Below are 288358 nucleotides of genomic sequence, written 5' to 3'. Positions count from 1 at the left end.
GGTCTTCCCCTGAGTTGGCGAGCTCCGGCCATTTGATTGGCTGAGCTATGATGAAGTCACTACCATGCACATGAACCGGGCATGGCATGGAACTGTGAAGGAATGGCACGGGTATGCTGTTCCTGCAGAACGCATGTGTCGGTGACGTCACCGGCTGCTGTTCACTGGAATATCTCCTACACAGTGTATGTTTAGGAGATATTCATTTTACCTACAGCTAAGCTTACTTGTAGGTACTTTATTATAAGCTTACTTGTAGGTAAAAGTTGTAAAGCAGACTTCACTACTGCTGTAAAGAAGTACAGACAAAGCTCTTTTGGCTGTACTTCTCCATTGGATGCACTCCTGTGACCCATTTTCAGGTGACAGTGGGCTGAGAGTAACCAAAAACCGGCGCTCAAATCTCTCTTGCCGCACTCAAAATGGAATTTTGCACTTGCTGATGTGCCGCCCTCGGTAGCTCGGGGAATCTCGATGGTAGCAAAAAAGAACAAAACAGGGCGCACTCTCCTCGTGCATTACCATAATAATATGAAATTTATTTAAAAAAGCAAAAACATACTCACAAGCCAAAAAGGTCATAATAACAGAGACAAGAAATCAAAGGATGTTAGTCGTGGACAGCATGTGTCCTCGGGTAAAGTGCTAACGCTTTTCGGGAGTCGAACTCCCTTCCTCAGAGCAATAGATAAATATAATAGATAGTTTTATTGCTCTGACGAAGGGAGCTCTAGTTGGTGCACGTTTATTCCTTACAATGAAGTAAATAGCAGCTGAAGGCTTCTTTGGAGTTTCAGCTGGTGCGGGTTACATCAGATTTCACTAGGTTTCTGGGCTGAGAGGGTCCAACCTCAGTGTCTAAAAGCAACACAAAGCACCCCAAGACCAGGGGCAGTCGCCGGATGCAATCTCCCAGTATGTGTCAGTCCCCGGGGCAGACAGTCTCAATTACACTGGTGGTGAGGGGCAAAGCAGGCAGAGGGATCTGTGGCTTGCACAGGGCCCTGGATGGGTGAGATCCCAGCAGTGGGGTGCGGATGTCCCAGTCTATATGCAAAGGTGTGAATGGTGTGTCTTACTCTCTCCAGTGGGACAGCTCACCAGACTCTGAACACACAGCAGGGTCCCTCTATCCGCGCTGGGTGCTGTAGTGCCTCCTCCTCTGCTTGGATGGGCTCCACATGTCCCTGTCTTTTCTCCAGCCTGGTGTCTCTCCCCTCTCCCCTTCACTTCCTGCTTCCTCTCCCTCCCAGCGTTCTTTGCTGTGTAGTGGATGAGTCATGAACTTGGCAGAATGCCCAGGTTTTACAAATAGGAGAGAGAGAGAAAGGACTGACTGCTGAACACGTGATTCCTTCTGAATCCTCTTGTACAAGGAGCCTGCTACAACTGCAACAGAGAAAAATCAGATCTCCTGTCCCAGACAGGACTGGCAGAACAAAAAATGCAAATCCTTTCACAAGTAAGGGTCCTTTCAATGGGTCAGTTCATATCCATTTTTCATCAGTTATTCATCAGTTTACATCCATTTTTTTTACATCCTTTACCAATGCAAAAATGGACCATATGTCTGTTTACATCCGTTTTTCGTCAGTTCCGTTTTTTTTACGGAAGAAAAATAGGGTTTTCTTCCGTTCAAAAAAACAGCTGTTAACGGATGCGGACATTAACCACTTGCCTTCCTGAGGATTGACATCCTCAGTGACACCAATACAGTGAACAGTGCTAAAAAAAAGCACTGACACTAGGCAGGAATGGGTTAACATGAGGGGCGATCAAAGGGTTAACCTTGTGCTGGCAGTATTTTACATAGGGAGCCTTGTCAATGTGCTTCACTGTAAGCACACTGCTTTGGATGGCTGTGCTGTGCACAGCCATCCAAAGCAGTGTGCCCAAGCTGACAGGGTGGAGAACTGTTAGTAAACAAAACAGTTCTCCTCCCCGTCGGAGACCATCAGAAATCACCGGGTGCCGGCGAGTAATCACCGGCCGGGACCTGGTGATTGCCATACCCAGAAATGCAAAATCATGCATATATACTTGTATTTCTGCTATAGGGCGGACGGGAAGCGGGACAGATGTAAACGGATGATTATTCGTTTACATCCGCTAGCCCATAGAAATACATGGGAGTCCGTTTTTCATCCGTAAATGGACAGATGAAAAACTGACATATGGAACACCCGTGTGAGAGAGCCCTAAAACAACTATCCTATACTGTATGTGTATCATTTGTAAATGATTCTGTTTGCCTGACGTTCAGATCCTATAAATATAACATTGTCTGTACTACAAATATTGCAACTGTCACTGAAATCCACAGTTGTAGAATAGAAAACAGACATTATTATGCAGTATTTATATGGCGCCAATAGGTGTGCTCAGCGCTGTACAATATAGTGGGGGACAGTATATGAGACAATACAGTAACAAAACAATACACGAGGGGTTCGAGGGCCCTTCTCTTTCGAGCTTACAATCTAGGAGACATTAGTATCGAATGTCAGTGAGTTTGAAATTGAATACAGCCAGCAAATCTGCAAAGAATATTGCATAATTACAATATACAAATACACAAATTTAAGGACAAAAGGCTGGTAAAAGAAATAACGCACCAATTGATAGATATGTACTATAAATACATAGGTGCACTATGTAGCAGATGTATCCGCTTTTGCTCTTCTCAGTTAGGCTCTGTTCACACTAATGCGATTTCAGATGTGACTTGAGTTGCACTGAATCTCATGACAATGTAAATCACATTGTTTTCAATAAACCCCGTTCACACCAATGCAACTCAGCATGACGTAATTTTAGAAAAGGTTCCTGTACTACTTTGGTGGGATTTCAGCAAGATTTTGGTCCCATAGAATATGCAAATCATTTCAAAGTAGCATCCAAGTTGCATTACATAATCACACTGATAGTCAAACAAGATCTGATCTCATCAGGGATGGACAGTCTCCAGGTCCTTTACATCGGTCACATATTTAAGATTTCAACACAACCTCTAAAATTCATTGGACTATGACCAATGCCAGCCAGCTGCCAAAACTGAGCCATCTATGGACCCTGACCACAGGATTTCCCAATGTCATTCACATGGAGGATGCAAAGGGTCAGAGATCATAGACACCACAGCTGATGACACAGCATGCCGCAATTCTGCCAATGCAGCATCACAGCTAATCATATCAATCAAAGTGTACCTGTCAACCTTACACATAAAAGTGAAAAAAATCAATATTCAACAAAATTTGTTTACGGACTGCAGTGTGTTATTTTAACCCGCAGATGTCACTGTCCCTGGTGGTTTCTACAGAAGGCAGTTGGTCATTAACTAATGTTATGCAATGGGTACAGCGCCACTTACAGGATGGAATAGAAAATACAAATTTCAGGCTGGACTTCAAGCAAGCTGGTAAATACAGCTGAAATAGAGACAGGGTACGTGAACCTCTTTTACCTGCCAGAAGATTTGTTATTCTGTCCAGTTAGTCTTGTGATCCATTGCAGATAGTGCAGCCAGGTACTGTAATCATTTTGACCTTTCTGCAGACAGCATTGCAGCCTGGCCTGGGACCCACCCAAGCTTGTGGTTGGACAATAAATGAGCAGCGGATCACTGATGAGATCGTTCTCAGGAAGACATAATGCTGGGACGGACAGCCTTGATTGGCTCCTAGTGTGGCCCCTCCCTTTCGCAGTCTGATTGTTGCTATTCAGTTAATCACAGGAAGCTGATATAAGACAGATACAAAGTAAAGGAAAAATTCCAAAATGAGACACAGCTAACAAACAAACAAAAACAACCCAATGTGTTCTATCCCTTCCTGAATCTACCCAAAACTAAAAAAGTTAAAACATAGTTTTGTGTAGAAATACTCCTTAAAGTAGAACTCCGGCCAACAATAATATACAAGTGAATGGCCCATTAAAACATAAAATAAAAGCAGATTTTGGTGCAATTTTCAGCTTCAGTCCAAGATTTCCCAGCAGTACTTATTTTTGCCACTAGATGTCCTCATTCTGATGGCCATCCTCATTCAGCCCACTTCCTCTGAGTCCAGGTCATGCTGGACCCATCCTAGCCTGTGACTGGACAGTGAAATCATCTGTCACTCTGCTCCCTTCTGCTATCAGCGTGCATCCTGTTAGCCTGATTGTACTGCTTCTTTCTTTCACACTCCAGCCTTCCTGTATGGGCATTGCGGTGGTGATGTCAGGTCAGATAGGAGTATTTACACTGTGTACATTTAAAAAATACAATTGATGAATAGGCTGCCAATGTCCAAAAAATGGTGCATGTGCACAGCTCATGTTAGTGTGTTGATGCATGTTGAACTGCTCTGTAGAGCATGTCCGTGGACAAGGTGCATTGGGGTGCTGTTCAGAATGAATGATACTGCTCCAACATGTAACGTGTTGCTGTGCGTTGTGGTAACGCCTGCATTACTGCAGCATAGTAGTGAGAATGGGCCCCTATTGATTGCAGAATGGCATTAATTTGTGTCTTTGATATATGCATGGAGTTCTGATTTAGGGTTAGTTCACACATAGTGGGGCAGCACAGTGGCTAAGTGGTGGGGCAGCACAGTGGCTAAGTGGGTAGCACTTCCGCTCAGCAGTACTCAGGTCGTTGGTTCAAATCCCAACCACAGCACCACCTGCCTGAAGTTTGCATGCTCTCCCTGTGCCTGCATGGGTTTCCTCCAGGTACTCCAGTTTCCTCCAACACACCAAAGACATGCCAGCAGGTTAATTGGATCCTGTTTAAATTGGCCCCAGTATGTGTATGAATGAATGTGGGTTAGGGACCTTAGATTGTATGCCCCTTGAAGGTTAGGGGCTAATGTGAATGTACTATATATGTGTAAAGCGCTGTGTAAATTGACGGCGCTATATAAGTACCTGAAATAAATATAGAGAGACTGAAAAAAAAAGGAAACTGTGGTGGATTGAAATGTTTGTACTGCCCCCTTACTATAACTCACTGCGACTAAACACACAAATGGCTGCCTTTGTGCTATAACAGATCATTTAGTATGTGGACAGTGTGAGTGAGCCTTAAACCTTAGCAAAAAGAGGAAATGTAGTACACACGTGATATGGGGGTGAAGATACGTTTTATACATATACACGTTCCTGGTGGTCATCTCGGTCACGTGTTCAATTATCATACGTGTAACATATTATCCCTCTCCTGTCTCCCTGTCCCTGCCACACAGAATCACACATTGCAGGTCACTTCTAATTTATCCATTTGCCCCGTAATTCCAATCATCAAATTCAAATCGACATTTGTTTTCGATCGCTGAGAGGGGCAAATTTGAAGGAGAAGGATCGGAATTTTTTTCTTGAACGAACAAATTACCAACAGTGTATGTGGTTTTCATTTGGGAAATTATTATTATTATTATACAGGATTTATATAGCACCAACAGTTTGCTCAGCACTTTACAATATAAAGGGAGACAATACAGCAACAATACAGTTCAATACAAGAGGGAAAGGAGGGCCCTGCTCCTTGGAGCTTACAATCTAGGAGGGAGGGGCTGGTGGTACAAAAGGTAGTAACTGTGGGGGATGGACTGGTAGGAGGAATAGAAGAGTACGTTATTAGCTGAAGACATTGGCTTCCCTGAAGAGATAGGTTTACAGAGATTGCCTGAAAGTGGGCATAGTAGGCGACAGTCTGATAGATTGGGGTAGAGAGTTCCAGAGGATGGGGAAGCTCTGGAGAAGTCCTGGAGATGAGCATGGGAAGAGGAGACAAGGGAGCTACAGAGCAGGAGGTCTTGCAAGGAGCGGAGAATACAGTTTTGAAGTGTTTTGAATTTTATCCGTTGGGCAATGGGAAGCTAGTGGAGGGATGGGCAGAGAGGGGTGGCAGATATGGAACAGTTAGTAAGGTGGATGAGTCTGGCAGCAGTATTCATGATAGACTGAAGAGGGGATAGCCTGCAAATCGGTAGGCCAATGTGGAGGGAGTTACAATAGTCAAGGCGTGATATAATAAGGGAGTGAATAAATTGCTTAGTGGTTTCCGAGGTTAAGAACAGGAGTATTTTGGAGATGTTGTGGAGGTGAAGTCTACATGATTTGGACACTGATTGGATTTGGGGCTGAAAGGACAGATGGGAGGGTCTGATGGGAAATTCCATTCTCTCCAAAATCAAATGTTAAAAACAAATAAAATTTGAAGGATTTTTGAATGGCATTTGAGTCATCAAATATACTAAGAATTTTCCTACAAATGTTTTTATGAACGTTCATTCAAAAGTCTACTGGTGTATGGCCAGCTTTGGAAATAAAATTGTTGCCTCTCCTAATTTAAAGAGTGGAAGAGCAGGTAGTTGTTTTCAGAGCTGTGGAAAATATAATCAACTGATGCTTCATCTTCATCACAGAAGAGCCATTATCGCACATTGTGGGGCGCAGTAACACAGGCGCACTGCCTTAGTGGACTGTGGTACCATTCAAAATTACATGTAACATGTATTGTGCATGGTAACACGTGTTGACAAATGCCTATCACAATGCAGAAGTATAAATGGATCCTCAAGGAAAGCTGAACTGATTATTTTAGTTATTAAAGGTGCTGCCAGTTTACACATATGTTGTACATTCACATCAGTCCCTAACCCTCAAGGAGGGTACAATCTAAGGCCAGAGAGGGACAATTTGCCTGCCAGCATGTCTTTGCAATGTGGGAGAAAACCAGAGTACCTGGAGGAATTCCCTGCAGGCACAGGGAGAACATGCAAGGTGGTGCTGTGGTTGGGTTTTGAACCAATGACCCTAGTACTGCCAGGCAGAAATGCTAACCATTTAGCCACTGTACTGCCCACCACTGAGAGAAATTTGCAAGCTGCAATTGCCAATGTACCCTTGAAAACTGTCTTTCATGTTGATTCTCTGTCTTCAGTAGATACCTAACTACTGACCTGGAATAAGAATAAAAAGTCAATGACATTGCAAATATTAAAGTGGACTTCAAACAAAAACTTTTTTCTTCTTTTAAGATTTGGATGGAGTAGGACTGCAGGGGAAATCTTTGAGTGGGGACACCTGTTTCAGTGACAACTGAATCAGAGGGGATTCACTTTGGAGTGATTTCCTCTCCTTTGCTGTTCTGTCTTCAGGACAGGAAGAAAGGGGAAATCTCCCTAATGGGACACAGACAGTGAAAAACGTTAAACCCTTCCTACTCTTTGCAAAACTAAAGCAGGCCACACATAGGTCAAATTCCAAATGACTTTTCGATCAAAAATCAAAAATGTTCTTTGTTCTGTAAACCGATGGTGCCACCAATCATTTTGAAAATTGGTCGTTTTTCTAACATGCCCAATAAACGAAATGGGGAGGAACCACGAAAACCGGCTGGTGCCATTGCCCCACTAACACAGCAAAAATCGGTCGATTATTCTTAGGTCTGATTTTCGAACGAAAAATCGTCCGGAAATCGACCCATGTATGGCCGGCCTAAGGCCCGATTCACACTTGCAAATAGGGCCAATTGTGATTACTCACAGGAGACTCAGTGGAGTTCTCTGCGATTAGCTGAGGACAGGAAACCTCCTTCATAGCAATAAGAGGATGACGGTTCCTGTAGTTCACAAATATATCTATATAGTCCTCCCGCACTCTAGGCCTCCTAATCAATATAACAAAAAGCTGCTAACACCTTACCATATACCAAATGGGAAAATAACAAATATAAAGCTAATTGGTGCTGCGCTTATTCTGAGTAAGATATATACTTATTATTAGAAATAAGTATTATTAATAGTGAAAATACTATGATAATGTACACCAAATTAGAAATTAAATATAGAACAGAATAAACATGAAACATCCAAACTTATGGATAACAGTGAATAACACCCAAACATAGAAAAGGCGTAACCTAGGTACACCACTGGTAATAAATAGGTGACTATGGGTGAAAAATATACTGCTTATTTCATAAATTGTGCCCACATAAACAGTGATATGATCCTTAAATAGGATCCCAAAAGAACAGTTATGAAAAAATTAAAAGACTTAAAAGATGTACGCATTCACAATGAACAAAGTGAAAAAAAAAACAAAAAAAAGTTAAAACTGTGTATAGTGAAAATAAGCCGAAAGGCTTTATGCAACACAACTCTGTTGCTGAAGAAAATAATCAGACAAAACATACAAATAAAGTAAAAATAGTGATGAATAAAATACAAGTGAAAAACCACAGAACATCTCCTAGATTGTAAGCTCCAAGGAGCAGGGCCCTCCTATCCCTCTTGTGTTGAACTGTATTGTTGCTGTATTGTCTCCCTTTATATTGTAAAGCGCTGAGCAAACTGTTGGCGCTATATACCGTAAGTCCTGTATACTAATAATAAGAACAGTGACCCTTGAATCCATGTTTGGATGTTTCATGTGTATTCTATTCTATATTTAATTTCTAATTTGGTGTACATTATCATAGTATTTTCACTATTAATAATACTTTATGAGGATTATTTCTAATAGGAGTATATATCTCTATTACATATAGAGATATATTATATATATCTATATTACTCAGAATAAGCGCAGCACCAATTAGCTTTATATATTGGTTCCTGTAGTTATTTGCAGCCATTTGCATGTAATTGTGCATGCAGCGATTACCTGCGGATGACAATCTGCATCCATGATCGATCATCAGCAGGTAGCTGTGGACTCTGCCAGCCTCCCATTGTTTAAAATGGGGCTTCTCGTCCACAGCTAATTGCAGGGAGCCCTGCTGAGTCTCCCTCGGGTAATCACAATTGACCTATTGGTAATGGGAGGCTGGCAGAGCCTGCAGGTGATCGTCCCTGGATGCAGACTTTCATCCACAGGTAATCGCTGAACGATTACATGCTAATGGATATGGATAGTTACGGACCAGGGGCGGACTGACCATTCGAGCAATCGGGCACTGCCTGAGGGCCCGGGGTCAGTAGGGGGCCCCATGAGGTGACCCTGGTATCTTTCATTGGGTTTTTCATAGGCTTTTTTGGGTGTGGGCAAGGACCAGGGGCCCCATGATCCCCTATTGCCTGGGGGCCCCATGAGTTGTCAGTCCGCCCCTGTTTCGGGCACTGCCAGCCTCCCTTTGCTTTGAATAGGGCTCCCGCCTGCAGCTTATCACAGGGAACCCCTCTGAGCCTTCCACAGGTAATCACAAAAGACCGTATTTGCAAGCGTGAATGGGGAATAAAGATAAAAGCCTTAAACCTTCATTTTTCTTATGGCAGCCAGGCAAGTGGCATTTTCCAGAAGACAGCGGTCGCTGCGTGCGCATACCTCATACTACCACTTTTCTTTCAGCACAAAAGTTTACACACAGATTTTAGCAAGAGAATGCATACTTTGTTATAAAATGATATTTGTGTTTGTCACAGTTTCACAGATTAAATTAAGATAGAAATGCCGGGGCGTCTGGCGTTGTGCATTGAGTCTCATGGCGGTCGTTCACACGTGCAGCGAGCATTCTCTGTGACAGGCATGATCAGGTCCATACAGTGGCATGACAATATTCATAGCAGCCTACCTGTTTAAAATTTTTGCTACAGGGCCACATAATTTGTAGTTGTGTCACTGTAACCATAATGTGTTGTAATCACCTCTCTATAACCTCTTTATTAGATGCGATGTATCTCCCTCCTCCTCCTCCCTCCCTCCCTCCCCTCTGTTTAATAGTCAGTCCAGGGATCCTGAAGGCTGTGGAAGTAGGAGCAGCGCTGGATCCTGGGTCAATGTGACAGTTCCCTGTGTGCATCCCATCCTGTGACTCCTGGAACCGTGTCACCGTGCCTGGACTCGTCCTCTAAGGTTAGTGATAGTTACAATTCACTGGCTAGTTCTGCAAGTTTTTCTTTCACAGACGTGAGCTGTTTATTTGTGGGAACATTTTTTGCAAATGTCCTAAAGGGGGACGTGCACACCTGGGAACTTTAAACACTTGCATTTTCATTTTGGCATTTGTGCGTGCGAGTTTTTTTTCCTTTCTTTTTTTTTTTGCATGCTTTTTTTGTGTTTTTGATATACTTAAGCTTTGTCTTTACATGAATTTACTATGCATTTTTTGGTTGGGCACCTGCAGTATATACTTGGGACCATCCAGGTAAATCTGGCTTTAGATACTAGTACAACTGCTAAATGTTTTTTGTCAAGGATCTTTTAATATATGTGGGCTGTAGTTCCGTGAGATTAAATGTTTATTCATATTGGGAGGAGAGGAATGGGACTTTCCAAGTTTGCGTACAGCAGGGAAGCCAATCAATTCTGCGCCAAACATTGGAGGGTGTGCCCGCTGATGATCAAAGGTATATCTATAACCACAATTTTTTTGAATTGATGGCTCTAAATACTTTGAAGGATTATTTGATTGTGTTTTTGCAGGGATCAGAAAACACAAAAAAATTGCATTCAAATTTGCAGTCACTTTTGGCTTGCTGCTGTATGCAAGCGGTGATCTCAGTCTGAAATGTGGCAGGGTAGGAAACAAGAAAGGTGACGACAGGTCTGCATAACAAATCATTCAAATTATTAATTTGACAGTTGTAACCAGCATATGAAATAATGGGCATAACAATCGCCCTGTTATTAATCCAGTGAATGCTCCTACCATCTGAATTTTGGGAGGAACAGATGCTGAGTTGATGGATGTCAGCGGGCAATGCTCAATCTGGCAAGTGGCAAGTTGATCAGCTTGTGTTTTAAATGCTGCAAGTGATGCAATGTCCATTCTGTGTGCAAAAAATGGACAAATGATTGGTGTGTCCATTTGTCGGTGTATAAATATGCCTCAAACCCTGCAGCAGTTGGCAAAGTTCATTGATTCAATATCCGATTCGAACCACATGTGCGGCAACGTCTGAGGAAGAATATTCACTCTAGCGATAAGAGTGAGAGAAGAAAGATGAAGTTTGTTACTTCTTGCTGCTTATGGATAAAATCAGCTAAGGTCACTTCTTAAAAATATTGTGTGGAAAAAACTTGTGCAAGAGTTCAAATGATTGCTTCACCTGTGTGTGTGAATCATTTGAATCTGATTAGAAAAACAAGAATGGGAAGGAAACAATTGCTATTTTTATCCCCATCATGGGTGGTTTTTGAGCGTAGCATATTAATGTTGGAAAGACCGCCTCCATTTCACCAAAATTTTATTGGGGGATCATTTACTCTTGTTTGTTGTGGCAACTTGCACTAAAACGCTCCAACAACACATGGCAACACACCTGCTGTATGTATAGTGTGCTGTGGTGTCATTCATTGTAAGTTGCACTCCAATGCTTTATACCAGCCTTTCTCAACCAGGGTGCCCAAGCACCCTGGGGTGGCTTGAGGTTTCTTCAGGGGTGCCTTGGCAAAAAGTCTAAAAATTGCCCAAATCTTGTATACTAGCCAGCGGGTGGAACAAGCCTGCCCGTTAGTTACAAAAAGCCACAGGTTTTCATTGTGCACCATTACCACCTTCTAGCCGCCGGTGTCCTGACAACCAATGACATCATCAGTTGATAAGGAGGATGTCAGCTGCCTGCACAGCACCCTAGTTTGACCCTTTCCCTGCTCCTTTCCATCAGTTCTGGAGTCACATTAGCTCAGTGATGGAAAAAAACTGAGGGAGAAGAGAAACATTGGAATACTAGTCAGTACCTGTTTGCAAAACCGTATTTGCTTTGGAAGAATAAATCACCTCTACCATTGGGTGTCCTACATGTATGGATGTTGCTGAGTTATTCAAAACTATTAGAATTGTTTTTCACATGTTAGAATGGGGTGCCTCAAGACTGTCCATAATTTTAAAGGGTGCCTTGACTGAAAAAAAGGTTGAGAAACACTGCTTTATACAGTAGAACCCCACGCACAACGCACCACAGTGCACCTCAATGTATGCATATACCGTACATTTATGCATATTGTTAAAAAAGAACAATGCACACTTTTTAGTCGTAGTGATGCTTTGGCAGCCCAGTCCTTATGAATTCATGCAATGCACATTAATGCATGCTGTAACACATGTTGATGCATGTGCATGAACACACTACAATAGAATGCTTGGAAGCATGAATGGGCTCTAGTTGGTGTCTACAGTCTCTTTGTAAACTCTTTAGCCATTGGATGAGTTGGAGATTTGAAGATCTGGTGTGCAAAAATGGGCAGACATCTTTTTCAGTTGTATCTTGGAGATCTTTCTGCATCAGTCAACTTACTACTGGTTAGTCCAAAAATGGGTTCATGGACATTTCTGTCCTTGAAATTGGTTGATTTTGCACTGCAGGTCAATATGACTATCTCATGGCGTCATCCCTTACTGAAGCACTGTAGTCACACGAGTGTGTTTAGTGCAATGGAGTGGAAGTAGGCAAGGGAAAAGCACACACACAGTCCTGGTGCCAGGGACCGCTCAAGATTCTCTAACCTTCCAGATGCTTTTGTTCCCAGAGAATGCTTGTTTGGAGCTGGAGCTGTCCCACTGTTGCCCAGTACAACAACATTAAACAAGCCAAATTCATAGATTGTCATCTAATATCTATGGAAATGTTAACAGTTGTAGACATGTAAAAATTATGGACCTCTGAGTCCTCTTCTCCTAGCATGCCAAAGCAGAGCAGGATAAGACAACCTCCGATGATGCAGTAGAAGGGGTGGGGCACAGACACAACACTATCTGGGTGGTAGATCATACAGTACATAATTATGCAAACAAACTGGTAACTGGTGTGGCTTGGGCAGAAGAATGTAGCACCCCTGTAGGTTGTTGAGGGTACTGCAGTAACAATGAATGTACATCTCTCTGCTCTGCTTCATTGGAATAAACATGCATGCTCAGCCAATCTGATTGTGCATGTTTATCAAAAAGTAATTTATAAGAAAGTGCTTTCAGTGATCAGAATATACCAGTAGGGCTGACCGCCACTTGATGTCTATAGGCACTGTCAGGCACTGATAAAAACAGGAGAGGAGTAAATCTTAAACAGCAGGAGGATGTAGCACCTCCTTACAGGCAGGTGAGGGTCCTGTAGAAAAACGTGTCCTCAGAAATTAATAACCAAATCTATAAACATAATGGAGTGCATTTATTTTGGTAGTTTGTATCAACCTATCTCTCAAATCTGTTCTTGGTGGAAGTCTAATAACCCCACTCGTGGAGCTCACCTTGCTGCGCACCTTGCTCTCTCTGCTTTTACAACACGAGGAAGCCGTCATACAGTGCAATCTACATTACGGGCAATTGTGCAATAAAATGCTGAAATAACTTGACCACGTGACAGCCATTCAAATGAAAGGTTAGTCCCTAGAAGTGCTGCAAGCCAAGGGCCTCGCAACTAGTAGTGTCATTTAAAGGGGCATTGCCCTATCACTGTAGAATGGCACTGCCATCGCTGACTTGTTCTTAAAGATGTATGCTCCATGGCCATCATCTTGTCTAGCTTTCACTGCTTAAAGCGCTTGTATAGCCGAAACATTTTTTTTCTTTTGGACAGTAGAGGAATTGTTAAAACCTCCGTCAGTTAATTTTTGATGAGTGTGATTAGTTGTGGAGATATGTCCTCACTTCCTGTTCTAAAGACACAATAAAACTTAGGGCAAATCTCTCTAAAGTGAGGGGAAATCCCCCTTTAAAAAGCTGTCACCAAAACAAGTGCTATCATTAAAAGATTTTACCCTTGCTTTCTGTTCAGTGACAACTATAGAATTTTAGATTCAACATTACTTTCTGGACCGGAGATATTGGTCACCAGGACAAGCGGGGAGGGTGAGTCTGCCCAACAGGGACAAAGACACCAATAAAAACCTGACTGGGGTTCTAACCCTTCTCTATGCTGTCTAACGCAAAAAGAAAAGTTAGGGATAGATGTGGAGAGGCCCTTAACCTGACATTAGTCTTGCATCTCCATCCTACCTTTGGAGAAGTAGAGGCACCGATTGACTGCCTATGCCTGAGCACCCAGTCAGTGCTGCTGCTTCTCATATTCCCAGGTCCCCCGACTGCAGCTTTAGGTTAAAAGTAATAGAGGGAATCACATCAGGTCACAGGTCAGTAATAGAGTGGACCTGAAGTTAGACTGGTCCACTGTCTGCTTTTGGGGGCAGCTAGAAGAAATGTTGGTGAACACAAAGGGAGAGATTTACTAAAACTGGTGCACACAGAATCTAGTGTAGCTGTACATAGTAACCAATCAGCTTCTAACTTCAGCTTTTTCAATTAAGTTTTGACAATTAGTCCCCACAGTCACAGCGGTGCAACTTGCCATACAATTTGATTGTTTCAAAGCACATGACAAGTGGCACCCTATTGTCTGCAATGGAAGCAGTCATATCGACTCCGTCAAAGTTGCACCAATTTTGAAAGAACTCCATGCACTACTTTTTGCAAGTTCAGCTGCGACTTGCATAGACATGTGTGCATGAAGTCGCACAGATGTCTTCCAAATCACCCATGACACACTCCAAAGACATGCTGGTAGGTTAATTGGCTCCTGTCCTGTCTAAATTGGCCCTAGTATGTGTATGTATGAATGTGCGTTAGGGACCTTAGATTGTACACCCCTTGAGGGTTAGGGACTGATGTGAATGTACAATATATATGTAAAGCGCTGCCTAAATTGACGGCGCTATATAAGTACCAGAAATAAAAAGAAATAAATTACATCTGACTTTGAAATAATGTGATTTCAAGTGAACTCGCACAATTCCAAAGACATGCTGGTAGGTTAATTGGATCCTGTCTAAATTGGCCGTAATATGTGTATGTATGAATGTGAGTTAGGGACCTTAGATTGTACGCCCCTTGAGGGTCAGGGACTGATGTGAATGTTCAATATATATGTGTAAAGCACTGCATACATTGACAGTGCTATATAAGTACCTGAAATAAATAAATAAATAAATTTCAAAGTCGGATTTGGTGTGTCCGAAGACTAGCAGATTCTGTGTGCACCAGTTTTAGTAACTCTCCCACAAAGTATCTGTATACAAGAGAACCCAATGCAGATAGCACTGCAAAACCTCTTTAATAGCCATAGATTAAGCATGCTGGAATTATTTAGTTCCATGGCAGTTAGCTATGGTAGAAAAACTGGAGATTATCACATCTTAAACCATACAAGCCAGGGACTTTTTAGCCTGGAGTACCATACCTTTTCTAATTCTGGTACTAATCCAAGCCATAGATGGGTCGAAAACCGGCCATTTAAAAAAAAACAAAAAAAAAGGTTGCTCAATAGGCTGACATTACCACCAACGGTAAAAAAAATCGGCCGATTTTCGTCCCGTCTACGGCATTTAATTACTTCTGTCCCTGCAGAGAGCTCCGCTATTATATTTGACATTAAAAAGTATTGTGGTTGCAACATTGTATCTATTTGTATCCATTTCGGATACAGATGTTTTTATTCGGATACAAATAGATACATTGTTGCAACCGCAATACTTTTTCATGTCAAATATAATAGTGGACTGGAATTCTCCTCCTCCTCCTCGAAAATTGGACGATTGGCAAAATCCAGAAAAACAGCCGACCAATTAAGCCATTAACGGTGTGAAAATCGGCCAATTTTTTTTTTCGGCCAATAAATCAGCCGATTTTCGACCCATCTATGGCCTGCATAAGTGATGAAGGTTATCCTGAATGCCCCTTACTTATATTTATTCCTTTGTGGAGGAACACTGAGTGCTGCTGTATATGACAGGGTGAGAACCTCTTCTTGAATTCCTTTGCACACATCTGGAGAAGATTTGGTTGGAAGCCTTCAGCACACTGTCAGTACAGAAGTGAATCATGTGAGGATTCCTCAGATCACAAACAGATGGACAGAGCGTAGTACATTACAGAATATGTGAATTTCCAGCTGTTTCTGTTTACACCAAATGCTATACAGGCTGTAGAAGGTTTGCTGAAAGGTTGCCTAAGGGCAGACAGTAGTTTCTATTTTAAAAAGAAGTTTTTAAATCACCTAAACATTTCAAATGTAGCCACAACATTTTGCAAATGTACACCACACTTTTTGGGCTTGCCTAAAGGTAAGACATTTGTGGAAAACCATTGCCCAGTATGCTACAGATCATTTGGTGAATTAGTGAACCTATTATTACAAAAAGGACACTATAGGCATCTTATCTTTCATCAGAAAGTGGCTACCATTTATCCTAAGATGATTGCTTTGTGCTGGACGGGAAGTAGGATGGGGGGGAACCTAACAACATTTACGGGGGGGCTGTCTAGTTCTTCACCCTTTTTGGCAAGATGTTAAAACACAAAATTAAGCCATTTTCTTAATTATGACTTAATATACCTCCAATGCACACAAAACAATATAAAGCAAGCTCTCTTCCACACCTCTTCAAGACAGCCAAAGGCTTGACTCCAATGCATTGGAAAAGTCCCACCAGTTGAGTGAATCCATTGCTATGGATCATGCAAATATCACTTTGAAAAATGTATGACATGAAGATCACTTGGGTCTGACACAATTGCTCTCTCTGCTATGGCACAATGTTCCTCACCAGAACCCTGAGTTCAACCATTGTGGGGCCAGGTCATCTTACTTAAATTTCATCTGCTAATATATTGTTTTTTTATACCTTACATACTTGATCTGCAATTTCTAATGTATAGGTTGTTGTTCATATCTATCAAATGTTTCCTATTTTCTCCTTTCTTTCCCCTTTTTTCTACTCAGTCTGATCCTTCCTCTCCCATTCCCTAATCCACATCCTTTTCTTCCTTCTCTTGCTGCCTCTTGTTTGCTGTCCCTATCTCCGATTGTAACCCTGCCAATATGATTTACTGAAAATGGAATGAAGACACTGACTCAGCTGTGCCCTTTATTTTTGTTGTTTACTGTACCATTGTAATGTAAAAATTGAATAAAGATTATGTAATAAGAAAGCATACAGCTCAAATGAACAAGACAATCAGTCTACGCGTTTCAGCCTAAACGGACCTAGTCAGATCTGACTGTCAATACCACATATTCTATTAATAAACCCATAGGGCTGACATCAGCTTTTGCAAGGACCATTTGCCACTTCACTACATTACATTTGGTGATTTATCGCCCTTCAAAACATTTCTGGAAAACTATCGCCGAATATGCTACAGCTGACTGGGTGACCTAAAGATTATGTAAACCCAACATTTCATATTCCTGATATGTGCCTGCTGTACCATGTATTTGTATAAAAAAATATCTCTTTGTACTGCTTCCTTTGTGTGAAATCACTGGTGTTATTGCCATTTCCTCTGCTTTCCTATTAAAAACTGACCACGCTAGATGGGAGATCACAGCAGGGGTCAGTTCTCTAGCTGTTCTCTTCCAATGTAGACAATGAAAAAAAGGACATCCAAGAGGCACGGGGACTTTGATGTGAGTTTAAACATGGTAGTGAGAGGGCAAAAACCCTGGGTCAGCTTAGGCTGCTCACAACAGGCAAGGCTACCCTCCAGTGGGTACCCCAGCAGGCCACCAGAAAAAAAATGTGCATATATATAGAAGTAGTAGACCAAAAGATAAAAAAGACCAAATTGATATTGTGTTAAAAGACAACCAACGGGTGTCTGGGGTCAAAGGAACTGCATAACTATATATGCACATTTTACTCTGCTCCATTGATCAGACTTGTGTTGACACCCCACACCCTGCACAGCAGGGTGAGAAGATCAGTGTCCTGCTGTTTCTCCTCCCCAAGCTCTTATGCAGCTGAGAACAGAGGATATGTGATTACTGATAAAAAAGGGGAAAAAATTTGTACTGTGTAAACGAGGGGAGTTCAAATTTAATTGGGACTTTAATTTTACAGGTATAAGAAGGGATGCTGGCCGGTGTACTACACGCAGTAGTAAGTGGCAAGTGTGTTGAATTACTGATAGGTGGGGCACATGTCGCGAGCCAGTCCAGAGACCGTTAGTCAAGATGTCAGTTAACAGTGGTAGTGTGTTCATGGAACAGCGTTTGGTGATTAAGTTCCTTGTGATGGAGGCGTAAAACCCGCAGATATCTACAGAGGACCTCAAGCGCAGTAAAGCGATGAGACACTCAGCTGCAGTAAGACATCTGAATGGTATAAACGTTTCAAAATGGTCAGTGAGGATCCTGGCCATACTGGTTCCCTGCCCAAAGCAGTCGTTCCTGAGAACATTCAGCATGTGGAATGCCTAATCCTGGCTAATTGACGAATAACCTGAAATTGCAAATTGCACAAGAGATGAATCTTTCTGTGGGAACAGTAAACACAATGATGACAAAGTAAAGTAGGCTGGCCTACGATGGTTCAGGCGTACTGACAAATCTTTCTATGCTGAAGCTTTCCAGGCATTAGTTAAACACTGGGATAAGAGTATAAATGTAGCAGGGGAGTATGTAAAAAAAATGCAGTTTCCACTCCTTGAAATTTGTTCCTTTATTATATAAACGCAAAAGTTCTGTTTTTACTTGAATGCCCCTCATATGTTTTTTTCTATCTATACACAAATGTTTTGCCTTTTTATTTCTGTTTTAAACTGAATGTGTTGTTTCACAAGGTGAGGGTTTACAATCACTTTAACTCCTTAACTTCCGAGTAGGCTCAGAAACTTTGGTACTCTGGCTTTCTAAGGTGCTAAAATTGCTGTGGGTAGTAAAAAGCTTTTATCCATCATATCCTTGGCAGCAATCAAAAGCAATTCTTCACAAATGGATCTGCCCTGAGCAGCCCATTCTGAATCTTATTTTAGATAAACCAATGTTTGTCTTTTAGATGAATTGGACTGAGACAACCCTATGAAGGGAAACACAGACATGACCATTTTTTGAGGTGTGGGAATTGTTTGACACTTTACCCACTTTGATCAAGCAAGCATAATACAAACATTTGAGCTGTCTTCTTAGTTCATTACAAGTACACTTTCCAATGATCTTCTGGTTCAACTATAACTTCCCTCTGTACTACTCCTCTACTGATTTCTTCAGGTCTTCGTTCTGTATGCTGGCAGCTACTTGGCAATCCCTCTGTGCATACTTTTTTGTAATTATGGCCTATTGCATCCAAAGTGCTGTATTCCTTTCCCCCCTCTTCCTTTTCAAAAATGAATTCATATGTTGTACTGTTTTTATTGAATTTCAGCATTTGCAAACCATTTTCTATTCTTCCTAAAAAAAAGTGCTTGGTTTTTTTAATCAAACCAGTCATACACCTGGGCATATACACTGCTCAAAAATATTAAAGGAACACTTTTTAATCAGAGTATAGCATCAAGTCAATTAAACTCCTGGGATATTGATCTGGTCAGTTAAGTAGCAGAGGGGGTTGTTAATCAGTTCCAGCTGCTTTGGTGCACTAGATGGGCAACAATGAGATGACCCCCAAAACAGGAATGCTTTTACAGGTGGAGGCCACTGACATTTTTTTTCCTACTCATCTTTTCTGACTGTTTTTCACTAGTTTTGCATTTGGCTAGGGTCAGTGTCACTACTGGTAGCATGAGGTGATACCTGGACCCTCCAGAGGTTGCACAGGCAGTCCAACTCCTCCAGGATGGCACATAAATGCGTTCCATTGCCAGAAGGTTTGCTGTGTCTCCCAGCACAGTCTCAAGAGCATGGAGGAGATTCCTGGAGACATGCAGTTACTCTAGGAGAGGTGGACAGGGCCGTAGAAGGTCCTTAACCCATCCGCAGGACCGGTATCTGCTCCTTTGTCCAAGGAGGAACAGGATGAGTACTGATAGAGCCCTACCAAATGGCCTCCAGCAGGCCACTGGTGTGAATGTCTCTGACCAAACAATCAGCAACAGACTTCATAGGGGTGGCCTGAGGGCCCGATGTCCTCTAGTGGGCCCTGTGCTCACTGCCCGGCACCATAGAGCTCGATTGGCATTTGCCATTGAACACCAGATTTGGCACCCTGTGCTTTTTCACAGATGAGAGCGGGTTCACCCTGAGCACATTTGACAGACGTGAAAGGGTCTAGAGAACGTTATGCTGCCTGTTCAGCATGACCATTTTGTTGGTGGGTCAGTGATGGGCTGGGGAGGCATATCCATGGAGGGATGCACAGACCTCTACAGGCTAGACAATGGCACCCTGACTGCCATTAGGTATCGAGATGAAATCCTTGGATCCATTGTCAGACCCTACGCTGGTGCAGTGGGTCCTGGGTTCTTCCTGGTGCATGACAATGCCTAGCCTCATGTGGTGAGAGCATAGATATCCAGCATGATATTTTTCCCCATTGAGATCGGATGTGTTTTCCTTTAATTATTTTGAGCAGTGTACATTAGCAGAGGTCACCGTCAGTGAAAAATACATGATGAAAATGATCAGATATAAGAAACTGAAGTAATTTACAAATCAAAGTCCAGCTTGGTCCTGTCTTTTCCCACTTCCTTTTGCTTCACTTACCAGTAGGGATGCCCAGGGGTAGGAGTGGTGGGGTCAAGATTGACTTTTACAGATTATAGATTGGCTTGTAACTTCAGCTGCTTTTGTTTCTGGATCTACTCTTTTTCTAACATGATTTTCGCAGAAAGTATTTTTTTAAAACCATGCTAAAAGCTTAGCAGGATAAATGGTGCTGCGCTAATCTTATCTATAAAGAAAACAGTCTACATAACACTGATCAGCAAAGAAAAGTGAGAAAAGAATGTACCCACAAATCTGCAATAATACATGGAATATCAGCACAAATACAAACACACACCCAACGAAAAATGGAGAACACACAAAGGAAAGTGTGGTACTACTCTTGTTCAGAGACTAGAACACATGAGAAGAATGAATAAAATCCCTTCCTGCTGTTCTTCACTATTTGGTTATATAATTGGGTGCTAGCAGCTATCCTGGGTTGTGGGGTGTTTAGTTTAGCACTTTTGTTGGGGTACAGTGGCAGCGCAGGAGGTCTTTCCATATTCATGCTAAAAGCTTGGTTTGCTTAGTGTTCAAAACAAGAAAAGATTTATGGGACCACTTGTTAGCACTAGAAAACAGAGACAATTCTAGTAATAAACCTGCCAAACTAAGGACTTTGCTGGCTCTTCAGAGACAGCTGCAACAATTCGAGGATTAAACAGATACTAATACTGATATTTAGGTTTGATAAAGGTTTTAAAGTTAAAACTTTTTATTTTTGTTTTACATATTAAAGGGAAGGGTGAAAACCTGTCAGTTTTTTGTCATCTGTGTCATATTGGGGGCATTTTCCTTCGCTTCCTGTTTTGGAAACATATCAGGAAGTAAGATAAACAGAGAGGGTAAATCTAAGTCTGGGCTTTAGATACACTTTAATTTCCTTGATAGTTTCTTCTCTCTAGGACTGGTGCTGAGGTGCTGACATCTCTGAGGCGAGTCCCCAAAACTGTACACCTCTAATGAAGGATAGAAAAGCATACCTGAAAAGCACAGATGAAAGCTGGAACATTATAAGATTTAAAGGGAAACTCCACTTTCCTGGTGGATGAAAATAGCAAATAAAAAATATTAATTTTGCATATGCAATTGCTACATGAGTTTTTTTGTAATTATTATTAATTGATAATGATTATTATTAAAAAATACATTTCCTATTCAATCTGCAGCGCTCTAATTTTCTGTAAAATGCAATGCAATATGGCATCTTGGAGGTGTTCTGAATAGAGATGGTGTACCGAACCCTAGAAATGTAATTCCCTGCTTGTGTGATTGGCTTACTGATTTTCCCAGAAGTCTGCACTAAGATATGAGTCAGATGTTGGGCATCCCCTGCAACAAAAATGTCATTTTTGGTGAGATACTCTATCTATCAATCTAATCCAACCCCTGGCAATTGCATGGACTGTCACTTGTAAGTGACTTTTTCTATGAATTCTCTTAGCAATTATTTTACAAGGTAGGTTCCCCAACCCCTACCATGCATGGCCAGGGATGAAACTAGGACAATTTAGACAGGAGCCAATTACCCTACCAGCATGTCTTTGGCGTGCGGGAGGAAACCCACGCAAACACAGGGAGAACATGCAAACTCCATGCAGGAGGCACCATGGTTGGGAATTGAACCCATGACCCAATTACTGCAAAGCAGAAGTGCTAACCACTAAGCCACTGTGCTACCCATGGAGAGATGCTACCAAAGGCAAATCACATCTAAAGAGATTCAGACCTTGCCACTTTCCTCATTAGAACATTGCAAGTGCAGCAGCTGATTGACTATTGTAATGGCACTCCCATTCATATTGCACATGGACACAGACAAACAAACAGCTATTTCTTCAGAATAACAAAAGGCAGCAATCGGCAACAAAGTTTGTTAAGATCTTTCCAATGTACATAGATCATCCAGAGAGGATTTTTTTTTTCCTTAACAAAAACAGTTATTCTTTGAAGGTCCTGTCCATCCAATTATGATATTTCAGGGTCCCACTTTGCATGTTGGCATCTTTATGCATTTTCTTTCATGAACGATTAAACAGAAGGAATTGGAACATTGTGAAGTAGGTGGGAAAACTCTAAAACTTTGAGGTGGGCAGGAACAGTGTTGAAAATTGTAGTGAGGAGATATCACCACCAAAGCCTCCATTTATTGTTGAAATATACATATGTACAGTATATCATTCCATTTTATATATATATATATATATATATATATATATATATATATACTGTATGTTACCTGTCTCTAGTCAAAGAATAGGTAAAGAGTGCTGGTTTCACAATATGGGAGGATACAGTAGAGAGATGCCCAGCCTTGCCCAGTGAGTATATCATACATAGTACACGAAATACGTGTAAAGGGCGGGATCACAGCCTATCATCAAAGAGAAAATAATAAAAGAGAACTTAGCTGGACAATACCACATCAGAAACTATAACAAATATTACTTCCTTCTGATCTAATATTTTCCCCATCCACTGCCACATGACTCCTATCTGTTCAATGTTCAAATGGGAAATTACCCAATTGGCTACCAGGACATTTTTTTATTTTTCACACACATGTTAAAACCTGCATTTTTTTGCTAGAAATTACTTCAAACCCCCAAATATTTATATATTTTCTGATAGCAGAGACCCTGGAGAATAAACTGTACCGGTTGCAATTTTGCATGTGTTTTTACGCAGCTGTTTATCAAGCACATCATTTCAGGGATAAATACTCTAAAATGAATTTTAGTGCAAATAAACACAATATCATACTACATTTTTTGGCACAATATAATAGATGGGGTTGCGTTGAGTAAAAAGATACCAAACTTGCCAAACCTGAGGTCTCATGCACACTGAGCTTAAAAAACGCCACTCTTACAGGCATCTGGCGTTTATTTTTTTTCAGACTGTAAAAGCACTTCTGTGTCAGCCTATGTGTCCATGCACACATAAGCATTTACAGGCGCATTAGAAGAGGAGTGTTCACAGGCTGAAAAACAAATCCCATCAAAAGAGGAGAGGAGAGAGGAGCTTTTGAGCAGAAGATATGCTTGATGCATCTAAACGTGTATAAACAGGTCTAAACTCTAGGTGTGTTTAGGCACGTTTGAATGTTAACACCTTCCAATGCCAGAATAAACTGGTAATCTGGCCAATTAAATTCATTACGGTTCGAAAGCTTGACATGCCTCATTTTGTTTTATAGGCAGTTTTTCTCCTGCCAGGAGTTCTGGCATTGGGAGGAGAAAAACAAACACCCTGTGGGCCCCTGATATCACAAAAAAAACATGGTTCCCAAAACGTTCTATAGTTGATGCTTTGAAAACCTTTATGGGTTATCAATTTAGAAGTAACTATGAATTATGGCCCTAGAATTATTGCTCTCACTTTATGGAAAAAGCCTGAAAGGGAGAACCTCAGACTGGAGGAATGGATGTTTCTAAGCAGGCTCCATTTGCATACAACATGCTCTAGGTAATGCCCACATGGAATGCATGATTGAAAGAATTGAAATCCAATGAAACAGGTGAACCAGGGGCAGTCAGGTTAGGGAGGAGAGCGCTAGATGGTGCTGGACATCAGGACCAACTGTGACTGAAGGTATGGCTGGAGTTCAACTTTAGTTAAAGAGGAATAAAACTCACCTCAGCTTCTGTGATGTGCTGCCCTGGAGCTTCCCACCTGACCGCTGACATCTTAAGGCTGTCGGCTTCCAGGTCATGAAAGATGGCCGCTGCCATTGGCCGGGTGGCTATGACATCAGTCCCGCGTATGAGTTCTGTCATTACCGAATCTGTACAGTGAGCTGCGCCATACGCTATACCAGCACCCTGATCACCACCATACACCATACCAGTGCCGTGATCACCGCCATACACCATACCAGTGCCATACCCCATACCAGCATCCTGATCACTGCCATACCCCATACAAATATCGTGATCATCCCATATGCCATACCAGCGTTCTGATCACCGCCATACCCCATACCAGCGTTCTGATCACCACCATACCAGCGTCCTGATCACTGCCATACCTCATACTAACATCCTGATCACCGCCATACCCCATAACAGCATCTGGCATTTTAGGATCTCAACTGATCAATTTTCAGACATATATTCTTAGTTTGTAGACTTTATAGCTTTCACACAGACTAAATAATAAACACTCTTTTGGGTTATTTTTACCCTAAAAATGTAGCAGAATACATTTTGACTTACATTTATGAAGAAATTTTATTTATTTGCAAAAATGTTTAACAAAAACTAAGCAAAAAAAAGTTTTTCAAAATTTTCTGTATTTTTTCATTTATATAGAAAAAAATAAAAAGGTCACCAAAAGTAAGCTCTGTCTCAAACAAATGATAAAAATGTCATATGGGTACAGAGCTGCCTGACAGTAATTGTCACTCAAAATGCGAAAAGCTGAAAATTGGCCTATGCTGGAAGGGGGTGAAAGTGTGCTGAATTGAAGTGGTTAAAGAAAATATCCAATTTTTTTTGGGGATAGAGTGGGGGAGGATTAGAACCCTTGCTCTGGAGGTCAATTTTAGAGGAATTTCATTTACTGTCCCAGTGACAAAGGTTCATCCAGACAGAAAGTGAGATAAAATCAACAACAGAGACACAGACAGAAATAAGCATGTTTTTTTCAGTAAAGTAAGGGAAGTCCATAACTCCTGTAAAGCTGTCCATAGATGGATCGTTATGTTTTGTTTTTTAGTTATATCGACTTCTGTTGAGTGGGAGCAGCCACACACAACAATGGAAAGCTAAAGCTGGCCAATTATGGTTTGAAGGCCAGTTCAGAGTACACTTGGTGAATTTTGATCCATTGCCAGCTTTAACTTTCCATTGGTATCTTGTGTCATTGTTACATTTTTTTCCTCACCTTTTATCTGGTGAAATGTCTCTTATGCCGCCTGGGATAAAAGCCCAGGGGAGGTTCTAAACTTTCGAACCGGCCACCTTTAAGCCCATGTGTAAAACTGTCTGTTCCACAGAAACTAGTCTTATGATTGGCTTCTGTTGAACGGGCATGCTAGAAGCCCAGCATCTGATCATCCAATGGCTGCCAGCACTGATCAGTGTATTCTGGTGAGGGGGCAGTCCCCCTATCAGAATACAATAGGACAGTGGGGGAGATTGCGGCACTAACATTGCTTGTTTTTTTTAAATTAGCTTACAGAGAGTGTACCCAGGTTTAGCTTTGGATACAGTCTCCTCTTTCTCTTTTGCAGGGAGGTAGTGTGACATCCATTTAGATTAGATATCCCCTGGCTACACATGTTATGTCTACATCATTGTAACAGTAATGGATTTCACATTTTGGATGCTCTTTGAGTGACTTTGGCAGTTTAATAATTAGTAAGGACTCACTTTTGGGGTGGTTATTTACCTTCTACTCCTTGGGTACTCATATTGGCCTTTGATGATCCTCATATCCCCTGCAGTCCTTGTTCCCGATTCATGAGTCATGTTAGATTGGGTGCCTGAGTGAGCAAATATTATCTATCATCTTTCTCCTGAAGAAGCAAATTTAATATCTGGGAAATGCGTCTAGAAGTGGTCTCATCCCTTCACAAGTATCGACTAGAAAATTGAAGGATAATTACATTTTTTATATTAACAAGCAGATATAATTTATAAGAGCTTAGCAGGAGGCTTTCGGACAATAAGGTTATTGGACTTAGAGATAATTTTGTATAATGAAAAATAGAATTACGGTATGCGTTTTTGTGAAATTTGATTTAATAATGTTGTAATGTGAAGAGGAATAAAAGTTGGTCGGCTATTAATAATTCTGTTTGTCATACTTTTGAATATTGGTACCTTAAATGTCTCATTTTTTTGAATGGCATGTTTGTAGCAGGGTAGGGAAGGGATAGATTTTTTTTTTTATCTAGCCATGTCTCATTAAGGAGATTTCCTTTCATTTTCTGCCCTAGAGACACAAGAGGATATCAGATCAGAGGATATCTCTTCAAGGTGGGAGGGGGGGGGGGGATACCATTCTAGACAGTTGCCCCCAAAACCACTGTTGCCATTGGAAAGTTTTCCTTCTTTTTAGGTTCTGTGAATTATATATATGACTAATATGTGAATTAGCACTGTACCAGTATTTTACATTGTATTTTATTGATACAAAGTTGTATTAGATTGTAAGCTCTTATGAGCAGGACTGCCTTCACCCTCTCGTTTATTATACCCTGTTTGTTTATTTATTGTAACTGTATTGTCTCTTCTTAGATTGTAAAGTGCTGCACAAATTGGTGGCTCTATATAAATCCTTTATAATAATAATAGTAATTTTTCATATTAGTCACATATTGTTCACAGTGTAGATGTAATAGCAAGTTAATTTGTTACACATTTGTTCATTTAAAGTGCAATCTATCTATCTATCTATCACAAAAAAATAAAATAAATATAAATATATATATATATATATATATATGATTTTTTTTCACATATATGTATATTTCTCACATTCTATTGTAGCTGCACTCAGCTAATATTATATCAACATTAGTATTTAACTTATTGGTGTTTTTGAGGAGCGATTATTAACTTTTTTATATACTTATTGATCTAATGCCAACTTTGGAGTATATCTAAAGCCCCAAAAGTTTTGTCTTTAGATGCTTCAAAAGTTTTTTTTCATATGTCTAATCTCAGTATGTGCAAATTTTGTTCTTTATTGTCTCAGTCACATAGTATTGTGTCCTCTCCCATCATTTCTCTATTATGCAGCACTGAGCGGTCTCTGCCACTGATGAATGGCTCAATTCAATCCATATTGCTTCTGTCCCCCCTGACGTCTTAGCAGCAGGGCAGCTGATCCAGAATAACGCCCCTCTTGTTTAACCCACAGGGTGATGGGTCGGAAGGACTGCGTGGAAGCCTGGAATGGAGCTGAGAAGTCAGATGCCCTGTGCATCCATTCGGAGAGCCTGGGTTCGGAAGGAAAGATGGAGGATCGAGGGCAATGGAGCAATAAAATCGAGTTTGTCTTGTCTGTTGCCGGTGAAATTATTGGTCTCGGGAATGTTTGGAGATTTCCTTATCTCTGCTATAAGAACGGAGGTGGTGAGTTAATTTGTACACACCATAAGTGATAACATCTCCATCCACTAGGAAATTGTAGAGGTATTATATGGGCTTAAAGGAGAACACTGCAGAGCATCATCTGCATTAAAATTATCCACATACCATAATCCTAGTGTAACTCTTCAAGTCTCTAATGGAAAGAGAAAACATTGGTGTTCAAGCTTCTAACAGAGAGCGGTTTGTAAAAAGAAGTTAAAACAGAGGAGCTCCATAAAATGACTCTTTTTTTAGAAAAAGTCAGCATATTAAACAGTAAAGAAATTCCCATGATGCATTTGAAGCACCCCCTATTTCTCTATGTATAACTTGGGCTGATGAGCAGTGAACTGTAGTGATAGGCTCTACATTGTTTAGGGTGTCAGGGCCTGGCATGCCTATTTGCCGATTGCTTATTTTTTTTTTTTAAATGTAAACTTTTATTGATGCCAACCACAAAGCCATACAATATAGGATAATCCAGATCCAGGGGATGACCAGCATAACAAAATCAGAACAAAAATAAAAATCCAAAGAAGAGAAACATAACCAACAACGATCTGGTCAGAGGGCAATGTAATGGGGCAAACATAACAACATCTGGGGCATATCAGTACAGAACATTATCGCCCCTCAAGTATCTTGCTGATTGCTTATAATGGTTACAGTAAGAGATTTACAAGACCCTATCATTTCAAATCAAAGCCATTGTTTAAGCTGGACTTTTCCTCTAACAAAGAACAAAGGGAGGGGCTGGGGGGATTGATACTTCCAAAATACAACAGGCAGGAAGTGAGGGGAAATTTCCCCAGTGGGGACACAGACTGCAATAAAGGTTAAAAGTTTTCTAGTATCAAAAAATGGCAGATAAGCATTCACATCAGTCCCTGTGGCCAGCTGAATTTACAGTCTAATATTACAAACACCTTGGGGGCATTTAATGTAAGATAGCTAATTTAGCAGTGTATGTTTGGGTTAATCCAGGACAAAGTCAGCCCCCAAACCAAATGGCTATTCTGAGAACCCCTTCATTTCAATGCCACTATGTTCACCTGCCTAGAGCAGAAAGAAAAACCTGTAACCTGGATATAGAGTATGTGGCTCGTTACCCTTCCTCCAAAAATACAGTGCATGAGCAGGGGCGGACTGACAACTCATGGGGCCCCCGGACAATAGGGGACCATAGGGCCCCTGTGTCCTTGCCCACACTCAAACCACACCCAAAAGAGCCTATGAAAAGGTACCAGGGGCATCTCATGGATCCCCCTTCTGACCCTGGACCCTTGGGCAGTGCCCGAGTTCCCAAATGGTCAGTCCACCGCTGCGCATGAGTGACCGATTGCTTAGCACTGTCACATATCACATATGTGACAGTGCTAAGCCAGATCTACTTGAACCTCACACAGGGCCCTGTGTGAGGTTCAAGTAGACCAGATCTACTTGAACCTCACACAGGGCTTCTTTTCCTCAGCACTGCAGGTAAACAGATCGATGACGGAGCAAGGCTGAGCTACAAGAAATCTTGCTTAAATCATGGTGTGCGTTTTACATTTATTTGTTTGTCCAGATCTGTGCAATAATCCAGTGTGAAACTTTGCCTCTCTGTAGGGGCTGCCTGTAATAAAGACCAGTCAGTGTTGCTCTCTCTCTCTGTGCAGGGTGACTGGTCTTGTCTCCGCCCCCCTCCTGTAGTTTTCTACAGGCAGGTTGCAGTGGGTGGGGTCTGCTGGGTCCCTCCCATAGCTCTGCTATCTGCACAGGCAATGTACAGCACAGTGATGATGTCACTACTACTTTTACAAGCTAACAACTAGACAAATGCAATTGGTGCAAACAAAGTGGATTTACATTTTTGTGGCTGTTGAGGAATATATTTAAATGAATGTTTTTGTGCCCAGAGTTCAACTTTAAGTGTATGTGGAGAAAAAAAGGGGCAACGCTCAGGGGCACTTGAAAAGGAATACTGATGAGTAGACAGCTTTGGTGCAGCGATGAGGCCTTTCACTATGTAGGAAAGAACTAAACTGCAGCATGCAGTAATTTAAGAGCACACCACAGTGTCAATGCTAAAATGCAAACAGCCTTGTTTGTATACATGGTAGGAATTAAGATATGCTTCCCTGAGTAGTAATTAATGCAGAAAAGTACTTCAATGTGTAAAAGCCTTAAAATCTTGGCCCATATTGCAGACGTTTGTGAAATTGTTTAGCTCACTCATAAACATTGCATGACTCTCACTATAACTGCATCTTTTCTTTATTTTTTTTGTCCAAGGGAAGGGTTTTGGGGATTGATACCTCCAAGAGACAATGGTAGCCAAGTCACATTTGTACTGGTGACAGTGGGAGATTTCCCAGCATTTGTCATCTATTCAGATCATGGCGGGGGTCGAGGGTCGTCCGCCCCAGGCACAAAAGTTATTTATAGGATGTATTAATCACCCATCAGCAGGCAGCATGATACATAATTAATTAACCCATTGCTCTGTTGGGCCTGGCAGTGATGGAGGCAGATATATAAGACGTAGATGAGGGGGTTCTTCGGGAAAAGTTGGTTTGACCCTTTCAGTGTCCGCGGGGAGTCCGCGCTCGCGTCACACTTCGTTAGGTGGAAGAATGGGTCTCCGGATCGGCTCTCAGGCTGTTTTGTTACAAATTTCCGCTGCTTTCAAGGTTGTTCTTTTGGAGACTGAAGCGGGGCAGCTTTAACTGCCTCCTGGCTGGAGGAACTTGATGGCGCCACTCCAGAAGGCTTTGCTGGCTGCGCCTCTCTGACAGCGAGTAGGTTAATCTGGCACAATAGGGAACAGAGAGAGGTGGGGTGTTGCTCTGCTGTTTGTTCCAGATTAATAAGAAGTGTTGTGAGTGCTAACATTGAAGATTCACAATGTCGATAGGACGTCACGCAGGGAGGGGCACAATTTATAAAGTTCCAGCACTGTGGGTGGGAAATTATGAGGCTATAAAATCCAGCAGGAGAATTAAAAAAAAACACATTTAGAGAACATGGAAACACGCACAAACATCCACAATGAAAGATCAGGGTGAATACATTTATGAACACACAATGCTCCTTTCATCCCACTTCTTGGATAGAGGAGGATCATATTTAAAGGGAAAGGATAATGTACCTTCACTGAGTTATTACTGTATTGTTTACTTTTTAGTAATTCTAATGCGACTTGTATTTTATGCTAGCTTTCTCTCTTAACTATATCTAAAGTTTTTTTTTTTTTTTTAGTTTTAGATACGGTGGAGAATTATTAGAATCCTATCACCTTTCCCTATTGCTGCTAGGGAAATTCAAATTCTCTATTTGTCCTGGTGACTTTTGTCCCTGAGATTGAAAGTAATGGAAAGATTTTTAGTTGTCACCTGAAAAGAAGGTGAGAGGTAACCACTGGAAAGATTTCCTCTGTTCCTGTTGTGTCTACATGTGTCTAAAATATTTTACCCTTAGATACACATTAAAGTGGTTGTAAAGGCTCAAGGTTTTTTACCTTCATGTATTCTACTGTATGCACGAAAATAAAAAACCTTCTGTGTGCAGCAGTGCCTCCAGCCCCCTCAATACTTACCTGAGCCCCATTGCGATCCAGCAATGTGCACAATAGCGTCGGCTGTCCCGGGTCTCTGCCTCCTCATTGGCTGAGACAGCAAGCAGGAGCCATTGGCTCCCGCCGCTGTCAATCAAAGCCAGTCAGCCAATGGGGATAGAGAGAGGGCAGGGCCAAGCTGCTTGCTATGGGGGCACCTGACAGAAAGAAGGAGCCAGGAGAGCCTGCGGGGGACCCAAGGATGATCCAGGCTACTCTGTGAAAAACCACTACACGCAGTAGGTAAGTATAGACATGTTTGTTATTTTACAAAAAAAAAAATGAACCTTTTGTACCGCTTTAAAAGAGAACTAAAAGCTCTTGTATGGCAGTCTAAGCAATTCCAAAAATCAAGTTACTCTTTTACCTTCCCTAAATGAGCCAAGTCCCTTTTCATGTGTGTCTTACATGCTCCCCACCCAGACATTGAAGCTCACAGTGAGAGGGTTTCAGCAACAGAAGCAGTGCTGTCAGTCCAGAAAGCAGTGTGCAGGCCTAGGTGTGATCAGGTGTTGACTGACAAGCTATTTCGGCCTTGTCTCAGCCAGGTACATGTGTTCAAGGCCCAGGCCTTGTCTCAGCCAGGCCAGGTGTTCAAGGCCTTCATACAACTTACAAAGTAATCAATCTAAGTTTGTATCAGTCAGTCTCAGAAGGCTTCCAGTTAGGGGTAATGTAGTTTATATGTAAGACAAGATAACTGATATAAACATACATTAGCTTGTATTGGTATCCTTCCAGGGTGGCACAAGTAAGACTGGCCATTCGAAGAGAGAAGAGCCATCAAACTCCAATGGTGTCTACTAGGTGTAAGTTGGAGCACTTAAGGTGGTATAGTACAGGTTTTAGAGGCATGTAGAAGTCGTTTGCAATGGATCTGGTCTGGATTTGTGGGTACCAGGATTTTTTTTTTTTGAGGACTTTAGCTGCTTTGATGAAACGTGTATCCCAAGTGAACCCTACAAGGAGATGGTGCCTAGAGGAAGCATCTGTAAGAAATCATATCACAGCAGAGCAGGACATTCAAGATAGATTTATTGCCCATAAATAAAGGTATCTGACTGCTGCCAAAAGGTCAAGGGCCAAATTGATTAGAGAGAGATCCACTACAACTTAAAGTGAGCACTGGAGCGAGCTCACATGAGTGCCCCCAGAGCAAGCAGCTGGCTCTGGGGACAACCGGCAAGAGGGAAGGGCCAGAAATGCCTGTGGGGTCACAGAGAAAGGGAGGATTGGGGCTGCTCTATGCACAGAGCAGGTAAGTATGATGTTTTTATTATTTTAAAGAAAAACTAATTGAGCCTTTAGAACCACTTTAAAGCTGACACTGCTCACTGTGTGAATTTCAGCCAGTTCCCCAGTTGCTACCTTTCCACCTGACATCCTTTGATTGAAAAATTGAAGGAGCCAGGCAGAAACTTGTTAGCAGAATAAGGACTGCATCCAGTCAGATGTTGTTCAAGCTGTTTAGGCCACCTGTTAAAATGAAATAGCCATAGTGAGAGATATGTCCATTCACACTGTATTGCTTAGTTGGAGGAATCTGCTAGATTTTTCTCCTTTCATCGTGCAGGCTGAACAAAAAAAATATTTATGTGTATGGCCAGCTTAAAGTGGATATCCATGAAAACCTTGCCAACACCAAACCTACTCCCACCACCATTCTAAGGCTATTTTATCTAACCTGTAAAGAAAAGATCACTATACTTACTTATTCTGAAGCTGCTCCAGTCCTGTCTCCATCGGCAGCTTCTCTGCAGGAGTGAAAGCCGACAACGGCTGGGAAATGCCTAGGAGATTATGTCACCCATAGAGTTACTATGGTGCATCTGAAGAGCCTGGGATTGGACCGGAGTGCATTCAGAATAGGTAAGTATCTCAATACTTTCTTTACAGGATTAGATAGAATAGATAGAATGGGGGTAGGAGTAGATTTAGCGTTTGTGAGTTTTGACTGGAATTCGACTTTAAGGAGGACTGTGACTGCTCTTATAGGGTTATGGATCTGTCTGGCTGCTCTCACTTGACCACCAATTACCAAGAGGCTGCTAAAGGGCCTTCTGCTACCAGAGTGCTTGTCCTATTTTTGTGCTATTTTTGGGTATCCTGCACCCCAAAACCCTCTCTCCTTGAATAGAGTTCAACAATCAAAGGTAAGAAGGAACCCAACCCTAAGACTGCCATACTGCTTAGGGGGTCTCCCCAAGAGGAGGAGTGCTACAAGGCTGAAGAGGTATTATACATAATTTAATCTAATACTTTGAAAACATAAATCACCTCCAGGAGCAAAATTTCCAGACGTCTTTGTCCCTCCACAGCCAGAGGCTATCTACATTTACAACAAAACTGCAAGCTGCAGACATGTAGTATGTGTCAGTGTAACACATAGACATGTCCTGATGACTCTATAGCGAGACATACACATTTTCATTTCTCTTGTTCATCCCTACAGGCTGGGATCTGCATTTGTCTAATGCCCTGTGCCATCTTCTGATTACTGCCAATTGTACCGTACTTTCTGATTAGCATCCAGGGACTGTGCATCTAAACTGATGTTCCATCAATGGAGCAAAGCCTTCCCAGAATCACAATGCAGGAAGCATTTATCAGACTCCACCTTGGGGTACACACCTTTCAGAAAGGTTGTGCTCATGCAAAAAATAAAGAAAATGACTATATTATTGTTCTTTGCATTCACCCTAAATAGGTCATTTTCTGCTTTTGAAATAATTCCTATTTAAAAACTTTTGTTTTTCCATATTACCTTAAAAAAATCAAACTACACTAAAGAGGAAAAAATATCTGAAAGCTGTGCCCAAAAATAGGCACACAGATGGCAAAGGACAAGTTGCTGGGGATGAGGTTCAGGTGCATGAGTTTGTGGCAGATTCCCAGTATTTGCAAACCTTTTTTTCAGAGAAGTACCCCCAGAAACAAGGAAAACCTATAATGCACAACCCAACTTCCTATCATTAAAAGGATGGGCTCATGGCAGTCATTTAGTCAGTGCGTGTTGGATGATTAAGGTTAGGGTTAGTCAGTATAGTCAGTGTGTTGTATCTGTTAGGGAGAACTGACAGCTCTGTGTAGGGAGAGATACTTTAAAATTATTTTAATTTTCCTAATTTTGGCATCAGGACATGTCCCCCATGGCAGCGTTCAGCTCCCTATGCCTCTTGTTTGACAATTGCTTACCTATATGCCCTACAATTGGCCAGAATTGAATAACAAGATTCACCCCCCAACCCCCTCCTTAGGCATCCTTTCGCACAGGGTGGACCCATCAGTGGATCTACTTGCTCAGCGGGGGATCTGCCTGCTGATCCCTACTGAGCAAGCAGATGACAGGTCCATGTCTGCTCCGCAGAGTGGACACAGACATAACCCACTGTCCTCTATGGGCTGTCGGTTGAAAAAGGACCGCTTGTCCATTTCCATCCAACTGTCATCCGATCAGCCAGACAGATGAGGAATGGATCCCCATCCTTCTTTTGCGGACAGGATTGGATGCAGGGGAGTGTAAATGGACACGTCTGTTTACACCTGCTGGTCCATAAAGATCAATGGAGCGTCCAATCGGGTCCGCTTGAAAAATGGACAGGCGGACCTTATCGTGTGAAAAGGGCCTTAGACTTTAACTGGGTTGGGGCAAAACTATGTACATATCAAACCCCTGCAGATTTTCTCATAACTACTGGTCACCAGTATTACCTGTGGTCTCCCTCCAACTGATCCTTTCCCATTATTGACTTACTTTTCCTTGTTCTGCAGTGTGTCTTTATGTAGTGGACATCTTATACTCGTCAACATCTTTGTCTCAGGCCTGGGACACTGTGACCAGACCCACAGCCCACACAGATCATGCCCTCCTTCCAGGTGGCCACATCCAGATCACACCCACCTTCTGGATGGTCCTGCTTAAATCACACCTACTTTCTGGTAGTTCCACCACTAATCATGTGGGAACTGCCCATTTGTGGCCACAAGCCCCTCAGTAGTAATCTTTTTTTAGTTACTATGCTTGCTCAGACATTTAAATAAGGGTAATGCTGTGGTTGTGACTCAACATCTTCGGGTAAGAGCACCTAGATAGTAGATATAGTGCTTTTGCCTCCTCATGTCAGAACCTCCAGCAAGGAGAACAATGAGCAGTATAACCGTGTCATCACCAAATCTTATCCTAAATCTCCTGAGAATGGCAGGTAGAGGCAGCAGTGACTGAATTCTCATACTGCATGTAGGCAGGTGCAGTCTATTTTCTCCTCTGCAGGTGGCACTCAACCGCAGCAGCACTGCAGAGGGAGAGGACGTCAAGAGGAATCTAGCTCCTCTATGGTTTCCTGGGTCACAAGAGCAGCTATCTGATTGGATGCTGGCACCCCATGTGAATTTGGTGGCCATCTTGGGCCTAGCAGAGTCTACCTAAGACCCTGGTTCCCAGGCTTGACGTGTATGTTGCATGTGGCTAGAGTAAGGATACGTCTCCCATCTGTCAAGGACAGTGCTTAGCATCATGGAAAGGTTCCAAATGAGTAGGGAAAATGCAGGGATACACCATCTTTCCTGGAAGTACAGACCAACCAGGCTGCATGCTGCCCCTTGAGACAGACTCTGTTGACACACCTGACACCAACTGCTCTAATACTTTGCTGTTACATCCTGTGAATTCTTCTGGTTGGGTTGCCTTCTAGCTGGGCTTGTTGTATTGCCGAACTTTATTGCAATATATATTCCTGTGGTTCATACCTGGACTCTGAGTGTTTTCTGCCATTTTGCACCCACATGCAGATATGTAGGCACAGGAGTGTCTAAGCACCCTCATATACCAGCTAGTGCTTTGATTTTTTTCAAGAGTAATTTCGAAAAAATTCTACATTTTCCAGGGTAGACCTAAGGCACAATTAACATTTTTAGAGGCTCCATATAACATGGCAAATCTTCACTTTATGATTTCAGTTCCACTTTAAAATAGAACTCAACTATACCTGAACACCACAAATCACAAACACTATTTAAATCATTTTTCATATTCAATACAAACCCACCCATTCATCCATGTCGCAATGCTTTATTTTATTGAAAAAATCACTTTAAACCCCCCCCATCCCCCAGCATTTCTAGCTGTAGCCATCTTGAGTAAGGCAGCCCATTGATGAGCCACTTTTTTTTCGCTCAGCCAGTGGGTTGAACCAAAAAAACTCCATTCCCCAGTCCACACACAAGTTTTTGTAATCTGACAGCAGGAAGACTTCCCCGCTATCAGCATGCACTGATCAGTGGTGCAGGCTATAGCCTGCAAAACTGATTAAGCGGCGACAGAAGTCGACTTCTGTAAAACCACAGTGCTCATACATGGATCCCTGCTTAACCAGCTGAATTGCAATCCATGTATGGCCTGCTTAAGGGCAGATGATTCATGTAGTATTTACTTCCTGGAATCCATCTGCCCATAGGCCAGGCATGCAGGCAGGAGGAAATGCTTAGCTGAGAAAGCCCCTCCTCCCCTCCTCCAGGAGAAAGAAGAAAAATGCTTGTGAAGACTCCTGGGATATATGACATCATTTTGGCCTAGGCCACAAACCAGGAAACAACTGAGGAAATGTAAAAAAAAAAAAAGTTTAAAACAAGTAAATATAATATACCTTCTATCTGTTTACTAAGGCTAACAGCATAAGGATTCAAAATAGTTCATGTTGATTGAAAGAGTAAAGTTGCACTTTAAGATTCAGCCAGATCTGGGCATTAAGCCAAGCTGGCATCTTGCACCTTGCCAATGAATACAAGGTGTCTTGGTGTGTCTAATGAGTCACACCCTTATCATCAGAGATATTCGACTTTTATTATTGAAGCGCAACCTTTATATTAGCTTTTGACTGTGGTCAAATCAAACCCTTAAAAAACTTTGGGGAATACACAATGGCATATACACAGCTGGAAAATATCGCCATATTAAATGGGGTACACACTATAAGAAAATTGGAGGAATGATTATCCGATTTTCCACAAAGGTGTGTATCATGATGTAACCAACCATGGTATAAAAATGGAGCTCGAACCAAAAGGGGAAGTTCCGTTGTAAGTATTGGTCCCCTGCTCCCCATGAGGAATTGGCACCTGTGGGGGAGGGGGGGGGGAGATACCCGAGTTTGACAGGTACCCGCTCCCACTTCCACTGTGACCGCCTCTCTCCCTCCTAGCAAGCGGTCACAGCCAGGTGCTCACACTTAGGATGCCAACACAGGGAAATGAGGATGGCTGGTGAAACCATCTTCAGGGAGTGCACCACTGGATCGTGGGACAGGTAAGTAGCTGTTTTTTAGAAGTCAGCAGCTACATTTTCTGTAGCCGCTGAATTTTATTTTTTATGTTTGACTGGAGCTCCCCTTTGACTTGTACAAAAATTCTTGATTGACAAAGGCATTCTTTCTTCTGTACGATTTCTGTTTTTTTGCCACCTTCTTCCAGGTTGTTCTATGCTTCTGATCATGCTCGTTTTTCTATATTATTTTTTTCCATATGATTACTGTACACATTGAGCAAAAATCGGACTTTGTGTACAATAACATTTTTCTAGCTTGCGTCTTTGTTTTATTTAGTCTGAACAGTCAGAATCAGCTGTCGAAAGGACAATACTAACGAACAGATAATCGACCAGCTGCTCATCTTACGGAATGTTTCTTCTGATTTTCTTATAGTGTTGTACCCAGCTTTGGTGTATTTGTTTTCTCCATATGAGAGAGGCAGAAGGTATGGCAGGATGCATCGCTGATCTAATATTAGGTACCCTTCTTACCATCTCAAAAGGTTGAGAGATGGACTTCTGTGTATGACGCTCGCACATCAACATATTTGCTGAACCTTAGGATCATTTAATTTGCTATTATATTATTTTTCTTGGTAAATATTAGCTTACAGATCCAAGGTGTTAAAATACGGCAGGAGGGATGTTTCCACCAACAATCTTTGTTCCTCTGCTAATTACTTCCTCACCACCAAAGCAATCTACTGTAGGCCAGATCAATTTGATCACACCTTTTTCTAGAATAAGACACAGCTGGAAGCACAATAGCTTAGTTGTTTTAATTTACAGTGCTGTGGTTCTGTATTCAGCGCCCCCCAGGGATTCTATCTGTATGGTTTCTGTGGACTTCCCATGTTTGAACAGCTTTCAGGAGAGCCTGTCATTTTCAATCAGTACCAATGAGAGCTGCAGTTGGCATATCTGAGCTGACCTGGAGTGGTGGCTGTTCCCCAATCTACTCATCACTGGGCAAACGTTGTATTACATTTGTAGGCAGATTTAGTTTTAAAAATCCCTTTCCCCATTTCCTCCTTTTTTCTATCAAATATTTTTATTGTTTTCTGGAAAAAAGATTTGAGTTTACATTTGGCCTGCTGCAGAATGCCTTGAGGCATTTTTTGCTTGTAGTTACTTGCAAACTATGTCAGAGAAAGTTATTTTCTTTATGGTGACAGAGGCTTACATGATTTTGGTAAAGTAAAAGCCCTGGAGCCTTGGTGTGGTATCTCTGTCAGGGACTTCAACTTAAAGTGCTTGTAAAGGTTAAAGGTTTTTTTTACCTTAATGCATTCTCTGAATTAAGGTAATGTAGCACTACCCTCTTGGGGGCCACTGGATTTGTTTTGGGGCCCCCTAAACCCTGCATGGCCAAGCAACACACATTCCACATTTGCAGACTTGTAGTCAGTCAATAGTCCTTGACCTGGTTTTTATTAAAAGGGTTAACACATGGATGGGGTCTAGGGGTATATGGGATGCCCAAGGAACTACAGACTTGAGGACAAACTTCTTAGCAACCTGTACACTGTACAAAAAGATGTAAAGCTACAAAAAATAGCACTGTCTCTTTAAGGAACTCTAAAGTCCCCTTAATGTACCTCCTCAAACCACAAATTAATCCTTCCTCTTCACCCTGCTGCACTGAGGGCATTCCTGGGCAAGGTATTTGAAGATCTAGCAATTAAGTAGTCCCAGATGAGAACTTGTTGGGTCTTGCACCTAACCGCCCTCTGCCTTCATCTGGGGGTGTAGGTGTACTCACACTGTTCTGTCTTGTCTGGGTGGTGGGTTGGTAGCTGCTTTCAAGCCTTTCACAGGGCTTTCCTTCCCTGCTGCTCAGGCATCCTGCCGCCCTCTTTCCCCCTGGGGCCCCCTCCCAGGCTCCACACTCTTGCCTTCTCTGAATCCATCGTCCACCTGACTCTCCTGCTCCTCAGGCTCTGTCACATTTAAGGGTTGTTCTTGGTCACCATGCCCAGCCTCCTGCCTTGGGATTGGCCAAGTTCCCCTAAACATGCAAAGCTGGGTCTCTTCCACTCGTCCGCCTCACTTCCAGAAAGCTCTCAAAGTGTCTGGAACGGTGGTACGACTCCAGAAGCCCTGACCTGTAGAGCCTCCCAGCCTGTGCTGAGGTGAACTCACTACCTCACTCCCAGGCTGACTCATTCCAGGCTGCAACCCAGCCTCTAACTACAAAACAACAAACCTAGCTACCTAGAGGGCGCTACAGTGAAAAAACCTTTAAAGTGCAGCTCCCCCCTCACCTATCCCCCAAATACTTACCTGAATCTGATGTTGATCCAGCATGGTGCATGAGGGAATAGTGCCCTCTCTCCTCACTGGCTCAGACACAGCAACGTGAGCTATTGGCTGCTGCTGTCAATCGCAGTCAGTAAGGAGGGAGCAGGGGGTGGGGCTGAGCCGCACTGAGTGTGTCTATAGACACAGAGGCGGCTCAGGTACAAGCCTGCACAAGTGTCCCTATAGCAAGCCGCCTGCTATGGGGACAATCAGCGGGGGGGTGGGGAGCCAGTAGCACTGATGGGGGACCCCAGAAGAGGAGGATCAGGATGACTCTGTGCAAAACTATTCTACAGAGCAGGTAAGTATCACAAGGTTGTTATTTTGAAAAAAAATGACTGATACTTTGCAATCACTTTAAAGTAGATGTAACCCCAATTATTAAAATCTCATATAAGCTTTACCCTGTTAATGTGATTTCAAACATTGCTTTAAATTCTTTTAGATCTGCAGCTTTAAAGTGGAGCTTAAAGGAGAAGTTTGGGCTACTTAAAAAAAACAAACATGCGTGCTTACCTCCATGCTGCAGCATTGGTCTAATGCTGCAGCTGCCCCCCCAGCTCCAAAACTGTGGACTGAGCAATCCTATGACTGATTGCTCCGTTCTTGGTTTTCTTGGAGCAGTAAGCGGCGACTGTCAGTCACTGCTCTCTGCTCCTCTTTTCCAGTGCTCACGGGAGTACTAAGCAGGAGAGAAAGCGGGCGCAGCAGGCTTCAGCTCTCAACTGTGCGCTAAGACATGGAGCCACCTCTTCAAAAGGCAGCTAGGTGAATCCCAGCAATATGGTCGGGATCCTTCTTGAGTTTGCAGTGGCTCTGTGAAGTCAGTTGGCAGTGGTCTTTAGCCCACTGTCAACTGATTCTGGGTCACAGGAGAGCAAAAGTAAATGCACTTCTCTGACCCAGAAGACTAGTATGGCCAGAAAGGCTTTAGCCACACTTCTCTTTTAACTGTATCTGAGCACCACAAACTGAAAACGCTGTTGAGTTCATTTTTAATATTCACAGCAAATGTACTGTACCTATCCATCCATGTCTCCATGCTTTATTTTGTTGAGAGATCACTTTGAAAAACAATCTCCTAGCTGCAGCCTTCTTGAGTGAGGGCAGACAATTCATGTAGCATTTACTTCCTAGAATCCATCTCTCATTAGCTCAGGCATGAAGGCTGGTGAGCATGCTTAGCTGAGGAAGCCCACCCTCCCCTCCTCCAGATGAAATAAAAAATGCCCATGAAGACTCCTGGGATGTATGACATAATTTTGGACTAGGCTAGAAAATAGGAAGCAACTTAAGAATTGTAAAAAAAAAAAAGTAAAACAAGTAAATATATTATACCTTCCTAGCAGCATAAGAATTAAATATAGTTGATGTTTATTAAGGGAGTTTACTTCCACTTTAATTGTAATGAAACACCTCAAGATGGCTATTACATTTTTTAACCAGAAACGTCTCCCCTGTGTATCTCTTAGTTTTACTTTGTTTGAGAAGCTAACTTTGTAGCCAAAAACTGTGAACAGCCATTGGAGGCACACAATTTTCTGGCAAGTAAAGGCAATAGTAAGCAACTTGTGTCATCTGCTCCCAGCAATGCGATTTTCAGATCACACACACATATGGATCATTGCTGCTTTTGGTAAATGGTGTCCCTGCTGTATCACCTGATACTGTTAACCCTAAGAGCGATCTCAGTAAGTGAAGCCCATTATTTTTCCATATGGAACCTGTCATGTTTTTTTTAGTTTTGTGGTACTGATTTCTTTATGCATGTTCTTGTCTCAGGAGCCTTCTTCATCCCTTACCTGATCTTCCTTTTTACCTGTGGGATTCCGGTCTTCTTCCTTGAGACGGCACTGGGCCAGTACACCAACCAAGGGGGTGTCACCGCCTGGAGGAAAATCTGCCCCCTCTTCGAAGGTCAGTTTGGTTTGTTCCATTGTTGTCCCCATTCACTATTCAGCTCGGTCACCCAGTTTCACACGACCCGATGGGGGGAATTTCAGGCCTCAAAGCAGCCAAAAAAAGAACCCTGCCAGTGACTGAGAAACGTTTGTCCCAGCTTGACAATGGCGAGTGAAAACAAAACACAACTGCCAACTTTGTATTGTGTGACATGACTCACAGGGCTTGCTGGAAATTGCAGTTCTAAACAAATATTGGAAGGTCTTTATGCTGCTCAGATTAGTGTTGCGTTGCGTATACTGCATAGCTGCCAACAGTTTAAAATAATTCCCAAGAATACTTTCTTCTAAAGTGTGGCAACTAAATGGGTACAAAGCAAATTAAGCCTGTTGTGTTTGCTTAATTGATTTATAAAAAGATTTTAGTGCAATTAAAGTAAACCTGTCAAAGGTTAATTCAAGCTGAACATATAATAAAATGCTTAAGCAGATGTTACATTTATTAAAAACATTATACCGAACTATCATCAGGTCCAGAGATATAGGCAGCTCAAATTATATGCAAATACAACATTTTCTGTAAAAGCTAAGCTTGCCCACATTGTATCTTACCTCCTGACCCATCATTTTAAAGGATTAAAGAATATGTAAACCCAACAATTCATATTCCTGATATGTGCCTGCTGTACCATGTACTTGTATGAAAAAGTATCCTGTAATCTTTGTATTGTTTCCTTTGGTGGAAATCCCTGGTGTTCCTGCCAGTCTCTCTGCTTTCCTATTAAAAACTGACCACACTACGTATGAGAGCAGAGCATGGTCAGTTTTCTGGCTGTGCTGGGAGCTAATCCCATGATCAGACTTATGCTGTCATGCCCCCCCCCCCCCGCATGAACAGCCATTCACTGGAAGATCAGTGTACTGCTGTTTCTCCTCCTTAATTTCCTTCTGCACCTTCGAACAAAGGGTATGTGATCATTTGCAAATAGGGGAAAAAGGTATTTATAATGTTTGTTATATGTATACTTAAATATTTTTTGTTTCATTTCCATTTATTCCTTGGTTCACATATATGCGGTGTCGTATATCGCATGTGATTCGTACAGGAACCGCACCGCATTCCTGTGCAGATCACATACAATTTGTGTGTGACGTGATTGTAACCATACATTTTGTATGGCTCCAATCGCAACGCACCCGCACCAAAAAGGCGCAGGACCCTTTTTTGGGTCCACACTAGAATCGGATCGCATGGATATTCACACTTATGCGATCCGATTCTGCGCATCACATCATGTTTTGCGGACCACTTTCGGGGTGTTTTTAACATACACAACCGCAGCGGTTCGCATGAACGGGGTGCAATTCTGATGCGGTGCGGAATTCACACAGAAAATACTACGAATTCCGCACCGCATCAGTGTGAACCAGGGCTTAAACTGAATGTATTGTTTAACAAAGCAAGGGTTTACTTTAATAGGGAGGTGTGGAAGGGAGCCTGGCTGAACTTTCATAGACAAGATTTGTAAAGAACTTCAGCTGCTTGTGTCTTGAAATCTTATGATCACTTTAAAATATGGTTTTTACTGAAGCTAACCCATGCTTATGATTTTTTTTTTGCCGAGAATGATTTATCTTTTATAACAAATTTTACTTTAAATACACATACACTGCTTTATTAGTATACAGATTCAAGAATATACAAATGGATAATAAGAATTGACGTGAAGTATTGGATGCTGGCAATATAAAAAAGATTGCATTATCAAAAAACATGGAGGAACTTCTGCCAACGTCCCAATAAAAACTACATTTTTGTGGTGGGACTTTTTAGGCAGCAGTATATAAGTACAGTTGTGTTCAAAATAATAGCAGTCAGACATCACTAACCTGATCAATCACTGATTTTGGTAGAAATGATATTTCTACATGGCAAATAATTTACTAGCAGGTGTAGTAGAGTAATAGAAATCCAACAAACCCAACAGTCATGACATGCATGCTGCTGATTCTGTGTAATTGAATCACTAATTGATAGGGGCATGTTCAAAATAATAGCAGTGTGGAGTTCTATTAGTGAGGTCATTCTTTGAAAAACAGGTGGCAATTATTGCCCTTATTTAAGGAAGGAAGGCAGCAATTGTTGTACATGTTACAGTGCAATTCTCTCTGAAATTCTGAGGAAAATGGGTTGTTCCAGACATTGTTCAGAAGAACAGCGTACCTTGATTAAAAAGTTGATTGGAGAGGGGAAAACAAATAAAGAAGTGCAGAAAATGATAGGCTGCTCAGCTAAAATGATCGCAAATGCTTTAAAATGGCAACCAAAACCTGAAAGACGTGGAAGAAAGCAAAAAACTACCTTTCGAATGGATAGAAGAATAGCCAAAATGGCAAGGACTCAGCCAACAATCAGCTCCAGGAAGATCAAAGAAGGTGTAAAGTTACTTGTGAGTACTGTTACAATTAGAAGACGCCTATGTGAAGCCAAGCTATCTGCAAGAAGCCCCCGCAAAGTCCCACTGTTGAAAAAAAGACATGTGCTGAAGAGGTTACAATTTGCCAAAGAGCACATTGACTGGCCTAAAGAGAAATGGCGCAACATTTTGTGGACGGATGAAAGTAAGATTGTTCTTTTTGGGTCTAGTGGCCGGAGACAGTTTGTCAGACGACCCCCAAACACTGAATTCAAGCCACAGTACACTGTGAAGACAGTGAAGCATGGTTGCGCAAGCATTATGATATGGGGATGTTTCTCATACTATGGTGTTGGGCCTATTTATCGCATACCAGGGATCATGGATCAGTTTGAATACATCGGAATACTTGAAGAGGTCATGCTGCCTTATGCTGAAGAGGAAATGCCCTTGAAATGGGTGTTCCAACAAGACAATGACCCCAAACACACCAGTAAACGTGCAACATCTTGGTTCCAGACCAACAAAATTGATGTCATGGAGTGGCCAGCCCAATCCCCGGATCTTAATCCAATAGAAAACTTGTGGGGTGACATCAAAAATGCAGTTTCTGAGGCAAAACCAAGAAATAGAGAAGAACTGTGGAATGTAGTCCAATCATCCTGGGCTGGAATACCTGTTCACAGGTGCCAGAAGTTGGTTGACTCCATGCAACACAGATGTACAGCAGTTCTCAGAAACAGTGCTTATACAACTAAATATTCATTAAGTGATTCAAAGGAAAGCAAAATCTTCAAACATTTTTCAGTTTATATAGTGAATGTTTGAGTTTGTAAAGAAGAATACAAACACTGCTATTTTTGTTGAACAGTCTAATATTAATATCCCAATGCATTTGTGTGTATGGAAATAAAAGCTCTTAGAAGGATTTTGACCTTTATTCACTTTTTTCAACACACTGCTATTATTTTGAACACAACTGTACATTTTCGACAAAAACTGTGCATTATATAGCACATGGTTTGTGTCAGAAATTTTGGTATACATTGGTGCCTAAAAAGCCCCACCACAAAAATGCAGTTCCGAAATATAAAAACGTCTGTTTTTAGGAAACCAGCTGCTTATGCATTTTTAAAACATGTTCCTACATTTTTAATTGTCCCTTTTTCATATGCAACTTCCCATAAACCATTCCATTCTCTCTAATCACTAATATCTGATACAAAATATTAGTAGATGTGCACTTTCCTCTTCATCTTGCTTTCTGCAAAGACTTTGCAAAACTTAATTCTCACTCGGTTCTAATTCTAACCTAACTGAGCGACATCCATTTCCTATTGAAATCAGACAGCACCTTCTAGTGAAACATTTTAAGAATGCAGACAGCTGTATTCATCAATGTGCCCAGTGGATAAATTAAAAAGAATGGATTCATAATTACATTTGAAGGCTGAACTTTCATCTCTGATCTCTGGGACCTCATTTAGAATATTGTGTCCAGTTCTAGAGACCTCACTTACAAAAAGATATTGATAAGATAGAACGAGTCCAGAGACAGGTAACAAAAATGGTGAAAGGTCTGGGGGATAAAACATATTAAGAGCAACTTTAGGAACTTAACATGACCAGTCTGGAGGAAAGAAGGGAAAAGGGAGACATGATTGAAACCTTTAAATACTTCAAGGGGGTGAATAAGGTTCAGGAGGGCAGTATTTTCAACACAAAACCAAAATCAAGAACAAGGGGACATGACCCTAACCACCTCAATACTGGGCACCTTTACCCCCTTCCTGCCCTTCCTGTCCAGACCATTTTTAGCTTTCAGTGCTCTTGCACTTTGAATGACAATTACTCCATCATGGTACACTGTACCTCAACAAAACTTTTATCATTTTTTTCAGAGATAGAGCTTTAGTTTGGTGGTACTTAATCACCACTGGTTTTTTTTTTGATTGTTTGCAAAATAAGTGAAAAAAGAGTGAAAAAAACCCACTTTTTTTGTTTCTATTAAACATTTTGCAAATAAGTACATTTTCTTCATAAATTTAGGCCAAAATTTTTACTGCTACATTTCTTTGGTAAAAATAACCCAAATCAGGGTATATTATTTAGTCTGTGTGAAAGTTACAGAGTCTACAAGCTATGGTACCAATCATTGAAAATTGATCACACCTGATGTACTGAAGATCTATCTCATTTCTTGAAGCCCTAACATGCCAGGAAAGTACAAATACCCCCCAAATGACCCATTTTTGGAAAGTAGACAGTCCAAGCTATTTAGTAAGAGGCATGATGAATTTTTTGAGGTTGTCATTTTTTCCATCAATTCTTGGGAAAATTATATTTTCATACTAACAAGTTATTTCTCACACATATGCATATGCATACTTGCAAATACACCACAAAACGCATTCTGCTACTGCTCCTGAGTATGGCGATACCACATATGTGAGACTTTTACACAGCCGGCCACATACAGAGGCTCAAGATCCAAGTAGCACCATCAGGCATTCTAGAGGCATAATTTACACTTTTAATTTCATGACTACCTATCACATTTTTGAAGGCTCTGGAGCACCAGGACAATGGGATTACCCACAAAATGACACCATTTTGGAAAGAAAACACCCCAACGAATATTCTATGAGGCATAATGAGTCTTTTGAACATGTAATTTTTTTTCACAAGTTTTTGAAAAATGTGGAAAGGAAAAAAAAAATGTTTTTTTTCTACAAAAAGGTGTCAGTTTATAAGATATTTCTAACATATAGCATGTACAAACCAAGAATTACACCCCAAAACACATTCTGCTACTTGTCCTGAGTTTGGCAATACTACATGTGTGAGACTTTTACAAAGCCTGGCCACATACAGGAGCCCAACATCCAAGTAGCACCATCAGGCGTTCTAGGGGCATAAATTACACGTATAATTTCTTGACTACCTAACTTTGAAGGCCCTGGAGCACCAGGACAATGGAATTACCCACAAAATACATTCTGCTACTTGTCCTGAAAATGACAATACCACATGTGTGGGACTTTTACACAGCCTGGCCACATACAGAGGCCCAACATCCAAGTAGCACCATCAGGAGTTCTAGAGGCATAAATTGCACTTTTAATTTTCTGACTACCTATCACATTTATGAAGGACCTGGACCACCAGGACAATGGAATGACCCACAAAATGATCCCATTTTGGAGAGAAAACACCCCAACCTATATTCTATGAGGCATGAGTCTTTTTAATGTGTAATTATTTTCCACAAGTTTTTGAAAAATGTGGAAAGAAAATGAAAACATATTTTTTTTTACACAAATTTGTCAATTTATAAAATATTTCTAACACATAGCATGTACATACCAAGGCTTACACCTCAAAATACATTCTGCTACTTGTCCTGAGTTTGGTGATACCACAGGTGTGAGACTTTTTTACAGCCCGGTCACATACAGATGCCCAACATCCAAGTAGTACCATCAAGCGTTCTAGGGGCAAAAATTACACATCTAATTTCCTGACTTCCTGTCAGGGATCACCGCGACGCACGAGTCTGCACATGCGTAGGTGTCCGACAAGATATGCAGGCAGGCACTAGGACCCAGGCGCGCCTGTCACCTATGACAGCGCTGGCAGGCACTAGGACCCAGGCGCACCTGTCAGCGTCAGGCGGGCTATATAATCCAGCCCTGCACAGACACAAGTTGCCGTTTGGTCTTATTGTCCTGTTCCTGTATTCTGATCCTGTGAAGCTTCCTGTTGCCGACCTCTGCATTGATCCTGACCCTGCTGATTGTCTCCTGCTTGACCCGACCATTCTTCTGCCTGATCCTCTGGTACCTCGCTGCCCGCACGTTGCTGACCTGGCCTGCCTGACTACTCCTTACGTTACCCTGATGATCCATCCATCCCGTACGGATCTGTCCCTGTTACCAGGCCTGCCAGCCTCTTCACGTCAGGCTCTATTTCCCGCACACCCCTGACGGTGCTCTCTACCACTGCCAGACATACTCGGGGGTCGCGACCTGGTCTCAGTCTGATCCAAGTCCATCCCCACCATCAGGGGCCCTGGTGAATAAGCAGATTGGGACTTAGACCCCGCGCCCTGAGGAACCCCGCGCTGTGGGTTTCTAGAGACTCCGCCAGGCGGTGCATGACACTACCTATCACATTTCCAAAGGCCCTGGAGCACCAGGACAATAGAATTGCCCACAAAATTACCCCATTTTGGAAAGCAAAATCCCCAATGTATGGTCAGCACAGCCAAGTACTAGTTAAGGTAGCATGCAAGAACATGGTCCATAAAAACTCCTGGGTCATTACAGGCAGCAGGCAGAGGTATGGTCAGCACAGCCAAAGCACTGGTTCAGGTAGCAGGCAAGAGCATGGTCCATAAAAGGTCCTGGGTCATTACAGGCAAAAGGCAGAGATATGGTCAGCACAGTACTGGTCCAGGCAGCAGGAAGAAACATCAGGCTTCGGGACTAGGTCAGGTAAGACCTGGCCACAGGGGTAGCAGCTTCGTCCCACCCAATCTCTTCGAAGCCTCCAGACTAACAGACCCTGATCCGGGAATTACAAAACCCAGTGAAAACCAAAAACTGGTTTTCTCTACTCTATAACCCTTCACATATGTGAGACCTCTGTGTTATCTTGCATCCCACTACTACTGTACCAGGCCAAAAGATCAGTTCAAGCGGCAGGCAAAAAACAGGGTCGATTGACAGGCCGTGGTCAGTGCATCTGAAAGGCAGAAACGTGGTTTAGAAACAATCCAGACGGCAGGCAAAAGCATTGTCGGTAAACAGGCCAGGGTCAGTTCAGGGGGAAGCCAGAAAAGCGGTTTAGAAGCAATCTAGATGGCAGGCAGAGGCATTGTCGGTAAAAAGGCAAGGGTCAATTAACGTGGAAGGCAAAGGCATGGTCAATCAAGGCAGCAGGCAAATGATCAGCACAAATTTTAGAAACTGGGAAAAATAAGGGGAACTAATATTTTAGTGATGTGTCATAACGTCAGAAGCAGTCTCCGATGTAAAGGCCTGGTTGGTAGGGACATTGTGAACAATGAACGCTGGTGTCTTTCCTAACTCCTCTTCTGCCGCATACCCAACATTTTTTTGGGCGTATTCTTCTTGATTCTGTGGGTGGAATATTTTCTGGAAAATGACGCTCGTGAAGTCTGTTCACACAATCAGAGCTAATGTTTTCTGGGGGGATCCTTGCTGGTAGATCAGGGCAGTGATAATTTCTTCTATATATTTGAGGAAGGTGGTGGGTCTTTATGTTGACTTTTGATAGATGACAAATGTATTGTAACTGGCCAAATGGAAAACATAAATTGCAACTTTTTTGTACCAGAAGAGAGACTTTCTTGTTGACAAATAGGGCTGTAGTATCTGATCATTTAAATCCACCCCCCCCCCATGAACCGATTATAATCGTGGATACATTCAGGTTTTTGGATGGGACCGCATCTTCCATGAATTTCCACCGAGGTGTCATTGTGGATGGTGGACAGGACGTAAACATCTCTCTTATAACTCCACTTCATGCCCAACACCTCCTCCTTTCTCAGACTTGCGGATTCCCCCCTTTGCAGCCTTCTGGTTACTAAACTTTGTGGGAAGCCATTTCTATTTTTTCGGGTGGTACCGCAGGATAAGGTTTTCGCTCTGAAACTTGATCTGCTAACCCAGGACTTTGGCAAGTACTTTAACTTTTCAACCTCTCTCTGTTATCTCTTTGTTGTGCTGTTGTTCTCTGTATGTTTATATATATATATTGGTTACATCTTTGTTCTGTAAATAATTTTATTGCACCCCTTTTTGACTTTTCAGTAATAAATCTTTCCTTCTGAAAGTGTTGAACCTTTTCTATAGCTCTTAATTGCAATTTACAAATTCCTGCCTCTAAAAAGAATGCTACTGTGTTTGTTTAACCCTCTGTATAACCGGCCTGCGGTGACTGTGTTATACAGACGATTACCTCGACCATTATAGTGTTATTGCGGATATCGCAGAGTTTCCTCTTTCTCTGTACAAAAAGGAGGTGGTGGCAGTGTGAACGGTTAATTTCGTAGTTAACCTGACCCAGTAACAATCGCTCAGGCTGCCGGTACATCGATTGTGGTCCATTAGCTGGAAAATCGTTGTGCATGGTGCTGCTGGGTGTGGCATTGTTACGAATGTGACATCACAGCTTCAGATTGGCCAGTCCTTCGGTCATGAGTTTGGTGAGAAGGTCAGGGGTCTGACGCCGCGTCCGTCACATATTGGTGACAGTGATCGTGGGATCGTCACATATTGGTGGCAGCGATCTCGCGTCCGTCACAAAAGGGTTTGAAAAACTCACTGTTCCTAGGTTCTCCTCCTCACACAAGATCAGTGTGTGAGGAGAAGTAGATGGTAACAGTGAGTGATCACTGTGTGTTTACACTTATGATCGGCTGTGACAGGTCACAGCCGATCATGTGGTAAAAAGCCGCGCAATCCACATGACATCATATGATGCCCAGTCACAGGGAGAAGAGGAACCGCCATCAATCCGCTATAGGCCGGCCGGCAACATGTTGAAGTAAATGGAGGAAAGTTCAAAACTAATCTTAGAAAGTACTATTTTACTGAAAGAGTAGCTGATGCTTGGAATAAACGTCCAGCAGAGGTAGTGAGCAAGTCAACAGTAAACAGCTTCAAACATGCTTGGGACAAACATAGATCTATACTCAGACAAAAAAGAAAACAAAAAAACAAAGCCCCCCCCCCCAAAAAAAAACAACAAACAAACAGACACCCAATAAAAAAACAAAAACGGGCAAACTCGGCGGACCACTAGGTCTTTTTCTGCCGTTACTTTTCTATGTTTCTAGTAAGGGCAAGCTGTTAGAGGCTTTCATGTTTACATGTTTGTGGTCACATATTTAATGGTTTTTAATAAATACAAATCTTTATTTTGTGTCTTTTACATCTGTTTGGAGATCAGCTTGCAATGGTATGGAGTGCCTGTGTTTTCCATAAGAATGTTAGCACTGAAAGGATACCTTTTTTCCCCATCTCAAACAGTTGGGAACTATTACTTGCTCTTGTTGCTCTTCATTTTTGGTTTTCATAAAACATTTGAATATGAGAGTGAAGCTAATTACACCTTTTCGTTTTGTTTTTTACAGGCATCGGCTATGCCTCACAAGTGATTGAGTCCTACCTGAACATCTATTATATTGTTATCCTTGCCTGGGCTCTCTTTTATCTGTTCAGCTCATTTACAGCTGAACTGCCTTGGGCTTCTTGCAACCACAGCTGGAATACAGGTAAGGGGGGGGGAGGGGGGGTTAGACATATAGTTGCCTTGTACAGTGCACTGTTGGTGCTGCACTGAGTGTCATGATACTGTCACCTTCTAAGTTCTTGCAATGAAGGAAAGAAGGGGAGCACTTAACCACAGTGATTATTTCAGATATTAATTTAGTTTGACCACATTAGAAGGATCTATCAAGAGTCGTTAGCCATCTCGTTTCAATGGTCATACACATATTCTCTTTCATCAAGGCTTGAGTTTATTGTAAAAGAGCAATCTCAATAGGTGGTTAATCCTGGTTTTAATTTTATGAGGTCATTTTTAAGCATGATCTGTCTAGTTATTTTACACCTTCTCAGCATTAAGACTTAGGCTGGCCATAGACGGGACATTTATCGGCCGAATTATCGGCCGATAAATGAAAAATCGGTTATCGCTGCCACCAATGCTTGCGAAAAATGGCTGTTTTTCATAGATTTTCCAGCATGACCGATAAAAAGAAACGACAAGAACCGCGAAAATCGGTTGACGACATTGCCCCACTAATGGCGTGAATATCGGCCAATTTTTCGTTCGGCCGACAATTCGGCCGATAAATGTCCCGTCTATGGCCTGCCTTACATGTTACTTGACTGGTCTAGAGAAGTAGATTTCCCCCTGTCCTCACAAAAATATGTGTTTTTATCTCGTCTGTCATCTATGTCTCTTTACTCTACAGAAAACTGTGTTGATGACATCAATTATTCCCAGAATTATACAGCGTCTCCAAATGCTACCTCCCCTGTGGTGGAATTTTGGGAGTAAGTGAACTACCCATGAAACGTACAGAATATGTCTTTTTTATTTACAGTATCATTTGAAGCTGGATATCTGTGTTTGATTTCTTTTTTTTGTTTGTTATATGCCAAGTTATGTGTAGATATACAGCAACCTTCAAACTGGAGCTAGGGTTTGTATGAATCTATAAATCTGATATCTGGTCATCATCTATAAGCCAAACAGGCATACAAATTCTTATTTCTATAAACTCTGCTAACCTATATTGATAACCTGAATGATACAAAAATGGGTAAAGACTAAACCCAAGAAAATTATTTATGCAAAAATGAATAATTACTTTTACTGAGACTACCAAAAGACAACAAAAAGCCCAAAAGAAAAGAAAACAACTTAATAAACGTTTTCCCCTTATAGTGGACCAGAAGCTATTTTAAATGTTTTTCAAAAAGAGTTGATATATAAATAAACCTTTACACTGCAGTTCAGTTTTCCTGTATGTGTAATATCCATGGGTCCTTCATGTAATATAAGGTTTCCTAAAATTAATACATTGTTATATGAAACCGCAGATGTTACTATCAAGGTAGTCAAAAGGAAGGGTATTATACGTCAAATGTTATCCATATAAAGATCACCACACCGAAAGTGAAAGCATGTGTTGTATTTCAAATAATGTCCTTTGAAAATATAGATTTATTTATTTCAAGTACTTATATAGCGCCGTCAATTTACGCAGCGCTTTACATATATATTGTACATTCACATCAGTCCCTAATCCTCAAGGGGCGTACAATCTAAGGTCCCTAACTCACATTCATACATATACATACTAGGGACAATTTAGACAGGATCCAATTCACCTACCAGCATGTCTTTAGAGTGTGGGAGAAAACCGGAGTACTCGGAGGAAACCCACGCAGGCACAGGGAGAACATGCAAACTCCAGGCAGGTGGTGCCGTGGTTGGGATTCAAACCAACGGCCCTAGTACTGCCAGGAGGAAGTGCTAACCATTTAGCCACTGTGCTGCCCATAGATAATTCTAGATCTACTGTAAACATGCATATCTTGGGATCACAAGAATAAAAACATATTTCATAAAAACACAATACTATTGAATGTAGCACCACTGTGGCACTGTAGCACCAGTTCAACATTGATAACGTAATCATACAAAGATAAACCGCAATAATATAGTTCTTATAGCCAACATGCCTGATAGGTTATCTATGATAACAATCATTCTCCAAAAATCTGAATTCAATAAGGAATATGCACTTTAGGGATCAAACACATTCTCAGCCGAAGGGAAGGCGATAGCATGTGCTGGGTGTGTAAATAAACAAGTACTACTCCAATACACAATAAACATGTTTGAAAACATATGTGAAGGTCAGGTAGCAGTGGTGAAACAAAATGCCATTGGGGTATAGTTTGTTCACAGAGGAATAAGTTCCCAATTACAGAATGAAAGTAGTGTTATATAGTGTAGAAAAAAATAATAAACTGATAAATACATGTACAAAGATGTCTTAACATAAATATATATATCCTGTTAAATGCTTGCTAGATTTACAAAGTCCGTTATCCATTGAAGCAACTTGTGCAGGCAAGTTATCAGATCAATAATATTGTATACACAGATACAGCTTCACTTGCATGTGGTAGTAACTGTTGTTTTCAATATATGCAATATGTTATCCATCAAGAAAACTTAGCTCCCCGTTTGCTGGGACAGATGATGAGTGTCATAGCCCAGTATTTGGAATATATACATTTTTTTTTTATTTGGAATATATACATTTGATGGATTTTTACTGAACTTTTTTGAACTTTGTGATTAGCTTCATAGATATATTAAAGGACCACCAAGTAATTTGCTTGCCATTCAACAGCCCATGAGTTTCCTTGTGTCCTTGACAACTCCGAGTCTATTTATTGATGGATTCACATGTATGAAGTTTTGTTTAGGTCTAAGGCTGGTCATGGAAGCCTCAAGCAGAATCCAACTCAAGAAAAGTCAATTAAAAACATTGATTGAGCCAGGTGGAAAATTATCAACCGAACAGTGACTTCATCCTATTGGATGCAGTAATTGTTCAATGGTGCCACTGTATTCAGGTTGCCATGGGTGCTGCAGCTTCCTGAATACAATAGCTGATAGTGGAAATACCTCTATCTATGCTGTTGGCCTACATAGGGGAATCTGTTGATTTTTCCTCCCTCAGTCTGTGGGCTGAATGAGAAAAAATTGTGCCATCTATGGCTAGCTTTAAAGTGGTTGTAAACATCTGGCATGAAATATGAACAAAGCATATCCCTCTATGATGTATGCTTGGCACTAAATGTAATTTCAGTATGCTGCTTCATTCATGTTATCACCATAAATAACGTCTGACAACTTTTCCTGACTTCAAGAGAAAAATGGTGACGGGAGGGAACTCCAGCAGATTGACAGCCTTAGATCTGTTCCTGTGTGCTGTGTGTCTCTTCTCTCCAATCAGCTGTCAGAGCTCTCCTCACTGAACTCTGAAGTGTGTTATTTCAGCTCTAGGCCCCCTTTTTTTCTGAATGCTCAGCCAAGCTTGATAAATTCTGGACCTTGAATGGATGTAGAGAAGAGAAGACTGCAGATAAACAGCTATAGCTGATTTAGGAGGATTTATTTAATCTCTGTGTATCGCCCGAGGCATTTACTTCATTGGATATATGTAAGGGTTTACAACAACTTCAAAGTGGACAATGCCTCTGGAGCCGTGGTCACCTTTTTCACATATACAGTATTTTATCCAATCCAATTTATCTAATCCAAAATCTCTTTTTGAGGGCTGAATGTGCCAGCAAATACTATAGTAAATGTGAATTATAAATCAGGCAAATAGTTAAATTTTTGGTTGTCACTGAAGCCTTAATAATAAGATCATTTGTCTATATATTATCAGAAAACGGGCGCTGGGCTTGTCCTCTGGGATTGAGCACCTGGGATCACTCCGCTGGGAGCTAGCACTGTGTCTCCTCCTCGCCTGGATCATCTGTTACTTCTGTATCTGGAAAGGCGTCAAATCCACTGGAAAGGTGAAACTGTCATTACCATTTATAGACCATACCCCATGATAACCTACTAAGGTCTTGTGTCATGGGGACAATGTAGCATGCTTTGAGGTTCATCAAGGTTATATTTGAGATTGGTCTGACACATTTCTTGGATTAATCTGAGAACATTCATAGGTGAATTTGATCTTCTGACCTGCATTTGACCTCCTCCTAAGCGTTTTCAAGCAGCTTTAGCATTCCTTTGGAATTACATGGGGAGAAAAGCAATACTGACACAAATAATGTGCTCATGTACACATGCCTTTGAAAAGGACAATTGTCCACCAAGTTTAACTTATTCCATTATTGCTATTCAACTTCCAATTTGTATGAATCAGTCTTATCATTGTAACATGTGCACTATGTCACCAAACATTTTCAGATGATCGAGTCCAGGTATTTCTAGTGAACTGTACTGTTAATGCCACAACATTCAAAAACATTTTAGATAATTGTGTGCTTCCAACCATGTGGCAGCAGTTTGGGGAAGGTCCATCTCTGTGGCTACACCCCTGTGTACAAAACCAGCTCCGAAAAGACATGGTTTGATCCATTTGGTGTGGAGGAACTCAAGTGGCCTGCACAGAGCCACAACCTCAACCCTTCTGAACACCTTTGGGACGAATTGGAATGCAGGTTGTCCCCAGGTCTTCTCATCCAATATCAGTCTCTACCCTCACAAATGCTCATTTGGCCATATAGGCATAGGTTGCCAAAATTTTTTAGAAAGCCTTTCTAGAAAGCTGTTGTAGTCTCAATAGTGGGGCCAACTCCATAATAATGGCAATGGTTTTGGATTGGGATGTACACCAAGCTTATAATTGTGATAGTCAGGTGTCCACAAACTTTTGGCCAGTATAGTGTATGTTGTGTGTTTTGTTTTATTATATACTGTATAGTTATTAACTTTTTTGTCTGTTGTCTAACACTGCTTCCTGCTGACAGGTTGTATACTTCACTGCTACCTTTCCATACGTGATGTTGTTCGTCCTATTGATTCGAGGAGTGACACTCCCTGGATCCTATCAGGGGATCATGTTCTATCTGAATCCAGACATCAGCCGACTGACGGACCCTCAGGTGAGGTGGGTCATGGGCAGCATATAAACAGGATTTCAGACCAGAACTACAAGCTCAGACAATAATTGTATAGTGTGAATGCTTCAGAGGACAGAATTGAAATATCCTGCAGTGCTGCCCCTGGAAAATACAGGTGAAAAGGGGAAAGATTGTGTAGTTTTAGTGCACTTATTTGACATAACTTTACACCTGGGCTGACCACAGATTTTGGAAGGAACTTCTTCTAAGCTTTGAAAATGCTCCCTAGCTGTGTGTCAGACAATGCAACCAGCAACCTGGCTTAATTGGATATTTTTTTATTGCTTCACTGGAAGTTTAGCTGAAGTCATAACTTTACTTTTAGCTTTGAACAGAGTAGAGAAGGCTTAGGACCTTGATCACATTTGCTGTCTGTGTCCCCACTAAGGAGATTCTCTTTTTATCCTGTTGGCCATTGTCTCTGGGAGAAAAAGTGACCTTAATAACGTAAAAACAATAATAAACATTGATTGAAGTGATGCAGGTATTGATGTCATGTTGATTGTGGTGGCATAGAAAAGCTTTGTAATCATTGTTTATATCGCAGGTGTGGATGGATGCAGGGACCCAAATCTTTTTCTCGTACGCCATCTGCCAGGGTTGTCTGACTGCGCTGGGAAGTTACAACAAGTACAACAACAACTGTTACAGGTATGTGCGGAGTGATGATTCAGCTATATTAAGTTTGTTTGTCATTTGTTCAAAAAGCGGCAGTCAAATGCAGCCAAGGTGTCTTAGGCCTCATTTACACTGGTTTTGCTGTCTAAAGAGCAATCCGCGTTTGGATCACTCTTCAGAGAACTTTAGACAGGCAGTAAGGAGGCGTTGTGTTTCCTCCTCAACACCTGCTTTAACTCCCTAAATACCCGACAAGTGCACTGTAACCGTTGTTTGCTGGGTGGTTGCAGCAAAGCCCTCTTTGTTTGAATGGGTTTTGGTACAACCCACCAAGCACTACAGGGGGTATAATTCATGTGTACATCCTGGCCACTGCCTCTGCAGCAAAAAGGAGAGCAACTGGGGGACAGTAAAAACCCATGGTTGAGCCAGGTTTTTACCACCCCTCAACTGCTCCCCCAATCACAAAACTCAACAATCCCTTAGAGACCGGTTGATTCATTTTTTAGAAACAAGAGACGTTACGGATTAATAAAGAGTCAGAACTCCAGCTAAGCTCACACTTCAACTAACATGCTTACCAGAGGCGTCCCTAGGGTTGGTGTCACCCGGTGCGGTAACACTTGGTGACACCCCCTCCGACGATTCCTGCAGAATGGATCGGATCTGCGGATTGAGCATAATGTATCGGACTCTGATCCATTATGCTCAATCTACAGATCCGATCCATCCTGCGGGGATCGTCGGCTTGCTTTACAACTTACCTTTTTGTGGAGTGGGTCCGGTGTCACCCCGTGTGGTCGGTGTCACTCAGTGCGGACCGCACCCCCCGCACCTGCCTCGGGACACCCCTGATGCTTACTCATAAGCTACTATAATTGCCCTGTTGCCAGATTAAATAGCCAAAATCATGTTCCCCCCATCCTATAACAAAATCTAGCATCAGGTTTATTAAAAATGCCAACAATTAGCAGACACTATCAACGGAAAATTTGCATACATATAATGTGTTTTGTGCAATGATTATACAAAAGTATAAGATGTTTGCAATGCCCGTCAGTCACACCCCATGGCAAAGGCTGACCTCACTGCTCTGTACAGCAGATCTGTAGCTTCCTGTGTCACTTCCCTACCTCCAGCCTGCTTACTGGACTGTGAATGAGCAACATCATACTTCTGAGGTCTCCTTGCTTCTTTAAGCGCTCTCAGCTCTTCCAGCTCCCAGTACTAGTAGTAGTAGTACAGGTACTTATATAGCGCCATCAATATACGCAGCGCTTTACATATATATTGTACATTCACATCAGTCCCTAACCCTCAAGGGGTGTACAATCTAAGGTCCCTAACTCCCATTCATACATACACATACTAGGGCCAATTTAGACAGGAGCCAATTCACCTACCAGCATGTCTTAGATACATGTCAGCATGACAACCACACTATGTAGTGCAGAAATTGACTGCACTTTGGCACTTGCATTCTCATATGGATTTATTATTTTTTTAAAGGGTGATAATATAAAAATAGTTTTTTAGGTAGTATTGAACACCTCAATATTGACCATCTGTCTCACTGTTCTTTTAATGTTCTCATCCCGTACAGGGACTGCATAGCGCTGTGCTTCCTGAACAGCATCACCAGCTTTGTGGCGGGCTTTGCCATCTTCTCTGTTTTGGGGTTCATGGCCCAGGAACAGGGGGTCCCTATTTCTCAGGTGGCAGAGTCTGGTAAGTGAAAGGATTCCAATTGCCAAGTGGGTACATAAAATATTTTCAAAAGTGGCAGCTAATGAATATGAAACAGTCAATGATTTTATTGAGAGGTTTAAAGCTGATTGCCAATCAAACTGCTAACTACAGAGCTGAAATACATTTCTTTGAGCTGTATACCTGCTGAAGGATTTGTACTGTTTAGCCAGTCTTGTATTGACAGTTGAGGGGCTGTTTGGAATGCTGCCTAGATAGGGTCTTTTTCAAAGTGCAACCCACCTGTGACATCATGTCCACCACAGCAAATACTTCAATGATTTTCCTAACATTATTGGCTACAGCTACTCTTTATATTTAAAGGATTTCTGTGGTCACAGCATACACTTTCATTTTATAACATCAGCATTGTATTAGCAATACAAACAAGAGATATTTTAGACAATTCAATGTAAGCTTATGTGAAAAATCTCCTTTCACGTTGTGAGTTCTGCCTGTCTGCTGGCCATCTCTTCCCACACTGTCCTGGATTCCCTGCATGCTTTGCAGCTTCTCCTTTGTTTACTTTCAATGTCTAAGGACTACATATCCCATGGTACTTTGATTCCTGCACTGACTCCGCCTCCTGAGACTCCTTCTCTCAGGACCTCTGGAGATCAGAATGCAGGCTCTGTGAAAGGTGTGATGCAGCAGTGCCTACTACAGGGCATAGTGACTATGTGTCACAGAATTCAAGAAAGTGAATGTTTTTGTTTCTTCGCAAAGTAAGTTTACAAACGTCAAGATCACTAAAATTATTAGCAGTAGGATAGAAATAATAAATACATTGAAATGTGGATATGAATATATGATTTCAAAATTTCACCATAGATATGCATTACGTTACAGCAGTAAATCTACAGTTTGCACTCAAACATTACATCTATTCATTAAGGTGATCCACCTATCAAAATAGTTGAGCTGAGCAGCCTGGAGACAACAACCCCTAAAAGACACAATTGGGATTGTAACAAGAACATCATCCCACCAAACAAGTCCAGCTTTTCCTCACCAACCCACACCTTTGTTATATCATTCTCACTTCCCTGTCAGAGAGCAAAGGAAAACCAATGAAATGTGCTGCACTACCAAATATTAAGTAATTAAATCACATTACAGTATGGGGTTTATTTACTTAAGCTGGAGAGTGCAAAATCAGGCTCACTTCTGCCTAGAAACCAATCAACTTCCAGGTTTTATTACCAAAGCTTAAAGTGTTACAAAACCCAGGACCCTGCATTCACTATATTTGGTCTCCCAGAGTACACACAACATGGAAAAGCAATTATTTTAGTAAATATAAACTGCTAAATACCTTTTCTCAATAACTGTATATAGCAGTCTTGCAACTTCTATCAGTGTCCAGCAGAGCACTGGCTAAAGCTTGTAGGAGTTTTCATTCTCCCCTGATTATCCTGTGAGACTGCAGGACCCCTGGCTCTCTGTCTGGACAACGCTGATTGGCCCTGTGCTGATCACATGCACTCTCCCAAGAAAGAAAGAAAACTCTCGCAATACACACCAAGCCGAGCATATGCAGCTTGCCCCCAAGGCTCTGTTCTATCAGCAGATAAATTGGGGACAGTAGAAGAAGGGGAGGATTAGAGAAGACAGGATCAAACAGCCCTTTTTACACAATGCAGAGGAATAACCCGTTCCACAATGAGTATAAGAAGCATGCTTTACTGCATATACAGACGGATTTTACTGTTGTGGGTTTAGTAACACTTTACTTGAACAAGCTGAGGTTAGAAGTTGATTGGTTTCTATGCAGACGTGAGCCTGATTTTGCACTCTCCAGCTTTAGTAAATTAACCCCTACGTGTTTATATAACCTCTAAAACATATACTGTCAAAACAGTATCCTTGTGAAAAAAATGTTATGCTTTTATGAACATAAGCATACAATGTTGTGATAAAACACCAAACAAAACAGTATCCATAAGACTAATGTTGTGTCCGAGAATCAGCTGTGACCACGCCACAAAATATATGAATCTAAATCTAAATATCCTCTTCAATTCTCACAGTGCAATTCGGGACAACATTCATTGTAACCTCCATCGTCTCCCATGAATGAACTCTCAGCTTAAAGCATAAACTTTATATACAAAGGACAACAGAAGTGTGCTCAATTGGGTCCAGGCAATATCCAAGGAAGGAAAACTGTAGTTCACTTCAGCTGCTAGGATCATCACCCAGAGAGAGGACTCTGAGAAAACAAACACAAAGCATAGCACTCTCCACAAAAATCAAACATTTATTACTACAATAAAATCACACTCACAAGTATAAAAATCCATCAGCCTTATGTAACTTATGTTACCAGGCAGCTACTTGAAGGAAATTGATGTTTCACAGGGAAAGTGTCACAGTGCAGAAAACAGCACTCAGCAGTCTTCTCCGGTCAGCATAGAGAAACAACAGCTTACCTGCGTGGACTTCTTGCTTATCATTGCTTATTGCTGACCTTCTTCTGAGAATGCCAAGCTGTCAGACTGACCCAAACCACTGACTTGGAACAAGAATACAGATAAAATACTTGTTCATGATCAGTGATTCAGAACATATTGAAGCCAGTGGGTAAACATAACAGCTGTACAACTAGTATTCTCAGAACACTGAGAACATTGAGATTGAGAGTAGCAGCCTCCATATTTCAGTCAAGACAGGATTACTTTTAACATTTTGACTAATCTTTTGTTGTAGTAGGATAAAAAACAAAATCAAAAGATGTAATTTGATGCCTCATGGGTAATCCCAATGAACCTTCTCTGTGGCAGTCTGCTGGACCACATCCTTCCAGACTACAACAATATCAGGATTTAAAATGATGATGGTCCAATAACAAAGGGTTGCTGGAATCAAGCAAATGTTTAGTAGTATCAAATGTGTAATGACTATATAGATGGGACAGTAGCACCTGGATGAAGAGGTGTAACAAAGACTTCATTGTATGTGAAAATGTTGAGGATCTCAAGATGGAGTCTTTGTACTTTAGGCAAAATGACTTATGGAGACTTCTTGGATGATCTCAATTTTATTCAGTTTTATGCTCTAATCCGACCTTGAAGACAGATATAATGGTCAAGTGAGAAAGAAGAAAGATCTGGAAGACCTCACAATGAAACTATGTCTTGAACATCTCACAATGAAGCAAGATCTTAAATAGCCTACACTGAAGCAGGATCTTGAAGTACTCACAACGAAGCAGGGTCATGAAGACCGCACAATTAAGTAGGATCATGAAGACCTCACACTAAAGCAGGATCTTTAAGACCTAACAATAAAGTGGGCTCTTGAAGACCTCAAACTGAAGCAAGATCTTGAAGACCTCACACTGAAGAAATATCTTAAAGACCTCATAATGAAGCAGAATTTTGAAGACCTCACACTGAAGCAGAATCTTGAAGACCTTTTAATGAAGTGGGATTGCATTGCCCTGACACCGAATACTGGAGCAGGATCTTGAATAACTAATACTAAAGCAGGATCATAAAGATCTCATGCTAAAGCAGGATCATGAAGACCTCATGCTGAAGCAGGATCATGAAGACCTCATGATGAAGCAGGATCTTGAAGACCTCACACTGAAGCAGAATCTTGAAGACCGTTTGCTGAAGTTGGATTGCAGTGCCACTGAACAATGAATCAGGATCATGAAAAACTAACAATAAAGCAGGATCACAAAGACCTCATGCTCAAGCAGGATCTTGAAGACCTTATAATAAAGTAGGACCTTAAAGACTTCACACCAAATGATGTCCTGACACTGAAGTTACCATTTGATAATAAATTTCATATTTTACTTCAAAATTTTTTCACCCTAGCAATAGACATTGAAGATGGTCCTAAAATATTTACCTGTATAAATATTATCAGTAATATTATAAAATATATGCCAGTCTTCATACTCACCATACCTTTTCCTGATATAATAAAATCTCTAAAACTTTTTTGATGCTCCCTTGCCATTATAGGTCCTGGACTTGCTTTTATTGCCTATCCAAAAGCTGTAACAATGATGCCTGTGTCACCTCTCTGGTCATGCCTCTTCTTCCTTATGCTCATCTTCTTGGGACTGGACAGTCAGGTATGGAAAGATTTGAGGAGACTGAGGGCTGATTACAATATTATTTATACAAACTTCTAATTATGTATTAATTGCAGCAAAGGACAGGATGCGTTTTTTGCAGAAAGGGCAGTAATATGCATAAGGTTGGGCTCACATCTGTACAGGTGCGGGAGTGCATGTAAATTGGACACATTTCCACACCCACAAGCAGCCACACAAAAAACATGCTGCTTTTAATAAAATGCTTGAGGGTGCCATTAAAGTGGTAGTAAACCTAAAAAAAATAAATAAATAACATTTTCCCCTGCAAGGTAATGTCATAATGTGCTAGTATGCATCACAGACTAGCACATTATGAAAGACTTGCCTAAGATCGAAGCCCCCCAGCGGCACGGTGTCACCGCTGCAGAGGCTTCCATCTTCACCCAGTCTTCCTTCTGGGTTCCGGGAGCCTCTTGAATGGCCAAATCCACAATGACGTCACTCCCGTGCATGCGGATGTGACCTACAGCCACAGCACACAGCCTGAAGGAACGGCATGCGGTTCCTTCAGAGCGCATGATGTCACCAGTTGCTGCTCACTAGAATATCTCTTAAATGGTGCACATTTAGGAGATATTAAGTTAACCTACAGGAAAGCTTTATTATAAGCTTACCTGTATGTAAAGGTATAAAAAAATAATTTACTAACACTTTAACTCCTAATGGCACCCTTACGCGCTGAAAAACAATTAGTAGTAAGATTAAAATAATTTTTTTTAAGAAGACCAAGAAAGGTTTTTAGTAGTAAAGGCTAAAAAATGACTTAAAAAATGCAGGAAACGTTATTGGAAGTGAAGATAAAAAATATTTGCAGTAAGAGCAGGAAAATCTTTTAGTAATAAAGACTGAAGAAATTTTTGAAACGAGCAGGACAAGTTCATAGTGGTATGGACACAAAGCCTTTTGGAGTAACAGCAAAAATGTTTTTTTAGTAATATAAATTAAGACAAGGAGCAGAAAACATTATCAAAACAAAGATTTTGCTACAATAAGAGTTGGAAAAATTGTCAGTGGTCATGGTGAAAGTATTTCTTGCAGTGAAGGTATTCCTTTAGCAGTAAGCTGCAGAAGAACTTCCAGTAAGGACAGAAAATTTCTTTGCAGTGCCGGTAGGAACAATTATCTGCAGTAAAGGAAAGAATTGTTCTTTCAAATATTAGTGAGGTTAATTTTTCATGGTAAGGACAATAATACCTGACTGTTTTGAGTGTTTGAAGAGTTATCTGCTGTTAGAGCAGTTAGGATTCCCAGTAGGATACACTTAGCTATATGAATTCTCTCCCTGCAGTTTGTCTGTGTAGAGAGCCTGGTGACAGCCATTGTTGACATGTTTCCTGAGGTGTTCCGAAAGAAATATCGTCGTGAATTCCTTATTCTGGCAATAGCCATCATCTGCTATCTTCTGGGACTTATCCTTCTGACTGAGGTACAGTATTATTCCTCCCCATCAGTAGACAAGCTAATAAAATTAGTTTTTATTGTCTTAGGCCCTTTTTCTGTCTTGAACCCTCTGTCCTGTCATGTGCCCTTTGTGCTGTTTTGGGTCTTCTGTGCTGTCTTGGGTCACTTGTGCATTCCTGGGCCATCTTGGGTCCTCTGTGCTGTCATGTGACCTCTGTGCTGTCCTGGATATACTTTGCTATCTTGGGCCCTCTGTCTTTCTTTGGTCCTCTGTGCAGTCCTGGGTCCTATTTGCTGTCCTGAGCCCTCTGCATCACCCAGCACTCCGCCTGCATCTATCACAGCATTGTCCTAACACAGTGAGATATGATATATAATAGCATAGTTATTTTCCTCTCCTAAGATGACATCTCTTCTTACAGGGTGGAATGTACATCTTCCAGCTTTTCGACTATTATGCTGCCAGTGGGACCTGCTTGCTGCTGGTCGCCATCTTTGAAGTGGTTTGTGTCGGCTGGGTGTATGGTAAGTAAGCAATTTTTTGAGCACTAGATCAAGTTGTATAAAGTATAATGTTTTACTTTGTTTACAGGAGCTGATCGATTCTATGATAATATTGAGGATATGATTGGCTATCGGCCATGGCCACTGGTAAAGTTCTGCTGGTTGGTGGCCACCCCTGCTGTCTGTATGGTGAGTCTTTTAACAAAGAAGATGAGATTGCTGCATGTTTGTTGTATGAATTGTAGTTATTAATCAAAGCCACTTGCCCACAACAATGCAGACAGTACAACTTTTACCAAGGGCTTTTTTTGAGCCTTTGTTTTCCAAACCTTCAGTTTTTCCATTTTATCCCATAATAATACTTAAAGTAGTTGTAAAGACATAACATTTTTACCTTAATGCATTCCCTGAAGTGATGTAAAAATCGCCCCAGAATTAGTATCGCCCCCAACCCCCCCCCTTATACTTACCTCACTCGATTCAGCACAGTGACCATCTCATTTGGCTCTTTCCTCTCTCCCTGCATTCACAGGACTGGCTCCTGCTGCTGTCAATTATATCCTGTGTGCAGGGAGCAGGGGCAGGGCCAGGGGCAGACTGACCATTTGGAAACTCGGGCACTGCCCGAGGGCCCAGGGTCAGTAGGGGGCCCCATGAGATGCTCCTGGTACCTTTTTAATAGGATTTTTGGAGTTTGGGAAAGGACACAGGGGCCCTATGATCCCCTATTGCCTGGGGGCCCCATGAGTTGTCAGTCCGCCCCTGGGCAGGGCTGAGCCATGCTGTGTGTAGGTGTGCCACCATAGGAAGCAGCTTCCTGTGGTGGCACACCAAGAAGAGGAGGAGCCTAGAGCACTGGCTGGGGACCCCTGAAAAGGAGGCTCGGGCAGCTCTGTGCAAGACTATTGCACAGAGCAGGTAAGTATAACAACGTCTTTAGTTGATTTAAATTATGCCTTAAAAGGCTGATAAACTATACAAGTTGGCTGACATAAAATAACTATTTCATGTGAGCTTTATCATGAAAATGTGTACCTAATGAGAATATTGTTTCATTGCATCTTGAAAATGCTTCCTTCCTTACAGGGCACCTTCCTCTTCTCTCTCATTAAGTATACACCCCTGAAGTACAATAATCGCTATGTGTACCCACCATGGGGTTACGCTGTTGGCTGGCTCATGGCTATTTCTTCGATGATCTGCATCCCAGTCTATGCTGCATATATCATCCTAAGGACCAAAGGTCCATTCACACAGGTAAGAATGTTCATGACTTTTGTGAAAAAAAAAATCCTGTGCATTGGACCCAATTTTAAATTGTGATTTCAAAATGAGATTCATATTATTGACACGTCTTGCCACACAAAAAAGAGACAGGTAAGAAGGAAATTTTTAAGTGGAAAGTGGCACATACACCAATCAGGTTTTGTGAATAACATACAACTGACAGGTTAAATGAATAACATTGATTAATCTGTTACAATGGCATCTGATAGTAGATGGGATATATTAGGCAGCAAGTAAACATGTTGTCCATGAAGGTGATGTGTTGAAAGCAGAAAAATGGGCATCGCAGTTTGTTGCGTATTTGGCTGCGTAGCTGCAGACTCACATTCACAGAACCTTTGGGGGAATCCCAGATGGAAGAAGATCTGGTGATCCAATTGGATCACCGGCTCAGCAACAGCATACAATCACAAGCCACAGCAAGCAAAGCTAGCAGACTATTAGCATGCATCAAACAGGGTATTTACTCAGGAGATAAGATTATAATTCTACCAATTAACAAAACTCCAGCCACATCTTGAGTATGCTGTCCAGTTCTGATCATTATTCCTCAGGAAGGATGTGCTTGAACTGGAAAGAGTCCAGAGAAGGGCAACATAGCTAATAACGGGACTAGAGGACCTCAGTTACAAGGAACGACTAAAAGCATTAAGCTTATTCTTCTTGAAGAGATGATTAAGAGGAGATATGATAGCGATATACAAATGTCTCAAAGATGATTCTAGCATAGGGAGAAACTATTCAGTCTCAGGTTTCGTAAGAGGACGTGAGACCCTCAATGAAGTTGGAGGAGAAGTGGTTTAACCTTAAATGGCGTGAGGGGTTCTTTACTGTCAGAGCAATAAGGATGAGGAAACTCCCTTCCACAGTTGGTGGTATCAGCGGGGAGTGTTGATAATTTCAAAAAACTCTTAAATGGGCTTCCTAATATAGAGGGATATGGTAGTATGGAAATGTGGGGAAATGGTAGGGAAACAAACACACCCAAACCCACACAGGTTGAACTGGATGGACTGGTGTCTTTATTCAACTGTACCAACTATATAACTAATAAACCATGCATTTGTTTCATAGGTAGATCATATAAACATTACCATAACATATCAGACTCCCTGGATTTGATTATGTTTTTAATACACTTTTAATGTATACAGCAAAATATTTGTTTTATATAGACTCAGCTTATGAGCTTAAATGTTACAATATTAGTGTTTTTGATTATGGTTGTTTTTTTCTTCATGTTTGCTTATATAAACATACAGTTTAACTAATATAGCCTTTTGACTGGGGTTGAGCTACAAAAAGTGGGTTGTGGGTTAATTTTTTTTTTACAAAGGAGAGATGTGTAAAATAAATGTTCTGTCTCCTGACAGAGGCTGAAGCAGCTGGTGACCCCTCATGCTGACCTTCCTCAGCCAAAGAAGTATTTGTCAGACTGCGACAGCACTAGGAAATGTGGAACATTGAGCATGGAAGTCAAGGATGAACTTATTGCTCCTGAGACACGGTTCTGATGCAGGAAGAAAAATCCAGTACAGTAATCCAGGGACTGGTTAAGAAGGAGGATTTTATTGCCCAGTCTATACATGGACTTCTAACAGAACGTACAACCCAAACATTTTACTTGTCCTTTCCCATACTTCTGTATCTTCAGTGCACTGTGTCTCCAAAAGGGGTCCCAGTCTAAAGCCAGCGTTCACCAGATTATCACATATAACCTTTTGTGGGGGTTTAGCAGCCCCATTTGTGATGGAAAAGTGGTGGCCTCAGACACATTTGACCTTTTTTAAAAACGAGTACACCGCCAATTGGTCTCCAGTTTTAGGTCGTGTTGTCCACTGTTTGATCTAGTGGAACCTACACATGTGTCAATTTGGTCATGCAGTTTTTCATTAGTTTGATGAAGTTGAACGTAAGATGTAGATATATAGATCATAAAAAAACTTGCAAGGTCATAAGACACCTCTTAGGGAAAGTTGAAAGATGTTATAATAATCAAAGAGCAGGGCCTTTCGCCATTCATGATTGTATACAGCTGTGTGAGTTCTGAGCATGCCCATTGTGATGGGGTTGTATGGTATTGGTACCATCAAATGATCTTTTTTTATATAACAAACACTAAATCCAGTCTTATCTTGGGACTATCTGTGGGCCAGCTGTGTGGAATAACCAAATGCAAGAAACAGTTGTATTCCATATAAACCTTTTTGGATTGTAGAATAGTTCTTATCAATTGCCCCATTTTTTTTACCATGCCTATACTTTTTCACTTCTAGCAAATCTTGGACTTGGATTTCTATTAAAAGTGTTCAGCTCCCATGGGCAATGTGGCAGCATTCCTCCAGCATTCCCAGTCTGCCAGTACTTTGTATATAACCAGATGACCAACTCAGAGATATTAGATGAAGTTATAGTGCATAGAAAGTCACATGGTTTTCTGCAGTCCCTGGAAAAGCTATATTACTAGGTTTCTTATTGACTTCATACATAGGAGTGACTAGTTTCCTAATTGTTCTTTGTTGTTGAATTTTTTTTTTATGCTGCTGAGTGATTACACCTTATTGTGAGATCTACTTTGTGTCACAATTCTATCACTTCAAAGCAATGTGTGAGGTAGGTGACCTCTAAAATTCAAGTGTATATAAAGAAAAAAACTTTTTGTTTCTTTACTTTTGTTTTGGATGGCGTGTGGAAGTGCCCGTATCCCCACTGGGGAGATTCACCCTGTCCTGGTTATCAATGTCTCTGGTACCACAAGGGATGGTGTATCCAAAATGTTAGGGCTTATTGGCTAATGTGCATGTGGTAACACATGTTATGATGCATGATCCTTTTTTTCTAGTGCAACGTACCACAGTGTGTTGTTTTACCTTGTGACATGTGACAATGTAGGTGCTTTGTCTTAATGCGTTGCAGTGCCATTCAAAATTGATTGGCAATACATCGCAGAAACGCATATTATGTGTGTGTTACTATGTACTTCAGTAATGTACACATTACTCCGACACTGAAGTGTGAATGAGTTTTCGCAAGAGCAAGATGTGGGGGGAAATCTTTAAGGCCTTGTTCACAGATGGCATGATAAAATATATCCCCATGTAGATAGTCCAATTGTTGCCAATTAGGATGCAGAGGCTGCACGGACACAGACATTGCTCCCAAGCTGACATACATATGTGTACATGGTTCCGAATGCACACTGTCTGCTTTGGGTGCCATACACCCACATGGATGTCAGATTAGGTGCAGCATCTGTGTCCTTACAGCTGATGAGTCCCAACTGACATCCATGGGACTGCCAGCACAGGAGTGCACAGAAAACCTGTGCATTCCTGTGTGGTAAACACAACCTTACACGGGTGTACGCTTTAGTGCGCTCCATGTGAACGATGCCTAAATGGGAACACCTGTTTTAGTGATAAGGCTAGGTTCACACTTGCTCGTAGTCTGCAGTATTGTTGCAAGTGCAGGAATCGCACCTGTTCCAACCACCCACAGCCAAATCACGCTGCTCTTATGGGACACATGGGGCTGTCATTCATTCTGATTGCCACCTCCATGCATTTCACTTTGCAGCGCATTTGCGGATGCAGGAACCACAAATAAGCCGCATGGTCAAAAATACCTTGTGTTTTTTCTGCAGCCACATTTTTAGAAAGGTGCTGGCACCTTTTTTGTGCGAGATACGTGGGCACAGCAGCCCATTCAAATGAATGGGCTGCCATAACTGAGCAAATGCGGGCCAAATTGCCTGCAGTAGTGTGAACCTACTCTAACTGTGTAAGAGGGGATATACCTAAGTGGGACAGGAAGTGAAAGCAGGGCCAGGTCAAAAGACAGGCAGAAGGCCAAGATTTTCCTAACACGACAATGGCAACCAGATTAACCATTCCCCAGCGGTCTAAACTAAAATAAAAAACATTTAGCCTTCTATTCACTTTCATACTATCAGTTTTATTAAATGGGCATAGGAAAGATGTTGAGACTTACTAAGGCTTTCCTGTACAATGAATTGCAATGACATTCCCAGAATAAGCCCTGTTTCAACAGGAGACCTGATCTAGGCTTGTTCACACAAGCTTTGTTGGATAGCATTGCCCAGCGCACTCCCAACACAAAAACAAGGCAATTTACCATATGTCCTATGGCTTTAGTTGATATCAATCCACTGAAATGTGTGAAATGCGTGTGTTGTAACAATGTAATGCAGTGTGCACCAATGCGCTGTCTGGTGTGAATGAGCCCTCTTGGAAAGGTTTGGCCTGTGCTCATTTATTGCAATGTTGCAATAAAATTTTGCAACTCCATTTAAAACTTTTGTCTTTGGTTTTGGATCAACATGGGAAGCGGAAATAGTCCTGTCAAGGGTCCAGTCTGTGTGGGCCTGTGACCCATTTGGGGAGATGTGGCCAGCATCATGGTTCACCCTAACTTTGTGTCCCCATAACATCAAGACTAAAATTGAGGAATGCATTTGTCAAAACAAAAGAAAGACACAGACAGTAATGACCTAAATTGCAAGAAATAGCCAGTGCACTGCCTGAGTAACTCAAAAATTTAATGGGATTAAAATGCAAAAATGAAAAAAAAAAAAAGTTAAAGCATATAGCATCTGCTGGCATTTTGGGGCTACAGAGGACCACTTTTTCAATGTGACAGCAAGTTGTATACTTGCTGATGCCTATACTGACAATGAGAAAAAATATTGGATACTAACCTGAAAAAATCCCCAGTGATTGCAATTCCTGCAGAATCCTACAATAGAATAGCAAACAGCATGACAGCACTTTGTGGGGTGCTTTCTAGAAACAAATCTTCAATAAATCTGTTTATTGAAGTTTTTGAAATTCAAGGTCAGGTACAGCCAACACAAACAGCTCACAATAAACATTGGTGTGACCCACGCAGGAGTAGCAGTGTATAAGAGAAATTTGCAGTGGGACACCCAAAGGTGCAAATATAGTAGTTCACATTAACATTCAGGCACTGGTGGACAGTTAAAGACAGTGCCAAGGCTGGGGAACATAATATCGAGGTTGTCCCTGGTCAATAAGAAATATACAGTAAGGTATTAATAGGGATATGTCTATTATACGTCAACTCCATGGCAGAGGAAAGGTTAGCTAACCATTTGGACCACACCCTTTTGTACTTTGTAGGGCAGCTTCTTTATCTATAAGTGTCTTTATATAGAGGTAAGCTGGTATTTACTAATTGTTTACAAAAGAGAAGCGTTGGAGGGGAGGATTGTTTCCATTTTAGTGTGATAGTCTTTCTAGCATAAAAGGGGAGCAAGCTGACAAGTGTGTGCTCGACCACCATAGGAATTGTGACCTCTACTAGACTTAATAAGCAAATTTCCATAGATGGTTGTAGCGGGGTTGATGTCACACCATTGACCAGGCTCAGCACCTCAGCCCAGAACCGGGTGATAGCAGAGCACGTCCAAAAGGTGTGTGAAAAATCTACAGCAGAATAGCCACATCTCCAGCACTCCGGAGAATGTGAGGACCGCATTTTATGAAGTCTATAGAAGGTGTAGTAAGCCCTATGGACAATTTTGAATTGTATGAGCTTATCCCGTAGGGGAACTATAGTTCAGAAGGAGAGATCCCATGCATCATCCCAATCATCGTTGTCTAGGTCTGGTATGTCTTGTCGCCAAAGGGCCTGGAGTCCCTCCAAAGCAATCATGGATACAGAGAGAAGATGGGAGTAAAGGTGAGACATAGGTTTTGTGGCACAGTCCGTTTGGAGGACAGTCTCCAGGTCTGATTGGATTGTATTCAGGGAAGAGAGTGGAAACTGGCTATGGAAAGCACAAGAGAGCTGCATATAGCAAAATATTTAACACAAGGGAACATTATAGATAGTTAGGAGTTGGGGTAGTGAGATTAAAGATTGACCAGTTATAACTTGTAATAAAGTTCTAATGCCATATTTCGTCTCTGCATTGTATTCTGGCAACATATATAAATGGGGCAAGGTGGGGTTAAACCACAGGGGAGTGTTAGAGGAAACAGCCAGTTTAGCATCATTTTCACACTTAAGTCCAACCTTCCAGGCCAGCAGGGTGGTTAGAATAGGGGGTGTGAGGGGATATAGGGCTTGAGGGCCTCTGAATAGAAGAAATATGAGGGATTCCAAAGAGTGGACCACTACAGATTCTAAAAGAGTGGCTGAGTTAGTAAGGTCAGGATTAAGCCGCCAGGCAGCCGTAACCAATTGTGTGGCCAAAAATATTTGTATCAGTCAGGAAAGGCTAGGCAACCCTGTGATGTCAGATGCATTAAGGTAGAGAGTTTATATCTTGGGGATTGAGAAGAAAATGTGGTTGGAATGGGTGAAGAAGGACTGTGGGATCCAAGCAGGGGAATGTCAAGATAAATATGTAAATTTGGGGAGTATATTCATTTTGATTAAATGTATGAGTTATAATAGGGATAAGGTCATGCTTTCAACCTAAGTTTAATATCTTGAACAACCAGGGACAAATTAAGGGGAAGAAAATCAGAGGCTTGGCGGGAAATAATTACCCTTAGGTTTTTAAATTGGTCAACCCATTATAGTTGCAGATCAGAGGGGGCTTTGGAGCAGGCACCAGGGTCAATAGGGAAGAATAATGATTTATACCAGTTCACTCTATAGCCAGTAACCGTAGAGAAGTAATTCAAAACATGAAGGGTACCCTGTAAAGATGGTCCAGCATTGTTAAGGAATAGTAGCATGTCAGACTACCCTAAAGCCAGCCTGCCAATACGTAAACCTTTGATATCAGGTGAAATACACAGGGCTTAAGCCACTGATTCTATAACTATAGAATATAAGGCTGGAGAAAGAGGACAGCCCTGTTGCATAACCCTAGAGAAAGAGAAAGGAGCAGATAGCCCTCCACTTACAGAGGAAGTGGGGTTACGGTATATCACCTTCAACCAGTCTATAAAAATCACTGGGAAGCCCATCCTACATAGAACCTCCCATAGGAATGGCCATTCAGTAGTATCAAAGGCTTTTTCAATGTCGAGTGAGGTCGCTGTTTGGGAGCCTACATTTAGGTGTGGAGTATGTATATTAGTGTGTAGTCTATGGAGATTTACATCTGTGGCCATATGAGGCATGAAGCCCGTTTGTTCAGAGTCAATGACAGACGTCAACATACTTTGTAGCTGTAGAGTAAAAAGTTTTATTAAGCTTTTGAAATCATTATTAAGTAAGGCTTATTGGCCTGTAGAAGGTACAAGAGGTAGGATTTTTGGGAGGCTTGTACATTAGCACCACATGGGCATGACTTTTGGAAGCAGGTAGAGCACTCTCTTTTAGTCATTGTGTAAACAGAGAAGCCAATATAGGGCCAATCAGCTCATTGTGGGCCTTGTAGAATTCAACAGGAGGGCCATCAGGGCCCAGGTCCTTATTAGGAGGGAAGGACTAGATGGCATTAAGAACTTCCTTGGTTGTAGTGGGGCGCACTAGGGCCTCAAGTTCTGAGTCAGCCAAAGGCCAGAGGGTCTAATAAAGCAGGTAGATGGTGGGAGGCAAAATCAGTTGGGGGTAAAGTGGAGGTGTATAAAGTGCTATATAATTGGCATAAGGCTACTAGGACCTCTGCTGGGGAAGGGACCAAAGAGATCACGTACCTGTACGTACCTCAGAGGTCAGTGTAAGGGTTGGGCCATCATCGCCAGTAGGTGCCCCTTTGCGCAAAGAATCTTTGCTTGTTCTGAAAAAGTGCTAGTCTGGTAATTCCAGTTAAATGGAGATGTAGTTCACGTGCAGTGGCCTGCAATAGGTCAAAATTGCTCTCAGTAGGTGTATCTTCTGTATACAGCAGTTTGGGAGCGGTCCAACTCCTGAAGAGTCTGGGTAGTAGCTGCTTCCTTCTTAAGTAGTGTTGCAATCTCAGAGATATATTGGCCCCGAGTATATGCTTTAAAGGCATCCCATGTAATGGCAGAAGAGGAAGACCACATTATATTCCTAGTACTCCGCAAGGAAAGATGGAACATTTTCAGCTAGGGCCAAATGTGCAGCCCAGTGAGGCCCAAGGCACCACAGGGTTGCATTTTGAGAGGGAGGCAGATGGAGGTAGATGGAGGGTCGGGTCCAAGGTACAATGGTCAGATAGTCCACTAGATAAATCTGAGGCATCTATGACATCAGTCAACAAGGAGGGGATAGGAAAGACAAGATAAATGCAAGAGCAGGTCTCATAGGAGGTGGAGAAGCAGGAGTAGGATCTAGTGGTAGGATGTTTCAACCTCCGTAACTCCTTCCGTCTAGACCCAGACCGTTAAAATCCAGACTGTTAAATCGGTAGTACTGTGTTTTGGTGGGATGGGTCGATCTAAACCAGGAGACAAGATAGCATTGAAATCTCCAATATGGGGCGATCCTCTCCAAAATGGTATACAGCAAAGTTGGAGAAAATGGTGGGGGGACATAAACATAGCACTGGTTCCATAAAGTGAATGCCACATATTTGTCTTGGGGCTCTGTGTGGATTGCGTCCACTGTACAAGGAAGTGACTTATGGCTTAAAACAGACAACCCCATAGCAAAGTAGAATAGGTTGTATGATAAGCCTTTTGTAACCATTGTCATTTTAAGGCTAGGATTTTTCTACCCATGAGGTGTGTTTCCTGTAATAAAATCACATGAGGAGATTGTAATTGTATTGAAAGAGAATGGCCCTCTTAAATTTGGAGTTTTATTCACGAACATTCCATGAGAGGACTGTGAAAGAATTGTTGTTATGTATAGCCATACTGTAGATACCAAAGTAAAGACAGAATAAGGGGGTCAGATGACCACCAGGGACATCCCAAGGACAGCAAAGCTTTAGTGAACATACACCATGATGTCTAGCAGATGAGCAAAAACATGTAATTAAACAAAATATAGCACACACATGTCTAACTCCATCTCCTAAAATGGGGAGGGCCTATACCCAAAACAACAACAACATAGGTGACGGTAACAGTACTGTGTCCAGTAGGTCACCAAGCAATATCCACAACCAGGTACATGCATCCAAAACTGGGGAAGGGGAACAGGGAAGGGGGAAACAAAGAGCACCAGTAGGTAGTGTGGCTGGACTCTAATCCAAGAGTGCAATGTTCTCAGAATAGTAAATGTCAGTACAACAATAGACTCTAGATGTGTAGGACCCCCAGATGGGAAGAAGAGTAGCTTTATTATGGGGGGGGGGGGGGGAATGGTTCAGAGGTAGCAACCTGGAAAAGAAAGGAGATAACTCCCCCCCCCCCCCCATTCATCCCCCTAATGCAGCAGCTGGTGAAATACAAGGGCACTTAGCTGGTGTTAGTAATCCAGAATCAGGTCAAGAAAGTCAGTGAGGTGGAGACAAAAGTGTAATGGGTGTCCAACTTTTTTGTAGCAGCCTTAGGAATGTCAAAGAAGCAGGTATGGTCTCCATCAACGATGCGAAGAATGCTAGGGTAGAGGAGGCTGAAGCGAATGCCTTTGGCATGGAGTCTAAGGCAGATCTGAGGCATTGAATCCCCTTGGAGTAGTCTGGAAAGAAAAGCAATTTAGTACAAAAGTCATGTGTATTTTTCCTTAAAGGATAAGTTCACCTTTTGCTAAAAAATAATAAATGTAGGTAAAAAAATGTGCATTTATTATTATTTGTTGCAGGAGTCTGTAAACCATTACACCAGCGATCAGCAGATCACTGGTGCCATGCAGGTCTCCTGCAGACCTCTTAGTATATCTGCTTGCACATACAGGGTGTTCCGGCCAGCAGATATACTGACAAGAAGAATCAATGAACTACCACGGCACTCTACAGTGCCATGATAGTTCATTGAGAACTAAAAGCTGATAGCTGCTAAGGCTGTTGGGACTTGTAGTTTCGTATTCACAAAATATTGTGTATATGTCATGTGGCCGGGCGGGTGGAGCCTGGTTTTTTTTTTTTCATTTTGACAGCTAGCTGACAAAGTGGGGGAGCGGGGGCCGGTTTATTACACCCTGAATAAGGGTGTAATATGTAACATCTTATGAAAGGTGAACTTATCCTTTACATTTTGGTGTGCTTTGTGTATTTTCTCCAGACCTCTGCAGTAATCTAGTGTGAAAACTTACCTCTGGGCAGTATTCCTGTAATGCAGACCGGTCACTGCTGCTTTCTGTCCTTGTGCAGGGAGACTGGTCTTGTCTCCGCCCCTCCTCTAGTTTTCTGCAGGCAGCCTGTAGTGGGTGGACCCTAATCTGCTTTCTTTACAGGCTATGCACAGCACAGTGATGATGTCACTGCTACTTTTCCAAGGTAACATCTGGGTTTGCAGAGGCATTTGGTGTCCACAAACTGGATTCTATCCTTTATGGATATTGAAGAACATATTTAAATTAAGGTTCACCTTTAAAGCATATCTACCAGATTTTGCTACTATAAACTAAGGCAAGGAATAGCTTTATTAGGATAGATCTGTACCCACATAAACATTGTCTCTTTGTAAAGAATAGAATGACCACTTACCCATTTGGCAGAGCTACATTGGCTGAACAGTTTTCAATATCCAACACTTTGGGGTCTTTTTGATGCCTGCGTCCCCTGCTATATGCTGTGGTTCCACCCACCAGCTGCTACGCCACTATTGTGTAATTATTCTTTTCTTTATGGGAAGCCCTTTATTTTAGAATTTTTTAATGTGTCGAAAAAGTCACTTTCAAACAACTTGGTTGTCACCCTAAACATTTGGGAAGAGCAGCTCCCTGAAAAGATGACACAGTATACTCACCTCTCCGGCACCCTGTGTCTTCTACCGCCCCCCACCCCCCCAGTTTCAGCGCTGCAGCCTCCTATAGAATCCTCATCATTTGACACTTCCAGGAGTGTCAGATGCCTGTGTCCCCTGTTATACCCTGTGATTCCTTCCTGCTACGCGTACATCACTATAGCACTCAGCAGTGATGTAGGGGTCAGAGGATGAAACCACAGTGCACGGCAGCGGACACAGGTATCCAAATCTCCCAGAAATGTTGAATGACAAAAGGCTTGTTCACATGTGTGGTTAGACTGCCGCCCCTCTGAAAGTGGATCATTTTTCAGAGGGCATTTGACAGGTTGTGAGGAGGAGATATTTTGCTTACTCACCTCCTGCTTTATCCCCCAAAATTCGGACCCACCACACGACAATTATGTGCATTGCATGCATAGTGCAATTCACTTGAATGAGTCATGCTCAGCTGCAGTGAAATCAACACGCCATTACATTTCTGCCACTGCCTCAAAGGTTTAGGGTAGGTAAAACCACGGCTCAACCATCTGCTTCTACTGCCCCCTGACAGCCCATGTAAGTGAGCCCAAAGAGTTGTACAGCACTGGAATGGAGGAGTGGTAGGAAACATGGGGATATATGTTTTTTTTTTTGCAGGGAACTTCTCTTGCCAAGTGCGTACAGCAGCACCGGGTTTCTTTAACAATGAAAAAAAGAGAATGAAAAAGCTTCATACAGCCGCTACACCATCATAAATAACTGCATGAAGACCAGGTCTACCACTTGACCAGCATTCTCTTTCTTGGCACTGTATGTGTACTCCATTGCCTATTTTGCCGTGCCTTTGAGCCGACCTGAAAAGGATGCCTATGCCACAATTTGCAGATTGTATGACATTAGTAAATTCTGAAAAACATAAACAGAAGCATTCAAAAATATATATAATTTTTTTCTTCTGTGTTTTTATTTCTCTTACACATGGGTAACTCGGATTATCTTAACTCGTCATGACAGCTGCGCTCGAACATTTGTCAAGATGGCTTCTACCCTGCCAGAAAATCGACATGTGACCTGTGAAAATCTTTTTGTGCTAATAGCACTTTGTCTCAAACCCTCAGCTATCTGCTATAAATAATATATTTTAACTGAGCTGGTTTTGGCAGTCAGAAAAAAACACAGAATTAAGGAGAGATCTTGCAGGAAGCACTGGCAGGCAATATAGTTCCATCAGTACAAACATGAATCAAGAGGCTCATACATGGGTGGAACACAGAGATGGGAAATGTTTCTGCTGCCAAAAGATTTGCAAAGTAGTTACATAGTTAGGCTGTAAAAGAACACATGTCCATCAATCAATCAATCAATAAAGGAAAAAAAAATGCAAACTTGTATGTAAAACATGATCCAATTTGCTGAAACATGAAAAAAAAATCCTTCCTGGTCCCCTAAAGCAAACAGATATTCCCTGGGCCAATGATCTACAGCATTTTTTAAATAGATATTAATAGTCAAATATATTTTGTGTATCTATAAACATTCAGTCATTTTTAAAAAAAACAAACTACAGATTTTGTTATAACTTGTTTCTTTGGAAGTCTATCTCACTTTTCAGAGCTTTTACTGCAAAGAAGCCTTTCTGTGTATGAAAGGTAAACCTCTTTTAAGTGCCCTGTTAGTGTACATGTTCCTGTGATCACATCTGTTTTCTGTCCTGTATAGCTTCACTGCATTAGCAGGGGTAGGCTTTTCTGTACCCCTGCAGATTCTCTGTCAGTGCCCTACCTCCTGCCTCTGATTGGATGACTACCCTGAGCTCTTCCACCCCTGTGATCCCACTTTCATCAAACATGCTATGCCCGTGTGTGGCAAAGCAATAGGTTACCTTTAATGCAGACCTTCCCAGCAGCACTTTCATCAAACATGCTATGCCCGTGTGTGGCAAAGCAATAGGTTACCTTTAATGCAGACCTTCCCAGCAGCACTAGGGGTGGGGTATAAAGCAAACGTTTTTCTTTGTGCTGACTGAGTGAAGCACAGGTTTGCTCTAAGGCAAATATTGTCTAAATACGAGAGGCAGCTGTATTGCTACTTGAATCTTGGTGTACTTTGTGTATTTTCATCTAGATCTACCCAGTAATTGAATCTAAAACGTTGCCTCTATGTAGGAGCTTCCTGTAATAAAGACCAGTCACTGTTGTTCTCTCTCCTTGTGCAGGGTGACTGGTATTGTCTCTGCCCCTCCTGTAATTTGCTGTAGAAAGCCTGTAGTGGGTGGGACCTAACGGGTCCCTCCCACAGCTCTGTTGTGCAGGTATTTAGTACACATGTAGCAACCTCTAATGGTGCTAGAGAGTGTTAGGAAAATTGAATGGCTCACTCAGTAGTTGAAGAGAGCATGTCTGAGTAGGGGTCAAGCCCAGATTAGGTTGGATGACTCAGCAGGTTGAGCCTCTATCACCTTCCCTGGTTCTAGAAGTCTATGGAAGCTTCCAGAAGCTAGTGGGCAGAGGGGTGGAGACCTGGATCTGCATATTCATAGGACCAATCCCAGGCAGGTGGTCTTGGCAGTGTGGGAAGACTGGCCCATAAATATAGAAGAGCCAGCCAGCAAGGGGAGTCCGGTCTAAGATGGATTATTGAAAGTGCTGCTGTGTAGCCTGTGAGGGGACCCGTGAGAAGGGGGGTTTTGCCTCCAGGCTGGAGGAAGGAAGGAAAGTAAGCATATGGGAAGCCCTGCAAGTAGGGAAAGAAACTGGCTCAATGAGAGGCCTGCATGCAGTTTACCCAGAGCTACAGGATACAAGGACAGTGTGAATACCTCTACAGCCTTGGGGCCTACAAGAGAGAGGGCTGCTGGGTGCAATACTTATTCAGTTCTCCTTGGGACAGTGATGCATGCTTGTCTTGGAATCTTTTGCTCCCGGATACTCTTAAAGGACAGTCAGGTGGATGGGCATTTTCTAGCTGGAGTCAGAAAAGATTTCACTTAGAAGAGACCAGGTGTTCCTCACAAAGACTGTGCTATTGATTTATTAAGAGACTGTGCTGGCTGGAGTAGAAAGTCCAGGATCTTACCTTTTTGTACAGAATTAGGAAGTTTGTCCTCAGCGTTATTACTGCAAGTCAAGTTGGGCATCTCATATACACCTAGACCCTATCCAAGTTGTTAATCAGCAAATAAAACATAAAAAAACAAGTTCATGCACTGGTTACTGACTGAGTGGACATTGGAAAATGCATGTTGCCTGGCCCTGCAAGATAAAGGGGACTCGATACTCAGCAGCTCCTGTTGTAGTAGCAATTTTTGGAAAACCAGGAAACTCTGGACATGGACTTCTGAGGAAAGCAAGTGATTTATTAAAAACAGTGCTGCTTGACCTAACAGACGGCTCATGCTCTCATCTGCTATGTGAGTTAAAGAAAACTTCTTACAAGCGTATATACCAATGATTACATCACAATGCATACATTCCATCTTTCACTTTCTATTATTATTATTATTATACAGTATTTATATAGCGCTAAAAGGTTTGCTCAGCGCTGTACATTATAGTGGGGGGCAGAACATGAGACAATACAGTAACAAAACAAAACACGAGGGGTTCAAGGGCCCTGCTCTTTCGAGCTTACAATCTAGGAGGGAGGGGATAGTGGTACAGGAGGAAGTGGCTGTGGGGGATGGAGTGGAGGAGATCGGCTGTTAGGTGAGGGCGGGGCAGGCTTCCCTGAAGAGATGGGTTTTCAGGGTGCGCCTAAAGGTGAGGAGGGTATGTGACAGTCTGATGGATTGGGGTAGTGAGTTCCAGAGGATGGGGGAAGTCCTGGAGAAGTCCTGCAGTTTGGGGCGTGGGAGGTGGAGACCAGGGAGCTAGAAAGTAGGAGGTCTTGTGATGAGCGAAGAGTACGGGTTGGGAGGTATTTGGGTATCAGGTCGGTGAGGTAGTTTGGGGCAGCGTTATGAATGGCTATGTATGTCTGTGTTCGTAGTTTGAATTTAATGCGTTGGGCAATCAGGAGCCAGTGGAGGGAATGACAGAGGGGGTTGGCAGAAGCGGAGCGGTTGGTAAGGTGGATGAGTCTGGCCGCTGAGTTCAGGATAGACTGAAGCGGAGATAGTCTGTGATGAGATAGGCCGGTGAGAAGGGAGTTGCAGTAGTCCAGATGTGAGATAATAAGGGAGTAAACGAGTTGTTTAGTAGTGTCTGGGGTTAGGAACGTACATATTTTGGAGATGTTGCGGAGGTGGAGCCTGCATGAGTTTGCCAACGATTGGACATGGGGTTGGAAGGACAGGGTTGAGTCTAGAGTGACACCTAGGACTTTGGCTTGCGGGGTGGGACTGATGGTGGCGTTGTTGGTCGTGATGGAGAGGGGGGCGCGAGCTGGGGGGAAAATCAGGAGCTCAGTTTTGGAAAGGTTCCATTTGAGGAAATAGAGCGACATCCAGTCTGATATGTCGTTCAGTAGGTGGGTGATACGGGTGGAGACTGAAGTGGTGAGGCGAGGGGTGGAGAGGTAAATTTGCGTGTCATCGGTGTAGAGGTGATAGTTGAAGCCGTGGGAGTGTATCAGTTTGCTGAGGGAGGAGGTGTAGATGGAGAAGAGAATTGGCCTGAGGACAGAGCCTTGGGGGACCCCAACAGAGAGGGGGAGAGAGGGGGAGGTAACGCTGAAGGAGCGTTGGGATAGATAGGAGGAGAGCCGAGGGAGTATAGTTTATTAAGGAGGAGGGGATGGTCAACTGTGTTGAAGGCCGCGGAAAGGTTGAGGAGTAAGAGGACTGAGTAGTGGCCATTAGCCTTGGCGGTTAGCATGTCATTAGTAATTTTGAGTAGGGCGGTTTCGGTGGAGTGTAGGGGATGGAAGCCAGACTGTAGTGGATCGAGGAGGTTGTTGTCAGTGAGGTGGGCGCTTAAGCTATTGTAGACTAGGCACTCAAGGAGCTTGCAAGTAAATGGCAGCAGGGAGATGGGTCTAAGGTTGTTCAGGTCGGTGGGGTCCAGGGAGGGTTTTTTGAGTATGGGGGTGATGTGCGTGTGCTTTAGGGGGGAGGGGAATGCGCCAGTAGAGAGGGAGAGGTTGAAGTAGTGGGTGAGGGAGCATAGGATGGAGGAGGAGGGTGACCGGAGGAGTTGTGTGGGGACAGGGTCAAGGGGGCATTCAAAAGGCTTTCTAAACTCTGCAGAATATAACCTTGGAATAGCAGCTGCAGATAAGGGTACTAGCTACAAGCTGATACATATCACAGGAAATAAGGAAGGGGGAGGGGGAGAGTTAGCTGCAAACTTTGCAAGCAGATACTGTTAGAAATGTTACAGTTTAAAGGGGAACTCTACAATATCTGGGTGCTACCACACTGTGGGGGTGAGTCCTACACACAAAGTGGATTTATTGTGGCTATTGAGTAATATACATAGGTACAAGGTTTTGAGCCCGGAGTTCAGCAGTAACACAGACCTCCCCAGCAGCACCAGAGCAAATTACAGGTTTGCTTGAACACCAAATATTCATAGTCTTGTCTAAGACCACTAAAGACTAGTTCTTTTTAAAAATAGGCCATCAAAAAAGTGTTCTTGGAATTTATTTTACAATTGTTACTGTAGATATTGGCTCCAGTCATTGCTTTCTATTAACTGTCACCCAACAGCTGTCAGAGTCAATAACCTTAACATTCATTTTTGACTGCTGCAACATTTCCAGGAGCCCCCTGAGGTTGGAGCCCCGGGCCAGCTGCCCTCTCTGCTTTCTAGAGCCACTCATGCACATTAAACACAGCAATATATTGTTTATTTAGAGGTCACAGCCAAGTCTGAATTTCTGAATGGGGAGTGTGTGGGAGGGGACAGGCTGGCCCCGTACTGAACATTGTGATTTCCTCTTTGCTACGCTCGTTATTTGCCTCGTGGCGGTAGCTGGGCATTGTGTATTAATAGCTCCTCTCGCGTCATCTCTACCAGCCTGCCAAACTTAAACATTTTCCATTAGCCAAGAAGCGTCAGCTGGCTCTAAATTTCCATCAGGGCCCCGAACCGTCAGAGGGGGCTGTGGCATTGGGCTCTTCACCCTGGAGCATTCAGCCTCGCAACTGTCTCTGTTTGTTCGGCAATTGTCACCCGTTATGTCACTTTTCCGTCTCCTCACAAGTTGTCTGTCTTGAAGCCTCCTCACTTATAAAGAAAGAAATGTCATTACGGCAGTCAGCCTGGGTTCACACGTGTGCGGTGCGGTATACCGCATGGGATTCGCACAGGAACCACACCGCAATCCTGTGCAAATCACTTGTGATTTTTGTGCGGTGCGATTGAAGCCATACATTTTGTATGGCTCTATTCGCACCACACCCGCACCAAAAACGTGCAGGACCCTTTTTTTGGTCTGCACTAGAATCGGATCACATGGGCATTCACATTCATGTGATCTGAATCTGCACATCGCACCGCGTTTTTGCGGACTGGTTTCGGGGTGTTGTTAACATACACACCCGTGGCGGTTCACATGAATGGGGTGTGATTCTGATGCGGTGCGGAATTCTCACAGAAAACAAATTCCACATCGCAACAGTGTGAACCAGGGCTTAGTGACACTTGAGTACCTATCATTAACACAAAATTATACCGCAAAAACAAATGTCATCCTAATAACTTTGCTGATACAATGTATCAGTAAATATTTGCAGGATAAGCCTCAACAAAGATCTCTTAAAGGTTCAAGTTAAAGTCCATCAAGAAATAATATACACTTTTTTACCGCCGTTCAGGGGCGGACTGACCATTTGGAAACTAGGGCCCGGGGTCAGTAGGGGGCCCCATGAAATGTCCCTGGTACCTTTTTCATAGGCTTTTTTGAGTTTGGGCAAGGACACAGGGGCCCCATGATCCCCTATTGCCCGGGGGCCCCATGAGTTGTCAGTCCGCCCCTGCTGCCATTTCATTGCTTTTTCCATCGCAATGCTGCTGATCTCCGGCAGTCTCTGAGTGGGTTTCCCAAGGGTGACAATAGTGGACCATTTCTGTGTACTGCAAGTCTCCTTGAAGTCTCTAATGGGAGAGCGTGTGATAGGGTGACAGCGCATGTGAACAATTGGGAGACATAGATGGAGTGTTGTCACCCTTTAAAAGGAGATGTGTAATAAAGGGCCTTTATGGCAGGGTCACCAGATATGTTTTTGAAAGCTGTAGATTTATAAATATTGAAAATTACTTTTAAAACTGCATATTAAAACTTATATTACATTTTAGCTATTGGGTTCACATCTGCTTAAATCCCTGATAGCTTCTTCTATTGCTTGGGGCCTCTATTGGTGAGATCTCTGCACTAACTAGGTGAGCAGACCTATGGGCACATATGTGCTTCTCGGGCTGCTCTTTCTTGACCTTTGAAGGGCGTAAAGCTTATTAGTGGCACAATAAATGGGAGCCCAGTGAGAGGCAGCTGCTTGGTGGGGGACAGGTTAATATTCCCATCCTGTCCTGGTTTTATTCTGTCCGTTATGTTGGCGCTATAAGAAAAGAAGCTGGTTTATTTTTAAAGGTTTTCCTACTGGTGCAGAAATAATCTGATTTGACAGAGCCGACTGGCTGAGCTGCCGAGCTGCGGCGTGGTAGGAGGGGAGCTGTGGGGGGGGGGGGGTCAGGGGAATATTGTCACACAACACCCGACAGTACAGGGCGGCTCTTCGCCTGGAATTCTGCACAAAGTTTGATATTGTTCAGACCCCCACAGAAGTGCAACTAAAACCTGACTGCCAGCTGCAAAATTCTTTCCAAATGTACTGAGAGAGGCCACCTGCTAGCTGTGACCTCAGATTTGGAAAATGCTAATTGTCTGGCTGTCCTTCTGATGCAGGGATTTCAGTATTTCCTGAGTCACTGACCAGAAGAAGTATGCAGATTAGGAGTCACTTTGAGTCACCAGTAAATCTAAAGAGCAGATCAGGGTGGACTGACCATTTGGAAACTTGGGCACTGCCCGAGGGCCCGGGGTCAGTAGGGGGTCCCATGAGATGCCCCTGGTACCTTTTTCATAGGCTTTTTTGAGTTTGGGCAAGGACACAGGGGCCCCATGATGCCCTATTGCCCGGGGGCCCCATGAGTTGTCAGTCCGCCCCTGGAGCAAATATAACTGCCCTAAATGTGTGTGCAGGGCTACATTTTCTCAGAGAATAGGTTCAGGAGCTCCCCATCTTTTGAGTCACCCCTTACCCACCTCCAAGCACTATCCCTTGGTTCCACCACCTACGCACCTCCTAGTTTTGCCCCTTTTAGAAAATACAGAACCAAGTATCATTTTGTGGTGTGGTGTTTTGTGGTAATTTGTATATAATGTGTTAATGATAACAAGAAAAGCAGTAAAATACAGTAGATCCCTTGCAACAATCGACCCCCCCCCCCCGCACAATAGACCCCCCAGCAACAATGAACCCCTCACAACAAAATACCACCCCAGTAATTAAAGACCCACAGCAGCAACAACAGATCTCCCAGCAGCCAGCGTCAATAGGCTGTCCAGCAGCCAGCAACAATAGACTCTTCCCTCAACAGGAGATCCTTCCCAGCAAAAAATAACCCCCCCAAGTAACAATAGACCTCCATGCAAAAATAGATTCCCATGAGTGACAATAGATCCCCCAGCAGCCAGCATCAACAGACCCTCCAGCACACCCCAGCATCCTTTGCCATTACATACAGTCAGTGCTGGAGGTGCTGGAACTGCATTCACCCGCCTTCCCACTGAAAGAAAGCCCTGTATGTGTGTAGTCAGAAAGTACACATAGAAAGAAGAATTTTAAAACATTCAGGCCTCTTGCATAGGAGGCCATCCAGCTGAAGTGTGTCCCTCCTGGAGTTATAGTGAGGGAAAAGTGCAGCATCATTCCTGTTGCAGGCAACCTTTCAAAGTCTATGGCAGGCTGAGGCTTGGTGGGGATGAATGTTGTACCAAAGACCTGTGTTTCAGATCTTCATCTCTGAATGTACAGGACCCAAATTTCGGGCACCACTAAAACGCCAGGAGGGAGGCACTGCAGTTTGATGAGCCCATATGCAAGGAGCCTCAAGTCTATCTAAAGGCAAAAGTTGTTTTTTTTTGCAGACCAAAAAAACTTTGCCATGTCTCATCAAATCTCTGTCCTACATGGAGATGATCTTGTCAACTGCAGAATGAGTGAAAAAAGAATTTTAAACAATAATTTAGTTTTGTTTTGGGTTGGGAATGTTAAAACCCCATCAGGATTTTTTCCTGTTGTTGTTGTTGCTGTTTCTGTTCCCTTGGAGAAACTTCCCTTCACTTCCTGTCTCAGAGACACAACGTAGCTCTCTGTAAAGTGAGGGAAATTTCCCTTCAACAGAACATGTGTCTATATTGGAAGATTTCACCTCACCTTCTGTTCTAGTGACAACTGTAAAATTTAGGGTTTTTTCCATACCTTTCTGTCTTGGTGACATCTTCTGGCTTTGGTATATTAAAGGTTAAGGTCACCTTTTGGAACATGTAACATGTTCTAGCTCCTGCCGCCAGTTCCGCCAAACCTTCTTCAGTGTTACAGAGGGTGGGGGATCTTCTCCCTGCAGACGCTGTCACTTTTTAAAAAGAGCACGGCCATGCAGGCCTCTGCCCACACAGCCATGTCATTCATTCACAGTTTCCAGTGAATGAACGAACTACAAGTACCGTCAGCCATCGCAGCTGACGGCTTTTGGTTCTGAATGAACTGCGAGGGCACTGAGGAGCACTCTTGTAGTTCATTCACAAGCCCTGCAGCTTTCAAACTGACAGCCCATAAGGAGGTACGGCCTGAAAGCTGCATGGCTTGTCTGCAGAAACCTAACATTGCATCCATGATCCACTGATCAGAGGTGCAATGCTTTCCAAGCTCCTGCAGGAAAAAATAATAAATGCACATTTTTTTTTCTAAAATATTTTTTCTGGAAAGGTGAGCTTATCCTTTAACCACTTCAAGTCCGGACACTTTCAACCCCTTCCAGTCCAGGCCCATTTTCAGCTTTCAGTGCTATCACACTTTGAATGACAATTGCGCGGTCATGCAACACTGTACCCATATGAATTTAGCATTTTTTTGACACAGATAAAACTTTATTTTGGCGGTATTTATTCACCACTGGGATTTTTATTTTTTTGCTATATACCGATAAATGAAAAAGTCCAAAAATTTTGAAAAAAGGTGTTTTTTTTATAAAATTTTGCAAATAAATAATCTTTCTTCATAAATCTTGGCCAAAATGTATTCATCTATCTTTTTAGTAAAAAAAAAACCCAAAAAACAAATTAGTTTATAACCAAAAATGATAATTTAAACATTTTTTTTTTACATTTGTATTATTTATTTATTTTTTTAACATACTGTCACCCTAGCAGTATAGTGACACTGTACTACTTGTGGAGGGTGATGAAGATTTTTTTTTTCTTTTTTTACACTGATTGCTTTTAAAGGCTGTAAAAGCAATAATTTCTCCTTCTCTCTGGCTGCATTCTTGAAGCCATTGAGAAATACTGTGAGAGCTGTTATTGGTCACAGCTTGTCACATGGTATAAGACTGTTGTGAATAGCCTTGTACCATGTGATCTCTGTGATCATTCACAGATTTCACAAGTAGTAATCAATGATGTCAGGAAGTGACATCTTGTTTACTACTGTTCATGTGATCACTGATTGGCCAATCAGTGATCACATGAATCGGGACCTCACACAGAGATCCCGTACAGCAATCGTTGTTCCCGAGGAGTGCACACAGGCAATGAATGCAGGTGACGTTTAGAAACGTCAACCCACTTCGGCAGCCTTCCCGTCCGGCCGTTTATCTACATAGGCCGGAAGGGAAGTGGTTAAAGTGGAACTTTAATCAGAAAAGTAAGCCCTGATAGATCACTTCAGGCTGGCCCCTTTTGCAGGTATAGCTATGTAAAACATTAAAAATAAGTGCCTATACCAGCAATGGGCAAACTACGGCCCGGCGGACCTTTTAATCCGGCCCGCGGAGCGTGGCAAACATCGGCTGTCAGAATGTGTGTAGGCGGGGCAGCGTGAGGAACGTGAAGGGAGCTAGGCTCCTCTCACAGTCCGCCTGAAGACCGGAACGGCACGGGAACACGGCGAGAGGATCGCGCGGAGCAAAGGTAAGTGAATTGACACAGGGGGGACTTGGGGACTTAATATGGGGGATGAATTAATATGGGGAATGAATTACTATAGGGGGGATGAATTACTATATGGGGGCTGAATTACTATATGGGGGATGAATTACTATGGGGAATGAATTACTATGGGGGATGAATTACTATGGGGGATGAATTACTATATGGGGGATGAATTACTATGGGGGATGATATACTATGGGGGATGAATTACTATATGGGGGATGAATTACTATGGGGGATGAATTACTATATGGGGGATGCATTACTATGGGGGATGAATTACTATATGGGGGATGAATTACTATATGGGGGATGAATTACTATGGGGGATGAATTACTATATGGGGGATGAATTACTATGGGGGATGAATTACTATATGGGGGATGAATTACTTTGGGGGATGAATTACTATATGGGGGATGAATTACTATATGGGGGATGAATTACTATGGGGGATGAATTACTATATGGGGGATGAATTACTATATGGGGGATGAATTACTATGGGGGATGAATTACTATATGGGGGATGAATTACTATGGGGGATGAATTACTATATGGGGGATGAATTACTATATGGGGGATTAATTACTATGGGGGATGAATTGCTATATGGGGGATGAATTACTATATGGGGGATGAATTACTATGGGGGATGAATTACTATATGGGGGATTAATTACTATGCTTACTATGGGGGAATATTACTATACTTACTATGGATGACACATACACATCATTCATCTACTCTTGGTCCGGCCCCCGGGTCCAATATATGAACCCATTGCGGCCCTCAAGTCAAAAAGTTTGCCCACCCCTGGCCTATACTGTTTAAAACACAGTAATACACTGTCTCACACTGCTCTGCACATGCTCAGTTGTTCTCTATTATCGACACTGTGCTTAAAATTAGAACCAGTAAAGGTCAATCTGCTGACAGAACAAAGATTTACTGCTGCTCAGGGGCTCTGGGCTTCAGCAAAATGGCAGCCTTTAACAAGAAGAAACAGGAACAATGCTGGAGGCAATTATCAGCACACACTAATTTAGGTAGCATAATTAGTAATGGGAAATGTACGTTCCTCGCTAAAGAACATTATTTTTTTCAAGCTGTTATGAATAAATGTCTGCTTTAAGGTTGCACAATGCCCTTAAAGCAGCCTTAAACTGTGGACAAACCAATATTTAGTCTAATAATTCAATGGGGGACCAGTGCCCTCATTATCCCAGGAGGCATAGAGTGATTCATGCTGCAGTAGTGGCGCTAGCCCCAAGTGAATCAAGAGCTTCCATTCTTGGTTTTGTTCGAAGAACAGCTTCTTCTCCTGTGTACCTTGACAGGTACCCTTTAAACAGCCTGTGCAGATCAGAAGAGGAGCCCAAGTGATGCCACCTCTCATTTTACAGAGGATTGGTGAGCAGGCATTGGTCTGGGAAAAACATCTTCCGGCTATAGGTGTTTTGGTTAAAAAAAGCAAAAGTTGTCTAGACAATTAGTGACATTCTAGTGAAAAGGGCAGAACAGGCAATGGGGAGAGGGAGAGAGTGGAAAGGAGCGGAGTTGAGTGCAGTCATGGAAATATCGTAGACTGCTGCAGCTTGATGGAGATGGAGAGGATCTGGGTGATGTGTATACTGGACTGGACGACGCAAGGTGGAAACATTCCATTTTAAGTCACTTAGAGGATGGAGCATGCCTTTTTGGACCTGTGTCTATAAGCAAATGCAGTGTGCTTTCAGGGGAATTTCACTTGCATCTGACATACGTTTATGCTTCTAAGATCATTCATTGACAGGTAGAATTGATCTCATTTTGACCTCCTCCTAAGTTGCATCAACTTGTGTTAAAGCGGAGCTCCATCAAAAAGGGGAAGTTCCGTTTTAAGGACTGTTCCCTCGCTCCTCATTAAGGATTGGCACCTTTGGGGGGTGGGTACCCGAATCTGACAGGTACCCGCTCCTACTTCCGGTCTGATCACCTAGGCAATCGGAAGCGGAAGGTGTCCTCCCTCCCTCCCTCCCTCCCTCCCTGTAGTCTTTTGGGACACGTGACAGGTCCCAGAAGACAACAGGACCATTTATGAAGCATAGCGCTACTCGCGCATGTGCAGTGGGTACTCGGCTGTGAAGCCGCAAGCTGTCACAGCCGGGTACCCACACTAAATATGCCGGCCAACTGGAATACAGGATGGCCGGTGAAACGGGCTGCGGGGGACACACTGTGGGACCGAGGGACAGGTAAGTGGCTGTTTTTTAAAAGTCAGCAGCTACAGTTTTTGTAGCTGCTGACTTTTATTTTTTGACAGGGTGAGTGGAACTTCGCTTTAAGCTGCTTTTTGAGTTTCCATTGGCTTGTATAGGGAGAGAAGCAGCTCTGCTGCAAGCAGAAGCCTATTGACATAGATCCTTAGGCTAGGGTCACATTGATGAATAAATCTATTAGCTGCAAAGAGATTTAAGAATTTGTTGGCTTTTAGAATAAGTGGAATTGGGAACTTTCACATTAGCAAAATTTTGTAAAAAAAATTGGAACACTTTGGGAAAATGTTGTCATTGTATTTGGCTATTTTTAAGAGCCCTTTCAACACATCCTGAAGGTTAGGAAAGCTCCTTTTGACCTTTTTAATGCTGTAAACCATCCCTCTTTAGATGGGAACATGACCTTAGATATTGTGGAACCTTATACCTAAGGCTAACCCTAATGCTGACCCCAATCCAAGCACTAACCCTAATGTGAATGTAGCACGCCTCTAGATAGCCAGGGGGAGCTAGATTGTTTTTTCAGTGAGAAATGCTGAGTAGCAGTCTGGGCATGAGTCCGCCTTGGTGTAAGTCAGCCAAGTCAATTTAGGTCAGGGCTGAGGGCTCTGCAGGGCAGTTCCCTGATATCTCCTTCTGATGTAGAGACTTGGAGAAGTCTCTAGAACTCGGTGGGGGTGAGGAGTGGCTGGTCTGAACACTTAAGGGACTCTGGCCAATCCCCAAGCAGGAAGCTTGGCTTGGGGCCAGGGCAGCCTTTAAGTGTGACTGAGCATGCTCAGTGGCAGGAGAGTTTGGGTGGAAGAAGAAGTAACAGGCTGAGATGCAGGAGCCTGGGAAGGGGCCCAGTGGGAAGTGGCCTACCTCCAGGCAGAATTGCTGGAAAAGAAGATATTTCAACCTTAGGAGTCCCCTGAGAGAGGACCACCCATGCAGCAGGAAAGGAGCCAGACCAGCAGAAGGTATGAAGGAAGCCACCAACTCAACAAACTCACAGAAGAGGGCTGGATAAGAGGAAAGTGCAGGTGGGAAACCTGACTAGCCCCATTTTGGACTGTTTGATCTAAAGTGAAAGATTCTGGGTCCCTTTGCCCAGGGATTCACCCAGTACAGCTGGATGAGGAGAGGATTCACCTGGGCTCTGGGATGGTCCATCAGGAGAGGCTAGAGAGCTCTCCAGGAAGAAATCTTTTTTTTTCTGTACAGAGACATGTACATAGTTGCTAAGGAATGGTCCTCATTTGCAGTTCCGTTGGGCATCCCATACACACCTCAACCCTATCCAAGTTCAATACAATAACCTAATAAAACTTAAAAAACAAGCTCAATGACTGTTTACTGTCTCCAGAACACAAGTCTGTGAAAAATGTGTGTTGCCTGGCTGTACAGGACTACAGGGGGACCCAAAATTTAAGGAAGTTGTCCTCAGTTTATCAGTACCCTTGGGCATCCTGGACACCCTATGCCAGTTAAAATCCCCTAAATAAAACAACAAAACCAAAGCTCAAGGACTGATTTCTGACTCTGGATGCAAGCCTTTTTGAAGATATGTGATGCCTGGCTGTGCAGGACTATAGGGGGACCCAAATATTCTAGTGACTCCTAAGGGGTAGTGCTACATGAAGCTAAACCCTAAATAGAAACCTTTGCTTTCCTTTAAGACTGCATGTCAACAGCCTCAAACGTGAAAAACAGAACCTTTAAAGGGCCCACTTTGAAATGATTGGAAACAATTAATGCAAAACTTGGTCATCCGGTTACTTTAATCTGACCATCGCTGACCTTTTTTCAGGGCACAGTCAGGAGTAAGCAAACTTGTGGATCATAAAGTAGTAAACCCTCACAGATCCAAATTCCCATCCTTCAGGGACACAGTATAATTCAGCGCTGCCTTCTGGCTTGATGGTGATTACATTGGACATAAACTGGAAGCTCATTAACACCCAGTCAATATTTGAGCTAATGATGGAGAGGGGTGTAGTGAGAGCACAGAGCGCTGGTGGGCCACCACTTTGGGTACAGCGTCAGTGAATGGCAGGACACATGGAGAAGCAGTTCAAGGTAAGCTGACATCAGGTACCATCTTGTTTATTAAGGTGTCATTAAATCCTATAGATTTAAATATGGGTTTAGTTAGATAAAGAGATTAAAAAGGTAGGCCTCAGAACTTCTTTAAGAATAATTAAAATATTAATTCCAAGTGGCTCAACTAGAAAATGCAAATGGCTTACAATTGCAGTCCAGGGTTTGATCCAGGACACGTTCTTAAGTGGACAGAAGGTACAAAGAATTATGGGGTACATTGGAGCTTCCTATATGGATTCTGGTAGGCTAATGAGAGCTTATTTTAATAATTTCCACATTTACATTGTGGTAGTAGATGTTTTGTAACATGCAGCTTCAACTTCCTGCCTTGTACTCTAAGGCTGCATTCACACTTGAGTGTTTTGTAGCTTGAAGCTCCAAAAATGCTCCAACTTAAAAAATCAATTGTTTTCTATGGGGTCTGTTCGCGCGATCAGGTGTAAACAGGCACCATAGAGAACAAATGATTTTTTTGTTTGAGCTTTTTTGAAACTTCGAGCTTCAAGCTACAAAATGCTCAAGTGTGAATGCAGCCTAAGGCTGGCCATATACTATACAATTTTCTGTCCAATTTCTGCCCAATTTCCTTTAGATTTACCTTCAACTATGTAGTGCAAGGGCCTGCCTAATTGGATACAAGTCTTGTTTAGGTTTGACCTCGTATTATATGGTTTTTGGTAAATTTAAAGTAAAATTCTAAAGAAAATTGTATAATGTATGGCCAGCTTTAGTGAATGGGTTTGTTCACACCAGCTGGTGCACATTATGGAGCACATATGACACACACACACTCCCATGCATTGTTACAACACTTCACAGTGTTATTTTTTTTCTTTTTCAAAACTTTATTTAAAGTTACAATAAAAAATAACACTTTGTTTAACTCATTTCACAACAGCACAATACAGCACCACGCATTGTAACATGTTTTTATGCATTGTATAACATGCTGCATTATTATGCAATGCTAGGGTTGCCACCTCATCCCTTTAAACCTGAACACATATTATTGCACAGGATCTGAGGCTAATTTAATGCAGATAAGGCACTAAGTGAGTTTAATTACCACCTTGATCATCCACAGAACCTGTGTAATTAATATGTGTTCGGGTTTAAAGGGATGAGTTGGCAACCCTATGCAATGCACATTGACGCATGGTGTAAACAGGGCACATAGATTACGTTCTTGGTGTCTTTTTTTGAGTCTGTGTTGATCAAGGCAGATCAATGGACCTGTTGGGAACAAGTCGTTAAAGTGACACTAAAGACTATCCTTAGTTTCCAAAAACAAACCATACACCTCCACTGCTTCATGGCCCTGTCATCCATTTTTTGTGAAATATTTATTTCTTTATTACAGGTACTTAATAGTTTTTCACTGTGTTTTTCTGCCTCTTTGTAATGTCCTCCCTTGAGCTCCCGAACTTCTTCTCTTTGTTTGGCAGTGCATATTAGTTGTGTTCAAGTGTACTGTGTTCATGTACTCTATGCACACTACAAATCCCATAGTCCATAGCACATAAAGTAGGACCATGGAGAATAAATGTAGCCACCCTCCAACAGAAAGTCAGATCATAGCAGAAAAAAGGGAATTAGGAGGAGGGTGAGAGCAATAGAAGGTACTTTTCTGATTTAAGAATACATAAAGAGAACTTTTTTTTAAATGTTCATTGCATAAAATAACACTTATCTTCATAGGAAATGAAAAAACATTTTCCTTTTTTACGACTTTTTTTAGTTTGAATTTTACCAATACTATTGTTTTAAAAGTATTTAGTGACAGCTGATCCAGCATACACAGCTCCATATGTCACCTGTCAAGCTCGGTATCTTCAACTACCCATTTGTATAGGACTTTGCATTAAACAAGTCATTAGCACCTGCAACCAATAAAAAGTCCACATTTTATTATGTATCATTTGTAAAATCCATAACAGCCATACATAAGTTGATATTACCTAAACTCAAAGGATTTCAAATGTAATAGCATATCAAAAAATTCCAATGCAGGTAAAGAGAAGCTGTTTAGTACAATGACTGCAAAGTTCAGACTCAAAATCTTAGGCAGCCTCTATTTTTCATTCAAATGCTATTCACAAATACTTATTTGTATTTTGATGTTTCACATTCTTGAGGATCAAGCATTCCTTTGTTGGCAGCTGACTAGTGTAAATCCTCAGAAACAAACATTACGAATTTCAACCCAAACAGAATCTGCTTGTCTTTGAGACAGTGTAAATGTGTATATCTATAGACATGTTCTATTGGAGGGAGTAGGGAATGGTAAGAAGAACCCACGGTGGGTAGATTTTTCTGTCTGTGTTGTACAGGAGAGATTTTCCAGGAGGCATAAAAGGAAAGTTGTCAACGGAACAGGTATCCCCATTTAAGCTTTCCCTTCCAGTAACTGTTTTTGTGACAACTATAAAAAAATAACTTTTGTGAAATGTTAGTTCTACTTTAATATATTTAAAAGTGGTATTAAACTCTCAGCTGTTGAAACATTTTCAGCAACTGCTTTAATCAAAAGTATGCATATTCTTTATCTTTTAATGATTGCCTGTGTTTCAGATTAAAGGATAAATTGACCTTTCTGAACATGTTACACCCATATTTCGAGTGTAATTATTTATTGCTGCCAAAACTCAAAGAGAGCGAGGCCCTGCGGGGCTCCGCCCACACGGATGCTTCATTGATTCAATTATCACTGTGAATTAATTAACTAAAAGTACCAACAGCCTGTGCGGCTGTCGGCTTGTAGTTCTCTGCACTCTGGTAGTTCATTGATTCTTCCCGTCAGTGTAAAACTGCCTGCCTGTAAGATGTACGGGCACACAGATTACACTGACAGTCTGCAGGAGGTCTGCCTGGCACCAACGATCTGCTGATTGCTGGTGCAAAGCTTTCCAGGCTCCTAACACAAAAAATAGTAAATGTACATGTTCTTGCCTGCAAAGAAATGTGCATTTATTAATTTTTGTTAAAAGGTGAAATTATCCGTTAGAGCTGATTCACACATGTGTGGTGCGGACTGAAGCTCTGGTTTCACAGATAATTGATACAGTAGTTGTTCACAGGTTTACCTCAGGTTCAGGACAGGATTAGCTCAGGATCTTATCTTGTTCACACACATGCGGTTTAGAAATGGTTCCCAAAGAAGTCAATAGCCTGTAATCCACACCTGAACCGGACTGCACTGCTTAGAAATCGGACAGGACTCTTTTTAAAATCGCACTGAATCCACACTGCCAGTGCACTGGACATACTGTATGTGAACAGGCACCATAGGAAGCAATGTTTTTTCACGTCATGAGGATTAGATGTGGTTCATATGCAGTGCATATATGTGAACCATCACTAGCTAATATCACGAGCACTGTCCCAGGTTTCCTGTCTCAGGGTGGCTCCTTTCTCTGCCAGCATCCTATGGAGCCACCCTTGCATGCAGTGACTAGAGCTGTGTCTCCCAAAACTGTTTGTATCAATAGAAACATGCAACACAATAGATAGAACAGGGGTCTCCAAACTGTGGCCTGCAGGCCAGATGTTCAAACGGCATCCAATCCACATATATGTGAATGGGCACTTATTGATACAGTAGTTGTTCAGCATTCAGAACAAGTTTAGATCAGGTTCAGGACAGGTTTAGATTGGGTTCAGGTCTGGATTTTATCCTGTTCACAACTGATGACGTGCAGTTTAGAAACGATTCCCATAGAAGTCAATAGCCTGTAACCTGCACATGAACAAGACCACACTGTTCGGAAATCGGAGAGAACTCTTTTTGAATCTGCACTGACAATGCACCACACATATGTGAACAGGTATCATAGGAAGCAATGTTATTTCACATGTCATGAGGATTGGATGCAGTTCATATGCGATGCAAATACGTGAACCAACACTAGCTAATGCCACGATCACTTTCCCAGGTTTCCTGTTTCAGGGTGGCTCTTTTCTCTGTCAGCATCCTATGGAGCTACCCTTGCATGCAGGGACTAGAGCTGTGTCTCCCAACACTGTTTATATCAATACAAACACACAACACAATAGATAGAACAGGGGTCTCCAAACTGTGGTCCGCAGGCCAGATGTGGCCCTTTGCTTGCCTTTATCCAGCCCTTGGGGCACTGTTCCTTCAACTGACAACAAAGATGGAGCACTATTCCTCCCACTGATACCAACAATGGGGTACTATTCCACCCAATGACACCAGAGATAGGGAACTAATTCTCCCACGACACTAATTATGTAATTAGTTTACTCCCAATGACCACCAAACCCAATATCTACTCCCACTAGAGCTAAGGCATTTTTTACTCCCACTGGCCACAGTCCAACCCCCAAAAGTTTAAAGGGCAGTAAACTGGCCCTTTGTTTCAAAAGTTTGGAGAACCCTGGTCTAGAATAGCAAGGCACTCCCCTGCTCCCCCCAATTTCTCTATGCTGAATCGGGACTGCACTGTCCACTGTTAATTCTTTTATGTGAAGAAAAGAAGTTCAGGGGAACAGCACTGAAAACTGTAAACTGCAAGTGCTGGGGTAAAGATTTTAACAGTTTACCGAGGAATGTTTGTTTTATTGTGCTCAATGTGTTCATCTGGTAAACTCTAGGGGTTGAACACTATTTGAATGGGGTTAAGTTTGATGTCAGGGCATTTGTTTAAGGGTTTGTTTTTAGGAGTTAGGTGAAATTTTTGGGTTGGGTTAAGAGTTATGTTGGCTATACATAGGTAAGTCTTCTATCAATATTGTAAATCAGCAAACTAGTCAAGGAAAGCTACCACCAACAGTTTTTAAAAATACATTTAATTTTTATTTTTTGTTTGTATATGGCAGAGAAGTTGATAGCTTGTCTTGTTTTATTTGTTAATTAAAGCTGCTTGAAAGTGGCCATCGTTAGGATTACACATGATTGTGATTGGTAATGTTACATTTATCATTAAGGGCTTATCTCTGTGCTTCTGATCTGCTGCTTCCTCTTTCGGACACTTCCTATCTACATGCACTTCTTTCGGTGTCAGCTGCTTCTCATTGCTCTGGATTGACAGCTACAACATTGGACCATATCTGTGCAATGTGTGGTAGCATGGCCACTTGCACTCACCACCAGGTGACCAAAAACAAGCACAATTGGGGAGCATTTGTCACCGTAACACAGAAAGTTCCTGAACAAGGACCTTCCCAGCAGGATCATCAGGTTTCCTTTAAAGAAAGATGCAGATTTTATTAGATTGCAAATGACTTTTGAAATTACATCAACTTGTTAAAATGTCTATGATTTGAATGATTGGGTCTACATTTACTTTGAAATATATATTTTATCCCAACAGCTGTGACTCTACTCAGCATTCCCCTTGTGGCACATTTGTAGTCTCTCTGAAGAACCTTGGTCAGTTGGTTTTGGTCTGCCAGTCTTGGTTGGCTCTGCTCAGTGGTCCACTCTTGAGAAGTCTCAACCTCTTCCCCTTCCTTGCTGGACCAGGATGGGAAAAATTGATAGTGACTCTGTAGAGCTAACCTCACCAAGTGAGGTCCGTCAAGCTTTGCCCATTGAAACTCACTGTTCAGTTCCAGCAGCTGCCAAGAAGAAATCGGACACAGAAGATCGAGGAACTTGGAAAGGACGATTCGACTTTTTGTTGTCCTGTGTGGGGTATGCCATCGGTCTGGGAAATGTGTGGAGATTCCCATATTTGTGTGGAAAAAATGGGGGAGGTGAGATGGCATCAGCTTCATACATGTTACATAGTTACCTGAGTAGAAAAAAAAAATCTTGTACATTTAGTTAAGTCAATTATGAACGCCATCAGATTTGGTGAACCCTCCCTTGGTCAACAGAGGCCAATTCTAAGACACATGAAGGGAAAGTATTTCCTGCAAAACTAGCTGTAATCAAAATACTTCCATACTATCCTTTAGAAATTATAAGTGTAAAGCTGGTCATGCACCGTTACCTTTTTTACAAATCGGCATTAATAATTCTCTGTTACTATTGAGGTTGTTGATAAATTCTCAACCTTAAGGTGATACTAAATTTAAATTTTTTTTTTTTTACCTTAATCCATTCTTTGCATTAAGGTAAAAAACATTTTCTTTTTCTTCCTACTCTTCCCTGTGTGAAGGGGAAGAGAGGGGAGAATAAATCCAGCGCTCTGCACGGCTGCTTCTACTCTCTCCTCTTGACCTGTTCACACAGAACTTGAGCATTGGCTCCTGCTGCTGTCAATCAAATGCAGTGAGGAGGCAGTGGGGCTAAGTCCCACTGTGTAAGTCTATGGAGCTTGGCTCCATAGACACACAGCTCGGGAGCACACAGACACTGTGTGCCTCCATAGGAAATGGCTTACTATGGGGACACATGAAAAAGAGGAGGAGCCATGATTGCCAGAAGAGGACCCGAGAGGAGGAGGATCAGGTTCGCTCTGTGCAATACCACTGCACAGAGCAGGTGAGTATAACATGTCTGTTATTTAAATTTTTTTTAAAATCTTGACATTAGTAACACTTTAAGCCAGCCTTTCTCAACCGGGATGCCGCAGCACCCCAGGGTGCCGCCAGAGATCTTCAAGGGTGCCGTGGTGTCCTGGCAGAGAAAGGCTGTCACTGGGCCCGAGCTCCCAATCCCCGGCCGCACTGTACATTGGCACTGGAAGCCATCAGACCGCTGAGAAAAGTGAAAGCAAAGGGAAGGAAAGTGTCTTCTGTGCTCTCTGCTTCCCCCTACAGTGCAGTACCTGGCTGTGTGAGTGATGATAAAGTACTGTAACTTTTCATAGGGCTGTATAAATGTGTTTGTGTGTGTGTGTACATGTGTGTGTATGTGTACATGTGTGTATGTGTACATGTGTTTGTATGTGTGTGTATGTGTACATGTGTTTGTATGTGTGTGTATGTGTACATGTGTTTGTATGTGTGCGTACATGTGTGGGTATGTGTACATGTGTTTGTATGTGTGTATACATGTGTGTGTATGTGTACATGTGTTTGTATGTGTGTATACGTGTGTGTATGTGTACATGTGTTTGTATGTTTGTGTACATGTGTGTGTATGTGTACATGTGTTTGTTTGTATGTGTGTGTATGTGTAAATGCATTTGTATGTGTGTGTACATGTGTTTGTATGTGTGTGTACATGTGTTTGTACGTGTATGTGTACATGTGTTTGTATGTGTACATGTGTTTGTATGTGTGTGTACGTGTGTGTACATGTGTTTGTATGTGTGTGTACATGTGTGTGTACATGTGTTTGTATGTGTGTATGTGTACATGTGTGCGTACATGTGTGTGTATGTGTACATGTGTGTGTATGTGTGTGTACATGTGTTTGTATGTGTGTATACATGTGTGTGTATGTGTACATGTGTTTGTGTGTATACGTGTGTATGTGTACATGTGTTTGTATGTTTGTGTACATGTGTGTGTATGTGTACATGTGTTTTTATGTGTACATGTGTTTATATGTGTACATGTGTTTGTATGTGTACATGTGTTTGTATGTGTGTGTACATGTGTTTGTATGTGTGTGTACATGTGTTTGTACGTGTGTGTACATGTGTTTGTATGTGTGTGTATGTGTACATGTGTTTGTATGTGTGTGTATGTGTACATGTGTTTGTATGTGTGTGTATGTGTACATGTGTTTGTATGTGTACATGTGTTTGTATGTGTGTGTATGTGTACATGTGTGTGTATGTGTACATGTGTTTGTATGTGTGTGTACATGTGTGTGTACATGTGTTTGTATGTGTATGTGTACATGTGTTTGTATGTGTGTGCATGTGTACATGTGTTTGTATGTGTACATGTGTTTGTATGTGTGTGTACATGTGTGTGTATGTGTACATACGTTTGTATGTGTGTTTGTTTTTGTATGTGTGTGTATGTATGTTACTTTTAATCTTGACCCCCTATTCCTGTCCTTTCAGAACTCCCTTTTTAGGACTTGTTCATAATAGCAGCAAGGACTTCTGCTCCTCTGAAAAGCAATCCATGCTCAGATCACTTTTCAGAGGCATCTGACAGGTGGTAAAGAGGCAATATGTTACATCCTCACCACCTGTTTTAACCGTGTAAATAGCAGCATCACCACACCACAACTACCTGCAATGCACACACAGTTGCAGGGTGGTTGTAGTTCATCCCCATTCACCTGGGGGTATACTTCCAGCTGCACCCACAACATTTGTATACCCCCAGCTGCTGCTTCTGCAGCTAAAGGGGGAGCAGTTGGTGGTGGTAAAAGCAGCACAATTGCATGGTTTTACCACCCTCCAACGTCACAGGTGAACAGGCCCTTGGTTCACATCTGTGTGGCTGTGTGTAGGGCAGTCCATTCATTTCAATGCGCTGCCTTACCCACAAAAATGCAGGAAAAGTCATCCCTGACCCTTTTTTTTAAATTGCACCACACCAAAAAACACCCCCGGTGTGCCAACGTATGGGATACCCCTAAAGAGGAGAGCATTTATCTGCGTGTCAGGAATGAGTGCGATTTCACATGCATTCCATGACACAGCAATGTGAACCAAGCCTTGGACAGGGGTGCCTCGTGACTGAAAAACTTTTGAAGGGCGCCCGATTGGAAAACGTTTGAGAAACACTGCTTTAAGCAAGCCTTATCTCAGGTTAAGTGACTTTACTACACTGAGATGATGTCATCAGTCTGCTGCAGGCAAGAAGAAGCATTTTCTCAGTCTCCTCTTCTGGTAAGCTGGGTATACATGTACCTAAAGACAGCCAGTTCAGCAGGGACTTTTGTTTCATGCATACCGCTGTCTGTCCAACAGGAATCAGTCTAATGACAGGCTTCTGTTGAAGGGTAATGCTGGAAAACCAGCATTCAATCACCACTTGCAGGCAGTGGCTTCAGCACTGATCTGTGAATCCTGACAGGTGGTGGGGGGAGTCCCTGCTGTCAGAATATAAGAGAACAGCGGGAAAGATCCTTGCATCATCGTATTTGTTAATGTGGGGATCTCTCGTTATTTTTTCATACAATCGGCTGGTTGAACAAAAAAAAAAATCAAGTTGTTTACCCAGCCAGGGGCGGAATGATCATTTGGAAACTCGGGCGCTGCCCGAGGGCCCGGGGTCAGTAGGGGCCCCATGAGATGCCCCTGGTACCTTTTTCATAGGCTTTTTGAGTTTGGGCAAGGACACAGGGGCCCCATGATCCCCTATTGCCCGGGGGCCCCATGAGTTGTCAGTCCACCCCTGTACCCAGCTTTAGAAAAATGTTATGCCCACTTACTCTACTGGTGACAATGGCTTCTCTAGAGAGGAAGTTAAAGTATGACTAAAGAGAAAAGGGTTTTTTAGGGCTCATGTACACTGCAGTTGATAAACTCACATTCAAGAGCTTTTTTGCGTTTTTTTCAGCAGCCCCTGAACTCTCCCTAATGTTTTCCTATGTGTCCATGTACGCATAGTCGTTTACAGGCAGTTGACTTTACAGTGGTTTTCTTTAATGCACCAAACGCTTCTAAACTCGTGTAAACGTGGTTAACCGCATTTATAAGTGTTTGCGTTTAGAAGCATTTTTTAACAGTTCCATATCCAGATGCTGTCCAGAGCCTTTTTCATCATCAGAAATGCATACAAATTTTTTTTTCCATGTATTCAAATGGACCCGGTACACCAGCGCAGTCATTTCCAGGTTTTGCATGAAGGAAAAAATGGTAGAACGTGCCGCATTATGCTCATGATGGGACCCATAGTGAATACAACCAGAAAAGACAGGTCATCTCAACACATACTACTCTCTCTGCTTCTGCTCTCTCTATTTCTCTCAAAATGTCTGAAATAGTACATTTTGTACTGTTTTTCAGTGCATTCTGGGCATTTGGGAAGGTCTCCTGAGGTTATCTTTTCAAAATGCTTCTAAACGCAAACGCACATAAACACGGTATGCAAACGCGGCTAAACAGACATTTTTTGACCTATGTTTTCCAGCAGTCAGTTTCCATTGTTCAGAAGAGTTTTCCAAACGCCCCGTGTACATGAGCCCTTATTTTTGGTTGGAGGAGAAAGGGTTAAAAACACATCAGAATTTTGTTGTTGTCTGTATCCCCATTAGGGATATTCATCCTCTCTATTTGTACTGTTTATTGTTTTTATTGAAAGTAAAATATAATCCTAAATTTTAGTTAGTCCCTAAACATGAATAGAGGGGAAATCTTCCAATGGGGAAACTAGCTCCGGTGACCTTGGTGACAATCAGAGATTCCCTCACTTTGAAAGTATTTCATCTCACTTGCTCTTTTGGCTATGGGACAGGAAGTGAAGGGAAATCTCTTCAATGGGATACAGACAAAAGACAAAGGTTATAAACCTTCCTTACTCTATCCAATATTTAAAAAAAGGTTTGCTTTAGTTCTACTTTAAAGAAAATCTCTAACAGCCACATGGACAAAATAAAACCACTTTCTATTAGTGAGGAAAAGTCAGAATCACATTGGATATTTATTTTTGTCTGTGTTGCTGGTGTTTCTCCTCCTCCTGTTTGGTGAATCTGCTGTTGTTGTGACAGTAAGGTGAGGGGAGTTCCCATTAGGGTTACTATACATTTCGCCATTTATAATCAGTGTAGGTTCAAGCAGCTGAAGCAAGCAAATTTCTCTCAATTTCTCTCAATTAAAATATCGAAAAAATGCAACACACATGGGGGTTGATTTAGTAAAGGCAAATAGGCTGTGCACTACAAGTGCAATTGCTTTATATCCAAGGATATGCTTTGAAATGAAGGGAAGCTCTGCTGATTTCTTTCATCCAATCAAGCGCAAGCAAAAATGCTGTTTTTTAAAAAAATTTCCTTGCATGTTCCCCTCAGATCTAGAGTGCACTTGCAGTGCACAGCCTATTTGCCTTTACTAAATCAACACTATAGCATTGTTCCATACATTCCAAGTGGAAAAAATGATTTGATTGAAAATACGATCTCATGCTTATAAATGTACATGATCTGTTAAAATGATAATTTAATTGATTGGAATTCTGATTAAGTTCTTCAATCCAACAGACGCAAATATCTATTCTATTGTCGCTATATTATATAACATTATATTTGTTCTAACTGAGAGCTCATTTGATCAAATGGGTGATCTTTGGTTTGATCATTTTTTCAGTTTGATCATAATAGTCCTACTGACTAGTTGATGGTCAACACAGGTTCCATCCTTTTCTCATGATATTGAACCCACACAAAATAATTGGGTGGGCGCACATCCACATTAAATTTTCCCAATGCTATACAGAACTTGAAAAAATGGTTTGGCTTTAAATATTCCTACTCACATGTCTAGCTAAGAAATGGAAAGACAATAGTTCCCTTTCAGGGCTAGGTTCACACCAGTGCTGCAAAACAATTGAATGGGCTACCCTACATGTGACAAAAGTGCCAAAGTATTTATTTATTTCAGGTACTTATATAGCACCATCAATTTACGCAGCACTTTACATATATATTGTACATTCACATCAGTCCCTAACCCTCAAGGAGCATACAATCTAAGGTACAATCTAAGGTTCCTAACTCACATTCATACATACACATACTGCACTTTAGACAGGAGCCAATCAACCTACCAGCATGTCTTTGGATTGTGAAAGGAAACTGGAGTACCCGGAGGAAACCCACACAGGCACAAGGAGAGTATGAAAACTCCAGGCAGGTGGTGCCGTGGTTGGGATTTGAATGCTAATCATTACGCCACTGCACTTTTTTTGGGAGGTGAGCCTCATGTGTTTTTGTACTGCACATATTTTGTACATTTTGTCTTGCGACAAAACGTGCGTCTGCTAGCTGCATTTGGTGTGCCATTGAGAAATAACTTCACCCAAGCATAATGCACATTTTCTCCCATTTGTGCACGTGTTCCTGGAACACGCAGGTGTGAATGGGCCCTTAAACAGGTTTTAAAGCTGAAGTTTAATCTGCTTACATTTTTACTTCCCTGGCTCATGCTTTCCCCGCTCATCAACATGCTTATGGAATTTTTTATAAACGTTTTTTTCATTACATACCTTATTTTACACTCAGTGATGTAATCACTGGATCTTTGTGTTTCTCTATGAAATGTAGGTAGATCATGGCTGGTAGTATAGACTGGCAAGGTTCTGTTTCTGAAAACATTACTCACATCACCTCAATACTTCTTTCAAGAACATTACCTTCTGATACAAGCAGTAGAATGGCTCTGGGAGGAGTTATGAAAATACCAAAATGCCTTGATGAGTGGATGTCAGTCTGGAGGAGTGGGCATTCCTACATTGGCTGTATTGTATGCAGACCACTCTAGTTAACTCCCACATGTGATTCTGAACCTCCATAACAGGAAGAACTGAAATTCAGTGAATGAAATGGGTGGGCTAGGGACAGTCAGGATAGGGAGGAAAGAGCTGGATGATGTTGGATGTTAGGGCCAATGCCAGCATAAGGCTGCTTAGGCAGCAAGGATAGATGGGAGGTAAAATTGGAATCCCCAGCCACTGGCAAAATGCACCTTCGCCTGTTTAGCACTACCCCCGTAGGAGTTGCTGAACATTTGGGTCCCCCTATAGTTCTGCACAGCCAGGTAACATGCATTTTCCTATTGAGACTTGAATCAGGAGACAGTTACCAGTCCTTGAGCTTGCTTTTTGCATTTCATTAGGGGAATATAAACTTGGATGGGGTAAGGGGTGTGTAGGATGCCTAAAGAAATGGCAACAGAGAACAAACTTCCTGGAATTATACACAAATCTCTTTAGCAGCAAAAATTATCTTCTGGAGAGCAATCCAGCATCTCCTGTTGTACCACCCCAGACTCTAGATACTCCTTTATCCAGCTGTATTAGGTGAATTTCTGGGCAGGGCATCCCATACCTGTCACTTTAAGGGTAAGACAGTCCCGGATAGCAGCTAATCCAGTTTCCCACTAGAGTCCTCCTTCCCCTTCCCCAGGGGGGTGCAGGTCTACTCACTCAGTCCTCCTCCTATGGACTGATAGGTTAGTGGCTGATCTCAGGCCTTCTGCTGGGCCGCTCATTCCCTGCTGCATAGGTGGTCCTCACTCTGGGAGCAGATTAGGTCCTGAGCATTCCTCCTTTCCAGCTCCTCTGCCTGTAGGCGAGCCCCTTCCCATATGGGCCCCCTCCCAGACTCCTGCTCTCCAGCCTCTCACTTTTCCATCTTCCACCCGAACTCTCCTGCTTCTAAACAGGCTCAGTCATTCCTAAGGGCTGTCCTGGCCCCATGCCAAGCCTCCTGTTGGGGATTGGCCAGGATCCCATGAGAATCCCTTGAGAATGCAGACCAGCCACTCTTCACTGCCTCTACATCTTCTCCAAAATTCTAAAGCAGGGGGAAGTTCCAGAGAGGTGGTCTGCAGAGCCTCTTAGTCCTGATCTGAATTTGACCTCTCTCTGACTATCTGCACAGACTGCTACTCAGCCTCTAACAATTTGACTCTAGCTCCCCTAACTACCTAGGAGGGTGCTACACCTGTATAGACAGAAATCCATGCATCGGCCTTGCTGTATGTCTACCACCCAGGGCATGAGACAAGCTCTGTCTGGTTTGCTGCGGCTTGTAACGCACATTGTGAAAAGCTCACAGTGTGCAGTGAAATCATCCTGTACAGCTGTGCAAGACTGACGGTAAGGCTGAAGGTACGTTTTCAGCTTCTTTTTTTGCCTGAAACATACTGTGTCTTTGTTTTATCCAGGAGCCTTCCTTATTCCATACTTCCTAACACTGGTCTTTGCTGGGATCCCGCTATTCTTCCTGGAGACGGCTCTGGGACAGTTTACATCTATCGGAGGCCTGGGGGTGTGGAAACTGGCCCCCATGTTTAAAGGTATGGTTGGTATTAATAGTGATCATTTTGGTGAAAACTATCACTTGAATGTTAACTGTAAAGTCTACTGGAAATTGCAGTCTTTGCATTTTTAAATGGTTGTCATTCCACATGGTTATACCTGCATTTACTAAGTAATGCCAAGACCTGTACATAATAAAATGTGTAGAAATAGAATGCCAAAGTAAGGTTGACAGTCCAGATAAGGTTTATTGGTCATGATAATTGTCTGAAAAAACCCATCGGGAGTGCCAAGAGCCCCCTTCATCAGGACTTTGTGTGACTGGACTGGAAAGGATGGTCTAGGCAAATTGCTATCTGTTTCTGAATCCTGGGGTTGGAATTTAATAAGAATTCTAGGTTTGCTCTGATTGCTGATTTAGCAGCTGCCCCATGATTCCCAAAATCATTTTGGCCACACCTTTTTTACCTACACACCTTGGTACATTTCTCTGAGGACTATGTAAGGGCCCATTCATCATGCCCTTAGGAGCTGCCTTAAAAATGTGACATTCCATTGGAATGTTCACTCTCACAGGGGTTCAGCACTCCATTACTCTGCTTTTTTAATAGATCTACACATAGGGCAGTGCAGTCAGCATCCTTGCTGGATGGCTGCTGCAACAAAATAAGTTATGGGATAAGCCACCTGCCAGGTTCAGGAGAACACCTCCCTCATGGACATCCCAAGGCATGCAATTAGCATAAGACACCAGTATTGGGAAGCACCAGGTTTCAGGTCCTTTGAAATTGTAACTTTGTTGTGACCTATAAGGCAACCTGGCATGGATAGTAATCACTGACCTGGAACAAGTAGGCAAGTCAAGTGATGGTAATGAAACCAGGATGGAGATGTTGGGTCCACTCTGCAGCGTGTGCTTTAAAACACAGCTCAAACCTCCGTCTCCTACCCACCCTAGGACAAGCAATGGGTACAATTCAATAGTCTAGGGAAATGTTGGGTTGCAGGTTCAGTGAAATTGGATTTTATTTGCCATTTTCTGTTACATAAATGATCCTGTTTTACAGTATGTCTGCTATCTGTTTCCTTCACCCTTTCATGAGAATAGTGCCCTATTAATACTATTATTGTAAATATCATGTTGGCTGTTGGTCCCTAGGAGTTGCACAAAGTGTATGATATTGCTACAAACTGTATCTCATGACTATTACCAAACGCTCACTATATCATGTCCTCATACCAGGGGTCGGCATGGCGGCTGTCGTGCTGTCATTTTGGCTTAATATTTACTATATTGTGATCATTGCCTGGGCACTGTACTATCTCTTCAATTCATTCTCCTCGGTAAGTAGAAAATGCCATTGTTATTTCTTCTAATTATTCAGAATGATTAAGTATACATAAAAAAATGTCACTCTATCCAACGATGATATTTCAGCTCTGGTGAGTGATGTCAAGATCAAGCCAGAGGACTACTCAAGTGGTTTAGAAAAGTTTCAAAAAGTGCTGAAACTTATGGAAGGCAAAGAGAGGGGAGTTTAACACCCACACGCCACATACTGTATATGCTCCATAGGCGGCAGAGGTTTCTATACTGACATTATGTTCATTGCACACTCCCAGCACATTGCCTGAGCTGTCAGAGACAGCTTCTGCTTTCTAGTAATGTTTGGGAGCTGGCAAGACCAGCTCCTAGTCATATGACCAGGACGACAGCACAGAAACCTCTGCCGTCTATGGACACATTTGTTCAGCATGTGAGTGTTAAAGTCACGTGATCAGCCTTGTGATCATGCAGACCTTCCCCCAGCATAATAGCCCAGTTAAAGGGATGCCAAGGCTGGGCGGCACAGGGTTAAAGTTACAATTTTTTGTAAAAGTTTGTTGTGCACAAGATGAAGTCCATGTATACAAAGTGTGTTTATCAGCTGTTTTTGATCTCCTAAGATTGCCATATTATGTAAAGGCATTTGCTTGCTAAGTGCCAAAATCCCCTTTAGTATGTCTTGTTCAGCAAGCCAACTGCAAAGAGGTCAACTTAAACACCAGGGACCAGATTGTTATTGTTGTCTGCAACCTAGGAGTCATACACTGCCATCATGGGAAATTGTAAACCTTTTCACACACACGTAAATCGTCTGGAATAAACATTACCCGGGAACGCAATTACTCTATAAGACACACCACAAGACCACAAGAAAGCACATAGGCCGCTCTTATGTAAATCCAAAAATTAAAAAGAAAAGAAGGGAGAAGTGCACACCCACAAAAAAAAGAAAAAAAGAAAAAAAATGGGGGGGGGGGTAAATAGGGTAAGTGAGACAGATGAAAAGACTGCCTAAGGCACAACACCCCATTGGGTAAAAACAACAACAGCATGGGGGTATGCAATGTTTCAAATCCATTTGTAAAGAGGTATCTACACTATGCGAGCCCATATAGAAAAAAAAATCAATCATCTGATATCTCAGAGGTACATCCAATCTGCCCCATACGGCTTTAAATTTCTCCCATTGATTCCTAACCATGTGCACCCTGTGTTCAGCTTCCATAATTGCATCTACTTCCCCCCTCCAATCGGAAAGTGTTGGGCATGCAGATTGTTTCTAAAATATAGGAATCAAGGATTTAGCTGCATTCAGTAGATGGGAAGTGACGCTCTTTTTATACAACTTCATTGAAGATGAAGGTCACATGAAAGAGGAGGCAAAGGCGGGATCTCTCTATGTGGTTTAAGGTCAGTTTCTGGATCCAAGGAGTGACTGCATCCCAAAAGGCTTTAATCTTGGGGCAGGTCCACCAAAGGTGAAGAAATGTACCACGTTGATCGCAGCCTCTCCAACAGTGAGCATTGGACAGATAAAGGTCAGGAAAGCTCTATGGAGCCAGAAGGAAAGTTTATTTTAGGCATACAGAGAGGTTCCAAGAGAGGCTGGATAAATGTACATAGAACACTGGAATATGTCGCCCTAGAATATATTCTGTGGCACCTTTACAAATTGCACCTACCTTTACAAATAATGGTTACATAAAAACCCCTGATATAGTATAAATGGGCAGTTACTGCTAGTAATGTAGTGGTCCTTTAAGTTGGAATCCCACCTTCAAGTGATACTTATACTATGTGTACCTGTGTAAATGTACTGCTAAGTGTAGATTTTGGCTGTGCTCCCATTCTTCCACAAGCAGGACGCGTATCTTCTGTCTACTTTTAATGACACCATGCAATCCATGATATTGCTCCAACCCCCTCCAAGCAAACAACATTAAATGATTGTAAGCATTCCCTAGCGATCAGAGTTAATCGTGGTATTACTTTAGGTCATTGTACAGTTCATCCTCAGGCAAGGACAGGAGCCATATAATCCACATGTCTAGCCACAAGAACTTGCTAGAGTTGTTCTAGCAGGGCCCGGATTATAAGGGGCTGTCCTACATTTTCAATTGCTGTCCCTGTGCAAAAGGGCTTTGTCCTCAAAAGACTTTGCCCCTGTACATTGTGCCCACAGGAGTTTGCCTATCAATATGATGTAATGTGATTTGTATATAAATAATCTGATAGTAGGGTTTGCATATGAATTAGCTGTAGTTGCTCTATCATACGCAAATCCCACCTGAGTCCTGCATGTAGCTCTACCCCCTTAGGAGTCACTAGAATATTTGGGTCCCCCTATAGTCCTGCACAGCCAGGCATCACATATCTTCACAAAGGCTTGCATCCAGAGTCAGAAATCAATCCTTGAGCTTTGGTTTTGTTGTTTTATTTAGGGGAATTTAACTGGGATAGGATGTTAAGGATGCCCAAGGGTACTGATAAACTGAGGGCAACTTCCTTAACCTCCCTGGCGGTATGATTATTTCAGATTTTTGGTGCTGAAAGTGGTACCATTATTTTGCATGGAAATATGTAGTTTTTTTTATTGTAGGCTGTAATTTTTAGGAATAACTCACTGAAATCTGTCCGAACAAGAGTCTATTAAACATCCCAGGTATGATAAAATTTGAAACACTAAATCATAAATTATAATTTAATAAATAATCATAAAAAATAATAATATAATAATAATACATTTAATTCAATAATATAATCAAACCGAAAACACTGAAATTTGAAATAGAGCGCCAAGTTCGTACATTGCTGAGCAAAGTCGCAAAATCGGTTTCAGTGTCTGATGACGAATTTCCCCACGAATCATTATCACTCAATTCTGCAAGTGGTTCTGATTTACTATCGCTGTTCTCTAGCTGGTCTAAACCCGCTTTTGACCTAAAGGGACACTATTTGGACGCCATGGACGTTTCTCAGTTTCCAGGCAGAAAGAACAGACAAAATGTAGGCAGGGCACAGGACAAAGCACTAGGGACAATATGTATGTGAAATGGGTTGAAACAGCAATGTTTTACTGTGAAAAATGTGTTTTGAAAAAAATGACATTTTTTAAAATTTTCAAATTTCCCGCCGCCGACGCCCGTACGTCCCGACGTCACGGGGACCGGAACACAGAAGCCGGATGCCGGCATCGGCCGGAGGAGATGGCCGGGGACGCTGCAGGGGACACATCGCGGGAGCAAAGGACAAGGTAAGTGCTGCAGGGACTCCCTATGCAGCGCCGCATGGTAAGCCCGAGTGTAGCTCGGGGTTACCGCTTTTGGTACTAAAACTCTACCCCGAGCTACACTCGGAATACCGCCAGGGAGGTTAAAGTGTTTACACGTTTTCTCCGCAACAAAGTCTCAGTTGGAGAGCTAGCCAGCATCTCCTTAGTGTACGAACCCAGACCCTAGATGAACTTCTCTTCACCCAGCAATCTGGAGGTATCCGTGAACAGGGGATCTGGTTCCTGTCACTTTAAGAGATGAACAGTCACTGGTAGCTGGCTAATCTGGTTTTCCACCAGAGTGCTCCTTCCCCTGTCCGCCCAGGGGGTGCAGATGTACTCACTCAGATCCTCTCCTGTACCGCTTGTGAGTTGGTGGCTGCTACCAGGCCTATCAAGTGGGCCGCTCCTTCCCTGCCAACCAGGTGGTCCTCTCTCAGGGGACCGGTGAGCTCTGAGCTTTCCTCCTTTGCAGTTCCAGGCCTGCAGGTAGGCCTCATCCCACTGGGCCGTCTCGCAGCCTCCTTCCTTCAGCCTTTCATCCTTCTCTCTTTTTTCCACCCGAATTCTCCTGCTACTGAGCAGGCTCCAACACTTTTAAGGGTGCCCCAACCCATTGCCAACCTTTTGTTGGGGATTGACTAGGATACCTCAAAAGTGCAATCAGCCAACTCCTCAGATCCACCCACTGCCTCCAGGGCCTTTCTTCAAAAGCCCTAGAGCAGGGGGAAATTCCAGAGGAGATGGCATGCACAGTCTGACCACAATGTGGCCCCTCTTTGGCTATTACACCTAGGCTGCTACTCAGCCTCTGTCTAACCATTGGAGTCTAGCTCCCCCCTAGCTACCTAAGGGGACGCTACATGCGCATTGTGGGATAACTGCTTCTGATTCCTGCAATCTTTGTTTTATACATACTTGATCCCTGTACTCTGTGATTCATGCACTCCTGAGCCTTGCATTCTGTACATTACACACTGCTAACTCCTACACCCTGTGTGTTACACAGTGCTGACACCTGCACTCTGTGCATCAATACCTCATGATCACTGCACTCTGTATTACACATTCCTGAGCACTACACACTGCATTACCCACTCTTGAGCCTTGCACTCCAGAGCCGTGCAGTCTGTGCATTATGCACTCTGGAACCCTGCATTCTGTTTGATACACACTCCAGAGCAATTCACTCTGTGTGCTATACATTCCTGAGCCCTGAAGCTTACATTATGCACTCCAGACCTCTGCACTCTCTCTCCGTTTCGCACTCCTGATGCCTGCACTCAGCTTGTTACACTCCCCGCACTCTACATTATTCACTTCTAAACCCAGAACTCTATTCTTTATGCACTCCTGTCCTCTACACAATGGAGGAAATTTGCTAAAACTGGTGCACACAGAATATGATGCAGCTATGCATAGTAACCAATCAGCTTCTATATTCAGCTTGTTCAAATAAGGTTTGACAATAAAACCTAGAACCTGATTGGTTACTATCCACAGCTGCACTGGAATCTGTGCGCACCAGTTTTAGTAAATCTTTCCGAGTGTTTTATGCACTTCTGAGCCCTGCACAGTAGACACAAAAGGATTTACTAAAAGAAAATAGACTGTGCACTTTGCAAGTTTGGTTGCACTTCACCAGTGCAGTTGCTCCAGAGCTTAGTAAATGAGAGGGAGCTCTGCTGACTTCCATCATCCAATCATGTGAAAGCAAAAATGCTATTTTCTTTTATTTTCCTTGCATGAGATTGGGTATTTGCAAAATTAATCTTCATCTCATTATTTATTAAGCTCCTGGAGACTCTGCACTTGCTAAGTGCCTTTATTAAATCAACCCCAGTGTTTTATATCAAGTTGGAATATGTGCTGTGGGGAGTTGGTTTTGAGGGACACAGAGGATACTGTGTAGCTTGACTGGTTTCTTTTTGCCCTCTGTAGACCTTGCCTTGGCAGAGTTGTGACAACAGCTGGAACACCGAGCGATGTTTCTGCAACTACTCGCTGAATGACACCACCAACCTGACGAGCACCGTCACTGAGTTCTGGGAGTAAGTAGCACTATTTCCAATCCACTTTTCCTGAGAACTGCACACAGGACGTGTTTCTGAGCATTGTAGCTTCCTCTGAAAAAAATAACTAGAAATCAATAAAAACTCTTGAGCAGGTTTCCACTCACTTCCTATCCTAAGATGGCCATACAATCTAAGAGGCTGAACAAGAGAAATCTTAAACAGCATCAATGGAGGAATCTCCCACTGTCAGCTATTGTATTCTGGCAGTCAGCACCCACGGCTGTCAAAATACCCGAATGGTGTCAGCATCTGATTGGATGCATTGTTCGACTGAAATTTTCTCCCCAGTTCCTTCTATTTTTTTTAGATCCATGAATGTTGGGTGGAAGGGCGCTGGTAGACCTCCCAATCTAGAGTTTCATCAGTAACCGGCCAAAATTTGCTCCATGTAGGTCAGTTTTAAGAACAATGTTGATGTTATCCACAAAGTAAGGGAATTTTTCCAAAGGGTGCAAATGCAGAGATAGAAGGCTCCTCAGGGCTTTAGCCTTCCCCTACAGAACCAAAAAAATGTGCTTGTGTCCCTCTTGGAGATTCCACTTAACTTTCTGTCCAATGAGTCAAGGAAGCCTTGAGAACTTTAAAATAAGTGTGAACTCCTAACTAAATGACATTGTGCACTGTTTATTACAAGCAAATGACATTTTTAAAAACAAAAATCTTATTTTCAGTATATTTTCAGTATATTTTCCAATTTGTTGCATCTCAGTGCTTCTGATCTCCTGCAGCCTCTTTGCTGCGGGTTGCTGTCCATATGGCCTCCAGCGATCGGTGTATGGTATTTTTGAGGGCTGGTTTCCTGATGGTGATGACAGTGCACCATGCCTGCGCAATTTGTCTTCAAATGGCCCCTTGTAGTCTCCATCGGAAGCCCATGTAACAGGGTGACAACGAAAGAGCACAATTGGGAGACAGAGACAAAACCATGTCACCCAATAACAGGAAGTACCTGAACAAGAATCGTCATGGTAGGATAACCACGGATTACTTTAATTACAGCTCTAGATTTAAAATTTTTGAAAATGACTGTTGAAATTATATTAGTATGTAAAATTTAGATGAGATTTAGTAATTTGATTTATATATTCTTTAAAGTGTATCTGAAGCCATTTTTTTGGACGGAGTGAGTAAGGGTTTAGAACCTCTGTCATGGTTTATTGCAGTATCTCTGCTGTGAAGATTCTCCTTTTCTATTTGCCTTGTGACCATTGTGACCAGTGATGGGAAAATCTAAAATTGTCACCAGAACAGGAATAGAGGGTAAATCATCAAATAGGGACACGTGTTATGATGACAACTAAGAGAAGATTTATCTAACTTTGGAGCAGGGGCGGACTGACCATTCGGGCTCTCAGGTACTGTTCGAGGGCCCAGGGTCAGTAGGGGGCCCTATGAAATGCCCCTAGTACCTTTCATAGGCTTTTTTGGGTGGGGTTTGAGTGTGGGTGAGGACACAGGGGCCCCATAATCCCCTATTGGCCATGGGCCCCATGAGTTGTCAGTCCGCCCCTGCTTTGGAGAGATCTTTTCTAATTTCCTGTTGTTGCTTGAGTCAGGAAAATGCAAGTCTCCCAAATACAACATAAACAGCAAAAAAACCCAAAAAACTCAACATGGTACTATTTTTGAACACAGAGATACATCCATTCCTAATTGTTTTTTTTTTTGCACCTGCTATACAGGAGGAACATGCATCAGATAACAGGTGGTCTGGGCGAGCCAGGAACTATCCGCTGGCCACTGGCATGCACACTGGCGCTCTCCTGGGTCATGGTATACTTCTCTATCTGGAAGGGAGTCGAGTGGACTGGCAAGGTACAGCACAGGGGTTACATTTTCTGAAAACTGTCAGATTTATATACAGTTAGGTCCATATATATTTGGACACAGGCACAATTTTATTTTTTTTCAGGTATTTACCAAAACATATTCAAGCTACAGTTATATAGTGGATATGGGCTGAATGTGCACACTCAGGTTTAATTTGAGGGTATGTATATCCAAATTGGAGGAAGGGTTTAGGAATTACAGCTCTTAAGAATAGCTATCCCCCCTTTTTCAAGGGACCAAAAGTAATTGGACAATTGAATCAAAAGCTGTTTCATGGCCAGGTGTGGTCTACTCCTTCATTATATCTTCATTAATTTAGCAGGTAAAAGGTCCGGAGTTGATTCTAAGTGTGGTATTTGCATTTGGAATCTATTGCTGTGAACCTACATCATGCGTTCAAAGGAGCTGTCCATGCAAGTGAAACAGGCCATTGTAAGGCTTAAAAAAACAAAACAAATCCATTAGAGAGATAGCAACAACATTAAGTGTGGCCAAATCAACAGTTTGGTACATTCTGAGGAAAGAAGAACGCACTGGTGAGCTCAGCAACATAAAAAGACATGGACGTCCATAGAAGACAACAGTGGTGGATGATCGCAGGATCCTCTCTATGGTAAAGAAAAACCCATTCACAACATCCAGACAAGTGAAGGACACTCTCCAGGAGGTGGGCGTATCATTGTAAAAGTCTACAATCAAGAGAAGACTTCACAAGAGCAAATACAGGGGGTTCACCACAAGGTGCAAACCATTCATAAGCCTGAATAATTGAAAAGCCAGATTAGACTTTGCCAAAAAAATCTAAAAAAAACCAGACCAGTTCTGGAAAAGCATTCTTTGGACGGATGAAACTAAGATTAATCTGTACCAGAATGACAGGAAGAAAAAAGTGTGGAGAAGGCTTGGAACAGCTCATGATTCAAAGCACACAACGTCATCTGTAAAACATGCTGCTCTGAGCATCCGTGGAGTCCAGTATATGGAATGGCCTCAGCCGGTCATGCACTGACGCGTTTCGCCCCATCCACCGGGGGCTTGGTCACAGAGGAGATGAGTCCATTCCATATACCAGACTCTGCTGGTGGTCACAGTGGTGTCCTTTCTTAAGCTGTATGTATGCTACTGGAATCATTTGCAGACACCTCTCCCCCCTCTGATGCTGGTGAGATGATTCCTTTCTGTTTTCAAGCTCGGAGCAGCGCCACCACGTCTCATACACCTGTCCATACCTGCTACAGAAATAAGTTTATGTTGGCGGTGTAAGGCCGTGCAATAAAAGACCGGAAATAGGGCATTTAGTATTGGAAAATATGCAATCTGATCCATAGAACTGTTGATGGGATCAAACCTACATTTGTTTTCAATCACAGTAATGAGAACATTCCAAGGTGCAAGATGAAAAAGTTTTCTTTAACCAATGAATTTCTAACAGGGAATGTGGTTGTTGTTCAGGAAATGACATTCATTCCAAAACTGAATGTTAATACAGTAGTAAATGAATTTTTGCAGTACTTTTGAATGACATTTGTCCAGTTATCAAATCTCCAATTTATTTTTTTGACTACTAGTGTAGAGCTAACTTAAGGGCTGAAATTATCTTTTTTTTTTTTGCTTTTTAAGTCTCTGATGTTAACAGTATGTTTTGTGCTTTGCTCTGCAGGTGGTCTACTTCTCTGCTACCTACCCTTACTTCATGCTGGTAATACTGTTTTTCCGAGGCATCACCCTTCCTGGGGCCATGGATGGAATTCGATTCTACATTACCCCCGATTTCACCAAACTTTCTGACTCCGAGGTGAACTGCTCTGTGTCTTATAGGTGTAGGTGTCTGGGCTGCTGTTAGAAACCATGGGGCCCCATACAGCCAACCTGACAGACCCCCCCTCCCCCACAAAAAACACAGTACTATGCTTCGGTTATGAATGAACACAGTGAGTTATTGGTACCGATCACTCATTGTGTTCATCCAGGAAAGAAAGGGGCTGGTAAAATGTGATATATTTACCAGACCCTTCCCCCACTCTCCATCCTGAAGGATCCTATTGTGTGCTTGCAGCTGGTGGTAGTAAGGAGGGGAGGATAGCTGGCAGCACTGTGGGGGGTGGGGGCACACAGGGGGCCTGAGCAGCATGGGGAAATGTATGGTGCACAGGGAAGGTGATAAGGTGCGACAGGGGGGCAACCTCACTCTCTCTCTCTTCTGTCCGTCTTATATCACCTCAAGCTCCTCCCCACCTTTCACCTCCCAGTAACGTAAGGTCAGCTTCTGGAACCTGCATGGCCTGACTATCATTGTACTTCTTGCAAAGAGGGTCTGTCATCTACTTACAAAGCAACTTTTAAGCAATTTTAGCCTCTCTCAATTGCAAAGATGATTGAGTGGACCAAATCAATGTATGGACATCATATAGTTTCTTGGTTGCCTTGGTCCAGGTGATCCTTTTTGTAATGGAAAGTTGGCTGAGTGGCTGAAATTCCTAGACAATTAATCGCACTGTTTATAGGCAGCATGACAGCTGGTCAGAGAAAATAGAAATGGTTTATTAAGAAAACATGGTTTCTGTTATAGGTCTGGATGGACGCGGCCACTCAGATCTTCTTCTCCTATGGCCTTGGTCTGGGATCTCTGATTGCTCTGGGAAGCTACAACTCCTTCCACAACAACGTCTATAGGTACATGCAGGATCCATGTATTCGTTCAATTTGTACAATATTGAGCTCTGCCAAGAGAAGCTGACTTGGCTGACCTCTGGCTTCAAAGCTTTCTGAATTGACCTTGGAACAAACATGAAAATTGAAGGAAGGTCAGAACTTTTGATCCGCATACTTGTTCCAGGTTGGTTTTGAAGTTTTAGAATCAATAGAGAAGCCAGGCAACAAGTATCTTTAAAAGGAGACCAACAATAACCGCTTTCGTAATTTCCCATACAAGTTTCCTTTGGGCTTGTGTAGACAGACAAATGCAGAATGCTTTCAGGTGCATCCGGCTTGCATTTGAAGTGTTTGAGATGCTTCTAAGTTCCCTCAGGGGTGTTGTGACCTCTATTTGAACTGCCTCTGATTTCTTTCTAAACTTCTTCTGATCTCCTTCTGACTTGCTTCTGGCATCCTTCTGTCTCCCTTAAGACCTGCAGTTGAACTCCTTTTGACCTGCTTTAAGCTGTGAATGCTCACCTATTGACTTTTGTGGGAAAAAAAGCCCTTCTGAAGCAAAAAGAAAAAATACCTGTGAAAATTAGACCTTTAGGTAACCTTGGCACTAGGTGTAAGCCAAAAACTTACCGGTACATTTCACAACAGATCTGGAAACAGATCAGATTCACTAACATTTAAATCTGGAACACACAGAACGTGAATTTCAGCTTTTTTTTTTTCTGATAAGCCATATTAAAAACCAGGACAACCCCCCCCTGCAGTGCAGTCTGCTTAGTTGGCACTTCACATTACATTGTGAGCAGGGGCGGACTGACAACTCATGGGGCCCCCGGGCAATAGGGGATCATGGGGCCCCTGTGTCCTTGCCCAAACTCAAAAAAGCCTATGAAAAAGGTACCAGGGGCATCTCATGGGGCCCCCTACTGACCCTGGGCCCTCGGGCAGTGCCCGAGTTTCCAAATGGTCAGTCCGCCCCTGATTGTGAGATGTACTGGGACCATTCGCTATGTGACATAACCATTATTGCTTTACCTGTGAAAGCATGAGATGAAACCACGAACACCTCTCAGCACTCTATGAGGAATGGCTTGGAATAGGTTGCGTGCGTAATGAGGGACACCATCCATTCACAGACACAGCCTTAAACTCCACTTTCTTTTCTCTTCCACAGAGATTCCATCATCGTTTGTGGCATTAATTCTTCTACCAGCATGTTTGCCGGCTTGGTCATTTTCTCCATTGTTGGGTTCATGTCGCACATCACTAAAAGACCCATCCAGGAGTTGGCGGCCTCTGGTAGGTGCTTTTAATTCTGGTGCTGTTAAAGGGACTTCTTAGATCTTGGTGGGCTGCAGCCATGGATGGGGCGGGACTTTGCAAAGAAGTACCACACCCAGATAGGTGGATGGATGCAGGGGAAGATAGGGTGGTGATTCTGACCTGGCACAAGCATGCAGTTATTGAAGTCAGAGTGAACTCAGAACATTATATTGGCATACATATATCAGATCAGTGAAGCCCCTGGATCAACAATAACAGCCGAGACATTAGCACTTTAAAAAGGAATGTTCAGCAATGGTACCATACATATTATATAAATATTTTATACTTAGATTTCCATGAAACGCATGGCACTCCAGGCTTCTATGCTTACCTGTTTAATCTTAGCTCTCTGTTGTTTGAGACCTGTTTGGTCTCATTAGCACTACCCTGCTCCTCTCTGCCTTTTGAGATACACTCAATAGAGTTTCAATCAGAGAGAGACTGTGTGAGGGCAAACATCTTCTGCTCTCGCTTGATTTTCAGAGATTCGAATGCATACAGATCTCCAAATGGACATTGTAACGAATGTTGGTGAATCTGAAAAAATTTATAATGAAATTAACAAATGCATTTGTTTCATTAATTTCAGTTGGATGACACCACATGATGCTATAGTAGTTCGAGCCCATGGGGAAATTAATTCAATTTTTAAATTTGTGATGTAAATTGAATTTGTGATTGTCACATTCAGTCAGTTCAGTTCCACAGTAAAATGCAATTCTTAGACTGTGGGCCGCTGAATTTTGCAATTTGTTTATTCCAGTGCATCCAAAAAAATCAAATAGTTTCAGTTTATGAATAATGAATTCACTCAAAATATTGAAATGTAAAACTAATATATAGCAATCTTCAAAAAAAAAAAAAAAAAGTATAATTGTTCAAATTCATCCAGACCAATGAATGTACAAACTAAATGCCAAAGATATGAAACTAATTACTAAAACAAATCGGTTCAACATAATGACTATTATAAAAAGAAAATCTTCAGTAAATGAATGCATCCAAAACTAAATGAAAATAAAGGCATAGTAATGTGCTCTGTACTCATTATTACATCATTAAAGTGTAACTAAACCCGCAACAGTAATATCAGTCTGTATATGCAGTAAAGCATGCTTGTTATACTCACTGTGGAACCTAAGGGGATAATCCTCTGCATTGTGTAAAAAGGATGTTTGATCCTTTCTACTCTGCCCCTCCTCTTGTTGAAATGACCACCAGACTGAACCCGTGGTCACATGCACATGTTCAGTTTGGTGTGTATTGCTAGAGAGGTTTTTTTTTTCCCTTGGGAGGGTGCATGGGATCAGCACAGGGCCAATCAGCACTGTCCAGACAGAGGGTCAGGACTTTCACATCCTCCTAGAGCAGAATGAAAACTCCTCCTACAAGCTTTAACCAGTGCTCTGCTGAAGCCACAAGACTGCTCTAACTGCTGATGAGAAAAGGTATTTACCAGTTTATATTTACTAAAATAATTGCATTTCCATGTTGTGTGTACTGTAGGAGACCAGTTATAGTAAATGCAGGGTCCGGGGTTTAGTAACACTTTAAATATATTTTTTTGGCTAGATTTAGAAGTGTGTCTAAATCTGCCACTCCTCTAAAGAGATATCTGCGTTCAGACCAGAGTATTGACAGGCAGTGAGGGTGGCAACATGACTATGACATGTAAACACCCCAACAATCCCAAGCGCTACCATTAAGGGGGGCAGTTGGGTGTGCTAAAAATGCAGTGCAACCGCACATTTTTACAACCCCCCCTCCACAAATGTACATCTTAACTTAAAGTGTTACTAAACCCATGACACTGCATTCACTATATCTGGTCTCCCACAAAACGTGGAAATGCAATTATTTTATTAAATATAAACTGCTAAATACCTTTTCTCATCAGCAGTTAGAGCAGTCTTATCCCTTTCTCAGTGTCCAGCAGAGCACAAGGTAAAGCTTGTGAGGAGGCAGAATCCCTGACCTCTGTTTGGACAGCGCTGATTGGCCCTGTGCTGATCACATGCACTCTCCCAAGAAGAAAAAAAAAACCTCTCTAGCAATAAACACCAAACTGAGCATGTGCAGAGTGACTCCACACGATATGTCTTATCAGGAGATAAGAGGGGGACAATGGAAGAAGGGGAGGATCAGAGAAGACAGGATCAAACAGCCTTATTACACAATGCAGAGAATTAACCCCTTAGGTTCCACAGTGAGTAGATTAAGCATGCTATATACAGGCGGATATTACTGTTGTGGGTTTAATAACACTTTAACCATAACTGCAAGCTGTGTAATGGTCTGAATATGACATGGTATCAGTGCAGTCCCTGTACAGCAGGGATGCAGTGTGGGAGGAAGAAACAATACAAGAAGCCAAATAGATTATGTGTTGACAAGAAGTACATTGAAAGGGAAAGAATACCCAGTGAGAGAGAGAGATGAGCTCATTGCCGTGCTGCTTCTTCTTTCAATGTCCAGTCTAAGGCTTGTGTGAGTTCAGAATAACTTTGGGCTTAAGGTATTGAATGACACTGGCCTATCAGAAATAATTACTGTAGGGTAAATCTGCAATAAAGGTTGATAATTGCAGCAAAAACTGGCTTTGTTCCTTTTATTTTAATTGTCTATACATTTTTATCTTGTAATTGTTGGCTGGAGTTTGCTTTGTTTGTGTTTCTGTCTGCTGGTTACAGGGCCTGGTCTGGCCTTCCTGGCCTATCCGCAGGCTGTCACTCAACTGCCTATGTCTCCTGTCTGGTCAATCCTCTTCTTCTCCATGCTGGTCATGTTGGGATTGGACAGTCAGGTAAGAAGATTACTGTCATTAATGGCAGTACACAGTTACATCCCTGAATTAGGTGATTTGGCTTTGAAGATTTTGACATTTTTATGCCTTGGCATATTATCACTTTCAATACATGGTCAACTGAACCCTTCGATTCCTTTTCTGTGAATATCATATTTAGTTATTATCATCTGTTGTATACTGATTCATAATAAAAATAAAATGTATTCTCTTCCAGGTTAAACGGTTTTATTTGCCTTGTAACTTAAGGGGCTTGTTTACATCAAATGTAGTCAAACACGGTTTTAAATGCAGTATGAACGCACATGCAAGAAAAATGAATGTATTGCAATGGGCCTAGTTTACACAATTGCAGTGCTTTCATGTGTTTAAAAAAGTACAGCATGTTGCATTTTATGTTCATAAACGCAGCAGAACGCACACGAAGGTGGCCTCTATAACTCCAGCTAAAACCTCTTTTGTTTTCTATTTAAAGTTTTGCACTGTGGAAGGGTTTATCACTGCGCTGGTTGACGAATATCCGCAACTTCTGAGGAGCAGGAAAAAGATCTTCATTGCAGCGGTCTGTGTTGTTTCCTTCATTATTGGCCTCTCCAATATTACTCAGGTACATATTGAGCAGAATCACTACCAACCAATAACCAGAGATACATGTGATTTTTTTTTTTTCTTTTCAATCAGTATGACAAAGATGGAGGGTTACACAGATTTATTATCTGTGAGGGTGTCAGGCACTAGAGAAAACACATTGGTATAAAAGAGTAAGCTAAACCAGGGGTCTACAAACATTCTAAACAAAGGGCCAGATTATTGTCCTTGAGACTTTAGGGGGGCCAGACTTTGGCTATTGGGAGTACAAAAGGTCCTGACGTCAGTGGGAACAGACCATGTCCCGTCTTTGGTGTCACTGGGAGGAATTTCAGCCCATCGTAGCTGTCATTGCAAGGAATTGCGACCCATTATTGGTGTCATTGGGACAAATTGCAATCCATTGTTGGTGTCATTGGGAGGAATTGTGACCTATTGTTGGTGTCTTTGGGAGGAATTGTGACCCATCATTGGGAGGAATTGTGACCTATCATTGATGTCATTGAGAGGAATTGTGACCCATTGTTGGTGTCATTGGGAGGAATTGTGCCCCATCGTTGGTGTCATTGGGAGGAATTGTGACCTGTCATTGGGAGGAATTGTGACCTATCATTGTTGTCTTTGGGAGGAATTGTGACCAATCATTGGTGTCATCGGGGGGAATTGTGACCCATAGTTGGTGTCATTGGGAGGAATTGTAAGCTGTCATTAGGAGGAATTGTGACCCATTGTTAGTGTCATTGGGAGGAATTGTGACCTGTCATTGGGCGGAATTGTGACCTATCATTGTTGTCTTTGGGAGGAATTGTGACCTATCATTGGTGTCATTAGGAGGAATTGTGACCCATTGTTGGTGTCATTGGGAGGAATTGTGACCTGTCATTGGGAGGAATTGTGACCCATTGTTAGTGTCATTGGAAGGAATTGTGACCCATTGTTAGTGTCATTGGGAGGAATTGTGCCCAATCATTGGTGTCATTTGGAGGAATTGTGCCTCATCATTGGTGTCATTTGGAGGAATTGTGCCTCATCATTGGTGTCATTTGGAGGAATTGTGCCTCATCATTGGTGTCATTTGGAGGAATTGTCTCATCATTGGTGTCATTGGGCCCGATCACTGGTGTCAGTGGGTCAAATTGTGCCCCTTTATTGGTGTCAGTGGGGGGAATTATGACCCATTGTTGATATCAGTGGATGAAATTGTGCCCCAAGGGCCAGAAAAAAAGCAAGCAAAGGGCCACATCTGGTCCCTGGGCCACAGTTTGGAGACCACTGAGCTAAACTGAGAGTTCATTGTTGAAATCAGTCTCAACTGTGCCATGGAAGTAGACCGAGATCTAAGGAATAGGATGAAAAGAAAGCATAAATGCGAATGTAATGAGAAAATCTGCCCAGCTCAGTAACATATATAATGATGTAAACTCTGCACACTTCCAGGGTGGAATCTACGTGTTCAAGCTTTTTGACTATTACTCAGCCAGCGGGACGTGTCTCCTCTTCCTGGTTTTCTTTGAGACAGTGTCCATATCATGGTGTTATGGTGAGACCTTGTACACATTTCTATTAGGAACGCATCTGGAGCAAAACTAAAGTGAAACTCTGGGCAATACAATAATGACATTTATGCCGCAGCCCATCACTAGATTTAAAACAACAGTTTTTCTGGCCTCCCCCATTAACACATGGATCAGCTTTTATATATGTGGCTTAGATTTTTTTGTTTTCAATTCTTTATTTATAAGAAGCAGCATTACAGTTCCAGATAACAGAGACATGACGGGTTCAGTTGTTACAATGAGTTTAGTACAAAGTATCAAAGGTATACATAGTGTGTCACCAGATATACCGAACTAAAGTATCCAGTAAAACCTTTTTTACAAAAGAAAAAATAAAAACTGTTATTGTAATTGCTGAAATGTTAAAATGTTATCTAAAATTGGGATTTAATTTGTTTTGAGATGTTGGTACTTTAAAATAATCCAATAAATAAGAAAAGCCTTAAGGATTCCAATCAGTAATCCCTTAGTAGGATGTACCACATCCCTGATATATATTAAACAAAAATAAATACATACATAAATAATATTTAGTTTTTATTCAATACAAAATAGTTTTACAAATCCTGTTTTTAATATTTTGTATTGAATAAAGGCTATTTTTAATAATGTCTTAAAAACTGGGATAATGTTTGTACCTTTAAAGACCCATTGGCTTGGTTTTTGTTTTAATAAATTCAAATAATCCTTCATGCTCTCCATATATTACGTTAGGAGCTGTTGGCTTTAATTTGTTTATCTTTTACTCAAAGTGTAATTAAGACACAAATACTCACCTGTTATCTATAATTATGTAAGGTGGACCTGTACTCAAACCTGTATCTACATTAGGCACATACAGTATTCATCCTCTGTGCTGATAGTGATGAGCTGATAATGTCACCTAATTATTTAACACTGATTCCAGTATAGACCTGAAGTGGAGGCCCTAGTTGGAAAAACTCGGGGCTGGACATTTAGCTTGGAATCATCATTTTAAAAGGAAATAGATTCAAATTAGGTTTATTTTCTATTTTGTTAGGCTTAGATGTTTCAACATTTTTTTAAATTTCTTTAAAAACATTTTTTTTTGCTGTTTACAAAAAAAAAATGTGTTTTTTAATTACTTATCAAAAGATGACTGTACCTTTTGTTACAAGTTTTCCTTTAACCACTTTCCCTTCTAAAGATTTAACCCCCTTCCTGACCAGGCCATTTTTTTCCTTACGGCACTGGCTTTCTTAAACTGACAATTGCACGGTCATGCAACGCTGCACCCAAATGAAGTTTACGTCATTTTTCCCCACAAATTGAGCTTTCTTTTAGTGGTATTTGTTCACTTGTGTGGTTTTTATTTTTTGCTCTATAAAAAAAAAAAAGTCAGAAAAAAACAATATTTTTGACTTTTGCTATTAAACATGTCCATTAAAAAAATTTAAAAAATCAATTTCCGTCATACATTTAGGCCAAAATGTATTCTGCTACATGTCTTTGCTAAAAAAAAAAATCCCAATATCTGTAAATTAATTGGTTTACGTGCAAGTTATAGCGTCTACAAATGGCGGTGTATATATACTGGGATTTTTTTTTATATACTATTAATGGCGGTGATCAGCAACTTATAGCTGGACTGGATGCTAGGACTAGCTACATTTCTGCATCAGCCTTTGATTATCAGCCTATGGCAAACTTTAGCAAGTCATCAGAAAAAAAAAGCTGTCCCCCATATCCACAAGCATTAGTCAATGTAGAGGTGCTTTTCCATGTTGGTAGTCACTGGGAAAAAGGCTCTCTTACATTGGTAAGCAGTGGTAGATGGGCTCTTTTACACTGGTAGTCAGCAAAGAAGGGGCCTCTACATTGGGGACAGTGAGAGAAGGGGCCCTTTAGATTTGGGGGGGGGCAGTGGAAGAAGATCTGTCTTACACTAGGGGTCAATGGTAGAAGGACACTCTTACCTAGGGGGTCAATGAGAGAAGAGATTACATTAGGTGTCAGGGATAGAAAGGTCCCTTTTACATTGGGGGGCAGTGGGAGAAGGGGCCCCTTTATTGGGGGGGCAGTGGAAGAAGGGCCCTTTTACATTAGTGGTCAGTGGGAGAAGGGCCTCCTACATTGGGGGTCATTGGAGAAGCATGCCGATATATTAGGGGTCAGTGGAGAAGTTCCCTCCTATAATACAATTATATCTGGATTATACACTCTGCTTTTGACACTTTCCTCATTACATATCCAGACAAAAGAAACCTGACAGAGTGTCAAATGCTTTGCCACTCTATCCAAAACTAAATAAAATATTGGGTTTGGGTTTAACACAAGGTGCAATCATGACAATAGATTTCCAGAGGATTACGGGAGAGAACACAACAGAAGATGTTTGGCTTCAGAGTGCTTCACCACCTGTGACTGAACCATTAGGTGAATAAATAATTATAAAGGAAAAGAAACATACAACCTATATATTTTCATTTTTTTAGGGAATGGTTTTCAACTCTGTCTTATGCACTTCTCCTCACAGCAGAGTGGGTTCATTTTAATTCAATAACTGACTTTAATTTAATTTTTCAGTACAGGTCCACTTTAGAGTGCACCTTTACGTACACTTCAAAAAGGCAATGTTTTCGGCTATTTTCCTCACTCAGCACAGGGGGTTCATTTTAATTTCATAGCTGAAGTTCATTTAATTTGATTTATAAGAACAGGTCCACTTTCAAGTGGACCTGTAATCTGAAAAAAATCCCTTAATGAAAATGTAATACATTGAAAAAAAAGTAACAGCAGGCTCTTCCTCCAGTTATGTCACCTGTGTCATGCTTTAGGTTTTAGGTAGTTCTATATCATACTGTGAATGCTACGCCTACTTACATTATTATCTCAGCCTTTATTTATCAGCCCACCACATTAGCAGACAATGTAGAAGTGCTGTTTTATATTGGTGGTCAGTGAGAGAAGGGCTATTTTTTACATTGGTGATCAGTGGGAGAAGGCTCACCCTTCATTATTGGTCAGTGGCAGAAGGGCCAGCTTACATTGGGGTTAGTGGAAGAAAGGCCCTCTTACATTGGGAGAAGGGCCCCTTTCACTTTAGTAGTCACAGGGAGAGGCACCCTCTTACATTGGGAGAAGGGCCCTGCTAACTTTGGTGGTCAGTGTGAGAAAGACCTTCTGGTATTGGGGTGAGTATCAGAAGGGTCCCTCTTACTTTTGTGGTCAGTGGGGAAGAAGAGCCCCTTACATTGAGCGTCAGTGGGAGAAAGGACCATATAAATTGGTATTCAGTGAGAGAAGGACCCTCTTACATTGGTGGCCAGAGGAGAATTGCCTCCTTACATTGGTGGTCAATAGAAGTGTCCCCTTACATTTGTAGTCAGTGGTACAAGAGTCCTCCTAAATTGGTGGTCAGTGGAAGAAAAGCCCCCTTACAAGGGTGGTCAGTGGATGAAGTGTCCCTTTACACTGGGAGTCATGAGAAAAGGACTCTGTTATTGGGGTGAGTGGAGAAGTGCCCCGTTAATTTGAGGATCGGTAGACTAGTATCCTATTACATTGGTGGTTAGTGGGAAGAAGGCCCTCATTACAGACAGCTAAAATGATAATTTCATTAGTGATTAGTTATGTGAGAGACAAGCATTGAGGCTTCACTGGCCCCACCACACTAGGACTTTTGAATGAATTCCATGCCAGAACAATACAGGCATTTGGTTGAGAAAAACTGGTTCAAGGCATCAGTGCTGGGCTGATGAGATCTGCAGTAGTACAGAAAACCCTAATTCAAGGGCAGGAGTGGTATAACTGGTCATGTGACATGCAATCTTGCATCTTCCTCCGCTGCAGGTGTTGACCGCTTCTACCAGGACATTGAAGAAATGATTGGATACCAGCCTTGCTCATGGTGGAAACTCTGCTGGGCTTATTTCACCCCCTTTGTCTGTTTGGTGAGGACACACTTATCAATAATGAGTTTAATGTCAAAGAAAATGAAAGGTGCCCTTTACTTCCCCAGAGGCCTTGTCTGCTACTGTGTAGCGTTTTCTTTCACCTATTAGCACTCACTGTCCCCTGCAGCTGGCTGAGGCTGTCTATACAGGGGAATAATCTCCATAAAAATCTAAGGCCTCGTTCATGAAGGCAGTTCAGCTGTGTATTTACTGCCCATCACCTGTCAACCTCCAAAGGAATGTGGTGGCCTCTTGGATGCTTCACAATGTGGTGGTGTAATTTTAACTCAACCAACAGAGTTTGGCAAGTGACGCAACTTGCCAGAGTCACCCATTGAGTGCCACGGTATGCCCATTAGCAGCTCAGGTGAGGTAGTCAGAGGGGTCAAATTCTGTTCAGGGCTGAGAGACTCTGCAGGCAAGCTCCTCTGGAATTTCTCCCTGCTCTGAGGCTTTCGAAGGAAGGCCTTGGAAGCAATGAGTGGATCTGAGGAGTGATTGACTGCACTTTTGAAGGACCTTAGCCAATTCCCAACAGAAGGCATGGCAAGGGGCTGGACTCCCTTAAAAGTGTTGGAGCATGCTCAGTATCAGGAGTCAGGTGGAAGGAGAGAGGAAGATGTGAAGCTGAGGTGGAAGGCTGCCAGGAGGCCTAGTGAAACGGGGCCTGCCTGCGAGCTTGGAGCTGGAGAGGAGGAAAACTCAGAACTCACTGGTCCCCTGAGAGGACCACTTATATGGCAGGAAAGGAGCAGCCCAACTGATAGGCCAAACTGACAATACACTGATTGAAACTGGGCAGGTTCAGCATGGACTGGTTGAATTCCAATCATTGTGGGGTAGGATCATTTGATCAACGTCTGTTGAAGGGACATGCTGGAAAACTTTTGTCAATCAGCGACTGCAACTTTTGTCAATCAGCGAACACATCCGCTAATCAGTGTACTCTATCAGGATATCACTGTCATCAGAATATCACATATCAGAGTCATCTGTCAAAAATTATTTTTCAGCCAGCTGGAAAATCAATCTATTATATCCCATCATTATCAGTCATCAACAACTGTTTCTGTGACCAGAATGCCATGGGTGTTTTTTTACATTAATTGAATCTTGACTTACACAAAGAAGGACCTCATATGACGCCATCCTTGGCATCTAGAGTGAGACACTATATTCTAAGTTTGCAGATAATTCACTAAGATGGCATCTGAACCCTACCTTCTTACAGGTATAACAGCACTAAAAAGCATGCCATAGCCATTAGATTTAGACTTTGGAATGTGATAGAGGAGGTTGAACAGCACATAATTCAGGAAGTACACTCTCAGTGAACACGTGAGGCCCTCTTAGAATTGTGGCTGCAGTAGATTTATGAAAACCCTGATCAAAATAAATTGCCGTAACCTACAGATTTTTGTACAGCTGAAGTATTTGTTGGATAGCATTGACAATTTACTGGTTGGCTACACATATTGTCTAGAATTGCTCTTTATTTATTGATAGATATTATTTTTTCTTTAACAATGTATTTGCCAAAGCAATTAGAACTTCTATAAAACTGATTGATATTTTTTTATTTATACACCTGTTTTTGTATATTCTATTACCACATAGGGCGTCTTCATTTTCAGTGCAGTTGAGATGACACCCCTCACCCTGGGGCGGTACGTGTATCCTACATGGGGACAGGGCATCGGCTGGCTCATGGCTCTGTCGTCTATGGTGCTGATACCCAGTTATATGCTGTACCTGTTTCTCACCTCCTCCGGCACTTTTGGTCAGGTAAAGATGGACCCTAATATTTTCATTCCTTTTCTGAACAGCAGCACCACTTAGATAACAATTTCACGCAATTCATTTCCTGACACTGTATACAATTAAGCAAATAATGTTTTACCTGGATATCCAGTAACAGCACTTGCAGCTTGGTAATGCTAAGCCACAACCTCACAACTGGCAGCAGCATTGGCAGCCTACCATGTTCGCTTCTTCAGTTGGCCATTGGGCTGCCTATCATTTTGTAATTTTCTCCCAAAATTCAAGACAGGCTACCAGATTTCTAATATAAAAGAGAGCACACCAGCCTTGCGCATTACCTTAGCGACAAGTATATTACCGAAGGTTAATAAAATTCTTGTCGCTGAGGTAATGTGCAAGGCTGGTGCGCTTTCTTGCAGTACTGTCCTAGGCTTCCCCAGCCTTTCTTAAGAGCTGCACAGCTTTTGATCTTTTGGTGGATATGTTGCCGTGGAGGATGGTTAGTCTACTAATTCCTGATCTGGGTCTCTGAGCTCAGGAGGTGACTTTTTGTATACCAGATTTCTAAGCCCCGATCAGGGGGGAAATGTAAGACCCCCAAAACACATTGGAATGTTTTTTTCTTGGAATAAAGGTAGAAATAAAAAAAAAGTCTTCTTGACTTTGTGTTTGGCAGTCCTACAACTCCATTTCATAGAGATCTTCTTCTTTGAAGGTCATTTTGGTCTTGTGAGTAGCCTAAATTGAAAACTAGGAATTCCCCCAAAAGTCAATCAACTAGGAATATAATCTCTCCAGCCGGTAATATGTGTAGCATTTTGTGAGATCAAGCTTGATGCTCTGCTGTTTCACTGCTGATGATAAGCCCACTGATTGTGTGTCTGTTACCGATAAAACCTCAAGTCGCAAAACTCATGTTTCTCTGTCATCCAGCGCCTTCGCGACATGACACAGCCCCAGATGGAGCGAGTGATGCAGAAAATTGGACTGCGTCCCAGGATCAGCCTGGATGGAACCTCCAGAGACACCCCAGCAGTGTGATTTTTGGACCCTCGTCGTAGAATGCGCCTTTCACATATGCTTCTCCTTGGATTCCACATTCACCATTACGTTCTGTTTTAGTTTTTAGGACCTGGAAGGAGGATTACTTCCTAGTCGATAAAATTCCGAGAGTTAAAATATGACCTACCTGAGTGCCTTACAGCATCGCCCTCTGATCAAATTGTTTTTATAATTTTTTCTGTAATTTACTGTAAACACTAAATAAAATTATGATACAGGTTCTGTACTTATAGTCTATTTTACTGTGGTTAAAATGTATGTCTGGGAAAAAAAATTTAAATCCTGTTCAGTGCACCTCTGCAATACATTTCCTCATATTTTATTCTTGGTTTAAAAATGCTGTGGTACAATAAAAAAACCTGTTGACCTGCCAAAAATCCAGTGAGCTCTGAACATCCTGTTTGACCTGACAAACAGTCCCTCTGCTAGAATTAAATCCTAAGCAGTGTTGTCAGCCCCGCCTGCTGAAATTCATCAGTGACATCATCGCTGTGCTGTCCATAGTCTGTGCAGAGAACACAGATCTGGAAGCTATACAGATCCGGCAGCACAGTGGCTAAATGGTTAGCACTTTCACCTGGCAGTACTAGCGGCATTGGTTCAAATCTGAACCACGGCATCTCCTGCCTGGAGTTTGCATGTTCTCCCTGTGCCTGTGTGGGTTTCCTCCCACACTCCAAAGACATGCTGGTAGGTTAACTGGATCCTGTCTAAATTGGCCCTAGTATGTGTATGTATGAATGTGAGTTAGGGACCTTAGATTGTACACCCCTTGAAGGTTAGGGACTGATGTGAATGTACAATATATATATGTGTGTGTGTGTGTGTGTGTGTGTGTGTGAAGCGCTGTGTAAATTGACAGTGCTATATTAGTACCTGTATTAAATACTTAAAGCACACCAAGATTCAAGTAAGATTACACACGATTCTTGAATTTAGATATTTGCTTATCCCAGAGTTCAGCTTTAAATGTTCTCAATAATGGGTATACAGTATATACATGTCCAATACCCTGTCGACTGATAGGATGTGGCCAGGAACATTTGGCATTGCCCTTTATTTATTAGGGTATTTAAAACCAATGACAGCTCACCTCCCACACTAATAAAAATAGACCTGTCACCAAATACTGTATTTTGCTTCATGTTAAATACATGCATGTTACAAATAATATGTATGTGCAACATTTCCAGGTATTTTTTACCTCTCAAAGAGATGATGGTACTTCTTCAGACAATATCTTCATATGCTTTCCAAAGCCATCTACGTTTAGGCATCATCTAATGTCACACTCTACTTCCTGGACTGAGATGCCGGCTCTGAGATGTCACAATCTTGTACATTCTAATGCCAGTTCTTTGTTTTGTTTACAAATGTCTGACACAGATCCAGGGGCGGAATGACCATTTGGAAACTCGGGTACTGCCCGAGGGCCCGGGGTCAGTAGGGAGCCCCATGAGATGCCCCTGGTACCTTTTTCATAGGTTTTTTTTTTAGTTTGGGCAAGGACACAGGGGCCCCGTGATCCCCTATTGCCCTGGGGCCCCATGAGTTGTCAGTACGCCCCTGCACAGATCAGCCTCTACTACAGCCTCTCACCTAGTGACTTACTACAAAGTTTCAATGTCACAGTCTGATCACTGGAGGAGAGTGGACTGAGAAAACGCTTCCTTCTGCCTGCAACAAAATCATGGTATTGTCTCAGCCTAGGTAACATCACTGGAGGGTTTTTGGAGCATTTTTAGAAAGCAATACAGTTGCTGTATATTCTGACACAGCAAGAATTTAAGGATCCATGCACACTGGGCATTTTAATAACACTAGTAGTGTTAGCTGTGTAAAGTCGTGTTAAAAACACAAGCATTTTTTTGCGTTTTTGCATTAGCGATTAGCTGCGTTTTGCGTTTTTTCATGCAAAAATTTTGCTCAAATGAACGCCCCAAAACCCCCGGTTTGTAGTGTTATACCGCATTTTCAGAGTTTTACTGCATTTTTCAGCATTAGGGTGCTCTTACAGCTAAAAACTGCTCAAGAAACTCAATAGTTCGGGGGGGGGGGGGGGTTTAGCTAAAAAATGCCCCTGCCAAAAAACGCTGATCAGAGCCTATGTGTGCATGGACACATAGGATAACATGCTGAGGAGTTTACTGGCTGTTGAAAAAAATGCCAAAAACAGCCGCTGTAAAAACACCCAGTGTGCATGAGGACTTATAATGCAGACATATAAAGATGAAACAGTGATATTTCAAGGTGCTGAAAAACCTGATCCTAAGCAATGAGGCACACAGAAAAAGAGAAGGCTCTTTAATCCTGCAAAAAGCTAGTTAAGAGGCTGTAGCATTGATGCAGGTTTTAGTGTATTTTGAAAAGCGGAAATCTTGTCTTAACATTTTTTAAATGTAAATGGTGTAAGGCAGGCTTAGAGTCTGTCAGTTTTATCTATGTTCCCTTTGGGGAGATTTTCTTTCACTTCCTGTGGGGCACAAATGAAGATAAATCTACCCAACAGGCTCAGAGAAAGCAATACAAATTCTTCGCAAATTCCTGGAATCCTGAGAGATTCTTTATAAGTTTACTTTACTGTATATTACAGCTGTCATCCAATAGTATGGCAATAATGTAAATGTAGAGAATCTGAATTTTGGGTTGGCAGCTTCTGCACACAACAAGGCTTCCATGATCATTCTTTGAACTTGAAAATTGATTTGTAAATTCACTTATCCCTTTCAAACACGTTTAATCCAGTCATAGATCGTTTGGAAAGCCAATGTGTTTCGGGGCTGTAGCTCTGCCCCCTGCATTAGGGCTTGGAAATATTAAAGCGGTTTGAAACTTAAACCAAAAATGTTTATATACTGCATTGCAGCTCGACAATCATTAGATGTGAAGGCTGCATTGATTTTCTTCTTTTAGGCTTTTCCCTCTGCTTTCATCTGGTGATCTGGCCAGTACCACACCTCCTTTATTAGAGTGCCCCCAGTCTGGATGAAGGAGAACAGGGGCACCTTTGGACAGCGGCATTATCCTCCTGGGGGGAGTGTAAGATGTACCAGCAGATTTACAGTAGATACACTACAATCTGTAGTCAAACTCTAACTTGCATTTAATAAGCAGTTGCAGCAATTTTTTTTCTTTTTTGGAGTAAAGGTTTTACATAAATGATTAAAAACTGACCATTGCAGCATGCCTGATGAAAGAGCACGCCGGCCGATGTCGGTCCAGCGCATTCTCAAAAAAGCGTTGCACCCCAATGACGTCAGACGCCCAACGTGACTAACTCCGGACATATTGGAGACCCTGCCAGGCTTCACCATCTATGCTTTACCTATACAGCACTACCTGCTGGCAGACCAAGGTTATCTCCTCTCAGTCATTTATATCTGGCTACAGACATTTTACATCACCTCCCTATGATCCTGTTTTATTATCCAAGATGTGAGTTGCTATACTTACCTTCTTACTAAATATTGTCACACAGTTTACACTTAGAGGTGCTGTGTCCTTTTGTTTCTTATACTGCAGAGTTTGCTTCGCTCCATCGCAGCCTGCCCTTAGTGCCTACTGGATTATCCCTGCCCACATTGGATCTTACTATAATATATACATGGACTGCTGAATTGTTTTCTGACCTCCAGAACAGATTAATTGCTTTTCAATGCATTTACAAATTTTTTTTTAATCATGTCCCTTTATGCTTTTAAAGTGTACTTTCTAAGAGTTTTGAACAGATTAAACTTTTTTTTATTTTTTTCTGACCTCTGGAACGGATTAATTGGTTTTCAGTGCATTTACAAATTCATTTTTAATTATGTCCCTGTACAGTATTTATGCCTTTAAAGTGCACTTTATAAAGAGTTTTGAACAGATAAAAGACTTTTTTTTTTTTACTTTTTTCTGACCTCCAGAACGGATTAATTGGTTTTCAATGCATTCCTATGGGAAACCGCATTTCGGTTTAGGAATTTTTCACAATACGAAAACTCCCGCAGAACGAATTAAATTTGTAAACCGAGGTATGCCTGTAGATATTTTTAGAATACTCAGAAATATTGTTAATGTTGTGGAGTCTTTCCTTGGGGGGTACTGAGAAAGTCCCTTTTTTTCCCTCATTTTACAGATGCTTTTGCTCTTTGCATTTTTTTCTATACTATTAAATAGTTGAAAAACAAAACCAGGAGAAACTTTCAAACGTTCATTTAAAAAAATCCCCCATCATTCCCATCACCAAAAGAGACACGAGACTCGATAAACAGAGGCAACATCATCTCATATAATATCTAGATTTCTATAGAACAGATAAAATATTCACTTTTTTGTCAATTACAAAATTTTACAGGTGTCTGGGTGCTTCATCAAATGTCCACACAGTCCGCCCGGACCACCCCCTCTCCACCCCAGTGCCACTGAAGGGCTTTGAGTTATCAGTTGGCAACATAAAACAGTCAACGCTGTGTTCTTACTCACTGAGCCTATTGCATACTCTCTGTCTAACCATGCGGTGCAACTCTTTTTTTTTTGCAGGTAAAGAACTGGAAAATAGGAATCAGGTTATGTATATAATACTTGCTTGCAGTGTGCTTTCACATGTAGACTTGTGCACAGGTTCACTCGGAAAAGGAACTGTGCAAAGCAAAGTTTAAAAACCTGTGGTTCTTCAGCCATGGTGGAACTAACCACCCTGAGAAATGGTCCTTGTAGTTGGGTGGTGGGCAGCAGGTTACCAAAAGCTAGGTGTATTGGGCTCAAATTCACTAAAATGTAATTATGACATTTTTTATGTATTTTAGTATTCTAACATCAACTCCAAGGAACAAAAAAAGTTATTTGCTAATAAATATTGTGATATAGAAGCCTCAAGCAAATAAGGAAAGCATAAATATTCCAAAGACTAAGACTATATTAATTTGGTGATGCTGTTTTTTCATGATATTTTGGCAATGAATTCACTTCCACTTTGTACTGAGAAACTTTTAAGATGCATGTGTATTAGGATATTATTGGTTTAAGGTGTATATCTGGGCAAATAAAAATAAATATTCAGTAGATGTCTGCCATACATGCATTTGCCCATCTTCTGCCTCTAAAAATGCTGCAAGTACAGAAAACGAACTGTTGAGCCTGCCCAGAAATCTAGTGAGGGCCACACTGTAGGGAAGTGATAACACAGTGCCTCTGTTGCACTGAAAGTAAAAGCATTGTTGGTCCTGTCCAGTTTTCCCCTGTTGGACTACAGAGCTGATCCACTCATATAACATTAAAGGGGGGTGTTCTGTACTTGTCATGGAGGAACTAGGCAGGTCTGAGAATACTCTATAATATTTTAATGCCATACAAGCAAAGTGTTCAGCCTACTAAGGGAAGTTAGGAGCTCAATGGATTTCTGTCAAGATCAACAGGTATTTTTCTGTACATAAAAGTGTTTTTAAAGAGACAAAAACATGGGGAACTGTGCTTGTATTGCTGGCTCTGGGCAAAATGTTTTTAGTTGTTTTTATATCAACAGGTCGCCATTATAAGGCCTTGCTGCAGCTCCCGAAGGAGTTCTAAGATCTGAAATTGCTACACTGAACTATGCAGGCCAGTAATTGAGCAAATGTGGGGCCAACAAATACAGAAGTGAGTCAATATGCTTGGCAAACCTTTCTTAAACAGAGGTTGAGATAGCCTATTAGCAGGCTTTAAAATGCCCCTTTTTTAACATCTGGCTGAACTTTGCCTTAGTGCTTAGGCCCATTTAGATGAGCAGGTGATCTGTCTGCTGATCAGAGCAGGCGGATGACAGATCCAGGTCTGCTCAGTTTATGCAGAGTGGGCACAGAGAGAGCCTGCTCTGCTCTATGGGTGGTTGGGTGTAAATGGACTCGCTGTTTGTTTACACCTGATTACCCTACAATCTGATCCACCTGGACGGAGGAGGGTGGATTCTCTTAGGAATCCGGATCGGATTGGAGGTAGGTGGGTGTAAACAGATGCAAGTCCATTTACACCCGCCGGTCCATACAGGTGAATGGAGGGTCCAATCAGGTCTGCCTGAAAAACTGACAGGTGGACCTGATCTGACCCTTTGTGTGAAAGGGCCCTTAGCACCCACATGTTTGTAAAAATTGGGAATGTGTGAACACGTGGATGAATCCAAGAAATTGCATGTTCTTGGATTCATCAATCTTTTATAAACAGATCCCATAGTCTGAGTGTTGAGCCAATCATATACAGACAAACATTTTACTTTTAAGAAAAAAAAAAGAAGTTGAATGTCTAGGGCCATAAGTTCAAATACGGAATGTAACAAATCTATTCCAGAAGGCAATTATTTGGAATTCAGCAAACAGATTTTAGCATGCACAAATTACTACTCAAAAAAAGTTATGGCTTCTGCTAGTTTCTCAATTAGTGGCTTATATATTTGCTAATATTCTGGTTGGGTTTGGATGTGTTTTTGCACTGTTTAAGAACTTGGACTAGTATAAGCCCACATCATGTATGCTGTTTTATGCTTGATAGCGGGGCACCATACCAGGGAGCATTATGGGGAATGGTCAGCAAAGCTACAAAGCCATAAATAATGTGGAATTTATGATAGTAAAACTAAAAATGTTATTTACTCAATGAGTAAGTGTAACAGTCTCGCAATAGATTCATTATGTTATAATGACTAACAGAAACAGGATTGTGTTAAAAAAGTAATTGACAAGGGCTTTCTCACGTTCTGAATGAAGGTCAGAATGTCAAGATAAAGGAAGCATTGCTCCAAAGGCATGGATTACAATATTGCTGATAATAGCTTAAATGACCAGTTAATATTAATATTTAATATTGTACTTATTTTCTTTCTCCACCCACTGATCTGATGTGTATTCTTTTGATACAACAACGGAGAAGGTAATATTGCATCAGGGTGGACAGACAGGACCCCCAAAATTGACCACAGGATCCCTATGAAGACCATAGATCACTGTAACAGCAGGGGCTATGGCAAGAAAATTGCCATAAAAGATTGATCTTTTTTTTTTGTGAGTACAAACCTTATTATGGGGAAAAGGTGTTATGTTGTAAAAAAAAGTATGATTATGAATGAGCTGTTTCCTGGTAAAATCAATGGCAATTTATTTTGATAAACAGTGAAACATAGTTCCTCTGAAAAATCTTTTGATTAAAAAATATTATTTTTCTGCGCATTTGCAATATATTTATGATTCTATGTTAACAATGTGGCTGAGTGATTTTGATGCTAAATTACCAATTTTACGGTCTGCAAATTTTTTAGCTAAAGGCGAGGCTTTCAATTTCTTTCATTAATCTGCTTAGGTAACATTTACAAAAAAAAATGTGTTTATTGAGAGGGTTTGGATTTTGTAGGTGGTATATTCAAGGTATTTATTATTATTTGTAGTTGTGTTTTTTTCCTCTTTTTGTTGATTTGATTGTGTCTATGTTCTGTCCCTTTTACTTTTTTAATCTTACTTTCCTTTTTTTCTGTTTTTTTTTTCTATCTGTGAAAAAAATTAGGCTAATAAGGAACCATTATTACTGTCAGAATAGGTCCACGATAGTTGAAAAGAACTTCCATAAAACCTATGAGCCATTCAAAGCCATCTGCACCGTTAAAAACCACCACAAACCACCTTAGGTTTGACTTTACCCATTCACTCCTATCCATTTTGCCAAAATAGCATCATTTTGCTGAAATCTCCAGGGAATTTTGAGGACATTATTGCTCATCTCTACTCAACATCTTTTCACTTAAAGGGAAACTATAGTGATTGAGATATATATATATATATACATATATATGTATATATATATATATATATATATATACAGACACACACACACTATATTGCCAAAAGTATTGGTCCGGCCCTCCAAATCATTGGATTCAGGTGTTCCAATCACCTCCATGGCCACAGGTGTATAAAATCAAGCACCTAGGCATGCAGACTGCTTCTACAAACATTTGTGAAAGAATGGGTCGCTCTCAGGAGGTCAGTGAATTCAAGCGTGGTACTGTGATAGGTTGCCGCATGTGCAATAAGTCCATCCGTGAAATTTCCTTGCTACTAAATATTCCAGTCAACTGTTGGTGGTATTATAACAAAGTGGAAGTAACTGGGAACAACAGCAACTCAGCCATGAAGTGGTAGGCCACGTAAAATGACAGAGTGGGGTCAGCACATGCTGAAGCGCACAGTGCGCAGAAGTCGCCAACTGTCTACAGAGTCAATAAAGACCTCCAAACTTCGTGTGGCCTTCAGATGAGCTCAACAACAGTGTGTAGAGAGCTTCATGGAATGAGTTTCATGGCCCAGCAGCTAAATCCAAGTCTTACATCACCAAGTGCAATGCAAAGCGTCAGATGCAGTGGTGTAAAGCACGCTGTCACTGGGCTCTAGAGCAATGGAGACGTGTTCTCTGAAACACACTTCTCTGTCTGGGAATCCAATGGACGTGTCTGGGTTGGGCGGTTGCCAGGAGAACGATAGTTGCCTGACTGCACTGTACCAAGTGTAAAGTTTGGTGGAGGGGGATTATGGTGTGGGGTTGTTTTTCAGGGGTTGGGCTTGTCCCTTTATTTCCAGTGAAGGGAACTCTTAAAGCGTCAGCATACCAAGACATTTTGGACAATTTCATGCTCCCAACTTTGTGGGAAGAGTTTGAGGATGGTCCCTTCCTCTTTCAACATGACTGCACACCAGTGCACAAAGCAAGGTCCATAAAGACATGGATGAACAAGTTTGTGAAAGTTGACTGGCCTGCACAGTGTCCTGACCTTAACCAGATAGAACACCTCTGGGATGAATTAGAGCTGAGACTGCGAGCCAGGCCTTCTTGTCTGACATCAGTGCCTGACCTCACAAATGCACTTCTGGAAGAATGGTCAAACATTCCCATAGACACACTCCTAAACCTTGTGGACAGCCTTCCCAGTAGAGTTGAAGTTGTTATAGCTACAAAGGGCGGGCCAACTCAATATTGAACCCTACAGACTAAGACTGGGATGCCATTAAAGTTCATGTGCGTGTAAAGGCAGGCATCTCAATACTTTTGGCAATATAGTGTGTGTATATATATATCGTGACAAAGTGCTGTTTCTCAATGTATTCTTGATTACTGTTATTTCTTTAAAATATCTTTTATATACAAATTGTAAATATGTATGTAAATGAATGCAGCCATATTTAATATTCAGGCTCTTCTTCCTAAGTAGGGCTGTACAGTGATTGTCCTCTGACACTCATCTCTCAGGACTATGGATCAGCTCTGACTGATTAAAAACTAGCTATTAGCTATTTTCAGCAGTCCTTAAGCAGAGATGCTAATCATGTTTCTCAGCATGGAGGTGGGTGTTAGTGAAAGCATTTACAAATATGGATACTGAATGAAACAATCGATATATAAAATAATAAAAGTAAAAATTAGGTCACAAATAAATGATGGTAGATGTTATGAAAATATTGCATAATGAGGTGGTTTTACTAACACTGAAACAGCTGTGCATTGCAACCATTCAGTTTCTTATTTTCATTTTTAAAGGTGAATTCACATGGGAACGGAGAGCTGCCAGAGCGCTTTACTGCTCTGGAAGGCAGCTCTCCATTCCCGGTAGCGTTGGGGGGTGGTGTGGTGCACAAATCAGCACATCGCACAGCTCCCTTTCTTTTTGTCTTGTACAAACTTTATGTGAAATGTACAAAATGTACACTTCATTCATGACAGTGTACAGCAGCACGATGAGCTGTGGTGCTGTACAATGCCATGAGATTCGTCATGCTGTGCTGCAATAAAATGAAGCATGTCTGCATTTTATTGCAGTGCACTGCAGCACAGCTCCAGGCTGCATTACAGTATGAATGGGACATACAGAAAACAATAGTTTTTTGTGTGTCCTTGCGGACACAATGTAAATTCAGCCTAAAGCTTAACTGAACAAGCTGAGGATAGAAGGTGATTGGTTACTACGCACAACTCCTCCAGATTCTGTCTACTCAAGTTTTAATAATCCCCCTTCCCCATGTATATTCACTAAAAAGACACTACAGTTTCCCTTTAAAACAAGAGTACACCATAGACCTGTTGAGATGCTGGGGGGGGTGGGGGAGTTTTATAAAAGCCATGAGTTTGACAGTACATATGTCTTAACTAATTGTATGTTGCTCCTCTTCTTCTCTGCACATGCCTTTGTAAATTTCTAATCATGAATGTGTGCAAACTGCTGAAGCAGTAACAGTAGCATTTGCTCCTGTAGAGAACTGAACTTTTACAACAATTCCCAAGCTTAAAAGCATTCACATTGAAGGCATGTCCACAACGATCTAAGCAGTGCATAGCAAGCAATGCATTAGTCCATTTTCTGTCCATTTCACAAATACTTCTCTGTTGCTTTGGTAGCTGATCCGTAGTTCCTCTGATAAGTAGTCGTGTTCTTCAAAAGAGAATTTGAAATTCTGTTTTTTTGCAAACGTTTCCCGGGTCAATCCATTTTCACCTAAGAGTGGAGAGGAAGGGCCAGTTTCCACAAGATCCAGGCGTGCAATTTTATGCAGGAGCCCTGGGTTAAAGTGGGTGGAAGAAACACGAGGGCAAAACGAAGTGACTTGTCCAGGACAGGCTGATCATACAAAGTTTCCTCCACAATAATAATATTGTGGAGAGAGCTCAAACCTACTAAAAATACACAAGCTCAACTCTTTTGAGGGATATAAAAAAGGGTCAGAGAAGTGTGCAAGAAATGCCTGGTTGAGGAGAGTATATGAGATCAACATGAGTGTGCAACAATATTTTTTTTATAGTATGTGCAGGGATGTTTCATGTGCAAGGATGGGTGCTCATGAGGATTTGTTCATGTGAGTATGGGCAAGTGATAAATGTGCAAGGTTTGGCATGTGTGCAAGCAGATTAGTCCTAGAAGACTGGATAGTGACCCGTTACTTAAACAAGACTCCGGGAGCCACTGGAATATCTGCGTTCTCTAAGAAGGACCCCTGGAGGGCAGTACTGATGTGGGTGGTTATAAGGGGGTGGTGGCGGGGGTAATGGGGGTTGGTGGACATTTCCTCCCACGTTACGTAGGGGAGTAGTGGTGCAAGACCCAGACAAGTAGCGAGTGACAGTCTGGTCGGGGGCGGACGTTGCCCGGCCGGGTGTGTCCAGCACAATCACCTTGACAATCTGCTGACACTGCAGGAGCTGGTCGGAGGGGGCAGCCTGCAGAGTCTCCCGCTGCCCATTAGGAGCCGTGCTGCCCGGAGCTCCATTCTCTGGCCCCTGGGGGCCGCTGTGCTGGGACGTCTGAAGCCTGTTGTGAATTGACACCTAGTTTAGAAACAGCCAAAGAAGCATTAAATGTTACAAGACTATCTCCCACGTGCTAGTCCTGGCTGCCCTTTAACCCCAGAAGCTAACAGTGCTAATAGGCTACAACCTCTAGGTGTCTTGGGGGCGGGTGGCATGCTGGGGGTGTCACTACTAGGCCCTAAAGCCTCAAATGTCATTTTGCATTAGAAAATAATGCAAAATCTATATTGCAGACCACCATATCTTCCTCCCCCATAATCAGTAGAAAACAGCTTTAGAATATAGACAAAACAATATTATCTCTTAAAATATCATGCAGAATCTTGCAAAACATTCAAATTCTGTAAAATTAAAATCAACCAACTTAAAAAATTTGCTAGCTATTACCAATGCTGCTTATCTGCAAACAATGCTCATGAAAACAATTTTAAATGGGGGTGGAACCTGTTTTGTGGTCTGCAAAGTAAAGGAACTAGGAATTAAAGTGTACCTGTCACTTTATCACAGTGGATTAACCGTTTTCTTGGTTCAAGCAATAATTGTAACGGTGCCTGTTTGCTAGTTGTTAACAACATCAAGCATTAGGTTTTGACTTTGTTAAAGGAAGTCTCAAATGAAAATGGAGAGAGCCAGTGCTGATCAGTGCTGTCAGCTGCCTTGCTGTCTTGCTTATCAAATTGCTTAAGTGCTTTCAGAGTCACTGACCCAAAACAAGAATGCAGATCAGGAGTCTTCACAGCACAATGCCTTCCCAGCTACTGTCAGAACGTCTGTGGAATTCAGACCTAAAAACAATTTACCCATATGTTTTCGATCCTGAAAACTTTGCTAGGGGCCCAAAAACACAACTGTGGTGAAAGAAGAGGCCTGGCTAAGTACCAGCATTTACTTTCTGAGCAGCCAAAGTGTTTGAGTTCTAAACTGACAAAATGGTTTTCAGTTCAAGCTATGTTTATTTAAATTATACTTGGCAACCAGTAAGCTGGACTTCCATATGTGTTTGATCAACCTACAAAATGAGAGAGCGCTAAGCCCCACCCATGAAGACCGAACATTCTACAATACAAGGAAAAGGTCTCTACTGGCTGTTGAGACTTTTGAAACGGAGTATGGGAGGGCTTTCAAATGGAGCAGAAGACCTTTGTGCAGCAGTCACCTGAGACCGGAGGCCTCCTATGGTGCACAGAAAAGAATATGAGGAATTAACAAAGGTACTTGCAGGTACTGTGTGCACTTTTGAGATATTGGTGATTTGAGCACTTTTATGGCCAGAAAGTTGTCATCTCTTTCCTAAATGTAACTTTGGTGTACAATATGGCTGACAGGTTTGGTGGTCAAGATGGAGGGGGTATTCGTGGGGTATTTTAAAGGCAAATGGAAGAAAATATCTGTGTTACCTGTACAACAAGGTCCTGATAAACTGGCAGATAGCAGGGAGGGCAATCTGGTTTTAGTGATGCAGTTTAACAGCAATACAATGAATTACATTCCTAAGAAATGCCCAAAAAATGTCTTGGTTTTCTAGATACAAGCATTAGGAATTTATATTTCCAGCAAAAATTGGTGCTTCCACTGTCTGAGAGCAACAGATATACTTTAATGTGGGACATTGTGAGGGTGATGGGGTGACTACATCATTATCATGTGTCTATGGGGAAAGGATTAGCCACACAGGGTGTTAGTTTGTTGTCCTGAGCTGAGGAATGGGTGAGCAGCGCAGGATGGAGCATTGTGATTGGTCGGTGTCACAGCCCTGTTGTGTTATTGCCCTACTCACCTCCACCACGCCTCCTGTGTCCTTCTCAGGTGACTCGTGCTTACCTTCAAAATATGAGGTGAACTTAGGTGCAGGAGAGAGAAAGAAAGAGAGAGCGAGAAAGAGAGAGACAGAGAGAGAAAGAGAGAGGTGATAAAAAAGAGAGAGCAAAAAGAGAAGATATAGAAGGATATAAGGGAGAGAGAACAATAGATACGAAGAGAGAAGAGAAAGAAAGAGACAGAAAGAAGATGAATGGTAGATAGAGGAAAAGAAAAGAGAAAAAAAAGAAAAGACAGAAGATACAAAAAGAAGAAAAAGAGAACAGAAGTAAAGTGAAGATATAAAAAGAAGATAAATATAGATAAAAAGACAGATATAGAGAAAAAAAGAAGAAGAAAAGAGTAAAAAGAGGAAAGGATAGAAAGAAAGAGAACGATGGAGATGATCAGAGAGATACAGAAAGAGAGAGAAATAAAGAAAACGAGAAAGAGAGCGAGATAGAAGAAAGAACATGAAAATAAAAGAAAGAAAGTGATAGACAGTGGCAAAAGAGAATGAACGGAGGTGAAAGCACGGGAAAACGGAAAGAAATAGGGTCAGAATGGGGAACGCAGGAAAAGGGGAAGGTGACAGTGACAGAAGACGGATATGAAAAGCAGTCATATCAGAGAGGTGTAATGGCTACATGACAAGGAGAGTCTCTATTGGAGAGGGGAACATAAAGGGAGGAAAATGGGTCTTTATCATATTGTGCTGACAGTTCATGTACTAGTGGCTAAGCCTCCCCTAATAATTATAACTTTCAGAGCTCAGAAAATCTCATTTCATGCACTGTGTGACAGTTAATAATAACATTTAAAGTTGTGGATGTAGAACTTTCACACAGATTGAGAAACCGGACATTTTTCCATTTGTAAGCCTATTGTTCTGTGCTAACTACCAAAGGAGGCAGCAAAGTGACAGCTGGCAGACTTGTTCCATGGGAAGGAATTCTGTTTTGCCCTAAAAATACCTCCTCTCATCCCATCTTCTCTGCTTATAATCCCCTGTGTTTTATAGAATGCCTGTTAGGTTTTTATTTCTTTCTGTGGGGATTAACCTCATTTGTCCTGGAGGCCATTGTCAGGTCTGCCCATACTTCTTGCAGACCTGTTAGGCAGCATGATGGCCAACTGAAGGAGCATTCATAACAGGCTGACAACAATGCTGCTTAATGGGAGGCAGTGTTTTAGAGTTGGCAGTCTACAAAAGGAAGTGCAGTTACTAGCAGGATCTCCAGGTAAAATGTCCTACTTGTGCTCCTGCTTTTTAATATTCAAGTGGTAATAAACACCTCATTATCGATCTATCGCTGTATCGATCGATCGATCTATCGATCTATCTATCTGTCTGTCTATCTTTTACTTTCCACTATGTTGAGCTAAGGTGGCAGAGGGCAAATGAATTTCGCCTTGACACTCATCTGCACTCATTTGTTTATAGATATCTATAGAAAGAAGCTCTAGAGAAGGATAGAGAGTGGTTGTGGTTAACAGACCACAAGAGAAATATATTAGACAGAAAAACCTTTCTACAGTTACCACTAAAAAGTTATATCAAAAGGGGAGAAAGGTGATCAGAAACTGTTTCAATGTCAGAAAAAAATAGTTGGGAACAAAAAGGATGGACATACAGACAAGGACAGATGGAGGCTAGTAAAGCCGACGAAAAATAGGAGAGTAGCTGGATTGGGGGAAACTCTCGGGTCAGGAGGAGGGACAAGGTTGTGACACTGCAGGAAGATACCACTCACCGATGGGGGACTCCTGCTTAGGCTGAAAGTCCAGCTGGGATCCGTTTGATTTGGCAGGTGTGGTCTTCACCCCGTGCTGCTTCTCTAACTCCCCTGCAAACATGAGACAAAACAGTCAGCAGAACCACACATGGTAGACAACACTGCATTGTATAAAGCAAGGGATCACTAGCTGTCCTCAGTCTACATGGTTGGATGCTGTGCAGCATTATTCAGTCCCAAAGACCAAGGAAATCCTGTGAGTGCAGGGTGTCATAGACCCTCCCCCTACTGTTGCCTACTGTTGGAAACTTCCAAAGAGGGCCTTGAAGATCATATGTCTTTCCTTAGAAAGGGTAAATACACATAAAAGAAAAAGTACAGCCAAAAGCAACTTCAAGTGGTGGTGGGGGTGGGGTGGGGGGGGGGGGGGTTTCAGGAACCCTGGAACCCTGAGCCAAGACTTAAAACTTATTAGCAAGTATGCTAAAGAAGGAAACAGGTGAGAGTCTGCAACAACATCGGCTAGCAGTAAACAGCAGAACGCTGACCTGGAGAAAAATGTTGCTTTTCCCACAAAGCAAAAAAGTTTCGCTAACTTTTAAAGCAGATTTCATTGACCAAAGAGTATTATATATATATACATAAATTTTTCTTCCATGTAGCGGAATGATACCAAAGCTTTAAAAAAATAATTTGGAAAAAAAAATTATGTAAGAAAAACAAACCAATGTCTTACACTCAATGCGTATCTGTTCCATCTCTGTTACTTCACAAATAGATTCCTTCAGATCCTCTAGAAATTTTTGCAGTTCCTCCGAGCCGAGAGCGCAAAAATGCAGAACTAACTTCTTCTCGGATCCTGAAAGAGGACTAACCAAGGTGATCCCATGAGGGTAATCTGAAAGTGGGAGGGAAAGCTTTGATACCATTTCAGGATCACAAGATTAGGTTGCAGAAACTTTCATTATACTATTCTTCTATTGTGTAGATGTTTCCTGACTCCGCCCACAAGCAGCTTGTTTAGTAATAATTATCAATATACTGAAGGTGGCCTTACATGGCACAGTTTTTTTTATTTAGCTGGCCCAAAAAAACTGAACCGATTTCCCTATCCACACATTTGACGTGGATGGGTAAATCCCTCCCACTGTGTCATTGCATTCTATACATAAAAGTAGTATACAAAACTCCAGGAAAACATTTAAAATCTCCCATTATGTATGTTAAGGTGGAAATGTTGCTTACTCTGCCCACAAGGAGTTCATTTAGCAATAATCATTGACATACTTAAGCTCACAACAACCAGTAATGTATCTCTCTCTTTTAAGTATATATGAATGCAAGAGCATCCAAAACGTCTGAAAAACATTATAAAACCTCATATAATGAAAGAGTAACAGGAAAATGTTACTATAGGACAGATTTTTCCCGTGAGGAGCTCATTTAGCAATAATTGGTATATTGCAGTGGTTAAAAACCAATACGATATCTTTGCTATTTTACGCATACAGTATATAAATGTAGGAGTATCCAGAACTCCAGGTAGACAGTAAAAAAACATTATGATTGAGTAACTGGACAGAAGGGTGTTTTAGGTATATACTGTATAACATTTTACTCCACTTTCTCAGTGACCCTAGAGTCATTAATTTTTCAAAGCACACACAAAAAGATATCTCACATTCATTCTCAAAGAGATGAAACTGCATTCCCAGGAGAGGTACAGCTCGGCAAAACGTGTAGGTTGAAGAGGTCTTCTTCTTGGGACACAGCTTCAAGATCTGAAGGAAAGAGACAGGTTTTCTTTGTGAGAACACAGGGTGGCAAACGGTTCTGATGACAAGCATAGTAGTGGAAAATTTGCTTGGTAATATTTACCAGCAAAAGGTCATTGAAGAGAAAGACCTCCCTCTGATGTGCTGCTTGTTTCTGCAGTTTGTTCACATCAGTCACCTCGAAGAGACGACTACAGCAAACTAGACGCCGGTGAGGGACAGAAAGGACCTACAGGGGAACACAAAAACCAATCACAGACTGCCACATCAACAATATGTACTTCCTCCTGTACCACCTGTTTGACTGTCTTTTAGCAGATAACTGATTAAATCACAGGATTAAAGGGCCAGTCCACTCAGAGCAGAGAGTTCATAGTTTAGTGGATGTTGGAGAGTTAAACCACCTGCCAGTGTCTCTCTTGGGGGGTTCCTATGTCTGCACACCTGCTATGCCCATTATGAGGGGTTCTCACTATTCCTGCTGAATTTTAAATTAATTTTATACTATGGGGAATGTAATAGTAGGAGCTGGGACACAAAAAAAAGGGTAGGGACACTCAACAGTCCCAGGTCAACAGAAATCAGGAAGATGATGCTGTTCAAGTATCCATACCGTATACAAAGCTGGGGACCGACTCAGCACAGTAGATTGAATATACAGTATAACTAAAATTTCATGATTGGTTAGGCTGATCTTTCAAAATAGAATGTATCCATACTTAAATAATTTTGTTCACTATGCTTTGCAAAAAAAAAACAAAAGTCTTTTAGGGTCCATGTACCCTGGACATAAAAAATGCTACTTATATACTTATACGGGTGTTTTGTGTTTTTTTCCTCAGCTTGTAGAAGCAGCACTGTGTTAGCCTATGTGTCAATGCAAATGATGGAATTTACGGGCATATTTTCAGAAGAGTGTTTAAAGGCAGAAAAGAAAGAACCTTCAGAATCACATTTTTGAGAGGAGCATTGTGGCAGAAAAAACGCTTGTGGAGTTTAGAAGTGCCTGGCATTTTCAACTGTTTTGGTCAAAAGCACTTATAAAAGCAAATGCCCATAAACTCTCATAAAGGTGGTGGGGTTGGTCTGCTCCTGTCACCGCAGAGCACCTTCCGAGTCTTCCCAAACCCCCCCTCCCTATCCTTCTCCTCCTTCAAGGCCCACTGCGTCCGACTATTCTCCCCAACCCCCCTGAAGATTGCTGTGATATACCGGCCTCCTGGATCCGTACCCCGCTTCCTGGATGACTTCTCCTCCTGGCTACCCTTCTTCCTCTCCTCTGAGCTACCCACCATCATCCTTGGGGATTTCAACATCCCTGTCAACCTCGACAACCCAGACACAGCCCGTCTCCTCCACTTAACCTCCTCCTTTACACTTGCACAGTGCATACAATCCACCACCCACTCCAACGGTAATATCCTTGATCTTGTCTTCTCCAACCACTGCGCTCCCCACAACCTCACTAACACCCCCTTCCCTCTCTCTGACCACAACCTGATTACCTTCTCTATCTCCTCGTCCTCCAACGCCTACCCCTCCAAATGTCACATTACTACCAGCCGTAACCTCCGCAACCTTAACCCTGCCCCCCTCCACTCTGCAGCTGATCATCTCTATGACAGCATCCTCCCCCTGTCCTGCCCCGACTTGGCTATGACCGCCTACAACAACACGCTCTCAACAGCCCTTGACTCACTAGCGCCTTTAACCACACGCAACATCAGACCCTGACCGCTCCAGCCACCCGCTACAAATCTGCCTTCCACATCTACACCTCCTCCCTCCATGCTGCCAAACAGGCCTACTTCTTCACCCTCATCAAGGCCCTCTCCTCCAATCCTCGCCGACTCTTCTCCGCCTTCAACACTCTACTCTCTCCACCCCCACCTCCACCCAGCACCTCACTCACTGCCCTTGAGATTGCCAATCACTTCAAAAACAAGATTGACACAATTCGCAAGGACATTGCCGCAACTCACACGCCCTCTCAACCCGTCCCCTCTCACACAGCTACCCCCTTATCTCCCCTTCCCCTCGACATAACCCGCAGGGACTTCGTCGCTGCTCAAACTCTCTCCAACCCCCTTCACCCTCACTCAGCTACCCCCTCATCACCCCTCTCCCACAACCCCACCACTGCTCTGACCTCCTCTTCCACCCCACCCTACATTCCTCATACTGAAGCTCCCCCAACACTCCGCACCTTTGACCTTACTACCATCAAGGAAGTCTCCATGATCCTCTCTGATGCCCGCCTCACCACCTGCCCCCTCGACCCTATCCCCTCACAACTCCTACGACCTCCTTCCCCCTCCATCCTACGCTCCCTCACCCACATCTTCAATCTCTCCCTCTCCTCCGGCACTTTCCCCTCCCCTCTGAAACATGCACACATCACCCCCATACTTAAAAAGCCCTCCCTGGACCCTAATGACCCGAACAACCTCAGACCCATCTCCCTGCTCCCATTTACATCTAAACTCCTCGAGCGCCTAGTCTACACCCGCCTATGCTCTCACCTCAACGACAACAACCTCCTCGATCCCCTACAGTCTGGCTTCCGTCCCCTACACTCCACCGAAACTGCCTTATTCAAACTCTCCAACGACCTGCTAACCGCCAAAGCTAATGGCCACTATTCAGTGCTCCTACTCCTTGACCTCTCTGCGGCCTTCGACACAGTCGACCACCCCCTCCTCCTCAAAAAACTACACTCCCTCGGCCTCAGAGATTCTGCTCTCTCCTGGCTCTCATCCTACCTGTCACAACGCTCCTTCAGCGTTACCTATAATGCTACCACCTCCCCCTCACTCCCCCTCTCTGTTGGGGTCCCTCAAGGCTCTGTCCTTGGGCCCCTTCTCTTCTCCATCTATACCTCCTCCCTTGGCCAACTCATACACTCTCACGGCTTCAACTACCACCTCTATGCCGACGACACACAAATCTATCTCTCAACCCCCCACCTCACCCCCTTGGTCTCAGCCCGAATCACACACCTACTGAGTGACATATCAGACTGGATGTCACTCCACTTCCTTAAATTGAACCTCTCCAAAACCGAGTTTCTTGTCTTCCCCCCAGCCCGGACACCACCCCCCATTGACTTCTCCGTCACATCCAACAACGCTACCATCAAACCCGCCCTGCAGGCCAGAGTACTTGGTGTCATTCTGGACTCCAACCTATCCTTTCAACCCCAAGTCCAATCTTTAACAAATTCGTGCAGACTCCACCTCCGCAACATCGCCAAAATCCGCACGTTCCTAACCCCAGAAACCACTAAACAGCTCATCCACTCCCTCATCATATCACGACTCGACTACTGCAACTCCCTCCTCACTGGCCTGCCTCGCCGCTGGCTATCCCCGCTTCAGTCGATCCTGAATATGGCTGCCAGACTCATTCACCTTTCCAACCGCTCTGTCTCCGCCACCCCCCTCTGCCAATCCCTCCACTGGCTTCCGATTGCGCAACGGATCAAATTCAAAATCCTAACGCTAACGTACAAAGCTGTCCACCATACTGCCCCGAACTACATCACTGACCTAATATCCAAGTACCGCCCAGCACGCACACTCCGCTCCTCACAAGACCTCCTTCTCTCTAGTTCCCTGGTCTCCTCCTCCCATGCCCGCCTCCAGGACTTCTCCAGGGTGCCACCCATCCTCTGGAACTCCCTGCCCCAACCCATCAGATTATCACCTACTCTCCTCTCCTTTAGGCGCACCCTGAAAACCCATCTCTTCAGGGAAGCCTACCCCACCCCCTGCTAACTTGCCGACCTCCTCCACTCTTTCTACCACTCCATCCCCCACAGCTATCTCCTCCTGTGCCACCATCCCCTCCCTCCTAGATTGTAAGCTCGAAAGAGCAGGGCCCTCGATCCCCTCATGTTTTGCATTGTATTGGTATTGTTCTGTCACATGTTCTGTCCCCCTTTGTAATGTACAGCGCTGAGCGAACTATTGGCGCTTTATAAATACTGTATAATAATAATAATAATAATAATAAAGTCTTCTGCAATACGAGCCATAAGCATTTTTATTCCACTTTTTTCTACCACAACTTCTGCCCCTAGTGTGCATGGAGGTTTCCACTTCCTAAGTGAGAGTGGTAAATCTATAAACATGCCCCTTCCCTGTTATTGATTGACAATTTTGTTCTGCATAGAAATTCCACCCATCAACTGTTTTATGACTAGTGTTTCTGGATCTATTAGTAGCCAACAGCTTCAATCAGCTCTCCCTGGACATCTTTAGAAACTCTCTCAAAGAAAGTCAAGTAGATCCAAATAAGATGTTAAGGCCACCTCAAACTTTAGATAATCTCCCAAAAAACCTATGCATTTGAAAGAAAGAAACGTACACTTTTCATGCCTACGATGGATTTTTCCACCTTTGTCACGTAAGTCACATGATCTTCATTTGATTTCAGTTCTTTCTGTTGGATCCGTTCGTATATTCCCACGACCATATCTCGAGGAATGTCTGCTCCATCGTCCACCCCTGGGAAGATATGTTGAAAAAGGTTCACAAAAGCCATAAGGAGATACCTCGTTTTACTGCTTGTCTACCATATTTTAATGAGGAGTTCTGAGTGCCGCAGTGACAAAGCAACACACCTTAACCAGCAGTAAAGGGCTTTTGCTGAACCTGAACAAGGGCCTAAGGATAATATTATTTTAGCCTACTCGGTCTCATCAGCAAGGACCTAGAGCCTCAGATATCACCCCAATTCAGACATCACCCCACACTCAGATATCACCCCAATCCAGACATCACCCCAATCCACGGGGAGCACTTCAGAACTCCTTTCACTGGAATGGCAGCAGGGAGACTGGAGTTAATGCATCCTGAGAAATATATAAAAATAAAATGTGTAAGGGGAAAAACTTTGCCATTTTTGCGTGGTAGTTCTATAAGGGAATTCACCATGTGGGTTCTTAAAGTATCACATGGCCTGTGCTAAACCAGCAACATCCTGAGGATACCCAGGCAGCCACAACTGTACAAAGATGTTCCAGTATGGCAAAGGCCATGGAATGCACTACAAAACCCAATAAGTGGAGCATTTATTTACAAGAAAGCTGATGATATGGAAAGCTGGATTGCAATAAACCCTGTCCTTTCACCCATATCTCATCTAATCACTGTGCTACCATGACACACTTTGGGAACTGTTTCTATCAAAAAAAGGTCTGTTGGCTGTGTTTGTCCTGCCAGTCCTCCAATGGTAAGTTAACTTATTGAAAAAGAAATGCAACTAGCCAGGCACAGTTCTCTGACCTCGTAGGTTACGGATGAAGTCCTCCAGCATCATCTTGCGGTCAGGTTTGATGCTGGGGCTATACATGTCCGTGTTGAGCAGGATAACAGCAAAGGCCAGAATGAAGATGGTGTCGGGATTATGGAACTGCTGTACAATTTCCGGGTTACACATACAGTATCTCTGGCTATGGTGGGGAGAAGAACTTGATGTTAGTGAAACCACAGTACCTTTAGTGTTTCTGCTCAGGTCACAAGATATGAAGGCCTCACCTGAAGGCTTCTATAAGACGCTCCACTTTCTGTGCCTCACCCTGAACGCGAATGTGTGCTTGAAACTTCCGTAGAGCCTCATCCAGCTCCATGTTGGAGAAATCCATCTCGTCCACGACACAGCTGAAAGAGGTAAGTGGACAGCACATCAAACACTCAGCATTTTGCAAGTCAGAAACATGTGAAGGAATTCTTTTTTTTTTGTTGTTCCATTTTAAAAGGAACCTGTCACCATATATGCTTGTCTCTCTGTCTTCAAACTGATGCAGAAAACAACAGTGAGCAAACTATTGCAAGCGCTAGTAACCAATCAGAATTTGTTTTACTGATCTGGATGCAGCAAACTAAAATTTGATTGGGTTCTCTTTTATTATTGCCTTTTGCAGACTATTCTCTACCTTACTGAACAAACCTGAAACACTTACAAACCTTTTCTTTCAATTCCTTTTCTTTCAATATTTAGATCAAATAAAAAATATTTAAAACCCAGCTGAATTTTCAGTTTAGATCTGATTCTTGTGCATTGAATCAAAAATAGAGCAAAGTCCTACAGTTAATTTTATTTAGGCCTGGTTCACACCAGTGCAGGCTGTCCAGCTCGTGTTTGTTCTGGTACGGCAGCCCTTTCATTTGAATGGGCTGTTGTGCCTCATGCATGCACTTTTAAAAATGTGGCCACAGGGAAACCACATGGTCTTTTTTCCTGCGGTTCCCACACCCGTGATCACGCTGCAGGCTGAGATGCGTGGGGGGTGTCGTTCAAAATGATGCGATTTGGCTGCGGGTGGTTGTGGGTGCAGGAACAGGTGCGATTCCTGCACCCACAACCAGCCCCCAGCCTGCGGGCTAGTGTGAACCCAGCTTAAGAGAGCAGAGTAGAAAAGCCTGACCCTGCCAAGATGCTGCATAGAAAAACTGTATGCAGAGGTCCAACACTCCCTCAATGATACAGACCTAAAGCTCTACAATCAACAAAGCTCAAATGCCACCTACAAAACACCCTCTAATTAAAACAAAATACAAATATGTGGATTTTTTTCAAGAAAATTTCACCTAACCAGCTTAATGGGGAAATCGAGAGTTGACTGATTGCAAAATATGTAATTTTGTAGCCATATTTTTTTGCACAAAATGTACTCTACTCATCCCTGGGCAATCCTTGGGTAACTCCAGTCCTCCAATCATGTAAATGTAACAGCTCCATAAGTAGGATTTAGACACTCTGAATTCTATTCTGTCATAAATAGAGAATTTTTCAGCTGCCCTTGTAATCATTTCTTTTTTACAGAGCTCAGTATAGCAGTACATCTAGATGCGTGAGGGCTTGGAGCGTGTAATGTGCGTTGACTAGGCTGACCTAGTTACAGAGCTCAGGTGAGGAGCTCAGTATCCGAGTTATTGTGACAAAAGAGGGCAATGCATATCACAGAAGTCCTATCCTCTGCATGAAAGATATATTTTATTTGTACAAATTTTGTTTCATGACATACTTTCTCCTAGACTACAAAGAAAAAACTGCAGCACTGCACAGAACTTTAAAGTGTAATTATGGGCAAAATAAAAGTTGGCATATATGCTCCAATCTGGCAGGGTGGCAATGCAAGAGCTCAGTTGGGACAGGAATAGATCATTGTCACTGTATAACAGGAAGTGCCTGAACAAGGACCTTCATGGCAGGATCACCAGAGATTACTTTAATGAAAGCTGCAGAGTTTTAGGAAACTGAAAACAACTTTTTTTGAAATTACATTAACATGTTAAAGATAATATGAGGTTGTAGTGACTGGGTTTAGATCTCATTTAAAGGTGCCTTTGTAGAAGTTAAGTAGAGGTATTGCTTGCTGGCCCTCAACCAAGTCTACCATTATGGAACTAATCACGAGCAACCCTTGGCTGTCTCTCATGAGGAATTTTGGAGTATTGGACTGTTACTCACTCAAGGACATCACGGTTGAAGACCTTCTTGCTGTTCCCCAGGAACTCTCCAATCATTTGCCGGCTAAGACCCTTCCTCTGAAGCAGAAAATGTGCCACCCCAATAGGGGTGTCTGGAATAAAACCGCGGGAGATCAAGAACTGAATGCCCTTGTCAGGATTACTGTGGAGAAAAAAACAATGTTACCCAATTTCTTCTTAAAAAAAGCAGAGATTGGAATATTTCGAAATAATTATGTATTATTTTGAGTAGAGCTCGGAGAATTAAAAAAACGTTTGCACCCCTGTTTTTGTTCAGGGTGGAAAGTAGTAGGAGCAGGCTGAGAATAGTTAAGCAGTCCTGCTGGTTGTGGTATATCAGGTATCAACTTTTGAAAATGTTACAAGTGCTCTTCTTTTTATAGATACTTTTTTTTTTCACGTGTTATATATTTATTGTCTTGAAGAACTTGGATATTCTCAGTAATGGCAGAACCTGACAGAGAGTTTCTGCTCCCCCCAGACATCTTAGCGTGTAAGGATAATAAAACTGTATCAGTAATGCTGTCCCACACACATACCTCTAAGTCCTTGCAAAGTCAAGATGGTGGCACAGTCAAAGCTGTAGCTAAAAGAAAGGTGAACCTTGCAGCATGAATTCACATTTTGGGTAACATACAGAAATCCTATACTGGAGATCTGGCCTTCCCTTCAAATTACACAGACAATGCAATCAATCCTACAAGAAGAGCATACTGTATTTGCTCTGATGCAGCGCTCATCATTAAACACTTTGGCTGTAGCTCTTTGTATTTAACCAGCACTGAAAAGAGGTGTTTTTTGTCGAGGTGCAGTATTTGAGAATATTACAGTCACACTAGAGTGTGGTTAGGCCAGCCTTGCCCAAACTTTTTACTCCAAAGTAACCCAAGGAATAATTTTTAGGTCTCAAGGAACCCCTCCTGAAAAGTATTATATTCATAGCTCATAGTGCATTAGCATGTTTATAAAGATGAAATCATGAAAAAGGAGTGTTTAGTGAACAATTTGCATTAGTGGTAATTGTAGTTTTCATTTTAAGTCTCTTCGGACAGGATATAAATCTACCACTGCCACTATTACTACTGTGCTGGAACTGAAAAAAAATCTCCCTAATAGGACATAGACACAAAAAGAAATACCTAGGGGTTTAGACCAGGGGAGTTCAACCTTTTGAAGAGTGAGGGCCACTTAAGTGATTTGGTAACCAGTCGCGGGCCACAATGAAATGTAATGGTTCAGAATTCATATTTTTTATTTGAATAGCATAATAGACATCCTGGAGGTCACATGTTGAGCACCCCTGGTTTAGACATTCTCTACTCTATCCAAAACAAAGATAACAGTTTTACATTTACATATTTATTTCACTTTGTTGTCAAACCTATAGCAATTTTGCCACTAGCTAATTAGCCCTTGGCCTCTGCTCACATGTTAAAGAGGTTGAGTCCAATGCGGTAGAGTCTTTTCCTCATGGTGTCCGTTGACAAGGTCGGAGAGCGACAGCTGGCTGGATTCTCGCAATAGTACCTAGGAAGGCTGAGGATCATGGCTTGCAAGGCCTCCTTAGAAGAGACCTCTGACACAGACTTTGCTGAGGTAGACGTGCTACTGCTGCTCAGCTGTTCTGACAGGTCAGCTGGTTCTGTTTCAGCCTGCACAGGCCCAACTAGTTCCTTACCCACTCCTTCTCCATTGACCTCCGGGAAGGAGTTCTGAACAAGCTGAGACTCATTTGCTGGTACCTCCTGAGAAGGAGGCTCTGGAATTCTTTCTCCACCACCCCGATCTTCTTCTGGTTTTGTATTTTGAGCCCCTGCAAGACAGTTGGACATAGACAAAGAAGTCGATGATGAGACTGAGATATTGTTATTGTCTATTTGAACAGTTACATCTCTGAAAGCCATCATCAACGTGCTGCTGCTCTTCGGCAATGTCCCAAACTGCCCTTCCTCATTTTCTCCTTCTTCCAGATTTGGAGGTTCTAGTTCTGGATTTTGCTGCATGAAAGTCTCTCGGATCTGATAAGAGCCAGCTTCTGGGAAGGCACACATGGTCTTCAAACTCCACGTGCTAAGAGCATCATCAATAGATTTGGCCAAAGATTGTACCTGCTCAGTGAAGGAGTCTTCCAATTCAGTCAATGCCCCACTGATAGTGGCTGGAAGTGAAGGAGACCTTACCAAGGGAATGCCCATCAGGTTGTAGCTCTCAAGAAGAGCCTTTTCAGCAGAGGCAAAGTTATCAGGGTTGTGCACTCGCACCTTTCGCAGGGAGATACGCCTGGGCAGTCGGCTTTGGAGGAGTGAGTCTCGGATCTTTTCAAAGTTCTTACTGAGCTGATACTGACGGAAAGCAGTCTGGATAGTGCATGCAGCTCTTCGGGAAACTAGGTGACCACCATACTTGTGCTCCAACATTTCAATCTGCAACAAAATAAAAAATATTGTGATCTTTGTCTGTTAATTTATTATTCATATAAAGTGGAACTAAAGCCAAAACTTTTTTTCATAATTTTGAAATCTGTAGGGAAGGTTTAGAAACGTTGATAGGATTTACCCTCACTTCCTGGTTCTGTGACACTAGGGCAATAAGTAGGGGTAATGCTTGTCACTGAGATAGGATGCATAGCAATAAAAAACATTTTTAGCAGTTCAAAAATGTGTTTTGGTGTTTCTCCTTGACACATACAACAGATTTCCCATAGCTTTCTGCCCTGGCAGGAAGTGTGGAAAATCTCCACAAAGGAAAACTGATAGCGAGGAAAACCCAACAGTGGCTCTAACCCTTCCCTCTCTATATAAATTATTGTGCTCTATCTGGAGCTTTGAAGCTGAACTCCAGCCTTCCCTTCAGTCTAGCACAGTTGTACTAGAAGTTGCTTGAAGTGAAATTGCTTACTCTTATTTCACTATACACTGTGAGTTTCTTACAGTGTGCATTAGAAGCTACAGCAATCAGATAGAGCCCACCTCATTTTCTGGCCAGAGGACAACCCGCATCATTTAGCACTTTCCACAGCCTGCTTGACTTTCCCTTTTATTCATTGGATTTTAGTACTTTCAATCATGGAGGCTCAGCATCACATATGGACATTACCTAGGGCAGTCTGCTATTTTCAGGAAGAAATGTATAGCCCTTCCCACCAGAAATGATCTTTCTGCATTACATAGAGAAGCACAGATACCCAGTGAAGATATCACTGGGTCAAAATAAGGTTTTTCATGAAAGCAGAAATATTTTATTTAAAATTTTCAATGGCATGTTGATGAAGGGACGGAGGAACCTTTTGTACATTTCAATATAGGACTATAGGTATTTAAGCAGGATTAATTTTCTTTTGAAATATAAGACATTTGTTGTCCTATGAAGTGGCAGTTTAAAAACACTTTGAGTGATGACCAAGCTGGCTAAAAGTTAGAAAGGGAAGAAAAAAAATCTAATTTCAGAGGGCATGAACTGTAGTGCTGCAGCGATGAAAGAGATACAAATCACATTTCTCCAAATGGCATAGAGAGTTCAGCATTTCCTTTTGCCATCAGGCTTTTGGAAATTATATTATTCCAGAAGAAAAAGCAAAGAAGGTCAGGAGAGATTCTGAGGACTCTGTTTTCATGAATCATAGGCAGAGGTCAATCAGTGCTTCTGCCTGCACAGAACCCTTCCCAAAATCTTTATCCATACTCCATTAAAGCAGACTTAGCATGAAATATAATTTTTCATGGTACATTCATTCACGCTAAGTAATGTGTCAGTGTAACACTTCCAAGTATTTATTCTTTCATAGAGGTCACAGGACTCCCCCTTACAACAGCTTCATCTGCTTTTCTCTTCAGTAAGATGGTGCCATCTTTGTTTAGGCATTAACAAGGGTCACTATCTACTTCCTGGACTGAGATGTGGTTTCAGATGACACAGTCATGTAAATCCTGTTGTCTTTGTAGTTTTTGGATCTGTTAAGAAATGCTGAACATGGATCAGACTTTGCTGCAGACTTCCCAACTTTTGGCCTGTTACAATGCTGCAGTCCGCTCTAAAATGAGAAGAGACTATGGAAATGCTCTATAGCAGGAGAGAAACCCAGACTGTGTGTGCTGTATGTCCACATCCCAGCAAATCATGTACAACTATGAACAAAATATGTAGTTATGGACTTTATGTGGACATATAGAAGAGAAACTGAATACCGTAAAAACAACTTTATTATGTACCATTAAAAATCTATTTCATGGGGGCGTGGCCAAGATGGCACTCTGAGAGGTTGTGTCTGTTGGAGCTCTGCGGGCAGTGGAATCTTTTTCTCCAGTTCCAGAGTTCTTTGTAAATAGGGCAGTACCTCCCTGCTTTTCGGATGCTTGGTAGAACTGCCAAAAGCCTTATAAAGGGAAGAAGCTCCAATATGGCCTTCTCCAATATGGCGTCACAGACCGACCTAGCAGAACCTATTGACCTTCCACCTCCCGGTCTTCAGGGTGTTATGGCAGCTATTACTGCTTTTCAGGCCGCCCTTACCACTAAAATTGAAATGGTGCAATTGGATATGGGCTTCCTCTGCCACGACATCCACAAAATCTGCTCCCGGGTGACCACCACTGAGCAGCGTTTGGGCCAGGTTGAGGACGCTGTCCTCCCTACAAATGAAGATGTGTGCCCTGGAGTATAGAGCGGAGGATGTTGAGAACCGCAATCAGCAGAATAACCTCCGCGTTGTGGGCCTGGCTGAGGGTGCCAAAGGCAAGAACCCGTAGTAGAATTGTTACGCTCCCAGTTGCTGGAGACCCACTTTTCTCCCTTCTTCACAACAGTGGAGTGTGCCCATCGTAACCCACCGTGCCTGGGTCCCCCTGGATTTCTTCCCCGCACCTTCATCCTGAAGCTGCTCAACTATCGGGACCAGGATGAGGTTCTTTGGGCTGCGTGACACAAGGGGGACCTCTCCTACAAAAATGGATGACTTCTCATTTTTCCTGATTATACAGTGGAGACACAGAAGCTACAGACGTTCAATCAAGTAAAGACAACGCTCCAGGCTCGGGGCATCTGCTACAGTGTCCTCGTTTTTGGGTATATGTATTAATTGGGGTAAGTCACTGCTTTTTGCCCTAGATGAAAAAGCCTGTGCCGGGGCTAGTCCCACCCAGCTCTTCTGGGTGGAGGAATTCCGCTACCTAAGAGTCCAGGTAACCAGGGATGCGACCCATTTCTTTGGCCGTAACCTTCTTCCCCTCTTGTATCTCTTGCAAGAGTGGTGTCAGACTTGGTCAGCTCTTCCTTTGATTTTGATAGGGCATATTAGTTTATTGAAGATGATGATCCTATAAAAGTTCAATTAATTTGGATCCCTGTATCTTTCTTTAGGGAGATAAATTCCTGTGTGACCCCCTTTTTTTGGAAGGGTGCCCTACCCCACCTCGTGAAATCCACCTTGCAACTCCAAAGAGGGGGATCTTGATAAGTATCCTAAAAACAAACTCAGTTCACATGAATCCATGTCAAACACGTGCCTTGATTACCTTGTATACCATGCTGTCTTTATCCTAACTTACTTACATTGTGTCTGGATGGTTCCCCATTGGGAAGTTGGTCCTTCTATTTTAAGATTATGTATACAAGACCATTCTCTGTTTACTGAATGTACCTGAATTTCCCACCCGAGGCAGCGGCTTCACCTTGGTCTACTCATTTGCACCTCTATGGGCAACATGCTGAACTGCCCAAGATTCAATCCATCTATGGCTGGTTATTGGAGTTACAGTATGTCTATACCAGATAGAGAGTTTAGCATAGGGAAAAAGACTTTTTGAAATTGGAGATAATTATGGAATAAAATTAGAAAGACTGTCATAATTTGACTGCACAACCTTCTTTAGATCCACCAACAACTGTAGTATTGCAAAATTGATTTTGCCACAAAATGTTATCATTGGTCAAAATTCTGCAGAAACTTTCCATTTCCTTTGTTAAGCTGCTTTGGCAAAATTAGCTTGAAAAGTAAAATTGATCTTTTTTGTAATTAAGAGGGTTTGAGTTTATATGGACGTTTTGTTTTTTTAACCCCTTCACGGAGCAGGGTAAAACAAAATCGCCTGAATGGTTTTGCAACTTTGATACGTTAGTAAAACTATACATATCATTGCAACTACCTAGTGTATCCAGGTGAATTATACCTTGTTTTCAGGACAAATTTGGCTTTCATTTGGTAGTTAATGGTGATGGATATCTCCTGATTTTTTTCTTTATTTACAAAGGAAAACTGGCTCAAAATATAAAAAAAATATATATATTTTCTCTTAATTAAGTTGTATACTTCTTGCTATTACCATAACCTGCAGCCTAAAAACAACTCAATATAAATTTTCCTGCTACTGATGATCGCAGCGATACTGTATATGTGTATGTTATGTGTTGTTTGTACCTATAGTAGAAATCCATAGTGTGAACTTTGCTTTTTTTATCCGACCTAAAACAAACCTTGACCCTAACCCTGACCTAGATCAAACGCTGGTCTAGTTATTTTTTCTTTCTTTTTTTTGTTACACACAATTCTTTGTTTACATTTTTCTGTTCACTCAAAGGAGAAAAATATACAATGTATCTTTGTCTCCATTCAAGAGGAGAAAAAACACATGGGTGGGCTATACAGAGACTGATCACTGTCATAATCAGTCATAGCCTCCTAGTTCCTGATTGTTAGTACAGAATCTGGGTTCTCTGTGAGAGCCCAATCTCTGTGCAGGGAGTCCCGTGAAGACTGAGATTGAGCTCTGCAGTCACTTTTGCAGCAGTTGTTTTCTTATTCCGGGTCACAATCCTTCGCAATGTCCTTTTGTCTCTTTTGGTCAGTTGACCATGTTGATCGGGCTTATGCTTATCAAATGATGTTTTTCCGGAAATTGTATATGCTGTCATAACGTTTGATACTGTACCTCGCAAATAAATTGGCAACTTCGGTCACAAAGGCACCAGCTAAGCGGGCACTAACAATTTGCACTCTGAAGCTCCATAAGCTCTGACATAACTCCATATTACTAACAGCGTATGCAGTAAATTATAAAAGTGAGGCCTCCCACCTGTTAGCTAGGTGATTCATCACACAGCGGAAGCAAAGGAATGTTACATCAATTTCGCTTTCAACGTGAAACATGTCATCACTTTCACACCTGAAAATCATGTAGTGTTTCCATTTTTTTTGTCTAGCACCTGTTCATAGTCTACATATTTTTATTTTTTTTTATAAGCATTCACCTGACCTCTGTTCTCAGCTGAATAAAGGGCTTAGAGATGTGAGGGTGGAGAATCCTTGTGGCAATGGGGTGGGGGAAGAAGGGGTGTGGTGCAGCACAGGCACAGTGTAAAATGCAGAGACAGAAATGCCCTGTGACAGCTGTGCTGGGGGGGCTATCAGGAGGCAGAAAAACAGTTACACTGAATTTCCCACTGAGGAGCTGTGCAGAGGGTTGTGGCAGCACAAGTCTGCTCACTGGAGTACAGGCAAGTTGTGCTTCCAAATAGAAAGCAAAGAAGCAAACTGACCACGTTGTGCTTCTATGCTGTGTGTGGTCAGTTTTAGGTTTTAATAAGAAAGCAGGACTGGCAGGGTCACCAGGGATTTCATACAAAGGAAGAAATGAAAAGACAACAGAATACTTTTTAATGTAAGTATAAGGTAACACACATATATCAGGAATATGAAATGTGGAGGTAATAAACTTTTTATGTTTGTTTTCCTTGTACTTGTATTTCTTTTCTTTTTGTGTGTGTTTGATTACTTGTGTATTGTCACTATCAATGTTTTATTTTAATTCTTTTCACTTTCTCTTTATGTCCTTCTGTGAAAAAAAGTAAAATAATAAGGCTAATGGGTGCTTTTTGGCACAAGAACAGGTCCAGGGTAGTTGAAAGGGGCTTCTGCAGTCACCAGCAGCCATTTAAAGCCAAATGCACCCTTAAAACCACCAAAAAACACCTACACTTCAACTTTTCCCATGGACCCAAAATGGCAAACTTTTACAGAATTTTTCAAATTCTTGCTGAAATTTCGGGGAAACTATAACTACCAATTGTACTGATCCTGAGTGTGACAGCAACTCAAGTTTACGATTGCGTGTTTTGGAGCATTTCCGCTCATCAAAACATAGGGCAGCCCAACCACTTGAATGGGCTATCCTACGCATGACAAACGCTCTAAAGAAGCTCCTAAAGAAGAAGCGTTTTTTTCACCACACGTTTTTTCTCATTTGCCACGCAACAATAGGTGCAGCAAATGCACACTTGTTGCCCGTGATAAGGGTGCCATTACACTAGTGTGCATTTTGGCGCACATTCTGGAAACACCAGGTGTGAATGGCACTTCAGCGATGTGTCTCTTGCCCATTGACCAGATCCTCTCACCTGTTTGTTCTTGAGATCCAAGGACAGCTCATAGTCGTTGTTGTTCCCATGCGAACAAGTAGCTGCATTTTTCCCTTTCGACATTCTCACCGGAGAGCCTGTATGGTGCAGACTGGCCTTGGTTACCACCTCCTCATCTCCAGGCTGCTTCAATGTGGTCTCGCTTGTCTGGCTGTCTTCCCGAATGTCCCAGGCTGTGCACAACAACTTCTTACCACAGGACTCATCACTGCCACACAAATGAAAAGATTTTTTTTAGCTGTCGTGTATTTTCAGGGAGGAATTATGTCACTGCAAAATGCACATTTTCACATTTTTGTGATTGTTTGTATATTTGCAGCTAGCATAGACACTTGTCTTTTGGACAGTGGAACCAGCATCTTTGCAGAATGATCTTTGTTCACAATCAGCTGAGCCTTTCCTGTAGTGTTAAAGGCTTTGGTTCTAATAAATTCTGGGAACATAAAGCAGAATTTGTAGCTACACAGGTAATCTTAATTCAAGGTATGTATTAAGGAAGATAAAGAAGAGAAGTTTGTGAACCCTCAACCCTGTTCTATCTATTCCCTGTTTCACACAGTTTCCTGTCATGTTCCTAGTCAACCAACATCTCCATTCACACATTCCATGGTAGTTGGATTATTTACCATAAAATGTGTGGTTCCCAAACTTTTTTTTTTGGCTAAGCCCCGCTTTAGGAGCAGTTGAACGTTCATTATCTCCCACCTGAAATAAAGTGCTCCACCTTTGAACTACTCTTCTACCCCACGTCCATTGCTCATATCTGCACTCCTTGCCCATTGCTCACCTTTGCACCTCTCATCCACAGCTCACCTTTGCACCTCTCATCCACAGCCCACAGCTCACCTTTGCACCTCTCATCCACAGCTCACCTTTGCACCTCTGCACCCCCTGCACCCTTCATCCACAGCTTACCCCTGCACTCCCTGCATTACTCTTCTGCTGCTAATTCACCTCAGCCACTTTCTTCTTTCTTACCACCAGTGCATTTTCAGTGTCTATGCTGCTACCTATACAGTGCACATTTTCTGCTCTCCACAGCTCTGCTCTCTGTACAGGCTGATGATGTCGCTGCTATGTTACAGGATGATATATGGGTTGTAAAAGCATTGTTGTGCATAGAAAAAGGATGTACAGTGGATATAAAAAGTCGACACACCCCTGTTAAAATGTCAGGTCTCTGTGATGTAAAAAAATGAGACAAAGATAAATCATTTCAGAACTTTTTCCGCCTTTAATGTGACCTATAAACTGTACAACTCAAATGAAAAACAAAGTGAAATCTTTTTTTTTTTTTTGGGGTGGGGGGGGAGTAAACATAAAAAACTATAATGTGGTTGCATAAGTGTGAACACCCTCTTATAACTGGGGATGTAGCTGTGTTCAGAATTAAGCAATCACATACAAAATCATGTTAAATAGGAGTCAGTACACACCTGCCATCATTTAATGTGCCGCTGATTAACCCCAAATAAGGTTCAGCTGTTCTAGTAGGTCTTTCCTGACATTTTCTTAGTCGCATCCTACAGCAAAAGCCATGGTCCGTAGAGAGCTTCCAAAGCATCAGAAGGATCTCAGTGTTAAAAGCTATCAGTCAGGAGAAGGTTACAAAAGAATTTCCAAGGCATTAGATATACCATGGAACACAGTGAAGACAGTCACCATCAAGTGGAGAAAATATGGTGCAATATTGACATTACCAAGAACTGCATGTCCCTCCAAACATGATGAAAAGACGAGAAGAAAACTGGTCTGGGAGGCTGCCAAGAGGCCTACAGCAACATTAAAGGAGCTGCAGGAATATCTGGCAAGTACTGGCTGTGTGGTACATGTGACAACAATCTCCCGTATTCTTCATATGTCTGGGCTATGGGGTAGAGTGGCAAGATGGAAGCCTTTTCTTACGAAGAAAAACATCCAAGCCCAGCTAAATTTTGCAAAAAACACATCTGAAGTCTCCCAAAAGCATGTAGGAAAATGTGTTCTGGTCTGATGAAACCAAGGTTGAACTTTTTGACCATAATTCCAAAAGATATGTTTGCTGCAAAAACAACACTGCACATCACCAAAAGAACACCATACCCACAGTGAAGCATGGTGGTGGCAGCATCATGCTGTGGGGCTGTTTTTCTTCAGCTGGAACTGGGGCGTTAGTCAAGGTAGAGGGAATTATGAACAGTTCCAAATACCAGTCCATATTGGCACAAAACCTTCAGGCTTCTGCTAGAAAGCTGAACATGAAGAGGAGCTTCATCTTTCAGTATGACAACCACCCAAAGCATACATCCAAATCAACAAAGGAATGGCTTCACCAGAAGAAGATTAAAGTTTTCGAATGGCCCAGCCAGAGCCTAGACCTGAATCCGATCAAAAATCTGTGGGGTGATCTGAAGAGGGCTGTGCACAGGAGATGCCCTTGCAATCTGCCAGATTTGGAGTGTTTTTGTATGGAAGAGTGAGCAAATATTGCCAAGTCAAGATGTGCCATGCTGATAGACTTCAAAAGGTGCTTCAACTAAGTATTAATTTAAGGGTGTGAACACTTATGCAACCATATTGTTTTAGTTTCTTATTTTTACTTCCCTCCACCTAAAAGATTTCAGTTTGTTGTTCAAGTTTATTGGCTATATCAAGGTGGAAAACGTTCTGAAATTATTTATCTTTATCTCATTTTTTTTACATCAAAGGAACCTGACATTTTAATAGGGGTGTGTAGACTTTTTATAACCACTGTATATCCTTTGTGGCTATTGAGAAATATATTTAAAATGGAACTAAAGTTCTACTGTCACAAACAGTGAGTAGGAAGGCCCCGGTCAGATTACATTGCTGACACTGTTCCTGTGACTCTCCACATGCACAAGAGCAATTCATCCCGTAAATGAAGGCAATGGAGACAGCCAAAGACTGGTACCTGAGAGAGCATGCCTGCGCCACCAAGGCACAGAAACCATTGAATGAAATAAGTATAACTCCCTTTGGTTCTGCTTTAAATGAAAGTTTTGTGCCAGGAGTGTAAGTGATTGTAAATGCTTGATTCCTTTTTTATTAAACTAACAAACATGTTATACTTGCCTGTTCTGTGCAATAGGTTTGCACAGAACAGTTCTGATCCTCCTCCTCTTGCCCCCATCCCCCAGCGCTCCTGGCTCAGTGCTCCCATAGGAAGCTGTTTGCTATGGGGCACTGCTGTGTGCTTCCTCAAGAGCCACACTCTGTGTGTCCATTGACCTACAGAGTGTGGCTCTCCCCCGCCCCCCTCATCCATCATAACTAGCTGTAATTGACAGCAGCAGGAGTCTATGGCTCCTGCTGCTATCTCTGAGCCAATGAGGAGGGACAGAGCTAAGAGGGCTGCTGCTCTTGTGCACATAGCTGGACCAGTAAAAAACCTTCTGCCTTTAGAATCACTTTCAGACTTCAGTTTATCAATGATTTCAGCTTCACTTATAAGGGGAGACTTACTAAAACTAGAGCGTGAAAAAACTGGTGCAGATTTGCGTAGAAACCAATCAGCTTCCAGGTTTTATTGTCAAAGCTTCACAGAACAAGCTGAAGTCAGAAGCTGATTGGCTACCATACACAGCTGTGCCAGATTCTGAGCACTCCAGTTTTAGTAAACCCCCCCCCAAAGTGTATAGGAAACCTTTTGTATAGGTTGCAGGAGGCCAAAAGGCTGCACTATTGCTGTATGTTTGTATGCAGATAATCATTACAAATTAATATTTAACCTTTTTTTAACATTAAAGCTGAACTCCAGGAATGTGAAATAAATAACCCTTTCATTACGGCCCCTACACTGCAAGGGTTATAGTCTTGGGGATTGAAACAGGCATTATTATATACCTGATTCCTCACTCAAGTGCTGTCCTTATCTCCCTGACGCTGCACTCTGTGGGCAAGGTCTTGGTATCATCATGTACAATGCAGGACTATTAATCCTGCATTGTATGTGGTGGGCGCAAGCATGCAAATGCAGCCTGAAGTGCTTTACAGAGGAGGCGGCACATTGTGCAATGTATATCGGCGCAGCCACTTGTAGAGACAAGTGTAAAAACTTGGCAATTTAAGAGCACATGTGGGACACACTTGTCTGGATCACCAGCAATTATTTTAATGAAAGCAGGAGGTTTAAAAAGACTGAAAACAACTTTTGCAATCACATTAATGTGCTAAAGCTTATATGAGATTTTAATGATTAGGTTTAGATGTATTTTAAGATTTACAAGTCTGGACTTGGCCTGTGATTGATATGTCTTTTTTGTTGATGAGAATTTTATAACTTCTCAACAGCCATCAAGACTTTGTTTATTGGGCAAGCTCTAAATTTAGACTTCGGCAGTGAAAGTTGGGGTTTGGGCACCAGAATTTCCCGACAACTGCTGTATATAACCTTTTGGACGCAAAAGAGTTAAGGTGACAGAATATTTTTAGAAAAGCCAGGGACTTGGATAAGCTGATTAAATTTGTGCCATGCCCTCCGTACAAGGCGATGAGCCTGAATATTTTATATCTATTAATATAGCTGCCATCTGGAATTTCATAATACATGTGTACACAGCCCAGCCTCTCCAGGCTTCAGAATAAAGATGGCTTGTAGTCTAATTTTAATGTGCGAGCTGGCTGACAAAATGCAGCCCCCAGCCTTGAATGGAAATCACAGACGGAGGTCAGAGACACATTATTGAAAATAATTAAAGCGATAATCACGCGAGGAGACACAGGGTAGACTTCCGTTTGTAGGAGAATGGGCAGACTACCATTGCCTCAAGGGACACTATGATTCAACTATTAGCTGCCTGTCTGTTTAAATTACCACGTGCACTTACTGGTACAAGGTACATAGTACACAATGCCTGTTTTGCCCTGATCCTCCCATGCATTCTTCTCTTCATCTGGAACACAATATCATTTCAGGGCTGCCAAAGTACAATACAATGAAAGCACATCTAAACCCAAGAGCATACTTTAGCTAAGCAGTCCATAGTTGTGTTGATTGCATTAGTTTACCTCCGTCCCCTGTAAAGGATGATAAGGAGAGAGGGAGGTGTTTGTATTCAAAATAGAGCAGTTTAGGGTGACAATGACGCTCCTACATATATACAGTAAGTGAGTGAAAAATATATTGATGCTTGCCATCCTTAGATGTGGTATGTGCTGCCGGGCTAGAGTACAGCGCAGGCTCTGTGTACTTGCTCCTTCTCCTCCCACCCTCCCCTCTCAACAAGGTGAGGAGCCAATCAGCAGCAAGAGGATGAGGAGGCAGTCGCTGAGGATACTGGGAAATGTAGTCTTGTGGGTGCATGGTGTGGAGACAATCTTTGTTAGTGGTCTTCAACACCCAGGGATCCCCTGCAAATGGAGGAGAGAGACTTTTCTCAAGCTTTTGACCCAGAGAGAAAACAGAGCAGTATGGGAACCAGAGTGTACAGACCCATTTATGTGTTCTGAGCACCTGGAGAGCTGAGAGACTGAACCACAGAGAGTCCTTGTGTCTTGGAACTGGAGTGGTGTGAACCTGCTGACTGGACCTGCCAGTGCTGTGCTACAGAAACAATCACGGAGGGCTGGTATGCAGAGACTGGAGCAATGGGCTGTATACATAAAGCTTGAGGACAGAAAGGTCTTTTGCTGTGCTGGAACCAGAGCTGGAGAGACCTTTTGCCATGTGCATGCCTACACCAGTGAAAACAAAGCTTTTCGGAATCAGATCATGAAGATCAAGCCACTGGGGACAACAGGCCACCAAGCCTGTTGTCCCCAGTTTAGCCTTATTGCAGTTTAAGTTATTTTCCATAGTTAAGGCAAGTATTCCCCTCTAATTAGTCTAGTGCATCCTAACATATTATTTGACTTGATTATTGGTTTGTGCATTGTGTTTATCCTACCTTGCTATAATATACATACTGTATATGCCATCAAGCTTCCTGTGGCCTATTTCATGGATGTGAATATAGTTTGGCATAATACTAACGTTTAAGTCATACAGGCATATGCAGCCTTCTAATTATATACAATCAGGTGTGTCAGAGGGAATGGAGTGGTTTACAGAGCCTTGGAAGAACAGAAAACCCACCATACCAAGTGGCTCCTACAGGGGTAAGCGCTACAAATGGGTTCATCGGGGATATTCTGCTCTGTGAGCAAGCAACCAAGACAATGAGCTAGAGACAACCAATGGGGATCCTGCTACTGTAATCCAGTGGTTTGGCAGCAAATGTTCTACATGCTGGTTACAGTGCATTTCTCTCTGAAATTCTGAGGAAAATGGGTTGTTCCAGACATTGTTCAGAAGAACAGCGTACCTTGATTAAGAAGCTGATTGGAGAGGGGAAAACATATAAAGAAGTGCAGAAAATGATAGGCTGCTCAGCTAAAATAATTGCAAATGCTTTAAAATGGCAACCAAAACCTGAAAGACGTGGAAGAAAGTGAAAAACTACCATTCGAATGGATAGAAGAATAGCCAAAATGGCAAGGACTCAGCCAACAATCAGCTCCAGGAAGATCAAAGAAGGTCTAAAGTTACTTGTGAGTACTGTTACAATTAGAAGACACCTATGTGAAGCCATGCTATCTGTAAGAAGCCCCCGCAAAGTCCCACTGTTGAAAAAGACATGCTGAAGAGGTTACAGTTTGCCAAAGAACACATTGACTGGCCTAAAGAGAAATGGCGCAACATTTTGTGGACTGATGAAAGTAAGATCGTTCTTTTTGGGTCTAGTGGCCGGAGACAGTTTGTCAGACGACCCCCAAACACTGAATTCAAGCCACAGTACACTGTGAAGACAGTGAAGCATGGTTGCGCAAGCATCATGATATGGGGATGTATCTCCTACTATGGTGTTGGGCCTATTTATCACATACCAGGGATCATGGATCAGTTTGAATACATCAGAATACTTGAAGAGGTCATGCTGCCTTATGCTGAAGAGGAAATGCCTTGAAATGGGTGTTCCAACAAGACAATGACCCCAAACACACCGGTAAATGTGCAACATCTTGGTTCCAGACCAAAAAGATTGACGTTATGAAGTGGCCAGCCCAATCCCCGGATGTTATACCAATAGAAAACTTGTGGGGTGACATCAAAAATGCAGCTTCGGAGGCAAAACCAAGAAATAGAGAAGAACTGTGGAATGTAGTCCAATCATCCTGGGCTGGAATACCTGTTCACAGATGCCAGAAGTTGGTTGACTCCATGCAACACAGATGTACAGCAGTTCTCAGAAACAGTGCTTATACAACTAAATATTCATTAAGTGATTCAAAGGAAAGCAAAATCTTCAAACATTTTTCAGTTTATATAGTGAATGTTTGAGTTTGTAAAGAAGAATACAAACACTGCTATTTTTTTGAACAGTCTAATATTCACTTTTCTTCAATTTTTTTAGAGGAACAACACAAATTTGATATATTTTTCTTCATGTGTTGATTTGGAATAGAATGTGTAGTGTTCCCAATGCATTTGTGTGTATGGAAATAAAAGCTATTAGAAGGATTTTGAGCTTTATTCACTTTTTTCAACACACTGCTATTATTTTGAACACAACTGTATATTCCTCCACGTCTAAGCCAAATTTATGAGCTACATTTTGTCCCTCTACTTAGTAAAGTACGCGCCTACTTTCCACTTGGCAAAAAGGTCTATTCTCATGGTTTGGCAGATGTAATATCATTAAAATGTCCATTTTACCTAAATTCACTTATCTTTTTCAAGCCTTACCGATCCATATACCCAGGGAATTCTTCAAACAAGCAAATGCCGTACTTACTGACTTTATATGGGCCCATAAGAGACCTAGATTACAATGGCGATTACTTACTCTCTCCAAACACCACGGAGGCCTGGCAGTCCTGGATATACACAAATATTATCAGGCGACGCATTTAGGAAGACTCATAGACTGGTGCAGACATATTGACATTGAATTGTGACTGTGGATAGAACAATCTCAGAGCACTACAATTCATACCACAAGCAGCTCCGGTGCAGTTTTGATGCAGTTTGCTATGTTGCAGAATGGTTCTGTGCAGAAAAAATGCAGCATGTTTTACTTTTTTATTCTGCACCGGAAACTGACTGGAACTGACTGCGCTAGTGTGAACCAGGGCCATTGGAATACATGGAAAACACTGTACATGCAGTTTAGATGCAGAAAAAAAGTGCCCTCAGGGCCAGTTCACACTATAGAAATGACTCCGGATGCATTCTGGATACGTTTTTGCTTACAATTCACACCACACTCCATTCCGGTGCAGTTTTGATGCAGTTTGCCATGTTCCAGTACAGTTCTGTGCAGAAAAAACGCAGCCTGTTCTACTTTTTTTTCTGCACCGGAAACTGACTGTGCTAGTGTTAACCAGGGCCATTGGAATACGTGGAAAACACTGTGCACACTCTGGATGCATTTTGGATACATTTTTGCTTACAGTTCACACCGCATGCAGTTCTGGTGCAGTTTTGATGCTGTTTTCCATGTTCCAGTATGGTTCTGTGCAGAAAAAATGCAGCATATTCTACTTTTTTTTTTGCACCGGAAACTGACGAACTGACTGCACTAGTGTGAACCACGGCCATTGAAATACATGGAAATACATGGAAAACACTGTGCATGCATTTTTGATGCAGAAAAATAGCAAACTGACCTGCATGTAGTGTGAACTAGCCCTGAATGTCACTGCTAATAATATACACAGGAAGGAAAAAAAAGGCTGCTGTCTTTAGCAAGCGCTGTGTTGTTTATCAACACAGGGCTCTCTTTTGTCATTGACCAAGCCAATCAGCGGGTTCTGATCATAAATCATTGGTCAGGACCTGCTGATCCGCATGTACTGTACCAAATGACAGCACAGCAGGGGCGGGGGGGGGTGCAAGCACACCCACTACCAAGAAGAGCTGGATCATCCACATGTATGTGATCCGGTGTGTGGGGGGGCACTCTGCCGCAGTACATCTGCGGTAGGCGGCATGAAAGTGGTTAATAAACATAATACAGTCTTGTTTTCCTTACAGTGTTCTCCAAAACTAAGATTTCTTTTGAGGGTGTTAGAACTTTAAGTTGAAGGAGTGCTGTATTAGATGAAAGGGTTAATACGTGAAATTGCAGTAGACTCATCCTGAGCCTGGCACACAAGTCAGCTTGGCGCTCTGTGCATGGCACAGCAGCTGGCAGGCTGCATTAGTGTTACATCGCTGTGCCTTAGGACACTGGCGGGGTGGAAGGGGGAGGGGAATTTAAACGGAAGCTCTGAAGTCTTTGCTTTCTTGTGCCTGGGGGCAGATCAGGATGGGTAGGATTTGCTGACAGGGCATTGAGGCGGAAGATGGAATGCTATACTGAGAGACCAGGATACAGAGCAGATCTGGAAACCCAGTGACACCGTAACACATACACAGTTCATTGCATACCAACTTTCATGCGAAAGACTGCGATTCTCAGTATATGTCCTTAACCTGGTCATACACCACTGGAATTTAGTGTGAATGGAAATTCAGAAAAAAATGATCATCAGAGTATTTGCTCCTGCCATCAGTTAACTAATTTTATTCGAAGGCCCTTAAAATGTCATCCAGTCCTGCAACTTGAATGGAATCCCAATGTATTAAAGTGGAGTTCCACCCATTTTTTCATGTTCCTTGAAACACAATGCTCATCCGCAGAACAGTCTGTAATGGCAATTATTTAAAATTCCTTCTAAACACCTTATTTTTCTATTGTAGTCTGGTCCCGGCCGCCTAGGCGATTACGTCATTAGGCGATTCCCTAGGGCTCCTGGGATATCACCGTCATCTATCTCAGGAACCTTCAGACCACACTTGCTTTTCTTCTGGGTTCTCTGTTGATTGACAGGTTGCCATAACAAAGGGGTGGGAACTTCTGCAGCCGCCGCCATTGTTATGGCAACCTGTAAGCAACACAGTGTGCCGCGCTGTCCTTACTGCGCAGGCGCAAATTCGGGAGGTGCATACTGAGTAGCCAGTATCCCAGAAGCAAGTAGGAGCAGGCTTCAGATGCCCACACTAGTAATGGCCGCTGCCTGTCTGCTGAGATCCTGCGATGAATGTCATATTTCCAAGCAAGAAGAAGAAATACATTTATAACAGTATTCTTTTTATATTGTGCAACTAAAGAGAATCACAGGGGTGCCTTTTGTAAAAAACTGCCAAGGTGACTGGAGCTCCGCTTTAAATAGGTTTCTTTTTAGCTTAGAACATGCGCATATGTACGATTTTTCCCAAATGAAAATTACATTCACAGTTAGAATTTCCTTCGAGATATAAAAACCATGCACCTCCAAATTTTCTCGCCACCACGGTTGAAAAAAAACATTGATTTGACCCCATTAACCATTAGAAAATCAAAGGAACATTTGAAAGATTACATTTTTTAATACAATTCTACTGGTGTATGGTGAGCTTAATTCTGTATGTATTACACACAGTAGTACATCTCTTGTCCTGTGTTAGGTGTTATTCTCAGTCTTTGTTCGTATTCTGTATGTATGGATGCTACATAGTAGGACTTCTCTTGTCCTGTATGTTAGGTGTAATTCTCAGTCTTTGTTCGTATTCTGTATGTAGGGATGCTACATAGTAGGACTTCTCTTGTCCTGTATGTTAGGTGTAATTCTCAGTCTTTGTTCGTATTCTGTATGTATGAATGCTACATAGTAGGACTTCTCTTGTCCTGTATGTTAGGTGTTATTCTCAGTCTTTGTTCGTATTCTGTATGTATGGATGCTACATAGTAGGACTTCTCTTGTCCTGTATGTTAGGTGTAATTCTCAGTCTTTGTTCGTATTCTGTATGTATGGATGCTACATAGTAGGACTTCTCTTGTCCTGTATGTTAGGTGTAATTCTCAGTCTTTGTTCGTATTCTGTATGTAGGGATGCTACATAGTAGGACTTCTTTTGTACTGTATGTTAGGTGTAATTCTCAGTCTTTGTTCGTATTCTGTATGTATGGATGCTACATAGTAGGACTTCTCTTGTCCTGTACGTTAGGTGTAATTCTCAGTCTTTGTTCGTATTCTGTATGTATGGATGCTACATAGTAGGACTTCTCTTGTCCTGTGTTAGGTGTAATAATCAGGCTTTGTTCGTATTCTGTATGTAGGGATGCTACATAGTAGGACTTCTCTTGTCCTGTATGTTAGGTGTAATTCTCAGTCTTTGTTCGTATTCTGTATGTAAGGATGCTACATAGTAGGACTTCTCTTGTCCTGTATGTTAGGTGTAATTCTCAGTCTTTGTTCGTATTCTGTATGTATGGATGCTACATAGTAGGACTTCTCTTGTCCTGTATGTTAGGTGTAATTCTCAGTCTTTGTTCGTATTCTGTATGTAGGGATGTTACATAGTAGGACTTCTCTTGTCCTGTATGTTAGGTGTAATTCTCAGTCTTTGTTCGTATTCTGTATGTAGGGATGTTACATAGTAGGACTTCTCTTGTCCTGTATGTTAGGTGTAATTCTCAGTCTTTGTTCGTATTCTGTATGTATGGATGTTACATAGTAGGACTTCTCTTGTCCTGTGTTAGGTGTAATTCTCAGTCTTTGTTCGTATTCTGTATGTAGGGATGTTACATAGTAGGGCTTCTCTTGTCCTGTATGTTAGGTGTAATTCTCAGTCTTTGTTCGTATTCTGTATGTATGGATGCTACATAGTAGGACTTCTCTTGTCCTGTATGTTAGGTGTAATTCTCAGTCTTTGTTCGTATTCTGTATGTAAGGATGCTACATAGTAGGACTTCTCTTGTCCTGTATGTTAGGTGTAATTCTCAGTCTTTGTTCGTATTCTGTATGTAGGGATGCTACATAGTAGGACTTCTCTTGTCCTGTATGTTAGGTGTAATTCTCAGTCTTTGTTCGTATTCTGTATGTATGGATGCTACATAGTAGGACTTCTCTTGTCCTGTATGTTAGGTGTAATTCTCAGTCTTTGTTCGTATTCTGTATGTATGGATGCTACATAGTAGGACTTCTCTTGTCCTGTATGTTAGGTGTAATTCTCAGTCTTTGTTCGTATTCTGTATGTATGGATGCTACATAGTAGGACTTCTCTTGTCCTGTATGTTAGGTGTAATTCTCAGTCTTTGTTCGTATTCTGTATGTAAGGATGCTACATAGTAGGACTTCTCTTGTCCTGTATGTTAGGTGTAATTCTCAGTCTTTGTTCGTATTCTGTATGTATGGATGCTACATAGTAGGACTTCTCTTGTCCTGTATGTTAGGTGTAATTCTCAGTCTTTGTTCGTATTCTGTATGTATGGATGCTACATAGTAGGACTTCTCTTGTCCTGTATGTTAGGTGTAATTCTCAGTCTTTGTTCGTATTCTGTATGTATGGATGTTACACAGTAGGACTTCTCTTGTCCATTATGCTGGGTATAATTCTCAGTATCTCTTCTATCTGTGTCATTGGACACATTCGCAGTGTGGGAGTAGGTCAGGAATAGAGCCCAGCTTGTTAGGAAGAAAGTAGGAGCAGTGTTCAAGAGAAGTATCTGGCAAGGAGAAAAAGACTAGGTTTCCCCTGCAGAGCGTCTCTTCTGCCAGCTTCTCTGAACTGTTTCCAACCGCCAGCTGGACAAACTGCAAGGACCTGTAGTGGTCTCAGAGTAATCCAGTAATCTGAATACCTTCTCCAAGGAAGTGCTCCTCAGGCATTCAAGCATCTGTAAGCTCATATTATATTGCTGGTGAACAAGTGCCTTATTCATGGACATAAAGATGTATATGCAACATATGTGGTGCTATTTTGGTAAACTGCCTCTTCTTGTGATCATTCAATTTCTACAATATAATGTAATAAATAAGTATCAACATGTGTTGAATTGGCACCTAAATTCTGGGTACCAAACTTAAGCCTTGCCTATATTTTGGCATAGTTGGCATGATATAAAAACCCCTTTCACTTAAGTGGGCATGGCCACAGGTACTAGCAGTAGTAGCAAAGCATAATGGTCCAAGTATTCTCTTGGCCTACTGGACTCTTCGGGGTAGAGAGGTTAGAAAGTTCAGTCCATATGTTACAGATGTTCCAGATATCATAGGCAAATCTCCCTGACATGTTGATCAACGTCCCATCTTCTAGGAAGTTTTATCCAAACTGAGTCACTAAAAAGGGTTCTGAAAAAGCAGGTGAGAGCCGAAGCTGCAGTCAACCTTAAAGTGTTACTAAACCCACAACAGTAAAATCAGTCTGTATATGCAGCAAAGCATGTTTGATATACTCACTGTGGAACTTAAGGGGTTAATCCTCTGCATTGTGTAAAAAGGCTGTTTGATCCTGACATCTCTGATCATCCCCTTCTTCCAGTGTCCCCCGTCTTATCTCATGATAAGACATATTGTGTGGAGACACTCTCAGTATGCTGTGTATTGCTAGAGAGTTTTTTTCATCTTAGGAGGGTGCATGTGATCAGCACAGGGCCAATCAGCACTGTCCAGACAGAGGTCAGGGATTCTGCATCCTCCTAGAGCAAAAAGAAAACTTCTCCTACAAGCTTTAACCAGTGCTTTGCTGACCACTGACAGAAGTCACAGGACTGCTATGTACTGCTGATGAGAAAAGGTATTTAGCAGTGTATTTTTACTAAAATAAATGCATTTTTCATGTTCTGTGTACTGTGGAAACCAGATAGAGTGAATGCAGGGTCCTGGGTTTAGGAACACTTTAATGCTGTTCTTTAAAATTCAGTAGAGTGAAAACAGAAGGAGATTGATGCCACAGTGGGAGTTATTGAGGGAGATGTAAGACCATGTTAAGGAAGGAAGCCACAGCCCCCATATACGCTTTAGAGAGTACAGTAGGAACGTTTCCATCCAGCAGGAAGTATCTGCTGTCAAGCATGAACTGGGTCAGGCCCCATTAGGTGATTATTCCCTTTGAAGGGACCCTGACTTAGATGGGAAGTATAAACGATGGGGACATATCAAAATGCAATCTGGAAAAGGGGAAAACAGTTCTCATTTGTCCTTGCTGGCAATCTTGAAGTTCTGGCAGGGGACAACCTGCTGGAACTACTTCATCTTGTCCCAGGCTTAACTCTAAGATACTTTTGACTGGCTGTCAGGCAAACTGCTTAATCAATATCGGGTCCAAGGTGACCATCATGGACTATATTTTCAACCAGCAGCAGTTTGGTCAAGCCTCAACATTAGACCCATCTTGGCTCACCTTGAAGGTAGCTAACAACCTTCCTATTTCTGTGGATGGGGTCCCCTGGATGTCCATCCAAGTGTTTAATCAGACAGTCAATCAGATCAGAATGGTTCTGACCCATGTCTTAGTCCCAGGCAGCAATGTCCTTTGTGAGTTGGAAGTAGGATGACTACTGCTGGAAGCTATACTACGTCCAGCAACACACTCAAGAAGTAAAAGTGAATAGACCCAGCTTCTAAATCTGGTCAAAGCTTATAAAGCCCAACAGTTGCAGAATACCTAGAAGATCACAAAGGTGGGGGTGGTGCAGTTGCCACCTAACTATAGGCTAAAGATATTTCATAAACTGGAAATCATTTGTCCACTCACTGTGGGGGCTAGAAAAGAATTGCAAGAATTTACTGTCATGGCCGAGCCTTGGCGTGAACTGGAGGCAAGGGGAGAATGACTGGTAGCCTGAACTTTGTCTATAGTGCAATGTGGTAAGATGTATGTTTAGATAGTCAATCTGGGAACTAATCCCGTTTAACTTCCTGCTCAGCTGGTTATTGCAGATGTGTACAAAGTCCCATAAAAGTGTATTGCAACATCCTGTCTTGGGGCCAAAGCTGCATGTTCCTACCTGGCAGCTGCTATGTCAGCATTGGATGACTCTCCGGTACCAAGATTTGATGGAATGACCGCCCTTGCTTACACAAGTTGTCATCTAATCAACACAAACTGCTACATCATTCACTGATGAAACATGTTTGTGTTTGCTGGAATCCTCAAAAAGTTACGAATCTGATTTACAATATATTACATATGAGCAGGGTCATTCGGGAAAGCAAGAGATCTTGGGCTGCTCAAATAGTCCTTGTGAAAAAGAAGGATGAAAGCCTATGCTTCTGTGTGGATTACAGAAAGTGAAATGCTTGCACCCACTGCGATACCTAACCCTTGCAATAAGTGGAGGAGTTTTTAATGCCCTGGGACAAATTTGTTATTTTTCTACATTGAATTTAGCTTGCAGGTACTGGCAAGTGACTGTTGAGGAAGAAGACTGTTGAAAAAAAGGCAGTGCCCCAAGGCCTGTGGAATAGTGCTTGGGAGAACCAAGCTTTGATACTGTCTTGATACATCTGTACAATATCATCATCTATTTTAAGATTTTTGAAGACCATCACACGCATTTTGATCAGATCTTCACACAGTTGACTCAAAGCCTAAATTTAAATCCTAAATTTAATTTAAAAATACAAAATCAGTACAAGGGACATTACTTACCTTCAATGTGATCTGTCTGCGCATCTGTCGTCTGGTTCAGTGGAAATCTTTCAACCGCCAATGCCCCCCACCTCTGCAATCTCCCTGTTCAGCGGGGGTTAACAGAACAGAGGAGCTGTTACAGGCTCTCTTTAAGAGTGTCCAACTATACCCGCCCTTTCCACACAGTTCTTTCATTTATAGAAGCTTTTACTACAGTTTATATGAATGAAACATAATCTATGAATGGAATGGATAAACCTTTCAATCATCTGCTTGGCCTCCATTCATAGATCACATTTTATTCATCACTGAACTAGAAGACAGAAGCACAAGTGACACATCACACTGAAGGTAAGTAATGTCCCTTGTACTAATTTTGTATTATTTTTTTGTAAACTTGAACTTTAGGCTAAATCCCAGCAAAGGACCAGACACCGTATCTGAGGCATATTGTTGAAGCTGGGGCAGTATCAGGGGGCCAGGCAGTATGGAATTTGCAAGTTCCAAAAACAGTAACCCAGCTTTGCTCCTATTTGAGGCTGGTAGGGTACTTGTGGCACCTCATTCCCAATTTCAATCAAATTGCTGCTCCTCAGACATAAAACTTTCTCTTTCCCTTCAATCTAGGTAGCAACCAAAAGCCCACTTATTGGAAACACATCAGGTGGACTGTTTAAACTGTTAACCATGGGCTTTCTATGATGGACATCCTCTGGATATCATTATGCTTTGGTGTTTGTAGACAACTTTTACAACTGTGCCATCATGGTGCCCACAAACAGCTGTCACCATGGCCAAGCTCTTTTGGGCACATGTGATACAGCCATATGGCTGTCCAAAATTAATAAGGTTCCAATTTTGAATATTTTGCTGAGTTATGCTGCTTGGGTGGTATTCATAAGTTGCATACAACTGCATACCATCCACAAGGATATGGGGCGTATAAGCACTTTAATTGGAATCTGCTAGATATACTGTAATTTGCACTCTGGAGCAAGACTATCATGATTGATGACCCCAGTATGTCGGTGATGTGGCTTGGGCCTACAACCAAACACTTCAAAGGCCACAGGTTATATTATCTTCTTTTTAAAGTAGAACTATAGGCAAAACTTTTGTTTTTATTTTGTTTTTATACAGCAAGGGAGGTTATAACCCCTGTCAGATTTTTTTTCGCCATCTGGGTCCCATTGTGGAGATTTCCGTTCACTTCTGGTCCCATAGCCAAAAAGGAAGCGAGAGGGAATCCCTGCAAAATAAGGGAATTCCTTGGGGACCCCCAGGTCACCAGAACTAGTGTCCTCATTGAAAGGTTTTCCCTCTTTTACTTTTCTGGGGACAACCCAAAATGTGGGATTTTTCTTTTACTTTCTCTTTTAATAATAATAGTAAACAGGACAAATAGAGAAGGTGAATTTTCTTAACAAGGACATAGGCAGCAATGAAAACCTTACAGGTGTTCTAATCCCTCTCCACTCTATCCAAAATTTTAAAAAAAGTTTTGCTGTTAGTTATACTTTAATGTTCAGGTTAATTAGCCAGTTACCTTTAAATCTGTTCTTCTGTACGATCACCTGAAGAGTGGGTGCAGGAGAACTGGCGATGCCTAACGAAAGCTAAGCAGGTGGTGCTAGAACAACTGCAAAACTTAGCAGACAAACATTTAGTTGATCTATTACCCCTTCAAACTAGGGATAGACAGAAAACTGGAGCCCAGATGAGAGTCTCATCCATACCACATCTCATCCTGATTGTCTTGTGTGTGATATTGTTTCGGAAGGACAGGTAATATTTACACCTGAACCTGCTGGGACCTTGTGACTTTGGTGCTCACTCCCTTCCATCGCCTTTCACAACCCTTGTTGGTTTAGGACTAGCAGACTAGCCTCCAACTCTGGAGGGTCCACTGCAGCGGTATTTGCCATCAATCAAGACTCAGTTTTCAGATCAAGGGGTTCAGGATAAGCAGCCTTATCCTGCTTCAGGGCCTTAGATCCTACTGTTGAGGATGCTCCACCAGACAATGAGGTGGACGGTGAGTCTCGAGTCCCTGCAAGGGACACCAGAAGACTTATGCGTGCCAAATATTCTGACTGATATTCTGAATGATAATTTGCAAACACTGTTGTTGTTATGTATACTAGTTTATATTACTACTGGTCATACTTTGTATGGTTTGATATGCTAAGAACTGCATCCCTTAAGAGAAGGGGACAGTAGGTAAATGTTTTGCTGCAGCTTGACTGTCCATCCTGAAGGCAGAGCTGTGCTTCTTATTCAGGTTTGCAGAAACCCAAGAGGGACTAATTTGTTCCCTATTATGGTCTCTGGGCATTCATCTTGGAAAGGCCAGCATCTCATACTGAATGCCAAAATTCTATAAAATGTGGGCAGCCATCTTGACACAGAATTGTTTAAATAGCAGTTTCTGCATCATTCAGTGTGCCTGCAGTGTGGGAATAGGTCACAGACAGATCTCTTTCTGTTATGGAGACAGTATCAATGTATGTTGTTTCTGGGTATCCTGGTATACCCTGACTACATATCTGTATGGTCTTTGCCTTTGTGACTTTTTTTCTCCTGTACGGTGCATGTTATTCTCAGTATCTGTTCCATTTTTATGTCTGTATACACAATTGCACTTTGAATAGATGCAATTCTGAAATATTTTCTAATCATATTTGCTGATATCTGCGCAGTACAACTTCTCACATTCTATACACATCATTCTTCCAATTGACATTTATTGATAGCTGCAATATGCTAAATGATCACACAACTCAGTAGAGACAATCATTAATGCTCTTCCTCTCCCCCTCCTCCAGCAGCATTATAAATTCCAATTCTACCAGAGCATTAAGTGTTCTCATTGAGGCCCTGTGTGCATATTGATTGATGAACATAGCTCTGTCAATGCATTTTTTAATGATTCATACATACAAAACAATACTGTACACACATTTACAAATCTAATCACAGGCATACAGTGGATATAAAAAGTGTACACACCCCTATTAAAATGTCAGGTTTCCGTGGTGTAAAAAATGAGACAAAGATAAATCATTTCAGAACTTTTTCCACCTTTAATGTAACCTATAAACTGTACAAATCAATTGAAAAACAAACTGACATCTTTTTTTGGGGGGTGTAAACATAACAACTGAAAATAATGCAGTTGCATAAGTGTGCACACCCTTTTATAACTGAGGATGTGTTTGTGTTCAGAATTAAGCAATCACATTCAAAATCATGCTAAATAAGAGTCAGTACATACCTGCATCATTTAAAGTGCCTCTGATTAACCCCAAATAAAGTTCAGCTGTTCTAGTAGGTCTTTCCTGACATTTTCTTAGTTGCGTCCTACAGCGAAAGCCCTGGTCCACAGAGAGCTTCCAAGCATCAGAGGGATCTCAGTGTTAAAAGGTATCAGGCAGGAAAGGGTACAAAAGAATTCCCAAGGCATTAGATATACCATGGAACACAGTGAAGAAAGTCATTAAGTGGAGAAAATATGGCGCAACAGTGAATTACCAATAACTGGACGTCCCTCCAAAATTTATGAAAAGACCAGAAGAAAACTGGTCTGGGAGGCTGCCAAGAGGCCTACAGCAACATTAAAGGAGCTGCAGAAATATCTGGCAAGTACTGGCTGTGTGGGACATGTGACAACAATCTCCTGTATTCTTCATATGTCTGTGTTTTGGGGTAGAGTGGCAAGACAGAAGCCTTTTCTTACGAAGAAAAACATCCCTGCCCGGCTACATTTTGCAAAAACACATCTGAAGTCTCCCAAAAGCATGTGGGAAAATGTGTTCTGATCTGATGAAACCAAGGTTGAACTTTTTGGCCATGATTCCAAAAGATATGTTTGGCGCAAAAACACCAAAAGAACACCATACTCACAGTGAAACATGGTGGTAGCAGCATCATGCTTTGGGTTGTTTTTCTTCGGCTGGAACTGGGGCCTTAGTCAAGGTAGAGGGAATTCTGAACAGTTCCAAATACCAGTCAATACTGGTACAAAACCTTCAGGAATTTCATCTTTCAGCATGACAACGACCCAAAGCATACATCCAGATCAACAAATGAATGGCTTCACCAGAAGAAGATTAAAGTTTTGGAATGGCCCAGCCAGAGCCCAGACCTGAATCCGGTCGAAAATCTGTGGGGTGATCTGAAGAGGGCTGTGCACAGGCGATGCCTTTGCAATCTGACAGATTTGGAGTGTTTTGCAGGGAAGAGTGGGCAAATATTGCCAAGTCAAGATGTGCCATGCTGATAGACTCATACCCAAAAAGACTGAGTGCTGGAATAAAATCAAAATGTGCTTCAACAAAGTATTAGTTTAAGGGTGTGCACACTTATGCAACCATATTATTTTAGTGTTTTTATTTTTACTTTCTTCCACCTAAAAGATTTCAGTTTGTTGTTCAACTGAGTTGTACAGTTAAAGGTGGAAAAAGTTCTGAAATGATTTATCTTTTTCTCATTTTTTTACATCACAGAAACCTGACATTTTAAGAGGATTGTGTAGACTTTTTATATCCACTGTACAAATGTATGAGGGTCATTCAAGTCAAACCGGGACATTTGAGTTTATAAAATAAAAGAACAAATTTCAAGGAGTGGAAACTGCATCTATTTTCAGACATACTCCCCTGCTACATTTATACACTTATCCCAGCGTTTAACGAATGCTTTGAAAGCTTTGGCATAGAAAGATTTGTCAGTACACCTGAACCATACTAGGACAGCCTGCTTCACTTCGTGAATGACCGTTCCCACAGAAAGAGTTGTCTCTTGCGCAATTTCAGGTGATGCGTCAATTATCCAGGATCAGGCGTTCCACATGCTGAACGTTCACAGGAAAAATTGCCTTGGGCTAGGAACCACCACGGCTGGGATCATCACTGACAGATGTACGGCCATCTTTCAAAACACTTACACCATTCAAATGTTTTACTGCAGCTGAGTGTCTCATCACCGTACTGTGCTTGAAGTCTTCTGTAGATCTCCGTGGATTTTATGCCTTTGTTTACAAAAACTCCATCACCACACGCTGTTTCATGCACGCACTAACACAGTTGTCTGCCATCTTTATTAATGGTCTCTGGACTGGCCTACGACATGTGCATCGCCTATCAGTAATAGGACACACTTGCCACTTACTACTGCATGTAGTACCGTCACGCTAGCATCGCTTTTTATACCTGTGAAATTAAAAGTCCTGGTTTGACTTGAACACCCCTCGTATACAGTGTTTCAGTACACTAATAATTCTATACTTTTAGGCACTTGGAGGTCACAAAACACACAAAGCATGATTCAACATGCGTTTATTTGCAACAAAGACAAAAAACATGCATGTGAAGACACACATAAAAAAGACAGACTGAGTAAACAAGAGCATCTAAAACAATGCAAATAAAAAGACAAATGTACAATGACATAAATACAATACATAATATGCACACATAAGATAAACATGAATACAGCTGGTGAGGCCGTAGTGGTGTAATTAGGAGTGCTCTCATTAAACCTAGGCCGAGCCTGTGAGATGTGTGTTAGGGTCTATTCACACTTGTCTGTCTGCAGCCGTAAAGCCTCGTTCACATGGGTGTACTATAGCATACGCAGTATGAGGGTCATGTTTGCCTACCCAGGGATGCACAGGTTCCATGCATCCCTGTACATGCAGGCCCATTCAAGTGAATTGGGAGATAGCAGCTGCACGGCCACAGCTGTCGCTCCCAACATAATGGCCGTGTGAGCCCGTGTGCATGGCCCCAAATTGAGATGTGGCAATCAAATTGAGAGCAGTGGCTATGTCCATGCAGCTGCTGCATACAAACTGAAATGAATGAGACTGCTGCCACAGGGATACACAGAACACCATCACGGGTGTGTGCTATATTATGCCTGTGTGAATGAGGCCTAAAACACATGAATTTTACTTCAAGAAAATGTTTTTCAAGAGCAAACCACATTCTTTGCTGGGTGGCATATCTGTATGTGCAGCCCATATGGTTTCTCTTTCCCTTTCATACTAACCTGCAGTGAACTGATGTGAACATAGGAAAGACTCTGTTCTCTATTGCTGCATGAAAGCAGAAAAGTGTGCATAGGCCCTAAGCCCTGGTTCACGCTGATGCGGTGTGGAATTCACAGCGTTTTCAGTGCGAATTCCAAACAGAATCTCACCCTATTCATGAGAAGTGCTGCGGGTGTGTATGTAAAGTTAACAACACCCCGACAGCGGTCTGCAAAACGCGGTGTGATGTGCAGAAGCGGATCACATAGGTGTAAATACCCATACGATCCAATTCTAGTGCGGACCCAAAAAAGGGTCCTGCATCTTTTTTGGTGCAGGTGAGGTGCGATTAGAGCCATACAAAATGTATGGCTCCAATCGCACACGCACAGAAATCGCATGTGAACTGCACAGGAATGCGATGCGGTTCCTGTACGAATCACATGTGATATATTGCACCGCACATATCTGAACCCAGGCTTAGTGTATTTATAAAGAGGAGTTTTATAGCGGCCCATACACACCTGCCAGTGTGTTAGCACATGCTCTGCAAAGCATGTGCTGAAGTGTGAATGGGCAACAGATGTGTGGCTTACACAGAAATTCATGTATTGCAATATTTATATAGATAGATAGATGGATAGATGGATGGATGGATGGATGGATGGATGGATAGATAGATAGATAGATAGATAGATAGATAGATAGATAGATAGATAGATAGATAGATAGATAGATAGATAGATAGAAGGATGAGGTATAGCCAGATGAATGGAAGAATGGTTAGAGCAATGGAAGAGGGATAGATGAACAGATTGATGGACGGATAGGTAATAGATGGATGGATTGGAGGAGGGATGGATGCCTTCCAACACTGGGATCCTCAGTTTGAATTTCCATCAGGACACTATCTGCATGGAGTTTGCATGTCCTCCCTGCAACGCATAAGCTGCCTTCCACACTTCAAAGACATGCTGGTAGGTTAATTGGCTCCTTTCAAAACTGAACTTGTGTGAGTATGTATGCATGTAAGATAGGGACCTTTGTCAGCTCCTCAAGGGCAGGGACTGATGTCAATACACAGCATGTAAAATGCTGTGTAAATTGTCAGTGTTCTTTAAATACCTGTAATAAATAAATCTACGCAACGGGACACTGACGGCAATAAAACTAAACAGTGGCTCTAATCCTTCCCTGCTCATAAGGTACCATTATGTTGAGATCTGGGAACACAATCCCCAATATCACATAATAGCTTTTGCTGACAAATATTAAGAGCCAGATGAAAAGGAGAATGGGTTGAGGAGAGATAGATGAACAGATGGATAGATAATAGATGGATAGAAGGAGGGATGGATACCTTGCAGCACTGGGGTCCTCTGTTTGCATCCCAGTGGGAACACTATTCACATGGTGTTTGTACAGTATATATTCTGCGTTTCCCTTGACTCACATCTGTGCGGGTGGTGCCACTGCGGGACCCGCACAAATGCCTGCAGCCGCAACATCCTCACAGAGAAAGGCGGGACCCACAGGTGGGTGCCATTAATTTTAATGGCACGCCGCCCACATTGGAAATCGCATCCGTACTGGGAACCTCAGTTCCAGTGCGGGCTGCGATTTCCTGAGTAGTGCATGGACTTCTTCCCTGCGTGTCCAGGGGCACGGGAGTCCATTCAAATTAATGGTCTCTCGTGCCCGTGCAAATCATAACCTGCACGGCCGCACAGATATGAACTGGGGTTTTGTGTGGGTTTCCTCCCATGTCCCAAAAACTCAGGTCAATTTGCTTCTGTCTACATTGGCCCTAGTATGTGTGTATGAGAGGCCTCCTGTACAATGGCCATTTGCCCAGCTCTTCTGAACGCCTTTTCTCCAGCAGGAGAGAAGCAGCATTAACATTGTGCCTAAAGCTGCTTTTTGCAAACACATTTAGGTGCATTCAGCAGTGTCAGGTGTTTGGGCGTTCATTCATTTTATTGATCAGAATATTTATCTACTCTGGACTTTGAAATGAATAAACTCTCAATCCCTAAATGTGCCTAGTGCTTAGGTTTCTTACAACACATTTACAAGCATTTAGCTGCGATCAGAAGCGTTTGATGTTTTTTTCTGCCAAAATGCTTTTCTCCTGAATGTGCAAGGGATGATATTTTTTTTTCTCCTTATAAACGCTTCTGCCTCTAAATGCTTGTAAAGGCCTTTTTGCGCACGGCCATATAGGCTAACATGGAGGCAGAAAAAAAACAAAATCAAACACCCTTAGAAGTGGCATTTTTGATGCCCATTGTGCATGAGGCCATAGGGACCATGGATTAAATGTTCCCTGAGGGCAAGGACTGCTTAATATATACCTATAATAATAAAAAATTGATAGATAAAAAACAAAAACTATGCATTACGACACAGAAAATTCCATACACTCAAAATGTTAAAGTCAATATTTATTTTTATTGCATACATATATAATTATATAGACAACATACCATGCACTGTGTTATATATGATTTATGTATATAGTGAATCTCATATGAATACTTTATAATGATACATATGAACATAATGTTCCTGCATGCAGATACATAAGATAATTAAGATTACATCTCAGATGGGAGATGTCAGCTCAGATCCTAGTTGTATATTGGATGATGACGGCACTATCAAATAAAAACCAGCTTCCATATTCACTGCAAAAACTGATATGCTCAGTGCATAGGATCTGCGCTGCCAGGGCATGTTGAGACCTATGGTCCCTCTACAAGATTACCCAGCAGGGCTTATGCAGAAATTAATTTTAAAACCTCAAGTGAGTGTCTCTGTTGGTTGGTTTCATGATTACACTTACACTTAGATTACTAAACTATGCATGTAGATGACACTAGAGAAAGAAATCATCCTTCAAACTGAGCTATGTTAGAATGGAACTGACATGCAGACTGCAGCAGCTTCACTACTCTTTCTGACCAGCAGGTGGAGCCTGTGAAGCCTCTATCTGCAGTGGTATTTGAGGCTATGCTAGAGAAAGTATAGATAGCTTCTATATACTGTACAAAGCATGGCTGCAATCTGTATTGGTTGGATAGCATACATTGCATAAAATGTATGTCAAGAATTTGGCATTTCGTTCTTGTCGTGCATTGGAAACCCCATTCCCAAAGGGCAAACGTTTGAGGTCCTGGTACTTAGCACCGACAGCTACTACAATAACACCTAATACTACATGTTAAAATGTACTTGTTGTTTAGTCATTAAATATATATGAAGCCAAAAGTCAAATGTTTTGAGTTCAGATACACTTAGAGTAGAGGTCATAGGTGAGACAGGTTCTTTACATGGTCTTGCCAATGAGGAAGGTTTTGGTGTACTTTAGAAGAGTTCAGAGTTTGGAAGAGTTAAACTTATGCCAGCCATACATGGGTCGAAATTCGACCAATTTTTCGGACTGAAGAATAATCAGCGGATTTTTGCTCTGTTAGTAGGTCAATGGCACCGGCCGATTTTCGTGGTTCCTCCCCTTTTCGGTGATCGGACACTTGGATGGAAAATTCATAAAAACGAACGATTTTTGACTCAATGATGGTCAAATCGTAAGATCGTTTTTCCGAAAAAAATATGTGCATGACCTGGAAGGTACAGAAGTTTCACCTGTTATATGTGGTGAACTTTATGACTTGGTCGGCCGATTTTCGAAATCATTGATGGCACTATCGGATTACCGAGCTAATGACGTTTTCGATTTTCGGACAAAAAAATAGTTCGGAATTCGACCCATGTATGGCCTGCATAAGAGGTACCCTGGGGGAGGTTAGGTTGAAGGGAAGTTAGGTGTGACCAACCCACCAAACTATCTCACACAAATACATCTCTTTTTCATAAAGCTGATCACCCATGAAAACCACTAATTACATAGGTAGAACAAGGTTGGTGACCTGACTTATCTCTACTGCAGCTAAGGAATCCAGCCTGGTCAGCTCCAAACCTTCCAGCCATTGCCTTCCAGTGGACAGGAAAAAAAAAACAGCAGCAGACCAGGGGTGGACTGACAACTCATATGGCCCCCAGACAATAGGGGATCATGGGGCTCTTGTGTCCTTGCCCAAACTCAAAAAAGCCTATGAAAATGGTACCAGGGGCATCTCATGGGGCCCCCTACTGACCCTGGGCCCTCGGGCAGTGCCTGAGTTTCCAAATGGTCAGTCCGCCCCTGCAGTAGACTGATAAGTTCTTCTCTCTGCTCACTTTGCTCTCTCCTCCTGTGAGCATGTTTCTTGTTAGCACGTGCTTATACAGCACACTATTAGGGTAAATTAAGACATGAACTAAACCTAACTTTCCTCTGCATAATCCATATTTGAGTCACTCTTCAGAGGCTACAGGCGTACAAGGAAGCGATGTGACGTCTCCTCAATGCCTGTTTTAACCCCATTTTTGCTGACAGAAGTGTCGCAACCACGTGCAATGCAGTGACTTTTGTGGCGCCTCCCCATTTGCCTGAATGTGTTGCGTTTGCTGGGCCTGACGCCAGCCAATCACTATGTGTTGGGAAGACTTTGCCACGGGTGCAAAGTGAAGCATCGTGACTGTGGCATGTAAACACCCCTGTCCACTGCCTATTGCAGCTTAAGATGGGATGGCTGGCGGGCAGCAAAAACACAGTTCAACCGTACATTTTTAACTCCCCCCCCAAACCTACATCTAAATGTAGCCTAAAATCTGTTGTACATGAGGTTTATACAAAGGCGTAAACTGACCCTGTCATTATCTGTCACAATTTAAAATAGCTATAACTAGAAAAGAAGCAAGTGGGTACTAACCTTTCCTGCAGCTTGCACTGCCAGATTGCTGCTCTGTTTATGAGAAATCCCTGCCTGAAGTCCGAAGGACTCATTAGCGATGTGGAGACCAGAGGAAGGAACCAGTGAACACTGCAGGGGACCCAGGAACCCAAAGCTCCTGAAGTTTTGTTTTCCCTTTGGACTTTAGATAAGGATTTTTCAAGAACGGAGTAAAGTTCTGGCTGCAGAGGCATCGGGAATGGTAAGTATCGGCTTGTTTATCAGGTTTGACTTTTTTTTTAGGGGTCACTTTCAACAGTACTTTAGATTGTACGCTCCTTGAGGGTTAGGGACTGATGTGAATGTACAATATATATATTTATTTATTTTAGGTACTTATATAGCGCCATCAATTTACACAGTGCTTTACATATATATTGTACATTCACATCAGTCCCTAACCCTCAAGGGGTGTACAATCTAAGGTCCCTAACTTTCATTCATACATACACATACTAGGGCCAATTTAGACAGGATCCAGTTAACCTACCAGCATGTCTTTGGAGTGTGGGAGGAAACTGGAGTACCCGGAGGAAATCCACACAGGCACAGGGAGAACATGCAAACTCCAGGCAGGTGGTGCCGTAGCTGGGATTCAAACCAACGCCAGGCGGAAGTGCTAACCATTTAGCCACTGTACTGCTGTAAAGCACTGTGTAAATTGACGGCACTATATAAGTACCTAAAATAAATAACAGTCTGTTCCAAAATCACTAAAAACCTTCACAGGGAAAGAAGCATAGTGCTCACCTTCCCTACTCTTCCCAACAAAACAACAGGTACACTTTAATCCATATTCCAGCAGAGAGCACAGAGTACTACGCACAGCAGTGACAGTTATTGCATTTTATTGCAACCTGAGAAACTATTAACCTGAGATTTTTCCACAGGGACCCCCCCCCCCCCACCTTCTTCCCCGTCCCTGAATAATATTTCATATGTCACTGCTCTATGTGTTATCATGATGCATCAAAGTTTTATACACACTCAGCTCATCCCAGTTACAGTGTTTGGTTTTCTTCACCGGAAACTCATTTCAGTCGGATGGATGCCAATAGATTAAATCCCCCTTGACCTCAAAGAGGTGAGGAATTCCAGTGATTGCCGTTAATAGACTAGGCAAGGGAGCCTCTCTGCATCCGCAGTGCTCTACATAATGTTAAATCCTTCAACAAGGAGAGTGAGACCAATTTGTAATGGGCAGAGGGGAACTCCATTGGGGAAATTTCACTGCTGGGCCCCAAAGCAATATATGAATATGTTGGGTGAGTTAACCCCATGACTTCTAGGACCGGGGGGGGGGTATAGTATATCAAAATAAAACAGCCAAACAGATGATTTCATTAAAATCAACGTATACTCATATAAGGCCATATTTACCATCTTGAAGGGCTGGTTAAATAAGAAGGGCTTAAAGACTTACCTGTCCTGGAGATATTTCTGCTCTGGGCTCATTCCAGTGCGGCTCACATAACCAAAAGCCCAGGTTCTTGGTCATGTGATCTTTGCTGAAGAGATAGCTCACAGTTTAGACTGGCTAATCCTTCTCTTTCAGTAGAGAACATGTCACCAAAGAACTAGGCTTCTTCAAGTGGCCAGCACTGGAGGGAGCCTGGGGCATCATGTTCTCCAAGATATTTCAGCCCTCCTATCCTTACGTATCCATGCCTAAGCTTTCGAATAATAAATAATTTATGATCTGCTTTATATGTTTTGAAAGCTTGAATCTCATTGATTGCTGTAATATTTCCAAAATCTTTCCTAAAAGTAGCATGAAGGCAACCATTGTAATGAGTAAGAAGGATAAAATGATAGCCAGGCAATTGGCTTTTGCAGGATAAGTTATCCATGGAAGCCTACATGTTCTTCTCAGAAAAGGCTTTCTTTTAGAGAGTTTTTTTTACAGGGAAGAAACACATGCTGTGACCTGAAACACAATTTGTAAAATGCAGCCTATCAGTTTACTGAAAAAAAGTGACAGGTTCTCTTGTTTGACAACTGACAGGCTGAGGCCTCAGGAAGATTCTCATCATGCTGAACAGAGATCAGCGCCATACTGTAATGCCCTGTGTAGTAATTAGTATTATAATTCTCTGTGCTGGGTTTCAAGGCTTTGAAGGTCGCTGTGCTAATGGATCGGTGTCACAAGCTCTGCTCCGCGGGGGTGGGGACTGTGCGGGCAAACGCCTTGACACGATGCTCCACTCACACACCTGGGGGCGCTGCTGTAAGGTTGCTTCCCTGGGAGTGGGGCTCCGCTGAGGGGGACGTCACTGTCTGGGCCTGTGCAATGACAAACAGCAGCATGTTAGGGGGGAGTGACAGGAGAAAGAAGAAAAACAGCCATGTGACCATGTGCAGAAACCAATAACATGCTGATGTTTGTCAGTAACAGTCCAGGAGTTTGCATCTGTCATTTTTTTTGTTACGAGTACATGCCAAGATTTCCAGGACAAAATCCTGCGACCACCACCACGAATAGTACAAAAATTATCCTGACCCTCTTCAAACAAAGCCCCACCCCCACGGAGCTTAGGGGCATCCTTGAGAATACTTAAAGGGTTAGCCCACCCAAACCTCAAATTTCAGTTTTTTTACATGCTGGAGAATTAAACTACTTGACAGATTCTTATGTCACTCTTGGACCTCTGTGGCGAGGTCTGCACATTTGTTGCTCGCATTGTAAGGGGGAACACAGAGTAGAACCCAACATACTGCACATACAGCTTACCCTATGACTGGTTTACTTTTTTGCAGTTGTTCTATAAAGGGCATGCTTGCAAATATTCTACATCAAACATGACTTGGAAATTTGGCACAGAAAAGAAAGAAAAACCATTACAAGGATTTTCATGGAAACTATACAATAACTCAACATAGTACCCACTGAAAAACCATACCACATGATCTTTAAACACTTCCTGTCCAGCCCATGTATATATACAGCCGGATGGGAGCAGTGCAGGAGCGGGTTGCCGTTCATAAACGGTGCCAGCCATTTTAGCCTGTGTGCGCTCCCTGGGAGCGCGCCGCACCGCGATCCGGAACACCAATCGCTGTAAGGTCCCAGTCATGTGATCACTGATTGGCCAATCAGTGATCACATGAATAGTAGTAAGCAAGATGTCACTTCTGACATAATTACTTACTATGTGTGAAATCTGTGAATGATCACAGAGATTACATGGTACATGGCTATTCACAACAGCCTTGTACAATGTGACAAGCTGTGAACAATCACAGCTCTCACAGTATTTCTCAATGGCTGCGAGAATGCAGCCAGAGAGGAGAAATGATTGCTTTTACAGCCTTTACAGGTGTAAAGGCAATCAGTGTAAAAAAAAAAAATAAATCTTCATCACCCCCAAGTAGTGCAGTGTCACTATGGTGACACTGTACTGCTAGGGTGACAGTATGTTAAAAAAAAAAGAACATAAACAATAATATAAACATTTTTTTGTGAAAAATGATCATTTTTGGTTATAAACTAATTTGGGTTTTTTTTTTTTTTACTAAAAAGGATAACTAAATACAGTTTGGTCAAGATTTATGAATAAACATTATTTATTTGCAAAATTGTATAAGAAAAAACACTTTTTTTCAATTTTTTTGACTTTTTCATTTACATAGCAAAAAAATAAAAATCCCAGTGGTGAATAAATACTACCAAAAAAAGTTTTATCTGTCTCAAAAAAATGCTAAAAAAATGATATGGGTACAGTGTTGCATGACCGCACAATTGTCATTCAAAGTGTGACAGCACTGAAAACTGAAAATTGGCCTGGGCAGGAAGGGGGTGAAAGAGTCCGAACACCCCACTCCAAAAAAAAATAATGCCAATCAAACTTAAATGATTATATGCACATTTTTGTTTTAAATTTCTAATCTGCAGAAGTGCCTGTATAATAACTAAACAATCACTGCCCAACAGCTATGTAGCATACACATGGACAGCACATTCCTAACTCCTGAACTGCGACTTGATTACCCTGAAAACATCTGGAAGAGCACATCACTTTAACATAAAATTCCTGCTGAAGTTTTATCCAAGCTCAGTAAACCAGGCTGGGCCTCGTGTCTGCGCTTCAAGAATTCTCCAGTTAAAATCAATATTTAATTACTGTAATCTGGCAAGGAAAGACTGACTATAAATTGTAGTCTGGACCCCAAGAGAAGGCACCCTAATTTAGATGCAGAGGGAGCTCTACTTGTTGATAGTACAGCTGGTTTGTGAAGGTGGGATGGCCTTCAAAGACCCTTCTGTTTGACTTATGAGATGGTCTATAGGTACAAGACCTAGTACTATAAGGGTATATGACCTACCGGTAAGTACTATAATGGCCTACAACCCAAGTGATCTGCAGCTCCTTAGTTACAACCTTACAAGGAATGCTTTGCAAGGCTCTAATTTTTTTGGGATATATGATGGAATTAGACATGTGAATACCTTCTGTTCTAAGCGCCTTTTTCCCACTGATGTGCTTTTGCCGCGTTGGTATGCACTTTTCCAGTGGGAATAAAGCACATAAAAAATGATTTGCCTTTAAAACATATGAGACTTTGCACATCGCTCCGCTGCAGTTTGAAAAGTCCTGTATGCTGCATCTCTGCACCAAAGATGCACCTTCCATTGAAGTCAATGGGAACCAGGGGTGGACTGACCATTTGGAAACTCGGGCACTGCCCAAGGGCCCGGGGTCAGTAGGGGGCCCCATGAGATGCCCCTGGTACCTTTTTCATAGGCTTTTTTGAGTTTGGGCAAGGACACAGGGGTCCCATGATCCCCTATTGCCCGTGGGCCCCATGAGTTGTCAGTCCGCCCCTGATGGGAACTGCAACAAAAATGCACCGAAAACGCACCCAGGGTGCATTTTTCGGTGTATTTTTTCTGGTTGTTAAGGAGCAGTGTCTTTAACAACCAGTGAATAGCTGATTGTTAAAGCAGAGTTCCACCTGGAAAAAAAAAAGTCAGCAGCTACAAAAATTATAGCTGCTGACTTTTAAAATACAGCCACTTACCTGTCCCTCGGTCCAGCGGTGTCCTCACCACCGCTGGTTTCACCGGCCGTCTTCTCTCCCTGGTGGAGGCATCTTCAATGTGGGCACCCGGCTGTGACTGCTTGCGGCTTTACAGCCGGGTGCCCACTGCGCATGTGCAAGAAGCTCTGCGTTTGTGAATGGTCCTGTAGTTTTTTGGCACCTGTCATGTGTCCCAGAAGACTACAGGGAGAGAGGGGGGAGAACAACTTCTGCTTCCGATCACCTAGGCAAATACAGCAGAAGTGGGAGCGGGTACCTGTCAAATTCGGGTACCCCCCCACTCCCCAAAGATGCCAATCCTTAATGTGGAGCAGAGGACAAAGGCTTAAAATGGAACTTCCCCTTTTGGGTGAAGCTCCACTTTAAGGAGCCGTAACATGCCAGCTTCCTTAACAATCTCCGGTACTTGGTGCTCTCCAGCAGCTCAGTTTGGCCTTCCCCTACCTCCTGCTCTCAGATTGTGGGAGCTGATGCTCCCTGCTGTACCACTCGCTGTCACTCCACCTCCCCCCCCATCTGGTAGTAGCATTGATCTGGAGCTGAAGTATGCTGACCATGGTCAGTTTTCATTTATTTATGAAAAACCTTTATCCCAAAAGGTAAAAAAAGCCAAAAAAAAAGGCAGCCACTTCAACCATATCAGGATTGGTACGTTTTAAAGGCATTCAGGATTGGACTTAAAGTTGACCTCTGAGCAAAAAATAACTTTTATTGGAATGTATTCCTCAATAGCTACAAAAGAAAAAAAAACACTTTTTGTGCACCAAACCCCTTTACAAATCCAGATATTCTCTTGCAAATGTAGCAATGACATAATCACTGCTGTATATAACCTGTATAGAGAACAGAACTGTGGGAGGAACTCAGCAGGCCCCACTACAGGCCCTCACTACAGGCTGCCAGCAGAAAACTACAGGAGAGGGCGGAGACAAGACCAGTCATCCTGCACAAAGAAAGAGAGCAGCAGTGAGCGGTCTCTATTACAGGAAGCTCCTACACAGAGGTAAAGTTTTACACTGGATTACTGCACAGGTATGGACGAAATACACTAAGCAGACCAAGATTCAAGAACATACAAGGTTCCTATATTTAAACAATATTTGCTTTTCCTGGAGTTAGGCTTCAAGTAAGCTCTGACCAGATCAACATTTTTGAATTTGTTCAACTGGGCAAATAGACCACCACAAAGAAGATCAATTTTTTTTCAACAGTAAAAGGAAATCAATTTTCGCAGCAGTGGGGGCTGCCTTAGTGAGCAGTAAGGAAACTCTCTGGTGGGAGAAACTCTGGTCACAACCACAAAAGTAAATCAGAGCAGTGCACAAAATAAATGTTGTTATTTCTTTGCTAATACCACCAGGCATCTTGTGGAGTCTATGCTTAGATAGGACTTTTACTTTGAAATGTTTAAAATGGAGCACAGATTTGTTTTAAGGATAAATAGATTAAGTTCAATTAACCTTCCCTTGCAGCTGAAGTCCTCTGTGCCCCTTATTTATTGACTTGCCATTTCTGAGTTTGTTCCAGGAAATCCTTTTCTGTGAACTGGCGCCCAAAACTGAGATGTATGATGAGGATGAAGCTGTACTGACGCTTTGTATAGGGCAAATGAGGTCTTTCTCTTTCTCCTGTGTATGGGCCTGATTTGTTCAAGGGAAATGTACGAGAGCAGGGATGAATCTCTACGGTACGCTTGCACTGCAGGATCGTGTGAGAGCAATGTGCATACCAAATGTGATCCCTGAGCCTATCTATTATACAGTAAGACTGCACTCTACGCATGGAAACATCCAAATAATGTGTCATTCTGTTCCAAAGCAACATGTCAACATTTTACCTGAAAAATGGGAAAAAACTAATGTGACAAAAGACTTTTACTTTTGCTGTTTTTTTACAGGCACATCTATCAATTTTAGATGGTTATACCCATCATGCAGTTTTGTTCTTCCATCAGAAATGCATGTATAATCACTAGCAGTGGGTGGATAGACCCAAAACTATTAGAGAAAACGAAATATAAATTTTTTTTAATGTGAGCCAATAAGGTGTATAATAAACGGATTCTATCAATAAGATCGCAGGCTGTCTTGCTCACCCTCATAAATGTGTGTTATCAGTGCAAACAAATGAAGAAAATATTGATGCCGCGCTCTATCAAGACCTATTACCTATATATAGTATAAAAACTGTATTTGCATTAAATCTCTAATAGCTGCATGATCTCTTATGTGTATCCATACATGATTGTAATGCCAATCAATACCCAAACATGTGACAAAAGTCTTTTACTTTTGCTGTTTTTTTTACAGGCACATCTATCAATTTTAGATGATTGTGCCCATCATGCAGTTTTGGTCTTCCATCAGAAATGCATGTATAATCACTAGCAGTGGGTGGATAGACCCAAAACTATTAGAGAAAATGACTTTTTTATTTTAGGCTTGTCACCATTTAGCCAACGCATTTAGCCAGGCGCTTGAGCGGACACCCAATAGGAAACCACACGTCCTAGTAAATCTATTGTATGTATGCTGGAGATTTGGGAAGAACAGCAGACTAGAAACCAAATTAAATTGATACTGCTCAAAAGCCCCAATCTGTTATCCCAGTTGAATGGCCACTATGTTTGCAGGTGCTGGGCAAGTTGCATTCTGGCTCATCAGACATATTGAGAACTACAACAAAATGGCTCCCGTCACTGGCTCCGCATATAGTATGCTCCTCCAAGTAAAAAAATGGCTTCAGCTTGGTCTCCTACCCATGGAAGAACCCCCCTAACATATTTTGTTCATCGTCGATTAAACCCCTTGGTGCCGGCGCCTACCAGCCCTTTAAGGGTTCCAGAAGCCGGGAGGCGGGGTGGGGTTTTAGGGTCATATGACCGCCGTGATTCACTGTCAAGGCGGTCACATGATCGGGAAAGGTCCCGAACGAAAGAGGACCTTTCCGTGAGTACCAGAGCGCGCATGAAGCGTGCTCTCAGCACATATGTTTTGTTTAATAGAATGCAAATGTGCGCCACTCGGCGTCTAGGCCCAGACGCCGGGAGGCCGCACATTTGCGTTTGACCAGTGCCAAGAGGTTAAGCTAGCCATACACTAGTCCAAAAAAAGTTTGAATGCGATTTCGACAAATGAACACATGGTCATGAGAGCAAACAATAGTGCCATCATGTGATGACTGAATTTCAAATGATAAATTGTTCAATGGACATAAATAAATCAGTTTTTTATTCCTTTTTGGTTCTGGGTCACATACTGTATGTGCAGTACCAACAGCTTTGAACAGGCAAGAAGCACATTAACCTTTCAATTTATCATCCGTTTGGCAGAAATTTTCCAATCGTCACTATTGATTTTCAATTTGTGCCCATTAACTGGACGAAAATGAGCGAACTGTCCAAATGATAGATTCTCGAATGATTTTTGGCCTAGTGTATGGGCACTATTAGCCCCCAATGGGTGTTACATATTACAAGGGGTTCCCCATGGGTAGGAGACCAAGCTGAAGCCATTTTTTTACTAAGAAGAGCATACTATATGCCGAGGCAGTATGTGACGGGAACCATTTTGTTGTAGTTTTGTTGTGTGCAGACCAGTGCCGTTTTGTTGGAGGAAGAACAATGGTTCAAGGTTAGCACTTTTGCCTTGAAGCACTTTGGTTCTCAGTTCAAACCCTGGTGTGGGCACTGGGCATGGAGTTTGCATACTCCTCCTGTGCTTGTGTTGGTTTTCTCCTACACTCCAGTGACATTCTGGTAGATTTTTTGGCTCCTGCCTAAATTAGCACTGTATGTGTATGCAAGTGAAATAGAAGCCTTTGAATTGTAAGCTTCTTAACTCCTTGGAGTTGAGCGTACGCAACTATGCAGCCTCTCGGTGTCTGGGCCTTGGCACTAAGGGGCCGCATATTTGCATACCGAATGTAATCAAAGGATGTGCCAAGAGCACATGCCTTGCATGCTACCGGCACATTTACTGGTGCCTCACGGAAAAGTCCGTTATGTGGTCGGCAGCTTTTCGATCATGTGACTGCCGGGACAGCCAGTCACAGTGGTCACATGACCCTAAACCCCACCCCGCCTCGCCTCCGGGCATCACAAACCCCTTAAAGGGTCGGGAGGTGCCGGCACTAAGGGGTTAAAAGGCAAGGACAGATGTGAATGTACAATATGTAAAGCTCTAAAATGCCTCTTATAAATATATGGGCACACATTAAATATTGCAATACAATTTGTTGTCCATGTTGGCATTCACACGGAAGCTTTAGCCTCTTTCTGATCTGCTTGATACATAGGGGCATCACATTGTACTGTATTTTGCAATATAGTTCCATAGCTCCCAACTGTCCCTTATTTAGAGGAACTGTCCCTGATTTGGAACAAAGTCCCTCTGTCTCCCTCTCCTCTCATCCTCATTTGTCCCTCACTTTTATCTATATACCGTATTTGTATATAAAAATGCACTATTTATCTTTCAAAAAGTGTTTCACAGTGCTAAACTATTCATCTAGTTTATAAATTTCTGCATTGGTAAATTTCAGGAGCTAATATAAAGGAATACTAGTGCTAAAAAAGGCACTTGTGGATTTAATAGTTTTTTTTTTGTATAATTCTCCCTTGAGGGGGTGTGGCGGGGGTGTCCTATGCCTACATACTTTTTGCTAATAGGCAGTGGCGTCCTAAGGCAGGTGCGGGGGTTGCGCGCCGCACCGGGTGACACCTACTGCAAGGGGTGACACCAGACCCGCTCCACGAAAAGGTAAGTTGTAAAGAAAGCCGACAATCCCCACAGGATGGACCCGATCCATGCTGCGGGGATCGTCGGCTTTCTTTACAACTTACCTTTTTGTGGAGTGGGTCCGGTGTCACCCCGTATAGGTTGCATGCTGTCGATCCCCGCAGGATGAATCAGATCTGTGGATTGGGGAGCATAATAGATTGGACTCCGATCCATTATGGTCAATCTGCAGATTTTATTTATTTCAGGTACTTATATAGCGCTGTCAATTTATGCAGCGCTTTACATATATATTGTACATTCACATCAGTCCCTAACCCTCAAGGGGCGTTCAATCTAAGGTCCCTAACTCACATTCATACACACACATACTAGGACCAATTTAGACAGGATCCAATTAACCTACCAGCATGTCTTTGGAGTGTGGGGGGAAACTGGAGTACCCGGAGGAAACCCACGCAGGCCCAGGGAGAACATGCAAACTTCAGGCAGGAGGTGCTGTGGCTGGGATTCGAACCAACGACCCTAGTACTGCCTGGCGGAAGTGTTAACCATTTAGCCACTGTGCTGCCCCACAGATCCGAACCATCCTTGGGTAGATCGTTGGTATGCAACCTATATGGGGTGACACCGGACCCGCTCCACGAAAAGGTAAGTTGTAAAGAAAGCCGACGATCCCCGCAGGATGGATCGGATCTGCGGATTGGGGAGCATAATGGATTGGAATCTGATCCATTATGCTCAATCCGCAGATCCGATCCATTCTGCGGGATCGTTGGAGGGAGTGTCAGCAAGTGTTATCGCACCGGGTGACACCAACCCTAGGGACGCCCCTGCTAATAGGTGTCCTGCGTTCCTATTGCAAAAAGGTGGGAGGTATGTAGTTCTGCATTAGGACATTTCATTCAAAATCTGAATATGGTTCATTTGGTGAGCTGAAGCGCATTGAGGTGCACTGGAAAGGTTTTTGGAATGCCATTTACAGTTGTGACCAAAATTATTCAACCCCCAATGCTGTAAAGGGGTTTAGGGACTATAGTGTACATTTGGAATTGTATTCAGAATCAAATCCTACAAGGACGTTGTAACTACCCAAATGCAACTAAAATGACATCAATTGTTTATGTAATACAGTAGTAAATGGTTCTTATGTGGTTTCTTCATTGCCACAATTATTCAACCCCTTAAAGACTACCACTCTGAAGAACAGAGGTTCATACAGGTGCTTTCCATCAGGTATTGAAAACACCTGTGGATGTCACCGAGCAGCAATCAAGCATAATAAGCACCAATTAGGCAGCTTTAAAATGACTGTGATACTCAGCTCCTTCTAGACATTTACTGGTGTGGTTACAAACATGGTGAAGGCAAGAGAATGGTCCAGGAAGACAAGAGAAGAGGTGATTTCTCTTCACAGGAAGGGCAATGGCTATAAGAAGATTGCAAAGATGTTAAACATACCAAGAGACACCTTAGGAAGCATCATTCGCAAATTCAAGGCAAAGGGCACTGTTGAAACGCTACCTGGTCGTGGCAGAAAGAAGATGCTGACTTCGACTGCTGTGCGCTACCTGAAGCGTAGAGTGGAGAGAAGTCCCCGTGTGACTGCTGAGGAACTGAGAAAAGATTTGTCAGATGTGGGTACAGAAGTTTCAGCCCAGACAATAAGACGCACACTGCGTAATGAAGGCCTCCGTGCCAGAACTCCCAGGCGTACCCCCTTGCTGTCTCCAAAGAATAAGAAGAGTCGACTGCAGTATGCCAAAAGCCATGTGGACAAACCACAAAAGTTGTGGGATAGTGTTCTGTGGACTGATGAAACAAAATTAGAACTGTTTGGGCCCATGGATCAACGCTATGTTTGGAGGAGGAAGAACAAGGCCTATGATGAAAAGAACACCTTGCCTACTGTGAAGCATGGTGGAGGGTCAATCATGCTTTGGGGCTGTTTTGCTTCTGCAGGTACAGGGAAGCTTCAGCGTGTGCAAGGTACCATGAATTCTCTTCAGTACCAGGAGATATTGGATGGAAACGTGATGCAGTCCGTCACACACCTGAGGCTTGGGAGACGTTGGACCTTTCAACAGGACAATGATCCCAAGCATACCTCCAAGTCCACTAGAGCATGGTTGCAGAGGAAAGGCTGGAACATTTTGGAGTGGCCATCGCAGTCACCAGACTTAAATCCGATTGAGAACCTCTGGTGGGACTTAAAGAAAGCAGTTGCAGTGCGCAAGCCTAAGAATGTGACTGAACTGGAGGCCTTTGCCCATGAAGAATGGGCGAAGATACCCGTAGATCGCTGCAAGACACTTGTGTCAAGCTATGCTTCACGTTTAAAAGCTGTTATAACTGTAAAAGGATGCTGTACTAAGTACTAAGATTGAATGTCACTTGGGGGTTGAATAAAACTGATAATGCTGTGAGCACAGAAAAGACATTTGTGGTTATTTCATTATAACTGTTATGTTATATTTGTCTGACCTACAAGTGCCTCTTTAATGTAAATGTAAGCAAGATGACTGAATGATCAAAAGCAATGTCAAACTGGCCAAAACACTCAATTTCAGTGGGGGTTGAATAATTTTGGTCACAACTGTAAAATAATCATTTATTTTGAGTAACATCCCAACACATTGCATCAGTGATGATATATTGTGTGATGCAGTATCGTGCGTTACTGCAGTGCATAGGTGTGAAGCCAGGCTATATATATCAGGCTCTATGTTCGGGTTTTTTTAATACAATGGAGTATCTTGCTTGTGTTGAAAGCTACAGACTGGCACTGAATATTATATAACAGGGTCACCAAATCATTCTCCATCATCTATTTACCACCAAATGTTTTCAGACAATATGAAATCTTTCTGTAAAGCACATGAAGGAGTGACACAGAACAACCAATTGATTTGGGATTTATAGGCTTCTGATACAGATATATTACACATCGCCTATGGAGCAGTCCTGATTGACTGGTTATCTGGTAGCAAGAACTTTGCTGACCCAAGCAATTAATGATCAGCTTGTACCCACTTGAAGGACACCTCCACAACAAAGACTGACATTTATGAACTGCCTGTCCTTGATAGCTTACCAAAATAAAATATTAATTTTAACTGGAGGTCCCCTTTCAGAGGCACCACAAATCTTCAGCAGCTGGCGTTCGGCAGACGGTACACAAACCCCGCATGGAACAGAAAACAAGTCATTGTCTTTATGATTTTTTCATAAATGAAAAGCGAGCGTCCAAAATGAATCTGAAGCAGGGTTTAAATCAATTAGGTGGAACAATGTACACAAATTCTGCATACCAATGTACAAGGCGCAGCCAGCAGATGGTCTGCGGGGAATAGATTGAACAAAAAAAAATTGCATTGTTTTGCAGAAAAAAATTCTCGGCTTACTGGAAATTAAATATATAGTGCATAAGGGATGAGTGCATGCAGGATGGATGATTGTGAGTCATGATATATTCAGATATTCTACAATTTTCAAGTGGGGAACTGAATAAGGCAGCGAAAAAGGGCAAACATGCAAGTGACCACATAGAAATTAACATTGGTTACAGCAATCAGATAAAAAGACCATTGCTACGGTAACTGCACTGAAAGACAAACTCTGGATTCTCCCTCTGCCCTTTATCTTTAGGCTGGCCATACACTATACAATTTTCTGTCCAATTTCTGCCCACTTTTTTTTAGATTTACCTTCAACTATGTAGTGCAAGGGCCCGCCTAATTGGATACAATTGAAAGTGTTGTTTAGGTTTGACCTCATATTAAGGCTGGCCATACACTATACAGTTTTTTTGAGAATAAATATTGCTTTAGATTTACCAAAAATCATATAATATGAGGTCAAACCTAAACAACAATTTCAATTGTATCCAATTAGGCAGGCCATTGCACTACATATTGGAAGGTAAATCTAAAGGAAATTGGGCAGAAATTGGGCAGAAAACTGTAAGAAAATTGTATAGCGTATGACCAGCCTTATGCAGGCCATAGATGAGTCGGAAATCGGCTGATTTTTTGGCTGAAAAAAAAAATCGGCCGATTTTCGCACCGTTAGTGGGTTAATTGGTTGGCCGTTTTTTGGGTTTTGGCACATTTTTTTATTGGTGAAGTTGGAAAAAAATCGGCCGATTTTGCCGATAGGCCGATTTTCCCGGCAATGATGGGCAAATTGGCTGATCTTTTTACCGATAAAAAATCTGCGCATGAGCCATGACCTGCAAGAAGAAGAAGAAGAAGAAAAAGAAGAAGAAGAAGAAGAAGAAAAAGAAGAATTCCAGTCCGCTATTATATTTGACATGAAAAAGTCTTGCGGTTGCAACAATGTATCTATTTGTATCCGAATAAAACCATCTGTATCCAAAATGGATACAAATAGAAACAATGTTGCAACTGCAATACTTTTTCATGTCAAATATAATAGTGGAGCTTTCTGCAGGGACAGAAGTAATTAAATTCCGGCCGTAGATGGGTCGGAAATCGGCTGATTTTTTTTTACCGTTGGTGGTAACATCAGCCTATTGAACGACCGATTTTTTGTTTTTAAAAAAAAAAATATGGCCGGTTTTCGACCCATCTATGGCCTGATTAGTTTTTGGATTCTCTCCAGCGGTGGGCAGCAATCAGTAATACAGAAAGCAGATCTGTGCATCATTACACTATGATTGCAGGACACTCAGGAAGGTGGGAAAGGAGGGGGACCTAGAACCACTGCACTCACAGTATCTCCTCAGTCCTCTGTGCTGAATGACCTGGGCGTCATTTTGTGGTAATACAGGAGCAAGCAATAGCCAAGGCCGACCTATTGTCATCCGTTTGATCAACCACCAGAATTCAGCAGATTGTGAAGTTGACACTAGACAATAAATTGCATTTTTTTCAAAAGATCAAATTGAAATGGGATTAAAAATGGAAAATATTACAGCAATTTTGTTTAAGTGATGCAATTTTTCTGCTACGCTGGACCAGGGCACTTTCAATCCCATCTTCTTTCAGTCAGTCAAAACCCCCATTTTATGTCTTCAATCCCTTTACAGTTTTGATTATAAAAGGAATTGAAAATTTGATCACTTTAACAAATGACCTTGTGTATGACCAGATTTAGTGTGCCCTGACATTAATCAGAAAGGATCAGGCTGTGTTAGAATATGGTAGGGGTCATATAATCAGTTCAATTGATTATTCCATCTTTACCTGTTTAACCATGTTGAGTCACAAGCAGGAGTTTGATACACTCACTGGCCACTTTATTAGGTACACCTGGCTAGTACCGGGTTGGACCTCGCTTTGCCTTTAGAACTGCCTTAATTCTTGGCATAGATTCAACAAGGTGTTGGAAACATTCCTCAGATATTTTGGTACATACTGACATTGGCATTTTCGTCAACACAACTGCCGCTCACTGGATATTTTCTCTTTTTTGGACCATTCTCTGTAAACGCTAGAGATGGTCATGCGTGAAAATCCCAGGAGATCAGCAGTTTTTGAAATATTCAGACCAGTCTGTCTGGCACAAACAACCATACCACATTCAAAGTCACTTAAATCTCCCTTCTTTCCCATTCTGATGCTCGGTTTGAACTTCAGCAAGTCATCTTCAACACATCTAGATGCCTTTGAGTGCTAGAATGCATTGAGTTGCTGCCATATGATTGGCTGATTAGAAATTTCTATTACCAAGCAATTGAACAGGTGTACCTAATAAAGTGGCCGATGAGTGTATGTGGCCATATAAATTGTGCATAATGAAGTTCTTTAAATAATCCCCATATGTCCCTTATGCTGTATTTTTTTTACCCAGAAGGTTTCACATTTCCGCCTGCGTCTCTCGTACATTACCGTCATCTCTCCTGGAATGTACTTCTGAGCGCTCTCCCCACCAGGTGTTTGTGAGAAACTCTCTAGAGGATGCTTAATGTTTCCTTACTGAAGCCTTTTCCAGGTTAATTACATGATATAGCAGCAAAATCAAGTTTAATTTCATGCCAAGGAAATCTAAGAAAACAGCGGATGATTAACCCCTGAACAGCACACTTTAAGGATTATAACAAGAATAGAAGAAATAATGGCAACGATTTAAGTTTTATTTCCTCTAACCACCTTCATTACTGTCCCCCCACCTCCTGAACTCTCTACACCTCTCCTCCATCTCCTGCACTCTCTTTCTCTCCTCTGTCTCTTCCATACTTTACACTCTCTCCATCTCTCCCTACTCCTACACTATTCTATCTCCTGCACTCTCTCCATCTTTATCTCTCCTCTGTCTGCCCAATTTCCTACAGTCTCTCTATATCTCTTCTATCTCTCCCACCTACTGTGCTCTCTCCATCTCTTACACTCTCTCCATCTCTCCTCTGTCTCTCCCACCCCCTCTGCTCTCTCCATCTCTTACACTCTCTCCATCTCTCCTCTGTCTCTGCCACCCCCTGTGCTCTCTCCATCTCTCTCCATCTCTTACACTCTCTCCATCTCTCTTCTGTCTCTGCCACCCCCTGTGCTCTCTCCCATCTCTTACACTCTCTCCATCTCTCTTCTGTCTCTGCCACCCCCTGTGCTCTCTCCCATCTCTTACACTCTCTCCATCTCTCATCTATCTCTCCCACCTCCTGTGCTCTCTCCATCTCTCTCCATCTCTTACACTCTCTCCATCTCTCTTCTGTCTCTCCCACCTCCTGTGCTCTCTCCCATCTCTTACACTCTCTCCATCTCTCATCTGTCTCTCCCACCTCCTGTCCTCTCTCCATCTCTCTCCTATCTCTTACACTCTCTCCATCTCTCCTCTGTCTCTCCCGCCCCCTGTGCTCTCTCCATCTCTCTCCCATCTCTTACACTCTCTCCATCTCTCCCTACTCCTACACTATTCTATCTCCTGCACTCTCTCCATCTTTATCTCTCCTCTGTCTGCCCAATTTCCTACAGTCTCTCTATATCTCTTCTATCTCTCCCACCTACTGTGCTCTCTCCATCTCTTACACTCTCTCCATCTCTCCTCTGTCTCTGCCACCCCCTGTGCTCTCTCCATTTCTCTCCATCTCCCCTCTGTCTCTCCCACCCCCTGTGCTCTCTCCATCTCTTACACTCTCTCCATCTCTCCTCTGTCTCTCCCACCCCCTGTGCTCTCTCCATCTCTCTCCATCTCTTACACTCTCTCCATCTCTCCTCTGTCTCTGCCACCCCCTGTGCTCTCTCCATCTCTCTCCATCTCTTACACTCTCTCCATCTCTCTTCTGTCTCTCCTGCCCCCTGTGCTCTCTCCGTCTCTCTCCCATCTCTTACACTCTCTCCATCTCTCTTCTGTCTCTCCCGCCCCCTGTGCTCTCTCCATCTCTCTCCCATCTCTTACACTCTCTCCATCTCTCCTCTGTCTCTCCCACCCCCTGTGCTCTCTCCATCTCTCTCCATCTCTTACACTCTCTCCATCTCTCTTCTGTCTCTGCCACCCCCTGTGCTCTCTCCCATCTCTTACACTCTCTCCATCTCTCATCTATCTCTCCCACCTCCTGTGCTCTCTCCATCTCTCTCCCATCTCTTACACTCTCTCCATCTCTCATCTATCTCTCCCACCTCCTGTGCACTCTCCATCTCTTACACTCTCTCCATCTCTCCTCTGTCTCTCCCACCTCCTGTGCTCTCTCCATCTCTCTCCTATCTCTTACACTCTCTCCATCTCTCCTCTGTCTCTCCCACCCCCTGTGCTCTCTCCATCTCTCTCCCATCTCTTACACTCTCTCCATCTCTCTTCTGTCTCTCCCGCCCCCTGTGCTCTCTCCATCTCTCTCCCATCTATTACACTCTCTCCAGCTCTCTTCTGTCTCTCCCGCCTCCTGTGCTCTCTCCATCTCTCTCCATCTCTTACACTCTCTCCATCTCTCTTCTGTCTTTGCCACCCCCTGTGCTCTCTCCATCTCTCTCCCATCTCTTACTCTCTCTCCATCTCTCCTCTGTCTCTCCAACCCCCTGTGCTCTCTCCATCTCTCTCCATCTCTTACACTCTCTCCATCTCTCTTCTGTCTCTGCCACCCCCTGTGCTCTCTCCATCTCTCTCCCATCTATTACACTCTCTCCAGCTCTCTTCTGTCTCTCCCGCCTCCTGTGCTCTCTCCATCTCTCTCCATCTCTTACACTCTCTCCATCTCTCTTCTGTCTTTGCCACCCCCTGTGCTCTCTCCATCTCTCTCCCATCTCTTACTCTCTCTCCATCTCTCCTCTGTCTCTCCAACCCCCTGTGCTCTCTCCATCTCTCTCCATCTCTTACACTCTCTCCATCTCTCATCTATCTCTCCCACCTCCTGTGCTCTCTCCATCTCTCTCCATCTCTTACACTCTCTCCATCTCTCTTCTGTCTCTGCCACCCCCTGTGCTCTCTCCCATCTCTTACACTCTCTCCATCTCTCATCTGTCTCTCCCACCTCCTGTGCTCTCTCCATCTCTCTCCTATCTCTTACACTCTCTCCATCTCTCCTCTGTCTCTCCTGCCCCCTGTGCTCTCTCTGTCTCTCTCCCATCTCTTACACTCTCTCCATCTCTCTTCTGTCTCTCCCGCCCCCTGTGCTCTCTCCATCTCTCTCCCATCTCTTACACTCTCTCCATCTCTCCTCTGTCTCTCCCACCCCCTGTGCTCTCTCCATCTCTCTCCATCTCTTACACTCTCTCCATCTCTCTTCTGTCTCTGCCACCCCCTGTGCTCTCTCCCATCTCTTACACTCTCTCCATCTCTCATCTATCTCTCCCACCTCCTGTGCTCTCTCCATCTCTCTCCCATCTCTTACACTCTCTCCATCTCTCATCTATCTCTCCCACCTCCTGTGCACTCTCCATCTCTTACACTCTCTCCATCTCTCCTCTGTCTCTCCCACCTCCTGTGCTCTCTCCATCTCTCTCCTATCTCTTACACTCTCTCCATCTCTCCTCTGTCTCTCCCGCCCCCTGTGCTCTCTCCATCTCTCTCCCATCTCTTACACTCTCTCCATCTCTCTTCTGTCTCTCCTGCCCCCTGTGCTCTCTCCATCTCTCTCCCATCTATTACACTCTCTCCAGCTCTCTTCTGTCTCTCCCGCCTCCTGTGCTCTCTCCATCTCTCTCCATCTCTTACACTCTCTCCATCTCTCTTCTGTCTTTGCCACCCCCTGTGCTCTCTCCATTTCTCTTCCATCTCTTACTCTCTCTCCATCTCTCTTCTGTCTCTCTTACCTCCTGTGCTCTCTCCATCTCTTACACTCTCTCCATCTCTCTTCTGTCTCTCCCAACTCCTGTGCTCTCTCCATCTCTTACACTCTCTCCATCTCTCTTCTGTCTCTCCCACCTACTGTGCTCTCTCCATCTCTCTCCCATCTCTTACACTCTCTCCATCTCTCCTCTGTCTTTCCCACCTCCTGTGCTCTCTCCATCTGTCAGGTTGGCCATACACTATACAATTTTCTGTCCAATTTCCTCTAGATGTACCTTCAACTGTGTAGTGCAAGGGACCGCCTAATTAGATACAATTGAAAGTGTTGCTTAGGTTTGACCTCATAATATACTGTATGTTTTTTGTATAGTATAGTGTATGGCCAGCCTTAAACTCTCTCCATCTCTCCTCTGTCTCTCCAACCTCCTGTGCTCTCTCCATCTCTCTCCCATCCCTTAAACTCTCTCCATCTCTCCTCTCTCTCTCCCACCTCATTTGCTCTCTCCATCTCTCTCCCATCTCTTACACACTCTCCATCTCTCCTCTGTCTCTCTGACCTACTGTGCACTCTCCATTTCTTTCCTCTCTCTCTCATCTCTACCACTGTCTTCCAGCTCTCTTCTGTCTTATTCACCTTTTATACCTTCTCTATCTCTCCTGTCTTTTCCACCTCTTGCACGCTCTCCATCTCTCCTCTGTCTCTCCCACCTCCTGTACACTCTCCTCTCTCTCCTCTATCTCTTTTCTTACACTCTCTCCATCTCTCTCCTCTCTTTCTCACCTCTGACACTCTCTCCATCTCTCTCCTCTCTTACGCTCTCACCATCTCTCCTCTGTCTCATCTACCTTTTATACCTTCTACCTCTCTCTTCTCCACACTCTCTAAATCTCTCTCCTACCTCCTGTGTTCTCTCCATCTCTCTCCTCTCTTACACTCTCTTCATCTCTCACACTCTCTTCATCTCTCCTGTCTTTTCCACCTCCTGCACTCTCTCCATCTCTCTCCACTCTCATCTTGTACACTCTCTCCATCTCTCCTCTGTCTTTTCCACCTCTTACACTCTATCCATCTCTCCTCTGTCTTTTCCACCTCTTACACTCTCTCCATCTCTCCTCTGTCTTTTCAGCCTCTTACACTCTCTCCATCTCTCTCCTCTCTCATCTTATACACTCTCTCCATCTCTTCTCTGTCTTCTACACCACTTACACTCTCCATCTTTTATACCTTCTCCATTTCTCCTCTGTCTTTCTCAACTCTTGCACTCTATTCACCTCTCCTACGTCCTGCACTAACTCAATCTCTCTCCCCTGTCTATCATCTCTTACACTCTATTCATCGCTCCTCTGTCTCATCCACCTTTTATACCTTCTCCATCTCTGTTCTCTCCCACCTCCTGCACTGTCTTCATCTCCTCTCTGCCTCTCTCACCTCCTGCACTCTCTAGATCAGTCCTTCACCTATCCCATCTCCTGCACTCTCTCCATTCCTCCTCTGTCTCTTCTATGTATTACACTCACTCCAACTCTCCTTTGTCTCTTCCACATCCTGCGCTCTCTGCATCTCCCCTCTGCCTTCACCACTTTCTCCATTACTATTTTGCATTCTCTCCACCCCACCGCTGTCTCCCCCATCTCCTGCACTCTTTCCATCTCTCCTCAGTCCCCTCCACCTCCTGTACTCCCTTCATCACTCCCCCGCTCTATAATGCAGCAGTTTTGAAAATTAAGCAAGCACTGTTCAAGCATCTTGAAAGAAATACAAAGACATAATTCCAGGTTTTATCCTAAAATGGATTTTATTGCAGCAAAGCTTACCTAAGCCCACTGTTTAGCACAATTTAGCCGGTACGCAGCCTGTATGGTAGTACGGTTACGAAGGTTACACAACAAAATTGCCGGAATTGATATAGATGAATTACAATTCTTTTGCAAAACACATTTCTCAACACACAATGGCAAACGGACAGATGGAATCTAAGGTTCACTGATATCTGGGGTCCAAAAATAAAAAAGTGCACCCATGTACTATAACAGTTCAGGATAACAACTGCAGCAAAATGATTTTATACAGATAATTCTCATGATGGATCGCAGAAGCTGCATAGTACGTATTTATCACAAATGCAAGGGCAACATATTTACTGTTAGGTGGCCCGGATTACCCCCAATAATTAATTACTGAACAAATCCCAAAGCTTAACTTTTCTACAGTCCATTGAAGATGTGGTCTTACCTGGGTGGAGAAGGTTTCTGCTCCGCATCAGCAACAGGGCAGCAGAACTGGTGCAAAACCGTCTCATTCCTAAAAAAAAGATATAACATTTTTTTAATACCACTCATAACATTAGTCGTCATACAACCAGTTACATATTTAGCATTGTAACCCCAATTAGATCAACTCCATTTTTTTAGTGAGGTTATTCTATTATATGGGTGGTGTTGGGGACTGCTCCTTTCTCTAACTCTTCCCTCCTGAAATACTCTGCACTACTGGAGGACTCTGCTCCTTCCTCTAACTATCCCCTCTTAAAATACTCTGCACTGTTGGAGGTCTCTGCTTCTTCCTCTAACTCTCCTCTCCTTAAACACTGCACTACTGGAGGACTCTGCTTCTTCCTCTAACTATCCCCTCCTGAAATACTCTGCACTGTTGGAGGTCTCTGCTCCTTCCTCTAACTCTCCTCTCCTTAAACACTGCACTACTGGAGGACTCTGCTCCTTCCTCTAACTATCCCCTCTTAAAATACACTGCACTGTTGGAGGTCTCTGCTCCTTCCTCTAACTCTCCTCTCCTTAAACACTGCACTACTGGAGGACTCTGCTTCTTCCTCTAACTATCCCCTCCTGAAATACTCTGCACTGTTGGAGGTCTCTGCTCCTTCCTCTAACTCTCCTCTCCTTAAACACTGCACTACTGGAGGACTCTGCTCCTTCCTCTAACTATCCCCTCCTTAAACACTCCGCACTGTTGGAGGTCTCTGCTCTTTACTCTAACTCTCCTCTCCTGAAATAGTCTGCACTGCTGGATGACTCTGCTCCTTCATCTAACTACAGTGAAGGAAATGCGTATTTGATCCTGTGCTGATTTTGAATGTTTGCTCACTCACAAAGAAATGATCAGTCTAAAAATCGAATGGTAGCAAAAAATTCAAAAGAAATGCATGTCTAACAAATGATGCACTGATTTGCATGTTCATGAGGGAAATAAGTATTTGATCCCTTCACAAAACATGACTTAGTATTTGGTGGCAAATCCCTTGTTGGAAATCTCAGAGGTCAGGCGTTTCCTGTAGTTGGCCACCAGGTTTGCACACATCTCAGGAGGGATTTTGGCCCACTCCTCTTGGCAGATCCTCTCCAAGTCATTAAAGTGGAGCTCCAGTACCCCTAAAAAGTTTTTGTTTAAAGCAGATCCACAATGACCTTACAAATAGCATTTACAATTGGAATAATTCAATATTAAAAACATTGTAATTATTTATAAAATCATAAACATTTACCAGGATATCAGAAGCAGGCAGGCGCCATGAAGGCTGTAGGCATCTGAAGCCCGCAGGTATTTATTTCCTGGAATCGTGCTGCTGGCTATCCCAGCATGCACCACTTGTTCTTGCGCATCTGCAGTACAGACACTGCTCAGCGTGACATGTGCAGTACAGGTTGCCATAACAATGGTTGAAACACCTCCCATTCACATTATTTCCGATTTCCAAGTCCCGCGATTACAGGAAACCAAAGGACTCCTGGGATACAGGAAACGACATCCCAGGAGACCTTGCAGATCGCCTTACGACGTCGTCACCTAGGTGGTCGGGACTGGAACTGCAGGCTTGCAGTGGATTAAAAGGTATGTATAATATTAAAAAAAAATATCCAGCTTGTGCTTTATTTCACAGGGACTACATAATAAGGTAAAGTATTAAAAATGGATGGAACTCCGCTTTAAGGTTCGGTGGCTGATGTTTGACAACTTGAACTTTCAGCTCCCTCCACAGATTTTCAATTAGATTAAGGTCTGGAGACTGGCTAGGCCACTCCAGGACCTTAATGTGCTTCTTCTTGAGCCACTCCTTTGTTGCCTTGGCCGTGTGTTTTGCGTCATTGTCATGCTGGAGCACACATCCAGGACCCATTTTCAATGCCCTGGCTGAGGGAAGAAGGTTCTCACCCAAGATTTGAAAGTACATTGCCCCGTCCCTAGTCCCTTTGATGCGGTGCAGTTGTCCTGTCCCCTTAGCAGAAATACACCCCCAAAGCAGAATGTTTCCACCACCATGTTTGACAGTTGGGATGGTGTTATTGGGGTCATAGGCAGCATTCCTCCTCCTCCAAACATGGAGAGTTGAGTTGATGCCAAAGAGCTCGATTTTGGTCTCATCTGACCACAACACTTTCAACCAGTCCTCCTCTGCATCATTCAGATGTTCAGTGGCAAACTTCAGATGGGCCTGGACATGTGCTTTCTTGAGCAGAGGGACCTTGCGGGCACTGCAGGATTTCGATCCTTGTCAGCGTAGTGTGTTACCAATTGTTTTCTTGGGACTGTGGTCCCAGCTGCCTGGAGATCATTGACAAGATCCTCACGTGTAGTTCTGGGATGATTCCTCACTGTTCTCATGATCATTGACACTCCACGAGGTGAGATCTTGCATGGTGCACCAGACCTAGGAAGACTGACAGTTGTTTTGCGTTTCCTCCATTTGTGAATGATTGCACCAACTGTTGTCACCTTCTCACCAAGCTGCTTGGCGATACTTTGGTAGCCCAGTCCAGCCTTGTGTAGGTCTACAATCTTGTCCCTGACATCCTTGGACAGCTCTTTGGTCTTTGCCATGGTGGAGAGTTTGGAATCTGATTGTTTGATTGCTCCTGTGGACAGGTGTCTTTTATACAGGTAACAAAATGAATGAGATTAGCAGCACTCCCTTTAAGAGACTCAGCTTGTTACCTGTATAAAAGACACCTGGTAGCCAGAAATCCTGCTGAATGATAGGGGATCAAATACTTATTTCCCTCATGAACATGCAAATCAGTGCATAATTTGTTAGACATGCATTTCTTTTGAATTTGTTGTTGCTATTCTGTCTCTCAGTGTTGCAATACACCTACCATTCGATTTTTAGACTGATCATTTCTTTGTGAGTGGGCAAACATTCAAAATCAGCAGGGGATCAAATACTTATTTTCTTCACTGTATCTTCTCCTGAAATACTCTTTTCTGCTGAAGAAGTGCTCCTTCCTCTATCTAAAGCTGACCATAGATGGATTGAATTTTGGCCAGTTCAGCACCATCCCCGGGCTGCTTAACTCTCCTCTGCACTGCTGGATGATTCTCTTCCTTCTTCTAACTCTCTTCTCCTGAAATTCTCTGCATTGCTGGAAGACTCTGCTACTATTACTAATAAATATTTATATAGCTCTGACATATTCCACAGTTCTGTATAGAACCTGCAGGTATTTATTTGTGTTGCAGACTCCAGTGAGCTGCTTGGAAATGAGCCCACAACCCCGCACTGCAAGGCAACAGTGATAACAAGTTCCTGTTCAGAAAAAGGGACCCAGAGAAGGGGTGGATGCTACGAGCGCAGTGTGCAGGTTACAGATTGCATGCTCCCCCACCATGAAGGAGAAGGTCACAGGGTGACGGAGTTCCATTAGTGTAATGATAGTGAACAGGGCAGTGTGAGCTCATGTTGTCCGTCTCCTCTGTCCTCCCATCTGCACCCTGCTCTGTAATTAAGTCCAATTTCTGTAACTCTGATTCTAATGAATAAATTACACCTCTCAGCACAAGAGCAGCTCTTCATCTAGATACTTTAGTACCGTCACCTTCTGTGCTGCCACCATGCCCAGTGCTCGCAGCTGTACTGTGACTCTATAACTAACACTCAGGGCTGTATGCTGACCCTATATTTGATGAACTGATACCTTATACCAGCCCCCAGTATTACACTGTCACCCCTTAACACCCTGGTACCCGGGGGGTGGCACATGTGGCTGTTAGCTCTTATTGCGAAGCCATGGAGCCCCTGCACACAGTATTTATGTTATGGTCCTTACTCACGCCAATTATTACAGAAAAGTACTCTTTACACTGGGTTCTAATAGTTAAATGTGTTGATTTATTTCTTTCCCACCATAGTCATTTTTTTCTGTGCTGTCCATTACCTTCATCTTTTTATGTTTCTTTTTTATCTGATCTTTTATAACAGATTTTGCTGAGAGAATATCAAATGTTGAACAATTCATTTTTAAGGAGGCTGTAGCACAAAGGTGAAAGATTTGGTTTGTAAAGGGACTGTAATAGCAGTGATCTCCAGCAGTCTCATGGAACATGTATCCTTTTTATGATTCTAATAAATCCTGTCCCCAAACTCCAACCACACCATGGGCAGTCCCTAACCATCTCTTGTAGCATGTGTGCAGTCTCTGATCGTCTCTTGAAACATATCTGTAGTCTCTGACCATCTCTTGTAGCATGTCTGCAGTCTCTAACAACCTCCTATGGCATGAGCCATCTCTAACCATTTCTATAGGCCTGCAGTCTCTGATCGTCTCTTGTAACATGTCTGTAGTCTCTGACCATCTCTTGTAGCATGTCTGCAGTCTCTAACAACCTCCTATGGCATGAGCCATCTCTAACCATTTCTATAGGCCTGCAGTCTCTGATTGTCTCTTGTAACATGTCTGTAGTCTCTGACCATCTCTTGTAGCATGTCTGCAGTCTCTAACAACCTCCTATGGCATGAGCCATCTCTAACCATTTCTATAGGCCTGCAGTCTCTGATCGTCTCTTGTAACATGTCTGTAGTCTCTGACCATCTCTTGTAGAATGCTCATAGTCCCTGATCATCTCTTCTGGCATGTCCTTCATCTCTGACCACCTCTTGTAGCATGTCCTTGATCTCTGACCATCTCTTGTGGCATGTCCTTGATCTTTGACTACCTCTTATGGCATGTCCTTGATCTCTGACCACCTCTTGTGGCATGTCCTTGATCTCTGACCATCTCTTGTGGCATGTCCTTCATCTTTGACCACCTCTTGTGGCATGTCCTTGATCTCTGACCATCTCTTGTGGCATGACCTTGATCTCTGACCACCTCTTATGGCATGTCCTTGATCTCTGACCATCTCTTGTATCATGTCCTTGATTTCTGGCCATCTCTTGTATCATGTCCTTGATCTCTGACCATCTCTTGTATCATGTCCTTGATTTCTGGCCATCTCTTGTATCATGTCCTTGATCTCTGACCATCTCTTGTGTCATGTCCTTGATTTCTGGCCATCTCTTGTGGCATGTCCTTGGTCTTTTAGTATCTCTTGTTGCATGTCTGTGGTCTTTCACCAGCTCTATCAACATGCATGCCCATAGTCTCTGACCATCTACTGTTACATGTTTGTTGTCTCTGACAGTTTCTGTAGCATTATATTCATTTTCAGCATTGTGGTGATGTCAGGGCCCACATTTGAGGCCCCTTTATATCAATCAAGTTGACCACCCTTGTTAACAGCCAGTGATATTGCACTATTAACCTTGTAGTATAGATGCATCACTGAACTCAGCAGAACAGAATATTGGGATTTAGGAAGCCTCGGAGCTATTTCTGTGCTATCTGTCTGCAGCCAGCAACACACAGCAAGTCCCAGTACTGAGTCTGCATTCTACTTTACCAATCCTCAGTCAGCATCACTGAACAGCCAGCATCACAGAGTCAGCACCATGGAGATTATACCGGATAAAAAACTGGCAGCTCAAACTGTCTGTGATTACCTAACAGAAAAATACTGTGCCAAAGGAAAAGCAAGAGAGTAGGTCATATGCTGAAAAAGACAGACAAACCATTTTTAAAGTCGGTCCACCCTAAAGTGATATTTTACCTACTGTATAGGTGGAGGCCGGTGGACTGGGCCAGCCTGTGACTTCTTGGGTACTCCAGCAGTGCGATCTCCCTGCCATAATTCCTGATTCTGCTCCTGTCCACCTGGGAATTTTGAGTGTTTCAGACCAAATGTGTGTTTTCCATTTCATCCTCATACAATGTCCATAATACAATAGAAATAATCAGCAGGGGTGGTAGGAATCCCTAATAATGGGTAGAGTAGGTGTGCAGACCCAGGAACGTAGTGTATGGATGGTGAGAACTCCTCATAAATAGAAACAGCAGCTGTGCAGACTCGGGAACTCAGCACAGGGATGGTGGGAATCCCTCATAATGGTCACAGCAAGTGTTCAGACCTAGGAACTCAGCATAGGGATGTTGGGAATCCCTCATAATGGACACAGCAAGTGTTCAGACCTAGGAACTCAGCACAGGGATGTTGGGAATCCCTCATAATGGACACAGCAAGTGTTCAGACCTAGGAACTCAGCAAAGGGATGGTGGGAATCCCACATAATGACCACAGCAAGTGTTCAGACCTAGGAACTCAGCAAAGGGATGGTGGGAATCCCTCATAATGGACACAGCAAGTGTTCAGACCTAGGAACTCAGCATAGGGATGTTGGGAATCCCTCATAATGGACACAGCAAGTGTTCAGACCTAGGAACTCAGCAAAGGGATGGTGGGAATCCCACATAATGACCACAGCAAGTGTTCAGACCTAGGAACTCAGCAAAGGGATGGTGGGAATCCCTCATAATGGACACAGCAAGTGTTCAGACCTAGGAACTCAGCAAAGGGATGGTGGGAATCCCACATAATGACCACAGCAAGTGTTCAGACCTAGGAACTCAGCACAGGGATGGTGGGGATCCCTCATAATGGTCACAGCAAGTGTTCAGACCTAGGAACTCAGCACAGGGATGTTGGGAATCCCTCATAATGGACACAGCAAATGTTCAGACCTAGGAACTCAGCACAGGGATGTTGGGAACCCCTCATAATGGACACAGCAAGTGTTCAGACCTAGGAACTCAGCAAAGGGATGGTGGGAATCCCACATAATGACCACAGCAAGTGATTAGACCTAGGAACTCAGCACAGGGATGGTGGGAATCCCTTATAATGGACACAGCAAGTGTTCAGACCTAGGAACTCAGCACAGGGATGGTGGGAATCCCTCATAATTGCCACAGCAAGTGTTCAGACCTAGGAACTCAGCAAAGGGATGAACACTTGGTTGGGAACTCCTCAGGGATGGTGGGAACTCCTCATAAACAGAAACAGCAGGTGAACAGACTCAGGAACATAGTGCAGAGTTAGTGGGAACCCCTTATAATGGGCACAGCAGGTGTTCAGACCTAGGAACTCAGCACAGGGATGGTGGGAATCCCTCATAATGGCCACAGCAAGTGTGCAGACCCAGGAACTTAGTGTATGGATGGTGAGAACCCCTCATAAATAGAAACAGCAGATGTGCAGACTCAGCACAGGGATGGTAGGAATCCCTCATAATTGCCACAGCAAGTGTTCAGACCTAGGAACTCAGCACATGGATGTTGGGAATCCCTCATAATGGACACAGCAAGTGTTCAGACCTAGGAACTCAGCACATGGATGGTGGGAAGCCCTCATAATGGCCACAGCAAGTGTTCAAACCTAGGAACTCAGCAAAGGGATGGTGGGAACCCCTCATAAACAGAAACAGCAGGTGTACAGACTCAGGAACACAGTGCAGAGTTGGTGAGAACCCCTCATAATGGACACAGCAGATGTTCAGACCTAGGAAATCAGCACAGGGATGGTGGGAACTGCTCATAATGGCCACAGCAAGTGTTCAGACCTAGGAACACAGCACAGGGATGGTGGGAATCCATCATAATTGCCACAGTAAGTGTTCAGACCTAGGAACTCAGCACAGGGATGGTGGGAACTCCTCATAATGGAGTGCCCATCACAAAGGGCACAGCAAGCATGCAATTCTGGGAACTCTTCACAAGGATGTCGGGAACCCCTAAAAATAGTCATAGCAGGTGTTTAGACCTAGGAACTCAGCACAGGGATGGTCAGAATCCCTCATAATGGGCACAGCAGGTGTTCAGACCTAGGAACTCAGCACAGGGATGGTGGGAACTCCTCATAATGGAGTGCCCATCACAAAGGGCACAGCAAGCATGCAATTCTGGGAACTCTTCACAAGGATGTCGGGAACCCCTAAAAATAGTCATAGCAGGTGTTTAGACCTAGGAACTCAGCACAGGGATGGTCAGAATCCCTCATAATGGGCACAGCAGGTGTTCAGACCTAGGAACTCAGCACAGGGATGGTGGGAACTCCTCATAATGGAGTGTCCATCACAATGGGCACAGCAGGTGTGCAATTCTGGGAACTCTTCACAAGGATGTCGGGAACCCCTAAAAATAGTCACAGCAGGTGTTTAGACCTGGGAACTCAATGCGGAGATGTTAGGAGCCCCTCATAATAAGCACAACGGCAGTACAAACCTGGGATTTCAGCTCAGAGATCGCACCAATACAGTCCATAAGAGACAGAAGAAACTGTCAAGGAGTTTAATTCTCCAGCATCCGCTAAAAATGGAAATACCAGGTTTGGGTGGGCTGACTTATTTCAGCCAGTTATAAACTGGATGCAAAGCCATACTTTTTGCTGTGACTGATTGCACTCTTTTCCCTAACTAGTCTTCACTGAAGTTCATTCCCTGGCCTTTTCAGTGCAAGACACTTCTAACATTCCAGTAGGCTGAATATTTGTGGCCTTTTTTAGATATTCTTTCTAAAGAAACTTGACGTTTTCATAACGCTGGTAATATTAGCTGTGTAAACATTAAAAACGTGAGTTTTTCAGCTTTTTGTAGCATTTTTGCATCAGCATTTAGAGGCGTTTTGCTGCGTTTAGCAGCGTTTTTCTGCATTCACGTTTTTAGAAATTGTTAGTGGGTTTTTTTACCCCCCAAAATTTTTTGTTGGTCAAAAAAAATCAAAAAACGCTGGTTTGCGGCGTTTTAATGCGTTTTTCAGAGTTAGAGCATTTTTACAGCTTAAAAGCTCCTCTAGAAACTCACTAGTTCTGTTTTTTTTTCCAGCAAAAAAACGTCCCTGCCAAAAAACAGTCCATGTGTGCATGGAATAGGAAGAAGGGTCAGCCACACACCGGAGGATAGATGAATATAGTGTGTATGTACTGATCCATAGGACACACAAAACACCAGGACATAAATATAGGACTTGTATTCATGTCCTGGTGTTTTGTGTGTCCTATGGATCAATACATACACACTGTATTCATCTATCCTCCTGTGTGTGGCTGACCCTTCTTCTATTGCGTCCTGTGGTGGCGAGCCAGAGCGTGCACCTGTTGTGGATTGATCTGGATTGTATGCCTGAGCGGTATACCTCTGTTCTTTGGACTATATGTGCATGGACACATAGGATAACATGCTGGGGGGGGGTTTACTATCTGTAGAAAAAAAACGCAGCTGTAAAAACATCAAGTGTGCATGAGGGCTAAAAACGCTCTAACACTGAAAAACGCAGTAAAATGCGGCAAACCAGTGTTTTTGGGCTTTTTTTGAGCAAACAAATTTTTTTTGTGTAAAAAAATTTCTAAAATACGCAAACACAGAAAAACACGGCTAAACGTTAATGGAAAAACACTAAAAAACACTGAATGCTACTTTACACAGCTAACTCGACCAGCGTCATTAAAGCGCCCAGTGTGCATGGAGCCTCATTGTTTGGATGATAATCTGTTCAGACGTTCTGTTTGTTGGATGAATGCAGGACACATTTTAAGTGAAATGGACATTCATAAACTAGTAAAGATAATTTTACATTATATGTGTTTTTCTTGCAAATCTAAAGACTTTTTTTTTGTTTTCTTTAGATTAAAGTGTAGCTCCAGGCAACTTTTTTTCAAGTTGGATAGAGTATTGAAGAGTTATGTTTTTATTAAGAAGGTCTCTTTGGGTGCCAATTGTCCAAAAAAATAGATGATTGTGTGCGCAATCTAATCCAAATATTTACAGTATATGGTACCATAAACCAGAGATCTGGGAACACAGGCATGAATATCATAAAATACAGCTTGAAAAGTATAACTAGAAGCAAAACTTTTTTTGTTTTGTTTTGGACAGGGTGGATAAGGATTAGAACCCCTGTCAGTTTTTATTGCTGTCTGTGTCAAGGGAGATTCACGCTTTATTTGTCCTGTTTACCAATATCATTGAAAGCAAAAGCAAAAGAATCCAAATTTTAGGTTGTCACCAGAACAGGGAAATCTTTCAATGAGGACACTAGCTCTGGTGACAATCAGGGATTCCCCCACTTTGGAAAGATCTGCTCTCACTTCCCATTTTGGCTACACAACAGGAAGTGAAGAGAAATCGATGCAACGTGAGAAAGTTTTGCCTTTAGTTCTACTTCACTGACAAATGTTAAAAAAAAGTATAACTAGAAACAAAACTTTTCTTGTTTTGTTTTGGACAGGGTGGAGAAGGATTGGAACCCCTGTCAGTTTTTACTGCTGTCTGTGTCAAGGGAGATTCACCCTCTATTTGTCCTGTTTACTAATATCACCGAAAGCGAAAGCAAAAGAATCCAAATTTTGGGTTGTCACCAGAACAGGGAAATCTTTCAATGGGGACACTAGTTCTGATGACAATCAGGGATTCCCTCACTTTGGAAAGATCTGCTCTCACTTCCCATTTTGGCTACAGGACAGGAAGTGAAAAGAAATCGATCCAACGTGAGAAAGTTTTGCCTTTAGTTCTACTTTACTGACAAATGTAACAAAAAACACTAAAGACATACAAATTAAAAAAATGTTCTGGGGCCCTAGCGATATATTAGAAATGAGAAAAATCACAAATGGCAATATATCACAATCCCTTTCATTGCACTCCTTTCTGGCCTAGGATACCACATGGGACATATAAACGAGAGTCTACTTTACTATGAAGCATAAGATCTTGAAACCTTGAGCAAGACGATACCACTCCGTACAAATGTCTGCACTGTATTTGGCTTCATCATGACCATATGAATTACAGTATCTTCCTGTTGCAGACATCCGTGCAATCAAACATGGTGAATCGATTGACCTCGCTGTGAATGACATTCTTGGTATATGCACTTTACATGGAATCACTATATAAGCACTATGATTCTGTAATCTGAGGAATAGAGCAGATTTTACAGTTTATTGGGACTCATTTTATATTGCAGTGACAATTGACAGTTGGAAGAATTATTCACTTTATGAATACTGACATTTTGTGTTTGTAACATCATATCAGGATACCACATCTGAATCTTAATGCAAATGTTTGGGATTTATATTTGGTTTTGTGGTGGGGCTATGTCAAAGACCCTACACTGCAACCTTCTTCAGCAATTAAAAGTGTGATTTTGATTTATGGACTATCTAGTTATAACAAGATCTTATTCTTCAGCAATTAAAAGTGTGATTTTGATTTATGGACTATCTAGCTATAACAAGATCTTAAGCTTCAGTACAGTAGACCCTATTATATGTATCCCATGTGGGATCTGATGCTGGAAAGGAGTGCAATAGAAGGGGATTTTTAAAATATTTTGCTGTTTGTGATTTCTCTAATTGCTAATGTATCACTGGGGTCCTCGAGTATTTATCTGTTTATTTGACTGTCTTTGGCTTTTTGTCTATTTCTTTAACATTTCCAATTAAAAGCTATTTTTGATATTTGTGATTGAGTTCCCAGATCTCAAGGTTATGGTACCTTATGAGCAGGGAAAGATTAGAACCTCAGATTTTAGGGTCAGTTCACAAGAATTGCACAGTTATGCGATCCGAGTTCTTGTGCGTTCCCCTACAGTGCAATGTGGCAGTCCATTTACACTCTCTGGCCACTTTATTAGATACACCTGTTCAATAGGAAAAAAAAGTAAAGAAGGGGCGCACTCTCCTTGTGCATTACCGTGATAAAAGAAATTTATTAAACATGAAGCTAGGAACCAATGTGACAGTCCGAGCAAGCACTAATTCTGGCAGCAGGGTGTTCTAACGCGTTTCAGAGCTCAGGGAGTACATCTCCCGAAACGTGTTAGAAACCCTGCTGGCAGAATTACTGTTTGCTTGGACTGTCACATTGGTTCCTAGCTTGTTTTATGCATCTTGGTTTATGAGTATACACTTTTGTCATTTTTACTAAATTTCTTTTTATCACGGTAATGCACGAGGAGAGTGTGCCCCTTCTTTGCATTTTGCAGTAAAATCAAGATTCCCTGATCTTCAGAGGGCTGCAACTCAGCTAGTGACTGTTAGGCTGGCTATACATGGGTAAAATTTCTACCGGTTTTTTTTTCCGAAGTTCGGACCTAAGAATAATCGGCCGATTTTCGCTCTGTTAGTGGGTCAATGGCACCGGACGATTTTCGTGGTTGCTCCCCTTTTTAGTGATCAGGCATGTTGGAAAGTTTGTGAAAAACGACCAATTTTCGACTCAAAGAGAGTCAAATCGTACGATCATTTTTTTGAAAAGAATATGCGCATGAGCCGTGACTTGGAAGGAACAGAAGTTTCGCCTTTTATATGGGGTGAACTTTATTACTTGGTAGACTGATTTTCGAAATCATTGATGGCACCATTGGATTACCGAGTGAGTGATGTTTTCGATTTTCGGATGAAAAATCGGTCAGAATTCGAACTATGTATGGCCTGCATTACTGTGGTCCTGGGATGCTCATGGACTTGAGCGCTTGTGTTGTGTTTTTTCTTTCTACACCTGTTCAATTGCTTGGTAACACAAATTGCTAATTAGCAAATCACATGGCAGAACTCAATGCATTTAGGTATCTTGACGTGGTGTGGACGACTTGCTGAAGTTCAAACTGAGCATCAGAATGGGGAAGAAAGGGGATTTCAATGACTTTGAATGTGGTATAGTTGTTGGTGCTAGACGTGCTGGTCTGAGTATGTTAAAAACTGCTTATCTACTGGGATTTTCACGCACAACCATCTCTAGGGTTTACAGGGAATTGTCCGAAAAAGAGAAAATATCCAGTGAGCGGCAGTTGTGTGGATTAAAATGCCTTGTTGATGTCAGAGGTAAGAAGAGAATGGGAAGGCTGGTTGCTGCGACATTCAGATGGTAGGGACAGAATGTGCCGGAAAACTCTTGATGCACACTTGCGATCGGGAGATAAGCAATCATGTGATTGCCAATCACAGCGGTCACATGATGCCCACCTCCGCCTCCCAGCATTTAGAATCTCTTAAAGGGCCGGGAGGTGGTGGCAGGTAGGGGTTAAGATAAGAAGCATGATATGAATGGGATTGCCTACACGGGGATGCATGGAACACCTGTGCATCCCTGTGTAAACACAGCCCTCAAATAGACATACGCTGTAGTCAGAGGCGTCCCTAGGGTTGGTGTCACCGGTGCGGTAACACTTGGTGACACTCCCTCCGACGATCCCCGCAGAATGGATCGGATCTGTGGATTGAGCATAATGGATCGGACTCTGATTTATTATGCTCCCCAATCCGCAGATCCGTTCCATCCTGCGGGGATCGTCGGCTCTCTTTACAACTTACCTTTTCGTGGAGCGGGTCCGGTGTCACCCTGTATAGGTTGCATGCCGACGATCCTCACAGGATGGCTCAAATCTGCGGACTGAGCATAATGGATCAGAATCCGATCCATTATGTTCCCCAATCCGCAGATCCGTTCCATCCTGCGGGGATCGTCAGCTCTCTTTACAACTTACCTTTTCGTGGAGCGGGTCCGGTGTCACCCCGTATAGGTTGCATGTCGACGATCCCTGCAGGATGGCTCGGATCTGCGGACTGAGCATAATGGATCGGAGTCCGATTCATTATGCTCCCCAATCCGCAGATCTGATCTACCCCCTGTGGTAGGAGCACCCCCCGCACCTGCCTCGGGACGCCACTGGCTGTAGTACACAACAAGGCCTCAAGCAGCTCATGCAGAAAATCATCACATGCATTTCAGGTTCTCAATTAAAATGGATTCTTTTAGGCAACACAATATAAAATGTAAACAAAACAGGTCTTTAACAAGAAAAACAGGATACATCGACCGTTCTTCCATCAAAATGGTGCCAAGAATTCTCCTGAGAGACAAAAATGGAGGCTGTCAAGTAAATCCTGATACCAGAGCCCCTCTCTTAAGATAAGAAACGTTGGAGGTTAAAATGGAAACCACATCAATTGACCCGGCTCGGATAAAGAGGTCACGCAGACATGAGACAGGTGCCGTTTGATTGTCGACGTGACCCGAGGAATGAACGCAACGAACCAATACAATATATTGGATGAGGGCCCTGTTGCCGTGGCGACCAGATGTACAATGTCATTATTCATACACAGAGCCTCGGGATCTGCGCAGATGCATTGTGCTGTGCTGGGAATCATATATATGTGTTTATTGCAGTTTCTTTTATTCCTGTTATTTCACCTCCGAGGGTTCGAAGTGGCCAAGCTAATCTTCTTTAATTGCAGATGGAGGTCCCCATGGTGCAGCGAGGAGGTTAATGAATGGCCGCAAGTCGTGACCTCTCTGTTAGAGGGAGGTGTGGGGGAGAGACAGAGAAGGGAAACGACTTCTCTCTTGTGGAAAGAGATGATATTTAGTTGGAGTGAGGAACACGGACTGAACACCGCTCCCACAATGCATTGCCTCACTGCCATTTCTACCAAGGTGAACTTCTGCTGCTTGGAAGTGCAATTTGGGCCTGGAAAGGGAAGCTAAGCTTTTCTCTGCTTTATTCAATAAAGAGCACTAATTAGGTTCAGTAGCCAATCAAAAATCATTCTATTGATATGTAAGGAAATGTCTTGTCCCCAACCACTCCCCCTTAAAGTGGAACTAAGTTCAAAGTGTTACTAAACCCACAACAGTAAAATCAGTCTGTATATGTAGTAAAGCATGCTTGTTATACTCACTGTGGAATCTAAGAGGTTAATCCTCTGCATTGTGTAAAAACGCTGTCTTCTCTGTCCCTCCTCTTGTTGAAATGACCACTGATACAGACTGAATTCGTAGTCACATGCACATGCTCAGTCTGGTGGGTATTGCTATAAAGGTTTTTTTTTTTTTTGGGAGAGTGCATGTGATCAGCACAGGGCCAATCAGCACTGTCCAAACAGAGGTCAGGGGTTCTGCATCCTCCTAGAGCAAAAAGAAAACTCTTCCTACAAGCTTTAGCTAGTGCTCTGCTGGACACTGATAGAAGACACAAGACTGCTCTAACTGCTGATGAGAAAAGGTATTTAGCAGTTTATATATACTAAAATAATTGCATTTCCATGTAGTGTGTACTGTGGGAGAGCAGATATAGTGAATGCAGGGTCCTGCGAGAGCAGATATAGTGAATGCAGAGTCTGGGGTTTAGTAACACTTTAATAAATTAAAAAACGGCAGGCTTTTTATTGCAGAAGAGTGCAATAAAGTACACATATCTGCCTTTTTGCAATCCTCAGTGGAATGTACACTGAGCTGTGCAACTCATTTTAAATTCTGGCACACTGCCAGTGTGCCAGGATGACTGCGCTCCTGCGCATGCTTGGGAGTGATGTCAGTCTGTGATTGGGCAATCAAATTGTTTGAAGACTAGCACCAGGAAGATGCCGGTGAAGGACCTTGCAGATGTTGGACTGTTGTAACTAAAGTATGTATTTGTGCCTTTAGTTGTGCTTTATGCTGCAAAGGCGCCAGATGTGGGTATACACATGCCATGGCAAGAATAATTCCCCCCCCAGGCTCATCCTGGCTTGCAGTACCGCCTGCCAAATGTGACCTATTCACCTCATTAAGGCCACACCCCAAACACCCGCAAACGTAATTTCAGTACAATGGTATGGGTTGGCAGGGGTTAAAGCAGGCAGTTAAAAGGCAGAATAATGACTCCTCACCACCTGTTAAACACCCTCTGAAGAGCAATCCACTGCAAATCGGTCCTCACTAACTCTAAGAGTGTCTTTCCTTTTTCTGGATGAGCTGCAAATATGGGGTTCTGAGGATGCAAAGTCGCACCCTGCGTTAAGGCAGGCCATTTAATGGATTGACTGCCAACACCCCCAACATGCCTAAAATTTCACCTGACCTTTTTTTGTAATGTGAAGCATGAAAATGCTTCACATTACAGTTGTCACAACTACCTCACATTGTTATGCTTCATATTACAGAAAAAGGTCAGGTGAAATTAAAGGCATGTTGAGGGTGTTGGCAGCCAATAGCTGCACTTCAGTACTGTTCATTTTAAATGGCACCCCAAAATTGCATTGATCGCCTGTGTGATATCATCGTTTCATAGTTAATTAGGCTGAAAAAAACATATGTCAACAGAATTTAATAAATGAGGTTATGCACCTACAGTCAGGTCCATAAATATTGGGACATTGACACAATTCTAACATTTTTGGCTCTATACACCACCACAATGGATTTGAAATGAAACGAACAAGATGTGCTTTAACTGCAGACTGTCAGCTTTAATTTGAGGGTATTTATATCCAAATCAGGTGAACGATGTAGGAATTACAACAGTTTGTATATGTGTCTCCCACTTGTTAAGGGACCAAAAGTAATGAGACAATTGTTTTCTCAGCTGTTCCATGGCCAGGTGTGTGTTATTCCCTCATTATCCCAATTACAATGAGCAGATAAAAGGTCCAGAGTTCATTTCAAGTGTGCTATTTGCATTTGGAATCTGTTGCTGTCAACTCTCAAGATGAGATCCAAAGAGCTGTCACTATCAGTGAAGCAAGCCATCATTAGGCTGAAAAAAATAAAACAAACCCATCAGAGAGATAGCAAAAACATTAGGCGTGGCCAAAAAAACTGTTTGGAGCATTCTTAAAAAGAAGGACCTCACCGGTGAGCTCAGCAACACTAAAAGACCCGGAAGACCACGGAAAACAACTGTGGTGGATGACCGAAAAATTCTTTCCCTGGTGAAGAAAACACCCTTCACAACAGTTGGCCAGATCAAGAACACTCTCCAGGAGGTAGGTGTATGTGTGTCAAAGTCAACAATCAAGAGAAGACTTCACCAGAGTGGATACAGAGGGTTCACCACAAGATGGAAACCATTGGTGAGCCTCAAAAACAGGAAGGCCAGATTAGAGTTTGCCAAACGACATCTAAAAAAGCCTTCACAGTTCTGGAACAACATCCTATGGACAGATGAGACCAAGATCAACTTGTACCAGAGTGATGGGAAGAGAAGAGTATGGAGAAGGAAAGGAACTGCTCATGATCCTAAGCATACCACCTCATCAGTGAATCATGGTGGTGGTAGTGTCATGGCATGGACATGTATGGCTGCCAGTGGAACTGGTTCTCTTGTATTTATTGATGATGTGACTGCTGACAAAAGCAGCAGGATGAATTCTGAAGTGTTTCGGGCAATATTATCTGCTCATATTCAGCCAAATGCTTCAGAACTCATTGGGCGCCGCTTCACAGTGCAGATGGACAATGACCCAAAGCATACTGCAAAAGCAACCAAAGAGTTTTTTAAGGGAAAGAAGTGGAATGTTATGCAATGGCCAAGTCAATCACCTGACCTGAATCCGATTGAGCGTGCATTTCACTTGCTGAAGACAAAACTGAAGGGAAAATGCCCCAAGAACAAGCAGGAACTGAAGACAGTTGCAGTAGAGGCCTGGCAGAGCATCACCAGGGATGAAACCCAGCGTCTGGTGATGTCTATGCGTTCCAGACTTCAGGCTGTAATTGACTGCAAAGGATTTGCAACCAAGTATTAAAAAGTGAAAGTTTGATTTATGATTATTATTCTGTCCCATTACTTTTGGTCCCTTAACAAGTAGGAGTTACATATGCAAACTGTTGTAATTCCTATACCGTTCACCTGATTTGGATGTAAATACCCTCAAATTAAAGCTGACAGTCTGCAGTTAAAGCACATCTTGTTCGTTTCATTTCAAATCCATTGTGGTGGTGTATAGAGCCAAAAATGTTAGAATTGTGTCGATGTCCCAATATTTATGGACCTGACTGTATGTTGTAGCATATCACACGATACAACATAGGTGAGTAACCTCAGAGTATTGAGGTGCTATTCACAATATATGGCACTGATATGCAGCATTGAATGTTTGTGCCTTACAGCGCATTGTGGTAATGCATGCGATACCACAATGTGGAAGTGTCAATCTGGCCTCATTTATTAAATTCTGTTGACATATATTTTTTTCAGCCTAATTAACTATGAAACGATGGCGATCATTGCAATTTTGGGGTGCCATTTAAAATGAACGCTACTGAAGTGCAGCAACACACAATGCACACTACATGCGTTACCATGCACAGTAATCACCATGTTACCACAACTTGGAAGTGTGAATCTGACATATTTATTTTCTTTTGGTTTGTTCTGTTGACATGTCTTTTTTTTAACCTAGTTAAGACACACTGGCAGGGCTGCTGTTAGAGACCATACAGCAAAATAAACACAGTTTACTATGCTTCAGTTAAGAATGCACACAGTTACTGATTGGTACCAATCACTCATTGTGTCAATTCATGCAAGGAAGGGGCTGATAAATGTGACATTCTCACCAAACCCTTACCCCACTTTCCATTCTGAAGGACCCTATTGTATGCTTGCAGCGTGCCAGTGGGAAGGAAAGGAGGAAAGCCAAAGGCACTACGGTGGTGGGGACAGCAGGGGACAGGAGGGGGGAATATATGGTGCACAGGGAGGGTAATGGGTGTGGTATGGGGGAGCTATTATTGGAACTGATCCCCTATATGGCTCTCTCTGCAGCAGCTGAAAGTCAGCGGGAGGGAGAGGAAAAGGACCCATACAGGGGATTGGTTCCAGTAATTGTCCCCTCCCAACATGCTGATCACCCTCCTGACCACATGCGATTCATCCAGCTTCCTGGGCCCCCCTGCAGGCCTGGGCCCCATTAAGTAGGACTGGTGGTACCCCCTTATCCATGGTCCGGCACACTGGCTGATGTCACATGGGCACTTTTCCTGCTAGCAACACACTGCCAAAAGCAAAATCATCAGGAAGAGGCTTCCACTTACCTCTGTACAATCATTGGCAAGGAATGCTGAACTAGCAAGAGGGATCTCACAGCGTTTTAAGCCAGCAAGGAAGCAACATTACACTGGTCTGACTAGTGGGAAAGTGACGCCATTAAAATAGGTCAGTGGTTTGTTAGCGATCCTGGCGAGTTATCAATGACAGGCTTCTGATTGGCTGGCAAGAGTTACTGGCATTACCTAATTGCACATATGAGCTTTTTATTAAAGGATAAGAATAGTAGGTTAATATTTTGCAGCTTACCAGCCCTCAGATGTGATGGCTGCATTTGTTTTAGTTTTATTTTTTCAAACTAAGTGCATTTTCTGTAAGTCCAGAAAAATACCAGAAAAATACCTGTTGATCCTGCCAGAAAACTAGTATCTTTTTAACTTTGTATGGAGTGGACTGACCTCGCTTTCACAGCTACTTTTTACAACTACAAACTTCTCCTATGTTTTGGAAATGAGGAGAGGAGGAAGGGTTTGTAGTCCAAATGAGGAAAGCATCCTAGGATGACAAAGCTGTTCCTCCAAAGATTCAGTGAAGAGAGTTTGTATTGTAACGTTCAGGAAGTGTTTTACAGTCAGGAAAATAAAGGAAAAAAGACCTGAAAATAAAACAAATGTGGCCACCACATCTAAGGATGGGTAATCACATGGAGAGCACAGTGGCTAACTGGTTAGACCTTCCACCTGGCAACACTAGGGTCGTTGGTTCAAATCCCATTCATGGCACCACCTGCCTGGAGTTTGCATGTTCTCCCTGTGGCTGCGTGGGTTTCCTCTGGGTAATCTGATTTCCTCCCATACTCCAAAGACATTATCCTATAAATGTAGGTAGGGACCTCAGATTATACACTCCTTGAGGGTTAGGGACTGATGTGAATGTACAATAATTATATATATACATACACACACTATATTGCCCAAAGTATTAGGACACCCCTCCAAATCATTGGATTCAGGTGTTCCAATCACCTCCATGGCCACAGGTGTATAAAATCAAGCACCTAGGCATACAGACTGCTTCTACAAACATTTGTGAAAGAATGGGTTGCTCTCAGGAGCTCAGTGAATTCAAGCGTGGTACCGTGATAGGTTGCCACCTGTGCAATAAGTCTATCCATGACATTTCCTTGCTACTAAATATTCCATGGTCAACTGTTAGTGGTATTATAACAAAGTGGAAGCAACTGGGAATAGCACTTCAGCCACGAAGTGGTAGGCCATATAAAATGACAGAGCGGGGTCAGTGCATGCTGAATTGCAAAGAAGTCGCCAACCATCTGCAGAGCCAATAGCTAAAGATCTCCAAACTTTGTGTGGCCTTCAGATTAGCACAACAGCAGTGTGTAGAGAGCTTCAAGGAATGGGTTTCCATGGCCGAGCAGCTGCATCCAAGCCTTACATCACCAAGTGCAATGCAAAGCGTTGGATGCAGTGGTGTAAAGTACGCCGCCACTGGACTCTAGAACAGTGGAGGCGTGTTCTCTGGATTGATGAATCACACTTCTCTGTCTGGCAATCCAATGGACGTGTCTGGGTTTAGCAGTTGCCAGGAGAATGGTACTTGCCTGACTGTATTGTGCCAAGTGTAAAGTATGGCGTAGGGGGGATTATGGTGTGGGGTTGTTTTTCAGGGGTTGGGCTTGACCCCTTAATTCCAGTGAAGGGAACTCTAAAGGCGCCAGCATACCAAGACATTTTGGACAATTTCATGCTCCCAACTTTTTGGGAACAGTTTGGGGATGGCTCCTTCCTGTTCCAACATGACTGCACACCAGTGCACAAAGCAAGGTCCATAAAGACATGGAGGAGCAAGCTTGGGGTGGAGGAACTTGACTGGCCTGCACAGAGTCCTGACCTCAACCCAATAAAACACCTTTGGGATGAATTAGAGCGGAGACTGTGAGCCAGGCCTTCTCATCTGACATCAGTACCTGACCTCACAAATACACTTCTGGAAGAATGGTCAAACCTTCCCATAGACACACTCCTAAACCTTGTGGACAGCCTTCCCAGAAGAGTTAAAGCTGTTATAGCTGCAAAAGGTTGGCCAACTCAATACTGTGCGCTAGGATGCCATAAAAGTTCATGTGTGTAAAGGCAGGCAATACTTTTGGCAATATAGTGTATATGTAAAGCGCTGTGTAAAATGATGGTAAGTACCTGTAATAAATAAAATAATCTACAATATATTGTATTTTTGTTTTTGGGATTAGATACACTTTCAATTAGGTTGCTTGCATTTGCAGGATACAGACAATAAAGGTTGCCACTTTTTTTAAGAAAAAGCACAAGCTCATGATCCCTTTCTTATGAGTAGCACTGGAATCAGGCTCAGTTGTTAACTTCCAGATGGCGACACCATTTAAAAAAAGAAGTCACTGCATACAAGGTATATTTTTAAATAATGATCATTATGCAGAATAATATGCTGAAAGGGTGCTGTATACACAACTACATCATGTTCATAAAATTCAAATGTAATCTACGGTAAGAAAAAGAAAGGTTTATAGCCCCTTTGTTTAGGGACAGTTTTATCTCATCGATCTTTATAAATATGCTCCATTGCCTTGTTAAGTAACTGCCATCAACCCTGGTGTCAAAAGTGTGAGCGCAACGTTCATCGCCCGAAGCAAACAGTACCCTTCTGTTTTTCATTTTATGACTTACACTAGGAAAATCACAGTTGTAGCATGATAGGTGTTATGGGGCATATTTATAAACCAGTGAACGATAGATTCACCAATCATTTGTCTAGTTGCTGTCATCAAAAGATGCATCATATTTATTAAACACATTTACAGGTCACAGGTCTGGTGCTCAGTCATAGTTGCCATATTGATAGCATGGCTGCTATTACATCTGCTGCCAATTATTATTTGCAGCTTTCAATGTCAAATCATTGATTTATATTTATAAATCTCAGATGTAAAATATTAACAAAGCATATCCTTCTATAGTGTGTATTTGTCTGTATCCAGAGCACTAAGTGTTTTTTATGTCTGCTGCCCCATTCCTCAGCTATCTGCATGAGTCGCTTCTGTCAAGTTTTTCTGACTCCAAGAGAAAAATGGTGACAGGGGATGGACCTCCAGCAGATTGACAGCCTCAGCTCTGTTCCTGTGAGCTGTGTGAAGAGGGGGTGTCCTTTCTCTCCAATCAGCTCTCAGAGCCTCTCACCGAGGTCTGCAGTGTGTAATTTCAGCTCTCCGACAACTTTTTTATAACAGATCAGACAAGCTTTATAAATTCTGGATTTTGAACAGTTGTAGAGAAAACTGCAGCTAAACAGGTACAACTTATGTAGGGGGATTTGTTTCACCTTTTTGTATCATCTGAGGCTACTCACTTTACTGGATTTACTGGATGTAAGGGTTTACAACCACTTTAAAGAATATGTTACATCAACATTTTGTATTCTTTACATGTGCCTGCTGCAAAATGTACTTCTCTGAAAAAGTATCCTGTTCTCTTTGTATTGCTTCCTTTGTGTGGAATTCCTGGTGTTCTTGCCAGTCCCTCTGTGTTCCTATTAAAAAACAACCACACTAGGAATGGCAGCACACTGTGGTCACTTCTCTAGCTGTACTGGGAACTCAACCTGCTCTCCTCCAATAATTAGACTTAGCCTGACATGGCCCCCCTGCACAGCCATTCACTGGAAAGACCAGTGTGCTGGTGTTTCTCTTCCTCTAGCTCTCTGAGCTCCTTATGCAGCTGAGAACAGAGGTTATGCGATCACTTATAAAAAAGGAAAAATAAAAGGTATTTCTATTAGTTTTTTATATCTATATACAAATGTTTTATCTTTCACTTCTATTTTAAACTAAATGAGTTGTTTTACAAGGTGGGGGTTTACATATACTTTAAATTGCCCAATATTTGTCGTACTGCAAATGAAGATTAAGTCGAGTTTCATAAATAGGCCCCTAAATTTGTTCATTATTTTGTACTCTGAATTATTTATAAAGTGCGCTTGAATATTTTTAACCTTTTGAGCTAATTAACAAAATAACCTATTTTTTAGTAATACACAAGAGAATGCTGGGTTTTCCAAATGCATGTTTTGCAATTGTTTCCTGTAATATTTGATGTGTGTGACATCTCGTCTACACATACAAGTGGTGACATGTCCAGTCGCCAATGTATTGAACGGAATATTTTTCCATGTCGCACCGCTGTTGAAGAACAGTACCAGCATGTTGGTCGGCGCCGTTCTCAGACTGTCAAAAACAAAAGCAGATCTGCATCCAATTTACCATCTCTCCACTACACAACATATTGATGAGCTGAATTCATTTTCTCCTAATAGGATGTAAGTAATAACGGCTATTAGGACAAATGACCAAGCAGCATCCTGTCATCGCCTGCAATGGCGTGATAAGCTGCTGGTAATAAATATAAGATAACGGCCGGCCTATGTGTCAGATTCTGCCTCCACGCTAAGGACACAAGTCTAGTATCAGCCTGCCTGGAAAGCTCCTTCCTACGCGTCGCCACAATCTGGGAAATGGCAAATGCGTCAGCCTTTTCAGGAATCATAACTAAATGATACCCATTTTGTGGTGTGGGAGTGAGATTCTAAGCCGGTGAAAGGGAACCGAGGTGGAACTATGAGTGGTAGGTGTCACTCCTGAAGGGATATGAGACTAAATTGCATCCAATCCCAACAATAAAAAATGAATACATTGGAGTCTACCAGTCCATAGATGTGGTGGTGGCATTAATGTGCTTTTTTTTTTCCCTGGTGGATTTGCCAGTAAGGGCTTTTTCAGACACGTGGCTGGATGGCAGTAAAAGCAGGTGTTTGAGCCAGGCACAGTTTTACTGCCCCCCAACCACCCGCCTGAACAGTGACACGCGGCTGCTAACAACTGCACATATGCAGCGGCTGTGATGCTGTGCTTCTGCAGAAATGAAACAGCATGCCGCCTTCAGCTGGTTTTACTGCCGCAGAACACAACCAGTGCAGCTCTTTGGAGCCACCATGCAAATGCCTTGTGATTGTGTGCAATGCATGCAAATGTGGCATAGTAGTGTGGCATTTAAAGGGTTAAATTAGGCAGTGGAGGAGCAACATATCACTTCTTCACCGCCTGTCAAATGTCTCTGAAAAGTGACCAAGGTGTGGATCACTTTTCAGTGGAGCGGCAGTCCTTGCCGCATGTCTTAAGCCCTAACACTATACTAGGTTGATAATGCTCATGCACCTGCCTATATTAAATCAAAAGAAACAAGACAGGACTACAAAACGCGGTCCCTCTGCTATTTTACATAACTGAGAACTGTGGGGAGAGAGCACAGGAAGTTGTCAGTGCAAAGGGTTCTGGCAGGATCAACAAGTATTTTCTTCACTTTTCAATACATAGAACTATTTTTGAAATTGTGCTACTCCAAATTGCATTGATTAAGACAGTGCCATAAAAAATATATTATATGCGACTTCAGGTGCGATTTGTAAATAGTATGTTGCACCTGAAGTCGCACCGGTGTGAACCAGAGCTAAAGAAGTGGTGTCCAAACTGCTCTTTGCTAGCCTTTATCTGACCCTTGGGGCATTATTCGTCCCAAAAATATGAAGTACTATTCCTCCCACTGACACCAACAATGGGGCATAATTCCTGCCACTGACACTAATGATGGGGAATTATTCCTCCAACTAGTATTAATGATAGAGCACTATTCCTCCCACTGACACCAATGATGGGCACTATTCCTCCCACTGACACCAATGATGGGACACTATTCCTCCCACTGACACCAATGATGGGACACTATTCCTCCCACTGACACCAACAATGGGGCATAATTCCTGCCACTGACACTAATGATGGGGAATTATTCCTCCCACTAGTATCAATGATAGAGCACTATTCCTCCCACTGACACCATTGATGGGGTACTATTCCTTCCACTGACACCAATGACAGGGCATTATTCCTCCCACTGACACCAATGACGGGGCATTCTTCCTCCCATTGATAGGACACTATTCCTCCCACTGACACTATTGATGGGGTACTATTCCTTCCACTGACACCAATGACGGGGCATTCTTCCTCCCATTGATACCAATGATGGGACACTATTTCTCCCACTGATACCAATGATGGGGCACTATTCCTCCCACTGATACCAATGATGGGGCACTATTCCTCCCACTGATACAAATGATGGGGCACTATTCCTTCCACTGATACAAATCATGGGGCACTATTCCTCCCACTGATACCAATGATGGGGCACTATTCCTCCCACTGCTACCAATGATGGGGCACTATTCCTCCCACTGCTACCAATGATGGGGCACTATTCCTCCCACTGATACCAATGATGGGGCACTATTCCTCCCACTGATACCAATGATGGGGCACTATTCCTCACACTGATACCAATGATGGGGCACTATTCCACTGACACCAATGACAGGGCACTATTCCTCCCACTGACACCAATGATGGGGCACTATTCCCCCCACTGATACCAATGATAGAACACTACTCCTCCTGCTCCTGACCACCAACCCAGAGGCCATGTTTATTCTCACTGATGTGGGGCCTAGGACATTTTCTACCCCCACTGGTCACAATCCGGCCCCCTAAACGCTGAAGGACATTAAACTGGCCCTTTGTTTGACAGTTTGGAGACCCCTGCTTTAAAGGGAACCAGTGTTGACTGGACTTGAATTCTCAGAGACAGATGCAGTAAAATAAAAGAAGCATAACAGTGGAATTGTTGCTCATAGCGACTAATAGAAATTTTCATATAATTTTTTCACACGAAGAGTGAACCCTCCTTGCTACTGGAAACAGCTCATTTTCTTTGCTCCAGTTTTAAAGCATAAGCCACTCCCGAGTTATTATAATTGTGCAGGCTTAGGTAGAAAAGGATTATAGGTGTCCACTTGTAGGGGTTGACTTACTTTGTCTGCCTGACACTTGGGCTTGAGTGTCAGCCTGCATTTACACTAGTGTACCGTGTGATTTATGAAAAACGAGAAAAACACGTCCTGCACTTTTGGCACCATTTATTGTTAGTGGCACCCCAAACTCATCAAGAAAGAAGCTAACTTTTGTGAACACTGGAACACTTACAAATAAATGTGCGGAGCTCAAAGCTCAAAAAGGGGCATGAGCCTTTTAGCTGAATTTACGGCAGCCCATTAAAATGAATTGGGCACTCCTACATGCGAAGCGAAATGACATACCAAAAAGCATGACTGCCCCATGATTAATTCTGCACTACAGTAATGTAAATAGGGGCTCAGAGGTCACCTGAAGTTGCGTCCAGACAGTCTCCCAGCTCCAAGAAATGCAAAGCCATGACTAATAAAGTACGGTGGTTGTTTACACTCTTACACAAAATGACATGCGAGTGCAGCTCTGTGCAGTAGCACTTTGAGCCCAGGTAGCACGATGACACGCCCCTGAAAAAGCAAGTCCTTCACAACCTGGGCTCAAAGGAAGTGGGTTGAATGAATCTGACCACTTTCAACTTGGAAGACTAAGGACATCTAGTGGTGGAAAGGAATTACTGCAGGGGGCAGCTCCATATGGAAGCTGAGCACCTCCTTTCTATTTTTACTAGTTCTAAGCTATTAATTATTTTTTCTAGCCAGAGTTCAGCTTTAATAGTACATCTCCTAGTTCAACATTGCCTTCAGTTCAGCTTTAAATAAAGCTGAGATGTAAAGAATGCACCCAAAGAGTTTACAGGGAGCAATATTTTAAAAATGAACCTCCCCTTCGACAATGTCCCCACGTGCCCTTTACAGGTGGCAAACCATTATCCGGTTTCATTTTTTTCCAAAACATTTTGATTGCCCCAATTTGTTTAAGAAAAAAAAGACGAGAAGGCTGCTGCTGGGCCGCAATCAGAGCCTGTTTTGTGGTCATTAAACAAGACAGATGCTGGTGAAGGCCCCACGTCAGATGATCAGTTCTTGTTATCAGACCGTAGCTGCCGCGAGCTGCCCGCTGGCCTCCCCTGCAGGCTCTCCTGCTGTTTTTGTCCTCGTACAGGCTGCCGCTGATCTCTCGTCACTAATGAATCCTCAAGTCAGCCGTTTGTGACACAGATGTGCGCTGGAGATTGCATTTCTGCTTCTGCGGATGGAGATGAAAATCCTTCCGATGGGCGATGCTGATAGGAACTAGCTGGGTCATACTATGCCGGCTATTTCACGTAAAACGAAAACATCACACTGTTAGTATATGCCAAGCGGTAAGGAGATATAAATTACACACCAAGGAGCCCGCTCTTCTTTTATATACACACAGCCTTAAGACCGACCACCATCGTGTGATAGGCTCAGAAACCATAAAGCAGCAAGAAATGAATGAATATGGCCATGTTAGAGACAACATAATGATCAGTAAGGTGTCTGTACTACTAAACTCCAGCGCACACAAGACACATTTCTATTTCAATTACATTTTTACCAAAATATAGGCAAAGAAGTTGCAGCAATTGATAACAGGAAAACCTTAGTACAATAACAGAAGTCATTGGACACGAAAAAAAAATGGGGATAGATGTTGGTGAATCTTTGATGAAGGGCCCCTCCAGATCTATACATTGCTGTAATGCATCCTATAATGTACATTAACCACTTCAAGTCCGAACACTTTTACCCCCTTCCGGTCCAGGCCAATTTTCAGCTTTCAGTGCTATCACATTTTGAATGGCAATTGCGCAGTCATGCAACACTGTACTCATGAATTTTTTTGCATTTTTATGAGACAGATAAACTTTATTTTGGAGGTATTTATTCACCCCCGAAATTTTTTTTTTTTTGCTATATAAAAAAAAAAGTCCAAACATTTTGAAAAAAAAAGTGTTTTTGTTATAAAATTTTGCAAATAAATAATATTTCTTCATAAATCTTGGCAATAATGTATTCAGCTATCTTTTTAGTAAAAAAAATAAAATAACCCAAATTAGTTTATAACCAAAAATTACATTTTTTACAATTTTTATTTTATTTTATTTTTTTATATTGTTATTTATGTTTTTTTTTAACATACTGTCACCCTAGCAGTACAGTGTCACCATAGTGACACTGTACTACTTGTGGGGGGTGATGAAGATTTTGTTTTTTTTTTACACTGATTGATTTTACACCAATAAAGGTTGTAAAAGCAATCATTTCTCCTTCTCTCTGGCTGCATTCCTGCAGCCATTGAGAAACACTGTGCGAGCTGTGATTGGTCACAGCTGGTCACATGGTTCAAGGCTGTTGTAAATAGCCTTGTACCATGTGACCTCTGTGATTATTCACATATTTCACTAGTAGTAAGCAATTATGTCAGGAAGTGCCATCTTGCTTACTACTATTCATGCGATCACTGATTGGCCAACCAGTGATCACATGATCGGGACCTCACACAGAGGTCCCGTACAATGATCGTTGTTCTGCTGTGTCCTCCGGACACAGCGGGCACTGGATCGTGGTGCGGGCGCGGGCAGGCAGGGAATGCGGGAGGGCGTTTATAAATGGCCACCCACTCCCGTCAAGCTGTTTATGTACATGGGCCGTACGGTAAGTGGTTAACACACAGCGCTTTGAGCAGAACACTGTGGTGCCAATCATCTAGAACAGCACTCCAAGGTAGGTACTCCAAGGTAGGCATCAATAGGTGCCAACACAACCATGCTGCAATGCACATGCATGAAAAAAAAGGTGCAGAGGTATTTTCCAGTCCATTACTATGTGTCGCATTAGAATGAGATGCCTTAAAACTAAAGGCTAAAATCTAACTTTTTGTTTTAGTTTTGGATGGATTGGAGTGGGAAAAGAACACCTGTCAAGTTTTTATTGCTGTCTATGTCCCCATTAGGGAGATTCACCCTCTCTTTTAGTCATGTTTACCACTAACAAGGAAAGTGAAAGTAAAAGAAAACCCCTAATTTTGGGTTGTTCCCAGAAGAAGAATAAAGGAGAAATCTTCCAATGGGGACACTAGTTCTGGCAAACCTGATGACAACCTTCCTTCTATACCGATTAGCCATAACTTTATGACCACTGACAGGTCAAAGAGGATCTTCGATCCCCCCCAAAAAAATAAAAGTCACCAACTATAACTGCTGTATCTGCTGACTTTTAATAAAAGGACACTTATTTGTCCAGGGATCCAATGTCCTCATCCAAGCCAATTGTTCCCTGATTTCCGTCTACTGTGGGAATCTGGCTGTGACTCCTTGCGGCTTCACATCTGGCTTCCCACTGTGCATGTAGGAGTCGAGTTGGTCGTTGTGAATAGACCTGCACCCCCCTGGGATCTGTGATGTTTCTCAGAAGACTGCAGGCAAAGAGGGGGAGGAGGAGAACTTCCACTTGGATCGCCAAGGCATGGGGGGTGGGGGTACCTATCAAGGCATCTGCTCCCCCATAAACAGAAATATACCCAAAAGTGATAGAGCAGAATGGGAAGATGCAGAAAAATGGAACTTCCCCTTTTGGGCAAAGTTCCGCCTTAAGTGAATAACACTGATTATCTCATTACAATGGAATCTGAAAGTCATGGGATATATTAGGCAGCAAGTGAATGTGTTGTCCCTGTAGTTGATCTGTTGAAAACAGGAAAAAATGGGCATAGCAGTTTGTTGTGCATGGGGCTCCATAGCTGCAGACCAATCAGGGTCCCCACGCTGACTCGTGCCCAGCCAAAAGTGCCTACTAAGGGTATGTGAGCATCAGAAATGGACCATGGAGCAATGGAAGAAGGTGGCCTGGTGTGATGAATCAGGTTTTCTCGTACATCATTTGGATGGCTGGTTGCATGTAGGTTGTTTTTCTGGGGAAGAGATGGCACCAGGATGCACTATGGGAAGAAGTCAAGCCGGCGGAGGCAGTGTGATGCTTTGGACAATGTTTTGCTGGGAAACCTTGAGTCTCCTGCCATTCATGCGGATGTTACATGACAGGTACAACCTACCTAAACATTGCTGCTGACCAAGTACACCCCTTCATGGTAAGTTGTATACCTTGCTGGCACTTGGCAGTGGCCTCTTTCAGCAGGATATTGTGCCCTGCAACAATGCAAAAATCGTTCAAGAATAGTTTGAGAAACATAAGAACAAGCTTGACCTTCAAATTCTCCAGATTTCAATCCAATCAAGCATTTGTGAAATGTGCTGGAATAATAAGTCCGATCCATGGAGGCCCCACCTCACAACTTACAAGACTTTAGGATCAGCTACTGATGACTTGGTGCCAGATACCACAGCATACTTTCAGAGGTCTAATAAAGTCAATGCCTGGATGGGTCAAGGCTGCTTTGGCCACAAAAAGAGGACCTACTCAATTTAGGTGCGTGGTCACAAAGTTTTAGCTGATCGGTACATTTGTCCTGTTTGATGTTATCACCAAGAGGGAAAGTGAAAGAAAATCCCAAATTATGGGTCGTTACCAGAACATGATGACAACCAGGAATTTCCTCATTTTGGAGGGATTTCCTCGCACTTCCTGTTTTGGCTAGGAAGGAAGTGAACGGAAAAGTCCCCAATTGGATACAGATGGCACAAAAAAAATTTGACAGGGGTAAACCCTCAGTTACCCTATCCAAAATGAAAAAGAAGTGTTGCCTGTAGTTCTTCCATACATATAAAAAAGCATCTGCACATTTTTCTCTTTATCCCCCTGCAAAGTCCTACCAGTCCTGCCAGTGAAGTCTACCTAATGCAGCTTCCTGTGATAATGTGACAATAATGTAAGCAGCACTGTCACACTCATGTAGGCTGTCCCTGCTTGCACTAGAGAGGGAACAGAAGACATTACATGTGGTGTGGCTAACAGTATTTTTATTGCTGATTTGCAAGCCTGTACCATGTAAATCAGAAACTGACCACACTTAGTTCCACCCACTGCCTTCTGAATTGACAGCACTGCCTCTGTTACTGAAACATTCCTATTGTGAGCTGCAGTGCCTGGGAGGGAGAGAGTGTGAGACACTATTGAAGGAGGATTTGGCTCAGACAGGAAAGGTAATTGACGTTTTTTGTTCACTTTATGATGCTTATGTATCTCATAGTAAATGGATTTGGTACTTGTTTAGACTGTCATATAGCAGACTTTATTTGTACTTTAAGGCCAGATTCACACTGCACAGGGTGGTTGCGGGTGCAGGAATTGCAGATGTTTCCGCACCTGCAACCACCCACAGCTGAAACATACTTCTCTGTAGAGATGCTTGGGGCTGCCATTCTTAATGGCACTCCTATGCATCTCAACCCGCAGCGTGTTTGCGGATGCAAGAATCACAGGGAAATCACATGGTGCAAAAGAACCACTCGATCTCCCCGTGGCCTGCGTTTTTAAAATGGTGCAAGCATCTTTCTTTGTGGGAAATGCAGGCACAGCAGCCCATTCAAACTTGGTGTAACACAAGTGTGAACGTAGGATAAAGGATGAATGTATCAGTGAATATGGACTGTAACAGCCTCAAAATGAATCAGCAAATGTATGGTGAATCTTGGGTGAATCTAGCATTCAACACTTTACAAACAGAGTTTACTACACACCCTCTGTGTCCTTGATTTGCATGTTTTCAAGATGTGCTTCTCTGGTTTCATGAATTTGTTTTTAGAAAAAAAATGAAATGAGAAAATGATTAGAGTAATGAAAATACCTGGTATTGACCGAGATATAATACCTACGTCACATACAAAATCAGCATATTTTCCAGTGAAAGTGTAATCCCTCCAATACTTAGATTTCAGTATAAAGTCGACGCCAGAAGCAGTAATCACCGGCTGGGCTTTTTATGTTTTTTCTAGCTTTGTGTGATTTTGCCGCTGAAGCGCCGCCAACTGTAACGGCCATTATGTAGGTTTCTCACGCTTATTTCTCGATTTTCTATACTCCGTCACAGCGGCTGGTTCTCCGTCTTTTGTTCCTGGATATTTTTGTCACTGAAAATGTCTATATTACTATCTGTTCATCGGGGGAATTTGTTGCTTCTCCCTTTTTCATGTCAGTATTTGTTTGGCAACAGCTTTTAGCCATCCTTTATTGAAATGCAGTACACTTATAAAGAGGCGTACACAGACTTTGTGAGAAAAAATTTGGCATGGTCATCTGGCACCATAACAGTGGCGGTATAGTAATATAATTATTTGTAATACAGCCTTCTTCCTTCTTCTAAGCTTGGTGAATGTGTTCACCTTTCTTGTTTTTTTTTTCTTTTTTTTGCTAAAAATTTGCATTTTTTTTTTGGAGGATTCAGCACTCCCATACAATGTGGCTTGAAATAATGTTAAATATAATTTCAAATAAAAATCCACTTGTTAGGAAAATCCTGCAGGCCAACATAGCCAGGGGCACATGCCAGGTATGTCCTTCTTAGCGCTGGTGTCAGAAGACCTATTCAGGGCTATGCCCTGTAACCAGGAGCTGCTGGATGGCCTTCTGCCTCCTTGTTACTGACCCAGACTTGCCTCATTACCTGATTAAAACTCTGTCTTCCCAATACTGACCTTATCTGCCTTACAGAAAGTCTTCGCTCTCTGCTTACCTGACTCCCTGGTATTGACCTTCACCTCAATCACGATCCTACTTGCCATCCTGTTTCTGTCTAGCTCATCTGTTGTTGATCTTGGCTTGTTCCCTTGACCATGATCCTGTGTACTGTCTTGCTCTCTACCTTCATCAATCTGTCACACACTGTTGCCCACAATCATTATAGAAAGGTACAAGGCCAACAGTGCAGCATTACAAATCCAAAACCACAAAAGATTGACGTGCAAACATATGCGGAAGCACCCTGCCTCCTCTAAGCCCCTCTGTGAAGTGTGGACCCAAATTCTAACCCATTGTAGGATGTACATAGCAAAACATTAATTGAAAGAATATGTAAGTCCAATATTTGATTTCCTGATATGTGCCTGTTGTACCATGTACTTCTATGAAAAAGTATCATGATTTCTTTATATTGCTTTTTTTGAGTGAAATCCCTGGTGTTCCTGCCAGTCCCTCTGTTTTCCTATTAAAAACTGACCACACTAGGCAGGAGATTGCAGCACGATCAGTTCTCTAGCTGTGCTTGGAACTTAGTCTGCTCTTCTCCAAAGATCAGACTTGTCCTGACACACCTCTCCCTGCACAGCCTTTCACTGGGAAGACCAGTGTTCTGCTATTTCTTCTCCCCTAGCTCTTATGTAGCTGGGAACAGAGAGTATGTAATCATTTTTGTTTTTTAAAAAAAGGGAAAACAGTGTTTATAATGTTTTTTTATATCTATACACAAATGTTTTGCCTTCCCATTTTTTAAACTGAATGGGTTGTTTTACAAGGTGAGGGTTTACAATCACTTTAAGACTGATGTGAATGTACAATATATATGTAAAGCGCTGCATAAATTGTCGGTGCTATAAAAGTACCTGAAATAAATAATAATAAGACAGAGACACACCAGCAGCAGCTGAAGACCTCTAGTGCGTCTATGCAATCGGAGATTGGCTTTCCAAGTATGTTCCTGACCTCCCAGCTACTGACCCAGGCCTGTACTTACTATGTCTTTATTCATCACTGCTGTCAAGACTGCAGACTCTAAACTGCACTGACATTCCCACACAGTAATCCCCTATGTGGTGTCTCAACTTCTCTCCAGTATGGAACCATAACCAGCAGCAAAAGCATCTGTAAAATCTCAGATCATTGAATCGAGATATCACTGTAACATCAAATCCTTCAGTCCCTTTTCACGCATACATCTGCGTTATACAGCACTGGAAGAATGCGGGTCCACGCATGGACACATAAAAAACAATTGTTTTCTGTGACCTGTTCACACCATATTGCTGGTGTCATGTGCAGTGCAGTGATTTCGATAATATTCTACATGTATGCAACATATATAAATGCGTGTAAATGCGCATCAATGCAACACAAATCTGTTGACAGAACAGAAATGCATTTTATTTCATTTTCCCTTACAAGGATCCATACAGCAAACATCTTCAAGGGAAAGTAGAAAGTGTGCAGTGGAAAGCTGGCTAGTGAGGTTCATCAGTGACAGGGTTTGTAGAAACAGACAAGTGACATCATATACATTGGTATAAGGTCCAAAACTGCTCTTTAGGGCTTGTTCACACTTGACTAAATTTCTAACTCTTACTAAATGCTCCTATAGCTTTAGTATAGGCTTTAGACAGGAGTTAATGGGCTTTAGACAGGCATTAATGAGCTTTAGTATGGGAGTTAGACAGGCGTTAATGAGCTTTAGTATGGGCATTAGACAGGCGTTAATGAGCTTTAGTATGGGAGTTAGACAGGCGTTGATGAGCTTTAGTATGGGCATTAGACAGGCGTTAATGAGCTTTAGTATGAGCCTTAGACAGGCGTTGATGAGCTTTAGTATGAGCCTAAGGCTACGTTCACACTAGCCTTGTGTGCAGGCGGCAGAGAGGCGTTGTGAAGCGTTTTTACCGCTTCCCAAACGCCTCTGCCAATTCTGCACATTACAGCACATGGTGCTGTTCTAACAGGAGCGTTTGCGTCGCATCGCGTTGCGTCGCGGCAAAACGGACGCCTCTGGTCGAGTCAGGAGGCTTTGAAGCCTCCTATTCTCGTCTATGGTGCCACTCCGCAAACGCCCGGCCTGCGTTTGCGGTGCGGTTGCGACGCGGTTGCGGGGTGTTTGCGGAGCGGTAACACCACTCAAATGCATTATAGGCGTTTGTGGGGCGTTATTAACGCTCGGCAAACGCCTAGCAAACGCCGCTAAACCGTGCATGCGGCGTTTGCGGAGCGTTTGCCGAGCGTTAAAAACGCTCCGCAAACACCGGACCAACGCTTGCCAAACGCTATAGGGGCGTTTGGCAAGCGTTGGCAAAACAGCCAAGTGTGAACGAGCCCTAAGACAGGCGTTAATGAGCTTTAGTATGAGCCTAAGGCTACGTTCACACTAGCCTTGTGTGCAGGCGGCAGAGAGGCGTTTGGGAAGCGTTTTTACCGCTTCCCAAATGCCTCTGCCAATTCTGCACATTACAGCACATGGTGCTGTTCTAACGGGAGCGTTTGCGTCGCGTCGCGGCAAAACGGACGCCTCTGGTCGAGTCAGGAGGCTTTGAAGCCTCCTATTCTCGTCTATGGTGCCGCTCCGCAAACGCCCAGTCGGCGTTTGCGGTGCGGTTGCGACGCGGTTGCGGGGCGTTTGCGGAGCGATAACACCACTCAAACTGTATTATAGGCGTTTGTGGGGCGTTATTAACGCTCGGCAAATGCCTAGCAACCGCCACTAAACCGCGCATGCGGCGTTTGCGGAGCGTTTGCCGAGCGTTAAAAAACGCTCCGCAAACGCCGGACCAACGCTTGCCAAACGCTATAGGGGCGTTTGGCAAGCGTTGGTAAAACAGCCAAGTGTGAACGAGCCCTTAGACAGGCGTTAATGAGCTTTAGTATGGGCCTTAGACAGGTATCAATGAGCTTTAGTATGGGAGTTAGACAGGCGTTAATGGGCGTTAGAAAGGCATTAATGAGCTTTAGTATGGGAGTTAGACAGGCGTTAATGGGCGTTAGACAGGCGTTAATGAGCTTTAGTATGGGCGTTAAACAGGCAATAATGAGCTTTAGTATGGGCTTTAGACAGGCGTTAATGAGCTTTAGTATGGGCGTTAGACAGGCATTAATGAGCTATAGTATGGGCCTTAGACAGGCATTAATGAGCTATAGTATAGGCATTAGACAGGCATTAATGAGCTTTAGTATGGGTGTTAGACAGGCATTAATGAGCTATAGTATGGGCCTTAGACAGGCATTAATGAGCTATAGTATGGGCATTAGACAGGCATTAATGAGCTTTAGTATGAGCCTTAGACAGGCGTTAATGAGCTTTAGTATGGGCCTTAGACAGGTATCAATGAGCTTTAGTATGGGAGTTAGACAGGCGTTAATGGGCGTTAGAAAGGCATTAATGAGCTTTAGTATGGGAGTTAGACAGGCGTTAATGGGCGTTAGACAGGCATTAATGAGCTTTAGTATGGGCGTTCGACAGGCGTTTATGAGCTTTAGTATGGGCGTTAGACAGGCATTAATGAGCTATAGTATGGGCCTTGGACAGGCATTAATGAGCTATAGTATGGGCCTTAGACAGGCATTAATGAGCTTTAGTATGGGCATTAGACAGGCATTAATGAACTATAGTATGGGCATTAGACAGGCATTAATGAGCTATAGTATGGGCATTAGACAGGCATTAATGAGCTATAGTATGGGCCTTAAAAGTCAGCAGCTACAGAAACAGCCACTTACCTGTCCCTCGGTCCCGCGTTGTGTCCTCCGCAGCTCGTTTCACCAGCTGACCTGGGTTCCAGGAGGCCAGCATCTTCAGTGTGGGCACATGGCTGTGACAGCATGCGGCTTCACAGCCGGGTACCCACTGCGCATGCACCAGTAGCGCTGCACTTCATGAATGGTCCTGCAGTCCTCTGGGACCTGTCACATGTCCCAAAAGACTACAGGGAGGGAGGGAGGACACCTTCCGTTTCCGAGCGCCGCAGCGATTGGACCAGAAGTGGGAGCGGCACCTGTCAAATTCGGGTACCCGCTCCCCAATCCTTAAAGGGGAGCGGGGGAGCAGTCCTTAAAGTGGTACTTCCCCTTTTGGGTGGAGCTCTGCTTTAACATGCATAAAAAATACATGTCAACACCAGGGGCGGACTGACCATTTGGGAACTCGGGCACTGCCCGAGGGCCCGAGGTCAGTAGGGGGCCCCATGAGATGCCCCGGTACCTTTCTCATAGGCTTTTTTGAGTTTGGGCAAGGACACAGGGGCCCCATGATCCCCTATTGCCCGGGGGCCCCATGAGTTGTCAGTCCACCCCTGGTCAACACATGTCAATGGAAGGCATTGCACATCCATTTCTCAAGCATTTTTATGTGTGAACAGGCCCTCTCTTGGCACCCATGTGACCTTCAAACTCCCTGTCACTCATTCCAGGGGTGTTTGAAGAAGAGGTACAAGGGATGCCCCCTTGTCATTTTTGTCTCCCATCAGGATGTGATACTACTTTGTTCATCAAAGCATCCAAAGACATGCAGCTGCCCACAATGACAAATGAAAACCTCTGTGCTATAAGACTGAGAAACTATAATCAGATTGGAACATAATGTAACATAAATGCTACAGCAAAGTAAAAAAGCTCCATTTCTTTTTTTTCTCTTGCATCATGAAGGACCGGCTCAGCCAGCCTGCTTCTTCAAAGCTGTACTCTGCAAAGGCCGATCAGCACCAAGGACAGCGCAGCTCTCATTCCTGTCACATTCCATCAGTGTGACGCCTGCAGCTGATGTACCCCCATCACACAGACTCTCAGATTTCCCAGAATCCTCTTCTTTCAGAGCAAACTCCGCGTACGCCTGCATTACAAAGACGCTGCAGGAGGGAAGCCTGCTCTGTGGTTGCTAAAGGGCAGCACACGACTGTAATGCATTAGCGGGCTTATCTCACTTAAAGCGCTGCAGTCCAAATGAGAATCTGTTGACTGCAGCAAAGGAAGAGTTTCATCAAATATATATTATTGTTATTATACAGGATTTATATAGTGCCAACACTTTGCTCAGTGCTTTACAATATAAAGGGAGACAATACAGCAACAATACAAGAGGGTTAGGAGGGCCTGATCCTCGGAGCTTACAATCTAAGAGGGAGGGGCTGGTGGTACAAAAGGTAATAATTGCGGTGGATGAACTGATAAGAGGAATAGAAAATTCCATTATTAGGCTTCCCTGATGAGATAGGTTTTCAGAGATCGCCTAAAAGTGGGCAGAGTGGGCGATAGTCGGATAGGTTGGGGTAGAGAGTTCCAGAGGATGGGGGAGGCTCTGGAGAAGTCCTGGAGATGAGCATGGGAGGAGGAGACAAGGGAGCTAAAGAGCAGGAAGTCGTGCGAGGAGCGGAGAGGACAGTTTGGGTGATACTTGGAGACCAAATTGGTGATGTAAAAACAAAAATAATAATAATTATAATAATAATCTGTGTATTATTTTTCTTTGCCTGGATACCATGCTGATCTGCTGGCTTCAATTCAAGTCAGAACTGTGTATTTGACTACTTATTCCCAGGTCAGTGAGTTAGAAAATACATTTGTAGAAGGAAAGTCCATCATTATAGTTTCTTTTAACAACTGTATTTTCTCTTTACTTTAAAACTGAAATTGCTTAAATACATTCCTCAAGAGGATATAAATCCGATTTTTTTTATACCAAATGCCTTTGCAAACCCAGTTATTACCATATAAAAGTAGCAGTGACATCATTACAGTGTTGTACATAGCCTGTGCAGAAAGCAGAGCTGTGGGAGGGACCCAGCAGACCCCACCCACTACAAGCTGCCTGCAGAAAACTACAGGAGGGGGAGGAGACAAGACCAGTCACCCTGCACAGGTAGAGAGAACAGCAGTTACTGGTCTGTATTTCAGGAAGTTCCTGCACAGAGACAACTTTTCATACTAGATTATAACACAGATCTGGTAGACATACACAAAACACAGGGCCAAGAGCCAAATAAGAATATACAGTACATGACTCGTACTTAGACATTATTTGCTTATTCTGGAGTTTATCTCAAACAGATGAAGTCTTACAGCATATCTAAACCCACAAGCAAAATTTTAATATAGCTGCATTCATTTTCTTTTTTTCTTATGCTTTTTTTCTCTTTTATTTTCACCTGGCAATCCGGCCAGTAAGTTTATTTTTCAACTTTTTACCAAAACCAAGCTGTCCAGCAAAAGTGTCAGTTAGAGAGTGGAGACAAACCAGTTAACACTGACTGCTTCCAATGGTCAATTTTTTTAAATTTATTTATGAGAAACCTTTATCCAAAAATGACTGAATGCTGCGGAAACTGCTTAAAAATTATTAGACGGAGTTTGGGCTTTATTTTGTTAGTCAAGTAAATCTGCCTGCAATCTAAAACTGGTCAAAAACTGATCAAAATTAATTTTGATCAAAGTGTAGGCTGCCCAACAGAAATTGATTTTTTAATCTACTTCTTTCGAGCTGACCTACTGGAAATTTTTTTCTCAATCTGTGGCTGCAGCCAATCAGCTGCAGCAGCTGATCAGTGTATTCTGACAGCAGCAGGGTCAGCATACAATGTTCCAGCCGGGAGGAATTCCTCCACCCACATTGTTTGTATGGATGGAGGAATCTATTAGTTTTTTTTTCATTCAGCCCACCAGCTTTAAGGAAAAAAAAAAAAATATGTACGGCCAGTAATACAGACTTACAGTTCTCCAATGCTGGGAATGTTGGTGCTTCAGTAGTATTATCTCTAATTCCTGAGCAGTCCATCACGGTACCTGTAGTTCCACAGAAGTCAATACATTCCTAGTTCCGTAAACACGGACAGTAATACAAATCCTTCCATCCTCTCCATTGAAAGATGAAGGATCGGCACACTCTAACAAGCTGTAAAACATCCACAGATGTTACAATCTGTATTATTTCAGCTTTTGCTACACAGTTTAGATCCCAATGTACTGTCCAAGCAGCTTGCTCTTCAATTGGTTTTCTTTCAGCAATTGTTTTGTGTTGTTGATTGAAATATTTCACATGCATACAGGAATAAAAGACATGCCTGAAAATTTCTGAGATCAATCTAAAGATATCATACAATCCAACTGTAGCTTGTGTCACCAGCTTTAGATTTATTACACAGTACGGGGGTCTACGTAGATCAGTGGTTCTCAACCTGTGGGTCGCGACCCCTTTTGGGGTCGAATGACCCTTTCACAGGGGTCCCCTAAGACCATCAGAAAACACATATTTCTGATGTGTAAAGAGCAGCTACTGAGTAGAAAGCAGCTGCTGTGTTTAAAGCAGCTACTGTGTTGAAAGCAGCAGTATTGGAGGTAAAACGACACTCATGAATTATAATTACTGGGTAAATAGGTTTATGGTTGGGGGTCACCACAACATGAGGAACTGTATTAAAGGGTCACGGCATTAGGAAGGTTGAGAACCACTGACCTAGATGGTCCATTCAATTTATATCCAATCAGGCAGGCACATGTATGAAGTAGTTGTTAATAAATGAAAAGAGATTGTACAGACTGTAACCCGTGTAGGCTGCTGCAAAACAGACCAATACTCCCAAGCCACTTTCAAAATCAGAAGCATCACTTTGCTGTTATCTTGTTGTTTATGGGTCGCCTAACAGTTGTAAGACATCGGGTTACTTGGCGCACAGAGAACGCTCATCAGCAACACAATCCGGTAGCCAGGCTGAAAGGCTGCTGTACATCTTACAAAAACAATATAACTGTTAATTTTAATAGAACCTCATGAATAATAAACAGGGCACCTTGGATAAAATCCCTGGGACTTTATAATGCATGGTTTATGGATGACGATAAAAACCTGAAAATCCATCTTACAATGCAGTAAAATCTACTGCCAGTTCAGCATTTGTACCTTCAAATCTTTGTTACAATATACTATATATATATATATATATATACATACACACACACACATACACACAAAATGTTTTCTCCCTCTCTCTCTCTCTCTCTCTCTATATATATATATATATATATATATATATACACACACACAAAATGTTTTCTCCCTCTCTTTCTCTTTCTCTCTCTCTCTCTCTATATATATACACACACACACTATATTGCCAAAAGTATTAAGACGCCTGCCTTTACACACACATGAACTTTAATGGCATCCCAGTCTTAGTCCGTAGGGTTCAATATTGAGTTGGCCCATCCATTACAGCTATAACAGCTTCAACTCTTCCAGGAAGGCTGTCCAGAAGGTTTAGGAGTGTGTCTATGGGAATGTTTGACCATTCTTTCTAACCCTCTTGTATTGAACTGTATTGTTGCTGTATTGTCTCCCATTATATTGTAAAGTTCTGAGCAAACTGTTGGCGCTATATAAATCCTGTATAATATTACAAATTCTTCCAGAAGCGCATTTGTGAGGTCAGGCACTGATGTCAGATGAGAAGGCCTGGCTTGCAGTCTGCGCTTTAATTCATCCCAAAGGTGTTCTATCGGGTTGAGGTCAGGACTCTGTGCAGGCCAGTCAAGTTCCTCCACCCCAAACTCGCTCATCCATGTCTTTATGGACCTTGCTTTATGCACTGGTGTGCAGTCATGTTGGAACAGGAAGGGGCCAACCCCAAACTGTTTCCACAAAGCTGGGAGCATGAAATTGTCCAAAATGTTTTGGTATGCTGACGCCTTAAGAGTTCCCTTCATTGGAACTAAAGGGCCAAGCCCAACCCCTGAAAAAAAAACCCCACACCACAATCCCCCTCCACCAAACTTTACACTTGGCGCAATGCAGTCAGGCAAGTACTGTTCTCCTGGCAACCCGCCAAACCCAGACACATCCATCGGATTGCCAGATAGAGAAGTATGATTGGTCACTCCAGAGAACACGTCTCCACTGCTCTAGAGTCCAGTGGCGGTGTGCTTTACACCACTGCATCCAATGCTTTGCAGTGCACTTGGTGATGTAAGGCTTGGATACAGCTGTTTGGCCATGGAAACCCATTCCATGAAGCCCTCTATGCACTGTTGTTGTGCTAATCTGAAGGCACATGAAATTTGGAGGTCTTTAGCTATTGACTCTGCAAACAGTTGGCGACTTCTGCGCTCTGTGTGCTTTTGCATGCGCTGACCCGCTCTGTCATTTTACGTGGCCTACCACTTCGTGGCTGAGTTACTGTTGTTCCCAGTTGCTTCAACTTATTTATAATATCACTAACAGTTGACCGTGGAATATTTAATAGCAAGGAAATTTCACAGATGGACTTTTTGCACAGGTGACAACCTATCACGGTACCACAATTAACTTCACTGAGCTCCTGAGAGCGACCCATTCTTTCACAAATGTTTGTAGAAGCAGTCTGCATGCCTAGGTGCTTGATTTTATACTCCTGTGGCCATGGAGGTGATTGGAACACCTGAATCCAAAGATTTGGAGGGGTGCCCCAATACAGTGTATATATACAGTTGTGCTCAAAATAATAGCAGTCAGACATCACTAACCTGATCAATCACTGTTTTTGGTAGAAATGATATTTCTACATGGCAAAAAATTTACTAGCAGGTGTAGTAGAGTAATAGAAATCCAACAAACCCAACAGTCATGACATGCATGCTGCTGATTCTGTGTAATTGAATCACTAATTCAAAGGGGCATGTTCAAAATAATAGCAGTGTGGAGTTCTATTAGTGAGGTCATTCATTCTTTGAAAAACAGGTAGCAATTATTGCCCTTATTTAGGGAAGGAAGGCAGCAAATGTTCTACATGCTGGTTACAGTGCATTTCTCTCTGAAATTCTGAGGAAAATGGGTCGTTCCAGACATTGTTCAGAAGAACAGCGTACCTTGATTAAAAAGTTGATTGGAGAGGGGAAAACATATAAAGAAGTGCAGAAAATGATAGGCTGCTCAGCTAAAATGATCGCAAATGCTTTAAAATGGCAACCAAAACCTGAAAGACGTGAAGAAAGTGAAAAACTACCATTCAAATGGATAGAAGAATAGCCAAAATGGCAAGGACTCAGCCAACAATCAGCTCCAGGAAGATCAAAGAAGGTGTAAAGTTACCTGTGAGTACTGTTACAATTAGAAGACGCCTATGTGAGGCCAAGCTATCTGCAAGAAGCCCCCGCAAAGTCCCACTGTTGAAAAAAAGACATGTGCTGAAGAGGTTACAATTTGCCAAAGAGCACATTGACTGGCCTAAAGAGAAATGGCGCAACATTTTGTGGACTGATGAAAGTAAGATTGTTCTTTTTGGGTCTAGTGGCCGGAGACAGTTTGTCAGACGACCCCCAAACACTGAATTCAAGCCACAGTACACTGTGAAGACAGTGAAGCATGGTTGTGCAAGCATCATGATATGGGGATGTTTCTCATACTACGGTGTGGGGCCTATTTATCGCATACCAGGGATCATGGATCAGTTTGAATACATCAGAATACTTGAAGAGGTCATGCTGCCTTATGCTGAAGAGGAAATGCCCTTGAAATGGGTGTTCCAACAAGACAATGACCCCAAACACACCAGTAAACGTGCAACATCTTGGTTCCAGACCAACAAGATTGACGTTATGGAGTGGCCAGTGGCCCTGGATCTTAATCCAATAGAAAACTTGTGGGGTGACATCAAAAATGCAGTTTCTGAGGCAAAACCAAGAAATAGAGAAGAACTGTGGAATGTAGTCCAATCATCCTGGGCTGGAATACCTGTTCACAGGTGCCAGAAGTTGGTTGACTCCATGCAACACAGATGTACAGCAGTTCTCAGAAACAGTGCTTATACAACGAAATATTCATTAAGTGATTCAAAGGAAAGCAAAATCTTCAAACATTTTTCAGTTTATATAGTGAATGTTTGAGTTTGTAAAGAAGAATACAAACACTGCTATTTTTTTGAACAGTTTAATATTCACTTTTCTTCAATTTTTTTAGAGGAACAACACAAATTTGATCTATTTTTCTTCATGTTTAGATTTGGAATAGAATGTGTAGTGTTCCCAATGCATTTGTGTGTATGGAAATAAAAGCTATTAGAAGGATTTTGAGCTTTATTCACTTATTTCAACACACTGCTATTATTTTGACCACAACAACACAACTGTATATATATATATATACAGTTGTGTTCAAAATAATAGCAGTGTGTTGAAATAAGTGAATAAAGCTCAAAATCCTTCTAATAGCTTTTATTTCCATACACACAAATACATTGGGAACACTACACATTCTATGCTTGAGGCTCCATGCAGTCTAATGCTGCTTAAGCTCCTAAATGCTGCTATCAGCATTTTGTTTGTTAGTAGCGTTTTGGTGCATTAGTGTTTTATTAGTGATTTTACAGTACATGTAGGGAAAAAAAAGCTAGAAAAAAAGCTGTTAAGAGCATTTTAGTAGCGTTTTTTTCTGCTGAAAATACGCTCCACAAAAACAATTTTTTTTCTGCTCCTAAACGCTGAAGCTTGAAAAATGCTACTAGCCTAAAATAGTGTTCACGGACATATATAACACTAGCTTGTAGGAGCAGAAAAAAATGCTGATAACAGCTTCAACATTAGTGTGCATGATGCCATAGAGTTTTTGGGAGCGTCTTTCCAGCAGAAAATAAACGTTGAATGCTACTAAAATGCTCCTGACTGTTTTTTTCTAGCTTTTTTTTCTCTACATGTACTGTAAAAATACTAATAAAACGCTGACGCTCCTAAACACTTCTAAAACGCTATTAAAAACCACTATTACCAGCATTTTTTATCCAGCATTTTTTTGGCTTAAAAAAAAAAGCTAGTGTGCATGGAGCCTTAAGTTTGAACTAATACAGAAGGCTGCATTCCGGTAACAAAACTAGTTGAATTTAAAAATGCTTTTGTGCCTTATAACTGCATTGTGTTCTGCCACCGTGAATTCAGGTTCTGTTCTGGGGAGGGAATGAAAGAGGTGCATTGATATTGAAGAAGATATTGTGTGCTATTGCATTTCATTCCATGTAAATATCCCACCAAAGGCAGATATCAGATACATTTTCTTTTTGCAGTAAAAGCGTCTCTTTAGTTGCCATTTTTACAAGCAGATGAATGAACTCTCGGCATTCACACAGACACACAATCCCCACTACAAACAGATGGCTGTAGACAAGCTGCTATGTTAGAGTTGCGTTTGGAGAATATATAAGACTAATTACATTCATATTTTTTCATTTGCTCCTTCTTGGCGTGCAGACTGTGGGATGCCGAGAAAATCCTGCAAATGAGCAACATTCTTCATGTTAATGTGGTGAAGGAGAAAAGCGAGAGGCAATCTCTGCAGAGGAAGCCCACGCTTGGAATCCCACTACAAAAATAAAAGCTGCACATGCCTTCCAACTAGCCTGCTTCTGGCATGGATGCCAATCTCCCTTGTCTGCAAAAGGTGGAACTGCAAAGCAATGAAAAACATCCTTCTGTCCAGTTATGTATTGAATAAAAATCATTATGGGGCAGCACAGTGGCTAAATGGTTAGCACTTCCGCCAGGCAGTACTAGGGGCATTGGTTCGAATCCCAACCACAGCACCACCTGCCTGGAGTATGCATGTTCTCTCTGTGCCTGCATGGGTTTCCTCCGGATACTCCGGTTTCCTCACACACTCCAAATACGTACCGGTAGGTGAATTGGCTCCTCTGTAAATTGGCCCTAGTATATGTATGTATGAATGTGAGTTAGGGACCTTAGATTGTACACCCCTTGAGGGTTGGGGACTGATGTGAATGTACAACGTATATCTAAAGCTCTGCATAAATTGACGGTGTTATATAAGCACCTGAAATAAATAAATAATAAAAATCATCACAGTGTTACTAAACCCAGGACCCTGCATTCACTATATCTGGTCTCCCACAGTACACACTACATGGAAATGCAATTATTTTATTAAATATAAACTGCTAAATACCTTTTCTCATCAGCAGTTAGAGCAGTCTTGTGACTTCTATCAGTGTCCTGCAGAGCACCGGTTAAAGCTTTTTAGGAGGAGTTTTCTTTCTGCTTTAGGAGGATGCAGGACCCCTGGCCTCTCTCTGTCAGTGCTGATTGGCCCTGTGCTGATCACATGCACTCTCCCAAGAAAATAAAAAATAAAAACCTCTCTAACAATACACACCAAACTGAGCATATGCAGAGTGTCTCCACACAATATGTCTTATCAGGAGATAAGAGGGGAACACTGGAAGAAGGGGAGGATCCGAGAAGTCAGGATCAAACAGCGTTTTTACACAATTCAGAGGATTAAAGCCTCAGGTTTACAGTGAATATAACAAGCACACTTTACTGCACATACAGACTGATTTTACTGTTGTGCGTTTAGTAACACTTTAAATATACTGTACATCTGATAACAGTGTTAGTATAACTACGTAGTAGAATATATTGGCTGAGGAGGAGGCCAGCGTGCTTTGAAAGCTTGCACTACAATCATTTTGGTTAGACCAGGGTGCCACAAGCATGGGACCCCATTCACTCAGGATCAGCGTCATGAATTGCCATGGCAGAGGCAAGCTGGCCACCAGCTCCATAACAACTGCTGATCCCCTAGGGCAGCACACATGATATCATTTGTTGCTATGATGTTGGCAGCTGGCACACTTGTATCATGGCAACGTATGATGATGATCCAGGCTAGGCAGCATGTAGCGCTACCCCCAGCATTCAAGAGAGGATGGAAGTCTGGCTCCTCCAGACTTGCTCCACCTCCCACCCTCTGCTGTTCTGCTGGAGCCAATAGGTAGGACTCTGATGTGAAGAGGGCACTGTATGCAGGGGTGTATTTACCACAAGGCAAACAAGGCATTTGCCTAGGGCGGCATTTTTCAGAGAGGCAGCAGCATTTTTCAGGGGGGCAGTGCCACCCCCCAAAAGAAGGGATGGAAGAAGGGACACACACAGCATGGGGACCAGGTGGGATGTGAGGGCTGCTTGATGGTGTCTGAGTCTTGTTCCCGGAGATGTCCGGAGCTGTGAAGTAAAGGTGAGTGTCTTATCTCTTGCTGGGGTGGGGGTTGCCAGTGTATGGGGGGCGGTGGTAGTGAAAGGCTCTCTTGAGTGAGGGTGGGGGGGTTGGGGTGTTGTTGGTCAATGCCAGGCTCTCTTCGTGGGGGAGAGAGGTGTTGGTCGGTGTCAGGGTCTCTCCGTGGGGGGGAGCCAATTTTCGTGTTGCCTAGGGCAGCATGAAACCTAAATACACCACTGACTGTATGTTTGGAGGGCTCTGTCATTGGGGAACCCTAATGTGATGAGAAGACTCAGTGATGGGGGAAATCTGACTCTGATATATGGGGAGGACTCTGGCATATAGGGGGGACTCTGATGCATGTAGGACGCTTGGTGCACTTTCAGAAAAAGCACCAAAACTGCCCAATGCAACAAAAGTCTATGGCAAAGCGCAAGTAACCCACACAAAACCCACAGGTACACTGTGCTGTGGGAAACCTACACCAAAGCGCCCTTAAGGAAAAGCTTTTTGAGTTTTTGGTAGGAGGGTTATTAAGTGTTCTTGCATGGCATATCTCACATATATATTCTTATTATTATAGCCAAATTTACCACCCTAACTCCTCCCACAGTTTTTACACTACATAGACAGTAATATACCAAAACGATTGTTCCCGATTGGTGTGCTATTACTTTGTGGAACGGTTTGCCGAATGGTTCACGAAATATCAGCATTTTTGTGGTGAAATTGGTCCCATAGGAATGAATGGCGAAATGTTCAAAACTAGAGTGGGAGCTGACAAAAGCTAGAGTGTGAGCTGAAAAATCAGGACATGATTTCTAAACTGCCATCACTCCCTCATTTTCAAGCCCACCTACACAAATCTTATATCAAAACGTTCAGCTATCCCTGCTGCCACTAAAGCCATAGTCCTGATAGTTTTCACAATATGACCATTTGTTTGCAACTCATGCCGCCCATTGACATTCATTGAAACTCCACTCTAGCCACCTCAAATTTGAAGGGCAATTTCTAAACTGCGACTTTGCCTTCATTTTTAATATTTCAGAGACATACTATGCATCAAAATGTAGGTCTTGTGATTCTCACAATATAAAGCTCTTCTGTGTAGGATTTATAATTTTTAAACTACAACCGTTTGAAGATGGCAACCGCCAGTGAAGTGCGCAAGTTGGAGCAGTTTGTTTTTAACCGCTCTTCTCTGCCCTTGCTGTAGAGTGAGTTGCCATAAGAACCCAGGTGTGTGAGCAGGCAGCAGAGTGACAAGCCACTCCACCCAGTTACTCCGCCCACTCCAGTTGTAGACTACTGGTGGAGGCAAGAACACTTCACACAATTTCCCCAGAAATTGTAGCTTTTCTAGTTACCTCTGTTGTTGTTTTTTTCTTTTTGACAAATGTGTCCCAAAGGGGAGATTTCTCCATACCTTCCTGTCCCATAGCCAAAACAGGAAGTGAAAGGAAATCCCTCCAAAGTGAAGTAGTCTCTGGTTGTCACCAGGGTTACCAGAACTGATGTCCACTTTTTAATATGTCCCCTCCTGCTCTGCTGACAACCCAAAATTTGGGATTTTCTGTCACTGATAACACTGTTCAACAGGTAAAAAGTTTTGGGCATAAAATTAGCTAATCTTACATAATTTTGGGGTGCTGAAAACGAAAATGACCCTAAAAAATGTTGATTGACTCTAGTTTCCATGATATATTCACCCATCTAATGACGTAAGCCATTCAAAATTATGATGCAACTTCAGCTGCATATTGCACAATTGATACTGGTGACCAATAGAAAATTGCATGTATACTGAGATGATGCAATATTAGCCTTTAATTGCATCACTTCACTGCATAAAAGCTGCAGTATCTGTAGCTGATTGTAGTTCGACAGCGTCTTTACATTTCGTTTTATGCTTATATAGGCTACTCAGTAATGCCTCGAACTTGTGTGAATAAAGCAGATAATTTCTGCTATATCTGCGGAGAAATAACTTTTATCTCACAAAAAAGGAGGATAACAGGAATGATTAATGATAATGTATTTTGGCTGCAAGATAGGAGACCAGGACAAGAGCTGGGCACCACATATATGCTGCAATTCTTGTGGGACGGCACTGGAGCAATGGTTGAATGGAAAAAAGGCATCTATGCCTTTCGCTGTGCCAATGATTTGGAGAGAGCCAACAGATCATGTTAGTAATTGTTACTTTTGTATGGTGCCTCCAATTGTAAAAGGGCTAAATAAGAAGAAAAAGTTATCTGTGCACTATCCAAATATTCCATCGGCAATACGTCCAGTTCCTCATGGAGAGGGGATACCAATTCCTAAAGCACCAGAATCCTTCGTGGTTGAGTCAAGTGAGGAAGAACCTGAAGCGTGTAGTCACGTGCAGTTGTAAGAGATAGCCCTTTCCTCGAATACAAGAGAAAAGCCAAGAGAAGCAAAACCGACACAAACTGAAGACAAAACTAGTGAGAATCCTAAGTATTAAAATGATTCAGCTTAGCTTATGGCTATAATTTTTCTTGGTAATCCTATGCAATATATTATGCCATTTAGGCTTTGTTATGTAGTCAATATCACTTGCTTTATATTTGTGGAAAGACATCTATCTATATAATTATTGTGCATTATGTAGTCATTACGCCTATAGTAGAAAACTTTCCGTTTACAGAAAAACTAGAGCCAATTGACAAATTTCATTGTTATATTTGAACTCAGAATGTGAAATTCATTTAGAAATGGATCCTTTTGTTTCCAAAACTGGCAAAAAATAAAAATTTGTTGAACAGTGTAACAGTTAAAAAAAAGAGGTGATGAATCTCCCTAATGGGGGAACAGACAGCCATAAATAAGAGAGGTGTTCTGAATTATCTATACTCTATCCTAAACTAGAAAAATGTTTTGCCATTAGTGAGACTTTAACACTACCTTATTCTATCCAAAACTAAGAAAAAAATCATGTTTTCTATAAATACATTTTAAAGTGATATTAAAGGCATAGTTCACCTTTGCAAAAAAATATCTGTTCAGGTAAGGAGTGTCTGCAAATGAAAACAAGTGGTGCAGCTTTGATCAAAGTTGAATGATACCCTCGCTATAGGTGTAGGCCATTGACGTACCTCATGGAGCCTTACTGGAAGACGTACCTCATGGAGCCTTACTGGAACACATACCTCATGGAGCCTTACTGGAAGACGTACCTCATGGAGCCTTACTGGAACACATACCTCATGGAGCCTTACTGGAACACATACCTCATGGAGCCTTACTGGAAGACGTACCTCATGGAGCCTTACTGGAAGACGTACCTCATGGAGCCTTACTGGAAGACATACCTCATGGAGCCTTACTGGAAGACGTACCTTATGGAGCCTTACTGGAAGACGTACCTCATGGAGCCTTACTGGAAGACGTACCTCATGGAGCCTTACTGGTAGACGTACCTCATGGAGCCTTACTGGAAGACGTACCTCATGGAGCCTTACTGGAAGATGTACCTCATGGAGCCTTACTGGTAGACGTACCTCATGGAGCCTTACTGGAAGACGTACCTCATGGAGCCTTACTGGAAGACTTCTAGGAGACTCCTAGCTGTAATGGTTTACCTTCACCATCACAGAAGCAAGCTCTTTCTGATTTGAATCCCCTCACATGCACCTTCTCTCCCCTTACGCAGTAGCTCTAATCTCCATGTTTAAGCTCGCTCCTGTGGAGGTGAACAGTAACAGCTGGGAGTCTCTTAGCAACGTCCTTAGCAACTTCCTAGGAGTTTTCCAGTCAGGCTTTATGAGGTACAGTAGGCAAATGGCCTAAGCCTATAGCAAGAGCCTTATTCAACTTTTGCCAAGGCTACACAGTTTGATTTTTATCTAAAGACACCCCTCATCTGCATAGGCAGTTTTTTGGTAAAGGTGAACTAACCCTTTAAAATTATTTGTTTTCTAATTAGGATGCTGATGGCAGCATTTGTATTGTGTTCTGCATTTCTTACAGCTTCTACATTTTTGTATTCCTATGTCACGGGATGTCCCCATCGCTAACCTTCCATTGTAACGGTGGCTCCTTGACTTGCAGTGTCCCAAGGGAACCTTTAGGAGCCATCCTCATGTGCATGTTCACAATATACCTGCCGCTTGCCTGTGCTGTCATGTGCAGGCAGCCCATTATTAGAAATGATGATGTCCTGATGCCATCTTGATGATCTTCTCCCCCTTGCTAGCTGTCAAATTTTTTAAAAATGTGGCCATACGGGGCTCCACCCACCTGACTGCGTCACTCATTCACTGTGTTCTGCGAATAAGAACACTACAAGTCCTGACAGCCTTAGCAGCTGCTGGCTTGTAGTTCTCAATGCAGAACAGTAACAGCTAGGAGTCTCTTAGCAATGTCCTTAGCAACTTCCTAGGTGTTTTCCAATGGACTACCACAGTGCAGTTCATTGATCCTTCCTGTCAGTATATCTACTTGCCCATACATCCCATACGAGCAAGCAGATATACTGACAGGTCTGCAGGAGACCTGCATGGCACCAGCGATCTACTACTTACAGGCTCCTGCAACAAAAATAATAAATGCACATTTTTTTACCTGCAAAAAAAGTGCATTTATTATTTTTTTGTACAAAGGTGAACTTATCCTTTAACTGGCAAGTGAACAATAGGGTAAGAGGGATGTATTTGTAGTAACAACGTTGGGGCATCAGTACTACTTTGGCTAGTAGAAAGGGGCAGACACAGGATTGTTCATATAGCCCAGGAACATCATCTACATACAGCACATACAATGGACACAAAGAGCAGAAAGGCCAAGCAAACTTCTGAAGCCCCTTTTTTCATGTTAGCGGCTGTTAGGTCTTGATTAATGCCAGTGTTGATGCTCCAGGCAAGCTGTCTGTATGAGGAGCTGTGCAGAGATTCACATTGGATTCACACTTTCAGCACCACGGAGAGAGACGGACCAGCAGCTCCCGTCAGCTCTCTACATCAGCACGCAAGGCTGTTTCTCTAGATAGCAACATTAATCACTGCATGAAATATTCATTTAAATAATCTGATTGTAACTGAGGACTTCAGAGATTATGGGAGAAAAGAAATTGGGATCTATTTTGCAGCGCAGCCAGGCAGAGTCTGCAGAATATAACTAAGCCATCTTCTCTTCAGGCAGACTTGGAATTCCACATTGCACATTAGGGGGGAATAATTACAACACTAGCTGATCCCTATTGTTATAGATACACTATTGGCTGTAATAAAAGGTATTCATTTATTCATCATGTGACTCCTGCCAAGGTGCCAGTGGTAGGGTCAACTTACAGAGAGGTTAGTGTGAGTGTCAGCTCATAGGGACAGTTAGTACAAGGCAGAGGAGTATTTATTTATTTCAGGTACCTATATAGCACTGTCAATTTATGCAGCGCTTTACATATATATTGTACATTCACATCAGTCCCTGACCCTCAAGGGGTGTACAATCTAAGGTCCCTAACTCACATTCATACATACACATACTAGGGCCAAATTAGACAGGATCCAATTAGCCTACCAGCATGTCTTTGGAGTGTAGGAGGAAACCAGAGTACCTGGAGGAAACCTATGCAGGCACAGGGAGAACATGTACACTCCAGGCAGGTGGTGCTGTGGCTGGGATTAAAACCAACGACCCTATTACTGCCAGGTGGAAGAGCTAACCATTTAGCCACTGTGCTGCCCAGTAGATTTACTAAACCTGGATTCACATATGTGCGGTGCGGTATATCGCATGTGAATCGTACAGGAACCGCACCGCATTCCTGTGCAAATCACATGCGATTTGTGTGCGGTGCGATTGGAGCCATACATTTTGTATGGTTCTATTCGCACCGCACCCGCAAACGTGCAGGACCCTTTTTATGTGATCCGATTCTGTACATCGCACCACATTTTGCGGACCGCTTTCGGGGTGTTGTTAACATACAGTACACACCCGTAGCGGTTCACATGAACGGGGTGCGATTCTGATGCGGTGCGGAATTCGCACTGATTCGCACTGAAAACACTGCAAATTCCACACTGCGTCAGGGCTAAAACTGGAGTGTGCAAAATTGGGTGCAGCTGTGCATGATAGCCAATCAGCTTCTAACTTCAGTTTGTTCAGATAAGCTTTGATTAAAAAAAAAAACATAAAAAAACTGGAAGCTGATTGGTTTATTTCAAGAGCTGTGCCTCTCGTTGGTTGTAAAGTGGTTATAAATATCAGACATGAAATATGAACAAAGCAGGGCTTGACAAATTTCCTTTGAATCTAGGAGCCAGCTAAATTTGTTAGGAAACATTTTTTGTAGCATAGCGTGGGTTGTCAGTGCCCGAGGCAAGGCAACTTTTAGGCAACAAGCTTCACGCTCAGCTGTGAATGGAGCCACCCTAGTTTACATATATGCGATTCTGGATGCGTTTTCAAACTCACAGATTCACATGACTAGATATTAGGTGTTGTGAGTGTCATTATGAAAAGGATCCTATGCGAGTTTATAGTGGTGCGTTCCAGACTCGCAAGTGATAGAGTAGAATGGCATGTGAAGATAACTGCTCACATAGGATTGCTATTGACAGGAATTCTTGCATTGAAGTCTATGGGAGGCATGTTTGCATTGAAATCTATGGGAGGCGTTTTTGCATTGAAGTCTGAAGGAGGCATTTTTGCATTGAAGTCTATGGGAGGTGACTTTGCATTGAAGTCTATGGGAGGTGACTTTTCATCTAAATCTATGGGAGGCGACTTTGCATTGAAGTCTATGGGAGGTGATTTTTTATTGAAGTATATGGGAGGCGACTTTGCATTGAAACCTATGGAAGGCAGTGTGTGAACCTAGGGACCAGAATGCAATTTCTAGTCACCATGGTGACCTGGCACCTGGGATATATTGAACCCTGGAACAAAGCATATCCCTCTATAGTGTGTACTTGTCTCACTCCAGAACACTGCATTGTTCCTCTCCTATCTGTATGAGTCACTTCTGACAAGGTTTGCTGACACCAAGAGAAAAAAAAAGGTGACAGGGGAGGGACCTCCAGCTGATGGACAGCCTCAACTCTGTTCCTGTGTGGAGAGGGGTGTGTCCATTCCCTCCAATAAGCTCTCAGAGAGCTCTTCACTACGCTCTGCAGTGTCTGACATCAGATTCCCGCCCCTGCCTCTGGAAGCTGAGAAAAGCTGTGTAAATTCTGCACTTTTAAATGGATGAAGAGAATAGAAGACTGCAGATAAACGGGTACAACCTATGTAAGAGGATTTGTTTAATCTCTGTGTATCATCTAGTCACCTTACTCAGTATATATTATGATTTACAACCACTTTAAGCTTTGGCAAAAAAGCCTGGAAGCTGATTAGTTTCTATGTTGGAAACTAGGCACCAGGATGCAATTTCTAGTTGCCATGGGGACCTAGCACCTGGGATTTGTCGAGCCCCCCAAAAAAGCATATCCCTCTATGGGATATGTAAGGATATGGGATATGTAAGGATTTACAACCACCTTAAGCTTTGACAAAAAAAGCCTGAACGCTGATTAGTTTCTATGCAGAGCTGCACCAGATTTTGCACTCTCCAGTTTTAGTAAATCATCCATATACTGTTAGGGCAGGGGTGGGCAACTGTTGTGGAACTACATTTCCCATGAGGCATTGCAAAGACTGGAAGTTACAAGCATGAATCTACAGGTCCCATGAAACATTGCAAAACTGACAGTTACAGCTATGACTTGCAGAGGCATGATGGAACTTGTAGTTCTGCAACATCTGGAGAGCCACAGGTTGCCCACCCCTGTGTTAGGGTAAGGTTGCAGGGAGGGTAGTGTGAAAGTCAGTGTTAAGGTGGCCATACATGACCATACGCATAGAGATCTGTGAACATATTATATCAAAGTGACCACAAACGATTATCATCAATTAAAATATTAAAACGATGCAAAACACTCAGCATTGGTCCACATTTTATCAAACATACAACCTATCATTTATAAATGTGAAAAGATGTGTCAAAAAAAGATAAATTAGATGATCTGAATTGCAATCAGTTCTCATACACACAACTGGATATTTGTTCAATCGATTACAAGAAATCAGCTAAATCCTTTCCTTCCTGATCATCAAAATTGATTGAGAGCTCACTAAATTGACTGAATGGAGGATCTTTGGTTTTTGATTTTGATTCAATTTGATCAATGTAGATGCACTGAATGATCGGCTGTATGATCATATTGATACCTGTGTGGCCACCTTTAGAGACAGGTTACAAAGAAGAATTATTGTGAAGGATAGTATTAGGGTCCAGGGGCGGACTGATAACTCATGGGGCCCCCGGGCAATTTGGGATCATGGGACCCCTGTGTCCTTGCCCAAACTCAAAAAAGCCTATAAAAAAGGTACAGGGGGCATCTCATGGGGCCCCCTACTGACCCCGGGCCCTCGGGCAGTGCCCAAGTTTCCAAATGGTCAGTCCGCCCCTGTTAGGGTCAGACTACAGGGAAGGTTAGTGGCAGCTCAGGTTACAGGGCGATGTAATGTAGGGCCCCTTTCACAATCAAGTGAAAATTCAAAAACACTCAACAAGAAAAAAAACTATTGTTTTCCATAGCCCTTGTTCACAGGGTCCTGTCGCTTGTAGCAAAGTGCCTGTCGCTCAAAAATGTATGAGCTATTTTTCAGGCAGAATTGAGCATTTTTGTCCCCATAGACCTCAATGGAAATGCCTGAAAAGCACGACATGAGCATTTTTCAAGCATTTTCTGCTCAAACAGCAGCACATCACATCTTTTAGTGGAAAAACGCCTAACAAAAGCTGCAAAATGTGCTCCAAAAACACTCAAACACTCTTAAAAAAATGCTTGAAAACATGATGCTTAGGTGTGAATGTAGCCTAAGGGTCAATGTTAAAATCAGATTAGAGGAAGGGTGGTGTGAGGATTAGTGTTAGGATCAGGTTACAGAACGTGCTAGTGGAAGAGATAGGGTTAGAGTCATGCTACAGAGAAGATTAATGTTAGGGTCAGGTTACAGAGAGGAATACTATTAGGCTCAGGTTGCATGGAGGATTATTGTTAGGGTCAAGTTACAGGGAGGATTACTGGTAGGCTCAGGTTGCATGGAGGAATACTGTTAGGGTCAGGTTGCAGGGAGGATTACTGATAGAGTCATGCTACAGAGAAGGTTAATGTTAAGGTCAGGTTACATGGAGGAATACTGTTAGGGTCAGGTTGCAGAGAAGATTAATGTTAGGGTCAGGTTACAGGAAGGATTACTGTTAGGGTCAAGTTACAGGGAGGATTACTGTTAGGGTCAAGTTACAGGGAGGATTACTGTTAGTGTCATGCTACAGAGAAAATTAATGTTAGGGTCAGGTTACAGGGAGAAATACTGTTAGGGTTAGGTTGCATGGAGGATTACTATAAGGGTCAGGTTACAGGGAGGATTACTGTTAGGGTCAAGATACAGGGAGGATTACTGTTAGAGTCATGCTACAGAGAAGGTTAATGTTACGGTCAGGTTACAGGGAGGAATACTGTTAGGGTCAGGTTGCAGAGAAGATTAATGTTAGGGTCAGGTTACATGGAGGAATACTGTTAGGGTCAGGTTGCAGAGAAGATTAATGTTAGGGTCAGGTTACATGGAGGATTACTATAAGGGTAAGGTTACAGGGAGGATTACGGTTAGGCTCAGGTTGCATGGAGGAATACTGTTAGGGTCAAGTTACAGGGAGGATTACTGTTAGGGTCATGCTACAGAGAAGGTTAATGTTAAGGTCAGGTTACATGGAGGAATACTGTTAGGGTCAAGTTGCAGAGAAGATTAATGTTAGGGTCATGTTACAGGGAGGAATACTGTTACAGGGAGAATTACTATAAGGGTCAGGTTACAGGGAGGATTACTGTTAGGGTCAAGTTACAGGGAGGATTGCTGTTAGGGTCAAGTTACAGGGAGGATTGCTGTTAGAGTCATGCTACAGAGAAAATGAATGTTAGGGTCAGGTTACAGGGAGAAATACTGTTAGGGTCAGGTTGCATGGAGGATTACTATAAGGGTCAGGTTACAGGGAAGATTACTGTTAGGGTCAACATACATGGAGAACTGCTGTTAGGGTCAAGTTACAGGGAGGATTACTGTTAGGGTCAAGATACATTAAGAACTACTGTTAGGGTCAAGTTACAGGGAGGATTACTGTTAGGCTCAGGTTGCATGGAAAAGTACTATAACGGTCAGGTTACAGGAAGGTTTACTGTTAAGATTAGATTCCAGGGCAGATTAGTGTTAGGGTAAAGATACAGGGAGGAAAGTATTGTTTAAATGTTATGGTCAAGTTACGAGGAAGGTTAGTGTTAGGGACAGGGAGGGTTAGTGCTAGGGTTAGTGTTAGGCTAAAGTTACTGGGAAGGTAGCTTGAGGTTATTGTTACAGTCAGTTTACAGGGTAGTTTAGTGTGAGAGATCATTTTAGAGTCCGATTACAGGGAAGATTAGTGTTAGGGTCACGTTATAGGGAGGGTAGTACAAGAGTTAGTGTTAGGGTCTGCTTACAAGGAGGGTTAGAGTTAGGGACAGGAAATATTAGTGTGTGGGTTGGTGTTAGGATTAGGTTAAGAGGGGTTATTGTGAGGGACAGATTTTGGCTCAGGTTATTAGAGGCGTTAATATGAGGTTCAGATTTGGAATCAAGTTACAGGGAGGGTAGTGCAAAGCTTAATGTGAGGGTCAGGTTACAGGGAAGGTTTACTTGAAAGGAGGTCTTTAGAGTTTGGCACCCTTCTCTGTGCCAGAGGCTCTGCACTAAGGGCCAGTTCACACCAGAACGTGGTGCAGAAACCTGTGTTCCATGCACATTATCTGTACCACATTCAAAATGCGCAGCAGTTGTGATCTGCAACGGGTGTCAATGTTAAGTTAATGACTCCCAAGTGTAGGTTGCAAATACACTGGAATCTACCGACACGGATCACTAATCTATCAGAACCAGCCAATCAGCAGCTCTACCCAAAATCTTTTTACTGTCCCACAGAGTCGTGTGTGGCACCAGAGACCACTGGGTAATGATCTTTTATATAGGTGATGCGACTGGGTGTCTGATTGCTACGGAATTATTTTCCTTTCTCTTACAGATCCTCTTTACCAAAAAAAGCTTCTTAATCTTTATTTAGAGCCCTGTCCAATGATTCCCAGTAATTATGTGTCGTTGACATGTTCAAATCGGTTCTCATCCGATATTGTGCAATTTTGCTGGCTGGCGCCCCCTGTTTTGGCTAACGTGTATGTGATCCCCATGTCATATGTGACATGCACATGATGTGTGTGGGTGGAGAGAGTATTTTCTGCTTGTGTGGAGCTATGCAATCCAGCACAGACTCCTCATCCCCGGAGAGGAGAGGTGGGGGCGGACAGCTTATAGCACTTCTCCCTCTTGCCCACATTTTCCAGAAATAGACAGTAAGCAGCGAGCGGAATGACTTTAACTCTGGGAGATATCGATTCCCTGGCACGCCAGGAGACGGTGAAGTTCCCCTAAAATGAGAATATTATCTAGATGTCTTTCCTAGGTGCCTGCTCTTTCTCTCGCTCCAATTAGTTCTTCCACCTCATCTCTCTTCTGCCCCCATCCTCCTTGTCCGTCCGTCCACACACATTCATTTACTTTCATTAGCCGCCTCTCCGAACTTTCACTTTAACTACCTTTATGGGTTTGTAGCTCTCCTCGCTCTGAATCATGTGAGTGGTCTCCCTCTGCTGCCCCCTTTAAAGGAAGACAATATTGCTAACGGAAAAAAAATACAACATATATGATTGCTACACATATCATTTTTGAATTCCATTTTATGATGTTATTAAAAAATTACCTTCCCATTTAAATGGACAAATGATTAGCAGCACAGTGGCTAAATGGTTAGCACTTCCGCCTGGCAGTACTAGGGTCATGGGTTCAAATCCCAGCCACAGCACCACCTGCCTGCAGTTTGCATGTTCTGCCTGTGTGGGTTTCCTCTGGGTACTCTGGTTTCCTCCTACACTCCAAAGACATGCTGGCAGGTTAATCAGATCCTGTCTAAATTGGCCCTAGTATGTGTATGTATGAATGTAAGTTGGGGACCTTAGATTATACACCCCTTGAGGGTTAGGGACTGATGTGAATGTACAATATATATGTAAAGCGCTGCGTAAATTGACAGTGCTAAATAAGTACCATAAATAAATAAATAATAAAACTAACCAATGCATTCAAATGAGGTTGACTATCAGCCTGTAGGTGCTCTGTACACTTTGTGTGCAAAACAACCAAAAAGTATCTGTTTTTCTTCTGGTATTAGCTTACTGTTGTCTTCTGCATAGAGCTGGTAGGCTAATTAGTGCCATTCCCTGTGACAGACGTTACACTGCATTTCTTACACACAGTGAGACTTGGGGATGTCATCACTACCTCATTTTGTTATTATTATACAGGATTTATATAGCGCCAACAGTTTGCTCACCGCTTTACAATGTAATGGGAGACAATACAGCAACAATACAGTTCAATACAAGACAGATAGGAGGGACCTGCTCCTTGGAGCTTACAATCTAGGAGGGAGGGGCTAGTGGTACAAAAGGTAGTAACTGTGGGGGATGGACTGGTTGGAGGAATAGAAGATTCCATTATCTGCTGAAGGCAGGATAGGCTTTCCTGAAGAGAGAGGTTTTCAGAGATCTCCTAAAAGTGGGCAGAGTAGGCGATAGACAGATAGATTGGGGTAGAGAGTTCCAGAGGATTGGGGAGGCTCTGGAGAAGTCCTGGAGACGAGTATGGGAGGAAGAGACAAGGGAGCTAGAGAGCAGGAAGTCGTGCGAGGAGCGGAGAGGACGGTTTGGGTGATATTTGGAGACAAGATTGTTGATGTAATTTGGGGCAGAGATATAAATGGTTTTATATGTTATTGCTAATGTTTTGAATTTTACTCATTGGGCAACGGGAAGCCAGTGGAGGGATTGACAGAGAGGGGTGGCAGATACAGAACGGTTAGTAAGGTGGATGATTCTGGCAGCAGCATTCATGATAGACTGCAGAGGGGATAGCCTGCGATGAGGTAGGCCAATGAGGAGGGAGATAAAACAGTCAAGGCGAGAGATTTTAGACTTTGGAATGTCATCACTGGGTCTCTGTGCTTCTCTACACAAGGGAGGCAGAATATGACTGGTAGGAGGGTGCAGTGGGGTGCTATACATAGCTTTCTGAAAACATCACAGCACTCTGCCTCAGTACTCCTCAGAAGAGCCCCTAGCCCTGATGCAAGCAGTGGGCTGGCTCCTGGGAGGAGTTATGCAAATAATAAAATGGCTTGATGGGTGGGCATCAGTCTGGAGGAATGGACATTTCTAGGCAAGCTACCCTGGCATACAGGCCATTCTAAATAATGCCTGCATGTGATGCTGAGCATCCATGACTGAAGAAATGAAATCCAATTGATGCAAGGGATGAACAAGTATCAGACTGGAGAGGAAAGAGCTAGAAGATTTGGACATGGCCAGGAAAGGATGCAGGCTATATCTGATTTGCAGTGGCTTCTAATGCACACTGTGAATGCTGAGGAGAGGAGTACTAAGGCAGGGTGCTGTGATGCTTTCAAGAAGCTATGTACAGCAATCTGCCAGCCCCTTCCATAGCCATGATCTCTCAGCACTGCATAGAGAAACACAGAGACTCAGTAATGATATTGGTGAGCCTAAATAAGGTATGTCATTAAAACAGAAATCATTTCTTTAAAAATTCAATTAGCGTGTTCATGAAGGAGGGAGGAATTAAAGAAGGCAAAATATAAGCAGATTAAACTTCAGCTTTAAGAGAATATGGGATTGCTCCACCAGCCCCGATGAAGGTAGGAGGTGACCAAAACTCCCGAAATGCGTTGGCTTGTTAAAGTGGAGTTCCACCCAAAAGGATTTAAGGATTGGCACCTCTGGGGAGGGAAAGAGGTACCCAAATTTTACAGATACCCGCTCTCACTTCCGCTGCGATCGCCTAGGCGATCAGAAGTGGAAGTTGTCCTCCCCCCTCTCTCCCCGTAGTCTTCTGGGACACGTGACAGGTCCCAGAAGACTACGGGGTTATTCACAAAGTGCAGCGCTTCTCGCCATGCGCAGTGGGCACCCGGCTGTAAGCTGCAAGCTGTCACAGCCGGGTGCCCACACTAAAGATGCCGGAACCAGGGAGAGAAGACAGCCGGTGAATCCAGCACTGGTGAGGACACTCAATCATCATCGCTGGTTATATCTTCATAGTTTTCCATTATTATTGCAAAGACAGAGCAAGAACTTCATGTCCAAATCGCCACACTGGCAGGTTTCTCAACCAGGGTCCCCTGGAACTTTAGAGTTCCTCCAGTGGATTCCAGGGGTCCCTTGAGCAATCATCAATCTCTGCCTCTCAGATAAATTTCCAATGGACACCAGTAATCTTTTTAGCTATGTGTAAGGGGGTAATTCTTCCCAATGAGTACGGAGCATTCATCCCACTGACCATCTCACTAATGGATCATGAGCTGTAGATCATTTTTAGCTGGGGTTCTCCAAGACTGGAAAGCTATTTCAAGGGTTTCCCCGTGTTGAAAAGGCTGCTGTAGAGGGATAAAATGAAGCAGAACCATGGATGCCACCAATGTCTTCCTTCCCATAATCCTCTGCTCCTGAAAACATGGAAGTAATATCATGTACTGTAGATACATAGCAAGAGTATGAAACAGCACTAAGCCATTATGGATGGAACCCCGCATTCTTTCCCATAATCCTCTGCTCCTGGAAACATGGAAGTAATATCAACTCCTAGACTGTAAGCTCGAAAGGACAGGGCCCTCTAACCCTCGTGTGTCGTGTATTGTTTTGTTACTGTATTGTCTCATGTCTTGTCCCCCGTTCTACAGTACAGCGCTGAGCAAACCCTTTGGCGCTATATAAATACTCTATAATAATAATAATGTAGATACATAGCAAGAGTATGAAACAGCACTAAGCCACTACGGATGGTACCCCGCATTCTTTCCCATAATCCTCTGCTCCTGGAAACATGGAAGTAACATCATGTAGATACATAGCCCATCTGCAAGAGTATGAAACAGCACTGAACCTACGGATGGAAACCCGCATTCTTTCCCATAATCCTCTGCTCCTGGAAACATGGAAGTAATATCATGTAGATACATAGCCTATCTGCAAGAGTATGAAACAGCACTGAACCTACGGATGGTACCCCGCATTCTTTCCCATAATCCTCTGCTCCTGGAAACATGGAAGTAACATCATGTAGATACATAGCCCATCTCCAAGAGTATGAAACAGTACTGAACCTTTACGGATGCTACCCTACATTCTTTCCCATAATCCTCTGCTCCTGGAAACATGGAAGAAATATCATGTAGATACATAGCCCATCTGCACGATTATGAAACAGCACTGAACCTACGGATGGTACCCTACATTCTTTCCCATAATCCTCTGCTCCTGGAAACATGGAAGAAATATCATGTAGATACATAGCCCATCTGCAAGAGTATGAAACAGCACTGAACCTACGGATGGAAACCCGCATTCTTTCCCATAATCCTCTGCTCCTGGAAACATGGAAGTAACATCATGTAGATACATAGCCCATCTGCAAGAGTATGAAACAGCAGTGAACCTACGGATGGAAACCCGCATTCTTTCCCACAATCCTCTGCTCCTGGAAACATGGAAGTAATATCATGTAGATACATAGCCTATCTGCAAGAGTATGAAACAGCACTGAACCTTTACGGATGGAACCCTACATTCTTTCCCATAATCCTCTGCTCCTGGAAACATGGAAGAAATATCATGTAGATACATAGCCCATCTGCACGATTATGAAACAGCACTGAACCTACGGATGGTACCCTACATTCTCTCCCATAATCCTCTGCTCCTGGAAACATGGAAGAAATATCATGTAGATACATAGCCCATCTGCACGATTATGAAACAGCACTGAACCTACGGATGGTACCCTACATTCTTTCCCATAATCCTCTGCTCCTGGAAACATGAAACCAGCACCATGTCGACAAATCTCTCTCCTGCAGGAATAGAAAACAGAGCTGAACCATCATGGATGTCACCTCTGCATTCTTTCCCATAATCCTTTTTGTCTATACACATGGAAGCAGCACTATTCAAACACAATTCGACACTATTAGCCGCCAAGCAGCCATCCCCGAACAGAAAAGCGATGATAGCTGCAGCTTGTGACATTTGGGAGAAGGGATTTGGGATTTAGCATAATAAGAAGAATATTTTTTTCCCCCCATATTGTGCCTCTGCGTCTTCCTCTGGCACGCAGGCTCATTAGAAGCCGTATCAGGCTGTATTATCACATCTCAGGGCTCTGTTAATAAGCTGTCACTTCTGGCTAGAGAGTGGAGGTGACGCGTGACATGCCCCCTCGATCTCACGGTCTGCTTCTCCGTGTCTCCATGTCACGGCACTGCTATGCCTGCCAATGCCGGCTCCGCAGCGGCTTCTGTGGATGGCGAATGCCCCCCGTGGTGGTCGTAGGGGGTATAACCTTGGTGGCAGAGTGAGGAACACAAAGCGCCATGCACCGAAAACACAACAAACTGTACAGCTATGAGCACAGCTGTCTGCGATTCTCTCAATTTTAGGCCAATCTCAGCTTTTTTTCTTTTTTTTTTTTTTTTTGGAGTCATGAATTTTACATTTTGTATGATCTGCAGAGAGTCATGCAATTTGTGAATCCAGGCAATTGGAAACACAACAAAAATATAACATTGTCATCAAAAAAATCTAAAATTCAGATCAGCACACTGCAGTGCAAGCAATATAGTGCACATGGCTGCAGGACACAAATACATTGTACAATGTCACACATCATTATATACATCACACTGCAAAGTGTGCTGCTGAGATCAGAACACTAATGCAGCCATTTAAGTGGACCTGTCATATAAATCAGATATATCTCAAATTGATTTTTCATGTTAAATGCATCATGCTAACTAATGTGCCGGTGTAATACTTCCAGGTATTTATTACCTCTCAAAGAGATCACAGTACTCCACCTGACAATGCCTTCATCTGCTTTTCTGCCCAGAAGGACCAAGCCACCTTTGTTCAGGTATCATCCAGGGTCACTATCTACTCCCTGGACTGAGATGACCTCTGACACAGATCAGCCCCTGCTGCAGCTTCTCACCTTGTGACTTGCTACAAAGTTACAATGTTGCAGTCTGATCACTGGGGAGAGGAGACTGAGGAAATGGTTCCTCCTGCCTGCAGCAGACTGATGACACCTTCTCAGCATACACAAAGTCACTAGACTGGAGCTTAGAGGGTTGCTAAACCCACAACAGTAAAAATCAGTCTGTATATGCAGTAAAGCATGCTTGATATACTCACTGTGGAACTTAAGGGGTTAATCCTCTGCATTGTTTAAAAAGGCTGTTTGATCCTGTCTTCTCTGATCTATCTCCAATCCATCTGCCATAGTAAGAGCAGCCATGGCAAGTCTGCACATGCTCTGTTTGGTGTGTATTGCTAGAGAGTTTTGTTTTTGTTTTTTTGGGGAGGGTGCATGTGATCAGCACAGGGCCAATCAGCGCTGTCTGGACAGAGGTTCAGAGGTCATGCAGCCTCATAGGACAGTCAGAGGAGAATGAAAATTCCTTTTAAAATGTAACCAGTGCTCAGCTGCACACTGATAGAAGTCAAAAGACTGCTATATATGGCTGATGAGAAAATAATTGCGTTTCCATGTTCTGTGTACCCCTTCCCGGCTGCCCCCAGCATTACTTTAAACAGTTCTGAATGCCCAGGGGGTGGGAAGGATCATCGATCATGGGATCACTGCCACAGAGGTCACAAGATCAGAAGCTGGTATTTAGCCAGGACTGACAGCTGTGATTGGCAGCTTGGTCTTTCTGCTGTCAGCACGCAGTGAGATATCAGGAATATTTCGTGCAGATTTATAAATTCGGTTTGGGAGTAAAATCTGGAGCTATGAACTATTTTTCTCTGTTGTTTCCAGGTGTATGATGGTTGAACAACACAAGGCCTCAGCCAAGTGAGGATGGTTATGTCATGAAAGTATATAGCAGAGACTGACGCCATTACAAAGGATCTTTCTGGAAGCAGAGCCAGTGTGGAGAGATAAAGGCAGAATTTAAAAACTGCCGGGACGATCGGAACGCTGGCATAGAATGTCACCCGAAACCCACAAACAATTACAATATAAAAAAGAAAATGCTGATCCAACTCTGTGCACAGAAAGGAACCAATATACATTGTAATTTTTTTTTTGCATTTTCTTTCTCTGTCAGACGAGGTTTTGGCTCATGGTTGTCGCTTGCTGCTTAATCTGTTGTACAAAGAAAATCTATGGAGGCTGAGAGTTTACAGCGCTGGGGAAGACTTAAACAGCAGATGCCGTCTGATAGATCTTCCGTCTCCACAAACCGAAGCTGTAAAAAACTGAGACTCCATATACAGTGCAAATGCTGATTCACTACTCATATGGTACCGAATTCTGTTACTCTTGGAGTGCAGAACACTGCGACTCAGTGCATGGAGTGCAGAGCACCACGACTCAGTGCATAGAGTACAGAGCACCACGACTCAGTGCATAGAGTACAGAGCACCACGACTCAGTGCATAAAGTGCAGAGCACCACGACTCAGTGCATAAAGTACAGAGCACCGCGACTCAGTGTTTAAAGTGCAGAGCACCAGGACTCAGTGCATAAAGTGCAGAGCACCACAACTCAGTGCATAAAGTACAGAGCACCACGACTCAGTGCATAGAGTACAGAGCACCACGACTCAGTGCATAAAGTACAGAGCACCGCGACTCAGTGCTTAAAGTGCAGAGCACCAGGACTCAGTGCATAAAGTGCAGAGCACCGCGACTCAGTGCTTAAAGTGCAGAGCACCACGACTCAGTGCATAGAGTACAGAGCACCACGACTCAGTGCATAAAGTACAGAGCACCGCGACTCAGTGCTTAAAGTGCAGAGCACCAGGACTCAGTGCATAAAGTGCAGAGCACCGCGACTCAGTGCTTAAAGTGCAGAGCACCACGACTCAGTGCATAGAGTACAGAGCACCACGACTCAGTGCATAAAGTACAGAGCACCACGACTCAGTGCATAAAGTACAGAGCACCACGACTCAGTGCATAGAGTACAGAGCACCACGACTCAGTGCATAAAGTACAGAGCACCACGACTCAGTGCATGGAGTGCAGAGCACCACGACTCAGTATATGGAGTGCACAGCACCGCGACTCAGTATATGGAGTGCAGAGCACCGCAACTCAGTATATGGAGTGCAAAGCACCGCGACTCAGTGCATGGAGTACAGAGCACCGCGACTCGGCACATGGATTGCACAGCACTGCGACCCAGTGCATAAAGTGCAGAGCACCGTGACTCAGTACATGGAGTGCAGAGCACCACGACTCGGTGCATGGAGTGCAGGGCACTGTGACTTGCTGCATGGAGTGCACATCACTGCGACTCAGTGCATGGAGTGCACAGCACCGTGACTCAGTACATGGAGTACAGAGCACTGTGACTCGGTGCATGGAGTGCAGAGCACTGTGACTCATGGCATGAAGTGCAGAACACTGTGACTCGGTGCATGGAAGGCAGAGCACTGTGGCTCAGTATATAGTGCAGAGCACTGTAATTCAATATGTATTGTACAAAGTACTATGGCTCTGTATAAAATGCAAACACTGTGATTATTTACATGGGGGGTAATGCACCATATTACAGAATAAAGTGCCTAGCAACACAATTCAGTAGAGATAGCAAAAGTCAGAGCATTGCTTTACACAGAGTACAGAGAATTATACAGAGGTACAGGACAGAGAGCATTGTTCTATACAGAGTACGGAGAATTATACAGAGGTACAGGACGGGGTGCATTGTTTTATACAGAGTACAGAGAATTATACAGAGGTACAGGACGGAGAGCATTGTTCTATACAGAGTACGGAGAATTATACAGAGGTACAGGACGGAGAGCATTGTTTTATACAGAGTACGGAGAATTATACAGAGGTACAGGACGGGGTGCATTGTTTTATACAGAGTACAGAGAATTATACAGAGGTACAGGACGGAGAGCATTGTTCTATACAGAGTACGGAGAATTATACAGAGGTACAGGACGGAGAGCATTGTTTTATACAGAGTACGGAGAATTATACAGAGGTACAGGACGGGGAGCATTGTTTTATAAAGAGTACGGAGAATTATACAGAGGTACAGGACGGGGAGCATTGTTTTATAAAGAGTACGGAGAATTATACAGAGGTACAGGACGGGGAGCATTGTTTTATACAGAGTACAGAGAATTATACAGAGGTACAGGACGGGGAGCATTGTTTTATACAGAGTACAGAGAATTATACAGAGGTACAGGACGGGGTGCATTGCTTTATACAGAGTACGGAGAATTATACAGAGGTACAGGATGCAGAACATTTTCCCTAGAGAGTGCAGAGCATTGCACAACAGTACAGAATGCAGAGCACTGTTCTATACAGAATGCAGGTGCATATCACAGAGGTCCAGTATGCACAGCATTGTCCATAGAGAGTGGAGAGCAATGCACAGACTATAGGAAGCAAAGTACTGATCTAAATAGTGAGCAGAGCATTGGGCATAGGTACCAGATGCCAAGCACTGTTCTATACAGAGTGCACAGAAGTAATAGATGCAGAGCATTTTCCATAGACAGAGCAGAGCAATGCATAGATGCAATTTATGCAGAACGTTGTTCTAAATAGAGTGGCAAGCATTGCATGGAGGTACTGGGTGCATAGCGCTTTCCATAGAGAGTGCGGAGGAACAAGATGGAGAGCACTGTGGTATACAAAGTGCAGAGCATTGCATAGAGGTACTGGATGCAGAGCACTGTTCTATACAGATTGCAGGGCATTTCACAGAGATACAGCATGCACAGAATAGTTCATAGGAGATTCAGTGCACATTGCACAGATACTGGGTGCGGAGGACTGAGTGCAGAACATTGCAAAGAGGACCTGAATTCAGAGTGCAGAGCAGTGTTCTTCACAGATTATAAGGCATATCACAGAGCTACAGGATGCAGAGCACTGTCTGTAGAGAGCGCAGAGCATTGCAAATAGGTACAGGATTCAAAGCACTGTTCTAAAAAGTGCAGAACATTGCATAGAGGTATGGATGTAATGTACTGTTCTATACAGAGTGCAGAGCATTGCACAGAGATACACTATGTAATGTACTGTTCTATACAGAGTGCAGAGCATTGCACAGAGATACACTATGTAATGTACTGTTCTATACAGAGTGCAGAGCATTGCACAGAGATACACTATGTAAAGTACTGTTCTATACAGAGTGCAGAGCATTGCACAGAGATACACTATGTAAAGTACTGTTCTATACAGAGTGCAGAGCATTGCACAGAGATACACTATGTAATGTACTGTTCTATACAGAGTGCAGAGCATTGCACAGAGATATGCTATGTAATGTACTGTTCTATACAGAGTGCAGAGCATTGCACAGAGATATGCTATGTAATGTACTGTTCTATACAGAGTGCAGAGCATTGCACAGAGATATGCTATGTAATGTACTGTTCTATACAGAGTGCAAAGCAGGGGCAGACTGACCATTTGGAAACTCGGGCACTGCCCGAGGGCCCATGGTCAGTAGGGGGCCCCATGAGATGCCCCTGGTATCTTTTTCATAGGCTTTTTTGAGTTTGGGCAAGGACACAGGGGCCCCATGATCCCCTATTGCCGGGGGGCCCCATGAGTTGTCAGTCCGCCCCTGGTGCAGAGCATTGCACAGAGATCATACAGTATATAAAGTACTGTTCTATACAGAGTGCAGAGCATTGCAAAGAGATTCGCTATGTAAAGTACTGTTCTATACAGAGTGCAGAGCATTGCACAGAGATACACTATGTAAAGTACCGTTCTATACAGAGTGCAGAGCATTGCACAGAGATACACTATGTAAAGTACTGTTCTATACAGAGTGCAGAGCATTGCACAGAGATACACTATGTAAAGTACTGTTCTATACAGAGTGCAGAGCATTGCACAGAGATACACTATGTAAAGTACTGTTCTATACAGAGTGCAGAGCATTGCACAGAGATACACTATGTAAAGTACTGTTCTATACAGAGTGCAGAGCATTGCACAGAGATCATACAGTATATAAAGTACTGTTCTATACAGAGTGCAGAGCATTGCACACACATATGTATCATGCATGAAGTGTGAATCTGACGCACACAGAACACAGCAAAGCACCCTGGCAGCTCATCAGACTGAACTGAGTCTCTCTAGCAGTCCATCAGCCACAGAGGTGCCTGCAGTAGCACAGTCCCTACTTGGTGACCCCGCTAGCTCCTCAGCATCATCCACATTCCCTGCATGTACAGCTGCATCATCCCTTCCCCAACATCAAATCTGCGCAGCCCGCCAATACCCCGAGCGTCCCGCTTACCCCACAGCTACATATTAAACATATGATTCAATCACACACAGCAATATGTACAAAGTATAACACAATAATAATAATATGTAATATGTATGGAGGGTGCAATTAGCAGAAATGTAATTTATTTATAGAAGGGGGGATTGCACTCGGCTTGGAAGCTGCATCAGATCAAATTCCATATCGTCAAGGTGAAGGGAAGCCCCACACAGCTCATATATTTCTGGAATTGGAATCCTGGACCAAATCTGGGGGGGGGGGCTCCATAAATCACACAGGGGTTAATCTGGAGATGCCTATGTGACCTCTGACCTGCCTCAGATTGTATTATTATTCACAGAGGTCAGGAAATGTGCAGTCCCCCCAATGGGGGAAGTTGAGGCGTCCGTGTACCCCCATTTATGGATACCATTTATCTAGAGCAGAAATATTACAGAGACTAAGTATCTCCTCTATCTGAACACATTGCACAGACAGAAAATAAAAGAACATGTCACATGGCCTTGGTATGTTAGGAATGGGCACTACGGGGCTTTTTTGTTATTTGCAGAACTACAAGTCCCAGCATGCCTCTCAGCACTAAAATTTGAACTGCGTAGATTTAAAGGTTCTCCAAAGTTCGGCTGGACAGGCTGGGATCTGTAGGGACTCGGGGGCTGGAGGGCAGCAATGCACACAGCGACTTCAAACAATTAAAACAACCATTGACCAATGGAATAAGAGCAGTGGTTTGATCATCAACATACACAGGTGATCCATTAACACTTGGTTCTCATTGGATATCCTTTGAAGATGATGCATTTCATGAAAAAGGGCACCGATAGGATTGAATGACCTCTTGTGCATGCAACTTGCAACTTTCTGGCCACTATGACCTACCAAGGTTCACCATACACAGTACAATGATTGTACAATTTCCTTTACCCTAGGTTCACACCTAAGTGTTTTCTGCAGTGTTTTGCAGGAACGCAGTACAGTTCATTTAACATGATTTCCTATGGGACATGTTCACATCTACGCGTTTTCACCCGGTGCGGTTTTTGTAAAGGGTCAGGGACTTTTTTTAACGTAACAAGTTGCGTTTTTTGGGTCTATAGACTTCAATGGAAACACTGCAGAAAAGCGTGTATTGCGTTTTTGATGCGTTTTAAATCTGCCTAGCAACAAGAAAAATTAAAAAAAAACCTGCAAAATGCATCAAAAACGCAAATGGAAAAACGCAATGCAGAAACAGCTCAATCGCAACCTACATAGGTGTGAACCTAGCCTTAGATCTACCAACAAGTATGTAGTGCAAGGGTCTGTCTGATTGGATACAGATTGAATGGATGATTTAGGTAGGTGTCAAATTGATTGCACGGAGATTGTATGGGTAGATTGTAATGTGTATGGTAAGCCTTTTAAAGGCTAAACATCTATTAAATTTACCACCTGAACCCCGATAAAGCAGCAGAATAATCGGTCAAGCACAGATCGCTGCTGTGTTTACCATAGAGAATATTTTTTTGACTTGATTATGTCATCAAAATGTTTCATTTCAGACAACTAGATCTGTAGATGTATGGATACTATTAGCACAATTGACAGTCAGTGATCATGTGACAACCCCCGTGTCACCGCAGCTGTCCCATACTTGAAGGATCTGGGGCAGAAGAGGTCCTGGTCACAATACCTACAACAACCATCTTTATTTCAGTAGGTAAGTGTCCCTCCAACAGACGTTATATCCCCTTTATAAATAAGAAAGGCTTTAAGATAAGGTAAGTCACACTCTTTCTAAAGGAAGGTAAGGTAAGTGTCCCTCTGCCTTTTAGATGGTAAGAAGACAAGTCACCCTCCGTCTTACAGAAAACACACACCACTGGACCTATGGGAGGTGTGCCCCCTTTTCTAATATAGAAGGTAGTTCCACCTATCACTTGCAGAAGGTAAGTTGCCCCTTTCTCTCCGAAAGAAGGTAGCTTCCCTGTAAGTGCTCCCTTTCACTTTTGGAATGTAACTTCTTCTCTTTGTTACAGAAGGTAAGTGCCTCCTCTTTCTCATAATAGATAAATCCTCCTTTATATTACTAATGGTAAGTCACTCTCTCACAGAAGGTAAGTCCCCCTCCCTCTTATACAGGGTAAGTGCCCCCACAACCTCTTATAAAAGTTTTGTTCTCACGTCATTATGTCACCCCTCACTCTTCTATAGAAGACAAGTGCCTCTCTCCTATAGGAGGTAAGTACCCAGAGTCTTATAGAAGGTAAATGCCCCCTCTCTCTTAGCAAATCCCACTCTTTTTGGGGGGTATGTATTCCCTCTCCTAAGGAAGGTAAGTTGTTCTTCCTTCCTAAAGACATGCCCCCCCCCCCCTCTACAGAAGGTAAGTACCTCTTCTCTCTTATAATGGGTAAATCACCTTTATGTTACAGAAGGTAAACCTTCATTTTCTGTTATATAAAAGGTATGTTTGCCCTTTTTTCTTCTATAGAAGGAATGTGCTAATCTCTCTGTAAAAGGTAACTTCTCTTATAGAAGGTAAGTACCCTCTCCCCTCTAAAAAGTAAGTCCTCCTTCTCCTATATACAAAGTGAATCTCCCCTTTCTCTCTTATAACAGGTAGGTTCTCCTCTCCTGCTTAAAAAAGTTAAGTCTCCGCTCTCCCTCTTAGAGCAGGTAAGTCTCTCCGCTACCTCCTATAGTAGGTAAGTCTTCTTTCTACCTCTTATAGCAGGTAAGTCTCTCCTATACCTCCTATAGTAGGTAAGTCTCCTTTCTACCTCTTATAGCAAGTAAGTCTCTCCTCTACCTCCTATAGTAAGTAAGTCTCTCCTCTACCTCCTATAGTAGATAAGTCTCTCCTCTACCTCCTATAGTAGATAAGTCTCTCCTCTACCTCCTATAGTAGATAAGTCTCTCCTCTACCTCCTATAGTGGGTAAGTCTCCTTTCTACCTCTTATAGCAGGTAAGTCTCTCCTCTACCTCCTATAGTAGATAAGTCTCTCCTCTACCTCCTATAGTAGATAAGTCTCTCCTCTACCTCCTATAGTGGGTAAGTCTCCTTTCTACCTCTTATAGCAGGTAAGTCTCTCCTCTACCTCCTATAGTAGGTAAGTCTACTTTCTACCTCCTATAGTAGATAAGTCTCTCCTCTACCTCCTATTATAGGTAAGTCTCTCCTCTACCTCCTATAGTAGGTAAGTCTCCTTTCTACCTCCTATAGTAGATATGTCTCTCCTCTACCTCCTATCATAGGTAAGTCTCTCCTCTACCTCCTATAGTAGGTAAGTCTCCTTTCTACCTCCTATAGTAGATATGTCTCTACTCTACCTCCTATCGTAGGTAAGTCTCTCCTCTACCTCCTATAGTAGGTAAGTCTCCTTTCTACCTCCTATAGTAGATAAGTCTCTCCTCTACCTCCTATCGTAGGTAAGTCTCTCCTCTACCTCCTGTAGTAGGTAAGCCTCCTCTCTACCTCTTATGGCAGTTAAGTCTTATTCCATTTTCATAACAGGTAAGTCTCCCTCTCTCTCTTATATCAGGTACGTTTTTAATTTTTCTCAGCAGGCAAGTCGCCCCTCTGCCTTTTATAGCAGATACGTCTTCCTCTTCCTCCAATAACAGGTAAGCCCCTATCATTTTCAGAGTAGGTAAGTCTCCTTTTTACCTCCTATAGAAGATGTATCTTGTTTCATTTACATAGCAGGTAAGTCTCCTTTCTACCTCTTATAGAAGATACATCTCATTTAATTTACATAGCAGGTAAGTCTCCTCTTTACCTCTTATAGAAGATAAATCTTGTTTCATTTACATGGCAGGTAAGTCTTCCCTCTTTCTTTTATAGCAAGTAAGCTCTTAATTTCTATAGCAGGTAAGTCTCCCATATCCCTCCTATACCGGCTAAGTCTCCCTCTTCTTTTTATGTCAGGTAAGTGTCCTATCATTTTCATAGACGGTAAGTCTCCCCTCTCTTTTCTAGCTGGTAGGTCCTTCATATTTGTAGCAGGTAAATCTCCTGACTCCCTCTTATATTAGGTAAGTCTTCCTCTCTCTCTTATATCAGGTAAATCCCCCTCCAGTCCCCATAGAAGGCAAGTATCCCCTCTCCCTCTGTTAGACGGTAAGTCTCCCTCCCCCTCCTCCACAGAAGGCAAGTGTCCCCTCTCCCTCTATTAGAAGGTAAGTCCCCCCCACCCCAATAGAAGACAAGTGTCCCCTCCCTCTATTAGAAGGTAAGCTCCCTCCCCCCCAATAGAAGACAAGTGTCCCCTCTCCCTCTATTAGAAGGTAAGTCCCCCTCCCAATTGAAGACAAGCGTCCCCTGTCCCTCTATTAGAAGGTAAGTTCCCTCCCCCTCAATAGAAGACAAGTGTCCCCTTGCCCTCTATTAGAATGTAAGTCCCCCCCCACACCAATAGAAGACAAGCGTCCCCTCTCTCTCTATTAGAAGGTAAGTCCCCCCCTCAATAGAAGACAAGTGTCCCCTTGCCCTCTATTAGAAGGTAAGTCCCCCCCACACCAATAGAAGACAAGTGTCCCCTCTCTCTCTATTAGAAGGTAAGTCCCCCCCCCCCAATAGAAGACAAGTGTCCCCTTGCCCTCTATTAGAAGGTAAGTCGTCGTCCCCCCACACCAATAGAAGGCAAGTGTCCCCTCTCCCTCTATTAGAAGGCAAGTCCCCCCCCCCCCCCCAATAGAAGACAAGTGTTCCCTCTCCCTCTATTAGAAGGTAGGTGCCCCCATAGAAGGCAAGTGTCCCCTCTCTCTCTATTAGAAGGTAAGTGTCCCCCAATAGAAGGCAAGTGTCCCCTCCCCCTCTATTAGAAGGTAAGTCCCCCCCAATAGAAGACAAGTGTCCCCTCTCCCTCTATTAGAAGGTAAGTTGTTCCCTTGGCCCCCCCAATAGAAGACAAGTGCCCCTCTCCCTCTATTAGAAGGTAAGTTGTCCCCCGCCCCCCCCAATAGAAGACAAGTGTCCCCTCTTCCTCTATTAGAAGGTAAGTCCCCCCCAATAGAAGACAAGAGTCCCCTCTCCCTGTTAGAAGGTAAGTCCCCCCAATAGAAGACAAGTGTCCCCTCTTCCTCTATTAGAAGGTAAGTCGTCCCCACCCCCCCAATAGAAGACAAGTGTCCCCTCTTCCTCTATTAGAAGGTAAGTCGTCGTCCCCCAATAGAAGGCAAGTGTCCCCTCTCCCTCTATTAGAAGGTAGGTATCTCCTGTCATTCCCCATAGCAAGTAAGTCTCCCCTCCACCCCCCACAGCAGGTAAGTCCCAGTGTGGTGGTGTAGTGTAGGTACTCACTCGGTCTTGCGCCCCAGGATGGCCTTGCAGAGGGTGGGGGGTTTGTGCTGGACCTGGGGGGACCCCCGCGGAGCCGGGCTGGGTTCGGGCTCCTCGGGTGGAGGTGGAGGTTGGTGCGCGGGGCTCTCCGGGGCCGCCTGGATCTGCGCTGGGATGGGGGAGGGTGCCGGGCTCTGGCTGGGCTGCTGCTGCTTCCGGAGGCTCCGGTTCTCGGTGCCCAACTGGTCCAGCCTCCGCTCCAGCTCATCGATCCGCTGCCGCTGGGTGTGGATGAGGCTCTGCTGGTTCTGGACGATGCTGGTCAGTTCCCGCAGGTAGAGCACAGCCCGAACCGGGTTCTCCAGGAGGTTCTCCATCCCGGGACCCGGCCAGCCCAACACTGACTGCTCTGCACCGCCGACTGACAGCACCGCCCGACTGGGGGAGGAGGAGGAGGAGGAGCGGAGCAGCATCAGCACCACTGGAGGGTTATATAACGGGGGAGGAGACCGATGGAGCCAGCATCACTACCTGTATAGAGACATAGAGTGTCAGCTCTGGGGGCACAGAGAGGAGAAGGATGGAGCCAGCATCACTACCTGTATACAGACATATAGAGTGTCAGCTCTGGGGGCACAGAGAGGAGACCGACGGAGCCAGCATCACTACCTGTATAGAGGCATATAGAGTGTCAGCTCTGGAGGCACAGAGTGGAGAAGGATGGAGCCAGCATCACTACCTGTATAGAGACATAGAGTGTCAGCTCTGGGGGCACAGAGTGGAGAAGGATGGAGCCAGCATCACTACCTGTATACAGACATATAGAGTGTCAGCTCTGGAGGCACAGAGTGGAGAAGGATGGAGCCAGCATCACTACCTGTATACAGACATATAGAGTGTCAGCTCTGGGGGCACAGAGAGGAGAAGGATGGTGCCAGCATCACAACCTGTATACAATTGGAATATAAACAGAAATCCTCCTGCGCAAAAGGGAAATAACCCTACTATAAGCTGCCAACACTTAATCTGTTACCCAAACAGTGATAATACCAAAAAATACATAAATAGTGCAGCGCTCAAAAAATAACCTATGTACATAAATAAATGTGCTCACATGCAATAGTGACACACATATAGTGAAATAACCTAAATAACAAGTGCCACTTAATGATCTAAGGTGTCCTTAGATCATTAAGTGGCACTTGTTATTTAGGTTATTTCACTATATGTGTGTCACTATTGCATGTGAGCACATTTATTTATGTACATAGGTTATTTTTTGAGCGCTGCACTATTTATGTATTTTTTGTATACAGACATATAGAGTGTCAGCTCTGGGGGCACAGAGAGGAGACCGACGGAGCCAGCATCACTACCTGTATAGAGGCATATAGAGTGTCAGCTCTGGGGGCACAGAGTGGAGAAGGATGGAGCCAGCATCACTACCTGTATACAGACATAGAGTGTCAGCTCTGGGGGCACAGAGGGGAGAAGGATGGAGTTAGCAACACTACCTGTATACAGACATATAGAGTGTCAGCTCTTGGGAACATAGTATAATGTAGTGATCTTGGGTCCATCCTTCTCCTCACTATAAAGACATATAGAGTGTCAGCTCTGGGGGCACATACTATAATGTGGTGATCCTGGCTCCATCCTTCTCCTGTGTCCCAGAGCCTCTATATGTCTGTATATAGTGTCAGCTCTGGGAGTACAGGGGGGAGAGGGATGAAGCCAGCATCACTACATTAAACTATGTATAAAAATATATAGAGTGTCAGCTCTGGGGGTACAGAGAGGAGAAGCATGGGCCAGCATCACCACACTTCACTATATAAAGACACAGAGCGTAAGCTCTGAGGGCACAGAGAGGGGAAGGAAGGAGCCAACATCACTACATTATGCTATGTGCCACCAGAGCTGATACTCTATATGTCTGTAAAGAGAGGAGAGGGATGGAGCCAGCATCACTACATTATACTATATACAGAAATAGAGTGTCAGCTCTGGAGGTACAGAGAGGAGAGAGATGGAGCCAGCATCACTATATTATAAATATACTACATATACAGACATTTAGAGGGTCAGCTCTGGGGGTACGGAGAGGGAAAGGATGGAGTCAGCATCACTACATTATACTACACTGCTCAAAAATAATTAAAGGAACACTTTTTAATCAGAGTATAGCATCAAGTCAATCAAACTCCTGGATATTGATCTGATCAGTTAAGTAGCAGAGGGGTTTGTTAAACAGTTTCAGCTGCTTTGGTGTTAATGAAATTAACATGTACACTAAATGGGCAACAATGAGATGACCCCCCAAAAACAGGAATGGTTTAACTGGAGGAGACCACTGACATTTTTTTCCCTACACATCTTTTCTGACTGTTTTTCACTAGTTTTGCATTTGGCTAGGGTCAGTGTCACTACTGGTAGCATGAGGCGATACCTGGACCCTACAGAGGATGCACAGGCAGTCCAACTCCTCCAGGACAGAACATCAATACATACCATTGCCAGAAGGATTGCTGTGTCTCCCAGCAGAGTCTCAAGAGCATGGAGGAGATTCCAGGAGACAGGCTGTACTCTAGGAGAGATGCACGGATCTGTAGAAGGTCCTTAATCCATCAGCAGGACTGGTATCTGCTCCTTTGTACAAGGAGGACCAGGATGAGCACTGCCAGAGCCCTACAAAATTACCTCCAGCAAGCCACTGGTGTGAATGTCTCTGACCAAACAATCAGAAACAGACTTCATGAGGGTGGCCTGAGGGCCCGACATCCTCTAGTGGGCCCTGTGCTCACTGCCCAGCACCACAGAGCTTATTGGCATTTGCCATTGAACACCAGAATTGTCAGGTCCACCAATGGTGTCCTGTGCTTTTCACAGATGAGAGCAGGTTCACCCTGAGCACATGTGAGAGACGTGGAAAACGTTATGCTGCCTGTAACATCATTCAGCATGACTGTTTTGGTGGTGGGTCAGTGATGGTCTGGGGAAGCATATCCATGGAGGGACACACAGACCTCTACAGGCTAGACAATGTCAGGTATCAGGATGAAATCCTTGTACCCATTGTCAGACCCTACGGTGGTGCAGTGGGGCCTGGGTTCCTCCTGGTGCACGACAATGCCCAGCCTCATGTGGCGTGAGTATGCAGGCAGTTCCTGGAGGATGAAGGAATTGATACCATTGAATGGTCCCCACACTCACCTGACCTAAATCCAATAGAACACCTCTGGGATACCATGTTTCGGTCCATCCAATGCCACCAGGTTGCACCTCAGACTGTCCAGGAGCATAGTGATACCCTGGTCCAGATCTGGGAGGAAATACCCCAGGACACCATCCGTCGTCTCACTAGGACCATGCCCCTACGTTGTCAGGCATGCATACAAGCACGTGGGGGCCATACAAACTACTGAGTACCATTTTGAGTTGCTGCAATGAAATTTCAGCAAAATGGACTAGCCTGCTGCATAATTTTTTCACTTTGATTTTTGGGGTGTCTTTGAATTCCGTCCTCTGTAGGTTGATAATTTTCATTTCCATCAAACGATGGGGCATCCTTACCTTCCAAACACATTACCCAGTCCAACCAGTATAAATATCCAGCATGAGATTTTTCCCCATTGAGATCTAATGTGATTTCAAAGTGTTCCTTTAATTTTTTTTAGCAATGTATATGCAGACATACAGAGTGTCAGCGCTGGGAGTACAGAGATGGGAAAGCTGGACTCAGCATCACTACATTATAATATATCTGAACATATAGGTAATCAGCTCTGAGATTACAGTGAGGGGGAGGTTGGAACCAGCATCACTACATTATACTATATACAGAAATATAGAGTTTGAGCTCGATTATGCTATATACCGTCCTTTAGAGTGTCAGCTCTGGGGGTACAGAGAGGGGTGGTATCACTACATTATACGATATACAGACATACAGAGTGTCAGCTCTGGTGGTACATAGAGAAAAGGATGGGCCAGCATCACTACGTTATACTATATATAGACATATAGAGAGGGGATTTTATCAAAACCATATCAATCTGAATCTGGAGCAGCTGTGTATGGCAACTAATCAGCTTTTAGCTTTTATTTTCAAATATTAACTGAACAAGCTGAAGACAGAAGCTGATTGGTTGCCATGCACAGCTGCTCCAGCTTCAGTCTGCTTCATTCTTAGTAAATTCTCCCCTAGATCCAGAATCT

General features: G+C 42.7%; 3 protein-coding genes across 9 annotated transcripts; 2 read left to right on the top strand and 1 right to left on the bottom strand.

The window, feature by feature from the left end:
• The first annotated feature begins 9707 nt into the window (after positions 1-9707).
• On the top strand, positions 9708-70249 carry SLC6A12 (solute carrier family 6 member 12). The gene is made up of 15 exons (XM_089671762.1): positions 9708-9843; positions 27273-27487; positions 41464-41598; positions 51165-51305; positions 52011-52092; positions 55014-55146; positions 56110-56244; positions 56810-56913; positions 58484-58608; positions 62607-62719; positions 64032-64169; positions 64567-64669; positions 64737-64837; positions 65735-65905; positions 67309-70249. The coding sequence occupies exons 2-15, from the start codon at positions 27277-27279 to the stop codon at positions 67447-67449; spliced, it is 1833 nt and encodes a 610-aa protein (XP_089527888.1). The 5' UTR covers positions 9708-9843; positions 27273-27276; the 3' UTR covers positions 67450-70249.
• A 27271-nt stretch (positions 70250-97520) lies between these two features.
• LOC149467396 (sodium- and chloride-dependent GABA transporter 1-like) lies at positions 97521-130371 on the top strand. Its single transcript, XM_089671761.1, has 14 exons — positions 97521-97895; positions 105884-106015; positions 107221-107321; positions 112517-112626; positions 114333-114465; positions 116141-116275; positions 117050-117153; positions 118307-118431; positions 121149-121261; positions 121737-121868; positions 123287-123389; positions 127219-127319; positions 128940-129107; positions 130017-130371. Exons 1-14 carry the CDS (start codon positions 97664-97666, stop codon positions 130122-130124), a joined length of 1797 nt encoding a protein of 598 aa, XP_089527887.1. The 5' UTR covers positions 97521-97663; the 3' UTR covers positions 130125-130371.
• A 4022-nt stretch (positions 130372-134393) lies between these two features.
• On the bottom strand, positions 134394-284569 carry IQSEC3 (IQ motif and Sec7 domain ArfGEF 3). 7 transcript variants are annotated; one of them, XM_089671753.1, is made up of 14 exons: positions 284162-284569; positions 210129-210197; positions 162630-162858; positions 155670-156664; positions 154222-154383; positions 152286-152408; positions 152034-152200; positions 151114-151253; positions 146849-146974; positions 146652-146751; positions 145707-145868; positions 144989-145081; positions 143215-143258; positions 134394-141455 (listed from the first exon to the last, which is right to left on the bottom strand). In XM_089671753.1, exons 1-14 carry the CDS (start codon positions 284515-284517, stop codon positions 141072-141074), a joined length of 3150 nt encoding a protein of 1049 aa, XP_089527879.1. In that variant the 5' UTR covers positions 284518-284569; the 3' UTR covers positions 134394-141071. The 7 variants fall into 7 exon arrangements, with proteins under 7 accessions (XP_089527879.1, XP_089527880.1, XP_089527881.1 ...); XM_089671755.1 differs by having other exon boundaries at positions 141229-141438; XM_089671760.1 differs by having other exon boundaries at positions 141335-141438; positions 143215-143277.
• Between the last annotated feature and the right edge of the window lie 3789 nt (positions 284570-288358).

This window comes from Staurois parvus, unplaced genomic scaffold (assembly GCF_062004578.1).
Source record: "Staurois parvus isolate SC_StPar_1 unplaced genomic scaffold, SC_StPar_1.0 ptg000114l, whole genome shotgun sequence".
NCBI lineage: Eukaryota > Metazoa > Chordata > Amphibia > Anura > Ranidae > Staurois > Staurois parvus.
The sequence above is the reverse complement of the archived record's forward strand: the minus strand, read 5'-3'. Positions and strand labels throughout refer to the sequence as shown.

What these genes read in the sequence shown, in the direction of transcription:
- SLC6A12 (XM_089671762.1), top strand. Translation starts at nt 27,277, where the DNA reads ATGGGTCGGAAGGACTGCGTGGAAGCCTGGAATGGAGCTGAGAAGTCA. An exon ending in CAACCACAGCTGGAATACAG is followed by an intron (nt 51,306 to 52,010) that starts GTAAGGGGGGGG and finishes TTTACTCTACAG; the next exon opens with AAAACTGTGTTGATGACATC. An exon ending in GCCGACTGACGGACCCTCAG is followed by an intron (nt 56,245 to 56,809) that starts GTGAGGTGGGTC and finishes TTTATATCGCAG; the next exon opens with GTGTGGATGGATGCAGGGAC.
- LOC149467396 (XM_089671761.1), top strand. Translation starts at nt 97,664, where the DNA reads ATGGGAAAAATTGATAGTGACTCTGTAGAGCTAACCTCACCAAGTGAG. An exon ending in GAGTCGAGTGGACTGGCAAG is followed by an intron (nt 114,466 to 116,140) that starts GTACAGCACAGG and finishes TTTGCTCTGCAG; the next exon opens with GTGGTCTACTTCTCTGCTAC. An exon ending in CCAGGAGTTGGCGGCCTCTG is followed by an intron (nt 118,432 to 121,148) that starts GTAGGTGCTTTT and finishes TGCTGGTTACAG; the next exon opens with GGCCTGGTCTGGCCTTCCTG.
- IQSEC3 (XM_089671753.1), bottom strand. Translation starts at nt 284,517, where the DNA reads ATGGAGAACCTCCTGGAGAACCCGGTTCGGGCTGTGCTCTACCTGCGG. An exon ending in CAGAAACCTTCTCCACCCAG is followed by an intron (nt 162,859 to 210,128) that starts GTAAGACCACAT and finishes TTTGTGTGGCAG; the next exon opens with TGATGAGTCCTGTGGTAAGA. An exon ending in CGTCTTATAGAAGCCTTCAG is followed by an intron (nt 152,201 to 152,285) that starts GTGAGGCCTTCA and finishes TCCCCACCATAG; the next exon opens with CCAGAGATACTGTATGTGTA.